The following is a 288,358-nucleotide window of genomic DNA, read 5'->3' as shown; positions in this document are numbered from 1 at the left end:
GGTTCTTTCCTTGATTTGTTTCTATCCATTGTTTCTTATCCTGCATTCAGATGCTTTTGAGAATAATTGACTCCATCTTCTTTGTAGCAGCCCCTCAAATATTGGAACACTGTTATCATATCACCTCTAGTCATATCTTTTCTTTTCATTTCACTAGACAGAGTACTATTAGGCACTGTTTTCCTTAATGTAAGATGGACATAGGTTGCCAAATAGACAAAATTAAAATAGAAGAGAATAATAATATATCTTAGGATACAAGCCATACACAGTTTAATTTAATCTGGTCATTGCAATGTCTTTTATCTTTTCTTTGCAATACAGTACATCAGAATGATCCTTATGAGAAATATCTGAAGAGGAAGGAAAAGCATTTTCCAACAATTAGGATTTCCATTCCAAACATATATTAGTTTTCTTTGGTTAATTAAAAGAGACAGTATAATTTAATGAGCAAAGAACAAACTATATTTGATCAAGCAGGGTAGCATTTTTTTTAGCTCTCCAAAGACCAATCATGCTTTATGGAAATTGGTGCTCAGTTGCCAAAAAATGTACTGTATCTCAACAGGAGTTCTATAACTAATGTATGAATGGCTCTCCTTTTGAGATGGTCATTAATCAGAAGGTTAAATAGAGTTGGTGAGGGGGCAAAGGAGCTCAGATGAGACTTGCATTTAGAATACTTTATTTGAAAAACTCTGATAAGATTAAAAGTAGCAAGAAGAAATTATGTTAATTTTTAATCTTAAGGTAGCTGAAAAGTTTTTGTTTCTTGTCAAATATTTCTTTTCAATAAGCATATTAATTGTCTGCTGTACAAGGGAGAAATATCAATATTGGACTATCTATATCATATAACTCTACCATTTAATTTCCAGTGTAACTCAATTAAGCATAACATTCTCCTTTGAATTTTGCCACATTGAATGACAACATTCTGCTTCAGAGACTGAAGCAGTCTAAAATTGAAAGAATGAAGCATGTATATAAGAAGGGAATAGAACCCAAGACTTAGCAAGTTCAACTTTTCTTTCTACCAACTTTCTAGGTCTCAACACATCCATCCTTCCTTTCTTCTTTCCTTCTTCTCTCCTTCCCTCCCTTTCAAACTTAAAATTACAGAATAATATTATTCTCAAATTGCCATGCTGGGTGCAGATCTAAATCTCAAAAATTGCTAATTATGCACCTGAAACTCTAAAAGGGAGCAGGGTTTTTTTGTAGTTGGTTAAAAAATAATCTATATTGGTGATCATCACTTTACTCTCATTTCAGTACTTACCAATCTAAATCAATATACATAATTCGATATTACTATGTAAAAATACTAAACACATTACTATATTAACCTATATATATTAGCATAGATAAAAATAAATGTGGAATTCACAAAGACTCGAGCTTTGCCATATTAGTTTCAATTTTTAGATTTGGAAAGAGAAATATTTCTGAAATTTTTTACTTAGTTTATTAAGCACCAAGATTGAGCAACAACTAATCTCTATTAATGCGGTAACTCAAATGTGTCTGCAAAGTCCAAAAAGCTTGGTGGCAGCTTTAGTAGAAAATATGTAGCCTTAAAATATTAAATAACAGAATGATGTCAAACAAATTATTTTTAAAAATTCCTGTGAAGAAGTAAATATACATAGGCAATAAAATCTGGCAACACAAAAAAGAGCAAAATAGGAAATATGTGGAAAGTAAGTCAGTAAATATAAGTTTTACAGTTTGTATTTTTCACACACACACAAATGAAAATAGTTTTAACTTGCCAGATACAAATTATGTATTTTTATAAGAATTAATATTATTATTTGATTCATATATCAAAATGTTGAAAGATAGGGCATGTAGAAATTTAAAAATCAATTTTAAAAGCAGGCCTTGATACAACTATCCACTTGATACAACAGTTTGGAAAAATCCTTTCAATGATCTTCACAGGTCTTGATTTTGGCCATCTCACTACTCAACCCTAAAACCAAATAATTGATTCATACATTAAAAAGTACTGGCCCTAGTACCAATTCTTAGGACCCATGTTTGGACATTTCAAAAATGTGAAATTGCATATTTATTTCTACTTGTTATCTAATTTTAAACTGTAGCTTCCTATCAATGCTCTCTGTACTTTCAGTTGTGTCTCTATAATTTCCACTAACTATTATGGGTTTAGATTTTATTTGTTCATATGTAGGAGAAATGTGACATATGTTTAAGATACAATTTGCATAAATTTAACTTAAGTGTTGCTTATGACTTTGATATGATTTCCAGAACTTTGTAGCAATATTTTTTAATTTTTTTCTGTTATGTATATGAATGGGAATTATTTTAAATTATAATTATCTGAAATTATTGAAGGGCAAAATGATGCATGAGTGTGGAATAATCAATAAAAGATATTTAATTTCTAATAAGTATATTTTTGTTCCAATTCTGTAAACATAACTTTTTTAAAAATACGATTATTCTGAATATTAATATTAGCATTGCTATTCATCTATGGGTTTTATTTATCCTCACCTGTGTAAAGTGACAAAGAACATTTATGTAAACATGACACACTCCCAATTCATAAAATAAATTAGTTTGTTTTACTATTGATTACCAGGCATACTAATATGTTATGTCTCACCTGTATCCACAGGTTAGAATACACATTTCCAAAGTTCAGATATTCAAGCAAAACCAAAACCAGACCCAAAAGAGTTAACTGCTCTGTTTACACAGTCCTTAGCAGTCTTCTTGGAATCTGTCTGGCAAAGCTGAATTGTTCATAAATCACAACGCTGTAGTCAGACTCACTTCTTTCCAAAGTAAAATCCACTTTGCTTCAAGCGGGGGAAAGGCATTAGCAACGCTCCTTAAATAAACCCTGAAAGGGCGTGTCAGTCTCATTAATTAATCCTTTGCTGGACATCTCTTTTCTAATTGAGATTGACGTCTCAATCTTCTCCTAGTCTGAGCATCCAGCCAGCATCCGGCAGTTTCGTCATCGCTTGAAGCCTCTGGCACACTTTCCTGATTAACAGTTAATACCTGAGGTGCAATCAGGGAGGGCGTTCCAGAAGAGGAAGACATCTCTGAAACTTCTAATAAATTAGGCTCATCTCTCAGATTCAACTCCTCCTCTTCCCCCAGACTCCTCTCACTGTCGCTCAGCAATGCAGGCTCGAATCTCAGTGCCAGAACTTCCTCCTCACTCGAGCCTACATCTGCTGACTGACCTGGTTCAAACCTCGGAGACACAACACTAAAACGTGCTAGGATCAGTGTGGATCATGTATTACTTCACTGTTCATTCTATGGATATTTTCACCAGTTTGTGTAATCTATTTTATAGAAAACAGAGAAAAGAGACAAAGGAAATCCATCTCTTATATATGTGCTAATTATCAAAAAAGTTTATATCTTTTGTTTACTGACCATGCATAGAAGTTACAAGGTACTCAAAATATCATAAAGCTACTAGCATTAGATTCTTCATCAAATATTTCACATATAGAGCATGTCATATAATTTTATTTTCCTTCATTGATTTTAATATTCCCTACTTTGAATTATAATATATTGGATTCAAAGTGAATTGGATCCAAGTAAATGGCAGCTAAACAGTTGATCAACTTTGCATGGAAGATATCATAATGGTGATTCAATTATGTGCTTTGACTTGTCACTTCTTTGCAATGAACACAGGGAGAATAATTGACAATAAAGAGGCACTGCATCATAGAATAGGGAAATAAATATTTCAGAAAAACATTAAAATGTGTGAGAGAAACTAACATTCTTGTAGATATAATTATTTTCCAATTATTTTCCAGGTATAGTTTCCCCCCCCCCCCAAAAAAAAAACCTGGTACAAGAAAAACAAGTCCAGAACTAGCCATTAAGCAAATCCTAGTTTTATATCATTAGAAAAAAACAGGTTCCATTTCAAAGCCAGAGATAAAGAATCCAGAATGTAGGCATTCACTTAAAATAAAGGAGTTTATTTCCAAGAGCATAATACAAGTTAAAGCACAAACATCAGCTGACTGGAAGTGGCCAAAATTAATTATGGGCTAGTTTTTTTATTGGAAAACTTTTCCTTTGTTCCTCAAAAGCATGCAAACAAAATCTACCTCTAGGAATTTTTGGAAACCATAATTAGTAGAACAGCCAATGAGAATGTCTGTGGTTGGATGCCTACTTATTTTTTCCACTTATTTATTATTTCAACTGACTTTCTGCTTAATTAATATTGCAATTAAAAGTGGCAGTCACGTGGTGAAAAAGAGCTTTTATTTTTGAATGGGACGAAAGTCTGGCATCCTGAAATTGGCATTTTTAGTCAATTTCATTATTTGTTTGCTATATTTTAATGTAATTTCTCACTTTTTTGTCCAGGAAATGGCTTTGAGATATGGACATGAGGAATGAGGGAAGACTGAATGGTAAGGAACATTTCATTTTGTTCCCACAATATCATATGTTTCCAGAGGTTAATTTTATCCAAGCAACAACCATAGGAATGTTCTTGTAAAAAATTTTACTTGGAAAGATTATTTTTTTATAAGAAGCTGAAAGAACTGCATTTTAATCTCATTTTAACTTTTGTTCTTTATCAAAAATGATTCTACTGTTTATCTGTCAATGAGTAAGTGATAATTTATAATTCATCTTTAGAAGGTTACAGGAGTTATTTTCCTGCAAATCACTGTTATCTGTCAAAATGGGATCAGAAAAGAACAAATCATGTCTAATTTTATCTAGCAGGCTTGAATCTGAATTCCTTTTTTCATATCTTTTAAATCTACATACCAGCCTTTGATGTCATTACAGCAGCTAATTCACACACCTTCCTATTTTCTCCATTCTAGTTTTATGTTGATTTCAGAAGAAAAGGTGCTTGCTTTAGTTTTGTTTTTAATTTCTATAACTAATAATACATCTACCAGTATGACATTGTAAAGTGGATTTTTTTAAAACTTTTGATAAACAAAGCTTTAATCCATGGGCATGCATTGATGACTGAATCCAAGAAGAGAAACAATAAATCATTTCATCAGGAATACTTCTTTCAGGAAAATTATGATTTCATATGGATTTTTGGTTGCACATAAAGAACATAATAAAACTTCATTGCTGAAGTTCATGAATGCTAATATGAAGAGAGTGAGGTTAAGAAAATTAAGTTTTGAATGGTACTTCTTATGTACTGTTTAACACCAGTTCATATTGTGATTTAGTAAAACAGAATTTGCTTTATAAATTATTTTAAAGGAGAAGAAAGTGCCAGATGAATTTTTATGGATGGAAGTGGTGTAGTTATGTTTACTTAGCAATGATCTTGCCAAAGACATTTTTTAATGTCTTGTCTATCATTCTACAATCTGGTCTTTAGTAATTAATTAAATCTGAAGGAAGACATCATGACAAAATGGTTTGGGGGCTTTATCAGTTTGTCATAAGTGGAGTCATGCACATAAGAAATTGCCCTTTCAATCTGTCTGCCCACAGATTAAGGACAGAACTTTAGAACATAATTTGTACTAGTTTTAATCAGACTACAGATATGGTCTGCAAATTCACAGCAAAGTTCTGCAATACTTGACATTAGATTAGAAGGAAGTCTTCAGAATACACAAGAGTGCATAAATGCAGGATTTACATGTGACTTATTAAGGAAACAGGCACAGTGTTAGTTTTGGAACACCCTATATTCCAATTCACCTTCTCTATCCTAATAACATAGTAGAGCTATGCATTGCCTGGGATTTAAAGGAACCATGGTGCTTCAAGAAATAAAGGAATAGTCACATAACTCCTGTCCTTAAAGCAGTTGGGTCTTTTCCTGAGAATGGTATGGTCAAGGAAAAGGCATGTTTTATTTAAGAAATTAAAATCAAGTGCTATGGAGAGAGAGAGAGAGAGAGAGAGAGAGAGAGAGAGAGAGAGAGAGAGAGAGAGAGAGAGAGAGAGAGAAAATATATCATGTACAGCCCTCCTGCACATTTGCTTTAAAGCTTATTTTTTCAAATCATGATAATGTCAAGATAGCACATGATTGGATTAATATGAGGGCAACTTGCATGAATCAGCCTCATTCTCTCTTCCCAGTTTCCACTTTGGTCCAATGTCAAGACAGCTGAAGATAAGACTAAGCACAGTGGATGACCAAGATATTATCTGTGCCTTGTCATGCTCTTTGCATTCCACAATACTTGCAAAGCTGCCTTCTTGACTGTTGGGCCTTCAATTGGTCTCATCATTCAATCTTCTGGAGTCTGCATGCACATGCTGGGCTATGCAACTCATCATCTACCCTCACCTGGTTTAGCTGGCTGGTCAAATGATTAAAAGTTGTTTAAAAGATGAGAGACTGAAATAGGTAAGGAAACTTTGAGATTTTACATTGATGGGTTACATTTGGCTTTTGTGAAATATTGATTTCAGCAGGAGGATGTAGACTGATATTACATCCTAGAAACCACTGCGGAGTTAGGAAATGCCAGGAGGGTGTTCAATCATCAGGTAAAGACATGGGATTGAGGAATGTGTATGAGAGAGCAGTATCAACAACAGTAAACAGAGTGGCCACCATAGTGTATGGATCCAAAAATACAAAAGGAGTAAGAAAACTGAAAATGAGTTTGGTAGATAAAATCACCAATGGACAATATCCAACAGATGGCAGAGGGGAGAATCTTGCAGACTTAGGGGGCACAACCTGAATCTGTAACTCCTGAGGAAAATAATATGGTCTTCGGTGACTTTGACTCTGCTTCTTGTGGACTTGACCACTCTTCTCCTACATATCTAGTTAGTTAAACCAATAATAGAAAACAGGTGCCAATATTTCATTCTGGAAAAGGTGATACAGATATCTTGAAAGACTGCTGATCCATTTGCTCATCAAGAGACCTGATTTGCGAGGGCAGAGCTGGTGTCACGACAATACAGCATGTAATCTTGGAGAACTGATTTCGCTGCTGATATCTTTGCTCCTGGATGGTCCAAACGGATCTAAACCGTCCCAGAGAGATGGTGAATGTAAAGAGCACATCCTGTTGATCCCAGGGATACTGCAAAGTCCCTGGTAGATCTAGGGGAAGCTCTTTTTGCCAGTGGCAAAGAGGCAGCCATTAAAGCTGCTGAAGTTGGGACAGCTCCGAAATGGAAGAGAATAGAAAGAGAAAGTGTCCCAGTTTGGTGAGAATTTTTTCTTTACTTTAAGATTTAAAAGGACACTCTAAGGAAAAGAAAGAATCTGTAAAATCTCAGACAGAAGTGGCGATTTTAAATGGAAAGTCAAATTATTATTTTATTTTTTTGCTGGACTCTTTGTATACGATCTTTTACTTTGAACTGGACTGGTCTTTTTTTCTATTTTATTTTTCTTTTTTGTCGCTTCTCCTTTTTGTCTTTACAATATTTTAGGCTAGAGATCCCCTTTAGCCTTTTTTTTTCTAAACCCTTTTTCCTTTTTAATTATTTTTTTTATAATAATTTGTTTGGAAAAGGAGGGGGGGAGTGAAAGCAGAGGAAACTTTGTAACACTGCCAACTAGAGGCTAAGAAATATTGTTTCTCTTTTTTTTTCTCTCTTGACCAGACAAAGCTGAGAAAGAATTCAGACTTCTTTTCAAGGACTCTGAGCATGTCTGATAAGATAGAGGGAAGAGCATGGGAGAGTGTTATTGCAGGTGCTCTTCTGGGTTTCTATTAGTAGCTGAAGTCTGGTGTTGAAGTATGCAGAAAAAAGATGATACGATTCTAGAGAAGAAAGCTATAAAAAATAACAAAAGCTCTTTTTGAGTTGGGCTATTCCTCACACCCCCTCCTTACCAGCTTATTATTTGTAATAGTTATTTGGATCTCTGGACTTTTGGAATCTGCTTTTGTCTTTCTTTTTGCTTTTGGAGCCTAATTTTTACTTTTGCATTTTATTTTAAAGGAAAAGTCTTAGAATTAATGTTTTCCTTCTTCTTCTTTTTTTTTTTTTAAGGGAATAGGCTTTTTTCTTTTTCTCTCTCTCCCTCTCCTGCATTTGTTTTTACCCTCCATATTGGGTTTCTTTTTTGTGGCTTCTTTTTTTTTTGTGTATACTTTTTCATACTTGAGACTTTTTAATTGGATTAAGGTGTTGAAGAACCTGAAGAAATTTCTTTTTTTTTAGTTTTTTACTTTTTATTTTTCTGCTTTCTACAAGATTTAACAATTTTTTCCTTTCTCTGTTTATGGTTTTTTTTTTTCTTCCCTTTTGAGCTTTTACTGCTGTTTAACTAATTGATTGGATTAAGGTATACAAGAACCTGAAGAAATCTTTTTTTACCCTATCTTGTTTCCTTTTTTCCACTATTTTTACTTGGATTTACAATTGGTTATTTCACAAGTGGATTAAGGTCTAGAAGAACCTGAAGATTTTGAATTGTCCAAAATGAGCAGGAAACTAACAGCAGCTGATTCTTCAATTCCTACTTCTTCCTCTTCACCATGGGGAGGACAGTGCTCAATACAGATGATGTTACAACAAGAAAAAGAACAGGAAAAGGTGACATTGCAGATGATAATGCAAGGAATTCAAAGTATACAAGCAAGAACAGAAAATATTGTAAGGAGAATAGAAAAAACTGATGAAAAGGTGGAGAATATTCAACAAATGATGATGAAGTATGATGAGAAATTCAAAAAAAAATTGAAGAAGATAAACAAAGAGATAAGATTGGAGATATTGATGACAGATTAACAGTGGTTGAACAAGATAAAAGTGGGGTGCAAGATGGATAGATCAGAATTTTATCTCAGATTTCAAAACATAGAGGAAGAAAAGGGACAAAACTTAGCTGAGATAATGATAGAAATCTTGGCTGAAGCCCTGGAAATAACCAAAGAGAAGATGATGAATGGAATAGATGAGGTTTTTTGAGTCTTCACAAGATATGCAATGAGAAATAGTTTACCAAGAGAAGTTCACATCAGATTTACAAAGAAAGACATCAAAACACAAATATTGCAGGTGGCAAGAGAGAAAACATTAAAATATAAAGATAAGGAGATTGTGGTCCTGAAACAAGTTCCCAGAAGAGTGAGAGAGATGAGAAGAGAATACCGATTTCTGACTAAAATCTTACTTAGAAAAGAGGTGAATTGATTCCAGAAGGTTTTGGCATTTTCCCCCAACAAGAATAGCAAGAATGTTCAAGAACAAATCTGAAAAATGTTGGAAATGTCGTCAGGTACCTGGCTCATATTACCATATGTGGTGGACTTGTGTGGATGCCAAAAAATACTGGACTAAAATCCACAAATGGTTGGAAAAAATGACAAAAAAGCATATAGACTTGAAACCAGAGATATTTTTATTGGGAATTTTACCTGAAATATATAGTAAAGAATTGAAATATCTGATTGTAAATGTATCAACAGCGGCTAGGATGGTATTTGCCAAAAACTGGAAAAATGAGAAAATTCCATTACAGGAGGAAATTATTAAGAAAATATTGGAATGTGCTGAAATGAGTAGATTGACATTTGGAATCAGAGAACAAGATGATAAACAGTTTTATAAAATTTGGGATCTATTCTATCAGTGGGTAGACAATAAAACATGGTAATAAAATATATAGATTTTTATAACATAATGAATAAAGATGCATTCTTTTCTTATTATATCTACAAAATGATTGTAGGATAGATCTGAGATGATAATATGAACTGTTACAAAGTAAATTAATTAAAATATGGATTATCTCGTAAAACATGAATGAACAATAGTATAATCAAATGAGTGATTAATAATGATATTCATGTATTTAGGAATATTTGATTGTCAATATGAGAATATATACAATGTAATTGTAACTGAAGACTACGAAGTGGAAGCACAAAATAATTTGTAAACCAACCGACACACTGTATGTATATATATATGGAAGATGGCTTGATGTTTTTTTTTTAAAAAAAAAAAGAGAGAGAGAGACCTGATTTGCATCTGATTCTATTCTACAACTATAATCTCATATATCAGTGCAGTAGAAACTGCACTGGCTATCTAAGGAGTTTCCTTCTAGGGGCAATTCAACGTGCAGGCTATAACTTATAAAGCCTTATGAGTGATAGCATACACTTATTAGAGTCTGGATATATCCCTACTATATATAGATTCTGCTTGCCCAATCTTTGAATACAGAGAGTGCTTGCTGGAGCATTTGCTTCATCACATCAGCTATTAAAAAAAATCTTTTATAAAATGTTTTACAATTTACATGGTAAGTATGCCTTAAATATTACATTTTTAATTTTTAATTGATTGTTAACAAACAATAGACAATATGTTATTACTGTCCTTTTACTTTCTGATGCCTCATAAGCATAATGTATAATACATTTCTATTATTAAAAAGGTTACACCAATACAAACTTACTTGGTGCAAAAACAAACTACAGTTTCTCTTACAATATATGCATTTCTTGTATTTTTTTTCCTTTATCTAAGTGCAGATTTAGAATAGAATAAAATAACAGAGTTGGAAGGGACTTGGAAGTCTTTTAGTCCATGGGTCTCCAACCTTGGCAACTTTACAACTTGTGGACTTCTACTCCCAGAATTCCTCCCAATGCAAGCTGGGAGTTGAAGTCCACAAGTTGTAAAGTTGCCAAGGTTGGAGACTCCTGTTCTAGTCCAACCCCCTGCCTAGGCAGGAAACCCTATACCACTTCAGCCAATGGTTATCCAACATCTTATTTTATAACTTCCAGTGTTGGAGCATTCACAACTTCTGGAGGCAAGTTTTTCCACTATGTTTCTATATTTATGATACAACAATTTCTTCACTCTCTAGTTCAAGAAAAGCCAACTGAATGCCACAAGGCATTAGGATGATGTTTGGAAAAGTGTTTGTGTGAAAATGTCATGTTGGAAAGATGAAATTCAGCTTAACAGATGGGAAACAAAGAAAACAAACAGTTTGTCTCTGATATATCTGGAACCTCAAATTAAGCTGTGGGTTTATTGAATGTTCTTTTACATTCTGCTATAAACTCTGATTAATTTTTCACACAATAACTTTGTGGATATTCAATGAACAAATTGTTCATTTGCATTAAGAACAAAAATAAGGTTGAGCTTACTGTAAAGGAGACAAGAACTTTTTTTCATAGAATTCCTCTTAAATATAATAGAAGAAAGATGAGAGTAAAAAGAAATATGATGGAACATAAACCCAATATTTTATTTCATGGCTAAAAGGACAATGAAATGCCCTCAAGATGGCGCCAGCAGTAGAGGCAGTGTGAGGAGCTGCAGTGGGCATGGGCAGTGCCAGGCAACAAGCCTTCTAATCCCTGCAGGTCCAGCCAGCGAGGTGGAAAGCCTAACACCTGAGACTTGCCAGCAAGCCAGAAAAGAGTTCCATTCCTCAGCAAACGCTCAATTCAAAAGTACTTGGAGATCTCCAATTCCTCCCATCCTTGACCAGCACGCCAGTAAAAAAACTAATTCCTTGGTGGGCACTAAGTTCAGGAGTGCTCACTTGAAAAGCCTCAATGATCTGCGACTCGACCCATCCTTATTAGAAGGTAAGGCAGTGGGGCTTGCCAGTACCGGGGGGCTCAACAATTATCCTTGCAGGGTGGTGAGACGGTGAGATTCATCCCATCCTTGCAGGGTGATGAGCACCAGGAGCTGTGAGTTGGTCTTCAGACTTTTGCAGCCAGGGTATGAAACAGACTGCTTTCCCCCTGCCGCCCCTCCTTTCCTCTTCCCTCTTCACCAAATTGCTAATCCAGACTTCCTCTTTAAAAGGATAGTAACTTTGGACTTTCAATAAGTAGGGAAGTATTGTTATAACCGAACTCCTGTGAAGATTGGAAGCAATTTTATTTCCTGTGATATAAGCAGAAGTATATTGAAGCCAGGAGAGAATGCTCAATACAAATCTGAGTCTACATAGTAAAAATATAAACTGTTCAAATTGCCAGTGCAAGACTATCTTTCTTGCTTTTTCTCTTAAAAGCAACAAACTTTGAAAGTGTATTTAAATTACCTAGGAGGGGGCCAGAAATCCTATTCATCAAGGGAAAACAAAACAAAAAGTGAGGGGCCCCAGTGAGGAGCAAGAGATCCCCCCTTCAACATCTTTGCATCTTTACTATCTCAAAAACTCAATCTACAAAACAGAGTGTAAACCCTTGCTCATTGATTGTTTTCAAACAGCCCAGGAAAAGAGACCTCCTGCCAGTTTATAAAGGGTTATAAACCTATTCTCAGATATCAGCAACAGCTAAGCAAAACAAAGCAAAGCAATAACGCTTTACTTACCAACTCTCAATACTACTTCATACTACTTTATTACTTTCATTATCTCAAAAAAATCAATTATTCTAAAATAATTAATTTTTATCAAATAATCAATTGATTTATTGTTTTTATTGATTAGTATGATTGAATGTTTAGTGTACATAGTGTAATTACTGAATATCTGATTAGTAAAATCAGTGATTTAGTGAATTTAATTGACCAGTGTGTTTAGTAATTACTGTAATAAATTAGGCTGTTTGTTGCTTAGCAAAATTATTTGATTAGAGTGATTTGAATAACCAATTGATTGATTGATTGATTTTTAGTAATAAGCAACCTTACTTTTGATTTGTTCTCTAACATATCAATTAACATTTATTAATTACCAACATTCATTAAGTAACTGTCTATCTATCACATTAACTAGCTATTGTAATTGATTACTGTACTATTGCCATTGACCATGCCGGCCAAAAACTCCAAACCAAAACAAAAGAAAAATATCTCTACCAATGACCTCCCAGACTCCTGCACATGTTTCAAATGTCTTGAAACCATCAATGAAAGTGAAATTTACATGTAATGCCACCTATGTGATAATCTAGCCTGCTTAAACACAAACAAAAACCTAGCTGATATGGTTAAAAATTCAGATACATTCTTTTATCTATGTCCATCATGTTCTCCTAAGCTAAACAAACTGAGTATCCTACCTGACAGAGTTGAAAGCATAGAATCACTCATTCACTCAATAGAGAAACACTTAGCAACACGTTTTGAAACAACTATACAAGCAAGCCTAATTTCTCTTGAAAAAAAAAATACAGCACAGATAAGTGAGTACCTATCAGCTCAAAATCAAATCCCACAACAACCACAACTACTACCTCAACTACAATCGCAACTACAACCAAAAATAACCACCAAACCGCAGCCACAAACAATTACTATCCCTTCAAATAATTCCACAAATAATATCTCCTTACTCATCAGAGACACCATGGAACGTGAACAGAAACATCCAAATGCCATCTTATTTGGTCTCAAAGACACCAATGAATCAAATGACATCACCAAAGTTCATGATATCATAAGTAACTCAAATACAACAAACATCTCTCCTGAAGATATCATTGAAATAATATGGGTACCCTTAATCTCACTGGAATGCTCATAGGGCTCTTGTTTGGACTTACCAGTGAGTCGTCTTCCGATTCGGATTCACTCTCTTCAGAAGAGGTTGGAGTTCCCAGCTCCTCTCCTTTTGGAGGGGCAATCTCTACAAGCTCCTCCACTTTAAGCGCTGTTTTGGGAGCCTTTGCTGGGGGGGTTTCAGGTTTTTCCCCTCCTCCTGGTGCCCCCTTTGGCTTTAGCTTGCATGGCAGTCTGCAGCCTGGTGACCTTCCTTCCCACATCGGAAGCATGCAGTGGTCTTGGGTTTTGCCGCCATTCCTCCCTTTTGGGGCTTTAAGGCTTCTTGGGGGATGGTGGGGGAGGACTTGCTCCAACAAAGCCCCCCTGGCATCTGTTTCAGGTCAGATTAATTTCCACCTCTGCTGCCAGCACATACCACAGCTGCAGCTCACTGGGGTCTCTTCTGGCAATACAGCTTTGATATACATCTTCATTCAACCCATCTTTAAAAGCTTCTATCAGGGCTCCCTCGGACCAGCCTCAAATATGACACACCAGCTCTCTAAATTCCTGGGTGTAGTCAGCCACTGATCTCCACCCTGATTTATGGTCTTCATCCTAATTCTGGCTTTATGTTCAGCAAGTGGGTCTTCAAACCTGGCCCGCAGCGCAGTCATGAACAGGTCATAATTCATCAGCTGGGGGGCATTATCATTATGCAAAGTCACCATCCACTTTGCAGCTGTTCCCTCCAGAGCCCTTGTAACACATCTAACTTTGGCTGCTTCTGAGGAAAAATTCTCTCCATATTCCTCTATATGGCTCCAGACTTGTATCAGGAAGAATTCTAACTCCTTGGGATTCTCCTCCCCATATTTTATTTCCAACGGAGACACCTTTGGAGTTCTACGCCTTCTGGGAATTACTCCCCCCACCAGGGGCCCCTGGGCTGCTGCTCCCTGTTGCACCAGCCCAGGTTGATTTATGGGGGTGGCTGCTCTGACTCTTCTGGTTGGGACTGCCTCCCCCTCCTCTCCCTCATACCTTTGATCAATTTGAGGTTCTCCGATAGCTTCATTTAGAAGATGCATGGCTTGAGTTAGTAAAAAATAAATTCTTTCCTTCTCTTGCCATGGCTCTTCTCTTCCATGCTGAAGGGTAGTGGTCACTCCTGGAGGAGGCTTTTCCTCAGGATCTTTCCAACCAACTCCCAGGGACTATTTGGGTTTTACAGCTGGTTTTTTGCGAAGACTTAATTCTGCTAACAAGTCGGCTTCCCCTGCCACCTCTAACAGCAGGGAATCTTGTCCTCCAGTTGTTCCCAGGTCTTCTTGGTCACTGGCTGGATTAGACATTGTGTTCAGACCCCCCCAGAAGAAAATTTATTAATTCTCTGGGTGGGGTGGTAAAGTGAAGATTCAGAATAATGTCAGCTGGTGCTCCATTCAAAATCCAAGAAAGAAATACTTAGACTCCATTAATTAGAGAAAAGATATCTTTTACTGGAAATCAAGTGGTAGCAACAAAAGAAATCTTGAATCTGAAAAAATGGGCTCGTAAATCACTTATACAAAGTTGTTGTGATTCCGGCATCAGCTACAGGTTTTTTGAATGAAAGCTCCAGCGAGGAGGACTTGTATGAATCAGCAAGTTTTAGTGATTTCAATGAAGAGGAGGAGACGAAGGTTACAAGGGAGGACACATTTGATTTGCAGGACCGGCCTGAACCTTCAACCTCCTCTGCTTCTCAATCAGGTTATCAGCCGGGAACGGCTGACAATGAGGAACTTATGGAGACTTCAGGTGAAGATAATAATTTAGATGATTGCTGGGTGGATGTCAGAAGCAGGCGTCTCCTTATGAGAAGAAACCAACGGGAGCACAGGAGGAGGGCAGATCAGTAATTAGACTAATTAGCTGCTGCTCTATAAAGGGAGAGAGATGACTTTGCACTCTGTCCGGAACAAACTGTTTGTTTGCAAGGAGAACCGAAGATTTTGGCTTGGAGGATTTAAACCTGAAATATTTTGTTGGGACTTGGATTTATTTCCTTGGAACTATTAACTTGGACTATCTTGTGGAGGCTAACTACAGCTGTTATCAGTGAAGATTCCTGTTTGCTGCCTTTATCTGCGAGGACTGCTGCGTTCAGCCTTATCTGTTTATTTTGGAAGGTGGGACATAACATTTTTGTTCCGGACCAACAGACCATCTTTGCAACGATGGATTTAACTCAAATGCAACAATTGGTGGAGCAGCAGCAGATACAAATTAATCAGTTACTTCAGAGCAATGTGTCCCTTCAGAATCAGGTAACTCAATTGTTAACGTTTGTTACCAATTCTCAAACTGTTTCAGCTGCAGCTGGAGCCCCCCCTGCACCCCCTATGAGGAAAAACCCGGTAGCTATGCCAGAAAAATTTTCTGGGCAAACGGACATGTTTTCAACATTTTTGGGTCAGTGCCAACTGTATTTTTCTGTGAGGCCTGAAGATTTTCCAACCGACCGGGCTAAAGTGGGGTTTATTATTAGCTTGTTAACCGGGCAGGCTGCCAAATGGGCTACTCCCTTATTAGTACAGGATAGCCCATTATTAGACAATTTCCAGGGGTTTCTTCAACAGATAAACGTAATGTTTGAGAACCCGATTAAATCACAAATTGTGGACAGAAAGTTGAAGGATATTACTCAGGGCAAACGTCCCTTGCAAGAATACGTGGCAGAATTCCGTTTGTTGTGTATGGACTCAACCTGGAACGAACCAGCTCATATGGCAGCATTTCAGGAGGGCTTGTCTGACATTATCAAGGATGAATTAATCCATGCAGAGCGTGCTTCGACTTTGGACACATTGATTACTCAATGCTTGCGTATTGAAGCTCGCTTACAACAACGTGGGTGTAAACGGACCGTTGCGAACCATCTGTGTTTTCTCGTGCACGCATCCCGCCTATGAGGGTTTACCAATCCAGGATCCCAGCAGAGGAGCCGATGGAGATAGGCGCACTCCGCCCTCGCTTAACGGTGCAAGAACGTTCGAGAAGGTTTCAGGAAGGTTTGTGCCTTTATTGCGGGGGTTCGGGACATTTTGTAAATTCCTGCACTCAGAAGGGGACTCGTGGACCTGTACCAGAAACCATTGCTGGCCCGTCGGGAAACAGGGTAGGCCCGACTTCGGGAAACCCTAGGTCGGGCACAATTTCCACTCTCATCCCAAATTGCCGAAGTAAATTCTGGCCCTCCTCGACATTTACTTTTGGACACTCGTATATTCTTGCAATCCCGGAAGGAGGGAATTCCTGCCGTGGCACTGGTGGATTCAGGGGCTACGACAAGCTTTATGGACTATGATTTTGTGAAACATTTCAAAATTCCTTTAGTGTCTGTGACTCCCCCCATGCAGGTGGAAACCGTAGATGGGCGTGAACTCAAGTCGGGACCTATTCGCTTTGCCACCCAACCATTGCGCATGCGTATTGGGGATCATGAGGAGGCGATAAGTTTTTATGTCACCTCGAACCTCCATCTTCCTTTGGTGCTCGGAGTATCCTGGTTGCGTTTACACGATCCGTTGGTGGCTTGGGCGCAGAATGCTGTTTCTTTTCCAAGCCTGCAATGTGTGGACCACCTGAGGCATGTCTGCGCAGGCCAACACGTTGTCGCTTCTGCTGTCTCGATTCCTTCAGAGCTGTCGGATTTCTCCGATGTTTTCAGTGAACAGGAGGCAGACCAATTACCACCACATCGTGTTTATGATTGTCCCGTGGATTTGATACCGGGTGCTCCATTGCCAAAGGGGAGGTTGTATTCTTTGTCCGAGCCTGAATTAGTTGCACTTCGAGAGTTTTTGGATAAAAATCTAGCTCGGGGATTTATTCGACCTTCGTCGTCCCCTCTTTCGGCACCTGTTCTCTTTGTCAAGAAGAAGTCGGGAGAACTTCGTCTCTGTTGTGACTATAGACGCTTGAACGCTATCACCGTGAGAAATAGCTATCCTTTACCGCTCATTCCCGAATGAATGGAGCGGTTACGGGAAGCTACTATTTTCACGAAACTTGACTTACGTGGAGCTTACAATCTGGTTCGGATGCGCAAGTGAGACGAGTGGAAGACGGCTTTTGGCACTCGTTATGGTCATTTCGAGTACACCGTCATGCCATTTGGTTTGACCAACGCTCCTGCTGTATTTCAACATTTGATGAACGATATTTTTCGAGACATGCTGGATAAGTTTGTTGTCATATATTTGGACGACATTTTGATTTATTCAAGATCCAGAGAGCAACATCTTCAGCAGGTTCGTCAAGTGCTTCAGCGTCTTCGGGAGCATAAACTTTATGCTAAATTGGAAAAGTGTTTCTTTTTTCAGTCGTCAATAGAATTCTTGGGACACATCATTTCTCCCGTGGGCATTGCTATGGACCCCAAAAAGGTTGAGGCGTTGTGTAGTTGGGAAGCTCCTCGTCGGGTCAAAGATGTACAACGACTTTTGGGATTCGCCAACTACTATCGGACTTTTATTCCAGGTTTTGCGAAAATAATGGACCCCATAACTCAGCTTCTCCGTAAGAAGGTTCCATTTGTGTGGGGGCCTCCACAACAACAGGCTTTTGACACTTTGAAAAAAGCATTCATAACCGAACCGATATTGAAGCATCCTGATCCGGATCGTCCATTTGTGGTCGAGACAGATGCTTCTAATGTCGCTATCGGAGCAGTGCTGTTACAAGCTTCGGAGGATGGCGCACTTCTGTTTCCTTGCGCATACTATTCTAGGAAGCTTACAGCTTCGGAGCGCAACTATACCATCTGGGAAAAGGAGTTGTTAGCCATTAAGGCTGCTTTTGAGACTTGGAGACATCATTTGGAGGGGGCTCGGCACAAGGTGGAGGTTTGGACGGATCATCGAAACCTGGAGCATTTGACCACGGCTAGGAAATTGAATCAACGGCAGATTCGTTGGTCGTTATTTTTTGCCAGATTCAATTTCTCTGTTACTTACATTCCAAGTGGACAGAACCGGAGGGCGGATGCGTTATCTCGGAAACCGGAGTATACTTGTGCCGAAGATCCTCTTCCTTTACGGACGGTGTTACCACCGGAATCTCTAGCTGTACTGCAGGAACCGGTAGATTTGCGGGCCCGACTACGAGAGGCGCAACATTTGGATGCGTGGACGCAGCAGAGATGGGGGGACGTTGGCCCTAATTCTCCATGGTCTTTTGAAGAAGATCTGCTTCGACATCGGGGTTTATTATATGTGCCTACCAGACCGTTGAGGGCTCTCATCATGACACAATGTCATGATAACCCTGCCGCTGGTCATTTTGGCTTTCACAAAACCTTGCATTTGGTCACCCGGACTTTTTGGTGGCCTCGAGTTCGTCATGATGTGTCCTCTTACGTCGCTTCTTGCGTTCAATGTAGGCAAGCGAAAGCGGCGTCAGGTGCACCCCCTGGACTTTTGCAACCCTTGCCGACTCCAAGTAGGCCATGGGGAGCGATCTCCATGGACTTTCTGACACATTTACCATCTTCGTCGGGGTTCACAACAGTGCTTGTGGTAGTGGATATGCTGACTAAAATGGCCCATTTCATTCCCTGTCAGAAATTGCCATCGTCCCGCACTACGGCTCAGTTATTTTTGCAGCATATCTTTCGTCTACATGGACTGCCGGATAGAGTGGTTTCTGATCGTGGGGTCCAGTTTACGGCGCAATTTTGGAAACAGTTAATGGCGGCTTTGCAAGTGAAAGTATGTTTAGCGTCAGCGCACCATCCAGAAACTGATGGCGGGACAGAGAAGGTGATTGGGATTCTTACTCAATATTTGAGGTGTTTTGTAAATTTGCGACAAAACGATTGGGCGAAATATCTCCCATTAGCAGAATTCGCGTTTAACAACTCGCAGCACACCTCCACCCGTGTCACGCCATTTTTTGCAAATATGGGTTATCATCCACGTTTCTTCCCATTAACTATGATGGATTCCCCGGTTCCTGAGACCCGAGAGTTTTTGGAAGAACTACACGCAGTTCGCCGTCTACTGATACAACAATTGAACAAGGCAAAAGAAGATTATAAGCGGTTTGCAGACCGGTCCCATCGGGCAACGCCTCCGTTAGCTGTGGGAGATAAAGTGTGGCTATCTACAAAACATCTGAAGGTCGATCGCCCTATTAGGAAACTTGATCATCGGTTTATTGGTCCGTTCCCGATTGAGGCAGTTATTAACCCCGTGGCATACCGCCTCACCTTGCCGCGTTCCATGCGTATTCACCCCATCTTTCATCGATCTCTCTTGATTCCCGATTCTTCTGATTGTCGTCTACGTGACTCTGCTGAAACAATTCCGTTATCATCGCCCCCTGAGGAGGCTGCTGTTGACGATACGGTGGTCAGCGTCCTTGATTCCCGTTGGCTCAAGGGTCGATTCCAGTACTTGGTCGGGAGGAGAGTAGATGATTCGGAGGTTTGTTCCTGGATGGATGCGTCTACATTTCATGCTCCGGATCTGCTTCGAGACTTTCATGCACGCTTCCCTTCGAAACCGCATCCGGATCGTCAGACCCGGGGGAAGGGCCCTGCGGTGAGGGATAGTGTTGTGATTCCGGCATCAGCTACAGGTTTTTTGAATGAAAGCTCCAGCGAGGAGGACTTGTATGAATCAGCAAGTTTTAGTGATTTCAATGAAGAGGAGGAGACGAAGGTTACAAGGGAGGACACATTTGATTTGCAGGACCGGCCTGAACCTTCAACCTCCTCTGCTTCTCAATCAGGTTATCAGCCGGGAACGGCTGACAATGAGGAACTTATGGAGACTTCAGGTGAAGATAATAATTTAGATGATTGCTGGGTGGATGTCAGAAGCAGGCGTCTCCTTACGAGAAGAAACCAACGGGAGCACAGGAGGAGGGCAGATCAGTAATTAGACTAATTAGCTGCTGCTCTATAAAGGGAGAGAGATGACTTTGCACTCTGTCTGGAACAAACTGTTTGTTTGCAAGGAGAACCGAAGATTTTGGCTTGGAGGATTTAAACCTGAAATATCTTGTTGGGACTTGGATTTATTTCCTTGGAACTATTAACTTGGACTATCTTGTGGAGGCTAACTACAGCTGTTATCAGTGAAGATTCCTGTTTGCTGCCTTTATCTGCAAGGACTGCTGCGTTCAGCCTTATCTGTTTATTTTGGAAGGTGGGACATAACACAAAGTGATGCCAACGTTCCCACCCCCAATAGTCCAATTGGCTCATCCAATTAAAAGTTGTGTCTCATTATGTGGGCATCTCCAGGTGGTGATGATGCCTCTGTCCGTTGATCTTGACATATTTTGATAAAGAGTTGCAGCTGTGTTCACATAATCCCCCTTTAGGAGAATGAGCGCACACAGGGAGATGCAGTGAGAGTAGTGAAGAATAACACACAACCAGCACACAGATACACTGTATAGTAAAATGTAAGTTTTACTTCCAGTAAAATGGTTAAGCAAAGTTCAACAAACAGTCCAAGTAATTCATGGTTAAAGCAGTCAGTTTTCAGTCCAGGGATAATCCAATAACAAAGTCCATTATCAAAAACTGTTCAGTAACAGACTCACATCAGGTCCAAGAATAATGATCAGTATCAGTCAATAGGAAAATGCAGGAATGGCAACACTCTCAGCAACAACAGAACAGAACAACCCAGGTTTTTGGCTCCATCTTATGACCGTTTGATAAACCACACCCAATTACAATTTTAGCATTTCCTTAAAGAGACAGTATTAAAACGTCTATCCTGGTTTATATGTTTTCCAACCCAACTGTTAGATGACTTACATTTCTAACATTCTCCCCTTTGGGTAGGACAATATATACAACGTTACATTCTAAGTCCATAATCCTCACAGCAAGCCTTATGCTTTACAGAGCCTTGGGCATTTGTACAATGATCTGCAATGTTATTTTCTGACATGCAGTATTCCAGCTTAATCATCTTACTTTGCACACATTGTCTCACATTTAAATATCTTAAATCTGTGTGTTTTGATCTTGTCTTAACAGCAAGATTGGAAGCCATCTGTATTGCTAATTGGTTGTCTTCATAAACAACAATAGCTCTATGTTGCCCTTTCAGTCTTACTTGTGAGGGAATATGCACCCATGCTGGAGCTCCAAATGTGTGTAGGTAACTTAAATTTGGTTTTCTGCCATGCCAATGAGTGAATGGCAATTCACCATTTGTTGTGTTAACTACATTGTTTAACACATGGTTGCTACACATTATGGCTTCACCCCACAGTGTTTCAGGCAAACCTGAATCAGATAACATAGTGAGAGCCATGGCTTGTAATGTTTGCCTTCTTTGTTCTACAAACGAGTTATGATGTGGTCTGTAAGGTGCAGAACGTTTATGCTCAACACCAGCCAATTTTAGCATCATTTGGAATCTCTTGTTAATAAACTCAGTCCCATTATCAGTAACTAAAGTAATTACTTTACTCCTCATTTTTCTCTCTGCAAACCTTAGCCAATTAAAGAAATGTTGGGATGTTTCTGTTTTGTTTCTCATGAGATAGCAGAAACCATACCAAGAGTAATGATTCAGTATACTCAAAACATAGCAGGCACCTCCCAAACTGCATTTTTAAGGAACCAATTATGTCAGCAAAAACAACCTCTAAAGGTTCTTTGGTCTTATACCCATTAAGTCTGTTTGCAGGAGTAACCTTACTTTTATCTTGGCTACAAGCATTACAGTTTAAATACTTGCTACAGGGTTTCAATTTTACTCCCTCTGCCAATTCAACAGTTTGAACATTTTGAAATTAATGTGCCCCAGATGTCTATGTAGTAAATGTATAAATTCATCATGTGGCTTAACATTGTTATAAACCGAGTTAGCCATCTTCAACTGGTCATCATGTATCACATATAAATCATTCTCTAAATTAGCAGTAACACTTTTACCCTCTTTCTCTATTATACAGTTATCTCCCCTAAAGGTTACTACATAACCAATATTAACTAAAGCCCTTACTGATAAGAAATTAAATTTCAGTTTAGGTACGTATAACATAGTTAAATACTCATTTACACAAGAACAATATGCAGTACCTTCACCAGACGCTTTCATCTTCCATCCATTTGCCAATGATACATGTTGCTTACTCATAGATATCTTTACAAACCTCTCTCTATTTCTAGTAATGCACTGCGATGCTCCACTATCAACAACCCACAAATCATGGTTTATAGTTGAATTGCTAGACATAGCTAATCTTACATTCTTCTTAGCCTATATGTACCATTAACAACTCCCAAAACCAGAAAAAACAAATTACCCAAAACAATAAGGAAGATTCAATCCAAAAAGAAATCACTTTGGCGGAAAAACAAATGTGGTCATGTTGCCAACTTCAAAAGCCGATACAAAAATTTATGCCACCAGATAAAAACTGAGTGCACCAATTATCACATTAAACAAGAAGAAAATCTACACACCAATTCCACCTGCACTTTCTACAATTTTATAAACAACAAACTAAAACACTCAAGGTCCATCCCACCGCTGAAAGGACTTAATGGTAAAGATTGCAACAATGACACTATTAAAGCCCACCTCTTTAACATATTCTTTGGCTCAGGATTTGTAAACAGCAATGGATCATGCCCAGTATTTCCTAGCCGAACCACGGACAACTACAATGATCTAATACATGTCGATTTTACAGAAGACATTGTTGAAAAATCACTGTGCAATCTAAAGCCATCTCTATCTATTGGACCGGACAGAATATGTGCCTACTTCTTAAAAAAGCTTCCCACTGCCTTAGCCGAACCTCTAATCATAATCTTTGAAAAATCTTTCAGGACCAGCTACTTGCCAAAACTATGGTCACAAGCCATGGTCATCCCCATCTTCAAAAAGGGAGACCCCAGCCTAGTTGAAAATTACAGACCAATCTAGACAGGTCATCAGTCTGGAACCCACATTACGTATCTGATATTAACACAGTTAAGAAAGTCCAGAAATATTTCACAAGAAGAGTTCTCCACTCCTCTACTCATTGCAGAATACCTTATGCTACCAGACTCGAAATTCTAGACCTAGAAAAGATAGAAACATGCCGCCTTCAGTCTGATCTAAGTATAGTATATAAAATCATACATTGCAATGTCCTACCAGTCAATGAATACTTCAGCTTCAACCATAACAACACAAGAGCAAACAATAGATATAAACTCAAGGTTAATTGCATTAAACTTGATTGCAGGAAATATGACTTCAGCAACAGAGTGGTCAATGTCTGGAATACTCTACCTGACTCTGTGGTTTATTCCCCAAACCCCAAAAACTTTAACCTTAGACTGTCTACTATTGACCTCAACCCTTTCCGAAGAGGTCTGTAGGGGGCGTACATAAGCACACCAATGTGCCCCAAGCTGGCTGGTTTCAGGTTAAGCCACCCCGTAGAGGTGGTGAAGAGGGGGGAGACCACCAGCAGGGTGGAGAATAGCTGCATCTCTCCTCCTCAGCTGGCCATTACTCCCTTTCCTGAAGGCGGTTGCAGCGGTGGTCAGAAATGGCCACCACAAAGAAGAACTCGACTGGAAAAGAATGTGCAGGAGAAAGATAAGAAGTGAAAGTTTTGGCTGACCGGGTTCAAGCAACAACCAAGGTACCCTGGAATTTAAACTTACAAAAAATAACATCGCTCCCAAAGAAGAGTCAGAAGCAGAGAAGGAAAGGGAAAAGGGAAAGGTTTGGATTTTTTTTTCTCTCTCTCTCTTTCTCTATACTGACAACTAAGAGACTTAAATAAGAAATCAGAAAAATCCACTTTGACATCAGCAGGCAATTAACCTGAAAATAAAACAAAATGCCAAAGGGATAATAAAGATTTCTGGACATTAAAAACTTTCTTTTTCATAAACAGGAAGGGAGAGAAAAAGAATAAGGGCAGGATCTGGAAGAGGGAGGAGACTGCCTGGAATTAAAAAGACTTCTAAAAGATACATTTTAACTGAAACTTTGCAACTAAATAGTAACCCCAGGAAGAGAAAATGAAAAAAAAAGAGCAAAAAAGAAACAGCTTGCGTATATTTGGATTATTTGGTGATCTTTGGAGTTTTGGTTATTATATTTGAATGACTAAAATCAATTGGGTGGTTGTTTAAAAATTTATACAATGGCACCACTTCTGGGTGAATTGAAAATGGAACTTAAAATGTACAAAGAAGATGCACAAGAAGGGAAGAGTTCTTTTGGTTTCATTTTTCAATTCTTAGAAATGGAGATTTGGAACTATGAGAAACAACAAGAAAAGACTGCAAAACAAGAAGACTGGGACAAAGAAGAAGCCATCTTTAATGAACAAGTAATTGTATGTGGGGAAGAAAAAGAAAAGGGGGGAAAGAGAATGGAGAATTTAAGACTTAAAAAAACAACCAAAGAAAAGAAAAACAATTCGAAAAATAAGTATAATACTGGAAAGCAGCAGAAAAGGGGAATACAGAAGAGAGAAATAGTGGTAGAGAGACAAGCGGGTAAAAGGGGGAGAGAGAAGAAGAGAAGGAAGAAGGAAAGGAAAAGAAGTTACAAAGGACTGGAGCAAGATATAGAGAAACAGGACCTATTTAGAGATAATGGGTGAAAATCGAACTGAAAAATGGATTCTGTAAAGGTACATAAGATTTTATTGTTATATTAGTAATAGAAATAACTTTAGAAAATTGGAAACAACATATGATTAAAATGAGGGATAAAATAGTGTAATTTAGTGAAATGTTTGTGAATAAAATAAGTGAAATAAAATAAATGAGAAAATTGAATTAGGAAGGAACGGGAACATTTAATTACTTAATGTTTTATAAAATATAAGCGAAGAGGGCGGGAATTAACTATGGAAAGCTTATAATTGTTCCCATAGAAGTATGATATTTAATTGAAAAGTAATGTTAAAGATGTTAAGACTTTAATGAATATTAATATTAATAATAGAATTGAATTGAAATGGAATGTTGTTTTAATTATATACATTTATTTTATTTTTTTATTTTTTTTAAGAATACAGTGTGTATTTTAAGAATGTACCAAGCAAATCCGAATGGAAGTTATGTATTATATTGAATGTTACAACTTTAGGGAAAAGATATAAAGGGGTCATACTCCAATCAGTAACTACAGGAGAAATTTTGTTTAATGAGAAAAGATAATAGATAATTGAAACAGGACAGACAAAAAATATAAATACAATGATTTGAATTGAGATGAGATAATTAAAATAAAATTGAGAAAATTAAAAGAGGGGAGAAGCTATGCAGAAAATGTAAAATAGTAATAAGATATGGAATAGAATATAAAAATGAGCATGAACCTGAATTTGTGTCTGTATGAAGAAATGTAACCCGGGATTATGCTGCTTTCAAAAAAGATGTTTTATTTGTATTTTTTTTCTCTTTGTGAAAACTCAAATAAAATTTACAATATATATAGGGGTAAAAATCCATACAAATCAATATATTGCTCCCTAAATCTATTGATTTATATATTCAATTGTACAATGTCATTACATTAGGAAAATATATCTACCTCTTAATCAATGGGATGCCAATGAATAGAATTGTTTACACTCATTAGGAAAATAAATAGTTATTGCAATAATTACTAAGTTCTCTTGTAAAAATAGTTGATTAGAAGATGTTGAAAGTTAAGGACATCAACAATAAACAGCAAAACTAGTGATTTCGCTTTCATAAACCTTAGTAAAGTACAGAATATCAGAAAGAAGTGTTTAGATTGGTAACATTGCTGATATTACTTCAAATAAGACCACCTTCTTTATACTGGACAGTTCTTTAATCTTTCCCCTTAGGATAAAAACACTAAAAAAAGGAACAGGATTAGAAAAGAAATTGTAGATCACCTTCTGCATGGAGGACAGTTCTTTATTTCTTTTGCTTAGGATAAAAATACTAAAGAAAGGAACAGGATTAGAAAGGAAAAAGTGAAAGCAATAAATAAAAGTATCAGTTATGTAATCCCAGAGGGTATCAGCAGCAAATTAAATAAAACAAAATAATAACAACAATAAAAAAATTCTGTTTCTTTCATGTGAAAACATTGTTTTATTATTTTCTGTTTATAATGAAAAAAACAAGTACACTGTGTTAGGGCAAATAATTGAAGGAACATATACTTGGATAACTTTTAGCCAGCAGTAATTTTTGTGTGTGTGTGTCTCTACAAGAGATGGTGTTGTACAGAATGCCTCAGACGAGTGCTAATAGCTTATTCCAAGATTGTACTAGCAATAGATAGGCTATTTATAGGTCATCATAGCTATCTGTCAAAATACCATTTGGTGTTTTAATTTATTTATTTTTTGCCGAAAAAAATCAGATAGCCTTATGTTTTCTTCAGCCAAAGTCTGAACCTAATATTCAGAAGTAAATCTCTATTTAAATAGGGTCACTACCAAGAAAACCTGCCATGCAGTGTATTCAGATGGCTGAGCAGACTTTTATATATTTTGGGTTCGAACTTTGTAGCAAATTGTGCATGCTGAAAACTCTATTATTATTCCATATCTGAAGATAACTGCTCTATTAAAGAAATAGCAAGAGGCTATATCTTAGGTATAACTGATGAGTTCAAGCAATAAGATACCAATGACTAGGAAGGAAGAGACATCGAGGGGAAAGGAATATAACTAAGCAAAGAATAATAAACGTGATAGTTACTCCTAGGTTAACCAGAGAAGACTGAATAATTAACAGGCTAAATATAATAGGCTAGGAAGTAAGTATATGACCACTATATTTTATAGGGTCTTCTTGGTTCAAGTCAGTGCTGGAAACAATTTACCTTTTAAATATCAGCAGTAACATTTCATTACTGATGGTATGCAAAAAAACTTTTCTTCCAAAAAAAAATCAGTTTTCAAAGCCTAGAACTTAGGTGTACTCAACCATAGCAATAGAGGTGGTCACCAATTCCAGTGTCCCACTGATAAGGTGGGAAAAAATTTTTTTTGAAGTCACTTGCCTTTTTTCTCAAGGTCCAGATGCCTGCACATTAAATTAGAAGATCTAAATTTGACATGAAGATTAGAAAAACAAAGAACGAAAAAATGAAATGAGGGGAAAATAATGACTTTAGACTGGGTTGAAATACCCCTTTTTACACAAGTAACACTATGTTACATTAGCTTTTGTACTAAATGTAAAAAAGGAGATACAGGAAGAAGGGGACAGGATTGTCTCTTCTCATCTACTACTGCATTCATATAAACTTTCCAGTGAATCTAGAGACATAATGTGATGGTTGCACAAATATAGTTTTACATGTTTTTTAAATAATTAAATTCACTTTCCTGGCATAGCAGAATATAATTTTATGAAAGGAAATATGTAGTAATATGTTAATATATTTGGCCTTAGGCCTAAAAATATAATCCTATTAAATATATAGAAATATTGAATAACTTCTTAATAATTAGCTCTTAAACAATTAAACATAATCAGTACCATTTCGGGACAGTATAATCTTCAATACATAATAGAATTTTCCAGATAAGAGATTTGTTATGCTCTATAACTACCAAGTATTTGTTTTTATATTTTTTCCAATAATGATATTTTTGCAGGGAACTCAATAAATAAAATAGCAGATTAAGAAATCCACCATCATTTGTTTTTGCTGTTTAGTTGTTTTACAGGAACAGTTAATATTACTAAATTATAAGCATGGAAGCCTCTATATAGATTGTGCTGATATAATTCCTTTTTTACAACTAAAAATCATTTTATTTTCCATTGCCATTTCTTTTTTATGTTACCTTTATTAGGTTTCAACATATTAAAATACAAACTAACATTAAAGAGAAAGAGAATGACAATACAAATTGAAAGTGGCAGAAAAATACATTAAACACATAACAAAAGTGACCTCTGATTTTCTTTTACAACAGTGCACAGGTGGTATTCAGCAGGTTCTGACCAGTTCTGGAGAACCAGTAGCAGAAATTTTGAGTAGTTTGAAGAACCGGCAAATACCCACCTGACTGGCCCGGCCCCCATCTATTCTCTGCCTCCTGAGTTCCAGCTTTTTTTGTTGCCCTGCACAGGATAACAGAGCTGGAAATCAGGTTAATAGGATGGGGAAGGAATGGGATTTTGCAGTAACCTTCCCCCAGGAATAGAATGGGAATGGAGATTTTACAGTATCCTTCCTCTGCCATGCCCACCAAACCACGCCCACAGAACCAGTAGTAAAAAAAATTGAATTACACCATTGGTACAGTGATATTGACAATGCAATCACCTCACCTTTTAGTTTAAAGAAATTACTCCAATCTATAAAATAGACTACTGTATTTCAAATAATAATAACTTACAAAATGCCAATGTTCATAAAATATTTTCTCAATTTCACCTAAAAGGTAAGTTATCATATATAAATTAACTTATATTTGAAAAATATGATATCCCTCTAATCAACTCCAATTTTATTTTCAAAACCCAGTCAAAAGTTGATTCTCCTCTTTATCCAGTAAGAAATTGTTCATTGCCCTCCAGGTTGTGTTGATCAAGTTATTGTTTCTAAGCAAACATCTCGGCTATTTCCATTAATTTTAAAGTCCATTCTTCCATTATATTCTTGTTTGTATCTTTGGGCATAAAAGAACTTTGTCTTGAAATCATATATAAAAACAAAGTTTGCAATAGTGGCAAATATCTTAGCTCGAGTGTGGGATGATGGTGAATGTTCATTCTTTGAGCTTCTGGGTTGGTTAGGACTAGGGTTAGGGTTGGGGTTGGGGTGGCTTGAGTGGGTTGGTTGAGGGCTGATGCTTTCTCTGATTTATTAAAAACCAGGATCCACAAATACCGGCTGGCAGTCAAAGGCCATGATCCCAAATCCTTAATCTCTATCCACACTGACACCAAACAGCACCAGTTTGATTGGAGCAACACGACTACCACCTGCCATGCTCATGAATTCATCGAAACTTGGCATTCCACAAGCAATTCTATCAACAGACACACTGACCCACAACCAGTCTATGAACATCTCAAAATCCAAATCAACCACCCAGCTAAACAGCCAACCAACCCACCCAAGTCCCCCAACCAGCATTTCACTTTCCAATGACCCTCATCTGATGCAACCTCCCCATCACAAGACCCATCACAAGACTCCCACTGATAACTCACACCTGACGCATCACAAGATACATCATAAGATCCTCACTTGATACACACACATCTGACTAATCACAAGACCTGCTGACCACATGAAGCCCTTATAAACAGAAGAATATTGACACCAATATCACCTAAATTCTGCTGAAGATGTTACCTAGCCTGGTAATGAAATGTTTGGAAACCAACCTACAAGCTCAGAAAACAGATCTTCATCCTCATAAAAACAAAGTACTTTTTTTCCTCCTCTAGCTGTTTATGCATCATCCCTAAAGGAAAAGTGTCAGGTTTCAGTATTGCATCCATTTTCAAAGATTTCTGAACAAAAATACCTGATTTCAAAATTTCTTAACCTTTTTATATTTCCACCATGACATAAAGTACTTTCAGATTACATTTTCAGTATTTATTTGAAATTCCTGTACACAACTTTGACAATTTATCTAAGGTTAAATACCACAAATACATTAACATTACTGAAATGTTTTATTTAAAAGAAATTCTTCCAAACAAATACTTAATTTTAGTTTTGAAAGAATTGGGAAGTATATAACACTGCCAATCTTCCTGGTAAAACAATGTGCCTTTCTAAGAATTCCTCATATTTTCCAGATGACAGATATTTATTGTTTTTTTTTAAGTTCTTATGTTATATTCAGCTTTCTATGACAAAATGAAAAAGATGGTTACTAAATATCTTTTATTCTTATAAGATAATGTTCATGTTACTGTTGATAGTAACCTTCTCTTGGCCTCTTTTCCATTTTGCTAAGGGGCAAATTTCTCCATTGATTCTTGCCTTTTATATTATATTCCAGTATATAGATTTTAACTTCATTATTATTTCTCCACTAGATACTCTAATATTGAATAATTTATTCTGAGTGAAGACCAAGGCAGTCTCAAGTATTTTTCTCAAAATTTCAAAGCATTCTTTTCTTTGATCAGCCTTTTTGCTGATCTAGCTTATTGAACCGGGTGTTACACTAGGAAAACCATAGTCATTGCAATACATGTATTTATGGTGATAATATTTTTAATTAAATGGGTTGCAGTTAAATATTTTGTCTACATTTTTCATAATTTTTGTACCATATGATTTCCTTATTTCCTGACAATAGAATACTTCTGTATATTTCTGAATGTAGGAAGATAAAGTATGTTGCTACTTTTATTGCTATCCTGCCTATCTGAATTGGATTGACATTATCTCTTGACGTAGTCTTTTTTGTTTTTCATTTTAATAGTTAATTGGGTATCAGTGTTGTATTTTATTCTTTTACAAGAGACCGCTTATATGATCTTTACTTCCAGCCAGTGGTGGTATTCAAAAACTTTTACTATCGGTTCTGTGGGCGTGGGTTGGTGGGAGTGGCCATGTGACTGGGTTGGTGTGGCTTTTTTTGCAGCCCCCACCCATTTGGGGAGCTTCTTAGCCACAGAGGAGCCTCTGGGGGGGCGTTTTTGCTCCCCTAAGGCTCCTCTGAAGCTCTGGAAGAAAAGGAACAGAGCATGGGAGGGGCATGCAGCACCCCTCCAAGCTCTGTTTTGGGAGCTTCCTAGCCTCAGAGAAGCCTCGAGGGGGGGGGCATTTTTGCTCCCCTAAGGCTTTTCTGGGGCTCTGGAAGGTGAAAAATGGAGGGGGGTCTGAGCTCCTCCCTCCATTTTTTGCCTTCCTGGGCCTCAGCAAGGGTAATCCCAGCACAGCTGATCTTTTCTTCAGCTGATTATCGGGAGGGAAGAAAAGAAATACCTTAGGTGAATGTCAAGCAGGTGGGCAAGCATCGGGCAGGAGGGCGACTGAGTGGGGGCATGGCCAGCCAGAACTTACTACCAATTCGGCGATCCACACCAAATTCTCAATCTGGTGAGAACCGGCTGAATACCACCACTGCTTCCAGCCATGAAAGTAGTATCATCAGCACATGACATGGCTTTGATATTATTCCAATTTATATTTCTTCTAGTTTAACATTTCTTAGATGTATTCTTCAGAAATAAGGAATAATAGACACCCTTGACAGATTTCTTATCTAATTTTGAACAATTTAGTTGTTTTCTTTTCTTGTCTAACTACACTTTATTTTTGAACCTATGCTTTCTTGTCAGTCTACAAATTCTTCAATAGACAGTTAATGTGGTTCTGCTGATTTTCATAAGAACTACAGTTGGCTAATTCTGCCAACTGCCAGCACTTCAATCCTAACAGGTTTAAGATTGACTCAGCCTTCCATCCTTCAGAGGTTGGTAAAAATGAGGAGCCAGATTGTTGGGGGAAATATGCTGACTCTGCAAACTGCTTAGAGAGGGCTGTAAAGCACGGTGAAGTGATATATAAGTTAAGTGATATTGCTATTAATTAAAGTAATTAATACCTGGGCAGTCCCCCGTTATATGATATACAGCAGAAATAGTTGACTGGATCCATATGGAACTTGATAGCTTGGATAGCTTGGATTAGAAAAGAAGAAATCTGATGACTGTGGCATGATATTCTGCAATACATGCGAATTGAACATTGTTGTGTCTTAATATCTGCACTAAGATGTACAATGAAAGGCCAGAATGTTATTTTTATTCTTTACTATAAGTTCTGTCAACTTGATCTTTATGAAACAAAATTAATGTATATAACATACTCTACAACAAAAAGCAATATTGATTGGCTTAGTTTGCCAAGAGCCGAAGGAAAAAGAGGACTTCTATGGGTGAAACAAACTGTGTAGAAAGAAAAGCATGGCTTGATTGACTATATTAAAAAAGTAAAAACCCTTGTTGAAGGAAGTCAGCAAAAAAGCTTTTGAAAACAACATAAGTGAAGGCCAAGTATAGAAAAGAAACAATAAAAAAAACCAATTTGTTAATTGGAAGAACAAATCAATGCATGGCCAATACTTGATGGATATAGAAGGAAAAGCCAAAAATAAAAACCAAAACCAAATGGAACTAATTAAGATCTTGAATGTTAAAGAATGAAATAGGGGGAAAAAAATCATCCTATAACAACTATGGTAAATGTCTCCTGATAAAACGATTACTCATTTGATCAGTGGCTGCAGCAAAATTCCACAAACTGATTATAAACAGTGACATGACCAAGTTGCAAAAATTATTAACTGGAACTTTGCCCAAAGTCTGGATTTGAATGTAGCAAGAACCACTGGGATCATCAAGTTGACAAGATTTCAGAAAATGAATGGGTTAAGATCTTATGGAGCTTTAAAATCCAAATAGAGAGGCTCCTTGTTTATAACATGCATGAAATGAAATAACAGTCATGGAAAAGAAGAAAAAAATGTGAAATTTGGATTTTAATATTATTTGGAAAAGAATCATGCTGTTATAATGATTGGAGTCTTTGAATCAATATTTAAAGGGCTCCCTCAATATATGAAAATTTTGAATTTATCAAACTTGAACACCCTAATTTTACCATATATTCTGCTTGGAACTATCTGTAACCCGAGAAGCTACATTAATAAATCTTAGATTCTTGGCTAAGAATTGAATTATTTTAACCAGTCTTTGACTGTCTAATTATAGATTATCCATATAATTATTTCTTTGATTTCTATTGCTACCATCTCAACATAATAATAATAATGCAAAAATACTCACCTTTTTATCATTCTCCTGATTTTTATATTATCTACTGGACATTAATAATTGGTATCTCTGCCTTGTCTTAATCAAGTTTTTACATCTTTATTTGCGTTTGTCCACTTGTTGGCAAAGCCATCTCCATTTGGCTCAATCCAGAGCACCTTCAGGGTTGAGACCCATACATTTGATGTACTTCTTGATTTGATCCATTCACCATTACTTGGGTCTGCCATGGGGTCACTGACTTCAGTATAAAAATATCATGAAATAGTATGCACATTAATTTCTCTCATGTTTTTCATTAGTATGTTTAATCAACTTTCAAGCACATAAGTTCCTAAATGTACTTTCAGGATTTGAAAAACTGGTGTTGCTTAAATATGAACACTTTTATTTCATACAAATAGACTTATTTTTTTTTAATTCCACTACTTACAATCCACCCTATCCCAAAGTACTCTCTGTGGTGTGGAGCAAAAGGACAAAACAAAAACAAATTGTACGTCTTCTGAATAACAAGCTCATAGTACTGAGTCCAGCTTTTCTATTTAAAACATAGCCAGTGCTTGAGCTGGCTATATCAACCAGTAACAGATCTCTCAATAACTTTTCTTGGTTTTGTTTTCTTTTCAGATTAAAATAAATACTAGACCACTTATTAACAATTACAAATTGCTACAATTTTGAATTGGCATTTGGTCAAGAATCAGAATGGTCTATTTAACATCATACATTTCCTTCTCAACATGGTTTCCCACCTCTGCCTCCCATAATTGTATTGGCTTTAAACATTATCTTGAGTAGACATCACATTTACATATAGAATGTAGCCCCCCAGAGCATATGTTTAGATCAAAGCATTAATTTTGCTATTGATTCCCATGTGAAACAGCTTGACAACTTGGCTTTTAGAAAGTAAGCATTTGTTGCTAGTTGAAATGAATTTAGTTCCCTCCTGCAATACTAGATTTCTCCAAATTTGATTAGCCCAAGTTGTACTTTTATTGAGTGTGGCAGGTATAGAATAAGTAACTTAAGATGAAATGACTGAAAATGAAGAAAGCTTTTTGATGTCTCCCCCCGCAAAAAAAACCACTTGCACACAATATTTTTCTCGAAGGTTTTATCCACCACAGCATAACCTGTACATTTCAGAATGCTTTTGTAGTAAAATTAATAATTAGTTTGATTAATTTATAATAATTTTGTAATGCATACTTTTAAATTTATGTAACAGATTGTAATGTGCCATGAAAATCAGAATCTTTCCACTATAAATATTTAAACAGTTTGCTTAAGAGAAATAATAAAAGTGAGTCTTTTCAACACCTTGAATATTGTCAGTTTTGTAAATCAAGCTTTAATAGTTGTGCAGAAAAAGTAAAAGATTTTATAATCCATCTTAGCAGCTCTACAAATTTTATCCTCAGTGGTTAAATAGTGGATACAGCTGAATGATGTGAGAAGGCATAAGAACTGGAGTTAATGGAATGTGAAGTATGCCATTTTATAACTCTATCTACATTAATAGAAAAATAACACAGGAGTCAACAATACAACTGTTTAAGATAACAAACTATATCATGAAAAAATAAACTATTGCCTCTATTTAAATCAAACTAATATTGAATTTAGATCCCATATTTTCTTGAGAGCTTAAGGTGGTATAAACATATTACTTAGGTGTCATCAAGTCAGATTCAAATTCTGATGACGACATGGAGAAATGCTTGCTACCTCAACCTCTCTAAAATAACGAGTATTTTTTTGGGAGGGGAGAATCCTATAATTACTTTATCCCTTATTTTTCTCTTCTACTTCCCTTGGACTTGACACCATCTTTCAACATGTTAAAAATGGTCAAGGAAACAATTGTCCATTGTTGGGATAAAGTGGCAAGAAGGTGACAAGCAACAGGGACAAAGCGGAACTACTTAACTTGTTTTTTGCATCTGTTTTTACACAAAGGGAAAAAAACAATTCAATCAATCAAAAACAGCACCACAAAAAACAAAATAGGAACACAAGTTAAAATAGGGAAGAAAATGGTAAGTGAACACCTGTCTACCCTACATGAGTTCAAATCACCAGGACCAGATGGATTACACCCCAAGGTTCTGAAGGAACTGGCAGACGAGATCTCAGAACCACTGAACTATATCTTTCAATGATCCCGGAGCACTAGGGAACTGCCAGAGGACTGGAAAAGAGCTGATGTAGCTCCCATCTTCAAAAAAGGGGAAAAAATAGATCCAGGAAACTACAGACCTATCAACCTCTACCAGGGAAGATTTTGGCAATCAATAATCAAGCAATGAATCAGTGAACTCCTAGAAGCAAACAATGTAATAACCAAAAGCCAACATGGGTTTGTTAAAAACAGATCATGCCAGACTAATATAATTGCATTATTTGATAAGGTGATAAAATTAGTTGACCAGAGGAATGCTGTTGATATAATTTACTTGGACTTCAGTAAGGCATTGAATAACCTACTATAAGATAAAGTAGAAAAATGTGGGCTAGACAGCATCACCACCAGATGGATTCATAACTGGCTGACCAATAACACACAACAAGTCCTCAATGGAATTGCATCTTCATGGAGGGAAGTATGCAGTGGAGTATTCCAAGGTGGTGTTTTAGGCTCATTATCAATGAGTTAGACAAGGGGTTAGATGGGGAACTCATCAAATTTGCAGACAACACCAAGCTGGCAGAAATAGCCAACACTCCAGAAAATAGGCTTAAGATACAGAAAGATCTTGATAGACTTGAATATTGGTCATTATCTAACAAAATGAAATTCAATGGTGGAAAAAGTAAGGCTCTACATTTAGGCAAGAAAAATAAAATGCACAGGTACAGTATATGTGGTGTCTTGCTCAATAGTAGTAACTGTGAAAGGGATCTTGGAGTCCTAGTGGACAACCATTTAAATATGAGCCAGCAGTGTGCAGCAGATGCCAAAAAAGCCAACACAGTTTTAGGCTGTATAAACAGAAGGATAGAATCAAGATCACGTGAAGTGTTAATACCACTTTATAATACCTTGGTAAAGCCACACTTGGAATACTGCATTCAGTTTTAGTAGCCACGATGTAAAAAAGATGTTGAGACTCTAGAAAGAGTGTAGAGAAGAGCAACAAAGATGACTAGGGGACTGGAGGCTAACACACATGAAAAATGATTGCAGGAACTGGGCATGTCTAGTCTAATGAAAATAAGGATTAGGGGAGACATGATAGCAGTGTTCCAATATCTCAGGGGCTTCCATAAAGATGAGGGGGTCAAACTATTCTCCAAAGCACCTGAGGGCAGGACAAGGAGCAATGGGTGGAAACAAAGCAAGAAGAGAAGCTACTTAAAACTGGGAAGAAATTTCCTGACAGAACAATTTATCAGTGGAATAACTTGTCTCCAGAAGTTATAAATGGTCCAACACTGGAAGTTTTTAAGAAAAGATTGGATAACCATTTGTCTGAAGTGGTGTAGGGTTTCCTGCCTCGGCAGGGGGTTGGACTAGAAGACCTCCAAGGTCCCTTCCAACTCTGTTATTCTATTTTATTCAGTTCTGTTCTATTCTGTTCTATTCTTGTATCACATTAACAAAATATATCTTTTTTGGTCCATGTATTTCTGATTCCTGATTATTCTGATAATTGCTTTATGGGAGAAATGAGCTCTGGTCAATGATAAATTAATTGGTTCTTGAAATCTACAGAACTGTTTTTAACTGCTTTCAGATCAATCATTTGGAGACAACTACCATTATTCTCTTGCTATTTCTCAATGATTGTTACTACCATTGTAAAGACCATTTTAAAATTGTATTTGTTATCACTGAATCTTAGAAGAGGCATTAAGATGGCAAAACAACAATACAAATATAAGGTGGAAAACCACCTAGCAGATAACAACATGAAGCAAGTGTGGCAGGGATGGTAGCACCCAACTAACTATAAGGGCAACATGAGGAACACAGTCAATGCTGACGCCTTGTTAGTAGAAGAGTTGAACATCTTCTTCGTCTGCTATGAGGAGAAAAGACCAGACCCCTAGCCTCTGCCTGTCAGTCTTCTGATTCCCAGCCACTCACCCTATCTCTCAAGTGAGAACTGCACTGAAGGCTGTGAATCCCAGTAAAGCTACAGGTCCAGATGGGATTCTGGGGATAGTGATAAAGACTTGTGCCGATCAATTAGCAGGGGTCCTGACAAAGATCTTTAACATCTGCCTGCAAAAGGACTGTGTTCCATCATGCTTGAAAGCAGCCGCTATTGTTCCAGTCCCTAAGAAAACAGCAATTAACTGCCTAAATGACTACAGACCTATCACATTAACATCAGTAGTGATGAAATACTTTGAAAAACTGGTTCTCCAACATCTTAGGACATGCCTCCCATCAAACTTTGACAAACTTCAGTTTGCCTACAGGGGGAACAGGTCAACAGACAATGCCACAGCTACTGCCTTACATTCTGTAGCGAGCCACCTGAAGAAATCCAAAAACTATGTCAGGATGCTTTTCATTGACTACAGCTTGGCCTTCTTCAATACTATCCTGCCAAGTATCCTTATTAAAAAGCTGATTGACTTGGATTTTCTATCTTCCATCTGTGACTGTATCAAAGACTTTCTGAGGGACCAACCACAAACAGTGAGGGCTGGGTCTGTGACATCCACCTCCCTGAAGCTTAGTACTGGCTCCCCACAGGGCTGTGTGCTCAGTCCCTACCTGTGCTCACTGTACATACATAGTTGTGTATCATCTGACCCATCCATTGTGATCATTAAGTTTGCAGATGATACTACCATATTGGGTCTCAATACAGGTAGAGATGAAACAGCGTACGGGGGGAGGTTCAAAAATTATCCTCATGGTGCCTAGAAAACAACCTGCACCTAAACATCAGCAAGACAAAGGAGATGATATTAGATTTCTGGAAGAAGAGAGAAGAACCTGCCCCACTTTTCATTGAAGGGGGCTGTTTGGAGAATGTTTCCTCCTTTAAGTTCCTGGGAGTCTACCTCAGTGAAGATCTTACCTGGAAAATCATCTAGGTGGCCAGAAAGGCCCAATAGAGACTGCATTTCCTTAGGGTCTTGTGAAAGAATAAAGTGGAACAATGACTGAAGACCTCCTTTTACCAATCCACAATAGAAAATGTCCTCCCATATTGCATTATGGTGTGGTAAGCTGGCTTGACAGTCACAGATAGAAAGGCATTACAAAGGGTGATGAGCACAGCACAAAACATTGTGGGCTGTTCCCTGATACCACTAGATGACATCGCTAGGGCTCGCTGCCTTAGAAGAGGGAGGAAAATTCTCAGGGATGACCCACACCCCGGTCAGCACTTCTTCACTTTCCTACCATAGGGTAGGACATATAGAAGCATAGCCAGCTGCACCGATAGCCTGAAGAACAGTTTCTACCCATGGGCTGTCAGACTTCTGAACCGAAAATAACTTCATGTCAACATAGTATGATAGACTTGCGGGGCTGGTGCGTTTTGCAACAAGGTCACTTAGTGTAATAAGATTGGGACTGGGTAGGGATTTCTTCCCTCACTGTGTTGTGGGGGGTGCACAAAGGGAGACTCAGCCAATCCCATTATACACATGTTGTACTCTGACAATAAAGGTAATATAATGAACAGCATTGTAGTTCTCCATGGGCAGGCAGGGGGGCATGAGCAGGGGCAGATGGGATGGAAAGCTCCTGCAAAACCCTTCTGGCCAAAATGGGGCCTGGGGCAGCAACACATGCCCCCCATGCCTTGTTTTCACCCTGGATTACCTTCTGCAGCATTTTGGCAGCCAAAACAGGGCACAGGGGTGCGCATAGCCCCCATGCATCATTTGTGGTCTCCATGGCCTCCTGCAGCACTGGCCAAAAATGGGCCATGTGGGGACATCATGGGGCCTCCACGGGGCCCATTTTTGGCCAGTAGAGTGCTGCTGGAAGCCAAGGAGGCCAGAAATGGGCTGTATGGGGGCTTCGCAGGGCCTCCATGTGGTCCATTTTTGGCTGGCAGAGTGCTGCTGGAGGCTGGGAAGCCAAAAACAGGCAACATGGAGGTCTCATGGGACCACTGTGTGGCCTGTTTTGGCCAACAGTGGCATCATCAGCCAGTTTTTTAATATTTCCAGTCTGGCTCCACTAGTGAGATTTAAGCACCCTGGGAGTCAGATCGGCCCTTGGGCCCTGAGATTGACATCCCTGCTTTATAGTAATTTTTTAAAACTTCTCTTGCTCACTCTTCACTTTTATCTATTCTTCAGGCCAAAAAAACACAGCAATCTAACTTTTTTTTTCCATTTTCTTCTCTAAAGTCATTTATTAACTATCTTTGGCAGCTGATGAAAGTGTAGTTATCAGCTTTGGCATTAGGATTTTGTGTTGATGTTAATCATGCTAATAGTATTATCTTAGAATAGGGTTAAGTTTAGCATCTATATATAAACTAGAATTCCCTTGGATTCAGATGCTAAATGAACAAACAAATAAGATCGCTGAAATGCTTTGAATTTTTAGTATTGAATAGTATAAGTAACCCCTATTTCTCATTTGTCATGTTTACAATAAACTCTTCTAAATCATCTTTATTTTTGTCTAACAAAGTTGTGTCATCTGCATCTCAAATGGTTATGTGTCCAAGTTTTATTTTGATCTTAACTGTCATGTCTTCCAAAAGTAAATGATGTTGCTTTTTCCATTTGATCTCCTTCTCTCTCCTACAAACAGGGGTGGGATTCTACCAGTTTGCACCTATTCACTAGAATATTGTTAATATTCTAAGCAGTTTGGAGAACCAGTTGTTAGAAGAAATTACTGGCCTAATCCTGTAAGGAAGGCAGGAAGGAAACTTTCTGGTGTTGCTTACAGAAACTGCCTCTCCGTTAACCCTTATTACATTCTTGGCAGGACTAAACTTCCTGTCTCAGGAACCTCTCTGGAGTTTTCTTTTCCTCTTTTGCTGGTACTTTGCTTGTGTGGAGAGACCATTCAAAGTTACAATGACACTGAAAAAGTGACTTATGACCATTTTTCACACTTACGACTGTTGCAGCATCCCCACAGTCATGAGAGGCCAGGCAAGGAGATGTGTGCCTCAATGTGAGTGATATTGAGTTGGCCATGCCCAGCCAATAACATGATCACCAAGCCACATCCACCCAGTCACATGACCACCAAGCCACGCCCACCAACTAAGCCACACCCACAGAACCGGTTGTTAAAAAATTTGAATCCCACCCCTGCCCAGATTCCTTTCTACCTGAGCATGTCTATGAACAGGTTTTCTTGCACTTTTAGTCTTACTACTACATCATACTATGTTGTTTGATCTTATATCCTAGTTTGAGAATGCTTCTGAGATGCTTTTATAATCTGGCACCTGGATATACATGAAGCCATGTCAATATTCAAAATTTGATTTTGTAATTATTTCTTCCAGTTGTTTCCCTCCTTAGACTTGGAAAGCATAACATGTCTAGCTTTATTGTGGATTATTTTTAGCTTCATTTGAACAGGATATAGAGAAATTTGTTGAAGATTTAATTTCAAGCATGCATGTGTATCTGATGGAGATGTTGAGTATATCTTGAAATGAGCCATCAATCTTGAGAAAACAAAAGAGAGGAAAGTTAATGAAAGAAGACTGGGGAAGAGATATGTCCATTTTAGTACAAAGATAAAGAATAATGATTTGTTCAGGCTAGCAACCAATAGTCATAACTTTCAGAAATAAATTTCTACCAAATAGAAAGCTTAATATTAAAAATTCAAACCTTTCTTATTCTAGCTGAATTGAACTTCTTCTGAATCTTCTGTTTTCTTCACAAAGCATCTGTGGTATACTGAGTTTGACATTTATTAAGGCTAATGCAAAACAAAGTCCATAAAATATAATAAATTACTCTTGGGTATATTTTTATTGTCAAGATTTCAGCACTGTAACCATAAATATAATTACTTTTCCATATTGTGATATGATGAGTCTTTTGATGAATCTTCTGCAGATGATGACAATAGTTCTATGTGTCTGTGGAACTGAGGAGCTGTTAATTGACAAAGGATTGTTTGAGATAGGAGAGGAAAGATAGCCATTGAGGTATATGAATATATAGGAAAGTGATCTATCATCTTTACTATATCTCAGGAACAAACATTTGCACTCTCACATGTTACACTAACAACCTTTGTTTCAATCTCTATAAAACCTCCTTTATATAGAATCATGCATTTAATTAAAATAAAAAATGTTTGATTCTTAAATAGTTGAAATGTTGTCACATTAAATCAAAATGTCTAATTCTAGCTTTTTCTACAATCATAACAACTCTTAATGACACTGGAAGCCAAACTTGAAAAACTTGGTCTTTAAAGAAGCTTGTTAAAGAACAACTGACCTTGGAAATTAAAGTGAAGCCAAAATGGTGGGTTTTGAGGCATAATAATACAAATAGATGTCCCTATATAAAATGGAGATAATACTGAATGACAGCCCAGTTTCTTCCATGATACTTAGATGAGCAGTCAAAGATAAAGCAGAAGAAAGCAGTAAAACAGAAGGAATTGTTTCACTATGTTATGGAATATGGAATATGAAGGAGAGATAACTGTTTTCTTAATTGCCAAAAACAGTAAAAATCTTTTTTTTCTATTAGCTTGTGATGAAAGGATACTTTACTAAATATGTTGTGAAGTCAAATTAGTCTATATCTTACAAAATATCAAAGTGCACTGCAGTAATGAGTTACATTACAGCGTGAAAGTCTATTTGTACAAAGAAATTAAATGAGATATAATAGAGTGAGAAAATGTAAAAAGCATGCCAGTAACCTTTATCAAAACAACCAAAAGCAATCTAAACACTGTAGTTTACAGAGGAAAAGATTTTGTCATTATAGGACTTGAGACATGCATAATTATACAGCGCCCTACAAAACCTGAATGCAGACAAATTGTTGAAGAAATTATGCTTGACCTAGTATACTAACTAGTTGGGCAATTGAACACAAAATACTTTTTTTAACTCCAACAAAAGAAGAACAGGTTTAGGAAACAAATTATTTCATGTCAAAGACTAAATCTGCCATCTTATATTCAATCACCTGTGAGAAAGAAGACTAAAATCAGAAGAATTAATAATAAAGTCAAAATGAATTTAAAATATTATGGAAAAGTTTGGATGTTTTCTCCAAAAAAATTTTTTAAAAGTTATCTTAAAATGGAATATTCAGTAAATTATGGCAGAAATTCAATTAAGATTCTGCCTTTCATTAGAATATTCATATCTTGAGTCTTTTTGTGTCGGTAATCAATGACTTTCTGTCCAACTAATTCAAATTGTGTATTTTGCATCATTTATTTAGGAATAATTTAAAGACTGAAACCATAATTTGCTTGCATTTTCTAAACTGGATTGTGATAATGGTTTTGATAAAAGGAATTCTGTATGGCCATTTGCTTGATTTATGCACTCTTTTTCAAACTGCTGCTTTTTCACTGGCAAACTTAGCATAGACCAGTGGTGGCTAACCTTTTTGGGCTCCTGTGCTGAAAATTGCATGTACGCTTCTGTGTGCACGCTTGCATGCCAGCACCCAGAAGGCAAAGCTGGTGGGGTCCCCCCCCACACCCTGCTCATGCATGCATGACCCCCCCCCACACCACACGTGTATCTTTTTTCTTCCTTTTCTGTTTCATTTTTTCCTTGCATGCACTTTTAGCATTTTTAAATTTTTGTTCTTTTTTATTTTTTTGTATTTTATATTAATTTATATTAGTTTTTAAATAGGAAACTTTTAAAAATTAAATTTACTTTTTCACATCCTGTAATCAAGAGGACTGAACAGCATGCCCAGAATATACACATATACCAAAGCTTCATAAGCCAACAATTTAGAGTTCTATTTTCAAAAAGTGCCCTTTACTGTTTTGGATGGCTGAGTGATTTTACACTGAAAAATGCAAAGATTGTATTCTGCCTGGGGTGAGCTTCTGGTGTTTATTGCACTCTATGCATTCCCTCATGCTTTGTTGAAGGGGAAAAGTCACAGAGCATTTAAAATGCAAAGGCTTTACACTGCTCAATTTGATTTGATTTCAGTTTTAGCATGAGTAGATTCTGTTCATGCATTTTGATGGTGTATTTTGCTATAAAGTTTTGTTTGAAATGGCTGCTATTCTGCCTTTTGTCTCTGATGTTTCAAGCATTAAGAGGAAAAAAGGTGTTTAGTCTGCTAAGCAAAGACTAGGTGCATGTCTCACAACTGCTGTTTTTTTGTTCTGCACGGAGGTGTTTTAGGTTATAAACAGGGATGCAGACAGAGACAGTTTAATGTTTCTCAGTAAAGATCTATAATATTCTCATTCCAGCTGGAGTCAATCAGCAGCTGTGATCATACATCTGTGATCATACAGCCTCTTTTTCTCCCTTTTTGGCAAACATCCAGCCACTGCTGGGCTGCCAAAACAACATGCTGTATCTGCTTCTTGAATATGCTAATTGCTCAGGAGTTGGTATGACATCTGCAAGGCAACTAAACATTTTTAAAAGGCGGTGTGTGTGTGTGTGTGTGTGTGTGTGTGTGTAAAAGAAACCCATTGTTGAGGTAGAGGAGGATTTGTGTCTGGGTTACTCAAGGGAGTCTAACTAGGAATATGCTGAAAAGAATGAAGTACATATATGCTTTTTAAAAAAGGGTATAGTTAATTTCATCATGTTTTTTCTAGTGCATATGACCACTGGGGCAGATTACCTGAGCACTCACAAAGGAAACCAATTACTTTTCATAGAATTTGTCTTCTGTGATTTCAGAAATGTTGTAAAATTCACTCTTTGCCAAATATAGATGGCAAGTAGAGAGAAACCATTCCATTAACTTGTGCCAGTGAAGTTTCAAGGAAAAGTCAAGGGAGTCATATTAAGTTATGATTGCTTCCTATGACCAGACCTTTGAAACACAGGAAAATTTGTTCTGTCTACTGAAGCTGTTTCAAATAATGTCCCAATTGAACATTTAAGCTGTTTGAATCTTGTTCCACTGAAAAACATCAATTCAACATTTTCCATTTAATGTTATGGTTGGGACTACATTTTTCCAAACTCATAGTAAAATATATTTTTATTTTGTGTTTACTCCAAGCCTTTTCCCAAGAAATGTACAATATTATCATATATATATATATATGTATATATATATATGTATATATATATATATATATATATATATATATATGTTTTCTGAGGTTCTCGCGTTGCCTAGATACTTGAATCTACGCGGAGAAACGAACAACCAAAGATCCATATATATATATATATATATATATATATATATATATATATATATATATATATATGTGAGATCTTTGGTTGTTCGGGTTTTCTCCTCACAATGAGAACACACCACCCAATCAGAACACAGCCAAGCCCCACCCATCAAGTTCCACCCCACTGGCAGTTAAATGCAATCTCCATTACTCTGAGAAGCACAGAGCTGGAGACAGAAGCCTGAAGATGATGAATGAGACTTCATCAAACGCTGCTAGATACTTCAAATCTTACGCGGGAGAAAACCCGAACAACCAAAGATCTACATATAAATACCCGAGAACCTCAGAAAACAAATATATATATATATATATATATGTGGATCTTTGTTGTTCGGGTTTTCTCCGCGTAAGATTTGAAGTATCTAGGCAACGCTTCGATGAAGTCTCATTCATCATCTTCAGGCTTCTGTCTTCGGCTCTGTGCTTCTCAGAGTAATGTGAGATTGCAGCTGCTTCCTCCTTTTAACTGCCAGTGGGGGTGGGACTTGATTGGGTGGAGGCTTGGCTGTGTTCTGATTGGGTGGGGGTGTGTTCTCATTGGTAGGGGTTTGGCTGTGTTCTGATTGGTTGGGGGTTAGCCGTGTTCTGATTGGTTGGAGGCGTGTTCTGTTCAGGTGGGGGCTTGGTTGTGCTCAGGTTAGTCTTAGTTGCTGGGGGATTTGAGCTGGTGAGTTGTGATCTTGCTGTTTGGCTTCGAGTTCGTGGTCGTGCTGCATCTTCATAGTGGGTGTCGGTTTGCTTCATGTATGGCTCGGAGGGGTTTGAAGTGGGTAGTGATGCAGCTGCAGTGCAGCTTCTGGTCCATGGTCGTGTCTCATCTTCTGAGTGGGTGTGAGTCTGTTTTCTACATGGAAGTGTGGTGGTGGCATCTTGTGTGGCTCTCATGGGTGTGGGTCTGGTGTCCTTCTTTATGTTAGGTACTCGTCTGTTCATGAGGGCGGGTTTCCAAATGGCTGGAAGGCGGGAGGTATCATCTCGTTTGTTCATGCTGTGTGGGCGTTTTTCTATCTCTATGGCTTCTCTGATTATTCTGCTGTTGAAGTGTTCGGTTTGGCGATGGTTCTGGTATTTTTAAAATCAATTTCATGTCCTGTGGCTTTGAGGTGTTGGACCAGGGAAGAGGTCGTTTCTTCTTTTTTGATTGAGTTCTTATGTTCTTCAATGCGTGCACTTATTCTTCTGTTAGTTTGTCCAATGTATGTGGTAGGGCAGGTAGTGCAGGGGATTTCGTATACTCCTTGGTTTTCTAATTTGATTTTGTCTTTGGGGTTTCTTAGGATGGTGGATATTTTTCTGTTTGTGCAGAATGCTGTTTTGATGTTGTGTTTTTGGAGGATCTTGCTAATTTTGTCTGTAGTGCCTTTTATATATGGGAGGAGGGCTTTGCCGTTCTCTTGTTCTCTGTCTTGGATTTTGGTTGGGGTTTCTTTTTGGATTAGGTGGGTAATCTTCTTTCTTTGGAATCCATTGGCTGTAAGTACGTTGGTGAGAGTGTGTAGTTCGGTTTTTTGGTGTTGTTCATCGGCTAAGCATTTTGTTCTGGAGATGAGTGTCTTGGCTACGGAATTGATCTGTGCTGGGTGGTGGTGTGAGAGTGCATGTAGATAGCGGTTAGTATGTGTTTTCTTCTGGTAGATGGTGTGTCCTAGGGAGCCATTGGATCTTTTGTATACCAAGACATCTAGGAAAGGAAGTTGATTGTTGGCTTCTGTTTCCATGGTGAATTGTATTTTGGGGTGTAGGCTGTTGAGGTGTGTGAGGAAGTTGTTCAGTTTTTCTTTCCCGTGTGGCCAGATTAAGAAGGTGTCATCTACGTATCTGAGCCAGAGTTTGGGTTTGTGGTCGTATTTTTCTAGAGCTTGTGTTTCAAAGTGTTCCATGTAGAGGTTTGCGATGACAGGTGAGAGGGGTGATCCCATGGGTGCTCCTTCTATTTGTTTGTATTTTTGTCCATTGTAGGTGAAGTATGTATTGGATAGGCAGTGGTTGGTCAGATCTAGGATGTGCTTGGGGGGGTTGTATTTGTTTTGGATGGCTGTCAAGGCTTCTTTTATTGGCACTTGGGTGAAGAGGGATATGACATCGAAGCTTACTAGTAGGTCGTTAGGTTGTAAGTTTTGTTTCTTTATGATCTCGATGAACTGGAATGAGTTTCTTACGTGTGAGTTGATGGATTCTGCATAGGGTTGTAGTTGTTTGGCAAGAAATTTGGCCAGGTTTTGTAGAGGTGAGCCTATGGAGCTGACTATTGGTCTGAGTGGGGTTCCTTCTGCCCTACCACATACATTGGACAAACTAACAGAAGAATAAGTGCACGCATTGAAGAACATAAGAACTCAATCAAAAAAGAAGAAACGACCTCTTCCCTGGTCCAACACCTCAAAGCCACAGGACATGAAATTGATTTTAAAAATACCAGAACTATCGCCAAAACCGAACACTTCAACAGCAGAATAATCAGAGAAGCCATAGAGATAGAAAAACGCCCACACAGCATGAACAAACGAGATGATACCTCCCGCCTTCCAGCCATTTGGAAACCCGCCCTCATGAACAGACGAGTACCTAACATAAAGAAGGACACCAGACCCACACCCATGAGAGCCACACAAGATGCCACCACCACACTTCCATGTAGAAAACAGACTCACACCCACTCAGAAGATGAGACACGACCATGGACCAGAAGCTGCACTGCAGCTGCATCACTACCCACTTCAAACCCCTCCGAGCCATACATGAAGCAAACCGACACCCACTATGAAGATGCAGCATGACCACGAACTCGAAGCCAAACAGCAAGATTACAACTCACCAGCTCAAATCCCCCAGCAACTAAGACTAACCTGAGCACAACCAAGCCCCCACCTGAACAGAACACGCCTCCAACCAATCAGAACACGGCTAACCCCCCAACCAATCAGAACACAGCCAAACCCCCTACCAATGAGAACACACCCCCACCCAATCAGAACACAGCCAAGCCTCCACCCAATCAAGTCCCACCCCCACTGGCAGTTAAAAGGAGGAAGCAGCTGCAATCTCACATTACTCTGAGAAGCACAGAGCCGAAGACAGAAGCCTGAAGATGATGAATGAGACTTCATCGAAACGTTGCCTAGATACTTCAAATCTTACGCGGGAGAAAACCCGAACAACCAAAGATCCACATACAAATACCCATGAGAACCTCAGAAAACATATATATATATATATATATATATATATATATATATATATATATATATATATATATATATATATATATATATATATACTTAAAGCCAAATAATATTGTGCTGAACAAGGTTTGTTTGAAAATAGGTACATTTTTCAATCACCAAACTAGTTTAGAAGAATGCTATGAGTTATACTATTGAAAGTTCCTGAGAGATCAAGGAGAATGAAGATCCACCATCATCCCACTTCTTTTTGAAGTTATTTAATATTTTAGTGCAATCAGTGCTGTTTTGATCCCAATGTTCAGGTCTGGAATCTAACTGAAAGTTGTTCAGAAAGTTGTTTGTAATTGCTATGCAATGTCATTACATTTCTTAATAAACTTCCCTAAAATGGACACATTGAAGACTGAATGGAAGTTGTCTAGCATGGTCAGGTTGAGCAATGTTTTTTTAAATAACTTCATTGTTTTCAAACATATTTAAGAAGATAGTATTAATAAAAAGATAAACAGACAAGGAAATAAGGTTGATGAAAGAGAAAAAATAAAAAGAAGGAAGATTGACATGCAAAAATAAAGAAAAAAGTAATAAAAATAGAAAAAGAATGCTCTCCCACTTTCTTTGGAAATGGTATAAGTAAAAAATACATCAAACTCTTACTCAAAGGTTTCAATTTCTCATAAAAAATTGAAACATATTTTTCAAGTAGAAATAAAAATAATCACTCTTTTTCTTAATCAAAGAAGTCAATTATGCCATTTTCATCAATTCTTTCAGTTTTGTCAATCAAGAATCTGTGTAGAAATACCTCTGGATTACCATAGTCAACTTTCACACCACATCACAGTAAAGTGAGCATATATTGACAAGAAAATACCCTCTCTGGAGCCAACCATGTCTCAGTGATACATCCCAGGTGATCTTTTTCATCTGTTAACAAATCAGAGGTGGAAATGGCCTTATTATAGGAATGAGAAACAGTAAACTAAAATTCCAGGCATTTGCAGGGTTTCCTGTGATGATCAGGAAATAAAGGTTATACAATGGATCAGTATAAGACACCATGGCCTCGTTCTCCCAAAATGGCCCGTCATATTTCTCTATACATTTCTACACATAGATATAATGTAGTACCATTGCCAGAAATGCATCATCCTCAATCCTGTACATGGTAGTCCCTGGAGTAGAATCACATGCATCAGGGACAATCCAGGGAACTGGGATGCTTCTGCTTATACATTTACCTGATTCCCGGTACCCAAACAGATTCTGACACATTCTAACAAATAATTATTCATCTCCTGCTAGCACTCCAAAAATCAGTCTTATATTGTCTACTAAATAGGAAAAAAATACTAAAACTGTTCATATTGTATTTCTAATGGCTAGAAAGAAAATCAGAAAATTCCACAGAAAGTAAAAGTCAGAGCCAAATAAGAAGTCAACAGAACAGCTACTGGTAGCTACAGTGAAGAAGAGTGAAACTAAAACATCGCTAACATTCAAGCATATCTCAATTATCAGATATGTACAGAATGCCAAGGTGCCCTGTGCCAAGATAAAAGCTAAAATAAATGTGCATTCAAATATAAATAAATATGTCATGCGAAATGCCCTGATTCAGATGAGAGAAAATATCAGCAGATGATCATTATGCACAATGAAGAAATTAAGCTGTTGGGTATATACTTGGATTCTGAGATCCTTGGCTATGTCAACACAATGTTCCTGCTGTGATTCAACTTGGGGACAGAACTACATAATTCTTCTTGGAAAGACATAAAAAAGATTCAAATCACAGACATATGCTATGATTATTGGATGTTTCTAAAAGCAGCAAGGGGTAGGTGATTCTACTATTCTTGTGTAGTTATAATTTGGAAATAATATCTGATTGCATAAAAAGCAAAGAAGACAAGGACATTAAGAAAAAAATGACTTCTTAATAGAGGATGAAATCCAATATTATTTACACTTTAAAGCTAGTTGCATCACAGTATGAATCCTTTTTTGAAAATGTTTAAATTATTATTTACTTTGACACTTCTATTTTAATAAACAACTGCTAAACTCAATAAGACTCACATCTCTCTTATGCTAAAACAATTTCATAGGTTCCTAATCCATTTATGAATTTATGCTTTTGACCATTAAGGTCAAAATCATTCTTATTCATATTTTTAATTTAAGTTCCTCGGAAAATACAATTCTGTTGAAAGTCTAAAACAAACAAATGCATAAATATATTCAAGCATTCCATTTTAATATTTTCATAGGTCATTTAAGCATTCCAAAAACCTTTAGTCATAGGCCTTTTTTTGCTGTGGAGAAAATGGACCTTAATGAATAATAATCGGTTATATTACCAATTTTAAAACAATTGAAGTGGCTTCTGGGCTATTTCTGAACACTGGTATTAATTATAGTACTAGAATAATGATGACAGGGAATCTTATGAAGGGAAAAAAGAACAAATTTGGTTCTTCAGAAGTTGCTGACTTCTAACATATTTCCAATATCTCTTAATTTCCAACAACTAGATCTATAATTGTTGAAAATTGTAGCTTAGTAATCTCTAGGTAATTGTGATATTTTCCCCCTACCTGCCATAGAGATATATACTCCTAGAGAAAGCAGAGTACTGCATATGCAGAATATAATCTAATTTGCATGTATGTTGCTTAGCAACCAGATAGAAGTTTTCTTTTTTACATTTATGGTCTTGTTATGTATTACCAGTATGTTCTTTTATGAGTCTTCAGTTTTGTTAGATATTCATATTTCAACATTCAACTTTATTATTTATGTATCCATTTTTTTCAAATTCTCAACACTTGAAAAATTAGTTATGACTAATATTGTCATAAAGCTAATCTACAAGGATAGGTGTAAATTAAATCCAGGGTATGGATTTTTACACCAATCTTTTTTAATAAACTTTACATGAAAAAGATTATACTCTTGAAATTGTTCTTTAATTTGATTGAATTTTTTCTGATAAATACAGTTTAAAGCAATTTTCTCTACTAACTGTTTTGTGTCCTCTTCTACCATTTTTAAATACATCCTTGGAAATGACTTTTTAATATAATAATTTCACTACAAGAATAGCAGTATGGTGTTCTGGTTAAAAATTTGGACCAGGACTAGAAAGATCCAAGTTCAAGTCCATCAGTAGACATGAAAAAATACTGCTTGATTATAAAATATTCTCTTTTCCTCTCAAGACAGCCTACCTCACAAATATGTTGTTACAGAGAAAAAATGAAGGAGGAAAGGCTATAAAGGTTGCCTGAGCACCTAGAAAAAAAAGTTGGAGTCAGCCTAAGAGTTAAATAATTTTTAAGCATATGGTTATATTTTCTACTGATTTGGAAAGAGTAAATTAATTTAGTATACATTAAAACAAATCAATAAGCAAACATTTTCTATTTTGACATATATTGTATGACCACATTTTTGGAATTAAAAATACTGATAGAAGTCACATGTATAAATTAAAATGCTTTTTAATCTGATGTTATTATTTTTTATTTATGTTTTTAATTCATTTAAATTTTTTATCTAGTTCACAGTGCTGTAATTTGATTTATGTAAGGAGAGGAGTGGATATTTTAATTGCTATTTTATTTTGTTGTGAATTTTGTCAGCAAGTCTTAGAATTCTAAAGTAAAGTCAACATTTTAAAAATGACGTGCTTTTGTTGTTTCTGGGTTATGCACAATTAAAAATAATCAGTAGCTCATATGAGCCATGACTGTTAGTCCATAAATCAATGGGATTTTACTTTGAGATAGGTAATTAGTGGATATTCCAGAATTCTTGATTTTAATTTATGAAGTAACAGATGCTTTTCCAGTTGTTCTGAATCCAATCCTTATGAACCAAACATCATGTAGCAATTTATGAACAATGTTAGAAATGCTAGGTCTTTTTAAATTCATTACTAGAAAAATGAATAAACTGCAATCTAAGATTGCTAGAGCAATTTGCTACAGGCATAAAAATTATCAGGTGAATTATTAATTGACATCTAGCCATCAAAAGTTGTCTTAAAACAGATGCACTTCTTTTTCATCTTTCTGTCCTATGTGACCATGCTAACATTTTAAAGAATTTTCTGAGAAAATCAGGATCTATATCAGTTACAGATTGAAATCTTCTAGAAGGAAAAGCTTTCCCAGAATCAAAGAATCATTATTATATTCTATATAAATAAAATATATAAATGTATAAGTGTATCTCCTATAGCTGTGATGGCGAACCTATGGCACACATGCCACAGGTGGCACACAGAGCCATTTGTGCCAGCACATGAGCCCCAGGCAAACTTACCTCACTGCACATTCTAATTTTCAGCCTCCCAGAAGCTCAAGGGAAGCTTCTGCAGCCTCACTTCCTGTATTTCTCAAGCTTCTGGAAGGCTGAAAAGGCCTCAAATGGGCTGAAAATCAGCTGGGAGGCACAGTGCAAGTAAGGGAGGATCGCACACGCATGCACAGGGACCATGGGGTGCTGCGTGCCTTACCTTCTGAGTGTTGGCATATGAGCGTGTGAGTGCAAGCAATTTTTGGCACAGGAGCCCAAAAAGGTTAGCTATCACTACCCTATAGATTTAGAAAAATGGAAAATAAAGAAAATAGGGAAAGTAAAAATGCCAGCGTGGACTAGAAGTTAAATCTATACTAGTAGGCAGTGTAAAAATAATTATAAATAAGACCTTTCCAGAAATACATAAATATGCAATTACCATTTTTAATTCGCACGTATATCACTATATATCACAATAATGGTGATGCTTGGTGGTTGATAAAAATAGAATTTCCTCATTAAAAGTAATTCCAATTCACATGAGTTTCAAACAACCTCATCATGTTGCAAACTAACTTTGACTTACATCCTAATATAGCTACAGACTTTTACAATGTGAATTAGGTTCCATATATCTGAAATCACTGAGTTCTATTTTGTTTGGCAAGCAGGCATATTATTCTGATGAGCAACATTCCTTCTTGAATATTATTATCTAATTATGGCACTTCTGTGTTTAATCTTATGCCAGGTTGGATTTTATGGCTAGATAAATGAAACCAAAAGAGCTGTTTATGTCTTACAAAAGAAAAATATATTTTATGCATTCAATGACAAACTCATTATATCACACTTTTCATAATAACACAAAGGTCTGCTTGCCTTAAATCAGTAGCTTACCACATGGAGTCTGAGTACCAATGGTAATCTATGTACTGATGGCGGCATACGTGATTGCCCACCAAAGATCCTTTCTCACATTACAGATCTGGGAGGCTCAATGGTTTACTGAAGAGCCCTCAAGCATGAAGGATCAGAAGTGATGCCTTGAAAGATGTTGATGGTGAAGGAAGGTGAGAAAAAAAATGCAACTGAACACAAAGCTCAGGTATGTGCTGTTGGCCGATAATAATACTCAGTCATTTTCATCTCTTGATATGTTAGCAGAATATCTTTTGACAGCACTATTTGAGGAGACTCAATCTCAAAACATACCACAATTTGGCAGAACATTAATTGCAATCTGAGAATCAGCTAAATCTGAAAATAGAACTAAAGAATATCAGAATCTTGTCATTGATTTCTCAAGCACTACTAGAGATGCAATCAATATTTATAAACCTCCAAATGAGTTAAATGTGGAAAATGGGTACAAAATAATGTACCAGTTAGCAACTAATTTGAAATTCTATTCCATGGGCTGACAATATAGGACGATGTAATATTTATTGCCAGGCACCATTTCAGAACTGTTCTGAAAAAAAGTAGCAGCATGACAAGCAAAACTTCAGCACATTTTTTATCTCACATGGCATGACCTAGAAATCTCTCACCAATAAAGTTATGAAAGCCTGACTATGACCCATATTCAATATTTCTGTCCAATAGAATATTTGCATAGAGGGAAGCAATCTATTATAAATTAATTCTTTACTGTAACTAAAAATTTGAAAACTTAATGTGGAGAAACCAATCCTTAATTAAAAATTATTTGAGGATGCTATGCTAATTTAACAATTAAAACTATTTTCAGAATTTTAAATACCATTCATCAAAAGGTCTAATTTACTTTTTAATGATTTGAGAACCGTAACAAATACCTTATTTTCCTATAATGTCCCATTTTATTGATTTCTGAGAAAATAGATATAGAATTGATATTTTCCCAATTTCCTCCAAAACATGAAGAACAATAGTAATTATGATCAAATTTTAAAGGATGTGGGTATAATCAAATTTTAAAGGATGTGGGGGAATGATATTAAAGCTGCTAAAACGATTTGAAGAGAATTTTACATTATAATTTCAAATTCCAAGTGCTGTTCTTTTTGAATATTTGAGAAAGCTTGCTGCAATTGCAAAAAAGGTGCTAGATAATAAAAATATATTTAAATTTTATACAATAATATGATAATATGATGATTTAAAAATAAATCCAGGGGTTTTTTTGATCTTCAGAATATTGATTGGCCTATAAAAGATCAATGTTTCAAAAGGCTTCAATGGTTACAGAGACTAGAATAAAAATTGGAATAACTTTTCCTTTCTTTTTTCAGAAGTATTTTTCAGAAGTATTCCCAGTATTTTTCAGAATTTCTTATTATTTTACTGGAGAGGAAAAAGAAAAATGTATTCATTGTAAATGCCAAATCATTATTCATGTAAGGAGTCTGATGGTTGCAAACATTTTGCATATATTATAAACCGCCAGAAATCAATAATGCACAGAAAGGGTCAGAAAATTTTGAGCTCATCTTGCCCTTGAACCCCCTCTTTTGGTGGGGTATGGGCTATATTCTATGACAGCCAGACTTTAGAAAAATACAAGATAAAAGAAGCTAACAATATTCAACATTTATTGGTTGGTTTGTAATGTTGCATGCAGAAATGCATAATTAATTAGAGCAAAACAGAGACAGAATTAAGAAATTTAGTTTTGCCTGAGAGGCTGCTGGAACTAGAACAAGAATAGATTTTGGTTATTCTTAGACAAAAGATTTTGGATAAAATTGAATTCTAATATCAGCTTGAATACAATTGGGACATACTAAACTTTACTTCAAACTGGCTCATGTTGACTGGGAAAACCATGAATGTTAACATTACCGAGACTGAGGAAAAATGGACAAGTTCATTTTATTTTACTCCAGAAGCTAAGAAACACAATTATTCAAATCAGAACTTTAAATAGGGTTCACAAAATCATTTTTCAAGGGAAGATAACTAACATGCTAAAATTAATTTGAAAACTGCTATGGAGATCTTCTCTTGTTGCACTGGTAAATATTTGTTCAGATTCTTGGAACATAGATGTGCATTAATTATTTATTCATAGGAAATCAAAATAATTATGTTTTTATGAGGTTATTTTGGTTTTGTGCATCTGAATTTGGCAGTTCTAACAAATTTAAATAAATAAAATAAATATATAAATTACAAATACTGTAGCTCATGGCTGCTTCACATGAATAACTAATTTTCTAATGTTAGATTTCCCCCAACAGTTTTAATTACCTGAAAATAATTTAGGGTAGATAATATATGTGTTTGCATGTTTTATTACCAGTCATCAGCATAAATAAATAAATAAATAAATAAGGAGACAAAAAATATTATCTTTCTTATACCTTTAAATAAGTTGTGATGTAATATGATAGCTAATCCAAACCATAGTTTCTTTCTTTTGTTTTACTTTTTTAAAAAAAATACATTAAGAACTAACTCATCTAGGGTATATCATAATTATATTTAATGAAAAGCAACTATATTTTTCATGTGATCTCAGTGCCTTAATTATGAAAAAACATATGTTTCCATATTATAAATATTTGCAGGAAACTAGTGAAGTAAAATCATTTTATAAGTTTATTTTCTTCATAAAGAGATTGTAATTGTAATAGTTAATAAACAGCATTTATCAGACTCATGGCATTTCCGTGTTTGGCAATTAAATTGCATGTGTGGTAAGAGCTTATATAACTTTCTTGTGATAACTAAAGCAAAAGCAATGAATTCAACATTATCAGTAGCTTAAAGTGGACAAAATATGCTGGAGGCTATATTTATTTTTTAAAAAATACACATTAATTAGAAATCAATAACTATATTGAATAGTGCTTATTTGTAGAATTATTCTAAACTTTAGGCACAATGATTTGGCCAGATAAATAAAATTCTTTAAAAGTTTATACAGGAATGAGACTTCTATTTTTCTTGCTCATTTTATGGAAGATACTGATTAGTTGTCTTTATTCTTTAAAATCTTCTTTAAAAACAGTCTTATTTGTTAGTACATACTCTCACCACTGAAACATAAAATTATCTACATAAATATACATAGTAATACATACTAAAACAAAAGCAAACAAAATTGTTATTTTATATTTTAAAACTTGTTAACATTGTTAATGTTAATAATTAATGTAGCTGAATATTTTTCTGCCTATGAAAAGAAAAGGAAATCTGTGATTTGTTATTCATTGAAACAAAACTTGATATATTAGTGCATTTATTTGTAGTTAACATATTTTAAAAAATCTAAGCAAATATTTATTGAGAATTAAGCTATATGTTATACAAATACATTTCAGTTTTACAAATTATGTAAGAATCTGATTTACATGATTTTATTCATCAGAGAGTGTTGCAAAGGTGTTTAAATCTTGCTTAAATATATACACTTAAGTTCAGAACTAAGTTTGCCTTGTATTCCTACATTTTAAAGCATAATATACTTTGGTACTGAACTTATTATCTTTATTAATCCATTGCATAAATCATTAAAATATTATGTAGAAATAAAAAATATTTGGTTTATTAGAACCCCAGAGTTTGTAGTAACAAAAGAAAACAATCTAAAGAAGGCAAATTCTCACATAATTGAAATGTGTTTAAAGAAAATTATGACGAATCATGTCAAAAACTCTGAAAAACATTTCGAAGTAATCATTGATATCAATATTCTTATTGGGGTGTCTCTCCTCAATTGTCTTTATCTCATCTTATCCAAACTGGCAGAAGGAACTATGCAGCAGGAGAGTTCCAGGTAATGTTAGCTAGCAATTATTGCGTGGTGAGAAGGAGACCCTTTTCTGCCATGGCATTTGCTCTTTGGAACTTCATCCTTTTCATATGTAGATTGGTCCTGGGCCTTTTGGCCTTTCATAAGACCTTGAAAACATGATTTTGTGCCAAAGCCTAGGGTCCTGAATGTGGGATGGAACTTATATCCTGGCTTTATGGATGATTGTATGGATAATGTTTGGCTGCCGTATGTTTAATTTTTATTTTCTGTATTGTGTAGCTTAGTTTCTGTATTGTATCTATTATGCTTATTTTATTGTAAGTACCACAGTCACATAAAAGAGAGATGAGTGGCTATGAAATGATTGGTTGACTGAATGACTGACTCCATTCAGAATATTTTCTTTGTACTACTGATACTTTTTATATTTGCTCAATTCACTAAAATGAGTTTCTGGACCTAAGCTTATTATATTTTAACAACGGTTACAATTACTTGTAATTACATTCACATTAGGGACATCTACTTACTGATATTTCTTATGAATGCATTTCTAAATCATTTAGTAAAAGTGTAACATTTTTTATAAAAAGTCTGAAGGTAATTTTCCACTTTGAAAATAAAAGCAAAATAGCAAGTCTCAGGTCTGAAAATGTTTATTTTCTTACAATACTATTGTAATATTATTCCTGGTTATATATTTTACAATTACATTATTGAATTTTTTGTTTAGTCTAGTTTGATATCCAATTAGTGTCCCTTTGCAACAAATGAGCTTCCCTAATGACATGATACCAAATTCAAAAATTACTGTTATTCTAGTTGTATCCTGTATGTATGTCAAGGAATTTCATGAATTCATGAAACTGGGACTTAAAAATAATTTTATTTTAATTACTTAGTTTATTTAATTGCATTTTAAATGATGAATAATAAATTATGTTTATTCTCCCAGAAAGTTATAAAAATATGTCTATATTTAATTATCAGTGAACCAATCATCTGGATTCTGGTCTGTATTGCATGTATTGTTTCAGTGTAACAAACTGGACATTTTTAGTTTCATGCCAGACAGATAGATCATATTGGAACAAGAGCTGATAGAGAGTACCACACATATATTCCCATAATAAACTTGCAATAAGTATCCAAGTAGAAAAATATTGTGATAGTTTAATAAATATCAGATACATTGAAAAAAAATGAGATAGATATATATTCCACTTAGCTCTTCTGATCAAGAATCTAAGTATAAGAGTTTGAAAATCCAGGGTACCTTTCCAATGTGTTTCTGCTTGTGACTTGATCTCAATTTCTGCATCCTCAATTTTTTTCAGAAGTGCTTTTTTTTTGGCTGAGGTAATACTACTGTTAAGTCAAAGAGTGAATAACTAAATATATTTGGTATCTGTGAAATAGGAAGAGTATTTTTCCCCAAATAATGAAATATAGATGTTCCTGGTAGCTATTCCAGTTTGAAGTATTTATTGTTATTATCACAAACTAAAATAAGCAAAAATGTAAGATCTCTCATTACTTATATTGCCTACTTAGGTCTGGAATGAAAGTAAGTAACTTGTTATACAGATATAAGAAATATTTAATCCTTTCTTTCTTGTGTATTACTGTATTTTTCGCACTATAAGACACACTTTTACCCCCACAAAAAAGTGGGTGGAAATGTCTGTGCATCTTATAGAATGAATATTGCCAAAGCCCTGCCCACCCAATAGGTATTTCCTATTGCATGCTACACAACTTTTAGATTGAGTTTATATGTAGTGGAAGTATGAAAAAGAGCCAAGTAGCTTTCTGAAAATATGCTTTGGCAGTATTTATAGGTTTTAATAAAAGTGATGCTTTTTTCACTAAATGAATGAAAAGAAAGTCTGCACAATATTATGTTTTATAACCACAACTGAGATAACTCAGTTGGAGCTTGCATTTATTGTTATAAGAGTTCTTTGAAGCTGAGTGCTATGGTCATAGTCAGGATTCTTGGCTTTTTTTTTTTTACACAAAATAAGTTTTAACATTTTTAGCTTACACACAATTTTTCAAACATAAATACAAAATATCCAAAGCACTGAAATTTCTGTGGATTTTGAAGTTAGGATATGTTCAATATTTTCATCAAAATAGTTCACAACTTGGTTAAAATCTGTACATCAAACCTTTGAATGGTTCATTCTCTTTAAGAATTGATTTGAAGTACAAGGATAATACCCTGAAAACATTCAATCTACTCTTATGTAAAGGGTCAGCTGCAATCATCCAGCCACATAAACCTAGTTTATATCTGACATTTATATATATTTATATAAAGGCAACAAAATCTTTAAAATTGCAAACAAATATAAATTTCTATGGCACTTTCTCTCATGAGTTTAATTCCATTAAAAGTAGTACAGCTATCTTATGCGTAGTCTGTGGCTAAGAGGGTATCATAATAGTTGATAAATAATTTCAATTTCTTCAGCAAAAAATAAATTACAGTATTTATATTGGTTGACTTGCTGAACTGAGACCATGGTATTGATGGCGCCCAGGACTACAGACTAAAACTATTGAATTAAAATGAAAATAGACAGTCAACAGAAGTAGACCAAACTACTTCCATTAATTATTCTTAAATTGCCAAAAAATGAAGGTCAAATGTAAAGTTTTGGTCACAGATTTATTAGAATCCACATGCCTTTTTGTCGCTCTAGATAGCTGTTGTTGTTTTATGCTTTGCTATCATCTTCTTTTGACTGGATGATATCATTGGATACTTTGATCTCTATAGTATCTGAACTTAAAACTTCTTTTCCATTTTCTTCCTTTAATGGTAATTTCCTAAGGTAAATAAAAAACAAAACAAAAGGTATTACAGTTGGAAAACAGTTTTGATACAGAATTCATATTTCATTTGGCAACATATTTTGTATTAATTACATTGCTCCACTTCTCAGATACTGTATATTCCCAATCCAAATTTATATCTATTGTTTTATAACTTCCATCTATCTAGAGTTGTTTTTAATATAAAATTGGAGCATCAAGAACTATCTCAAAGTTATATTGCATGCTTTAGCTGTGATAGTTTTATCCTATAATATAACCAATCAACGTTTCCTGCTAATGATTAATCCATTTGATTCCTCCGTATAATAACTAAATTTTATACTAGTTATCGTACAACATACTTTTATAGTGGACAAAATAAAATATATTTTGGATGAAGAACAAACAGGGTTTAGAGCTGGATATTTGACATTATATGAAGCTCTTTATTTTCTAATATCTAGCTGAAAAATATACTTTTAGGCCAGGATCTGCAACATATTCATCTTTTATTAACTTCAGATTAAGTTGTGACCTTGTTTTTGACAAATATTTTAGTATAAACCTAAGAACTCTAGCATAATTGGTCAGCTGTTTTTCTTAAACTCAGTAAGAACTCTAGTGTAAAAGTTAGGTGCACTGTGAGGAAATATTACATGAAGCAAATTATTGTTGGCAGAAGAGTTAGCCAAGAGTATAAACCAATTCTCTGGTGGCTAAGATAAATAATCTAGTTTATCATTCTCCCAGAATTGAAGGATGGATACTTTAACATTCTCCTATATGCAAATAATGCTCTGTTGTCATCTTAGACTTTTTAAAATGACTTAAAAAACCTTTATGCACTTTAACAGTATAATTTAGCATAGAAGCACTACTTTAATAATGCAAAACCCAAGGTACTAATATTTGCTAATCTTCCTAGTATTCATGCCTGGCAACTGAATAAGAATCTGATTGAACAAATAATTCAGGGAACACTTGTCTGATTGTTTTCTAGGCAGAATCTCATCCTCTCTTTTCCCAATATATTCATTATATAATTATGTATATTCAAATAAACATACTTGAATCCAAGCTTTACTATGATAAAACAAAGATACAAAGATTAAATAAACAAATCCAATTATTCAATTCAGTATTAATACCATTTTTGTTCTCCCTCTACATCCAGACTTGAAGGTGTATTCCACGCCTATTACTTACACTTTAATAACTATTAACAATGGCTAATTGTGTGAATGGTTTTGCATAAATAGATGTACTTTATTTAGAAAGTGCATATTCAACTCTATTTACATACATGCATTTTTTTAGTTTACATAATAATAAAAATGTATATTTAAAAAGTTCTAGATTATAGTATTCAAATATGATAGAATTCAGTTTTATATGACTTAAAATAACTGTTTTCTAATATATTAAACCAGCCACAGATATTTATAGATTATATTTAAAGTTTACAACATGGATTTTAAATTGATTTCACACTTAGTAATAGATTAAAATGAAATACCTTAATTTGTTTTTTGTCACCCTATCAATTACCGCTAGTTAATTTAATAGGTACAGGGCCTTTGAGAATTAGTTATATATTAGATGAAACCTGTAGAACTAAAACTTTTTTTTAACTTAAATACCAAGCCACACTGAAACCTCATTGTAACCCTAATTAATAATAACCCTAATTGTGAAATTACTAAAAAATATATCAAACTGCATACTCTGGTTCTGTTAATGGTGTTGTTTCATTGGGCTCATTTACTGGACTTCCATCTTCATGATTGGTAATTCTTTCATCCTCTGTTCTCATTTCAACTATTGGTTCTTTTGATCCATCTTTCCTAAGTAAAAATAAAGGTAAAAATACTTAATGAACTAATGTTTTAATTTAAAAATGGTGATGTTTATTACCCTATTCCATGAAAGTTTATGCTTAGATATATTTATCAATTCTCAAAATGCCACAAGAATACTTGTTGAAGTATCAAAATATTATTAAACAGACAACTTGTTTATGACACTAAAATTTCCATAAAGGATATTTTAGAATATGCATAGTAAATGCAATGCATTTTTGACATGAAAAGCTATGTCCTTTTTTAAACATTTTTTTTCACAAATCTGGAGAAAAAAAAATTAATTACTTTCATCAGTCCTATTAAAGTCATGGCTGTTTTAATCAGTTTGCACACTAAAGCAATACTTTTTCAGGCTTAAGTAGTAGCCTAACAGAAGAAAAAACTCCAAACAATCTTTTCAAAATTACATTAAAACATGTATGTATTTTTGCCTTTGCATCACTTTTATACTGTGTCCAACTGAAAACATATTGGATGAGTTAATAAAAATTAAAATTATAGTAGCATCAATAAAAATAAATCAAATATCTATATTACCTATTATTTATTTATATTTATTATTTGAAAGAATAAATCAACCTTTCCATGAGATAAATTTCAATAAAACATAGTTGTATTAAAGAGACCTATCGTTTATCATTATATTGTCAATCATCATCAACCCAGAATTCTTACTCGAAGTAGAAATGACCAAGCTCAATTATCAGGCACATTGTATGATGACAAAGCTCCCTGGAGAAAGCTCTAATGCTAAGTTAGGATGAAGGAAAAAGAAGAGTACAATCAACAGCCAAAGTAGATAAACACAGTTATACTGGTGATGGATATGTTGTTGGACCACCTAAGGATCAGATTATGGACAAATAATCAGAGTTGTCACTAAGAGTCAACACTGATTTGATGACACATATTCAGTCACCCAATCAAACACTATTAAATAAAGCTGATCTTAACTATCATGAAAGATAGTTTCATGAAGAAACAGCTTTACAGAGTTCTGGGAGGAAAAAAGCTCTAAAGTGTATAGGACATCAAAAGAAAAATCTATTATATCATGTTCGTTCATTTCTGATAGAGTAAAGACTTTCTTGAGATGTTCTCACTGGATTCAATTCTGGAAAAGAGATATTTCTTGAGATCCCTCCTTATATGATTGTATGCTTTATATGCTAGCTAGGTCATTGCCAATATCTGAATTGGCCAAAAGCCTATTGCTAAACAGTACAATGACTTTAGGTGAAGTATTGGTGTAGCTTGCAGTCATGAAATTGTTCTGCTAGATCAGTTATACCTTAGGATATCTCCAAAAACTGCCCTATAGAACACATTACATCAATCCAGCTGAGTGATGCTCAGTTTATAAATTACCAATTCAGTAATTACTTGATAAAACATTTACTACTATTCCAAGCATTGTTTATACCTTATCCAAAGCCTGTTTCAAGCACACAGGTTGAAATAAATATTAAGATGAATATTAATATACTTTACATTATATTTATTTTAAAAATACAGATTGTTCAGCATAACAATCAGTTTCAGAAAAGATGATTTCCCTGTTCTAAGTAGAAATAACATATGTGTATATGCCTCCTAGAGTCATTCAACAGTGAAATGGGCAATATAAATTTAGTAAATATTAATATCATAACATAACATAGCATCATAATATAACATAAGATAATTCTATCCTTCTATAATGAATAACTGCTATGCCATTGACCTATGGCTCCTCCTCAAATAAATCAACCTTTTAATAGAATAATTTCATTATGCTAATATAATTTTAAAAATAGATAACAATGCTATTAAGTAATATTATTTAAAATTTTGATTATCATAAGTCAGTAATAATAAAAGAGAAAAAATGGAAAAGAGACCTTAATACAACATCTTGGGAAAAAACTTCTATATTGTTTGAAAGCTTTCTATTTTCCTTGTGGGAGTAGGGAAAACTAATTTAAATGTTGACAATAACACAAGCCAACAATATATGCTTCATACCCTTGTAGATTTTTCCTTCCAGTGTTTTAATATAGTTCTTTTAACCAAATTTTATGTCTCAAAATCCACAGTTCTTGATATATTTCAAATATTCAGGATATAAACAAGAATATACACTTATGCACAAAGAACTTCAACATACAGTATTTGAGCCAGAATTATGTTAACAACCTTCCTGATATAAACTATGATAAGAATATGATGAAGCCAAGCTATATGTTTCAATATTCTAATTTATGAATTTCTCCAATAGTAAAACTGTTTTAATTATGTCAGTGATGGGATTCAATTTTTTTTACTACTGGTTCTGTGTGTGTGGCTTGATGGGGGTGGCTTGGCTTGGTGGGGGTGGCAAGGGAAGGATACTGTAAAATCTCCATTCCCTCCCCACTCCACTAATCTGCTTTCCAGCTCTGTTCTCCTGTGCTGGACAACAAAAGAAGACCCAGCCGATCAGCTTGGACTTGGGAGGCAGAGAATAGATGGGGGCGGGGCCAGTCCGAGGTGGTATTTGCCGGTTCTCCAAACTACTCAAAATTTCCACTACCAGTTCTCCAGAACTGGTCAGAACCTGCTGAATACCACTTCTGAATTAGGCCTCATTAAACATTCTGAGGCACCCAATATATACAAATTTTATTTTTTGCTCTTCTATTATATTGTATTTTAAGATCAGAAGGAACCAATTTCTATTAGGAACTGTATAAGAAGCCCGGAATTCATCTTGAACTTCTTATCAAGAAAATAAGTGACTTAGGAATCATAGATAATTCTTCTAACTATAAATTTCAAAAGTGGCAAAAGCATTTTATTCAAATAATCAAGAAAACAAATGTTGAGTAGTCTGTCGATAAATTTAAAGAAAGTTAAATTTTTTCCACAGATCCCCTTTCCTTTAATAAATCATATCAAATCAAGACTTTAAAAATTGGAGAAACACAAAATTTCCAGTTCAAGAAGCCATAGCAAAGTCTTTGTTAGCATCTTGTTCTTTTAAGTTAAAGCAAGAACATTCACTTATCAGAAACATATCTTTCTTTCTAAGTGCATTATAATTAAAAAAAATAATCCTATATCCACGGAAGAAGTAGCTATTACTCTCTTAGCATCCAAATTTATCAAACATTGAGATCTATAATTAGAACACATAATGAAATCCCTTGTCTTCTTTAAGAATAACCATGATGTTAGCTTCATCGCAAAAGAGAATGAAAAGCTTTCTTGTAAGCCTCTAATAAAATAGGACAGATAATAGGAACTTTTTAAAACATATCTACTTCTTCTAACAATTGACTGGCAAGCAGGATGGATGAACTTTCCAGATTTCATAATAGTGACAACTTTTTGAAGCAAAAGATGTAAAATAAAATGAATAACCAGCCACACAATTGTGATCTGTGATCTTCCTAGCTGGCTTTAACAAAATCAATAGGACAAGTCAGATTCACTGAATGACTATGATTCATTCAAGACCACGTGGTTCACTTAATGACTGCAGTAAAAATTGATGTAAAATCAGCTCTGGCATATGATTTTTGATTGGTAGATTTGCTAAGGATTACTGAAGTAGAAACATCTTGTGGTAAGATAACTCTTTAAAACTGAACAGTTCAGGACTAGATTTGATGTGGAAAAATTTACAAATGAACAACATTGGATAAAAGTGTGTGAAAAAAGGGCATAGAGCATATCAATTCATATCTTCTCTGAGTTTTGCTCAGTTTTGCTGCCCAAAATGATAGAATTGTGTAGTTTTGAGTGAACAGAACAAAAATATAAGCATGATTTTTGTTAAGGTCAATCTGAAAGATTTCCCAAACTATCGCACAATATTTTATTAGAGCTGCAAAAAGTAAACAACATTAAGTAAAAGTTAGAGAATATTTGTTGAAGCACAATCCTTACAGCTCATGAGATACCACATACAATTTGTATGTTATTTGCAAGTTACCAGTGTATATTCTTTTTTCTCAAAGTGTTGTGACCAATACTCACAAATATGCTGCCTTTCCTTCTTCCAGCTCTTTACTCTTCCCACTGGACCCACTCTTTTTCCCACAGATCTTTCTAGTGATGCACATTAGCAATCCACACTGCCGTACAAAGAAGCAGCTGACGTCAGTCACCACAAGTATTAGTAGAAGAGCAGCTACACCCAGTCCAATGACTGCACCAAGTCCAAGTCCATTAAACAAAGTACCTTGAAAACAATGGAATAGATAAAGTCAAAACAGTTAATTTCCTGTATGGGGGAATTTGGGTAAATCCCATAAGAGGAAGAGATGGGGGCTGGAATAAGGGTGGGATAAATCTTAAACGTAGCCCTCTTGGATATAAAAGAAGAAGAGGAAAATACTTTCAAGATTCTGTTTGAATTAATAAAATAGACTTTCAGTCATTCCTGGTGAATTGCTTTTTTTTTTTTTTGACATGGCTTATATTGGAAGTATAACAGCTCTTTATTTCTGCAATATGAATCATATGACAACTCCCCCCAGCCAGAATCATATTTAACAGAATAACAGAGTTGGAAGGGATCTTGGAGATTTTCTAGTCCAACCCCATTCTCAGGCAGGAAACCTTATGCCATTTCAGACAAAGGGTTGTGCAATATTTGTTGAGTGGAAGCCACATTTGCAAACTTGCAGACCTATGTCAGTGGTGGGATTCAAAAAAATTTACTACTGGTTCTGTGGGTGTGGCTTGGTGGGCGTGGCAGGGGAAGGATACTATAAAATCTCCAGTCAGAGGTGGTATTTGCCAGTTCTCTGAACTACTCAAAATTTCCGCTACCAGTTCTCCAGAACTGGTCAGAACCTGCTGAATACCACCTCTGACCTATATTAATGTATAAATTGGTGAAATAAGCAATTTTTCATATTATTAAAAGGTGATTTTTTTCCAGTCTCTGGTCACTTCTATGTGTAAAAATTAAATTATGATGTTATTTGTAATACAGTTTAAATGTACTGAATGTTTCTTTTGAATATGGTTCTCTAGGATATTTAAAGAGTTTGTCAAACACCACTGGTATTTTCTTCCATTTCTAACACAAATTTTTTTTGCAAAATATTTGCACAGAATGGCTCAAGGCCTTGTCTGACCATCTGTCTGTCACCAATATATCTCTGAGAAAACAAAGTGGAATGAGACCAGTAATTTGGTGTAAAGAAAAATTGCAGATGAATCCAGATAATTCAGTTCTGAAAAATAGGGGGAAAATATGTTTAAAGTATTTCCCTGAATCCAGGCTGAGCAGCAACTTCAAATGTTGCCAACTGTTCCATTCTAGATTTTCCTTTATACTTTGGGTCATATGATTCATAGTGGAATACATGTAATATCCCTTGTGTTTCCAATAGATTGTCTTATAAAAATATCTAGGCACAATACAAGGGGAAAGCAGAAACATGCTTAAAATGCAATACATATGCAGCTACCCTGATTAGACTCCTACATACACAGATGCACTATGAATGTACCAACCTCTATTACACATACATGAGCACATACAACCATGTACACAAACTTGTGATAATAAAAGGTGGGGAAAATCCATGCTTTTCCTGATTTTTGTTTAAATACAACGTCCAGATAGATGAGAAAGGGAAGCAGAGAAAAGCAGATGTCATGATACACCGCTTAATTTATCTCATTAATTTTTTTATTTTCTAAACATCTATATTTTCAACACTTTATTGTTGATGGTGTTAAATTTTACTAGTTTAAAGTAAATTAACTATTTTATTATTACAATCAAAATATACAATTTGTAGTAATATGAATAATTTTGTGTGAATTTCACTGTGATTTTTTAGGTTTAGATTTTTTCCTTTTAAGTCTAACTTCTTGTAATGAGAATAAAAGTTAAAATTACTGTACTTCTTAGACAAAGGAAATTTTACAAATATAAATGAATGGTCAAAGATTTGGAAATGTCAGGGAAAGTATGGTTTTAAAATAAAAGATCATAAATAGGCTAAATATAACTATTCACTTCTAAACTAAAAATCAATATCAAGAATTGTCATTAATATAGTATACATCTTCAAGTAAAATTATAGGCTTTAAAAGTTGATCCATAATACTAAAAATGCCCTGGAGGCCCTCCAGAAGCCAGAAACAGGCCCATTTCTAGACTTCCAGTACTTCCAGAGGACTGTTTTTCGCTTTCCCAAGAGTCCAGAAGCTTGCCTGATGCCTCTTGGAGGGTGAAAATGGCCTCCCCTGGGCTCTGGAGGCCCACTGAAAGCCGGAAACAGGCCCATTTCTGGACATCCAGTAGAAGCCCCATTTTCCCCTCCCAGAGCCTCTGTATGGACCCTGCACTTACCTGCATTGAAAATGGGCTGTGTGGAGATTCCTGGGAGGGGAAGTGTGGGTGGGGGCAGCTGGTCAGTTCAAATACTGGTTTGGTGAACCAGATACAAATTAAATATCTAGTTTGCCTGAACCAGTCCGAACCATCCTACACACACACACACACACACACACACATCAAGCACCTACATATGAAAACAGAGCAAATAGAAGACAATCAAACAGAATCGTTATAATAATTAAGTTATTTTGTAATAACTGATTACAATTAATTCATAAAAAACCAAGGTACACTGTTATAGATACAGTGGACCCTTTATCTGTATATTCTGGGCATTTCCTTTTACTCTCAGAAATTATATTCCTGCATATTCACGTAAAACACACTATCACCATGCATCTTCTATCCAAGTCATGCGGTTTATCAGAAACAGATAAAAAGGAGGAAAAATAACCAATCAAGATAATAAGGCATGGAAGGGAAAAAAGGGAGCGAAAAGAAGAATATTGTATGTTTTTAAATTACAGAAGAAAGTACTCTGGGTAGAGACATAGTTATCTTCAAATGTCTGAAGAGCTATAAAAAAAATCATTCTGAATTGTTCGAAAGACATAGAAACAGTGGGTTCCAAAAGGAAGTAGATTATATTTGGATAGCAGGAAAAAAATAGTAATAATAAAATCTATTTAACAAACACACAGCTTGAGAATATGGAGAAGTCTCCTTTACCACCATGGCCCAGAGAATTTGAGGCTGTCTGGCTACTAGTAGATTCCTGCACTGGAACAGAGCCAGATAAGATTTCCAAAAACTCTTCTCTAGCATAATGTGATTCTATTATTCTAATGAGTAGTTTGGAGGGCTGGTACATAAAAATAGTTAATGACACAAATAGATGTATGCTTGGGATAATACAAATCTTAATTTCAGTCAAAATATCTATTTCTTATTGGGAAAATTAATAATGGAAAAAGAAATGATAAGAAATTCTACTTACTCCAAATTTTATTAGTTCAGAATGACCGAAATTCATTTTCTCTATATAAATCTTATTGAAGATTTCAATTGCAATTAAATTATTTGTTATTTCATTATAAATGCAAACTATTTATAGTGAAATAATCAAAAGAGAGGAAAAAATACAAAGAAAGGAAACTTAAGAAAAATAAATGGAAAATGTGAAATAAGAAAAATAAAAGAAATGTAGAGGAGTGACTTCCAATCTTCAACATAAATATAAACACATTCGGTAGCTCTTCATTAGGGTTGCAAACAGATGTCTCTTCTTTCATAGCAATAGCATTTAGACTTATATGCCACTTCACAGTGCTTTACAGCCCTCTCTAAATGGTTTACAGAGTTAGAATATTACCTCCAACAATCTGGGTCCTCATTTTATCAACCTTGGAAGGATGGAAGACTCTGAGCTGTTCAGAATTGAACTCCTGGAATCAGCACTTCTGAGCAGTGAGTTAGCCTTACAATACTGCATTCTAACCACTACACCACCATGGCTCATAACATTATCTATAAGCAAATCTATAAGATGTCAGCTTTCCACAGACTTAGAATACTTAGAAATATCAATAAATTCAGGGTCCAAACAAATTTGGAGTATTGAAAGTAATAGTATCAGATTTCAGTGCCAGTTTTGTGTAGTGGTTAAGGCATTAGGTTAGAAACCAAGGGACTGCTTCTACTTCAGCTTTATGCATGAAACCAGCTGAACTACCTTGGGACAGTCACTTCTTTCTCAGCCATAAAAAGGAGACAATGGCAAGCCACTTCTGACATATGTGTCTCCCCAGGAAGCTTTTTTTAGAAAAGAAATGGGGGCGAGGCCAGACTAGTGGACTTATGGTCAAATGATATATTTCAATTATGGAGATCCTATCTTCAAATCTAAAGAGGGGATGGAATCAGAAGGAAATGTTTGCCATTGGTTTAGATATTTACAATTGAAAGAAAGATTTAAACTACACAAAAAGAGCTATGGATCTTATTTTGTAAAAAATTAATTGGAAATCCTACTGTATGGTAGCGATGAATTTATTATTGCTAAGGTGTGTAAACTGTTATTGAAATTGAACTTGGAGAATCAGTAAAACACTATATGGCTCAGTGGACAAAGAACTTTGGATATAATATAATGCTTGAACAATAGGAGAATATGTGGACTAAAGGTCTAAAATTCACATTAAATTATAATTTAAAAGAAAACTCTACAGTTGGTATGTAACACCAGACAAATTGTCAAAAATTGGAACTTTAATGTTATATATATGAACGAGAGCAAGAATACTTTATGCACAAAAATGGAATGATATTTTAATTCCTACAACGGATGAATAGTTGCAAAATTTGATGGAGTTGGCTATATTTGAATCAATAAGTCCCTCAATAAGCATTTTGATTTGGAAAAAAATGCTTTAAAAATATTAGAAGAAATATTAATTCATTTGCAGAAAGTGGCTTCTTACATGGCATTTCCATAAACATTAATAACTTGAAGATAAATATTTTATTGTTCACTCTCTTCTTACAAATACATCAATATTTGTAAATTCATAATCTATGATTTCAGTCTGTATTGAAGAATTATTTCTATTTGTATTTACAATCCAAAAATGCATCATAAGAACTAATTCACACTGATATAAATAGATTTTGATATTTTATGTCAATATTATTACTATATGTAATAATAGTAATTCAATATGAGATATAGTAAATACAAATTATTTTCCCACAACATCACTAAGAGGTGGTATTTGTCATATAATGAAGGTCATGCATAAGATGCATGGATTCTGGAATGAAATATCTGTCTCTGTCTCTACTACTATCTCTATCTCTAATTTCTGCTGTCATTTACATGCAAGAATTCCTGAAGAACACATTGCTTAATGATACTTCCTTTGTTAATCTTAGCATGGCATAATCAACTATCTATGGTATGATATCTTATCTATGATATGATTCCTGGAATCTACTACCAAATTGTTCATAATATCTACTAATTTGATGGAGAGAAGACTAAAGGACTTCTTTGATGAAAGAAAAGAACACATTTTAATGTTTGTGCTTGAGGTGGAAAAAAATAAAATTACTGATTGGATAAGTTTGTGGTTATAGAAATAGCTGGTATATATTATCATATATAAATAAAAAGTTGATGTTTTATGTTACTACCTTATTCTACTGCACTAAAAGCAATTGGAAATCAATGTCTTTCTTTTTCTTTTCACATTTATCACACATTTTTCTCTCCTCCCTTTTTTCTCCCTTATTTTCCCATTGCCTTTATTTTTTTTTCTTTGTATTTTGGTATTTTATATTTTGATAAACTAATAAAAATATTTGAATCAATAAGTCCCTCAATAAGCATTTTGATTTGGAAAAAAATGCTTTAAAAATATTAGAAGAAATATTAATTCATTTGCAGAAAGTGGCTTCTTACATGGCATTTCGATAAACATTAATAACTTGAAGATAAATATTTTATTGTTCACTCTCTTCTTACAAATACATCAATATTTGTAAATTCATAATCTATGATTTCAGTCTGTATTGAAGAATTATTTCTATTTGTATTTACAATCCAAAAATGCATCATAAGAACTAATTCACACTGATATAAATAGATTTTGATATTTTATGTCAATATTATTACTATATGTAATAATAGTAATTCAATATGAGATATAGTAAATACAAATTATTTTCCCACAACATCACTAAGAGGTGGTATTTGTCATATAATGAAGGTCATGCATAAGATGCATGGATTCTGGAATGAAATATCTGTCTCTGTCTCTACTACTATCTCTATCTCTAATTTCTGCTGTCATTTACATGCAAGAATTCCTGAAGAACACATTGCTTAATGATACTTCCTTTGTTAATCTTAGCATGGCATAATCAACTATCTATGGTATGATATCTTATCTATGATATGATTCCTGGAATCTACTACCAAATTGTTCATAATATCTACTAAGAGTATGTTTAAAATAATTAATTGGATAATTAATGTGTGCTTTCTCATTCTTATTTTTCATAGGAAATGATCAGTTACTTCATTCAAACAATTTATATGTATTTTATATATTTTATATTATGAAGCTGTACATCAGTCCAAAGAACTTCAAAAGAAAATACAACCAGCTAATATATTTTAAGTCCCAATAGCTGTTTTTTGCCAAGATTTGTAGAATTAATGACAAATAAGACAAAACTTAGTGACTCAGTCTTTAAAATGATTTAAAGAGTGAAACAGAACAATGAGATTAAAAAAAGAATACAATGTAATATATAAAATTTTTAGAAAGAAAAAATACATTTATCATTCAAACAAGCAAAAAATTAGGAAAAAGAGAAATGACATTTTAAGCTGGACAAATAAACTGTTATTTATGTGTTCTATTTTATGCATCTTATCTCTTAAAATATAAGCAATATGTAACCCATTATTAGTTTAAGCTTAACTGAAATGCCATACATGCATAGTTTCTGCAAACAGTATATTTCTGCAAACAAATAAGAAAAAAATAATGACTTCTTAGATATTAGGTAGGTTCTTCTCAATTCTGTAACTCGTTTGATCAACAGTGGTTAAAATTCTGTATATTTTTTTTTAACTGTACAAAAGCTTCATTGATTGTAGCATTTATAATCAGTGGAAGCCTTCTGAAGCTATGTATAAGTACAAGAATTTTCTGGGTAGTTTTCTTCATTTATACTGATTACCAGACTCTGTGCATTTAACTGAACTAATTATGAACTGTTTATTTAGAAGGAGTACCAGGCTTGCAATGTATGGAAGTTTTCCTTGTTTATGTGATCTGTGACATTATCTTTAGTTAATGTTGTATTATTATTACATGACAAATAGTTATAAACAGGCTAAAGCAAACTGTACTTTAAGCGCTGTCTGTGAGTCTTTCAGGAACACTGATGTTTTTTATTTAATGAAGTTGGATACATATTTTAAAATTATGGATGTCAACGTAGGAAGTGGAGGCAAATAGGAACATATGCATTTGACATTGTGAGACAAATCCTGCTCTGTGTGATTGATGCAATATTATAATACAAATACTAAAGGGAAGAGCTTGTGTCTTATCAAGATACACATTCCATCATTTTAGCATCCATATAATATTAAAAATAGAAGTTTATGAGGAATAATCTGAGCAATGTAATGTAAGAGTAATAATTAGTATATCATCCTGTTGAAGAGAACAAAATCACAAATTCCTCAAAAATTGTTACTAAATGTATTACTATTATAAGTAACCAACAGTGACTACTCTTGACACCAGCCAGGATCTATGACTTTAAGTATTTTGTTTTGTTTTTTTAAAGGGAAACTAATATGCTGCAAAGAAAACAATCAGTCTTAAGCATAATTATAACTTTTATTTGCAAGAATGTTTGGTGATCGACATAAATTATAAAAGGACACACATGTAATATGTAAATAGATACAGATAAAAGCAATGACAATGAGAAAGCGGGGAAAGAAAGAGGGAGAGAGAGGGCAACAACACAAGAGATTGGATATAGATGAAATAAAAATGATAGCTATAACTAAATATAAAATTTTAGCATATAGTATAAAATAGAACAAGGACAGTCTGGACTTTTGTTAGGAAATGTACTTTTCCGGTCAGAGAATGATAAGTTGAGATAGTAGCATATCTGGCATAGGAATGTTTGGAACTGTGTTAGTGAAAGTAACTTTATCTGCTCAGCTTCTACTAAAAAATATTTTATTACTAACCTTATACTGCTGAACAGCCACCTTATCAGACTGGTCATGTCAAGTTATGTTCTCTCTGTCTTTTAAACTTTGTATAATCTATATGGTTTTTATGGTGTCTTTAATTGTAAATCACACAGAGTCTCTTATATAATGAAATGGGTGGTGTATAAATTTGATTAATAAACATTCAAAATTACAGTACCTATTAGCATAAAATTTGGGAATCTGTGATCTAGGCAGTAGGAAGCTCATACTGATTGATCTATGCTTTATGTTTATTGGTTCTGTCATTAAGAAAACAACACAAGAAGAGAAGACAACTAATCTGCCTAAAGGATACAGCTTGGAGTTTTTAACCTTCAGGTAAATACAATTTTTAATTATCAGTCAATGTTAGCTTCATTTTTTTAAAACACAAGAAAGACTATACAATTTGATAGGAAACATAATATAGTATAATAAAACAATTTTTGGTATTTTTAAAATTATTTTTTTGGACAAGTCAGGGTTGATCTTGATACTTTTTATTATTTTTAAAGAATGTTGCAAATTAAATATAATGTGGAAAAAATGTGGAATACTACCAATATGTGGTATCAATTTTTTTTTAAAAAATGTACTAAACGATGTTATATCACATTTATTGATTCCAAATTAAAAAGGTTACATAAAAGAAAACTGACACCAAGCAAGTATGCAATGAAAAATATTCATAAAGTTACATATATTTTGACATTACATTGAGGAAGAGGCTTTACATATACATTTTGCACATCTTTAAGAAAAGTAACATACATGACAGTAAACATTTGTGATTGTTAATAACATAGAATGACATGGACAAAAATTAAATGAAAAATGTACACTTCATAAACTATTTTAAATATACATATTCTATATTTGAAGAGTTTTGTTCTTAAATAATGTTTTAAATATGAGAAATGATCTGTTGTCTTTCATTCATTTCCTCATTCTTATTCTCATACAGGGTTCTATTTCAATGATAGTACATACAAGTGAGTCTTGGATTTAAGTTTGAATATAAAGTTTTTTTCTCCCTTTTTTCTTTGTACAGATGAGAGGAAAAAGAATGCAGGTGGTCTCGTGCTAAAATAAACCAGCTTCAGAGTAAAATAAGTTTCAGGAAACTGCCATTCTAATTAAAGTTAATTTAATAAATTCAAGATTAAAATGTAACCTAAGTCAGAGTTCCCCAATTCTGGAAATACATCCATATACGCACTTGCCTACCACTTCCATAGCCCAGTTCTGAATGGCTCACGGTCCAGTAATGTAACCCAGGGATTGAGAATGCCTGACCTAAGCAATCATTTTATTCAGGCTGGTATTTTTTTCCAAAGATTAGAATGCTCTGCAGTCTTCTTTTGGATTAAGATGAATATGACACTTAGAGACCGAATGCTACATTTAATGAGATTGCTTCATCTGTATATTAGTATTTTTAAAAGATTAATAATAAAGGCAGTTAATTACTAGAATTAATTAAATAATATAATCCACATTATATAAGGACAGTACATTATACACTATTTTTTATTAATGTTTATGCAATCAATCTCAATGAATAAGTAACCTACTAATTAAAGTGTTTTATTAAATAAATTAAAATTCACCCATTACTTTTTACTTATAGGAAACTGTTATAGGGAAATGGCAAGATAAATATGTGCCATCTTTATGCCGCTTCTGTCTCAAGCCTTTCTTTTATCTTTTATCATTCTCTTCCATATCTACATCTTTCAACTCTCAGCTAACTTCTCAATTCGCTTAGTGCTCTAATTCACATATTTCCAGACTTTCTTTCTCCTCTTCATTCCAAAAGCTGGGCCAGTTCTTTGCTATTATCATTTATCTGGATTTATCATTGGATATTCCAAGATTATAGGTAATATAGGTGTTAGAATGCATTTGTATGCTATCCTTGTTTGTTCTGACTGACTAATTTTTCTGGTCACTGGGTATCTTTAGAAGAAAACTATTTGCACTGAGATATTTTAGTAGCAGCTGCAAGATAGACAATAACTTTGAGTGCTATCCCTAAATAGTTGACATTGAACATGTGTGTTTCTGTATTAGTGTACTTATACACATTCAGAGAGAGAGAGAACATCAAAGTACATAAGGTACAGATACAACAATCACCTTTAAAATAAAAATTGCTTTTCTTTATTTCCTGTTTTTTTGTTGAAAAAAAAAAAACCCTAACTACTAGATATTATTGGTTTTATAATGTTCTATGTTGGTTTTAAAAAGTTTAGTTGCAACGGTCATGATTAGAGTAATGAAAAAGCCATTTGGTGGTTATGGAATCGGAAAGGAACCCTGAATACCTGAAGCCTGCTACCAAAAAAATTTGCTATGGTGAAGATATAAGGTGAGCAACCTAATTCAGATTCTTTGTGTTGCATTTTTGTCCCAGTAGATGTTTTTGCCTAGCCACCCACTTTGAAAATTAGAAGAGGAAATGATTACTAGTGATCAATAGTCATGGATTACCATTAACTGGGACAAAGATGGATTAGTGGAAGTGAAATATATTCGGGAGCAGAATTTCCTGTGGTCTTATAGATTCTGCTTCTTCTCTGAAGATATTCAATTTTTAGAAATCTGTCTAATAGTATGGCTTCTGCCTTATTATCTACATTTTGTTAAAGAAACATGCACATGATAAAATAGAATTATAATGCTGCTTGAACACTACAACTTCTTGCTATTATGAATTAGTTACGTTTTCCCAAACTAAAAAGTAAAATCCCATACATAAACTGTATGCAATATCTATCAAATATAATCTGAAATAGGTTAATGTTTTCCCTAATACCAAAGATACATATTTAATTTCAAATCTCTCACTTTAACCTTTCTTTAACATAAATACAGTACAAGTCTGTGTCCATGGAAAAATTTCCCAAAGTTTTATATTAATTAGCTTTATTTTCCTTGTTTCTTTTTTTTTTTTTAAAAAATGCAACTATAAATTCCTTCAATCACCAAAATTAGTAGTGTGTTTCTACTGAAGAAGAACAATTCTATGCATATTTTAAAATGCTCTAATTCATTTTCAGAAGCCAGCTCCTTGGAATTCAGTGCAATTTGTTTTTGCTTGTTTTTACAAGTACAGAAAGTTTTTTGCTTAACAATCAACATTTAGCATCGATTTGAAGTCATGACAGTGCTGAACAAAGTGACTTATGACTGATCTTCATATTTATAATAGTCAGCGTCCCCATGGTCACATGATGATTATTTGAACCCTTGGCAATCATTGCACATTTACAAGGGTCACAACAGCTTATAGTCACATGATCATCATTTGCAACCTTCCCAGATGGCTTCTCACATGCAAAATCAATGGGGAAGCCAGCTGAGAAGTTTGCAAGTCACAACCATGTGATGTCTTAGTTAACTATAGTGGGTTTTTTTTAAAAAAAGCACATCGAAAAACTTGTAAAATTGATAACATGATCCTTTCTTAAATGACTGTGCCGCGGACAATGATGTTTTTTGCTCCCTGTTGTAATTGTAAATCAGGGACTACCTGTAAACACAATGTGTGTAAGTTTGAAGAGAATTGGAGCTTAAGTAAGAAAAAGAAATGAATATATTTTTTATACATTTTAATTTTAAATTCATAAACTAGTTCTGAAAAATGTTGAGATGTAAAATAATTCATATACATATACATACATACATACATACATACATACATATATAATGTCTTAAGTTTTTGTGGGTACTTACATGTATGGTATTCAGCTTTGTTCGGGTATTTTCCCACGTCATTTATAGTTGTGCTTTTAAAGTTGTAGCAACGTTTCGGCAGAATCTCATCTGCCATCATCAGGCTTCTGTATTGTGTTCATCTGTGAGTCAGACTTTTACAGTTGTTTCAGTTTTAAATTTGGGGATAGCCTACTGCAGTGCCATAATGTTTTTTTCTTAATCCTGATTGGTTGGGAGTCTTGGTCTGTGTTTATTGGTCTTGGAGTTTGCTGTGTTCTGCTTGATTGGTGTTTCTAATATCTTCTGTCCATTTTGTGGCTTTTTTTGTGTCTTGATTGGCTGGCAACATTGTGTTCCTGTATTGGAGGCTTTTAGTGCAGCTTGGCTCCGAGTAAATGGACAGCTATTATTTGTTAGGAAGCTAGGTTTCATCTGGGTGCCTGGTTGGGGTGTGTTTGAGCTGGAGGTATCAGGGGGGATCTGTTTTTGCCCAGGTGTTTACCTGGCTAGTGGTGTGGAGATTTTTTTGTTTGTGAGTGCAGGCTTCCATATATATATATATATATATATATATATATATATATATATATATATATATATATATAACAACTTTAAAAGCACAACTATAATGACGTGGGAAAATACTGAACAAAGCTGAATACCATACATGTAAGTACCATGCGAAAAGTTGAGAAAATATATAATATATATATATATATATATATATATATATATATATATATATATATATATATATATGGCATTCGGCTTTGCTTGGGTATTTTCCCACCTCATAGTAGTACCCGAGCAAAGCCGAATGCCATACATGTAAGTACCATAAAAACTTAAGAAAACATATATGTATGTATGTATGATATATATATATATATATATATATATATATATATATATATATATATATATATATATATATATATATATATATATTTAACTGGTAGCTTAGCAATGACAATGCTTTTCTGAAACTTTCCTTTTTTCAGTCACTGTTAGTAAAGAATAATTTCACAAATTTACGTGGAAGCCTTAAGTTTAACTTTTATTTCTTTTAAAGAAAGTAGTAAATCTGTAACATTTATTTTTTACTAAAATGTCATGATGTTCAATGATGTATTTGTTTGTTTGCTTGCTTTTTTGCCAGTCTAATAAAGGAATGAAATAGTGTGAGTCATTACAGCTCATGCTGGTTTTTATCCCAGCAGAATGGAATGGATAAAAAACTTTGCTTTTGAAAAGTAAACTCACAGAAGTATTTATTTTTAGTAAGATTCATTGGCCAATATGAATTTGAACATCATTCTTCCATTCTCTGTAAAAGAGTAAAAAAAAACCCAAAGCTTATTTCATAGTGAATATTAATGACACAGCTGGTATAGTTAGGCAAGACTTGCTGCAGTTTTTTTTATTGTTCAGAATTAAATTAAAATCAAACTATTCTTATCTGGTAGAAGCATGGAATATTCTAATTATCCCTATTACATAACTTCTGTTTAAAACAAACCATATGTATTATCAGGTTTTGATATGGGAATTACATTATATTATCAACATTATCATTTGCATGTATATATTAAAAGCAAATTAGGCTACAGTCTATACCTTGGTAATAGAGGAAAAAAGTTTATGATATTTGAAGTAATACCCTTACAAGATCAATAATCTGACCTCTTGTATTTTGATTTGCAATGTATTTGCAAGTCATTTTATAAGTAACATTGAAAGATGCCTTAAAATTTAATGACATTTGAAGCAAAGGTCATGATAACATTTAGAGGATAGCTGTAATATGAGAAAGAGCTTTTTGTTTGTGTTTGCATGAATATGCAAGGTGCAAACTGCTTTAGTTTATATTATAAATAATAATAATAATATTATAATATTAATACTATTATTAATAATTAATATTAATATTATAATATTATAATTATAATATTTAGAGGATTTAATTGTCTGAAATGTTGTGATAAGAATACAAAAAAATATTAGGGAAAGTTATCCAGACTTTAGAGTAACAAAGTATTTCTTTGTGCAAAAAATACAAAAGTTTGAACTGTATATTATATAAATTATATATTATATATATTATGCAAAAATCATGTGGTCCAAAAATCCATAAGCACATGGACCCTATATTTTCTGGGCTTCCCTCTGAGTTGAGTGATATTTTGTAGTGTCTTTATTTGGTATTGTTAATATATAATCACAGTACAATCTTTTTTGAATTATTTATTTAATGGCAGAGATAATCTTACATATATTATAGAGATGCATGCAAAAGTCTATTTGATTATTCAATGGAAGAAGAAACCTTTCTGAAGACACTTATTTATTAGCTTGTATGCTACGTAAGTGAAGGCTGAACTTTACTATTTTATTTAAAGAAATGATGTAATAAGGAAGATATCGGATATAAACACATTTTCATAAAGGCACAGCAATATGCATAGTAGTTTAAATGAAACCAAATGTTTAATAATAAGGCTCTGACTATATGCTAAACATAACATACAAGTGATTTCATAATCCTAATAATAACTATATATTGATTGGCAAAAAGTTAGATGAGAAGAAAATCTTTTACTTTAAACCACACCACAAGCAACCAAACATATGTGTATTTGAAACTGTTTACGCTGATGAACCAAGGACGTTTTAGCTTGGTAGGGGTCATCTTTGAGTTATAATATGCTTCTAGGCAATGAAGCCTTTACATAAAATTTTACCTGCCAAAAAGTTAATTTATAATTTATGATTTCTTCACTAAAAAAAAAAAAACCCACTTGTGAGAAATATTCATGCAGTATCTCCAGTTGCTGTAGTGCTATTATAACATAACAGATATTTTAAGAGTGCAAAAAATCTTATTTTATGCATACTATTTTAGATTTAAAAAAAAATCACAGAACAAATGCACCACCATAGGCTTGGTTCATCAACAGTATTAAAAAATACACAATATACTTATAACTATTAAGAAAACAAAACCAGCAGCATTCAGCTGCAGTGATTGACTTCCAATTCCACCTTTATGAGCTTCACAGCAAGTATCTGCTTTGATGAAAATTGATAAAAAATTGGATTGAAAAGTGGAAAAAATGAGAAAAAGTATGTGAAAAAAATAAAAAGAAACAGTGAGAGTGAGAGTGAGAAAGAAAAAAAAGAGAAAAATAATTAATGCAATATTTACACAATGCTAGTCAGTTATTTAAAGCAATCATTTTAATATAAAATGCTGAAACTATAGATAAATGAAAAGTTTTTATAAAGTAAGATGAATTTCAGATTAAACAGTGGTTAAAATGTATGATAATTTCCCGCATAATTTCTTTTGTGAACTATAATAGAAAGATCAAGTCCATTAGGCTGCTTTCTTGTACACGAACAGGAATACCATATTATCATACTACTGCACTTGCTGTCACTTAATCATTACAGTTTACTTACATCTTAAGCTAGTTCATCATGTGATATGTTCAGCAAGGACACTGAAAATGTAATAGACCTCTTTTCAATTCACCTGTACTGAGTATCTAGATAACTAGAAGTGACAACTAAAAGTGACAATATTTCACTAGACTCACTGTACAAATTACTTGGTCTCAATGATTTACGTTCAGTTACATGGAGTTAATACAACATAATAATTCTATAAAATGTTTTACCTGCAAGCAGGAAAACGACAGAATCGCACATATTAACAATGGCAATGAAATATTATATTTGCATATTAAGTCACTCAGGAAGATCATAGTCTAACACTCAATGTTAAAATTAGGAATTTTAATCCCTGAGTTTACTATAGAATTGGTGCTATAATTGTATTATTTTAATGTCTATTTCAGACCACATTTCAGAATAATGTTAGGATTATTTTAATCATCAAAACCTAAAGTATTAAGTATTATTGATGATATATTATTCTGTTTTGTACATAAGTTGCTAAATGATAACCAAAATCATTCAGCTTTTCAAAAGATCATTTTTATTTATATAATATACTATGACATTACCCAAATATATTTTAAGTAAATCCTTTTCTATTATTAACTCTTCTTTTTGAAACTTTGTTAGCAGTTTGGGTTCTGTGGGGTCAGAATTAAAGTGGTTTGCTGAAGAATATGATTGAGCCCTATGTATAAAATACACAACTTTCAAACTGTTGATCTCCACAAGTATAGGAATTGTAGGTTTACAGTTAGGGTAACTTACTGCAGTTAGTTCACTGCTTCAGATCACTGCTTCTAATCACTGCGATATGTGATTTTTATCCCTATCATACAGTCCCATATATGACTTTAAAAAAAATAAACAAGGAAATGTAATTTGTTCAGGACAATGAACAGCAAAAATAAATAAGCATCTTTGTGTGTGTGTGTGTGTGTGTGTGTGTGTGTGTGTATGTATATATGTATATGTATGTATATATACAGTATATATATGCACGAGCAAAGCACGAAGCCGAAAACACCAGCCTGAAGATGGCAAGTAGGACCTTGTTGAAACGTTACCAAGATGCTCTCAACCTTACACGAGAAAAGACCCAAACACGTCAAGACCTGCTTACCTGTACCTGTGAATATATATATATATATATATATATATATATATATATATGTGTGTGTGTGTGTGTGTGTGTGTGTGTGTGTGTGTGTGTGTTTTTGTAGCTTCCGAATATAGCTTCCTAATAAATGATAGCCGTCCATTTACTCAGAGCCAAGCCGCACTAAAAGCCTCCAATACAGGAACACAATGTTGCCAGCCAATCAAGACAAAAAAGCCACAAAACAGACAGAAGATATTAGAAACACCAATCAAGCAGAACACAACAAAATCCAAGAACAATAAACACAGACCAAGACTCCCAACCAATCAGGATTAAGAAAAAAACCATTCTGGCACAGCAATAGGCTATCCCCAAATTTAAAACTGAAATGGCTGTGAAAGTCTGACTCACAGACGAACACAATACAGAAGCCTGATGATGGCAGATGAGATTCTGCCGAAACGTTGCTACAACTTTAAAAGCACAACTACAATGACGTGGGAAAATACCCGAACACAGCTGAATGCCATACATGTAAGTACCCGTGAAAAATATATATCCAGAAAATAGCATTCAACGGATCAGTATAATAAATGAAATATTAATAAATGAAGTGTAATAAATGAAATAAATGAAATACAGCAACTATTTTATTGAAATGCTTTCATGCTCTTATGGCAATAAACTAATTCATAGCATAATGAGATAGCATAATGAGTCAACCACCCAAACAGAAGAGCAAAACAGCCAGGTCTGTAGTATCCTAGAACTTGTGATGTAGTTACTGGTTAATCAAAGTTCTGTCTTTTTAAATGTAACTCTGTTGTTAATTATTTTAATGAAGAAATGGAAGGTTTATTATAAATTTGTAGATGCCAATAAATTCATTAAAATAGCTAAGCTACTAGAATATAAAAATAATAATAATATTTTGAGAAAGCGGGAGGAATGGGTTGAAAGTAACAGAATGAATTTTAAATGATCAAGTGGAAAGTTATCACTGAGAGAACAATATCAAATGGCCCAGGGTGAAGATACTAGATTTGGTAATAGCATTTGTAAAAAAGATTTTGACATAGTAGTTGATAAGCACGCAGAGCAGAATGCCTGCAAAGAATAGAAATGCAATTCGAATCTGCAACAACAGTATAATTTCTAAGTCATGGAAAGCTATCATTTTGCTCTATTCTGTTTTAGTCAAAGCCCATCTTAACTATTATGCTCAGTTGCGGGAGGCCCAATCACAGAATTGTCAGAAACATTGGAATATATTCAGAAAAAGAGCAATAAAAACGAGGAGAGGAATCTCTGTATCTTTGAGAAGATAGCTGATAGGAAATATGATAGCTGTTATCTGAAAATGGTACTGACAGGTATATTTTTTATCCATCCGTCTGCAGACTGAAAGAATAAAAATAAGACGTTTTCTGTATGTTAGTTTTTGTTTTATTGGTGATCAGATTGGTTTGCAGCTTAAGTCACACAAATACTCCTCAAATTACCTGCAGGTTTGTATGTTCATTATTTTTGGCAAGTTTAAAAGGGACAAGTTAGGCAGGTAGAATGTCCTCCCATACCCGCAGCCTAGATTCACAGATGGCAATGTTGATAAACAAGGCTGCTGAAGAAGTTGAAGATTAATGGCAAAAATGGGGAAAAGGATCAACCAACACCAAAAGAACATGTGATGGATATAAACATTCCCAGGAAAAGGGCAAAACAGTGTTGGGCTAGAAAAGGAATCCGAGCATGGTGGAGGAAGTATACCATAGAACAAGACAACACTGAACCAAAAGCCATACTAAATGGTACAGTTGAAAACTTTTCAAGAGGTCACTTAGTAAATAATCTTGGTAAATAATCAATTATTTAATAATCATAAACAATAATCATAAAATAATCATTAAAATGAACAAGCTAACCATTTTAAATATTTAGATGTTTCAAGCATCTAAAACCAAAAAAAATCTATGAAGAGTCATCCAGGTCATGGTTGTCCCAAAGATGCTTGAATATGCTTCTCTTCTCATCCAAGAAACTTTTTCAATTCTAAATAAGTGAAGCTTTTCTTGGATGAGAAGGGAAATGTCTTCAAAAAACAAAACAAAATCCAGTTGCCTTTTGAAAAAGCAACTTTGAAAGAATCTTAGAAAAACCTTTATTAAATTTATATTCATCTAACATCGGCAAATAGATTCGGTTGTGCATATGAATACCTATTCTTAAAGCATTTTAAAGAAACTGGGGGAAAATGAAGCAAGTTCCAGTAATTCATAGAAGAAATGAGCCTCCCTTGAATACTTTCATATAATCTATCTACAGGTGGTCTGTGTTAATTGAATCCTGGATCACTCTGCTAAAAGGAATCTGCAGACAGTAGTAACATTTGGCAGGACAATCAAGATTTTTCTCTATCAAGGTCACAAAAAAGCTGTATAGATAGAGAAGCCAGCATGAGTTCTATAATGTGAGTGGAGTGATTTTCATCACCAGCCATCACAACTCTTCCAAAAGAAAAGAAAACCATCTGTCATATATAGAATATAGATCCTTTTGAAGAACATAGAATTAAATATTTTTCTTCACATCAGGCCATTCCAATCAATTAAAAAATTGGCCGAGGATTGACTAAGCAACACAGATTTCTAGTCATTCCAGTTTTTATCTTATTTTTCTCTCTTTAATTCTTGCATGCTTTTTTAAAAAATAATTATGAGAAACAGTCTCTCAACCATAGTTAATATTAGTTAACAGTTAATACTACTAATCCTACAGCTAGTTAATTGCTATTATATATTATGAAAAGTTGTTGGTTTTAATCTTATATAAATTTTCTGTGAAACTTAAATGTTAAGTCTATATGGTTAACATTTTTCAGATTCTGATTTACATGTTTGGTATATGAATATCAGTTATATACATTAATAGACAGCACCACTCTTTATTGAATTTGTGATTGCCAGTATGTCTTGCCAAAACATAAATAGCAAAAGAAGTTGAGACTCTGCCTAGCTCAAATATGAGCAAATGAGCAAAAAAGCAAAGAAAAAAAATATCAAAGGATATGAACCATTATGCCTGTTAAAACTGAAGCCGGTAGCACTGAAGCCTACATCTGTCTTGCAAAGAATCCCAAATTGATGTAAACAGTAGGGAGAAATATATGGGATCTCAAATGTATATTATAATATTGTAAAAAGCTCTGCTGGCAATATAACTTCATTTTTTTTCAGATTTACAATAATAGCACATCCATTTCTTTCTGTGTGTGTATCTGTGTGTATACAGTAACTGCTTTGCTGAAATAAAAACAGTGCAAAATAATTCTGTATGCTAATACATACAGAGACAGCCAAAAACAGCTGCTAAAGCAGCCACATAATCCTGTTTAATTATTAGATATTCCTTTCCTTTCAGAAAATTTCCACAAGTCATCTGCAATACAAATGAAGGCAATCAAGCAAGCAAAGATATAATGCAAAATACTATTTTTTCTCTGTCCAGAGGAAATTAAACCCGTGATTTCTGGCTAACCTCATAATATATCAGCAAAATGTCAGAAGAAGATGAGGATGACTAGGATTAGACTATATCCAAATTGCATCTGGACTGGAAATGGTTCAGAGAGCTAACTAAAAGTTATCCAGACTGAGGGCAGTCACAAATTATAATGAAACTAATGACAACTCAAAATGAATGAATGACTAAGCAAATAAATCCATCAGGCAATCTCTGCTTTCTGAAGTTTTCAGATTTGTGTAGATTTAGGCATCTTAATGTCAGTTTGGTGTAATATTTTCTACATTGACTAATTTTTTAAGAATATAATCTTTTAGCACTTCAAAAAATAAATGTGTATTAACCATTGCTATCACAATTCACTTTTTCACAACTGCTTTTCAAATCTGACTAAAATTCAGATGTGGTGTTTTAAATGTCACAATGTATCTTGCAATTAAAGTTACCACACCAACATTATCATTGCAAGATAAACATAAATAGTTATGTTGTCCTACTTCTAGCTACTGAATGCTGTTGAAATTTAATTCTCACTTCATGTCTAAGATTTTATTTTTGTTGTTTTATTCATGAAAATATGTCCTTTTTTCATTTCAAAAACCTAATCTAAATTTTGTAGGTAGCATAATTAATTTACAGGCAAAGATGTTAATACTTTATAATCAAATGTCATTAAATATCATTATGTGTAAGACACAAGCAACCAGAGCCACTGAATAGCTGCAATCAGTAACTTAATGTTACAAGAATCTCACCAAACTACTTCCCTCCCCTGGAAACAACAAAATAAAGTGTCATTGCTCTTGGGGAAGGTCAAGCTTATGTCATTAGAGGCTGTGCAGCAACTCCAAGTAAGGTCCTAGCTTGACCCTCCATTCAGCCTAGCTGGCAGTTTTCCAATATCATGCTTAATACCAGGCAGCTATTTTAAACAAAACACATCCAACTGAAAATATTTCACATGCTGCTTTGTGCATATAATATTGCTTCATGTAGAATGAGGACACATACAATTTTTTTTTTCTGCAAAAACTGTTAGTAGTTGTGTATCATTCTCTCCAGCTCTGGAAAATCTCTTTATAAAATTTATATCTAAATGCCACAAAAATTGTTCTAAAATGCTGATGTTAAAAAAGACTATAATTAGCAAATTGTATACAGATGATTTAGCCTTTTGTGATATATATTGATTAGCATGTAAAACACAATAAAGAGTTATCTGTTTATTCTACCAGCAGTCAGAAACAAAGTTTATGAAAAGCCTTAATAATTTATAAAAGAATTTAAAAAGCATATTAACCTCTGTTAAAACTAAAAGTAGATGTAACTGCTAGATAACATATTAAAATTAACTTACCTGTAATAATATTGGGCTTTGGTGGCATGATGAACTCATATAAAGTTGGTTCAGAATATCCCAGCCTGTTTATAGCAGTAATTTGCACTTCATAGCCCATTGTCCACTGCAAATGCTCAAGAATAATGAAGTCTTTATTACCATGAACCTTTTTTTCTTGCCATTGCTCTTCCTTATCTTTCTGTAAAGTTTGAACAGTAATTGAAATTATAGTGAACTAATATTTACAATGAATACTTTTAATATTGATTTGCAATTATTTCAAATCAGGCATTATGACAAGTTTCTTTTTGAGCACAGAGAGTCATCTACTTTTAAATCTTTATAAACTTTATTTAAAACTAGGTTATAAAAACCCAGACTCTTTTTACTTAAGTATTTGATCTTGGAACAAAATGTATATTCTCTGGCAACAAAGTGGTTATGTATGTACGCTGAAATTACAATATTCCTGTTTCAAATATCAACTTATTTATATACACAGCCAAATAACTTTCTAGGTCTCATCTTTAATTCATTACTAGGTGTGTGAGCCACTGGTTGGTTGGTTGGTTTATTTAATTTATATTGCCGCCTATATTCATCCAAGGTGTCTCGAGGCGGTTTACACAATGTAAAATCATATTTAAAACAAAAACATAAAATTAAAATTAAAAATTAAAAACAATACAAACTAACAAAAGAATCAAATAAATTAATAAACTACAATAGAACAAAATCTGGAAAAAAATAAAAAAAAATAAAAAATCATCCCCCAACTCCCACCCCTGCCCGACAACAGCAGATCACATTAGCCATTTGATGGGCTACATCTGATTCTGGGTTCCCCAGGCCCACTGGCAAAACCAGGTCTTCAATGCCTTTTGAAAGAGTGTTAGAGTGGTGGCCATTCTAATCTATGGGGAAATGATATTCCAGAGAGAGGGACCCACCAGGGAGAAGGCCCTTCTTCTGGGTCCCACTAGGTGTATCTCCCTCAGGGATGGGACCCGTAACATTCCCTGCCTCCCCTCTCTAATGGTGTGGGTAGATGTGACCAGCAAGAGGCGTTCTTTCAGATAACCTGATCCCAAGCCACGAAGGGCTTTATGTTATACCTGATGCATGGCAAACAAATATACAAACATAAGCACACACACACAAGCATTATCATACTGTCTTGATTTATAGAATGAAAATATTTGATTTTTATTTCATAACACTTTTTTTTCATTATATTAAAATAGTATCTATGGAAAGGAAGAAATTAATACATATGAAAGGTCGGATCTAGGTAGTGGCAAAAATATGGTGCACAGATGTCAAAAAGCACAGGTGGCAAAAATTACTCAATAATTTCTGGTATGCAATTGTAATATAGGTTTATTATAATCTGCACAAATTAATTGAAAACACTTTATATCATATCCTTAATTCATCTTCTTAGTCCTTGAGTATTACTTGGTCTTTGATTACACAAACATGGTTTATAATTACTCATATGCTGCAATAAAAGGTGTGTAGTATATACATAGACAAGAAGATAAATTTTCAGCCACTATTTCAGAGGTTGCAAAATATTTACATTGCTTAACTATAAATCCTGTTGCTTCAAAGTCTCATATGTTCTGGTAATAATTACTAAACACTATGAGAAACTATGATGCCTATGGGTTACCACTGTGATGCTATATTTGCAAATCCTATTTCCATGTCTGAAATGCCCAACATCAATGTAAACCTGCCATTGTCATTACCATCACCTTCAAATACAGAAAGTACAAAAATGTATTTTCTAACTAATGAAAAGGACAGGCATGGAATGTCATTTTTTCCATTTTTTAAAGCACCTGTAAGCCAGACTATAAGGTGACCATCGTTTTTACAATGAGGAGGACACAAATAAATTGGAGAAAAAAAACAAAGCCACTTGCATGCAGCGCACTCTTGCACACGGTGCACTCTTGCGCGTGGCACACTCTCTCAAAACAATTCTCCTGTGTGGAGCACATGCATTTCATAATCGCGCCTCCCCGCACTGTACCAAACTTTGATGAATTGTCATGTCAAATACAAATACATCATATCACACACAATGAATCAGATCAGCGTCAATCAAATATGGAGATTTCCAGATTACTCTTCAAATATCAAAAAGGAGGACAAGTAGGAGGACACTTTTCGAAGGAGGACAGAACTTACAAAAGGAGGACTGTCCCTCCCTAAAGGAGGACGGTTGGTCCCCTTACAGACAAGGCATAATAGATGGAAACTGAACAAGGACAGATTTAACTTGGAAATAAGGACAAACTTTCTGACAGTGAGAACAGTCAACCAATGGAATAGCTTGCCTTTGGAAGTTGTGGGAGAGTCATCACTTGAGATTTTCAAGAAGAGATTGGACTGCCCTTTGTCAGAAAAAGTGTAGGGTTTCCTGCTTGGGCAGGGGATTGGACTAGATGATCTACAAGGTCCCTTCCAACTCGGATTATCTGTTATCTTATCATCCAATTTAGCTTGCATCCATAGACTACCTTTGGTTCGATGTTGGCAGGGGTGGGATTCTACCGGTTCAGGTGAATCAAATATTAATTTTATACCCAGTTCGGCAAAGCAGTAGTTCTGAAGAACAGCTGGCCTCACCACCCCACCTCTCCCCTTCCAGAAATCCCCACAAGGCCCGTCTGACTCCCAGGTAAGTGTAGCATAGCCTGCTGGGAACAAAAATGGGATGTGGGGGTCCCAGTGCTGCCCCCCATTTTTTGCTCCCAGGAGACTTCAGGGAGGCTTGCTAGGCTAAAAACGTTGGCCCCCAATCCTGCTTTTGTTTCCAACACCGCCCCATCCCATTTTTGCTCCCAGGAGGCTCCAGGGAGGCTTGCTAGGCCCTGTTTGGGTCTAGGAGGCTTCCCTGCAGCCTCCTGGGAGCATCCAGCCATCCAGTATGCCTGGATTCAGTGTTTAGCAAAAAAAAAAAAAAAAGAAGATTTGGAGCTAATTGATTACTGCCTTGGGAATGTTCTGGGTAAACAAAACTATGCTGTCTCCTATAACTGTTGGAGCCAATCTTCTTACTTTCTTCCATATCCTCCTCTTCAAAACTAGTAAGTTGTTCTGCTTTTTCATGCCAGGCTTAGTGTGGTAAGTTCAGAGTGGGTTTTGTAGAGAACAACTTACCTTTAGGTCTCATTCATTTGCTCAATTTCAGAGCATACATTACACAATTTCCAAAGCATAATTCAGACTATTCAGCAGTTTGGCTAGCTGCTGCTTCATTACTTCTATTGCTGTCAACCTTTAGGGAGTCCAATGGCTTTTTAAATTTGACAAGCAAAAAACACGGTAAACATTTCTCACAAATATTTTCTCTCTTCTGCTTTGAGGTTCAATATTTAACATGCAAAATTATGTGCTGTGTTACTATTAAAGGCAGTTTGCAAACTTGTGTTTTTTGTTGTTGGAAGGCAACTCTTTAATTTGACGATGGTGGTAAATTCTTGGTAATAAAATGGCAAGTAGAAAGGCTCACTTCTACTTGCCATTTAGAAAGGGTTAGTAAGAATAAGAAGGTTAACCTTTGCTTTGTTTCCAATCTCCTTTTCTTGACTTGATCTTCATAAAATGTAGCTTTGGAATTGAAGCCATATGTGTTAAAACAAAATTCTTTCTGTTTAAGTACAAGTATGCAAAAAGTTTCAAAATTAAGCCAACATGTTTAATGGCCTTAAATATCTGGGTGTGGTACTAAGGTTTAAGTCAGAGGTCTTCAAACTTGGCAACTTTAAGGCTTGTGGACTTCAACTCCCAGAATTCTCCAGTCAAAGTTGCCAAGTTTGGGGACCCCTGGTTTAAGTAGAAAGAGGTTCCAGCTGAAAATATACCATGAATAGAGATAGCATAGAGATGCATGGTAGCTCCCCCCTCTCCCTCTCTTAAAAGGAAGAAGAGAAAGAAAGAGGGAGAGATGGGAGAAAGAAAGAAAGAAAGAAAGAAAGAAAGAAAGAAAGAAAGAAAGAAAGAAAGAAAGAAAGAAAGAGAGGGAAGAGAGAAAGAGGGAAGGGAAAGGAACATGAATGAGATATGGATGGATGGATAGAAAGAGGGAGAGAGGGAGGGAAAGAAAAAGGAGAGGAAAGAAGGACCACAAACCCTGGCACTAGACACAGCTTCAGAGAATGCTTTGAAATAGCACAGCAATCCAGGGCTGGAAAGGACCTCAGAGTTTATCTAGTCCAATCCCACTCCAAAAACATTGTTAAAGTTAGTTTCTATCTTTTGACCCACCCAGTCACGTGACCACCAAGCCATGCCCAGCCAGCAAGGCGTGCCCAGCCAGTCCCATGACTACCAAGCCACACCCACAAGTTAGGCCACACCCACAGAACCAGTTGTTAAGAAATTTGAATCCCACTCCTAGATGTTGGTGATATTTAAAAATCCAATCTGACCAAAAATCCAATTTGTACCTTAAATTGTGTCTTCAGGGCAATTGGTAACTAGATCTTTTAGTACAGATGTAGTAATTCCTGGAGTTTACAAACCCAATCACAACATTTTTTTTCATTTGAAATTTTAAGATACTAGAGTAAAGACCAGACCCTCATCATATGGCTATAATAATTTAGCTGGGGCATAAATGAAACAAAAGACAAGCAAATTTTTGCATTCAAAGCTGACTGAATTAGCAATAACTCCTTACCATGGCTATTTCCTGAAAGCAAGTCCAGGTAACAAATCTACTTAAAGAGCAGTTCTAACCTGAGATCCTGATCTTTTGGGAGAGTCTAAAGTCCTTAGTGCCTACTGCTTGACACAGTTGGCAATAAAACTGCCCTAGGGCCTCTGGCTCATTTTAGGAAGGAGGAGGTGGAGGAGAAGTTGACTATAAATTATGAGAAGGCAAATGGCAGTTATCCTAAAACAGCAATACACTCCATAATTAGAGTACAGATAATCAGAAAAATGAACAAGCTAAGTATTTTAAATATTTAGATGTTTCAAGTATCTAGAACCAAAAAAGGTAATGCATTTTATGCTTCCAATATGGTCCATGACAGTGTAGTTGCCATTTTAAAATTTCACTGAAACAAGGGAGGATACTTTATTCCAGATGCTGCATAACTATTACGCAGGTGGGATATGCTTCCAGTGTAATTTCCAGTGAAAAAAGTGCAGTCTGGCTTTCTGTTATACCTGTTTATGGCCCTCGGGAAGCCAGTGCAGAATTAAGATTGTAGGCAGGACTACCCACAATTTAGATCACAATTTGGAAATCACTGGCTAAATGACTGTGCTCTTATTTTTTTATTTACCTCCTGTGTGTATGGGTCCTTTCCTAATCTTGCTTTAACACTCTCATGTCAGCCATGTTGTTGTTGTTGTTGTTAGTTGTGAAGTCGTGTCCGACACATCGTGACCCCATGGACAACGTTCCTCCAGGCCTCCCTGTCCTCTACCATCTCCTGGAGTCCATTTAAACTCACGCTGACTGCTTCAGTGACTCCATCCAGCCACCTCATTCTCTGTCGTCCCCTTCTTCTTTTGTCCTCAATCATTCCCAGCATTAGGCTCTTCTCCAGTGAGTCCCTTCATTCTCATTAGGTGGCCAGTGTATTTGAGTTTCAATCTTCAGGATCTGGTCTTCTAAAGAGCAGTCAGGGTTGATCACCTTAGGACTGACCTGTTTGATCGCTTTGCAGTCCAAGGGACTCACAGGAGTCTTTTCCAGCGCATTTGTGCATTATATAATAATTTAAGATTAAATTAGTCATTATTTAAATGGTTCAAGTGGGACTGAATAATTTTATAGCAGTTACTCATATTTCCATTACAAAATGTTGTAACTTCACAATGCAGTTTCAGAACAAAATGAGTAACTGAAGCAGTAACTGTGCTTAACTCTCCAGTCATTGGGAGTTGAATGGCATATAAATTTAATGAATATTAACAACACACAACTAACAACAACAACACACATGTATGTGTGTGCAGTCAGTCAGATGTTTAGACTGGATTTTGCATTTTTGTTCACATATCAAGTCCTTTCCCAGGACCTGGGATAGGCATATGTTTTAAATAAAGGTCCCTTCAAAGGATGTAAGCTTTTTCAAGTAAAGCTTAACAGCTTGACTGTTGATTATTATATCATTAGAGTACTGTAGTTTCTTCATTTTCTATTACTTTGTCTATTTTGTGGGCTTACCAGCTTTTGCCTGCAATCAAGTGGTTATTTCTCACAAATATTCCAAAGTACTATTCTTGCTAATTTGTCATGCTGTTGTTGTACAATCTTTTTTCAGCAGGTAACTAGATGGCCCATTGTTTAATTACCTTTTTGTAGATATGATATTTGTTACTAATTGCTGTCTTCTCATTTCCAGCTTAGTATGCATTTGTTCTGAAGACTTGGTCTAGTGCAGTAAGTATCTTTCTTCAACTTTCCTGCTCTTACTTATTTCCAGGCCTTGCAGTTATAGGCTTTGCTTGCTGTACTGGTCATATATCACTTTGCTTCTCCAGGTCTCTTTTCCATGCTAAATTTGGTATTCCTTTTTAGGTCACTTTGGTCTCTTGGGAATTCAGTAAGCTTTCATGGTTCACTAGTTTCATTGTACCTTCTTCCTGTCTCTCAAATATTCTTGCCCTTTTCTCCATCATTTCTGCTGTTGTTACAAGTTCTTTCATTTCAGTGTTTTATTCCTTCTCCATTATCCAAGTTGCATTCTTTCTTATTTCTTTGAATTGTTCCATAGCTGTACCCAGAAACAGCTGCACTCTTTCTTCTTTGACAGATGTTTGCTGGTTCATTGAAGTTTATGTTGATGGAGTGATATGTTTCCGATTTCACTGAAATTGGAGGGTCTGCCTTTAGTGTGCAATTCAAGCTTCATGTTTGCTGATTTCACTTTATAATTTCCAGTGCTTTCTTGATCTTCCTTGTACCTAGGTAAAAATTGGCCGATTGCCAGATGCAGCTTCTCAGCTGGGATTTCTACAAATTAGGACCCTTTCTCTATAAAGTCTGGATTGAATCCACCCCCACAATCTTTTTTCTACCAGTTACTAAATCAATATTTTTGCATGCTCCATTCCTACCTTCCCCATTTTTTGACACAACTTCAATCATGAATGCTACTAGTTGACATCAAAGTTATACATAAAACTTATTGTCATCTAATGGATATTTGGATTTTTGCAGTCCAACTTTGATGGCCAATATAGAATGAGGAAAATGATTTTTTATGGAGATATGTAGGAAACATTGTCAAGACAGAAGGATCTGAAGAATTTTTTAAATTAAGTGTGAGAAAACATTAAGAAGCATCTCAGAGAGACACTTCTGAAATTCATCTATAAAAAGGGGGAAGATGTACAGCAATCAAGACTTTCATCTGATATTACTATGACTGATCTTAATAAAAATAACTAACTTTCCTGTGGTTCCCTGGTCTGGACCATCTAATAGGGAGTATTCTGCCTTAGAAAAAGGTTAAAATATTATTTATGTCATATCTTCAAAACCCATTCAGCACAAAGGACTCTGTAAAGAGTGAATTCAGCTGAGCAGAATACCAGCAGTTCTTGCTAATAAAATTGCCTGTTTCAGATTGTCTCTAAATTGATCCTGATATTAGTAGGACTGAGTCTCACCCTATATATAATTAGGATTTTGGAAAATAATTCTTAATCTTTAATACTCTTGACCAAAGTTATGGCTACTAAGAAAATGGCTGTAAATGTAAGTAAGCTGACTATTATGTTGGTAATATAAATGTTGGACCATAAGACTGATTAAGGCCATTCTACCCTTTCAAGTGGGAATGAATGGGGGGGAATTCTCAGATAACTTCTAATCTACTCCCTTGTGGAAGTTAGGATCCCTATATCACCCTGACAAATTGTTGTCCAATTTTTTCTTGTAAACCTCCAAAATGGACCATTTTCTACTCTAGGAGGCAAGCTGTTCCATTGATTAATCTTCCTGTCAGAAAATTCCTTATTTATTAAATATTACTACTATTAAAATTAAAAACAGCAGCCTAACATTTAATTCAAATTCTCTAGAATTTGCTATTCTCTGCTGTTCAAATTCTCATAGAAAAAAATTGAAAATACTAGCTCCATAATATTTGGACAAAATCTATGGACAGATGAGGAAGTCTGAGGAAGATTCACCAGATTTAACTAGACTTTGACAATATAAATATTTTTAGAAGAAAACAAAGATCTAAGGTCCTTATCTAAGTAACACAAATTACTTAACTATTATAGTTCAGTATCTAAATTATTAATAGGAAGGCACTAGGTTCCTAAAGAAAAATAATTCCTTCCTGAATGGAATCACCCAGCAGTATATTGTTAGCAGAGCAGAAAATGAATGTGATATCGGCAATATGGCACTCTAAAATTCCTCTATATTTGTTCATGAGTTCTTCTAATCTGATCACTAGTCAAATTGAAAACTCATGCCAGTTTTTTATAAGCAAAAATGAAATTCTACTGAATGAAAGGCCTCATATGCCTCACTTTTGAGAGATATGTGTTGTATCCAGATCTCTTCATTAAGATAATTTGTAGATATTTAGATTTCATCTGGACTTCCTTTCATAGCATTGTATTTCCTTGTCAGAAAAATGCAAAAGGTTCAGAAAAATTAAGGTTTGTTGGCTCTCTGTCCAGCTCCCCTCCCATTCTGCCATGTCTTTATTAATCATTTTTTAAAGTAAAGTGCCATCTCTGGTTATGAAAATTGGGTAGACTCCCTAAAAGTATTTCCTTCTATTACCTTAGTTCTACAAACATAGCTAGACAGCATCAAAATAATCAAGACATGTTTATTATTATTAATATAATACTTACACTTCTATATTTTACAATATATTCTAAAATAGGTGCTCCTCCATCATCTTGTTTTGTTATGCTAAGTTTAAAGTTTTTCCCACTACCTGGCTGTCCATGAATTGTTGGAGGACTTGGTTCACCTAAAAAAAATAAAAATAAGATATGCATTTATAGACATCATTTAGAGGATGGAGTTGTGCACAGTCAATTTCCTTTAGTGCTAGTCTTAAATGATATTTATTTGATAATATTGAAATTATTCCCTAAGATACAAATACACTGCTCAAAAAAATAAAGGGAACACTTAAACAACACAATGTAACTCCAAGTCAATCACACTTCTGTGAAATCAAACTGTCCACTTAGGTGGCAACACTGATTGACGATCAATTTCACATGCTGTTGTACAAATGGAATAGACAACAAGTGGAAAGCATAGGCAGTTAGCAAGACATCCCCAATCAAGGAGTGGTTCTGCAGGTGGCGACCACAGACCACTTCTCAGTTCCTATGCTTTCTGGCTGATGGTTTGGTCACTTTTGAATGCTGGCGGTGCTGTCACTCTAGTGGTAGCATGAGACGGAGTCTACAACCCACACAAGTGGCTCAGGTAGTGCAGCTCATCCAGAATGGCACATCAATGTGAGCTGTGGCAAGAAGGTATGCTGTGTCTGTCAGCATAGTGTCCAGAGCATGGAGGCATGACCAGGAGACTGGCCAGTACATCAGGAGACGTGGAGGAGGCCATAGGAGGGCAACAACCCAGCATCAGGACCACTACCTCCGCCTTTGTGCAAGGAGGGACAGGAGCACTGCCAGAGCTCTGCAAAATGACCTCCAGCGGGCCACAAATGTGCATATGGTTGCTCAAACGGTCAGAAACAGACTCCATGAGGGTGGTATGAGGGCCTGATGTCCACAGGTGGGGGTTGTGCTTATCGCCCAACACCGTGCAGGATGTTTGGCATTTGCCAGAGAACACCAAGATTGGTAAATTCGCCACTGGCATCCTGTGCTCTTCACAGATGAAAGCAGGTTCACACTGAGCACATGTGACAGACATGACAGGGTCTGGAGATGCTGTGGAGAACGTTCTGCTGCCTGCAACATCCTCCAGCATGACCGGTTTGGTAGTGGGTCAGTAATGGTTTGGGGTAGCATTTCTTTAGGGGGCCACACAGCCCTCCATGTGCTCACCAGAGGCAGCAGGACTGCCATTAGGTACCGGGATGAGATCCTCAGACCCCTTGCGAGACCATATGCTGGTGCGGTTGGCCCTGGGTTCCTCCTAATGCACGACAATGCTAGACCTCATGTAGCTGGAGTGTGTCAGTAGTTACTGCAAGACGAAGGCATTGATACTTTGGACTGGCCCGCCCATTCCCCAGACCTGAATCCAATTGAGCACATCTGGGACATCATGTCTCGCTCCATCTACCAACGCCACATTGCACCAGACTGTCCAGGAGTTGAGGGATGCTTTAGTCCAGGTGTGGGAGGAGATCCCCCAGAAGACCATTGACACCTCATCAGGAGCATGCCCAGGCGTTGTAGGGAGGTCATACAGGCATGTGGAGGCCACACACACTATTGAGCCTCATTTTGACTTGTTTTAAGGACATTACATCAAAGTTGGATCAGCCTGTAGTGTTTTTTTCCACTTTAATTTTGAGTGTAACTCCAAATCCAGACCTCCATAGGTTGGTAAATTTGATTTCCATTGATAATTTTTGTGTGAGTTTGTGGTCAGCACATTCAACTATGTAATGAACGAAGTATTTAATAAGAGTATTTCATTCATTCAGATCTAGGATGTCGTATTTTTGTGTTCCCTTTATTTTTTTGAGCAGTGTATATTCAGAACATATCATATTAAAGATATAGTTTCTTAGCCACAATCCATTTATTAAACCACAGTACTAGTAAAGATGATTAATCAATCAATCGATCAATTGATAAACAATAGATCATTTTCTTCACAGCAAATAGTACATACTATAGGAGGAAAATAACAGAAATATAAAAAATATGAATTCTGTACTTTGAAAGTGACAAAAATAGAGGAAAATTTAAAGAAAAAATGGCAAAAATAAAATAACCGAAAAAACAACAACCACCTACCATTACAGAATTGTGTGCTCCTACATGGAATGGGTGTCTATTGATCTATGAGGGGAAATAACATCCACTGTAGATCAATGCACTAATGATACTAAATTTTATCTTTAATTATAGATATTATTGCTGATGTATCTATGAGGGAACAGAGGTAAGGATTGAATAAATGTTCCCCAAGAATTTCTTTATAAAAAACATAATTTCAATTGTGTCATAATTCTGCAATAAATAAGAATACTATTGTGATATAATTGTCTACTAAGTTGTCTGTGTTTTCTTTAATATAATTTTGAAAATTTGATCAACTTACTGCTAAAAACTTGAACATATTGTGTATCAATATTTCACAACTATCTTAATAAAAGATAGAAAGTTAACTTTCAAAACATAATGACCAGGGGTGGAATGCAAATATTTTTATTGCAGGTTCTGTGGGCATGGCTAGGTGGGCATGACCATGTGACTGGGTGGGTGTGGCTTCTTTTTTTGTGGCATCCACCCCTGTGCTGTTTTTTTTTTCCTCCTGGGCCTCAGGGAAGCCTCCTGGGAGGCTGTTTTTGCTCCCAGAAGACTTCCCTGAGGCCCAGGAGGAAAAAAATGGAGCACACCCCTTTTTGTCTCCTGGGCCTCAGGAAAGCCTCCTGGCTGAAGCAATAGGACAGTGAGGGGGATCCTGGCACAGCTGATCATTGGGAGGAAAAAAAGGAAAATGAAACAGCGGTTCAACCAAACCGGTAGCTGTTTTTTTACTACCGGTTCAGCCAAACGGTAACATTTTTTTCACTACTGGTTCACTTGAACTGGGCCAAACCAGTAGAATACCACCACTGATAATGACCTGAAACTTGGGATTTATATTATAAGACAGAATCTATAAATGTTGATGATATAAGCAGAAATCCTGCCTTCAAAATTGCCCCTGCTTTCAAAAAATGCCCGTATCCTCACAGAGCAAGGTTTATATTAAGCTGACTACATGAAGGAAGTTGTAGCCAGGAGAGCCTTTTCACAACTTCATGTTATGCATCAGTTGTACCTTTTCCTGGATTATGAGGCGCTAAGTACAGTCACTCATGTCTTGATTATCTCAGTTGGATTACTGCAGTGTGCTCTCTATAAATCTATCCTTGAAAATATTTGGAAGCTACAATAAATTCACTTTAATAAAAAAAGTCTATCTGAGCTAGCTGAATTTTTGTCTCTCTTAACACAAAATGTGATTAAAGATGTGTTAATAGGCAAAGAGCCAATTCCTTATTTACACATTGTTGTTTAAAAAAAACAGAAAAAGAAATAAATCAACAAGAGAGACAAAACATAGAGATACATACATTTTCAAAACTTCATAATGGGTGGTTAAATATAGAATATAATAGGTTGCTACAGCAGTAAATAGTTACAATTGTATATAGTTTAATACAAACATTATGAAAGAATGTATCTTTATAGCTACTATGTTTTTTAACTTACTGTATTTTGCATACATTACTTATTATTTTATTATAGTATTTTTCAATATAAATTTCATTATATTTATCCATACAAAGTCTACATTTACAGTATAGGCAATCTGATCACAATTATACAGCAAGTGTAATCAGGTATTTAATAAATTGAGTAAATGTGGCCATATATATATTTATCTTTCCAATGTTTCAATATTAGACTTTTAGCTATAATAAGGGCATTGAGAATCCATTTATGTTGTTCAGATGTTAAATGCCATGTACTTGTTATGTAATTCAAAAGAATATTATGCTCTGAAAATTTTAACTTTTATTGAACACTCACATTTATTTAGTCCACTACTTTCTCTTAACAGATAGTAAATTCAAGACATTGTAAACAGATGTGTTTTAAATAAGCATTGTCCTTATTATACCTCCAACAAAATCCTAGACAATCTTTACCTGTACAGATTAGAATCTATACATTACAGATGTCATGGAGTCAAAAAAATTCTAAATATTATTTTTTTGTGGTATTCTATGAGCTACAATTAAACATTCCTTCTATAAAACTAAAATCACTCTATTGTTTAAGCAATATAGGAGTCTCTAATTCTATGCACAACTCTTAACATTTGTATATCAAATTTATTGATAGCAAAAATCTAATAGTTTTTTTTTAGTTTTAAAAAGTTTAACATGTTGGTCTAGTATCTTGGATGTCTCAGGAGCTAAAAATGGAGCTGATCTAAATAATGTGGTTAACACATATTGTAGCTGTAAATAATGTCAGTTATGATTTCTCCATAAATTCAATTTAATATGGCAAAAAGAATTGAATCCTTATTTTGGCAAAGAATCTATTTTTTAAATAAAATCTACTTTGTGTGTGTGTGTGTGTGTGTGTGTGTGTCTGTTTATATGCATGCACACATATATAAATAATTGAAGTACATATAAAATGCTTTAAGAAACTACCATATAGCCATGTCATTTAAATAAATCCATTGCTCAGATTCAATTGATTCCAATATAACTAAAGCAGTAATCTATTCAATCTTGTAATTTCTACAATCATTTTTTTTAATGAACATCAATATTTGGAACCTAATTGTGAAACCCAAATTACTTTCTTAACAGTGACAATTCAGTTACTTCATGTATCCTATTTATGCAGAATTATCAAACACTCATAAGCAAATTCAGGAGTATTATTGTGTCAATTTTTACTTGTGATGCATAAAGGCACATGTCATACGAAATCTAAAACTGAACACCAATAACTTTTTTAATAAATGTGATTTAAAGCAGTGGTCGCCAACCAGTGGGTCGGGGATCACTGGTGGTCCATGAGAAAATTTTGGTGATCCGCAGAGAAATGTGCACCCCCCAAAGCAATTAATTCAGGCTGCATGGAAACACAAGGTTGCACCACCCACATGGCCTGAGGGAACACAAAGCTTGCGTCGCTTGCATTGCAAACAACATGACATAGTGAGGGGAGGGGGTAAAGGGCAGAGGGGGAACTTACCCCATTCACTCCACGCACCTCGCCTGGCCACCGAGCTGCTTCTTTCTGTTTCTTTCTTCTTTTGCTTTTGGCTGCATGCAAGGAAAGCAGCAAAAGTCTTTCTTTCTCTCCCCCAAATGCCACCAGAAATGAGTCTTTGGGACCTTGCAAGTCATTCTTCTCCAAGAGGCTGCACCAGCATGACAAGTCCCACAAAGATTTATTTCTGGAAGAGTTTGGGGGAGAGAAAGAAAGACTTCTGCTGCTTCTGCTGCTTTCCTTGCATGAAGTCTCTCTCTCTCTACCCCTGAGAACAGAGCTGGAGACGGTATCCTGCAATCCCCAATAAAGAATGACTGATCAGTAGGAAAACGGGGTGGGGAATTTTTCTACAGACTTTTTTGGGGATTTTCCCAGGGTCACTGGTCCACAGGATTTAAAATTATGAGTTTGGTGGTCCCTGAGGTCCAAAAGATTGGCGACCCCTGATTTAAAGTACCTTATTTTACCCATAGGGCAAAACAATAAATTACTTACGAACTGGTAAGGTCTGAAATATCTCAATTTTACTATATTCTCCTTGCCCTTTTCCATTTACAGCAGCAACTTTTATTTCATATGTTGTATTTGGTTCCAAATTGTTGAGAATAACCATAGCTGAGAGAAAATGAAGAAAAGTTTTATTTTAAAAAAGAATATTTTATGTGAAAAGGGACACATTTGGTTGTAATGGTTCTGCTTCATTTATTTCACAAGGTTAACATCAAGACTAGGTACACTGATTTTTATTTGGAAGGAAAAAATAGTCATTCATAAGGTGTGTTGTGTGCACAAGAAGGTGGAAATAATGTATCCAGTTGTAACTATAATCTATTTAACACATATAAAATGCAAACATATTGTTATCCATTAGTTATTGCACATATAAGTGAAAGGAAATTCATAATACCTTGATATTACTCCATAAATAATCAATTCTTAAATAAATATGGCTGTTCTATTTATAACTACTATAATTAATAAGAAACTATGGGTGAACTAATATTTATTTTATTGTTTGTAAAATATGTACAAGATAACAAGTATAGGTATGAACATAAACATGAACAAAGGAAGTGAATACGAATAAATGGGGACAGTGAGTCAGGGATGGTAGGCATGTTGGTATGCTTATGCATGCCCCTTTTATGCTTGATTTGAAATATGTGATTTTCATGGCTGTTCAAATCTTGAGAAGGGACAGAGAGGTATAGATAGCAATTTACTCTGCTCTCCATTTACTCTGCCTATTCTTTGTCTGCAAGATTGTACACGCTAGGTTTCATTCTATATTTTTCCGCAGATACATATACATGGAGCTCTTGTTCTATGACTCTTATCCTAGTAGGATGGATGTAGCACAGGATCTGAGATGTTGCATAGGATGCAGTTCATTAGATGCTAAGCTTCCCTTATCCCTATCATTTATTTCATTCAATAATTTATTTTTTCACTATTTTTACTGAGATTCAGTTCCCACTCTCAGGTATGCTCATAGATTTACATATGGTTTGCCCCTATGAGAAAACAACTGGGTAGTAAAAGAAAAAAAAGAAAAAAGTAGTTAAGCTTGTGTAACAATCTGCATATCACATTGAAGATGGATTAGATTTATTTAATCACAATACTTTGAGAAAGAGATGCTGCAAAAAGTATCACAGTATTGTTCTAAACTTAGATCAATCTTTGTTTCCATTTATCTGTCCAAGAAAATCTTTTTTTTAAAAACATAAAAATTGTGGGACCTGGGACAACATAGCATTGAAATGTTTGACTGAAAATATAGCATAAATTTGCCACTGTTTACATCTACCATCAACCAAGGACATACTATATTTTTCTATGATTCTATTGGCACATGAGCGGAATAAGAACAACAGCTGATATTTATGTTTCGTAATATGCTTGCAGCTGCACATATTCTATTAAAATGTTTCGTGTGTCGTATGTAAAGTCATGTATAATTTATATTCTATTTCTGTCAAAATAACAACAAATAAATAACCGCTAAGGGAAAAAGGAAGAAACTGCTAGTAAGATTACAAAAGCAGATATTTATAAAAAAATAATAATTGCAGATTTGTAAACAGGAACGAATGATTCAAAAGGCATGCCATTTTTACAGATATTGCTCACAGAAATTATATATGCCTAAGAGCTATTTTTCTGGAAATCATCATATTAAAAGGGAAAGGGGGATAACTATGTCCACAGTTTTTATTTGGTGGTCAAAAACTTATCAATATTCTTCCAAAGATAAAAATATACAATAGTAAACAATGAATAATAACTTCTGAAACTACTACTGAATTTCAACAAGCAAACAAAAGTTATTCATTTACAATATTAGTCAGTAAAAATGCTATTAATTATTACTGAATAGAAGATATTCAAAATGTGCATTAAATTTATTACCAAAAATGGTTTCTAAACAAAGACCATGTTTATTTTTTAGTACCATCTAGAGTAGTAGTTCTTAATTGTGACTTTACCACTGTTCAGTGGGCCCTCCAAATGCTAAGGGAGTTATTGCTGTTGCATCAGGGCTGCTGTAGCTCTGAATGTTTAGGGAATCTGCTCTTTTCCTGACATGTCTAAAAATGTGTCAGTCAGAAGCATAACAGTATATTAATTAGAAGTATAAAAATTAATCAACCAGTCAACTATAATCTCTTTAATCTTATAATGAATGGTACCCTGCCATGCAAGGTTAGGAAAAGTTGAAAAGTAACTGAATAGCTGAAGACAGGTAGAATTTTTCATTCCCCAGTCATAATTTGAAAATCTAAAGAAGTTTTCTAAATGCCAATCTTCCAGGAATTTCCTAGAATGTTTTATTTTGGCTTGGTCTAAAAGGCTAATACTTTTTCAATTGATAACTGTAGTTGAGTCTGTTCAAATATCATGAGATGAAGGTATTTTTGTCATTCTTCTAATAGCTAAGTGGTGTTCCTGGATGTATTATGATAGCCTTCTGCCTATCGGTCCTACATAGTGATGTTGCAATCCTTGCACTGCAAGGTACAGATGACTCCTGGTCTCTCCCCCTGCCCTCCGGGTTATTGAGTCTTTTAGTTTGCTTAAAATGTCTTGGAAGACTTTAGTTGGTTTGTATGCTACAGTGTGATCCTACATAATTATAGCAATCTGTTGGTCATTTCTAAGATATTTTTCATATATAGGTGTATAATTCTTTTTACAGATTGCATTGGTTGTACTGTAGTAGTTTATATAGTCAAGCATTTTTTTTATAAAGTACAAGTTTACAACATTATGTTGTAAGATGTTGCATAAGTGATCTGTTTCCTCTTTCTGTTGTTTCAGATTGCTTGTGCTCATCTGAATAGCATTCTTACATAGTTCCTCTTTTGGGAGGATAAATACAGTAGTTACTTTGGAAGTAGAACATTTGTTTAGCATAGATTGCTTTTCAATAGACTTGGTTTGTAGTTGCCATTGTTTTGTCTGCTGTTGAGGATATTCAGGAAGGGAAAGTGTGCTGTTGTTTCTTCTTGTGTATTTTACACCTTCAAATATATTGTTTCATTGTTTCATCAGTCTTCTTGAGTAATTACTTTGCTATGACAAAGGTACTGTTTACATACCAGATCCATACTTTTGATTGCATGTGTGGGAGCAATGTAGCTTTTAGAAACTGTATCATATCTCTGCTGTCAATTGATCTCACAGTCATTTATTACACTCTTATTGTAATAAATGGCTCAAATTTATTAAACACATAGAATCATAAAAATCATTTTATCTCTACAAGCTCTGGCACAAAATTTCAATCTTCAAATATTGCTTCAATTTAATATATGAAAAAATGGTACAATATGTTGATATTATCAATGTTACAATTTTACATGTATAAAATCTTAGAAATTCACAATATTTCTTGAATCAACTTTCTAAAGCTTATTTTTTTAACACTGCATATTTCTATATGTAATTGACATGCTAGTTATGGTATATCATACTGTTCTTTCAGGGCAAAGGTCTGTGATTTTATCCTCTTTTTCACATCCAGATATTGTGTAAATTAAGAAGCATAGAATTATAGACAATTTTTTCAATATTGTAGCCTAAGAAATTAATTTAGTAGGTGGTTTATTTTGGTTGATCTTTATTCCTATGCCCTAGTTATCATTGATCTTGTGTTATTTTGTGTGTGTGTGTGTGTGTGCATGTGCGTGTGTATTTGTTTATGGCTGTCTTATTGATATAACTTTCAGGGAGTCAGTAAATTTAATGATATATAAGATCACTAGCTGAATGCCCGTGCTTCACAATGAAACTATGTGATCAGGCTATGTAGGAGAAATTCAGTTCACAATCCATTGGCTCAGCAGTGGTTGGGGACTGAAGCACATAAGCCTTTCCTTTCCTTTCCTTTCCTTTCCTTTCCTTTCCTTTCCTTTCCTTTCCTTTCCTTTCCTTTCCTTTCCTTTCCTTTCCTTTCCTTGTTTTTCTTTGAAGATGTTTTGCTTCTCATCCAAAAAGCTTCTTCAGCTCTGACTGGATGGTGGGTAATAAAAATAGTGCAACCTTTGATGCCAAAGTAGCTTCCTGTTTGGAAGTGTAGTTTGCATCCTTTTAGAGAGTTGTTGAGGCAACTTGGAGGTTTGTCTGTGTCCTGGGTCATCTGAGTGGTGCAAATGGCTGTAGAGTTACTAAGATAATGGAATGTGAGGCAACTGGCAATTAGAACAGAGTTCTTTTCAGGTAGGGAGAGGAGCAGAACTCCTTAACATCAGAGAATGTTAATTACTGTATTAAGAAATACTAATGATCTGATGATCATTTCGAAAGATCCTTTCTTAGCAAGCACTTAGAAGCCAAGAGGAACATACATGGCAAATTTCAAGTTTGTAGGCTTTATGGTTCTGGAGATTTTGTGATGCTGCATGAGTGATATTTTGCTTTTATATACATAGATTTAATCAATGAGGATCCTAATTGTTTTTCATAGGTCTGAGGATATGTTTTGAAAAAGGGAGCCTTCTCTACCTGTGCTAAATCCTTATGAGTAATACAATGCTGGAAAATCAATATTTTAAATGGCATGCATTGGTAAAAATATTGGAATAGGATTGGGAGACTTTTTATCTACATCATAAATTGGGTACTTTATCAGATTCCCTTGTTAATATTATTCTATTTGTTTATACAGGACAAAAATGCACTTGTCTTCACTTGATTTAGTACCACTGCAAATGAGCATGAAAAAGGAAAGCCCAGTCAATATTAAATTCTGCATTACATGAGATGAAACATACCTTTTTATTTTGCAAAGTCATTTTGTACATATGCAGTAACATTTCTTTAAAAGGCCTGGCAAATTGCTTCTAGGAGTTGAATGAAATAATGTATGTGAAAATAGAATTTAAAAATATGATCTGCAAATAACCCATAATTAAATTCAATACTATACTTCTAAAATAATATTTTCTTTTAAAAGTAATATGGAAGTACATGTAATTATGAAGAGTGTTCACACATAGCATTGAAATGTTTGTAAATTTGAAATATCTTTTCATTAATGACACTATACAAGTAACATCTATAATCTGAGGAAATACTTTGCTTTTGACCTTAAAAGAAAAAATGGAAAATATTCTAGGCACAGTAGAATTATAGCCTATTAGAATTCCTCCTATTGAAAAGAATTTGAAAATGACATTCCAGGAAAAAATACTAATTGTTCCTTAAATATATAAATATATTGAAACTGACTAATTATTTTAAGACTCATCCTTTTTTTTTTCTTATTGCAGACTTACTCTGAACTGCATGGGAAAGAACAACTTTCCATGTTTCTGAAGTGACTTCTTTTACATCCACTTGGTAATGATGAATTGGGACACCTCCATGAGAATCTGGTTTATTAAAAGATACTTTAGCAAAAGTCTGTGATACATCTACAATTTTCACTCCATGTGGACTGGATGGTACATCTGGGGAAAAAATTAAAGAAGATATAATAACACAGTAAAATTAAGCAATATATGAAACAATAAAGAATAAGTTATTTTATTACATGGTGAAAACATTAACAGTATTAAATAAAGAAAACTAATCAGTATACTGAAGGATTGAAAATGTAGTCTGCAAGAAAGTTAGCATTTTTTGAGTCTAAAATCCTTTGGATAAAAATTTAATGAAAAACTGTATGCTAAGATTTACATATCTAGGTTGAACTTTATGTTACCAATAAATAAAAAAATGCATACAATTATTTTTTATTAATACCAATTCTTCTAAATATATGGGTATTTTTTACATTTTATTTAACTTTCCCTAGATAAGTGTTGCAACAAATTCATTCATTTTGGTCCTTTAAATTCCATTTAAGAAAGACAAGTAAATATGGTTAAAATCAGAATTTTACACTATAAAAGATTTACAGGAAAAAATTAAATTATAATAAAACACTAAAACTATTTTTAATTTGGTATTTTTAGTATACATTGAAAATCAAAGTATACTGAACTCTTTTTTATTGTTATTGTTTTAGAATTTTGGGAAATTTGGAAAATGAAACTGACATGGGAAAACAATGAAAATCTTCCAAAACATCTCTGAACTCAAAAGAAGGTTTTAAACTTGAATTAATATGCTAAAGAACTCCATTGGGCATATGGTAATTTGTTGAAAGAGATCAAAGAAAGATGGATGAAGATACAAAAATACTATATAGTAGATGTCAACATCCAAGAAACCTTAGAAGATATTCCCTACTTACAAGAATCTCGAGTATTAAAAGAGTAAAATCAGCTCTTAAATGATTATTAATTCTGAAGTATAATCAGTGAACCTCTACCATAGAAGGAGGCCAAGTATATTTCCAATATGAAAAAATTAAGTGTGCAAATTATTATTGTTAAAATAATGATACTGTTATTTTTATTTTATAGAATTATTATGAAAACAATACAGTCTTGAAACAATACAACTATTAAAATAAAGAACTATTCTCAATTGTAGTGAAGGTTCAGTTAAGGCATATCTGCAAGATAACCAATAAGTTTCTGAAGACTCTAGAAGAACCATTCCCTGCTTTATTATTTGACTGTTGACAACTTATAATCTTCCTCACATCTAACATGTCATTTCAACCCATTGAGTCTGGTCTTGATCCATAATGCAGTAAAATATATGTCCATTCTATTGTCTGTGTAACAACTCTTCAGTATTTGAAGAGGCAATCATCTATTATCTATGCCATCTTCACTTAGATACTGTAGCATTTCCTTGTAGACGCCATCACTTTAATAATCCTTCTCTTAACTAGCTCCAATTTATATAGCTATGCTAACTATATTGTGGTAGTCAAAATAAATCTGTCTATGGCAAAGTTCAATAGACCAATAATATGCCATGATCTGAACTCTATGATCTCTTAATGCATTTCAAGATAGCATTTGCCTTTTAGCAGTTTTATTGCAAATTCATCTTTAATTTGTGGCCAACAGGGACACATAGTTCCCTTTTACATGTACTACTATCAAGCATGTTATCTCATATTCTATGTCTTTGCCATATATTGTTACTACCTTGATAGATATATCATATAACTTTTTTTCTTAAATTCAGCTTCATTTATTAAACCTATTCTCAAATAAGATAGGTCTTTTATTTAAAATATCAGTCACCCCTCCAAATTTATGTCATCTGTAAATTTTATAAGGGTCCCCCCAATTGCCTATCCAAGTCATTGATTTAAAAAAAGAAGGAACTTTTGCATGGGCTTATGGCAGAGCCCTACAGATTTAGTACTTTTCTCCGAGATGAAGTAGAACCATTAACTAGCATGCTTTGAGTGAGATCATTCAATAAATCCATGTTATGCTGTTATCACCTAGGTCCACTTTACTATTTTATGAAGAAAAATATTGTGTTGTACTTTTCAGGGCCTTTGCTGAGGTCCAGGTATATCACATTTATAATATTCTTCCAGTCTATCTCCTAATGTGTCAAGAGAAGGAAATAGGTTTAGTCTGGCACCATCTGTTTATGACAAAATGTGTGAAGCCTTCTTTTAGTCATAGAATGTCTACACAAGTTCTCACAAACATTTTTTTTTCACAGCCAGTTTGATGACATTAGTCAATATAATGTTGGCTGAAAAATTTGTAGCTTCTTGGCTTCTCCCCATTTCCTTTTTTGAAGATAGGAAGATATTTGTTGTCTTCCTGTTTTTTGAAATCTCATTAATCCTTCACAATTTCCCAAAGATGGTTCTGTGATCATCTCTACTACTACCTACAATAATCTGGGATCCTAAATTCCTTTAAATTAGTCCAATTAATTAACCCCTTGAATATCATATCCTTGCATCCTAAGATATAGTCTATATGGTCTTTGAGTTTTGAATTCATTTAAATTTATTATCTCTTAACTAGCTTCTCTTTGTCTATAAGAAAGTTACAAAAATTCTTTCTTCCATCACCCTTTCATTACCAATTTATCACTTTTCCCCTGCAATAGATAAAACACCCTCTTTATTTTCCTTTTCTTTTTAACATACAAAACTGAACTTTTTATTTTTTGTTGTTGTTTGTCTGTCACAAGCTTCATCTTATACTAAACTTTAGCATTTCTCGCAGAGTTTATATAATTTCTGGAATCTATTTTGAATTTTTCTTTGGTTATGCTCCTCTTCTGTTTCTTGTTCATGTTCCTTTTCTCTTCAGTTGTTTAGTGAGTTCTGCATTTATCCATGCTACCTTTTTTTTTTTTTATCCCAGAGGAATAAAAATTGCATGTGATGGAATTGTAATTTATCTTTCCTGTTTTATAGGATTTCTCATCCTTCCTTGACATTTTTCTTCATTAGGATTTAAATTATTAAGCTGAAGCAATTTTTCTGGGATTTCATCAAAAAATCCCTCTGAAGTGTAGCATAAAACTCTGAGTCTTTTTAGTCTCTGACACTACAGAATGAAGGCAGTGTCCCTGAAGATTGTATTAGCTTTCACAATGTAGCACCCCCTGGGCAAGTGTTGTCACCAGGAAATCCTTTCAATCCAAAAGCTTTGTAAGTATTTTTGACATGAATACAGTTAGCTTTGTAGGCATTTTTGACACAAATACAGATGGGCCATAGTTTAAAAGATAATATGATCACTTTTTTTCATGTTTGAATCAGGTTGATTTAATCCGGTTGGTGAGTTTTAGGTCCCTGGTAGCCAATTTTCTGTTCTTTTTTTTATCTTCTCAAAAGTAAATTTGTCAGTAAGAAGAGTAAGAACTTGTTGTATCTGTGACTCTTAACAGATGTCAAAATAATCAATGTTCTCTATCTCTTTGAAAACTGGTAATCTGTAGCAGAAAGGCTTTATTCATATTTCTGGACTGTCCAGTTTCTCTATAATGAACTCTTACAGTAAACTCACTTTTGTGTCTCTGAATCCTTTTACAACTTTAAACAAGTTTTTAGCCCATTGATTCTGAAATTTCTGAGCAAATTGGAGTATGTGGATGAATAGGTGCATGTATGTGCAATTTAGATATTCTGAGCCTGTTTGTTGGGTCAATTCCTTTTCAGTAAACTAGTACTGTGCTCTGATATTCCAATACTTTGTGCTAATCATCACGCCATAAGGTTTCCACATCAAAAGTCTTTCTGAATTAGGAGAATTCATTATTATTTTGCTTATTTCCCATATTCTGTTCATTTATGTAAAAACATCTGATGTTCTGAATACCATCTATTGGTCCTCTTCTTGTAGCATCATGGCCTCCTATTTCTTCTCTTGTATTCTGCTTTCTTGTATAATGTCTTTCATTGCATATTTAGCTCTCTTGTTCCAGGTCAATTTCTTCCTGATGAGATTGGAAAGGTGTCTGCCAAATACCTTGTTTTTCTTTTAAAGATATAACCATCTTTTCTCAGGAGTTCTTTTTGAAACTAAGACCATTGTTGTAGAATTCAATCTCGTATTTGTCACATTATCTGAATAACCAGTTGTTGGTTGCATGTTATCTCTTCTTGTGCCATCTCCGGTAACTGGGACTGTTCCTGTCTCCTTCATTTTTTGCCCTATGTCTCATGGTCTCCATATACTTTTTCACTGTTTCCATGGCATTCATTCCACATGGATCAAAAAGAAAACATATAGTTGTTTGTGGCTTTGATTGGTCTTGCTAAACTTCTGTAACATCCTGTAGATGGGCACCTGGAAGACAATACACCTCCTACTATGTCATATCAATGTATTCACAACCATTTTGATTTCCCTCAGCAAGAAATCACCCTCCACCATAACATGCTCTTCTTTCTCAAGGTTTATCATTGGTTTCTTCAGTCCATGCGGCCTTTCATTCAATTCATTCATATTTCAGATATGACCATGTGGAAGCCCTTGCTCTTTAACATAAGAAGTAATATGAATTATTATGGGTCAATTTTTCAGTATCTACATTAAACTATGTGAAGACATTATCAGGAATCAAGGAGCTGAATGGTATCAGCATGAGGCCGACACCCAGATCTATCTTTTGAGAGGTGTGGCTCCCTCATAATAGCAATATGGAGGATAATAAATTGAAATTATATTTTTAAAAGATAGATTAAAATGTAGGCATTAAGAGGTATGCTATAATGGATTTTATCTTTACCAACAAATAAACGTTGAGGATAATAAAATAAATAAGAATGCATAGTTAAAATTATTGATTTCAAAAAGTTTAGTTAAAAAATACAAAGACGTGGCTAGTTTTAATAAACTAATAGAAATAGTGAGGAATATGCCCTTGGAATTTATTCTTAAAGGAAAGAAATCATGGTTGGCTTGGCCTTCTTGTAAGGAAAGTTAAGTAAAATGCATTTTGCAACAATACCAATGAGGAAAAAGACATCCAAATATATAATTTGAGTGGATATACAGAATAGATTCATGAAAGGAGTTGGGGTTAAAGACAATGTTTATTGGAATGGAAGGATAATCTAATTACCAAGATTGTTGACAAATCTTCAGCTCAGAAATGTAGGAATTAAGTCAGGAAGGCAAAGGTGGAAAAATGAGCTAAGAAGAGCAAGAGAAGCAAAGTCCAGCAAGATTTTCTTCAAATATACTAGCAGCAAGAAGAAACAAATGAGGTAGTGAGATCATTGCTTACTTCAAATGGAAACATATTAACAGAGCACCAAGAGAAAGTAGAATTCAATTCCTTTGTCTTTACAGCCAGAAGCAGCAGTGATTTGATAGATAAGATTGTGGACAAATGGAACAGGGGAAGGTGCAAATCAGTAAAAATGTGATAAGAAAAATTCTAGATAATTTGAATGAGTTCAAAACATTAGGTCCTGAGGAATGTACATTGAAATACTGAAACGACTGAATAACATTTCAGTCTGTCAATTATCACTAAAGAACCTTGGAAATTTGGGAGATGCCAGGAAATTGAAAAACAGCAAATGTGATTCCTTTCTTCAAGAAAGTGGAAAAATCTTAGTACAACAGGAAGCTTAACATAAATACTTGGAGAGTTTTTAGGAAGCTTCTGGACAGCCATATCCCGAGGGTGATTTAATTGATTTTCCTGTAGGTCGCAGACAGCTGTACTAATGATGTTCCACCATTCTCTAATTCTCTGGTGGTTTTCATTATTAGGTATCATAATGCAGAGAGATGGTAAACCTGCCTTTTCTGAATGGGATTACATTTCTCCAAAGAAGAAAGTTGGGAGGTGCTTACAAACTCAAATCTTTCTTTGATTATCAAGATTGAGTCAATAGCCAAGAGTTCCTTTTATTAATTTAAGTTGATATAGTAACTGTATTCATTTCTAGAATAAATTAACTTTAAACCTTGTATACATGTTGTAACCTCTAAGAATGCCTATGGCAATGTAGTTCTCATGAACCTTTTTGTGGAGTTCATGAATTTCACTTGGGACAAAAAAGTAGGTTTTGGATAAACTTTAAGGTGAATATATGCAAAGTGCCATGCTTACTAAGATAATCTAAGTCAGGGGTCCCCAACCACTGGGCCGCGGACCGGTACTGGTCCGTGGAACATTTCCTACCGGGCTGCTGGTTTGCTGGGCGCCGCCATCTTGTTTGATGAGAAAGTGCTTCCAGGTGAGCTTTTCCGGTTGGAAAGCGGCGTTTGGGTCCTGAAGGAATCCTCGTGCCTTAGTTTCATCGAAGGGGGGGGCTTCGAACGAAACTAAGGCGCGAGGATTATTTCAGTACCCAAGGCAAGGCGAGCCGAGCGACCGTCCCAAAGCTGTCCCAAAGCGAAGCCCATCGACAAAGGTACAAAGGAGGAGTTGAAGGTGGAGGGGAAAAGCGGGGGATGGCTGGCTGGCCGGTCACTCGGCTCGCCTTGCCTTGTCATGCATGCTGATGCCAGTACCGGGCCGCGGATCATTTTGTGATGCCAGTAACGGGCCGTGGCACAAAAAAGGTTGGGGGCCACTGATCTAAGTGATTCAATAATAGTTAGCATAAGTTTATATGATGATGACATGGAATCAAGCTTCCTCTGTAAAAACCTAGTTTTAAAAAATAGTTTAAAGTTTTAAAGTTAATTTATTCCCCATGGAGCTAAAAGGCTTAGATGTTATTACCTTTTAAAAAGTTCTATAACAACATAGTTCTGAATTATTAATTTTTAAAAATATTTTACTAATTTCTTTTTAATTGTTTTCATGTAGGGATTTAAAGTTGCTTTTATCATAAATGTAAAACAGATGACAGTGTTCTGAAGCATACTAAAGTATGTAAATATATAAAAGTTGATTTTTATAGATTGTGGATTATAGTTTCTTTATTTGAAGGACACAAAAAACAGAGTGCGGAGACAAGAAATGTAAGGAGAGAAGAGAAGTGAGTATTTCTTTTATAGATACTATGATATCCAAAAATATGGAAGGTTGCACTTAGTTTAATATTTGGCCTTGTTGAGAAGCTTTTAAAATCATATTTTATATTTCTTTTATTAATTTTAGTACACTAAAATAGATGCTATTTCTTAAAGAATAGAAATGATTTTTTTAAATCATCCAAGACATTTATTTTTATATTAAAGAATTACTTACCAGCCAAGGCTAGGATATATTCCTGATATCTTTTCCCTATTCTATTTGTGGCTGTACAGTTGTAACGTCCGAAGTCAATGTCTGATGTGGGAGCAATCTTTGTAAAAAGGAGAGAGAGGGAGAAAGAAAAAGAAAAAAAAAAAGGGAGGAGAGAGAGAAGCATGTTTTTATGTAAAATTGACAGACCTGAAAACTGTACATATAAACTCTAAATATAATCAATGATATTTTTTCATGTGACCAGCAACATTGCAAGTAATAGGGTGTTCATTACTAACAATTGTAATCCTCACCAGAATTGTTTGAATTGATTAGATGGGGGTCTATAGATGTGATACGAAAGTATCTCAAATAAATGATAACTGGTAAAATATATGCCTGAATTTTTAGTAAATAATATTAATATATTTATGGTGATGGGGAAAAATCATCTTGAACAAAGAAAGTACTAAATTATCACTGAAAGCTTACCTCTAATATCAATTTATTTTCACTACTATGAGTCTTTAAATGAGTTGTATTTTCTACAGGTAAAACCAATTTTCCTCTTCTCCACTGAATAGATGCTGCTGGGTTAGACAGAACATCGCAACTTATGTTGATGGGATTTCCTTCCCAAGAATAATAAATTGTTTGATTTGACACAAAGATTGGAGCATCTGCAACACATATTTATAAAAGCATATTATTGCTTTGTCTTAATTTAACATTACATTGATCAATTTAATAATGATATGTCAATTGTTTAGATTTATTAAAGCACTGTTTTAGAATATTATGCACATCCTAATAATACATGAAATATAATCAAAAGTTTCAATTATAATTTGCTCTTTGGAATTATTACTTTAACAATCTAAAATAAAATAATTTCAGATGGACAACATCCTATCTATAATGGTGTAAACTATTCAGATTAGCAATACTTTGTGAATAAAATGAATAGCAATTAAAACACTTAATTATGCATTTTCCACAAGTAAACATGTTCTGGGAGCAATTATTGATTATTAAGAGCATCATTTGGCTCACACAAACCAAAACCATGACAAGGCAGACTGATTTATTTTTTTCAGGAATACTTTACTCTACACCATATTTGTCTGTTATTTTGTTAAACTTTCAGAGGGCATGTAAGTATTTTGTTTATCTTCACTATGGTCAATGACTGCTATTTTTACAACATTTCAGGTGCTGATTCTTTGTAGTTAGGTTATTTATATACTTAGAAATTTTGTGAATTATGGAACTGTTGGTAATGCAAAAATAAAATAAATAAAATATAATATAAAATAAACAGAAGAATAAAGACAAAAGCAACACAGAAGGAACATACACAAAGATGAAATACAAGTTGTGATTAAATTTCACTATCTAGTATGAGTTGAATTTATTCTAGAATCAAATTGTTTCAGTGATTCTACATGAGGGCTGTCACTTCTGACCCACGGGCTAGATGCATCACATGCTGGCCACGCCCACGCCCGGTTATTGAAGGGAAAAAAAGTCCCAATACATCATGTGACACTACCTTGATGACATGAGTTTGACACACCTGTTCTACAGGAATCATATTTCAAAATATAGAGCCAACTATGTGTCAACCCTAACACTATGATGACAATGTGCTTACAGTCAAGTTCACCCCCAAAATGATAATACTAAATTTGTATTTGTTTATGTATTGTTTAAAAGCTGTTTATAGGTTGGAAAAGCTATATAGAAACATTTTGAAATAATTATAACACAGGATAGTGTAGGAATTTTGACATTTAAATTAGGTGGAAACAATGTCCATGAACAGACACAGAGATGGTATTCAGCAGGTTCTGACCAGTTCTGGAGAAACAGTAGCGGAAATTTTTGAGGAGTTTGGAGAACCGGCAAATACCATCTCTGACTGGCCCCTCCCCCATCTATTCTCTGCTTCCTGAGTCCTGGCTGGATTTTCTTTGGTTGCCCTGCAAAGGAGAATGAAGCTGGAAAGCTGGTTACTGGGGTGGGGAGGGAATGGGGATTTTGCAGTAACCTTCCCCCAGGTAGGGAGGGAATGGAGATTTTACAGTGCCATGCCCACCAAGCCATGCCTACAGAACCGGTAGTAATTTTTTTTGAATCCCACCACTGAACAGACTCCCTCATATCTGTTATGTCCAATCATGATGACTTGTTAGAAGGATAGGGAAGTAAATAATACAACAAAAAGCATTAATAATAATTCCACTGACTTTTCTCTATAGACATTTTTGTTTATCCAACCTTCTAAAATTTGAAAAAATGAAATAAAAGTACAAAATTATGAAGTTGATCTTCTTAATCCTGATGTAAAGTATCCGAATATGCTTGAATCCAATAAATAAAATAAAATAAGAGCCTAACTCATTGAATCAAATGTACTATGCTTTAGCAACAAATTGAATTATTATAATTTTGGCAAATAAGACACTATTATGACAGTTAAATTGCAGTGTTGTCATGGCTTCTAATATATATGACAAGTAGTTCAAAATGAGTGCAAAATTAGCAAGGTCAAAATAGAAATAGATGGTACATAATCATAGTTCCAACAGTGATACTATTTATTTCTAGGCCACATATTGGAAAATAAGGGGATATAGGGAGGCAATAATAGTTAGTATCCTTACTCTTAATCAGGAGATGAAAACCACATTTTGAACTAGTTATATTTTCAAGATAACCTATTCTCAATTCAGAGCATGAATTACTGAAATTAAGCTATTCCATCCAGGAAAATTAATAGCTAATAACTGCGAATATGATCGTTTAGATGGCTAAATCCAATCTAGAACATGCTGAATATATATTCTTTCCATTTTGTTTGAATTATCTTCATATTATTGCAGTGCTTCATTTCAGTTCATTACTGATCCCAGTCATCAAGTTGACAAGACTCTTATTTCAGCTTAATAAAATATGAAGGACAATAAGAGAGTAAAGCTATGTTGTCTGTTGACTAGGGTAGAAAGGGAGACCACGAGTTCAAGACCCACCTCAGCCATAAAAGCCAGCAGGGTTATCTAACTTACTGCACAAGATTGTTATTGTGGGGAAAATAGAAGGAAGATGTGTTGAATGGGTTCACTGCCTTGAGTTGTTTGTAAATATAATAAAGTTGGGATTCAAATAAATAAATAAGACTTGAAATGCTAGTCTACCAAATGCTAGTCTACCAAACTTAGAATCATTTACTGACCAGAATCATGCACCTGTGTCCAACACTATTTTCTGGATTTGGTATCTTTCAAGGGAACAAAATCATAGATAACAATCTGCTCATAAATGTAAAGTAGTGTATGAATATACAGTAATATAAGAAGAAAAAAATACCTTCAAAGCAAGATGAACTGAAATTGAAAATGATGCTCTCCCCCACCCCATCCCTATTCAATGATACATATTCAGATTTTCCAGTATATTTTCTAAGATGCAGAGCTTCAAGATGTGCAACCAAGCACATCTCTCAAGTTTGATGCAGAACCATTGATGTCATACAATTGGACATCTTTGTCAACTAGCATGCAAACTAGATATGAAACCAAGAATATACTGTATTGCTACTCTTGCTACCCCTGCTTTATGACTTGCATGTAACTTTTTATGTATCCCTTTGCTTTTCCTTCTGAAAAACTTTTTTTGGTGGGCATTAAAAATGTTTAAGATTGAGAGTCTTAATTTAATATAACTTGCTTACTTAATTCTCAGTACTTCCAAAGGTTTTGGCTGGTTTTTTTTTTTAAATTGCAGCCATATTTTGTGATAGCTTCCATTAAGAACGTAGGCCATCAACCTTTTGAAAGATACGTAGCTAGAGGTTCTTGATAATGATTGAGAAACTTCATAAAATCAATTTTCTAACATATTCTAACATACAAAGACACTTTCAAACAGAATTACAAGAATTGCACTGGTTTCCTTTTACCTCTTCCCTTTCATTCAGGATGTTGATGCTGCTATAACAACATGAAATTGACTTGAAACACAAAGCCTCATATAAATATACAATTATTAAAGTAGATTATATCTATGTATGAAAATGTGTGTGTGTTTTTGTGTTTGTGTGAGTGGGTGTGGGTGTGGTATCCAACCTTTGCCTTACATGTGGGTTTGATATATTTGAATTTAAAAGTCTACTTTTGGCTTTTGGAATCTTAAGATATATGAAGAATGCATATGTCACTACAACTATGAGGCATAAGAATTACAAGCTGAAAACCTACAGGTAGAGAACTCATGTTGCAAAAGGTTTTATCCACTTTATTAGACGCCTCAGATATCAGGTAATATTGTTAGATATTGCCCCAATCATCTTCATCTGACATAGCCATGTAGAATCCAAATCCGAACAAATAAAGTATGTTTATCAGCAAAATATGTAGCAAAATGCTAGTCATTTACATTTAAATCTTCCTGCCCAACATTTTTCAGCAGGAAACGGTTTTTCTTTAACTGATATTCCTGATGACTAATGGCTGATAAATACAATTTTTGACTACAGTTATTATTATAGTGCAGTCCCAAAGAAGAGGTCTTATATTCATATCCATTCTTGGTTTTTCAGATTGATATTCTCAGGCCTCAAATTGGCGGCCTATGGACTAGGTGTGTCACACGCAGGCCATACCCCAGCTCCGCAAAGGCAAAAAAGTTATGACACATCACAATACATCATGCAACACCCATATAGTAGGCATTGCAGCTTTGTCTCCAAGAATATGCCAGGATAAGTGATTGCAAAGATCTATTTGGGAAAAAGTCATCTACGCTTCCCTTACTCCCACTGACTTCCAAACAAGGGGGGCTAGAAACTCAGGAAGCAATTCTGTTGGATAGCAATATGATAAATGTAGCAGCAATAACCCTAACTTATTGCTGTTGTGAAATATCACACCAAATTATTGTTAAGAGTTATACATTCCTTTACAAAAAAATATACAAACAGGAAAATGGATATGAAAATTGCAATTCATACAAAATATGGTTATTTATGCCTGCATATACTGTGTTAGAGTAGGGTATGTAACAGTATTATGTGTGTGTATTAATTTAATAGTTTTAGGGGGGAAAATATGTCTTTAATATATACATTATATTTAAAGTATATATTTTAAGTAACCCTCTATAATGCTGTACCATCAACAGTTTGGTATGTACCTTTATTTCCTAATTAATAAGGAGATTGATTTGAACTCAAGGACACCCATCCAATGCCCACCAGCCATAAGCTGCTTTCCTCCACCCATAGCCTGATACATATGGCACTGAATTGTAGCAACAAAAAGGATACATTTTTTTTGGCACAACTTTTTTCAAAAAATAGAGAACATCCATTTTTACTCCAACTTTTTCCTTCTTCTTTGTTTTAAGCACAAAATCTTACTGAGACAAAATTTATCATGGAATTTTTGTTTAAGCGTTAGAAAGACCTCCCATTTGCTTCTACAGCTTTTGATGACTGGTCACAGAACTATTTAAATGTAAGTCCATAAGTACAGGTAGTCCTTGACTTACAAAAGTTTGCTTAGTGATTGTTCAAAGTTACAATGGCATTGAAACATGTGACTTGTGACTGTTTTTCATATTTATGACCATTGTGGCATCCCTGTGGTATTTGTGACCATTGTAGCATCTTGGGGTTATGTGATCACTTTTTGTGATCTTCTGACAAACAAAGTCAATATGGAAGTCAGATTCACTTAACAACTGTGTTACTAATGCAACAGCAGCAATTTCATGGCTAGGGTCCAGGTTATCTAAGGAAACATATCTTGCCAATCACATCCACCTGACCCATTAGAGCAAGGAGGCAGGAATGTTGAGGGAGATACACCTGGTGGGATCCAGAAGAAGAGCTTTCTCCATGGTAGCCCCTTCTCTCTGGAACATCATTCCCCCAGAGATTTGAATGGCCACCTCACTAATACTCTTCTGAAAGGCACTGAAGATGTGGTTTTGCCAGCGGGCCTGGGGAACCCAGAGAGGGATGGGGTGATCTAGTGATCTAGTATGATCTGCTATCATTGGGGAAGGGGGTAAGAGTTGGTTTTTGATTTTTTGTTGTTTTGTTTTTTCCCAAATTTTGTTCTATTGTACTAATTTATTTGATTCTTTTTGTTAGTTTTTATTGTTTTTATTTTTATTTTTTTGTTTTAAATATGGTTTGACATTGTGTAAGCCGCCTCGAGTCGCCAATCAATCAATTTACTTAACAACTGTGGCAAGAAAGATGGTAAAATGGGCAAAATTCACTTAATAAATATCTCACGTAACAGAAATGTTGTGCTTAGTTTTGGTTGTATGTTGAGGATTACCTGTACAACATAAACTGTAAAGTCCTTTGTTATCATATTTAGAGAAAACAAAAAATCTAACTTACATTCAATATCAAGGTACATGCTCTTTTGATGCCCTCCAATTCTACTTGCAGCTTCACAGTCATATCTTCCCGAATCTGTCAATTTCACATCTTTAATGTGTAGTGATGATCTTCCATATTGTCCTTTGACTTCTGTTCGACCATCTGGACTCTATTTGTAGAAAACAAAAGTTAAAATTAACAATTGTAAAATTACATGATACCTATTTTATAATTTTTTGTAATATACACATAATGCATAAACTAAATACTAGTAAAAGGAAATCCTGTAGACACACACACAAAAATTGCCCATAGAACTTAAATTATTCCCTAAAGTTTTCAATCTTTTATCAGCTTGACTATACGTAAAATACGCCCTTCATTACATATTATGCTTACGACAATTTTGGTAGAATTTTATGTGATACTTGAATATATTTATGCCATGTATCACAAATTCACATGCCATCTATCTATATGCTCTACATGAAGCAATGATAACATTTAATAATTTAAATATACTTTTATTATATGAATTAAAAATAATATTTTATTAAAGAATATTTTCTGATTATATATCATAGAATACTTGGTATTATTTTTTAAAAAAATTGGTAAATTACAAGGCATTCAGAAATGTAATTAGTATGTCTAGATATGGAATCAATAGTGGATATTTTTAACAGAAATTGTTCTGTACATTTGAATATAGTCACTATATATGGTTAGAAATCCACTATCACAAGAACTATTGTCTATATATAATTCCTTGGCATATTAAGGATAAAACTTCAACCAATTACAATTATAGAATTGATTGGCTCAGCAGCAAGTAACCTGGTTATTAATATATTATACCATGGGTGTTAAGCTCGTGGCATCATGTTGCTGTCATGTGACATTTTGTGATGTTTTTCCCAGTCGTGGGATTCAATTTTTTTTACTAACAGTTCTGTGGGTGTGGCTTGGTGGGTGTGGCATGGCTTGGTGAGTGTGGCAGGGGAAGTATGCTGTAAAATCTCCATTCCCTCCCCACTCCTGGGGGAAGGTTACTGCAAAATCCCATTCCCTCCCCACTCCACTAACCTGCTTTCCATCTCTGTTCTCCTGTGCAGGGAAACAAAAGAAGACCCAGCTGATCAGCTGGGACTCAGGAGGCAGATAATAGATGGGTGCGGGGCCAGTCAGCGGTGGTATTTGCCGGTTCTCCAAACTACTCAAAATTTCCACTACTGGTTCTCCAGAATTGGTCAGAACCTGCTGAATACCACCTCTGGTTTTTCCCCTTCACAGAGTTGGGGTGGGCATGCACATGACGCATCCAGCCCGAAGAGTGCCAGAATAACACCCCTGTACCATACCATTAAAATGATTTTTTTAAAAATCATGTACGTTTATTTACATCATCAGCTTTATAGACTGAAAGCATTTATCATGCAAGTAATTCGGTCAAGTCAATTCCATTACAGGTAGTCCTCACTTAACAACTTCAGGGACAGGCAACTTCATCACTAAGCAAAATGGTCATTAAGTGAGAATTCATATGATCATGACAGATTGACAATCTCAGTTCCATTGTGGACAATAAGTGAAACATCATCTGATCCCAGCTTGGTACAATCAATATCGAAAACTTATCGTTTGTTTAGGTTTGCAATGAAGCAAAATCCAGACAGACTAAACACTGTAAGGTTGTTATAAATTGCCCCTTCTCTTCTCTCATTTTAGAAACTACAGTGGAAAATTCCACTGATCTATCCATTTCCCTGTTATCCCTCTTGCTTCCCTGTCTTTCATTAGTGGCCATTTTTTTGGCTAACCTTTAAACCATTTCTTTCCAGAACAAAATGCCTCATTCTATTCTATTCTATGCATAGATTAAGCTGCCTGAAAGATTCAGGGACAAAGCAACTGAAAACAGCTAGTCAATGTACAAAAAAAATTATGCACATAATGCATATTAAAATTCTGAATATCCTTAGGCAGAAAAAGACAAATATATAAAACTTTGATAGATTGACTACATAATAATACTTAATGCAATTTTATAAGCACTGTAATTACAGTATAGACTCAGTTCTACAATTGATTATCTGCCATCAGGTCAATGTCAACTCTTAATAACTTACAATACCTTCCAGAAAACCACTTTACATATTTATTTCAGCAAATGCACTCTATTATCATCTATGGCATATTTAATACATTGTATGCAATTATTATTCTGGATTCTCTACACATTTTCTTAAAAAATACAATAGATGTAATATTAATTGTCAAGTAGGTTTAGATTCCAGTCATTAAACATGGGTATCAGTGGCATTCTTTTACTGCAATGTATGACATTTGTTAGAAAAAAAAAATCCTATATAAGTATATTTAAATTAAAAATATTGGCAACTAAAGATCCCATTGCACAATCCCTATATTAATGGGCATCTTTGCAAAAGAGCCTTGCTATTTGGTTCCTTCCAAAAGAAGTTGTAATTATGGAATTTATTCATTTTATTAAAACATCTCATTCTGGAAGCAATCTTCCCTTTTATCATTGCACAGTTATGTCTGCTGTAATCTCTATACTGGTAATAATATCTATAAACGAATTTCCAAAATTGTTGTTCTGTTTTTATGCTTCCTATATTTCCTAAAAAAAATTCATTATAATAAAACATTATCTGGCAAAGGTTATTAGTGCCTTCATAATAATATTAATGCACCATCAGAGCATAGAAATATATGAATTGGCCACCACTAATCAACAGCAAAGACATACAGAATTTTTTTTGATCTCTAATGGTTTTCTGGATTTTACCACTTAGATTTAGTATTGGTGGCAGAGAGAGACTGATAAATAACAAATAATATGTACATTTCTAAGAACAGAAAATATATATTCTAACTTCTTTCAGTGTTTTAGTCAAAATTTCTGACCCCAATCAGAAAATTCACTTCCCTCCAGTATTGTAATTTTAGTTTCTTTCATTTCAGTAATAACCTCAATTGAAAATACATTTTTACATTTCTCCACTTCTAGTCTATTGAAATATACATATTTTTGTAACTTAGTCAAAGTGACGAATGTCTTCCGTTATCATATATAGTTGTTTAATAGGCAGATTTTTCATTTTGACAGCAACATAAGAATAGCTCAAGAAGTAATTCTTTTTTCTTTCTGCTTCTATATAATATTCCCTGCAGATTTCAGTGGATATTAATTGGATTTTGGTGGTAACTGTATTATATGGTCTACCAACAAGAATCTGCAGGAAACTATACTATTCCTGTCCAAGAACAAAATTCTTTTAACAGCAACAACATTTATATATTTGATTTACTCATGAGAAACATCAAGTAAAATATACTAGTATTTGATTTTTACATTTTTTTTACTTCCTTTACTCATTTGCCATAACATTTTCAAATATACTTCTTTTGGCTTTGATCTAGAGAATGCCATGTGTCACCAGCCATAATGACAGGAAATAAATTTCTATTATGTACAATACTGCCATTTCTCAAATGTAAGTTGCAAATCATGATTGGTAGCTTTGTGGTACTTATAACATCCACCAAATAAATATTCATTAACAAAAGCAAAACAATTTAATATCTAAAAAGTTGCTATTAAATATAGATGGTAGGAGAGCCAAAGCAATATGACGCCTTAGATAAAAAATATACATTTTTATCATTGCTACTATTTAGTTCAACCGCTCTTTCCACAAGAACTATCAGAACTATCTCTGGAAGTCAAGTAAATGTTACTTGTAAAGTAAATAAATTTGAATCCTTAACAAAGTACATTGTCATTGTCTTTGTAACCTATCACTTTGTTAAGGAATACACTACTTGATGAATTAGTACCCATGGGAGAGATGAATAAATAAGTACTCAGTCTTCAATATCATACAGAAGGACTTTCACCTTAAACAATTATCTAGTTCTTCAGTAGCAGAAAAGCAATGGAAACAGAAAATGCTATCTGAACTGAAGGCATTATTAAAATTCCAGTGGTTGTAACAATTGGTCAAGATTTCCTATGATGAAAAGCTACCTTTGATGAGTAAGGGCTGTCATTCACAACAGCCACTAATGTGGAGAAGCTGATGGAAGCTTCCTTCTGGGATATGGATGAAACTTTCACAATATTCCCCACATTCTTCAGGTAAATGCATTCTATCCATGCACCTGTTGGAAACAGCAGAAAATTCCAGAGTATTGCCACGTGTATATTCCTTATTGTCTACTGATTCAGTCATGTTAAACTGCACTTTGTGTTTGAAGCATGTGGCTATGTTTTTAACGGAATACCTTGAATCAAATCTATGTCACTTAATTTCTCACATAAACACAAATTATTGTAACATTTATAATTTTCTAAATGAGCTGGTATCATTTCCCATCCTTAGAGAAAACAATTCTTTGTTGTAATTCATTTAAGAAGTATATAATATTAAATTATTACAAAAAGATTGTTTAATTGTTGTTGCTTTGGCTTTCTGTCCATCTTTATAACTAGCAACTAATTTCAAAGATTGGAAAATGAGAATGATTTTTTTGGATGCACCAAAAATTACTTAAAAATTATTATTTATATCCCAGTATAATAATACATTCTTAAGAATATAAGATATGATTTAAGAAATGGTAGCAATATGAGATATGATTAATTACTACTTTATGCTGGTGTTTTCATGCAATATATTTTGGTAGGTTTTACAAAAAGGTGACACAGGGCATTGTACATACCAAAACCAATATTATTTCTTCTGTTCTTGTAAGAGCCAGGATTGGTGCACCTGTAATTATAGGAAGGTTTAAAACAAAGGGGGGGGGGATGAAACTAAGGGACACTTTAAATATTTTTAATAATAAATTAGCCTAGAAACAAATTTGTTTATAAAAGTTTGAATAATATAAACTATTAATACTATTTCTCTTGAGTAATGCCAAAAACCAATATTGAAAAAATGCTGTTATTAAATTTAAATTTGTAAATTCTAGCCAGAAGAGGGGGGAAAAAAAAGAAATTATTTCAGGTCATTACCTGAATCAGTGGGACACACCATTCCTCCACTACAGAAGTGATTAGATAGATAGATAGATAGATAGATAGATAGATAGATAGATAGATAGATAGATAGATAGATATAGATATAAGTATAAGTATAAGTATAAATATAAATATAAATATATAAATATAAGGATCCATGCAATTTTTTGAAAGAAAAAAAACAGAATCTTATTCTGCTGGTTATTTTCACTTGTCTCAGCATTTTCATAATACTACAAGTAATGTTTTTCAATCACTCCTGGCAGTTACCCTTTTAACCATTGTTATGGTTATAATTTTGAAATTTTCAAAGTTTCATAGACATATTTTTGTATTGAGTGAATATTATATACCTATATATGAATATTATCAAAATGTCTCTACAAAAACTATATTTAACTTTTTACAACCTCAGAATGTTGTATTCCACATTATCCTCATGGTTTCATTTTCCCCTTAATCCTAAAGCAATTCACAGCATGGTTCTTTCAAATTCATATGTAGCATTAAAATATTTTGAGCAAACTGCTAATTATTTCTAAAAGAGATTATGTTTATTTTTGCCTTACATATTGAGATTGTTGGGATCAAATCATATTATGATGTACAGAAGCTCTCAAAAAAAACCCAGGAGAAATGAAGAATTTCCACAAACAAAAAAAAAGAACTTGTTATTTTTTCAGTATATTCCTTATAGCTATAATGGTAGAACAAAATGCTTCTTAAAACTGTATACTAATTTGAAGTGTGAGAATGCCAGTTTAGTGTAGTGTAGGCATCAGGCTAGAAACCAGGAGACCGTGAGTTCTAGTCTCAATTTAGGCACAAAGCCAGCTGGGTGACCTTGGACAAGTAACTTTCTCTCATCTATATGAAGGAGGCAATGGCATTTCACAGGAAAAAAAAAACCTTGCCAAGAAAATAGTAAGGACTTGTCAAGAATTCAAAATGATTGAACAGAAGAAGAAAATGAGAGAGGGAGAAGTGGAGCTTATAATACAATAGTAGATATTTTGTTACTTTCTAAAACACTAGTTCATGTAATCATATTTTAAGACACACAAAAAACCTATGAAATTTTAAAATACAAGCCAGCCAATACAAAATTGTTTTTTTTTTATTCTCTTTAGTGTAGCTTGTATTTCACAAATATATGTTCATATCATGGCTCATCTATGTTTAATTTACAGTTACAATCAGTACAACTCAGTTATAACTGAGTTACAATCTGAGCACAGAAGTCAACTGTCTGAAGGGAATAGATACATTTTATATTGTCCAAGGGGACAGGACTATATTCAGTTGGCAAAGCCTGGAAAGAAAGACGTCCTGACCAGACTGCCTTATGAAGGTATTATTCATAGGTATTAGCTTTTTGAGGTAACCCGAATCAAGAAATAGATCCCACAAGGGTATTAGAACTCTACTTTATTATCATGGGTATAATTGCAAATCTTGAAAATAAGACAAAAATTTCTCTATTCTCTTATATGAAACAGAATCAAGCAGGACAACCTTGTATTTTCTCACACTCTCCTATTTATCACAGCCTAGCTGATATCTTAGCAATTCTTCTTCAAAGTTATCTACATATTCCTGTATAACTCTATGTGTGCCTGTTGAACCAAAATATTGCAAAACTGCTTAATATTTGATATTTTAGGACTTAGTGTTTTCATGGCTACTTAGACAATCACTTTTCTATATTCTATTCTGTCCCATCCAGGCCATAATTGCTCATGTAAAGTGCTGAATGGGTGAATGATTTAAACCCAAACTCTCTCAATTTAGTTTAATGGCTTGGATGTAACATTATGTTAATGGTATGCCTCATAAAATGAAGAAGATAACTCCTTCTCAGTCATTTCAAGCCAACAGCTATTCTCCAGCTGGTGAGGGAGAAAAATAGAATAAGGTTACATACACTATTGAAACTTACACACATTACTGAAATCCTGGATAGATTAGTTTAGTTTACTTTATTGTCATTACACTTCATACAATGAAATCAAACACTATCTTCAGTGCACATCATGACCATGAAAATAAACACAAACAGACATCCTTCACACTCCACACATTGAACCAAAAAACCCCGACACCACACCAACACTGCACTATACAGTAGAATTCAAAAGAGCTACTGCCCTGGGACAGAAGAGATGAAGAAGTGATGGCTTTCTTCTCAAGAGATGATTAGACAGTGCTTAGAGTTATTATGTTAGAAGCTTTACAGAATATTGGCAAAATTATTTATTTACTATTTAAAACAATAACATATTTTCACCATTATACCACCACTGAAAAATTCCAAAGAACAGAAAAAGGTGATGAAGAAGGTATTAAAACCTACAGTACAATTAATTTTTTTAATTCTATACAAACTTCTCAAAACTAAGTGAAAACATTGGACCTTGTCCAACTAGGAGAATGAACTCATTTCTCGAATGGATTTGGCACTATAAAGTATATACAAAGGATTCAGCATATTATTGAACATTGCAATAATACCAATTATCACTCTGCCTGGCATTCATTGACTTTCAAACAACTTTGACTCTGCTAAATTGAGTGTTATAACTGATCAACATATGGAAATGCTACAGCTACTACACACATAAATGAAAAGATTGCCACCATTAATATATAAAAGAAATTCAACATTTATCAAAAATATTATGAGCAAGTTTGCAGACATATTCAAACAGCTGAACTGGTCCAAAGCAGTAATAAAGATCAACCAATTATGTTTGTCCAATAACATTGTTCTTTTCTCCAACAATCTGGAAATCTTCAAAGATGAATAATTTTCAAAGATATATATAAATGTCAATGATAAGTTTTCAGACTTCAAAATGAACCTGAAGAACCAAAGCTGGTTGGCTTCTGCAACCCAACAAAACAGATTTCAGAGAATAATTAGGACTGCAGAAAAAACAATTACTACCAACCTGCCTTCCATTGAGGACCTGTATACTGCACAAGTCAAAAAGAAGGCTGTGAAAATATTGACAGACCCCTCATATCCTGGACATAAACTGTTTCAATTCCTACCCTCAAAACAATGCTATAGAGCACTGCACACCAGAACAACTAGACACAAGAACAGTTTTCCCCCAAATACCATCACTCTGCTAAACAAATAATTCCCTCAACACTGTACAACTAAGTCTGCATTACTATTACTATTAATCTTCTCATTGGTCCTATCACCCATCTCCTCCTACTTGTGACTGTATGACTGTAACTTTGTTGCTTGTATTCTTATGATTTATATTGACTGTTTCCAAGTATGATTTGATTGCTTATTTGTACCCTACAACTATAATTAAGTGTTGTACCTTATGAATCTTGATGAATGTATATTTTCTTTTTATGTACACAGAGAGCAAATGCACCAAGACAAATTCCTTGTGTGTCTAATCACACTTGGCCAATAAAGAATTCATTCATTTATTCATTCATTCATTCAAGAAGAAACAAGTAATGTTTATAAATACCAGGAAAAATCAACAGCTACACTACACCTGATCTGCATTAAAAGGTTACCATGAAGACTAATATCATTCTGGGTGTAATTTACAAATCATTAATCAAGTAAAAAAATAATTGGGATTTCCTAGTGAATGCAATGCAATGCCAAGCAAAAATAATGAAAACAATATAAGTATATTGATAAACTTAATAAAATATTACCAGCCAAACAGTTATACTAAACACAACACTATCACAGAACACAGATAAAAAGAAACTAATGAATAAATAATACTGAACTTCATAAAAATACTAGGATCTAGGAAGATTAAATATGATTTCATATTTACTGTCAAAAATGTACCTAGTCTCTTTCCTCTAACCATCATCTGTGTAGTCAGATTATAGTCTAACCATTTATATAGTAATTATATCTCTTATGAATGAGCAGTGTGGTGGCCTAGTGGTAAAAACATTTGCCTCCCAGTCAGAAGTTGAGAGTTCATTCCTAGATAGTGGCAGATGTTTCTCTCCTAGTGCACAAAGAAAAAATATCTGCTGCGAACTCCATGTTGCATCAGGAAGGGCATCTGGTAATGCTCAGATCCATCCAGTTGCCCTGACTCTACCTGAAATAAGGGATAACAAGATTGTAAAAAGGAAGCTTTATGTATGTTTATGATCACCTGTCAAAAAAGAAAACATCTGCAACATCACCTTATAGTAAAACTGAAATTGCTCTGTCTTCCAAAACTGAAAAGATGAAGATTTCAGACAACATTGACTGTTTTGAGGGAATTGGAATGTGATATGACAAATATCCCAAGGAAAGCATCTAATTCTAAATAGTTGCTCATATGAAGCCTTTTCACAAACATTAACATTTATAATAGCTCCGCTACACATTAGCACCTAAGTCAAAGGTAAATTCAAATCTACAATAGCTATACAAACAATTCTTCCAGGGTATACCAAGTACTTCATCAGAATACAAAGAATTAAGCACTGATCATTGAGTCAAAGATGAAAGTGAAAAAATTGGATTGCACCTACAAAAAACAAACATAATGACAAGTGCATAGAATACATAGGTCAGAGTGCAGAGCAACGAAACCATTGAAACAATACAGGAATTCAACTTCCTTGGTTCTAAAATTGACCAATGTGGTAACTGTAGCACTGAGATCAGAAGGCACATAACATTTGGAAGAACTGTAATGTCTGGCATCAATAACGTCTGGCTCCCACCCAAATACAGATTAGTCAACAATAATCCAATTGCTTGCTACTTATGGCTGTTGAACTTAGACTCTGAAAAGGGCAGATAGGAGAAGGGTAGATCTCTTAAAATTGTAGTGCTGGACACAACTATTATGTATCTGCATTACTATTACTGTTAATCTTCTCATCAATCCTTATCACCCATTCCCTCCCATTTGTGCCTGTATGACTGTAACTTTGTCGCTTGTATCCTTACAATTTATATTGACTGTTGTATGATTTGATTGCTTATTGTACCCTATGACTATCACTAAGTGTTATACCTTATGATTCTTGACGAATGTATCTTTTCTTTTATGTATACTGAGAGTATGTGCACCAATACTTTGTGTGTCCAACCATACTTGGCCAATAAAGAATTATATTCTATTCTATCTCATGGAGCATAAAAATTGTAAAGAAGGAAGTCCTAGGCCAAGTCCTAGACCAAAAATATCACTCAAAGCCAAGACTGCAAGCAAAGTCTATCAGGTTTGGCCATGTCATGCCAACCAAGTCACTCAAAAAGTCAATCATGTTGGGAGTGATTGGCTGAAAAAGAGAAAGGGGCACCTTAGTACCTGTTGGCTTGACACTATAAAGGATGACACAGGAATGATAATGGAGGATCTGAAGAAGGTAGTATGAGACAGAGGGACATGGAAAGTGCTGATCCATAGAGTGGCCAAGGCCCCGATACAATTGAATGGCTAGCAATGAAACATTGGTCAATGTTGAAATATTGAATAACCCACTTTCCTATGAACACACAGACACTTACAAGCAGACACTATTACTTTTGCATTTTATCCAAATATATATACATAAATAATTGTGAATTGCCTATATTAATGCATAACTTACCAAATATATGTACATCTATTTAACAATATTATTGTGAAAACAATGACTGCATGTTGACCACTGAATATAGAGAAATAGGCCAAACAGTCTTTATTTAAAAGGGCTGGCAAAACTACAGCTTCCTGTGCATGTTTTCCTTTTGAAGTTCATGACAAATAAAATCTTCACATAATGCTTTTTTCTGGGTCACATTTTCTAAATGTGATCTTTTAGAAAGAATTTCTGCTTCAGGTACAGGAGATCTGTTAGTGCAAAGTCCCAAAATAACTTGTCATTAAACTTATTGTAAAATTAGTTTGGAAATATTTTTTGGCAAAACCCTGCTGAATTTTTACATGCCAACCACAGACCTTTTGTAAAAAAAATATTAACTACTTGCCAAAATGCTATACGGTTATTTAATTCAGTTTATTACAATAATAATCAAATATTATTCCATTTGTTAAAAAGTTGTATAATACTTTTTATGCTTGGAAGGAATAAAGGTAAGTAGGTGAAGAAGTTTCACAAAACAATTTAACAGCTTCAATACAATTTCCATTGAAGCAAGGGTTCAATTTATTACATATTGACTACATTTAGCAGAATAAAGTTTGGGTAAAAGATTTTGAAGTGACCTGGAAATGTGCTGAAACACCTGAAAATTTGTGACAGATGTTTTGCAAATTTATATAAAACTATTTATATCAGGGGTGTTAAACTCATGGGGTGCTTAGATCTGGCCCACAGGAATAGCAAAGAATTGACTCACAATGCCTCAGCTAGTCCCCCCACATTTCATTGCTGGCTGAAATTGAGCCTCTGTGGGTCGCATCCAGCCCTGAGTTCAACTTCCCCAGGCCTGCCAGGCCTGTTACAGACCAAAATGGTGACTCCATGGGCCTCCCCAGGCCTGTTACAGGCCAAAATTCAGCTTCCGTGGATCTTCCCCAGCCTGTTACTGAAATGGAGCCTCCAGAGGCCCTTTCCCGGCCTGTTAGAGGCCAAAATGGAGCCTCCAGAAGCCTCCCCAGGCCTGTTACAGGCCAAAACGGAGCTTCCATGGGCCAGATTCGACCCTGCCCACTCTATTTCCCATGGCTTTACTGTACTTACTTTTTGAAGCTTCAGAAGAGGCTAACCCACATGTCAGAGAGCCAAGGCCTTTTATTCAGAAGCCTATGAAGCTATAAGAATGTGAGGTGTAAGAAAAACAGCTTTCCCCATCTGAATAAAAGACCGGCTTCTCTGCCATGAGGGCCTGCAAGCTTAGTTTGGGCCCAATCTGGCCTGTGATAAGCAGCCTCCTGCTTGATGCTAAATGGCTTAGTATGGGCAGCTTATGGTATTGGGGCATGGCATCCAATCAACAAGGGGCTTGCAGTTTAGCCCAATGGAAGCAAGCTCCTCATTGATTGGCAGCTGCTGTTTGTTCAATCCCTGAAGCAGGAGGCTGCTGTGGCCCAGTCCAGGCCTTTCTACTACCAGAGGCCTGCTGGCCACATGGCCCCAGCTAAAGTTTTTTATTCAGAAGCTGGTGAAAATGTTTTCCTTAGATTTCATATTCTTACAGCTTTGCCGTCAACTGAATAAAACACTTTGGCTTCTCTGCCAGTGGGTCAGCCTCTTCTGGAGCTCTGGATATCTTCAAAAAGTAAGCAATCCATGGAAAATGGAGTGGGGAGGCATAAGTAGAATCTGGGACGCTAGCAAAGCAGGCCAAGTCTATGGGGACCAAGTGGGGTAGGATGAAGGAAAGCAATTGTGGGGACCCCAGGGGAGCATGAGGTATTTCAGTGGATTGGAAAGGCCTTCGATAGCCTGCTCCTGCACTAGGCACCACATGCTCTTCCGTACTCTGAGGTACCTCATGTGCATTTAATGACCTGTACATTTGATTAACAAATGCATTAGGGAAAGCAGGGAGTGGTCATGTTCATTTAATGTGATTCAATCAAATGAATCCTTGGGTTATGAAAGTAATTGACAAGCTCTATCACATTTGTAACTTGAGGATTGCCTGGGTAATGAGAGTGAGGAGGGTCTCAGGGAAGTCCTGCCTTAGTGCTTGACCATCACATGTGCCCCCCAACATGAGTCCCGTGTCATGCCTACCATGACCACGCCCCCTTGGGCATGCCCCTCCAAGGTGAAACGCAATCCTGATACATCCCTCAATGAAATCGAGTTTGACCCTCCTGATTTATAGGATTAAATAAATGTTGTTCTTGTTTAGGTTTCATTGGTTTCTGTTGGTGCCATCCATAAAATTCCAAACCTTCTGTTATTTTTGTCAACCAATTTTTCATTAGCTAAAATGCTTTGGAAATTTATTTCTAATGATAAGGAAATGTAATGAAAGAATTATGGACACTGTGGTTTTTATATTTACTTATCTAGTTGTTAAATTTTAATATGGATGCTTTGTTTCTTCATGCTATTATTTCTTAATTCATCTGCATTCTTTATGGCTCCCCACATTTTTCTAACATATTATAAAACAATATCTTTTAAGATAAAGTCAAGCAGAAATAGATAATATAAAATTCATTTTAAAAAAAAGATTATGTCAAAGCAACAAAGAAATGAAAAAATGTCTGTCAATGTGCAGAGTGATGAAAGATGAAATTCAGAGTGATGAAAGATGTAAATAAAAAAGCAACAACACCAACAGCAATTTCTCATGTCAATTCCAATAATAAAGATCAATATGCAAATAAACAAATGTGAACAATATTCTTAAATATCCTGTGGGCAAGGTGAAAAACAGTCATTTTGCGTGAGTAAAAGTGTAATTCAAGTATAATATTAAGTTCTGCACAGTAAATAATCGAAAGAAGAGTATTTTCCTTAATCTGAATTATTTTGTTTCCTGAAGCCTGAGAAGATAGGATTTTCATACTTATTTATGAATATTTTACACATACAATGTTTTATCTAATTGAAGTTATATACACTTTGAATAAATACAATACTGATTATTATAGAAGTTGTATACATTAATTTACCTTGTCACCTTCAGAAAAAGTTATTCCATCAACAGCTCTTTTCCAAGTAATTTCAGGAACTGGTTCTCCTTCTGCTTCACATATCAGAGTGGCTTCACCATTTTCATAAGTGGTTTCATTTTTAAGTTGTATTATTTGAGGCTGTACTGTTAGAAATATAAATTATATTACTTGTTCTTGATATCAAAGGCTACATACCACAACTTCTTGATATACATGTATATTTTACTCCTAATGCTTATCTGCATTATAACATTATTCCACTTTTGCTAGAGGTTTTCCAGCTGAGAAAGTTAATTATTGAAATACATGTTGCCTATATTCAGTATACATGGTAAACTAAATTTAGTTTCATATACTTAATGAAAATACCATTGATTGTATAAAATAATAGCTCTATTCAATCTCATTTGCTCTTCTCTGTTCTTGTCTTTCTCGCCACATTATGGCCCTTTATCGATTAGACTGGACATTATGAAGATTTCTCCTGCAGATGCAAGATATGTCATGTTTTTCTTCTCTGTTCTCCAGTTCCTTTGCTGTACTTAACAATTTATGTCTAACCCTCCAGCAGCTGTTTTTATAAAAGTGAACTATTTATTAGCTAATGTTGTCACAATATTTTTTTTTTTCAACTTTCATGAATTCACTCATGAGAGGTCCTTGGTGCTCTCTGAGCTTGGTTCTTTTCTTGTAGATGTCAGGTTCATAGAACATCAAGGACCCTTCATTTCAACCTTGAGCTACAAATATTATCCTTTATTGAAATTCACTAATATCTCTAAAAATAGCAAAATGGATGTTTTTAGGGCAGCTACTACTTTAAAATTTTCCAGGTTGAATGGATAAGAATCTATAGAGATAAGAAGAAACAATCTTATCGAAGTGTGTAGCAACCATTAAGGGAAAATAAATGAATTTCTGGGAACCAGGAAAGCATCTAATTACCGTACCTTGATTCTTTTTGGTATAAGGAGGCAAAGAACCCTAATACAAATAGAGAAGGCTGAAACATTTTAAAGTCCTGGGAAACAATATACCTATTTTTTAAAAAAAATATCAATGTGACATGAATATCATCTAATCATGTTTATCCTATACTTTTCTTTTGAATCACCTTTTCTCAGACTGTAAAAAAATGGCAAGTGGAACATCATAGATTTCCTGGTTTATTTATTTGTTTGTTTGTTTAGACTTGCTCCTCTATATAAAAGAATAAAATTTTGATACGGGCAAAGGTAGATTATACAGAGGAACTTATAATTTCTCAGTATACTTTCATCATTATCTGTAAGACAGCAGTGAATATTATATTTTTTTTAAAAAAACAATCAAACTTTTAATTTGTACTAAAATGAAAAGTTATTTTTCATAACACTTTTTCTATAACCTTCTTTTGAAAAAAGTTTGATTAAAAAAAATCAATGAAAATTAGTAGCAGCTTGGGATCAGATGGCTTTCCTAACTAAGAAAGAGAGGGACCGTTGAATTTATTTCAGAATCAATTAAGCATTTCTAAGAATTTTACATTCAATAAATTTGAACTGAAGTTCAAAGACAGCCAAACCAAACAATACTTACCAAAAACTTGCATGAAAGTCTGATTTGTCACTCTTCCTGCTTTATTTCTTGCTTCACAAATATACGGACCAGAATCAATATTTTGTATATCTTTTATGGTTAGTTCCATATTCCTGCTTCTTAATGTATATTTATCATTTTCCTCAATACGTTTGCCCTTTCTATAAAGACATATAGATACAATGTTTTCTTTATAAGCTAAATGAACACTAAAATTCCAATCTTATTACAACTATGTAATATACTGGTAAGAAGAAAAGCACAAGTTTTTAATCACTAACTGGAAAATTATAAATGTTGATATTTCATTTGTGTGTGAAGATTCATTTTAATATTCTACTATGTAATTAAATAAGAACATACATTAATTTGCATGGTGAGGCAGCAATGTTAATTAAAATAAATTACATTTAACATATTTGACATTCTACAACAGGGGTGTCAAACTGAAGGCCTGCCAGCCAGATTTGGCCCATAGGATGCTTAGATCTGGCCCATGGAACCACACAGGAAACAGCAAAGGATCAGCTTCCATCAAAAATTGACACATGGTCCTCCCAGACTCCATTTTTGGCCACAATGGCCTCCTCTGCCAGCAAAACGGAACTCAGGGGGCTGTGTGTAGCCTCCCAGTTCCATTTTCCCTGGCAGAGGGCTGCAGGAGACCATTGTGGCTGAAAACGTGAGATCTCCAAGCTCCTCACTGGCAGAAGGCTGTAGGATGCTGTCATGGCCAAAAATGGCTTTGAGAATCCCGTTTTCACTGGCAGAGCACTCGGGCCACCACAGACATGAGTGACATCAAGCTGACCATGCCAACCCTGGCCATGCCCACCCTGGACCCCAAAGTCAAAAACAACTCTGATGCGGCCCTCAATGAAATTGAGTTTGACATCTCTGTTCTACAATTATGAGAGTTCAAATTCCATTTGCTTTATTAAACTTACAAAAAGACATAATAATTAGACTTCCAGCTGACACTGCCGTGAGATTAGATGTGAGGAACTCCTGTGCCAAGTTCTCCCCGTTGAGGTCCGAAAGGGCCTAAAGGGTGGTGGAGAAAAGAGGGGTGCCCTGTAGGACACAGAGGGTAGCAATTCTCCTGCCTGACCAAGGGCCTCTTCCCTCTCCCTCCACGAGAAGAAGAGGCAGCCATCATGGTTGCCACAAAGCTGGAACAGCCTAGACAACAAAGTAATGTGCAGGAGTGGTATAGATGAACTGGAGCTGGGTGAGAAGATTCTTTTTTTATTTAGACCCTAACTTTAAAAGAAAAAAAAGAGGAAAATTCAGGAAAAGAGACTCTTAGAACTATTTCTTAAAGAGAGAAAAATCCTAGACCCAAAAGCAAGGAACTAAGGGAAGAAAAGCTAAAGACTTTTTAAAACATAGAAAATTGGATTTTTAAAGTGGGTAAGCATTGTTTTGGAAGGGCATTATAAAATGCTGGAACTATCTACTTGAATCTACTTGAATAGCTGACTTTGCTTCCATAAATTGAACTAAATTTGAATTAATCAATTTATCACACTTGAAACAATGTCTATGCTGAGGGTGCCATTCACTGGTGAATGGAATATACCATACCCTTACAAGTTTAGAAAAAAAAATGATAAGAGAAATAAACAACATTCATCTGGAGGACTGTGGTGATACTGTTCTATAACTATCTATTTTATGATTACTGGAGCTGCTATTGTGAGAATAAGTAAGACTCCTAAATAAAGTAAAGTGACTTTTGATTTGCAGAAGCTCCCTGGACTACTTAAATGGAACTGATTAATAATCCTGAGATGTAAAGAACTATGATTATTTAACTTTCTGAGAAACAACATTGGACTGGAATATATTGTTTTTGGACTTATTAAACTAAGACAAGATGCTCCATCAGGGGAAAATGAGTGAAATTTCAAGAGAAATTATGTTGATGTTTCAAAGTATTAGGGATACTACGACAAAGAATCACAGAGAGATAAAAAAAAAGCCTAATGCAAGGCATAAGTGAGAAAATAGAAAATATGCTACAATTGATAATAAATGAAGATCAAAGAGTCCAGAAAAGAAAAGAGACAGCAGAAAGAACAGAAGAAAAGATAGAGCAGACAAACCAGAAAACAAAGTAAGAAGATGAGAAGGAGAAAACAATAAAGATAATAATGACTGATGGGAAAAGTACTTTAAGAGATTTAAAAATGGAATTGGATAACCTGGAAGATACTTTTGAAAGGGTGATAGGGGTTTGGGTGGATACTCTAGAGACCTGGCAGCCTATGTGGATAGAGATGGGATAAATGTTCAGTGTGATTGGTAAACACACAGATGGTGGAGACAAAGACCCAACAGAGGAGTATAGGAGGCAAGCCAAAAATTGAATAAGAATTGAAGTATTAAAATGAACGAGAGAAGATGGATAGAAAGGAATTATTATTATTATTATTGTTGTTGTTGTTGTTGTTGTTGTTATTATTATTATTATTATTATTATTATTTCTTTTCTAATATAACGATGTCCTAATTAAAAACTAGAATAGAGGTAGAAATAAGAATACACACCTTTATATGAAGCAATAGTTAGATGGAAAAATTAGTGGAAAGTTGGTATTATTAGGTATGTTTAAATAATAGGATGACTGGTATTTGAATGGCGTATTGTGACTTTGAACAACTAAATATGAAGGACCATGTCTTATTATAAACATGCATATTAACACAAGGATTAGTAATGGTAACACAACTAGAAGGTAGAATACAGGTAGAACTAAGAACTAAGAAATAGGGGGAATATTAGTAGATATAATTTTTATATAATTGAATATAAGTAATAATTAGATGGAAAGATTAGAGGTTGAAAGATGGTATTACTATGTATGCATATAATATTATTGGCATTAAAAAGGGAACACTGAAATATTGAATAACTACTCTAAAACAACCATGTATCAATACTAGGATTATATAAATTTGATTAATATAAATATCATTATTATTGCTGTTTGTATCAAAATGAATCATACTCAAGAGGCCACACTGTTAAAGTGTTGATATTGATGTATATTTAAAAATAAAAATCCAATAAAACTTAACAAGTTGGACATAACAATCATGGAGCTTAACTATATGCCATTATTCATTAGAGCAATTATAGTGCCATCAAGAATATATATTTTCCTCAAAATTATGAAAAAGGGAAGAAAACTTGAAAAAAAATATTTCTGAATTGATTATGAATATTGCCATTTTGATTATGGAATATTTTTATATAGAGAAAGATTTATATTCCAAAATATGTAAATTATGTAATTTCATGCATATATTATTGAGGAAATATGTGCAATAATAAGAATACTGTCAGTAGAAGCAGAAATTCTTTGGAGATATAAATGACTGGAGAAATATATCAACAATGAAAGAAGAAAGAATGAACATTTTACATTTATACCATGTTTCTCATATAATAAGGCTGGGTCTTATTCTTTTTTAGCCCCGAAAAACGGCTAGACCATCTTTTCAGGGATGACTTAATTTCCCCCCTTGCATCCTCAGGCAGGCGGGTGGCATCACCATGGATGTCAGTCTTGGCATCGGTGGGGCACTTTGTATCGGGAGACCTTCGGCCACCGTTGCTTTCCCTTCTGCCTATGCCATGGCGGCATTTGGAGCATTGCTGTGGTGTTGCGGGGCTGGTCAGAGCCCCTCCCTGCAACTAGAATCCCACTAAAACCACTCAGCTTTAGGCGCTCCTATCGCCACCTTCCAGGGCATCATTCGAAGGCAAAGCCCATTCTTTTAAAAATGATGCCCTACTATGACAAAGCCTCACCGAGAGGGTAGCCCAACCCCATGTGGGGAGGTGAATCTCCCAGGGCCGCAGTGCAGGACCAGCCCACCCTGGGAAAAGCACCCAGGCGCCATCCCTGCCTGATGCCAGGCAGAGCGCAAAGAGCTTCACCTGGGGCGCCCTTCTGCCTAGCGGCAGAGCTCTGTCCAAAGCAGTGGGTGCCTCCCTGCCGGGCCTCTCCACTCATCCCGCCAGGACCGCGCCAGAGCCAGGCGGGCTGGGCAGAACCAGGGAAGCGAGCCACGGGTGTGTACCCCCCTGCCAAGTGAAAGAGCTGGGCCAACCCGAGCTTGGCTTCCTGAGCCGCTCCAGCCTGACCCTGAAGGAGCTACCTGGAGAGGCTGCCCAAGGCAGTGATAGCACTCACCCGTTTGCGGACAGGAAGGCGAGGTGACGGCCCGCACTGTGTCTTCTTCCGAGCTGAGCCCCACTGAGTGAGCACCTCTGCCCGATGCCTGTGCCACCACCACGTTTGGAGATGCGTGTGGGTGGGGACAGGCTGAATGAGGGGCACAAAGGACAGGTGGCTGCGGGCTCCCTCCACCAGACCCGCTGGCCGGGGAAGCAGCACTGCCTCACCTCCCTGTCTGCCCCTTGCCCAGCCTGTCTCTGTCCCCACACACCTCCAAATATGGTGGCAGCACGGGCAGGAGGGAAAGCAACGGTGGCAGAAGGTCTCCCAATACGAAGTGTCCCACCGAGGCTTACATCCATGCTGACAACGCCCGCCCTCTGCAGGTAGCACCATACCCGGGTCTGCAGCAAAAGTACTTGGTGAGAGTAGGGAGGTTGGTGGCGAGGCATGGTGGCTGCCTGTGGGACGCTCCTAACAGTAAGCCCCCCTGCCCTTCCCCCCATTTCACATGTTTTAAAATAGGCCTAAATTTGGGGGGAAGGGCTTAATTTCATTTTATGCCTAAAAAACATCCTGGGACTATCTATGAGGGGCGTATTGTTGGAGAAACATGGTATTACTATTAAGAAAATGTTTTTATTATCATCAATAATTTCAAATTATATCTTCTTTTACAGGCTACTATTTTATCTTAATGTGCTAAATCTGTTACTTCTATCCACAAATATCATTTGCATATGATAATAGATTTCTAAAGCTTTCTATAAATGAATTTGCAGTAATCAATAACAACCATGTTGTAAGAATATGTATTTTACAGAGAAATCAGAAAGATTTAATTTAATGATTTTAATTTAATTTAATAATACAGATTATTAGAGTTATTAGTCTTATTTCCTACATTAAAAAATATAATTGTTCAAAACTGTAGAACATATTTTAGTGAAATTTCCCTTCTGCATTGTAAGTCTAAAAATTCTGCCTTGATGAAAAAATAGCAATTGTTTATTATCTTTACAGTATGGTATCATAATATGATTTAAAGAACATTAATGTTCTAGAATTTTCTAGAAGAGTAGTTTCAAAAAATACTTTTGTTCATGAATCTTTCTTCTGCATGACACATTGTACAGTATATTATACTAGTGTATCCATAATCCAAGTAAACTGACATTTTTTCATTATATATCATTTTGGTGTGCTTACAGCGTTTAGCCAATATGCATATTAATTTAATGGTTCACACAGAACCTGTTTCAAAACAAAATATATAGGAAGTCACCCATTCAGAACTAAATTCAAGCTGGAAACAAAAACCTGCTCAATCAGAGATTTTTTTAAAAAAAATCCATATTGATTGAAAAATCCCTCTTATTAGCAATTTGTTATTTAGTAATTTCAAAACCTACCATATTTTAAATATCTCTGCTCGTGTAGCTTACCTGTACCAGTTGATTTCAGGTTCAGGAGAACCAGTAGCTTTACAGAACAAAGTAACTGCCTCTCCGCGATCTGCTGTAGCATTAAAGGACTTCTGAAGCAAAGTAATGGTTGGAGGAACTGGACAAATGTAAAGCATTCAGTTTTTACAATCTGGACAATTTTTTTTAGACATTGAGAGCAAATTTCTTTTTCTTTTTTCTCAAATTATGTCAGGCACAAAGGATCAGGGCAAGGTTCAATTGATTTTATTTATTGATCAGTAAAATGAAATATTGCTCAAACCTATATAAAAAAATCTAGTAAACTGAAGTTCAATACTAAATTGGCACCAGATAAGGGTTAACAGAATTCAAGGGGTTGATCTTAGACAATTATAGACAGATATGCTTAATTCTGGACCCCAGTTCTGCCTGCTCTTCTACAAATTTTCTGTCTATAATTGTTTCAACACGGAAACTGAGACATTGTGGAAAAGAAATAAAGATATGTCATTTATATCATTGAAAACATTTGATTATATTTTGTTTCACTGATATCAAAACTAAAGCAAATTAGTAGCTAATGGTCCTGTTTCCAGTCTTATTTAGCTATCTGAGAATTTCTAATGCAAATAATGTTCCTGGAAAACATAAGCATAAATATTATTTTTCATAAGAAAATAATTTTGAAAAAATGTAAATTGAAATTGATAATACATTCATTAGCAATATTTTGTTACAGTTTTAAATATGAAATTCAAAACGTTAATTTTCTGAACTGATTTATTTTTTATTTTATAGATTTTCTCCAATTTTGAGGCTGGGTTAGTAGTAAAAATTATTATAATTGAAAAAAAAAATGTCAGATCTGTGTGCAATTCGTTTTTAAATAATTCTAATATTGCCTTCTTAACATTATTAAGACTTAAAACAAGGATTAGAAATTCATCACAAGTACATTAATTCTCTCTTTCTCACATACCTTCTCTCTCACGTGCGCACACACTCCCAACAATGTTGAATTTCATTGGTATGATTCACAAAACTGGGTGTATATGTTCCTACAAATTCCTGTCCCAGTCTTTGGAGGCTATTGGAGACTGGATGAAGAAAGATGGGCTCCAACTCAACCCTAGCAAGATGGGGTGGCTTTGGTTATTTGAACCTTCCAGAGATAAGTTTCTTCCATCTTTAGTTCTGGATAGGGTTGTACTATCCCAGACAGACCCAGTGTCTAATCTGGCAGTCTTTGGCGCTGATCCTCAAAAAATAGGTGGCAGCCATGGTTAGAAGAGCCTTTGTGTACTTCTGGGTGGTGTGCCAGTTCTGCCCTTTCTTAGACTGGAAGGCCTGGAAGGCCCTTCTAATAATAATTCATGTCTTTGTAGCCTCTCATTTAGGCTATTGCAACATGTTCTACATAGAGCTACTCCTAAATAGTATTCAGAAATTTCAGCTGGTGAAAAACATGGCTACACAGGTAGTAAGTGATGCCAGAAATATGGCACATGTAACACCATTTCTGTATGAGCTGTATCGTTACTGAAATATTTCTGGATGCAGTTCAAAATGCTGGTCTTTAAAACCTACATGGTTTGGGACCAGAATTACCTAAGGGATCGATTTTTTCCAACTGTGTCTACCCATCCAATTCAATCTAGCAGAATAGTTATGCTGTAGATCTCATCAATCGAAGAATATTGGTTACCAGGGACTGGAAGATAGGCTTTTTTTGTCTGTCAACCCCTGAGATCGAGGTGCTGAATGTGGCAAGGGCTTCATTTCCTTCATTTCCTGCTAACTGGCCAAGTATCTTGGCTGCTATGTATATTTATTTTTGATGTTTTTATTATTTTAAAATTCTTTAGTGTTTTAATATGTTTTTTGAATAGTAAGCTGCCCAGAATCATTGACAGAGATGGGATACTATAGAAATAAATAAAATTAAAATTAAATAATAAAATAAAATATAAAAAATAAAATAGAGGAAACAAAAAAATATTGAACAAAAAGGAAAACAGGAAAAAAAGCCACAACCCTCTAATATTAGGGTGAAGCACCCATATACTATTCAGGTATTATAAAAGATAATGTTTCTGTTTGTAAGCAAATAAATAACTTAGCAAGTTGATCTCAGAAATTGGGGTGAGACAATTATCTCTATTAGTATTCTCAAAGTATTTCAGGGCTTCGGTTTGTGGTTTTATGGAGGGAGGGATTATTAACCTGCCTAAGATATTGTACAACATTTGTATAACCTTAACATTTCACATACATTTGAGGCAGAATTTTAAGCCTTATCAAATGTCTGTATCTGTAATATTGTTTATGAGGATCAACAGATGACATACGCTTTTTACCATTTATATTGAGGGAAAATACTTAGACATGTTAGAAAATGTAGCCCCAACTTAGCTGAAAAGTGGCTCACTGAAAAAAAACCCTAATATGACAATACATTGTCACCATATCCCACCATACTGCTCTAAGCACAGAGCCAGATCTTCTAATATAACCACATTTTACTCCATCACTAGTAATGGAGATAATGTAGAGAAAAGATAATCTGATTCATATAAATGTCTTATATGGGAAGTAACTCCAACATGAAATAATTTTAAGCAGTTTTCAAATTGCAACTATTTTGAATGAAATGTGCCTAACAATATTAAAGGATTAATCAATATTAAATATTAAGTCAATAGATTCTAGCATTTATAATAAAAATGTAATCATTATATTGCCATAGTTAAATCTGAGAATAACCTTTGCTCAGGAAGAATCAAAAGATAGCCTTTATCACCATCTTTTCAATCAAAGTTTGGCATATGCTTGGATAATAAAGACCATTATATTACCTGAACTTCCTTATAGAAATATTGAATATTTAATATAGATGTTCATACTTCTTTATTTATCATCAGGAATACTAATGTAGTCTAGTATATATAATTTCTTTTTCATCTGTTTTTATTTCATTTTCATGTTTGTTTCTTATTGGGTTTTATTTTACTGAAAAAGCCATTCAAATTAACAAGAAACGAGCGGCTTCACAAATCTGTTATCTGACGTGTATGGATGTGGTTGATTTGAAAAAGGACCATCAAAGGGAAGAGTACATGCAGGATATGCAAATATTCAAGGCTAATACTTTTATAAATAAACAGCCAAATGTCAACTGAAATTCCACTTGTGCAAATCCACTGTATTTCTCAAAACCACCTGAAATATTGTTTCCAGAAGTTAATACCTAAAAGCCTCGGGAATGTCACTAAATTAGGATGTGTGGAGATAAATTCTTATTCAAATCAAATAATAAAATACCACCTACTTCCTTAGAGACAGATAGTTACACTGCTGTCAATGAATCTAAGGAAACTGGCTTGTGCTGTGTCCTACAATTTTCAGCTGGATTCATTATCTGTAGAGGTATTAGTTAACAGAACTGTCAGCACAATGAGCGGTAAGGAGGTATTAATTATATTTATATGTACTATATATGATCCAAAGCTCTAAAATATGAAGCTGACATTAAAAATAAAATAAAACAGCAATGCCATATAGCACTGGGATACTTAAAGATAAAATAGATGAAAACTTCAGACATTAATATTGCTCTCCTCCCTCTATAATGGAGGAGGAAATGATGGGGGAGAGGTGGAGGGAAAGAAGAAAAGTAGCATTGAAGCATTTGTACATAGTTGTGCCCCTCCCCCAAGATGGAGTCCAAGCAGCGGTCCTTTTGGCAAGCTCTGTGTTATACTTGTCATGGTTGGCACTTAGCTATGATTTTATGCAGCACTTGCTTTATTTTATTTTTGATGTTTTATCTTACCTATTGCATTTTATTTTACTTATACAAACACCAAACTCCCAACTTTACAGAAAAAGAAAGTGTTAGTTTTGTTTAAAAAGAGAGTTGAATATGTGTGTATGTGAGACACTGAGAAAGAACCAGCCTGGCAATTCTGAAACTAGTTAAGGCATCAAATATTAACCTCATTACAAAATCTCCTGCTGAAGATCTAGTCTCCTGGAACTCCATTAAGAGATTTGAGGTGCTATCTCAGCATTGGATTCCTTTCTTTGAAAGAACAACAGATTTTTCTGGAGCAATGCTTTTCAGGAAAACATTATATGCTGTCTACCATCAGTACTTATACCTCTAATAAGGTATGACAGATAAGCTTTTATAGAAATGTTAACACCAAAATCTCCCTCATTTTTTCTAGTTAAATTCTGTCTTTTAACTGCTTATAGCTTTGTTTGAGTAAGTGTTAATTGGCTCTCTAATGTAAATGGCAAAAAATGGTTTATTTTTTTATGGTCAATATTGTTAAAAAATAAGGTCCTATTGAAATTGTTACTCACGGACAAATGTTTACTCACGGACAAATGTGAAGCTTCTATTCGATAACAGTGCATCAACTCCTTGTGATGCTGTATGCTGGAATTCATGGTTGGAATGTATTTCTATGCAGCCAATAGAAGGCAGTTTACAAGTTTGGCTCTATGGTATATACTCTATGCTCTTTTGTTCTGAGTAGTTTCCTGTTTCCTGTTACAGTAATATAGTTGAGCAGTAAAGTACATGGTGACTGTGCTCTGTGTGGTGCTTTATATAAACAGAATTTCTAACACTGTGTCCATCTGTTTCTTCTACCTGATTCTATTCCTGTACTCACTGGTATTATAACTCGTTATATGCACTTTTATTTTGAAACATTCTAGATTTTACTGTTTTTTTTCATATAATGTTTGGGGGGGGGGGTTTCCCAGACACAAAGGGTTAACAGCAAACCTATAAAATTGAATGATTGTGTTGTCAGTTTCCTTGAGTAAGAAATTCATCTCTTTTTTTAAAGTTGGAAAATCACTACACAGGTACCAAGAAAAACCAATAAAATCACAAATTATATTTTACTGCTGTTAACATTTTGGAGCAATGTAGCAACAAATTCACAATGTCTAATTATACTGTGAATTATATTATGCTACATTTGTTAATTTTTTCTGTACTTTTTTTCTAATTCACTTTCTGCTCTCCTGGTCATTATCTTATACATTGCAAAATGAAAAGATGGGGCTTTTTTGGGGGGAGGGGGATTTTAAAGTCTTGAATATAATGTTTGGTTTGGTTTATAAATGTGTTGGTAATTGGACAACTATAAAGTAATCATTTAATAGAATGTAATAGAATGTAAGCAACCATAAAAGCATAATTTAGTTGGCCTCGTTTTAATAAACCAGGCAGCATATAAGAACTTTGGGATTTCCCGCCCAAATTCTCTTGAGTCACTATAATTCTGAGCTAAATCCAATAGAACATTTAGCACTAATGTTGCAGCATTTTTAGCTTTATTTCGTTCTACAGTCACATAAAACAATATAGGAAGTCCCATTGTGAACTTCTGTCAATGAAAGGAATGGACTATCCTTCCATTCTTAAGAAGCCAGATTGAATCCAACTCAATGATTCCGAATAGACAAATTAGTTCGCATAAAAACCTTGAAGAATTCACAAATGTCTTTAATCTCCAGTGAAAAAACAGTTTGCTTTCATGAAGAAAGCAAACCAATGAAAATATATATCTTATAACATGTTATCTTATAACATTTGAATATTCTTTTAGATCTCATAGATTCTACATAGCTAGTTATTGACTAATACATACAAAATTTATAACCCTTGTATTTAATTTTTTTCTCTCTCAAGATAAATTTTGGAACAAAATAGTCTTTATACTATCCACATCATCTACAGTGTTATAACATGTACATATAAAAATTTAGAATGATTTTTGGCCTATGTTGTGATGATACCAAAATTAGAGGTCACATTTATAAAAGTGAATCACATATAATTATTTTGGAAGTGATAAACTAGTGCTATAAGTGTTTGCATTGCACATATGCAACACTGAACAGTGACTATTATACTTTTACCTTTAAAATTTATTTACCTTGCTCTAAAATGCCAAAATATCCGAAATATAAATTATATTTCTTACCTAAAGAAAAAATAACATACAATATAAATCTTACCATTTACAATTACTATGATATCCCGAAAGTCAATTTCTCCTCTAGCTTCGACCCTTCCTTCACATCTGTATACTCCTTCATCACTTTTATTAATTTTAAGAATTTGAAGATTGTTGTTTGGCAACATGGCAAATCTATCTGGAAAACATATAGAAAAACTATTATCCATAAGTAATGGCAATTAGTAAATATAAAATTTTAAATACTTCCCCTACATTGTTAAAGTATTATCAGCAAAACATTTTATTTATTTATTATTTATTTTAGGACAGGGACGGTAGGCACGTTGGTGCGCTTATGGATGCCCCCTTTTCACACCTTAATTCTGCTTAATTCTGTATCTTTATGAAAGCTTAATTCTGTATTTTTCATTTCTTACATCTTGGGTTTTTAATAAATCTATGCAATACTACTTATATTCACTTTAGTAAAGAAATCCACTGCTGGGCGGATATGATTGTTGAATTAAAGACATGAAGCAATGAAAAGACACAAAGCCTTGGATATTATTCATTTCAGCTCAGACTGAGAAGTATGCAATTTGTGTCTTTTTGCGTTTATCTCAAAAAGTGCTAAAAGCATCCTAAAGTTATGACTATCATTCATATAAAATAAAATGATAAAAAATGTAAAAGTAAAAAATAAAGTAAATTTTCCTGTTCTTTCCTAAATATCATTTATGATGTATTTTCACAGGCTCATTTTCCCATCCTGCAAAGTGGCACAGAAATACCTTTGCTATCTATTGATAGAGGATAAACCTTCAAGATGCAGCTTTCATCTCAACCACAAAATAGTTGGCAAAAAAAAAAAAAAAAGTTTTCTAATGCTTTCTTTTCTTTCCAACAAATCTTTCTGGAGAAACCTTATACAATGCCTTATTAACCGTGTTACTGATGACATGATCAATGAGTTCAATGTGTCTGGAAGCTACTGGCCATCCCCTGGATTTATCCTCTTTCCTCTGATTGTTGGGCACAGCCTACAGGTCTGCTTTGGCTTAGACATCAAGAGATGCTGGATATATGACTTTGTGCATAGACATCTACTTAAGAGATGCCTGATTAGCAATTTGTGAAGTACCAATCAGGCATTATATAACAGGATTTTTATTAATTTATTATTCATTAACTGTCCTTGGACTCCAAACCAATTCTGGAAAGTTCACAAAAAAAGGATAAACATACAAGATAAATTGAAAAAAATTAAATAAACAATAGATGCCAGCAGCATAAGACTTATGCAAATACAATCAACAAGGGGCTCCAGCTACCTGGAAGAACAGGCTGGGCTTTAAGACCATCTGGAGTAACATCAGATTATGAGTCACACATATCTCAGGAGAAACTTCATTACAGAGAACAGGGCTGCAACGAGAATGCCCCTTTTTGGATCCCAGTAAATGATACCATTTGATTAAAAAATATATGAAGTAGAACATGGTAGCAGTGTTCCAATATTTGAGGGGCTACCACAAAGAACAGAGAATCAACTTATTGTCCAAAGCACCTAAAGTCAGGACAAGAAGCAATGGATGGAAACTAATCAAGGTGAGAAACAACCAAAAACTAAGGACAAACTTCCTGATAGCTAGAAACATTAATCACTGGAAGTTTTTAAGAAGAAATTGGACAACAATTTGTCTGAAATGGTATACAGTTTCCTGCCTGAGCAGGAGGTTGGACTAGAAGGCCTCCAAGGTCCTTTCCAATTCTGTTATACTGTTATTCTGAACAACCCTATCAATTCATAGCAACCTGCAAATACCATGGGAGATAGACAGTTCCTCAAATAACTCGGCTGTATGTCATGTATTACTGATTAGGTCACTGTTTGCAAACCTTTTCAGCACCAAGTGCCAAAATGGGAGCGTGCGCGCAGGAGAGAAGCACTGAAAACTGGAAGAGCAGCTCCCCAGCATGCATTGCAGGAGTGCCAGAAACCGGAAGAGCAACTCCCTCTTCTGTTTTCTGGCATATATGCGCATGCAAAGACCAGCTGGCCAGTGCACATGCGCATGCCAGAAATCGGAAGTTCAGCTCCCCGGCATGCATGTGCATGCCAGGGAGCTGCAGTTCTGGTTTCCGGTGTTCCCACATGCATGAAGACAAGCTGGCAGGCACACATGCACGAGCTGGAAACCGGAAGAGCAACAGGAACGGCTGGCATGCCTGGGGAAATGGTTCTGTGTACCACTTCTGGCACGTGTACCATAAGTTCTCCATCACGGGTATAAGTCATAGCCTATATCAGGGGTGTCAAACTCACATCGTCATGGCAGCATTACATGATGTATCAGGACTTTCCCTCCCTTCACTAAACTGGACATTGATGTGGCCAGTGCATTGTACATCTGGCCCGCGGGCCAGGGGTTTGATAGTCCTGTCCTATATAAACTGTCAAAGAGTACAGCTTGTTCAGTATGGATAGCATCACTGCCACACCATTACATTCTGAACTAGTAAACACATCCAGTGTTTGAGTTCTGAAACAGCGTTAGACTTTTTAAAACAAATAGCAATCCTTTGAAAAAATTGTAGATTTACATTTACAAACAGGACTAGCACCTTGCATGGAAAGTACTTTTAAACCAAGAGAAATATCCAGGTTTTGCCAGTAGTCTGCAGCTGGGTTTGACCAAATGGTTACTGACAGGCACAGACAAATCTTGTGGGAGTTAGATAAAACATGATAAATTCATGGCTCTTCAAAACTCCTTTACCTCCCAAGAGATAAAGTAAAGGTATAAAGAAACTACTTAAGTTACTTCTGGAAACAGATCAATCTTCTAGAGCACCAGTTAACCCACATCAAATACAATCAATCATTAGGCAATAGAAACTTGTCCTGTCATAATTTAAGGAGAAAATACACCCAAATATACAGACACCAGCTCGTAGTGATGCTAGGTAGATTTCTATTTTAATTTCTTACACTAAAGCTATAAGAACAGAACTATACTGAGGCAATAAGAATTTAGTCATTAATGTAACAATTATGGCAGTATATTTTCCTGTCAACTAAGAAAAAAAACAAAAGAATGAATATTAGCATTCTACAAGAAACAGCCATAATTACTTAACAGGATAGGAGTAGATAGGAAGCAACCTGAACATAAAGATAAATAACTCTCATATAATCAATCTGAGTTAGTAAACAAATTATGTATTTTCTCGGCAATAATTAGTAATTCATACAAGTTTTTTCCAAGTTCCAACGCCTCTGTTCCCAATACTTTGTCAACAACACTTGCACTATCTTTCTATGGCCTGTCAATTCTGTTTAGATCCTGCCAGCTGGCTTTACTATTATTTAATGATATATTATAAATAAATATTTATTATAAATAGTTTGTTTACTTGTATTTTGCATTCACAGCTTTAATAGGAAATAATGAATGTTCAAGGTGAAAAGTGGAGCTGAAAAATTGGAGGGTGGGGAGAGAAGTTAACAAAACAATGGTGATATTTGAATCTGTCAAATTTATGTCAAATTTCTTCTAATTGTGAATTTCCATTTAAATTACCAGATAATTTCTTTCATAAACCCGTGGTAGATTTTCCACATAGTGTCAAATCTTAGAGCAAACAATGAAGTCAGTTGTAGTAGCCATGTCAATTCCACACAATATTCTCTTAAGTAATGAAGATTATAAAGTGTAAACAATCTGAATATGTAACAAAACATATAATTTAACGAGTTACCAAAATACTAACTGTCAGCAATATTTGAGACTTCCTCATTTTGATATAACCAGCTGACAATAGGTGCAGGTGAACTAATAACATGGCAAAGGACTTGTACATCTTCTCCCTGTACAAATTCTTGAGGTGATGGGACATCCTGGAATGTGAGCTTTTCTAAGAAAAGAAAAAGAAATATATTTATTGTAATAGCTTACTCTTTAATTTGGTAAGAATTTCAAAGCAGTTAAATCATTTATAATGAGTCACTTTGACCACTATTTGTTAGCAAAAAAAAGGTCACACATAAATATAATTCAGAAAAATCTTTCTTAAAATTTTCAAGTATTTTAAAGTCCATAGTTATGGACATATGCCCACCAAACAGCTTTCATAGATGGACCAAAACTATTAACGTTTTTCAATTTTCTTAATATTTTCCCAAGAAAGCTGAGTTATCGTTATATTGTACTATGCTAATGTAAGTAACATAAGAGTGTTGGTTATGATGTACTTGAAATAATAAACTTTGTTAAAGACTCTCCTATATATAATAGTTACCATACTTATGCAGCAAAGATCTGGGTGAGATAGAGACAACTACTGTCTATTGGTTATCTGGATATTTACAGCTTGTACTCGGAGGTGGGATTCAAATTTTTTAACAACTGGTTCTGTGGGCGTGGCTAAATTGGTGGGCGTGGCTTGGTGGTCATGTTATTGGCTGGGTGTGGCCAACTCAACATCACTCACATCTAGGCACGCATCTCCTCGCCTGGCCTCTCATGATTGTAGGGATGCTGCAACAGTGGTAAGTGTGAAAAATGGTCATAAGTCACTTTTTTCAGTGCCACTGTAACTTTGAATGGTCACTCCACACAAGCAAAGTACCAGCATAGGAGGGGGAAAAACTTCCAGAGAGGTTCCTGAGACAGGAAGTCTAGTCCTGCCAAGAATGTAATAAGGGTTAATGTAGAGGCAGTTTCTGTAAGCAACACCAGAATGTTTCCTTCCTGCCTTCCTTACAGGATTAGGTCAGTAATTTCTTCTAACAACCGGTTCTCCGAAGTGCTTAGAATGTTAACAACCGGTTCTAGCGAATAGGTGCGAACTGGTAGAATCCCACCCCTGCTTGTACTGTATAATATATGCCATACGGTATATACAGTAGTAGGCCTATAGTTACTACTTTACTAGGGGAAATAGTATTGCACTTTAATATATAATTTGTAATTAAATTTAGAGAGTTTTGTACTCAACATTTCCAACACCATAAGTAGAAAGACAACGCTTTATAGTGCATTTACTTACGGTAAATTTCCACAACAACTGTAGCTTCTTGACTAAATCCTGAAGAATCAGTTGCTTGGCACCTGTATATTCCTGCATCTTCCACATTGGCATTGTAAATGGTTAATCGTGACCTTACACCTTCTTTCTGCACCACCACTCTCTGATTTGAAATTATCTTTTCTCCTTGTGGATTATACCAATCTATATTCTCAGGTTCACCAATTACTACAAAATAAATAAATAAAGAATTAATATAAGAAATGCTAAAAAGATACTTAAATGTAAACACAGTATTTTAATAAAAATTAAATATCTTTTTAAAAAAACTATACCAAACAATATTTTTTTAAAATCAACACAATAAAAACATAATATTAGATTTGCAATTTCAAAACTTTTTTTCATGATTAATTTATTGACTTCAGAGAAAGCCATGTTCTGCCACATTTTTCCCACAGTTCTTTTTTCAGAAAAGACCTTGCTTGATCTCCAGGGAAAATTGGACTCTTGGGGACTGCCGGGCCTCTGCAGATTGACCTCATGTTGAGTTTATGCTTCTTGAAACTGAAGAAACAGCTCCGTTGTGCTAGCTAGCTTGTCTTTCCAAGGAGGAAGAGATTATTGTCAGTATTTTTCTTTCTAAATGATTGTAGGGATATTCAGTCCAATGAAGGAAAGCTGTGCAAAGTCAGGGGAAGAGGAATGGACTGTTCAGCAAATAGATAACTCCTACCAATAAGCAAGATTCCCACTGCATTTTCTTAGTAAAAACACCATTCTTTTTTTCTCCAAACTTCTATGTATGGTGCCTTGTCAAGAAGAAGACATCATTGTTAAGCCAGGCAGGAGGATGGAGATGCTGCTGTTTTTGATAAAATTCTAATTATCCAAAGTTTAAATCCTTGTTTAGGATAAATACAGTATTTCTAAAGCTAGCCTTCTTATATATCCTGGTAACTATTTGTCCAGAAAAATCTAAATGGCTTGTAAATGGGACGTACCATAGAAGAGAGGCCAGATAACATCAGAGAACCACTTCTGTGATCCCTGCTCCTAGGTAACAGTGTGATGTTAAAAGGGTGACTCTCCCAAAGATCTATAGAAATAGAGTGGATAAAACTCTCTAGCCTCTTCCTATTTGCACTGTAGATCAGGATAACACAATAACACCACAAAGACATTTGGTAGACAAAGTCTCAAACTTTCTTCCTTGACAATTCCTCTTATCAGTTAAACAACAGGGCTGATAAGATGTTAAGCCTATTAACCTTCTTGACAATCTTTTGCTTTTAGGCCAGTAAGCCTTAATTACTAGACACCTGATAAACCTCTTCTCCCCCAGTCATGCTCTTTGGTTAATCTCAATTTTTATCACCACCCCTTCCTCACATTTTCTGCCTCAGAACACTTTTAGACTGTTTCTCCTGAACTTTAGCCTATGATCTTTGCAATAATAAAAAGGTTCTACCTACAAATTTTTTGCTTTCTGTATCATAAGAACATCATCTTTAAGTTTCCCATTTTGTTCAAATGGCCAAGTCTCCTATTTCCATAATTATTCTAGATCTCTCATCTTACTTTTGAGAGATACTTCAAAATGTAATAGCTTAAAAAATCCAATATACTTATTGAAGTGAATTGACTCTTAAATCCTTGCTTTCTCTGTCTTTATTTGAATTTTTCCTTCAAAGTGAATGCACTGAACTACTTGATTCCATCATTAGTCCCTAATTTCTCAGATGCTACTCTCTCTTTAACTTTCCACTTTCCTTTTGGTCTATCTGTATGATTGAATTGTGAGCCACCCAGAGTTGTTTACTAGATGAGCAGATATAGAAACCAATCAACCAACCTACTTTCCTATCTACCTACCTACCAACCAAATAAATAAATAGTACATTTTATGCAAATTGTTTGGTATTATTCAAATAGTAATCAAATAGTAGGTTCTTAGTGTTCAATTCTCACAGAATTAGCAATGTGTGATACTCCAATATTACGTCAATCTTTATATATACTGATGTATGACCATACCTGAAAATCCTTGCTTGGAGTTCATCGTTTGTATACCAAACAATGTTGGAAGGAGGGAAGCAATATAGTGGTTACATACTATATAAGCCTGGATGTCCTGACTCATTTTTATATACCCCTGCTAATGTGCCAGTTGAAGCGTTAATTCCGACCTTATTCTTTGAACTCCAGCATTAATTAGCTCACTTACATTAACTCTATAGAAACAGAAATTATTGGCCAATGCAAATATAAATCCCTGCCTGCCTAGCAGAGAGACGTGTTTACTATTTTGTTTACATTAAGTTCTCAGGAAGTGCTGTGTGTGTATTATGTTCCATATTGTACTTTATTGTACAAAAAATAGCCATTAAGACATATACAAAACATTCAGAATGTTATGTGTGCACTATACAAGTATTTCTAATGAAACTCAGCATCACAGTCTGTAAATCATAAACGCAAAAGACTATGTTGATTTGTTAGAATTTCACTACAGAAAAATTGAATTGATTTCATTGGAATGTTTAATATTATTGTATTTTTGTGTGTTCTCAATTCATGCTGTTCTTCATGTTGAACTTTCAGCATGATTACTACAAATGGAAAACTGTCCTGCTGGTTCGTTGACTATTGCTATCTAGTTAGTGTTATGCTAGATTAATATACATTGGCAAAGATATACAGTACAAATAATTTGCTTTAACAAAAATCCATCACGAATATAAAAAAATTCACAGTAAAAATGCTTTTATAGAACTTTATTTCATTTTGACTTTTGAAGGATAATTTGCAGGTCAATTATCATACTCTTGATTTAAAAGTTTGAATTCATTTTATTATTTTTGATTTCTATACTGACACAATCTCTAATACTTTTATTAAAGTATTTAAAGGTGCCATTATAATATAATTTTTCTAGATAATATTAATAATTATATATATCATGAAGCTGATAGTAAAAAAATAAAATGCATTATACCTGTACAGGTGAAGAATTTTGATACACCCACACTGACTTCTACCTTGCTGAGGGAAATTGACACTTGAAGTGCTGTAAGACATAAAGGAATAGATTTAAGGTAGCCCACTTTAATAAGAAAATTAGAAATTAAGAAAAAATAGAAAAATGTTCACAATTGCTATATACATTTTGATTTATAATAAACATTATAAAATCAATTTTGAGTAACTTGTATTAATCTTAAATTCAGTAGCATGTGATCACTGAAGAATTATTAATACAGATGCACAAAATACTGAAGTTAAAAACAAAGTAAACTACATTGACAGAAAGTCATACATTACCAATATATTATTAGTATATTTTCACTAAATACATGCCTGTATAAATGGCTTGTATTCTTTTCCTCATAATTATTACAAATTCTTGAATTCCAATAATTGCATAAATAACATTGAGAGCCAATTCAGTGCAGTGGTTAAGGTACTAGATTAAAAATTCAGAGACCAAACGTTCTCAACTTCCCTTAAGCAAGAAGTCCTACTTGGTGGCTTTGGGTCTTTCATTCCATCAGCCAAAATACTTAACATGGTTATGTAAAGAGAAGGTAAAAACATCATTCATGTCACAGTCACATGGAATTAGAAAAATAAAGGAAGGGTATAAATCAAATAAAAATAAAAGACAAGAAGTTAATTAAGTTACTTCAATCACTTTGTTCTTTTAAGCTTAACAGACAAAAAATTGAAAAAGAAATGGATCTTTGTTGTTTTATATGCTGACAGGAGCAAGACTGCTCTATGCACAAATGGAAATATACTTTAATTCCCAAAATGGATGACTGGCTGGAAAAACTGACAAAGTTAGCAGGGATGACTAAATTGACTGCTCTAATCAAAGAAAAGAATACAGGCAACATTATTTCTACCTGGAGACCACTTTGGATTTTGTGCTTGACATGGGAAAATAAATGAAACTTTGATTTTGGGTTTTTCTAGTAATAGGTTTACTTTTATAGCAATGGCTAGTATATATTATTCCATAAAAGTAAAATCTTGAGGCTATATGTTATATCTTTTTACTGCACTAGGAAGAGTCAGAAACCAATGTGTTTTTTTCCCTTTTGCCCTACACTTTTTTCTTTCCTTTTTCTTTCCCTTTCCGACTATTTTCATTTTTCTTTGTATTTTTATTTTGATAAACTAATAAAAAATTGGAACTAAACCCACCCACCCTTATTTTAACCCACATTGCTGTGAGAAGTATCAGTGATATCAAAGACCCCATCACTACAATTAATTAATTATAAATCATATTCACACATGTAATGGCATGTGTGAATGACCTTGGATGACTGGATCTAGAGGTGTTCCCAAGGAATGTTCAGATAAGAGACAGCATTGCCCATGGATAGTAGGTGAGACAAGAGGCTCTGAAGAGATCCTCCATAATTTTTCAGGCTGTAAAGGAGACGGGGGAGAATTGTACTTTAAGACTTGCAAGATTCTGTAATGTAGCCTAAAATAAAATAGAATTAACTCATTGGGTTGTGTTTCCTATCTGGTGCACTTGTTAAGGCTACCACACACTAATTTATTTATGTAATGTCTTTATATACAGCTGTCAATCTCATGCAAGTGAGTATGGGCAGTTTACAGGATTAAAAAACACCTCTCCACCACCAAATAATAATCACCCAGGTGCACAATAAGCAATTAACTATTAAACAGTAGTCATCCTGCAATTAATTACTGCAACTCTCCTTAGAAATGAACTCATTCAACACAGTGGCCAATGCCTGCAAGGCAGCCAAAAACTGGTTGACTTGGCAGTTATAGAAATTGAATAAATAAATGAAAATATCTACAAAACCTCAACAGTGTCAAGGTTATCTGAACATTGGGGGTCAGGTGTTCCATAGAGCAGATGTTGTACCAGAAAGCAGATTTCCTGGGTTTTATCAGATAGCATTGCTTGGTAATAGGGACCTCTGGCATGCCAGTTCTATTGAATCTAATGGGACAAGCAGAAACAGGGAGCCCTATAAATAATCTGTGCTGTGAAAAGCTTTCTGGTAGTATCCAGTACCTTAAATTTTACCCAGAAGCCAATTGGGAGCTAATGAGATATGATCAGCATAATTATCCATGCTGCTGCATTTAGAACCAGTTTATCCAAAGGCAGTGCCACAAAGATCTCATTGCAAATTTTCAAATGACAGAAGACTAAACATAAGTGACTTTGAGCAATACCTATAAATCCAGGAACAGATACAGTTAGTGCACAATTCTACAAAAGAACCTTCTGGCTAAGGTTATCACCTGCTCTTTCAGAAGTAGCTTAAAATCTGGAAATGCTCCCAACCTGCTTATAAGTTCTGCCTGGAGGAATGTCAACCTATCTAGAAAAATATATGGAAAGTCCCCAGCATTGGAGGAGAGGAGAACCTAAAAATCAGCCAATGGGTCTCATTAGGTTTCAGCTGAATCTTATTTATAAATGAAGGTGAAGCTTATTCATTCCAACTAGGACCCTTCGATCACACTTATAAATACTGAGAAGGAAGTTAGACAGCATTATTTGCTTGAATGAATGAATACTATATTTATTATATGTTGAATACATATATTCATTAGCATACATATGATGACCCAGAGTGTAACACAAACATAACAAAATCCAAAACATAAATAAATGTCCTTTAATGCCTCCAACTTGGTCCCTCTGTTCAATAATTCTCAGTTGGAGATAAAACTTACTCAGAAATAGTCTTCAAGAGAAAGCAATACAGTCTGAACTTAATGAGCAGATAGAGGTGAAATAAAAAAAACCAAACAAACTACAATGACTAAATTTCCACAACAGACCAAGATAAGTAATTACTAAATTCAAGGAGATAAGGCATAGTCTGTTGGAAGGATGCCAACCAAGATAACTTCAGCCCAAAATAAAACATGCTTTACTTCTGGCAATGCTGTGTTATAACCGGCTCTCTTATATACTATTCTCCCCAGCTACAACTAATGAGGGGGATCATGGCTACTTCCTCTCTTGTAAGCCAAGTTGTTTCCTTCTCCATTCTTCACTGCGTGTCCTAGGATGAAGAGGGGATGGGCCTGGTTCTTCCTCTGACTGCCCAGCCAGCCTCTGCCCTTCCCCAGCTTCCTCCACAACCTCCGGAGCCACACCTCCACTCCCTGTCAGTTGTTCCTCCTCTCCCTCAGAGTCCGGCTCTACCAAAGGCATGACAATACATATATTTCACCTGATGCTGTTTTCTAGGGTTCAGAGAAGAACAGAGATAAGACATTCCTAGAAACCCTATAAAGCAATAGCCTAGAACTTGACCTTACCCACACACTCAATCAAATTAATAATTGTGCAATTGTCCTTTATATTTGCCAGGTCAAGACTTAACTCTCTAGGAAGACTGTTTAATTTTTCTGCTTATATTTAGGAAACAGCGTTCTCCAGAGTCCCAACCCAATAAGGCTTGTTTATTACATTTTAATGATTTGGCATTAAGTTCAATAAGTAATTAAGAACAGGAAAAGCTTAAACTGTTCTATCATGAATAGTTTGTGTTCAGGGTTGTATTTATTACTCTTTCTATTACATATGTGTATTGAAATGTATAAGTATAAATTGAATCAATATGACTAGCTTTAGCAATGATTGTATCTAATGATTTTAATCAATACAATTAAACTTTAGATCATCACAAAACTATATTAAACTCTTAGTTTGATATGCAACCTGAATTATCCTTTACATCAAGTAAGTTTAGTTTATCTCTGATGGGACTGAACTAGAAGTCAAACAGAGTTCATTCAACCCATGGAGTATACAGATGTTTCTATGGTGAAAAGAATGATGCAAGGGTTTCATTCTTAATTATATAAAATAAATATAGTGCATAACAATCCACAAAAAATATGAAAAAGTTATAATCTCATTGATTTTAAGTCACCATGTTATACATCAGAGAGAAAATTTAAATCTAGCGTAACAGAAATTAAAAATCAATAATAAATTAGCTACATGCTGCCTTAAAAAATGAAAATATTGAGTAAATTATATTTTCAAAGATTAATTTGTATTCAAAGAAACCTGATGAACAATTGCTGTGGTAGTTCATGCTGAATATTATACTATGCAATTTCAAGTACTTGAAATAAATTATTACCTACGCTTCTCTAATTCTTTGATATTTTTTTCATTAGCTATTTGATAGTTTAAAGAGCATTAATGAGGTTTTTGGTATGAGCCTAACGAATCTTGCATATCTATGTTCATTTAGAGTATTCTAAATAACAACCAAGTCTACCTACACAGTTTATTGAAAATTCAGTCAGGTGAAGTGATACAAGGTATAAATTGCTGTAAAACATTTGCATGTCAAAAAATAGTCTGCCAATGTCTTCATTAGCAATAATATTCATGATAAGGTCATTAGGAACCCCAATATTAAAAAGAAGTGTATTATATGTTGGTCTCAATGCCTAGTAGAACTAGTATATTTTTAAAAAAATACTATGTCAGGCTCATCTCCATTTCAAGGCCATTGGGCCAGCACTGCCAAAGACATTTCCATGGTCATGTGGCCAGCATGATGTCATAGAGTGCTGTTACCTACTTACTTATCTACTTGCATTTGTATACTTTTGAGCTGGGGTGACGAAGGGAGCTCATCCCATCTCTTGGAGCTCGGGCCTCAAACCTGGCTACTGGCTTTCCAGCTGACAAGCCCAGTATTTTAGCTACTAACCTACCATATCACCTATCTTATTTTAAAAATATAATTGAAAGAAATTTCAGTCAGTGGCCAATAGAGTGGTTCATGTCGCTTGTATCCTTATGATTTATATTGACTGTTTCCTAGTATGATTTGATTGCTTAGTATATCCTATGACAATCACTAAACTAAAAGACACAGCAATATTGCATATGAATAGTATAGTTTCATTGTTGTAGAATTATATAGCTCTTCATATAATTCATTTTTTACAACTCCTTGTTACTTACCAGTCTTGTACTTTTCACCCTCTCCATTACAGTAACATTCCCCAAAGACATACTAACATGCAAACCATTCAGCAGAAAATAATACCTTCAACTTAACAGATTTTCACAACCACATCTTCCAGCCATTTTTTCTCAGATCAATATGATCAGCTACCAATAAAGAAAGTTGTCTAAAACATTTTGTGTTCATTTAATTAAGCAGGCCTACTAGAACCTTTCTGTAGGGTGCATGAAAAATTCCCCAAAAGATGAAATAAATAGAATGTAATTTTATAACAAAGAAATAGAAAAAAAGAAAAGACAAAGACCTTCCACTCCGAAACGTATACTTTTTCTTTTCCTTTGTAAAATGCTTTACATTTTCAAGACTTGAGAAATCATCAACAGGTCAAGGTATAAGTCACATTAACATTATAGCTCATAATTTTGTATTGTTTTGTTTAAGATTTACAGTAATTATTACAATCTAAAAATGCACATATCATAAGAATAGCAAAGAGGACATGCTTATGATCACTGAAGGCTTTAGTTAATTCCTAGTTGCTTTTGCTTAACTGAAAGTGAAGTTCAAGTTTCAACTTGTTAAAACAATTTGAAGATTGATTTAAACATCTAGGGAAACACAGTGAGCTTGGGCAAGGAAGTGCAATTAAGGATATTGAGGTAGAACTAGTATACATTAAAGTTTATGTGAATTGCATACATCTTATTCAAATTTAATATCTGATTTAATTTATGGTTCCAACTTCTAATCACATTTTTATTAATGATTTGCCTTCTCTCTGTACAATAGGCATTTTCAAGTATCAAGGAAAACTCAATAGCTACAACTTAAAAAACAATATTATTTATACTTGTGCTATTTTAATGTCCTCAAATTATACCACATCCACAACTGGTTGTTAGTGAAGTTGTGCATATGCATATGTACAGAATTCATTATGCATGCATGAGATTTTATATGCCTCCAAAAAGTATATTCTAGAGATCTGCTTCAATACACAAAAGGTAAAATATTTTACATTAACTTCTGATTTTTGTTTGAGAAGAAATCTTCACATCTGTAGCATCACTCAAACAAACCAAGTTGCATAAGTGGTGTACACATTCTGTGAGAATGTGCATATATTCTTACAGACAAATATAGCATACAGACAAGAGCTCTGAATCCCCTTTCTTCCATTGAGCTGGCAGATTCAAGTTTAACTCTTCTTCATTTTGCCTGTTTAATTTCCTTTAGAGGAAAAAAAACCACAAGACCCAGTTAAATGGCTTGTTATCATGGATTCCTACACCAACAACCATTTTTATGCCACATCCTAATGATGGTGCCTTTGTCTTATACCCTACCCATAAGGTTGAGTTAGTTCAAGACTTTCTTAGTTGTTCCATTTTAAATTTATATTTCTCCTCTTCTACCAACAAGTTTAAAGTTTAACTGACAATAGATTTGCTGAGACATTAAAGTTGGGATCTCTTCAGCTCTTTTAGACTGCTTTGGCACAAACTTCCTTCTTCAGTTGGTAAAAACTGCTTTCTCTGGTTATTTTGAATTTGTTTTTGTAGAGCCAATTGCCAATGTAGATAGTTCTTGTTTAGTAACCATAAAGGGGACTGGCAGTATAGTCATTAAGCAAAGTGATTACCAAGCGAAAAACCATAAGACTGTAACTATGAGTAATATTTTTACACAGGACAACTGGCTGTAATGGAAAACACATGACTGAGACAGATGCGTGCAGATGTCTAAATGCAGTGAATGATCAAAAAGTTACTTTTTCAGCAATATTGTAACTATGACTGTCTGATGCAGTCACTATTTATATAATGCCTGATTGGTAATTACTATGAATTGGGCATTATGGGAGCTTGTTGTATACATAGGTTTAGTTTTACTGTATTATAAAGAAAGTAGATTTCCACCATGAACAAGAACTGACAGTGTGGCTAAATATTGTTTTTTCTATCACCATTGGTTTGTATAGGTTTTCTCTTGCTTTTGATAAAAAGAACTTTGGTTAGCTATATGGTTTTTTGTTTTGGATTTTTGCTGTTTTTGCATTTTGTCTATCTCAGTCTAATTGAATAGGCGTTCATGAAGTACTTCCCAGTTCTTCCATCTATAAAAACAGGACCTGCCACACTGCTAGCACTATCACTTAATTCCCTTCCCTTCCAGAAATCATTTGCCCTTGTCCTCTTCCTAAAACTGAGAAAGAATATCTGGTGGAAAGTCACCCATCTGACCTTATGTCTACGGTGGGACTAAATTCCATCAGCCTCACAGTTTCTTCTCTGATATCTAAACTGCTAATTAAATGAATTCTATTGTTCCCTATCTTTCCAAAAGGTATCTGTATAAGCTCAGTAACTGTGCTTGTTTCATGTACAGTAACTTTGAAACCCCTTTACAACAGAGCTACATCTAAATTAGCAACAGAACTGCAACCTTTCATCTCATGGGCTCTACCCTGCTGCTGGTACTGCTTGACATGTCAAAGAAAGAAAGAAAAATTGGCCAAGGAAAGTAGCTCCAGGGACATATGGAGAGACTGGAGATGACAAGTGCTCGAACTGGCAGTGAAGTTGTGAGTGCAACATTAAATTCTGCCTTCTTACAAATAAGATAATTTTACAAATATAAATAATTTTAATGAATCTATGTATTTAGTAAATAGATTAGCTATTTATTTATTTAGTAAAATGTACACCAGTTAATAGCTGAAGCTGTATGTACAATTTTAAAAAAGCATCTAAAATACAATTTGCTAAAAGTATAAATGATGAACTCAAATAAAATACACAATAAAAACATTATATAACGCACATTTAAAAAATAAGAATGAAAGCACAGTTAAATACAATTAAAAGACAATTAGAAAGCTTGAGAAAATAAATAATTCTGGAACTAAAATTATGCTGATGTAATTTGAAATTCTATTACTTTTGTGCTAACTCACAAAAAGCTCTCACCTTCATGGAACCCAGCTCATTTCTTTTTTGTTGGTGACCAGTATAAGAACCTTATTAGAAGGTCTTCAAGTTCATAAGTAACCTGATCCTACTTCAAGTAGGAAGTTATGCAAATAAATGTGATTCTGCCTCTGCCTATGTAAGATTGTAGTTGGTAAGTCAATTGAAGCTGATAAAAAGCTTCTGTTGCCACTAAGGCCACTTAGTGACATGAAGGATCTAAGAACATTCCAAATTATGAAGTTATTCCTTTAGGGACAATGCACGCCTTTCCAAAACAGTCAGGGCACCTGGACAGATGTACTGGCTATAAACATTATCTCCATCCTGTTGGATTGAGTCTGTTTACTGGCCCTCATCCATCCCATTACCCTGTCCAAGTACAGGTTCAGAATGCCAACTGCTTTTCCTATATTAGATGAAAAGAAGAAGTAGAGCCCCAGCTACGTATTGATTTCACTTTAGCCCAATTCCCTCTATGACTTCTCCCAACAATTGCATGTAGATTTAAAAAGCATAAGGATAAAATGGAAGGCCAAGGGATTATATACCTAATCACTAAAAGGCAGAAGACTAATCCCAACACCACTTTTTGGAAATGGCCATCCAAGTAGGAGTGGAACCACCATTGTACAGTACTCCTACATTCCAATTCTGACAGCCTGTTTGGATATACATCATGGTTGATGGTATTAAAAGCCACACAAAAAGCAGGAGGACCAACAGGATCACACCTCACTCCACCCCACTATCATTTTTCTCCAACACAAATAACCTCATAGATTACCAAAGCAATGTCTGTTCTACAAGTCTGGCCTTAAATCAGACTGCAATGCATCTAGACTATCAGTTTCATACAGAAAAGTGTGGCCTTGATTGACCATAATTTGCTCAAGCATCCCGCCTAGCAAGGCAATATTGGCCACTGGGTTGCAGTTTATTCAGAAGCAGCCTGATCACTGCTTCTTTTAATGTTGCTCGAACTGCTCCCTCTCTCAAAAGATATTTATGAACTCATGAACCAGGGATAGCCTCTTGCTCCCAAACTTAATAATCCAAATGAGCATCAATTGATGAATTTTATCCAACAATAAGTTGTAGACTGAATATGTCCAATTACTTTGTCTGTCCTCTCCTGCCTCAAAGACTACATTTCATCCATTAGGAGACAAGAACAGTCTACAAGTGGAAGTTGTGGATTTGTCACCTCTGAAGATTTTAAAAAGAAGCTGGGGAACCAGACTCCATGGATGTTTAACTAGTTGTCCTACATTGTTAAAAGCATGGTCTAGATGATCATTTCCAATGTTAGAATTATTTGATTTTACTGCAATGGGAAATTGCTGAAAATTTTGATAAAAAAGGGAAAATGCTGAAATCAGCATATACTGTAGTATCAAATAATTTGTTAATTTAGACATTTATCCTAGTGTATCATCATTATAATATATCCATAATAAAGACTGTTTTAATTTGATCTGATCTTATTCAGTTACTACTTCTGGGTATTATTTGGGGGCAATTTGTCTTCCGGAAAACTAATATGTAACATTGGCAAACTCATTGACACATAATTCATAATCACTGACATTCCAAAAAGTTATTATTTATTTATACCCCACTTTTATTATTTTTACAAATAACTCAAGATGGCAGACATAATCAATAGTCCTTCTTCCTCCTATTTCCCCAAAACAACAACCCTGTAATGTGAGTTAGACTGAGATGGAGTGACTAGCCCAAGGTCACTCAGCTGGCTTTCATGGCTAAGATGGGGCTAGAACTAAGTGTTGATTTCTAAAACTAAAATAGCCATTGCTTTGTTTTAGTCTCTGATATATCTTCTATAGTTACAAAATAAATTAGTTTAATTGTGCTTCTTACTCTTCTTGTATAGTTGTGTTGCTTTTACCTTTACTCCTTTTTTTGGCAGAAAAACTCAATATTTTTAAATTCTAGTTTTAAATGCATTGTTTTTTATTCTTTGACAATGTCCTTTCACATGTATTAAGTAAAATGTAATTGATACATAGACCTTTTCCAGAATCAGTAATGAGAAGTTAATTGCTTTATCCAACAAGCAGTCATAAAGGAGTGGAATGTTTATCAACTATTAGCAGTTTCATAGAATATGTGCATATGGGCACAGAAGGGAATTACAACATGTGCTGTAAAGGTGTTATTCACATTAATTAAATCTTTATTAGATTTCTACAAAATCCTTTACTACAGGACTATATCCAAAACAGACAATATATTGCCATTTTTCTCACTACAGCCTAAACCTTCCGAAAAGGTGGCCAATTTTTCAATTTAATGAAAATCAAAGAGGTAAGGTTCTTGCAGATTGGTTCTTTTTTCTTGATTTTATATCTTTCCAACTTGTTTGCACAATATAGTTCCTGGATGAATATACAGGTAGTCCTTGACTTGCAACAATTCATTTAGTAGCTGTTCAAAGTTAAAATGGCACTGAAAAAAGTGACTCATAATTACCAGTATCCCCATGATCACATGATCAAAATTCAGATGGTTGGCAACTGACTTGTATTTATGACAGTTGCAACGTCCTAGGGTCATGTAATCACCTGTTGTGACCTTCTGACAAGCAAATCAATGGGGAAGTCAGACTCACTTAACAACCATGTTACTAACTTAACATCGGAAGAGATTCACTTAACAAATGTGGCAAGCAAGGTCATAAAATGGGACAAAATTCATTTAACAAATATCTCACTTAGTAACAGAAATTTTGGGCTCAATTGTGTTTGTAAGTCAAGGACTACCTGTATATGCAACTTGATTCATAGCTCAAGTTATTTAAAGCTTTCAAGAGGAAAGGAAAATAAAGTGTTTATCACCAGTATACTTCTGGGATCCAGTCTTGGCTTGATGTTTGACATGCCACGGAAGAAGATAATGATGAAATGGGTGTCATGATATGATGCAAACTCTGACCCTGAACATGCATACAATATGTTTTTCAAATTTACCAAAGAGAAATAAGTAAATAAATAACCAACATTTTATTATCTTCGTACATATTTAGGATTAATATGCAAAACAAGGATGTGCATAAACCAGAAAAAAGTTTTTGATAGTTCATGTCCAAACTGAAATGCACAAGTACAGAACCAGTGAGCTTTTTTCTTCATGGATTCAGGCTGAAATGTGTCATTTCCTGACAGAAGTGGTAGAATGGCATAAAGTGATAGAGGGAGGCAAAGCTAAAGGATATCTTGAATGATAGTGGAATCATCTAGGTGAAATTTGTATAATCTCTATACTATCAATTGGAAACTACAGATTAATTACAGCTTCTTCACAGCTCTTTCCCCTGCACACAGGGGAATGCATGAAGTCTTTTGTAACAACAATTGTTCCTATTAATATTGCAAGCCACTAAAAATGGTTGCATGTTTCTTGTTCTTATTTAGAAATCCTTCTTATATGGTTAATTTGCTTTACTGCTTCAAGTTTAAAAAGTATAGTTTCATCCTTATTCTTGTCATCTTAACACTAACCACAATAATGCTAAAATGATAAAATATTCCTTGCAATGACTTGAAGTAGCCTCCACTCTTCTGTACTTTCAGTGCAATAAGATGAAATTTATGTTTTGATGTTGTGGTGTCTGGCCATTTTTTTCCTTGTCCCCTCTCTGTTTTTCTATTTTACTTTAAATCATTAAGTTTGTTTCAATAAAAAAAGTTCAGATTTATTTCAAAGATGTTCTAGAAGTTGTAGCACTTTATATTAGACTTCTATGTAGTACTGATTTATTTTGCCTATGAAATACAGTATATCCCATGCTGATATTTTACCATGTTACATTTTCTACTGTGTTGTTTATTAGCTATCTACTTTTCATAGAAATGGGAGAAGCAAATCTATTTATAATATCAGACAATACTCCTTGCAACACAAGGATAAAAAGAAGTTTGTTTTCAAAATTAATCTCTGCTTCATCTGGCTTCATTTCTCCATTCCACATACCATTTTCAAAAGGAAGTTAAAGTCCTAGTTTTCTTTGCAGCTCTTAAATTGGTAGGAGCTGTGTTCTCACAGTGTGTATATTCAGTTTGTGAACTATTCAGTGGGAGTTAAATTATTGTTGTGACTTACATATAGAAGCTTATATTTGTTTTACTTAAGCAACTCAAGTAGTTATTTCTGGAAAATATTTGAAGTTAATTTATCTATGAAAGAATAAGGTATATATAATACATATAAAGTATTTTATTTTATTAATGGACTTCTTCACATTATTAGTTAATATTAAAATTTCTACTGGTCATCATTCAAAGCATTTCAGCAAAGCAAATGAGACGTATTAATTGAATAATACATTCAGTGTTCAATTATGCACATTTTTATTCTTGTACTAAAAATAGCTCTTTTGCACTTATCATTTTTTTAAAGTTGGTCAAAATATTTTGTTTTGTCTCCTAGAACAATTTTATATCCCTAGTGAATTATTCATCTAGAGATTAGACTAATATTAATTAATATTTAAATAGCATTCAACTTAAACTAGTTTTGTGATGCCTTTCACTTCATGGGGAAAGTATTCCATTGATTCCATTGGAGTTATGGAGTTGGACAAAAAAAATAAATGTAAAAATTATTAAAATAATTACATTTTACTCAAGGTTCACAAACTTTGAAGTATTACAAATGTTCATTGTAGGCTTAATCAAGTAAAAAATGAACAAAGCCCAAACCAAATTCTGGTTCAATTTTTACTTTTCTTGGACAAGCTGCAAGTAGTTAGAAGGCAAAACTAGAAATTAAACTCCAGATAGGTTGTATCAATGCTCTAAATTTAAAAAACAAACTTATGACCCTGCTTACACTTGCTTCAATTGTTCAGAGAGTCCTGACCCATAATCTGAAAACTCTGTCTTCCCACTTAAAAGATTCATGTTAGCTAATTAGTCATCTTAGAATTTTAATAAGCAAGCAAATTAGATTATACTGTAAAGTATTCTGCACTAATTACATTGTTGATGAAATAGTTATAAAACTGAAACTTATTTATCTACTGTTATGGCCTTATATTTCTCAGATGCATGATTCTGGGCTGCTACAATAGTTAGAAACACTAGGAATCACATAAAAATTAAAACAAGAACAACATACATTTAGTAAATAGCCAAAATAAAATTGATCAACATAAACCACCACAACCATAATGCGTATAATACGTATAAGAAGAACACAGGCTGTTTTATCTATACAAAAAAGAAAATTAAATCCTTTTTGTTAAATTACGTTTAAAATAAAGTTCGCCCAACTTCAAAGCAACTTTGGGTAGCTTAAACTGTGGGGAAAAAAGACCATGTCTGTCCAAACAGGCTATACTATATGTGCCACAAAAAATGCAATCAACAGGAACTCTATCGATCTCAAAGCCTGGAAGAATTACCATGCTTCTAATGGCCGGCAGAAGACCTTCACAATGGAAGATGCACATACTGTATTTCTGAGGGAGGAGACAATGTGACACACGTCCTGATTACCAATAGGTAATATTTGCAGACCAATTCTTGAACACCTGGAACCTGCACTGTATATTGGATATTAACACAACTGAGCAGGTTCAGAGGTATTTCTCAAGAAAAGTCCTCCACTCCTCTACTCACAATAGAATTCCCGATGCCTCCAGGCTCGAAATTCTGGGCCTGGACATCTGGAACTGCGCCGCCTGTGGTCTGATCAAAGCATAATTCACAAAACTGTCTGCTATAACATCTTGCCTGTCAATGACTTCTTCATCACAATAATACACGGGCAAACAACCAATACAAACTCAAGGTAAACTGCTCAAAACTCGATTGCAGGAAATATGACTTCAGCAATAGAATAGTCAACACCTGGAATGCCCTGCCAGACTCCTATGCTATAGCCTCAACTCCTCACAGCTTCAACCTCCAACTGTCTACTGTGGACCTCACCTGATTCTTAAGATGTCCTTAATGAGGGCATGCATAAGGACACCAGCATGCCTACCATCCCTGTCTTACTGTCCCCATTTATCTGTATTTATTTCCTTTGTTCTTGTTTATGTTCATACTTATACTTGCTGTCTTGTACATATTTGACAAACAACAAATAAATAAATAAAATAAATATTATTTAATCAAAAGGAAAGAAAGTGCATCAACTCTACCAATTTTAGCAGATGGACAAAAATCGTAAAAGATAGGTGGTCCTTCAAATAACAGAACCCTATGCCATTAAGGATTTTACAGATAATAACCATAATATTGCATTGCGTCTGAAAGTGTATCAGCAATTAATGAGATTCAAGGAACATTACTTATAACATGCCCATTAGACCTTGTGCTGCTACACCCCAGATTAGCTACAGGTCATTATCATCATATCATCATCATCATCATCATCCTCTTAGCCATTGTCTATCCACTACAGGATGAAGGCCTCTTCTGCATGTTTCCAACCAATACGATCCTGAGCTTTCTTTTGCCAATTGGGCCTGCAATACTGATGTTATCAATCTATCTTCTTTTAGGTCTCTTTTGTGGATGCTTTTTATCAAGTGGGAGCCATTCTATGTCTGCCTTGGTCCACCTGTCATTCGTTCTTCTTGCAATGTGACCAGCCCAATTCAATTATTTTACTCTGTTGATGATATTGTATATTTTTGTTTGTTCATTAATCCATGTGCAGGTCTTTCTATCTTGTCTTGTAATGCCAAGCATGTATCTTTGCACCACTCGTAGCTTTTGTATTGATTGTGAGGTTAGTGTCCTTGTTTCACTGATATATGTTAGAGCAGGTAACACAAACTGATCAAAAACCTTTTTCTTCAGGCATAGGGGGAGGTTGCTCTTGAAAATTATGCTTAGCTTGCCAAATGCCTCCCAACCAATTTAATACACATTCAATTTCCTTTATTATATCACCTTCCATTGAGATCTGTTGTCCAAGGTATATGTAATGGTCTATACAAGTTATAATGAACTTTTATAGAAAACTATAGTGAAAATTTAAAGTGTTAAGTGAACTTAAATAGCATCTCCATGTGGAGCACACCACAATACTCTAACCATGAGAACTAGCAGCTCAGTTACCATCTGTAGGGCACCCCAATCCAGGAAAAGGCATAAAGGCATCTAGATGGTACTGTTAAAAAGTCCTCCTGACCACAACTGCCTGCTGCCCTTCAAATAGGAGCCATGGATTCAAGACTACTCTAAGATTGCACATGAGTTTTGAATGGGAAAGTGCAAACCTATCAAAGAATAAGGGCAATAATTTCCTGGAGTTGAGAGATCCAAAAATCCATAGCCATTCAGTCCTGTCAGGAATAAAGCTGAGACTGTTTCCTCCACCCAGAGCTGCACAATTTCCAGACAGCCTTATAAAGAACATCATTTGGCTGGCATCCAGTAGGGGTGTATAGCAAGGTATCATTCACATATTATTGTAGACCCTAATTTGATAGATGACCTCCCCTGGCAATTTTATGTAGATACTAAATAGGGGGAGAGAGTGTCTCTGAGGTACTTCACAAATGAAGGACCAAGAATGTGACCTTACCCTTTACCAATACTGACTGATGCTGAACACAGAAAGCAGTAGAACTACTGTAATAGGGAGCCTCTGACAAGCAGATGACATAGCTGTCCAGAAGGATAGCATATCTGATTGAAAGCAATTGAAGGTTGCTGACAGATTAAGGAACACAAGGATGGATGCACTACACTTATCCAGGCTGCATGAGGAAAGTTGTTATCATATCATACTCTCCAATTGTATTTTTTAAAATACACCAGAACTAAAACTGTGTCAAACACAATTCAATTATCAAACGTGTTTTTACCTGCAAGACTTTAATTTTTAAAAAAATATTATAGCAATATCACTTATATACTGCTTCATAGTGCTGCTTTTTTTCATCGCTCCTTATCACCCATCCCCTCCCACTTGTGATTGTAGGGCTATGACTTTGGCGCTTGTATCCTTACGATTGATATTGACTATTTCCTAGTATGATTTGATTGTTGATTATACCATATGACTATCATTAAGTGTTGTACATTATGATTCTTGATTTTTAACAAATGTATCTTTTCTTTATGTATACTGAGAGTATTTACACCAGGACAAATTCCTTGTGTGTCCAATCACACTTGGCCAATAAAGTACTCCTATTCTATTCTATTCTATTCTATTCTTTACAACACTCTCTAAGTGGTTTACAGAGTCAACACACATTCAAGATACTTCAGAAATATTTTCACATCTTTTTTTAGAAGTGTTTTCAAGCTTTACTTTGTAAAGCTGCAGTATATATTATGTTTGTGTTTGTAACCATTCATGGTTACCTGGGAACAAAATTAACTCTGCCTTTTAAAAGATTTAATTAAAGACAAGGCAGATACAAACACATCTATACTGATTAATTTGCTTCTATCCTCTTGCAGGAGACTAAGCCTAAAATGTATTGAGAAAATATTTCTGGACTGAGATACATTAATAGTAACTTATATGATATTCAATACAACTACAGGATATCACATCCTCCCATTGAACAAATTCCCCTGCTATTATGCCTGACAGCTTTCTTTTCCAATAAAATAATAATGAATTGTTTTCCTTTCAGTGAGCTAATATTCCTATCTTTTCTTAACTGGTGAAGCACCCACAATTTTTGAAGCTGTTCTACTGGTTAATTGTCCTCACTGTTAGGAAATGTCTCCTTAATTCCCAGTTGCTTCTCTCCATGATTAGTTTCCATCCATTGTTTCTTATCCTGTCCTCTGGTGCTTTGGAAAATAAATTGACCTCCTCTGCTTTGTGGCAGCATCTCAATTACAGGAATACTGCTATCATGTCTCCCTTAGTCTTTTTTTCTCTAGACTAGCCAAACCGAAATCCTGCATCCATTCTTCATATGTTATGAAGATATGTTATGCAGAACATAATTCCTGGGCATTCATACACACACACACGTGTGTGTGTATGCGTGTGTGTGTGTGTGTGTGCGTGCATGTATCTATATGTATACATCTCCACAAAAATCTGTATTTATACACAAAAATCTGTATTTATCTATGTCACATATTTATATATGCAAAGTATCAAAATGATTACCCCTTTATTGTGAGAGCTTTTGTACTCCAGTGCCTTCTAGACTTACTTTTATCACCAGTGCAAGGAAGGAACAGTGGCTAAGAGCTTTGTGTATGTAATAGGTGATGATAACAAGGAAGCTAGGCAGTGCAGATTAGCCCTTAGAGAAATAACTCCATAATGAAATGCATGCCACTTACCACAGAACCAAATGCATACATGCCTCTGTGAAAATTTTTGCCATTGTATCCGAAAGTATACACCCATACAAAGAAAATAAACTATTCTTATTTTGCAAAATAATTGTTATTTCTTACTGAAACTGTTGCAGTAAAGATGAACTTCTTGCAATGACCTTTTCATGTATTGTTATAATGCATTGTGGCTGTTCACATTTTCCAGAATATAAATGTCATTATAATCATAAATATATACATATAAATTCATACATATAAGTTGTACCAGGAGAAAGCAGGACAGAAGCATTTTCAGTATGACTATATTGGCAAAGCTGCAACCCATTATGCAAAACCCATTTGAATGACGGCATAGCAATTTATTTTGTAAATTGTTTCTTGATCCACTACATGGATATTTCTTTTTCATTTTGTTCCAAAATATTTCATAAGAACAAGTTGAGGTAGTTGTCCTTTAGGAGAAATCATTCAAATGTCATTATGGTATCACATCAAATTCCATAATAATCTACCAAACTAAGCAGCCTACCTTAAATGCTGACTATTCTGTTTGCATTTTCCTTAAATAGTTCCATTTGGTTTTTGAGACTGCTATGTGAGTTTGTAATTCATATTAGTAATGATTTTCATTTCTTGTCTATAGAATTAACTACACACAGGCAGAATGACTCACTTCCCACCCTGTTAACTTTCTAAATTGCTTGGGACCTAACATCTGAAATATTACCTGTACATTTCCCATTCATTTCCCTGAAGTGCGTGAACAAAAATTTTCTTAATCAATGAAGTTGTTAAGCACCTGCTTTTCACACAGACTCTTACAACTTTAATTTGGAAAGACAAACATTTTCTTCTCCTTCTCCCCCTCCTTTTGGTCAATTGTTTGCAACCAAGGATTGACTGACCAGATTGTTGCCCGAGCCTGACATCACAGGCTTAGAGAAAGTGATTTACCCAAAGTTACCCAGCTGGCTTTCATGCCAAAGGAAGAACGCGAACACACAGTAGCCTGGTGCCATAATCACTAGATCAGACAGGCTCTCAACAAAGAAAAATATATCTATGAAATTTCTATCACAAATTAAATCCTGAATTAATACTATCACCATTCATAATAACTTGAGCATATTAAAACCACGACATTTGGACACAGAATTCTTTTTGATATACTCTGTATTCATGTATATAGATTCAGTTAGTGTTTCCATTTTAACAAATAAAGATCTTTCTTAGAGTTCATAGATTGATTAATAGATTTCAGAATTCATAGAATATTTATGTGCCTAGATTCACCAAACCCTGCTTTTTAAGGAATCAGCGCAAGAATGGATAGTACTTATATATTAACAATTGGTTTGACATGTTACATTATATTAATGTAATTAATAATTAACAATGTAATAATTGCTTTCAGTTTCATGCAATATGTTAACTGACAATTTTGGCTTGTAAACGTCTAAAAATTTATGGCTTAGCCAACTGGCTTATTCAACAAGTGATTGATTGTTCTGATGAATGAAGTAAGCGTAACAGTGAAATGAGACCAAACTATTATTCTTTTAACATTGAAGTTTATATCCTGATGCTCAAATCTCTTTAAGATTTAATGAAAAAAAAGAGAGAAAGTCATAGATGACTAATCATATTATTAATCTTCATCCTGATTGGTTGGGAGTCTCCCAACCAATCAGGATGAAGAAAAAACCATTCTGGCACAGCAGTAGGCTAGCACCGAATTTAAAACAGAAATGGCTGTGAAAGTCTGACTCACAGACAAACACAATACAGAAGCCTGATGATGGCAGATGAGATTCTGCCGAAACGTTGCTACAACTGTAAAAGCACAACTATAATGACGTGGGAAAATACCTGAACAAAGCTGAATACCATACATATAAATACGCACAAAAACTTAAGATAGATATATATATATATATATATATATATATATATATATATATATATATATATATATATATATATATATATATTTGTTTTCTGCACTTTTCCCCTGCACTGCCTGCCCTACCACATACATTGGACAAACTAACAGAAGAATAAGTGCACGCATTGAAGAACATAAGAACTCAATCAAAAAAGAAGAAACGACCTCTTCCCTGGTCCAACACCTCAAAGCCACAGGACATGAAATTGATTTTAAAAATACCAGAACTATCGCCAAAACCGAACACTTCAACAGCAGAATAATCAGAGAAGCCATAGAGATAGAAAAATGCCCACACAGCATGAACAAACGAGATGACACCTCCCGCCTTCCAGCCATTTGGAAACCCGCCCTCATGAACAGACGAGTACCTAACATGAAGAAGGACACCAGACCCACACCCATGAGAGCCACACAAGATGCCACCACCACACTTCCATGTAGAAAACAGACTCTCACCCACTCAGAAGATGAGACACGACCATGGACCAGAAAACCCGAAAACCCGAACAACCAAAGATCGATCGATCTATCTATCTATCTATCTATCTATCTATCTATCTATCTATCTATCTATATATATATATTTCTTAAGTTTTTGTGGTTATTTATATGTATGGTATTCAGCTTTGTTCGGGTATTTTCCCACATCATTATAGTTGTGCTTTTAAAGCTGTACCAACGTTTCGGCAGAATCTCATCTGCCTTCATCAGGCTTCTGTATATTGTTTGTCTGTGGGTCAGACTTTCACAGCCATTTCTGTTTTAAATTTGGTGCTATCCTACTACTGTGCCAGAATGTTTTTTTCTTCATCCTGATTAGTTGGGAGTCTTGGTCTGTGTTTACTGGTCTTGGAGAAACAAACAAACAACTACCATTTCTAGATGTACTAATCTACAAAAAAACAGATGGCACACTAGGACACACCATATACCAGAAGAAAACACACACCAACCGCTACCTCAATGCACAATCCCACCACCACCCAGCACAGATAAACTCTGTGACTAAAACACTAATTGCCAGAACCAAACACCTGGCAGACAAGACACACATAAAGACTGAACTATGCACCCTGACTAAAGTACTGACAGCCAATGGCTTCCACAAAAGCAAAATCACTGGCTTGATCCACCCAAACACACTGAGACATAATGGAGACTTAGAAGATGAACAGACCTATGGAACAGCTGTCCTGCCTTACATAAGAGGTACTACAGACAAAATCGGTAAGATACTACATAGGCATCACATCAAGACTGTCTTCAAAACAGTCAGAAAAATAGCAGCCATCCTAAGAAACCCCAAAGATAAAATTCACCTGGAAAACCAAGGCATATATGAAGTCCCCTGTGCATCATGCCCTGCCACATACATTGGACAGACCAATAGAAGAATAAGTACCCGCCTGGATGAACACAAAAATGCAGTAAAAAAGCTGGAACACACTTCCTCACTAGTCCAACACATGAAAGCAACAGGTCATAGCATCGACTTCAATGGCACCAAAACCCTAGCCACTATAGAAAACCCCAGCTACAGAATTATCAGAGAAGCCATAGAGATTGAAAAAAGACCTGAAAGCATGAATAGAAGAGATGATTCCACCAGACTGTCAATTATCTGGAAGCCTGCACTCACAAACAAAAAAATCTCCACACCACAAGCCAGGCAAACACCTGGGCACAAGCAGACCCACCCCCGATACCTCCACCTCAAACATAACCCAACCAGGCACCCAGATGAAACCTAGCTTCCTAATAAATGATAGCCGTCCATTTACTCAGAGCCAAGCCGCACTAAAAGCCTGCAATACGGGAAACATAATGTTGCCAGCCAATCAAGACAAAAAAAAAGCTACAAAACAAACAGAAGATATTAGAAACACCAATCAAGCAGAACACAGCAAACTCCAAGACCAGTAAACACAGACCAAGACTCCCAACCAATCAGGATGAAGAAAAAACCATTCTGGCACAGCATAGGCTAGCATCAAATTAAAAACAGAAACGGCTGTGAAAGTCTGACTCAATACAGAAGCCTGATGATGGCAGATGAGATTCTGCCGAAATGTTGCTACAACTTTAAAAACACAACTATAATGACATGGGAAAATACCCAAACAAAGCTGAATACCATATATATAATGTATATTGATATATACCTTATATGTAAATATAAAGATAAAAGGACAGGTAAAGCACTTGTGTTTTAAATTATATATTGAAATAAGTCAAAAGCAAAGCATGTTTTTCAAAAAGTAGTTTTAATCATTCTTTCTTGATTGTCATGAGCAGGCTGCCTCACAGTGCACTTTTTATCATTGTATATAGCAGTGGTGTCAAACTCGATTTCATTAAGGGCCATATCAGGATTGTGTTTGACCTCGGGTGGCCAGATAGGTGTGGCCAGGGTGGACATGCCCAGAGTGGCCATGGCCAGCTTGATGTCACTTCTGTCAAGGGGGATCTGTGGTAGCCCAGGTGGGGTTGGGGAATCATCCTGTAACCCTCTGCCAGCAAAAATGGAGCTCAGGAGGCTGAGCTCCATTTTCACTGGCAGAGGCACTTTGGGCTGATATTTGCTATTTCCAGGTCAGCCCCGCGGGCCTTGAGTTTGACAGCCCTGGTATATAGCAGTCTGTAGAAACAAAATTTACTGATTTATTGAATGACTGAATGAGTTGGTTTATATATTGTTCTACTTGCAAAACTAACTATGAACAGCTTTCAGATACAAGTACAATCTTATTAAAACTGACAGCAATGAAATAGCATAACAAATGCACAATAACCAAAGAATAGTTAGTTTATATACAAGAGTATCTGCAGTAATATATATATAAAATACCAGAACTATCGCCAAAACCGAACACTTCAACAGCAGAATAATCAGAGAAGCCATAGAGATAGAAAAACACCCACACAGCATGAACAAACGAGATGACACCTCCCGCCTTCCAGCCATTTGGAAACCCGCCCTCATGAACAGACGAGTACCTAACATGAAGAAGGACACCAGACCCACACCCATGAGAGCCACACAAGATGCCACCACCACACTTCCATGTAGAAAACAGACTCTCACCCACTCAGAAGATGAGACACGACCATGGACCAGAAGCTGCACTGCAGCTGCATCACTACCCACTTCAAACCCCTCCGAGCCATACATGAAGCAAACCGACACCCACTATGAAAATGCAGCAGGACCACGAACTAGAAGCCAAACAGCAAGATCACAACTCACCAGCTCAAATCCCCCAGCAACTAAGACTAACCGGAGCACAACCAAGCCCCCACCTGAACAGAACACGCCTCCAACCAATCAGAACACGGCTAACCCCCCAACCAATCAGAACACAACCAAACCCCCTACCAATGAGAACACACCCCCACCCAATCAGAACACAGCCAAGCCCCCACCCAATCAAGTCCCACCCCACTGGCAGTTAAAAGGAGGAAGCAGCTGCAATCTCACATTACTCTGAGAAGCACAGAGCCGGAGACAGAAGCCTGAAGATGATGAATGAGACTTCATCGAAACGTTGCCTAGATACTTCAAATCTTACGCGGGAGAAAACCCGAACAACCAAAGATCCATATATATATATATGCGCACACGCACACACACACACACACACACACACATATATATATCATACATCATCACAAAATCTCCACAACCATAAAGCCTACAACTTCGAAATTCGGCACGTATGTTCCTCTTGGCTTCTATGTGCTCACTAAAAAAGAGTTTTTTGGAATGACCATCAGAACAGTAGTATTTTGTATATTATTATTAACACACTCTGATGCTTAGGAGTTCTACTCTCTCCCCATCTGAAAACAAATCTGTTCCAAATGCAAAACAAAAACAGAGGAGAGAAGAGGCCTTTCAGTTTCAGTTTTAGTTTCACAGCAGCAAGCAGCTTTAGTACAGAACAGCTAAGAGCTAAGCCACGCCCAGGCTCCTTGCTCTATCCTTCTTGCTAACACAGCAAATACTGTTTCAGTTTCCAAAAAACCCTCAACTCTCTCATACACTGAGAGGATTCTAGCCAGATGAATACTGATGGATACTGGTAGGCAGAGGCAGAATTTTTTCCCTTATTTTCCTCTCCAAATCTAAGCCCGATCACATAGTTTCGTAGCGAAGCATGGATATCCAGCTAGTTGCTTTATGAAAACTCAACAATTGAAGTCAACTAGTTTCTAAAGGAATGCTATTCCAGATATCTGCTCCACAATCTCTTGACTGGTCCTCAATATCCAACAGATTGGTATCCAATTGATACCAGTATTACACATCTGTCTGTCTATCTATCTATCTATCTATCTATCTATCTATCTATCTATCTATCTATCTATCATCTATCTATGTAAAATTCTAGCATTTTTTTTCATAAAATATGAATTTATGGTGTATGATTTATCATTGACACAAACTATTCCTTTAAATTTGCCAGTAGCGCTGTAACAATAAAGTAACTGAGTGTCCCTCCAATGACTGCGGGGTGGGAATGAGATGGTATACTGGTAGACTTTTTTTAAGAGAAAAAAAGACAGAAGAAAAATAGGAAGCTCAGGAAAAGTAAAATGGTAATTAAAACAAAACAAAAAATACAAAAATAGAAAACCACCCTGCCATCTTCCAAAGCAAGATTTTTCTTCACATAAGCAGACCTGCTGTTTGAGGCTCTGTAGCAGGTGTTCTTCAGGGGGAAAAACAGGGAGAATATGGTGAAAGGGCATTCCGACCTCTGTGAAACAGCCAATTAAGGTGCAGCAGTTGGTTTAAAAGACAGTAGAGCACAGCAGGCAACCTGAACAGCAACAGAAAATACTACTTGAAACTTGAAAGTAGAACTGAAAAATATGTGGAGAAGTTGCGTTTGCAGTATTTCAGTACAGGCTGCTTTCTAGATAGAAGCCCTAGGATGGAAATTGTTGCCTTCTTAAAGAGAAGCCAAGAACAGAAGAGGTGACATGATTTTTTAAAATCTTTTTTTAATTAAAAGTTCCAGAAGGACTCAGGAAGGCAGCGAGCTAACTGATTAGATTAAGGGTTCTATAAACTCAAGTTGGACAAATTTGTATGCCAAACACTCTTCAAATTGCATATACTGAAGACAAAGTGGGTAAAATGTGATTTGAATTTAGCATTGGGAAAGGCTTGCAAATGCATTGGTTGGCATGGTAAAATTCATTGTCTATGTTATAATGATTATTTGGGTCAAAATTATCTGGGTTCACATATTGATTTAAGACATAAATCATTGGTTACAAATTATAGTAGTAAAGTCAGCACAATAAACCAAGCTAGAAACAAGCAAACCACTTGTACTTTAATGCAGTGTGTGAAGTGACTCATAATCGTTTGAGGGACACTCAGTTACTTTATTGTTACAGCACTACTGGCAATCTTCCTTTATTATTTTCACTAATTTCAAATAAAATCAGGCACTTTGGTTAGAAATTCCAAATGTATCTCCCTACCAAAAAAATCCAATTTGCTGATCAACCTTCTTCACTATTGCACCCTGGGGCTTCAAGCACTTGAGACAACTGCTCAGATCTACAAGACACTGCATAAATTTCTATACTTGTGTGCATGTCTACATTGTGTGATGCCTAGCAGCAATGAGCTTGGCAAACACTCATTTAGTAACTGTTTAAAGTTATACTAATGCTGAATTACAAACAGGATAGATGGCATGAATGTTCCTTTTCATAGCTTTTTTGACAGATGTGCTGGTCCTGATTGCATTAAACACAGAACATAGAATTTCAGAGTTGTAAAGGACCTTGGCAGTTGTCTAGTCCAACCTCCTGTTCAAGCAATTAATTAATTAATTGTTAACAGAAGACAACCTATGCATTAAATCAGTGGTCCCCAACCTTTTTTGTACCACGGATCGGTACCGGCATCACAAAATGATCCACGGACCGGTACCGGCATCAGCATGCACGACCAAGGCAAGGCGAGCCAAGCAACTGGCCAGCTGGCTGTCCCCCGCTTCTCCCCACCACCTTCGACTCCTCCTTTGTATCTTCTCGTGGTCGATGGGCTTTTCGAGCTCTTTCTTAATCTCCTCCTGAGTAACGCGAGACTCCACCACCCTCGGGAAGGCTCTTCGTTTGAAGCCACCCCCCCTTCAACAAAACTAAGGCGCGAGGATTCCTTCAGCACCCAAACGCTGCTTTCCATCCAACCGACGACCGACAAGCTCACCCGGAAGCACTTTCTCAAGCACCGTTGAAACAAGATGGCAGCGCCCAAGCAAAGTAGGTGGCCTGGTACAAAATGATCCATGGACCGGTACCGGTACGGGGCCCGGTGGTTGGGGACCCCTGCATTAAATCATTTCATCACAGCTTAATAGCATGTATCAGCTATGAAAAGGGACATTAGAAAGTTGGAGATGATTTGTAGCTGATCATTTAAGAGACTCACCTGCAATGGACATAATTAAAAAAGAATTATAAAGAATAATACAAACTATTCATTATGCTGATGAGTGAAAATATTTCATCAGGATTCAATTTATTTCATAAATGGCAAGGTTTTTTTTCTTTTTTGCTTTCTATGTTGGTAAGAAAAGAGATCTACAGGATAAATGAAGAAGATGAAAGCATTCTTTAAAGGTGTGCCTTGCCAAGTGTGCTTTTTTTAGGTGAGATTTCCTATGGCATTGTTCTTGTTCTCCTACAGCATGCTGAAAATTAGCATTGACTGGTCACATGAAAGCTTATTTTCTTGCCACAAAATCAGTAACCATTATTGATAAAGTTACTTTTATCTGTTTCTCCTCCTCTTGTTATGTATTTGAAAAGAAGGAAATTACTAAAGGGAAAATAAGAAAAAGAAGCACTGAAAATAACAAAGAGTAAAGAAATTTGTTTAGATGCAAAAACATGTATTTAAAAAGTAATTCTTATATTCAGTGAAAGAAAATAGAAAATCTGCAAGATTTCTAGGAAATAAAGTCTATATTTACTTCAATAGAATAAAATTTAATTCTTGCTTTCATCCACCAAGTACTCCCCTGCTTTAAAGTTCAGGAAGAAGCTGAGAAAGTCTTTGCTGCATCATAAGGTGACCAAAGCTCACTGTCAACCCTAAAGCCATTTTGGGAGCATTTTCAGGGCTGCCACAGCAAGGCCACAGCAAGGCTGGTTAGAGCTGTGGGAACGTGGCGGGGGGAGATAGAGGTAGCTGGGGGATGTGTAGCCAAAATAACATTCTTTCCTTTGGGAGTCAAGGATGCTCTACCAGGTGTTGAAGAAGCATGGACAGAAGCCAGCTGGAGCTGGGACTACAACCTCATTGGACCATATGAGGATGTGCGATCTGGGAGGCAAGTACTTTGGGTTTTGATTTGGCTGGGAAAAATCTCAGATTCTTCAGAGTTGGGTTTTCATAAGCTGTGCCAATATGACATTCCTAATAAATTCATATTTAGAGGAAACTCTAGGTCTCAGAGTTTTGATTGTTTTGGGTCTGTTGCTTGGAACTCTGACACTTACTTTCTCCAAATTTTCTGAGACTATGATTATATTTGCCAAACGTACCAAGAGAGCTGGATACTGCATTTCCAGTTTGATAATGATGCTATGTTGATTTGTCTTACATCACTTAGTTGAATGCAAAATAAGTGTTACTTATAATTGTAATACACATAATACAGCAACAAATCCATTAAGAAACAAGAGATTCTGCCAGTTCACAAATATTATTAACTCAATATAACTGCAGAGTATATGAAACATTAAGATTCCTGCTTGCCCATACAAAGATTTCTGAAGGACAGTCAGCGTTTTTTATTAGTATATTTAATATTACTAAATTATTTAATTATGTAATTAATTTAATTTTTTAATAAATATCTGTTATACCTTTAATCTCCACCATTTTATCTTATTCTCACCATTTGCTAGTAGAAAAAGTTCTGGAGAATAGATGGGAGTAATTCAGTAAATATCAGGAGCAGGTGAACAGTAGATTGATCAATGAGAGCCAATTTAAAGGGTTGCAGCCTACCCTGTTGCAGAGGACGCCAGAAAAATCGGGCAATTCAGGTAGCTTCTGAGAAGGTGGTGAACTATTGAGATACAATTTGTTTTTCTCTCTCATTTGAGTTCTTGAAAATGTTGTGCATTTTCAAATAAAAGCGCTAAGCCTGAATATTAAACTGTTCTGCACTTCAAAATAAATGATATAAAATGCCTCATAAACATAAAAATAAATAGCTCATATACCCTCTGTTGTACATCTGAGAGGAACAAAGTTAGTTCTTCTGCCCAAGGTGCAAAACTTTTGCTATAGCTATGTTAAGTCATAAATTACGAACTGCTTGTATGTGACATCATGATGCGTATTTTGTCATATTGTCATCATGGTTAGGAGGGAATATCTAAATAACAAAACAGAAAAAGCCAAACTGGTTAGAATTATTTAGCAAGTGTAGAAAATGGATTCTTATGTAATAGATCCAGCAAAATGATGAATTTTCATCTTTTTTTCCTGGATGGAATTTTACTTTGAAATATCAAAATCCAATATTGTACTATAGAATACTAAAATCCAATATTTTCCAGATGTCATAAAAGGCAAGTTGATTATGAGAGGCTCTCAAAAAGCAAAGGTTTACACAATTTAATAAAGCTAAAGTGTCTAATGAATAGATTTCTTCTTTACTTTTTGGATTTGCTTTCTCTCATGGATAACTGCTATTTCTATTTTTTATCAGACTTACTCATAATTCTTCCCTCAATATATGTAAAATTAACACCTCTGTTTATAGTTCCCCTTACAAAAACAATGCCTCTTGTTTCTATTCCAGTTGGGCAACAATTATTTTTATATAACCCCTCCTCCCCCCCCCCCCCCGGTAAAAGAGACTACCACATAAGGAAATACTTGTGTTTTTTCTCATTGTCTGAACTGTTTTACATGAAGTGTGGGGAAAACATACAGAGAATGCAGGAAAGCTGTTATTTACCTGTGATCCAAATCTCTTAATTTGCTAAAACCAAATTCTCATTCTTCATGATACAGCAAAAATGTTTTGTATTTCCTTCTTGTTTGTAAGCATATATTTAGTGGAAATAAAACCAGAACTATATAATAAAATAACACCCACATTTTAACCCATTTTAGTTGGAATGTTTTCAGCATTATATATTTGGGAGATACTCATAGAAGAATCAACAGAACAGGCAAATTAAAATAAGAAAGAAAGGAAAAATGGCAATTGAGGAATTTCAATTCCTATGCTGAATAAACAACAATGTAGTATGAATTCAATTGATTAACTGTCAAGTGTTTCTTCTGACACTTTCTTAAAATAAAGATAGACAGATGGTTTTGGTATCCTATTTGATTCTGGTATCCTTGGTTCTGAAACCAAGCAATATTTGTCATGACAGAATTTCAATATAAAATTGGCTATTATTAATACCCTGTTTCTCCAACAATACGGCCTCCCCCAATAGGAAGTCCCAGCATGTTTTCTTGGCATGAAATGAAATTAAGCCCCTCCCCCCAAATTAAGGCCTATATTAAAACATGCGAAATGGGGGAGAATGGCGGGGGGCTTGCCGCGGCATTTGGAGCAACGCTGCAGTGTTTGGCGCAGCCATGTGCGGCCAACCAGGGCTCCTCCCTGCAACCAGAGCCTGGTGGAGACACTTGGCTTCAGGTGCTGCTTCCCTGGCTGGCAGGTCCAGCGGAGAGAGCCCAAAGCTTCCCGTCCTTTCCACCCCTCACCCAGCCCGTCCCTGTCCCCACGCAAGTCCAAATTCACCGGCAGCTCGGTGGGGCTCAACTCAGAGGAGGACGCAGAGTGGGCTGTCGCCTTGTCTCCCTGTCCACGGATGGGTGAGCGCTATCACTGCCTCGGGCGCCTCTTCCAGTGGCCCCTTCTGGGTCAGGCTGGAGGGACTTGGGAAGGAAGCCAAGCTTGAGTCAGCCTGGTTCTTTCGCTTAGCAGGCAGGTGTACACCAGCGGTTCACTTTCCTGGCTCTGCCAACCCCGCCCAGCTCCGGTGCGGCCCTGGCGGGATGAGTGGAGGGTCCGGCGGGGAGGCACTCACTGCTTTAGCCAGAACTCCACTGCTGGGCAGGAGGGCCCACCTGTCAGCTGCGCTGGGCACCCCAGGCGAAGCTCTTTGCGCTCTGCCCATTGCCAGGCAGGGATGGCAGCTGGTCGCTTCTCCTGGGGTGGGCTGATCCTGCGCTGTGGCCCTGGGAGATTCGCCTCCCCATGTGGGGTTGGGCTGCCCACTTTGGCAGGGCAGGCTTTGCCATACCGGTAGAAGGGTGTCATTTTTAAAAGAATGGGCTTTGCCTTCGAACGATGCCCGGGAAGGCGGTGACAGGAGCGCCTGAAGCCGAGTGTCTCCACTGGGCCCCATTTGCAGGAAGGACCCCTGGCTGGCCCCGCATGGCTGCGTCAAATGCTGCGTGACTGCGCCAAACACCATAGTGTTGCTCTAAATACCGCAGCAGCACGGGAAGAAGGGAAAGCAATAGTCGCAGAAGGTCTCCCGATACAAAGTGCCCCACCAACGCCAAGGTCAACATCCAAGCCATCACCGCCCACCTGCCTGAGGATGCAAGTCACCCCGAAAAGACGACCTAGCCATTTTGGGGGGGACTCAAAAAAAAATAAGACCCGGCCTTATTATATGAGAAACACGGTATTTTATCAACAACCGTAATAATATTATAGGAACCATCAAATCAAATTTAAAAACATGAATGTACCCCAAGAGGAAATAAATTGATACAGTAGCAGTTCTAAAACATTTTTCTGAAGGCTAAACTCACAAGTCATCCTATCTCCTACAGTTAAATTATAAATGTCTGTATATTTTTATTAAAATACAATTAAAAGTTATGTAATTTTAATATTAAAGTGGATTGAACACAACTGAACCTGGAGGCTAAATTTTTGAATGGATTGCTGACTTTATGTACATTATGTAAAATATTTTAAAAGCATAAAGAAGTTACAGCATTTATATTTTAGCCATATTTTTTTGGTGTGAAAAAATGAAAAAAAAGGAAGCATCAAAAAATAGATGCAGTCCATAATTTGGTTCAGTTAAACTGACCCTTCCATCCTATCAAAAAAAAAAAAAAAATCCTTTATGAAAATCAAAAGAATGGCAAAGGACATATTAATATTCTCTGTATTCCCCATCACCACCACAATACACACTACCCTGCCTTTTAAAATATATTGCAATCTTTTTCAGAGTTTTTTCTTCTTAATACCAATGAAGTCTTCATTACTAATCAAACAGGCACCTTCACAATACATTAACATGTGCACAGAGATAGAGGTCTGTTTAACAAGTGAAGGAAACTATTTGCCTTTGTTTTATTGTATTCAGAGTGCTACTTCAGAGTCATTGATTCCTTACTGTATTATTTCTTTGAAATTCATCTTAAAATATATATTGTAAGCTATCTTTTTTATATGCATTCCATTTCCTACATACTTTCATTCTCTTTCCAAGTGATCGGTCCCAAGACTGATTTAGCTTGCACTAGAATATCAGACAATTCTATGTTCCTCTTGAATTTGCTCACCATTCTAGCTCCAAACTTTCTTTTCTAATGATAAAAGTGTTTCAGAATGGTTTCATCAAGTCCAATCCCCTGCTCATTGTGGAAATACAAATTAAAGCATCCATAACATTCAATTTGCCTTCTTAACTTAAATTTTGTCTGCAGTTGTACAATTACAAAGATCAAGTCTTAGCTTTTTTATATCAGTTTTGGGGAGATATCTGAAGACAGCTATTAAATTCACTTTAGTAATCTTCTCTCAAGGTTAAATAAATTGTACTACTTCAATTTTAGTTCATAGGTTTTGGTTTCTAGTTCCTTTATTATCTTTATTGACCTTCTCTGCATTTGAATCAATTTTCTCTAAGTGATGTATGATATCTAGACTTGAGTTGGTCCTCATGTGTAAAAGTGGAATAAAGTGGAATTATCATCTACCACCATTTCAGTATTATACTCTGTAGAAACAGTCAAAAACTGTATTTGCATTTATTTTGCAATAACATCAGACCAAACATTTTGTGATCAACTAATAAACTATTGTTCCAGGATCCTAATAACAATCACATTATATTACAAAGCTAGAAATCATCCATTCCATATCTGTATATTTTTCCTTTTTTTTTTACAAACTTTATTGAATTTCAAAAGAATATAAAATACAAAATCTCATAGTACACATATTGCATTCTCTAGTCATTTTATTCAGCCTTTCTCACATACAATATGACAGCACAATCAAAAGGAGGGCAGAAGGTCCTGAATCTCTTTTAGGCTGACAAAGGCATACACCGTGCAGTAATCCCAAACTTGCAGCTCTAAATAAGGCAGCCAGTAGTTTTTATCACTACTTTCTTGCCATAAGTTTAAAAAAAGAAGGATGTCCATGCCCAGGCAATGAACTGAAAGACCCTGCCCTAGTTGTGATGGTGTCTCAATATAAGATGAAAATTGCAGCTGTCCATCAGTTTGCCCTAGCCAGGCACAGCACCATGTTTATTGACCTAAAATAAGAAGCAGGTATGGTAGGCACGCAAGTCCTGTCTCCAACAGAAAAAAAAATGACATAGAACAAGACAGCATAGTCAAAAGGAGGGCAGAAGATTCTGAATCTTTTAGGCTGACAAAAATGTACACCATGCAGGAATCTCAGACTTGCAGCTTTAAAGGAGGCAGCCAGTAGTTTTTACAACTACTTTCTTGCCATGAGTTTACAGTAAAGAGTATGTCCATATCCAGGCAATGAACTGAAAGACCCTGCCCTAGCTGTGATGGCTCAATGTAAGATGATAATTGAACTGATCATCAGTTTACCCTGGCTAGGTACAGGACCATGTTTATTGGCCTACAGTAAGAAGGAGCTATGATAAGGAGGCAAATCCTGGGAAAAGGAAGTCAGAAAGAATTGATTTGCAACTTCATCAGAAGTCCACTTGTTAACAGAGTTCTTATCAAATGTTTTGATGGCGTTGTCAAACAAAGTTGTGCAGTTAGCATTTCTAAAATCTATTATGGCATCAACCAAGATATCAGTCTGGAAATATTTGTTATTGACAAATCCTTTAGACTTGGGGCAATTTTTATAACTTGTTTTCTGTGTTTACATATCTTTCATTTTCTTACCTGCTCAAAAATCTTCCAGGCTACCTATTGTTACCTGAGGGGTTTGGGGTTTTTTTTTTTTTTTGATCTTTGGTATGTTCCCCTTTGAATATATGGATACATTTGTTTGTGTACAGTAATCTGTATCTTACCAAATTTCTCAAAAATTGATCAAAGATGATATATAAGCAAGATTGCTTTCAGGATATGACAAAAAGGACAAGCTATTAGGAGAGGCATTATAATGGAAGCCTACATTTTTTGTATATGTGCGAACATCACACATGCTACAAAAGAAAAAGAGTTGAATCATGTGGCATCTGCCAACTTCCCCTTCTGGATCTCTCTTGGTAGAGACCCATGTGTACAAAGGTTCGATTGGAACATCACCAGGTTTGTTGTTACATTAAGATAAATTACTCATTAAAAATAAAAAAAGTATTCCTTGTCTTTGTATCTACTAATCTCAACTTTCAATCGTTGACCCTTCACAAATTGAGCATTTTTTAAAAAAAAATTGTGGGAGAAGACAACAGAGAAATAATAACTAAGTAGTTTTGGCTATAATGTATTGCCTGCTAGCATTTTGCTATCTTCACTGAGCAAACATGGTCTTTTTATTATATATTGAATACTGTATGTCTGAAGAAAATTGTTTTAATATACTTTATAATCTCAGCTCATTCTGAGCTTTCTCTTTCTTGATGCCAGTTCCAGTACTGACATGAATCAAAGTATTCAAATAATTACTTTGAAAAAATGAATATACAAGAAATGCTAATTATTTTAGTTAAAAAAATTAATTTAATTTAAAAGGTAAAATATGGACTAAAAGTCATCTTTTTTTAAAAAAAACTAGGAAATTAGAAAATATTACTTTCCTAAGTAATTTTATGTTAATACAACCCATAAGGTAAGTGGAACGCATGGATCTAGGCCACAAATAATTTAAAGAAGTCTCCAAACAATAATTGTTTTTTAACAGTTGTTCTTAGCTCTGAGTGACTACTGAAGATTACTAGAGGACTAAGTTGCTGGAGTGAATTAGCAAAAGTAGACAGATTTTGAGCTGACCTTACTTTTAGAAGACTGTAGACTTTATCTCAATACATTTTGTTTTTATAAACTGGAGTCAATATTAGGTTGATCTAGAACCCAAAATTGGTAGATTACAACATGGGAATGACAAAATTTTCTCTCTCCATTATCCTTCTTTATGCTATTTATGTCTCATAAGGTAAAGATAAAGGTTCCCCTTGCACATACATGCTAGCTGTTTCCGGATCTAGGGGGTGGTGCTCATCTCCACTACAAAGCCAAAGAGCCAGCACTGTCCAAAGATGTCTCCATGGTCATGTGGCCAGCATGATTAAACACCAAAGGTGCACAGAACCTTCCCACCAAAGTGGTCCCTATTTTTCTACTTGCATTTTTATGTGCTTTTGAACTGCTAGGTTGGCAGAAGCTGGGACAAGTAACAGGAGCTCACTCCTTTACGAGGTATTCGGGATTTGAACGGCTGAACTGCTGACCTTTCTGATCGATAAACTCAGTGTCTTAGCCACTGAGCCACGGTGTCTCCCTTTGTCTCATACACTTACACAAATTAGCAATTCAATTCCCAAAGGCAAACATTCATAACTATTATATAATTAAGCAGTTCGGGAGTGGCCAGGAGAACCAAAGTGGATGCATGTAGTATGAAGATATTGATTGTGTTGAGGGCTGAATTAAACAGTCTGCTCAAATAAATCAGATTTCTAAATGCTATGCATTAAATGTATTCTTATACACAGCAGAAACATATAGCATTAGCCGTAGCATTAAACTTCTAAGAGTTGTCATTTATATGCAACTTGTGACAAAATTTTCAGGTTGAAAATATTCCTTTAATGTAATCCCTATTATATAAATTATATGATTTATGAGATTAATCTAACTCTGAGCTTTCAGATAATTAGAAACTTCCTTGTCTTTAACAGTAGTTTATAGAATGAACAATGTATATATCAAAAAAGTTGTATAAAATACCTTGGGAAATAACTCATAATGATATATTTTTAGACTTAGTGATCAATCAATTTTTTTCAGCATGTACAATATATATTCAATAGAATACAAATTTTCACTGATAAACAGGGGTGGAATTCAAATTTTGTAACTACTGGTTCTGTAGGCATGGCTAGGTATGGTGGCCGTGACTTCTTCTTTTTTTGGCAGCACCCCACCCCCATTTTGGGCCTCCTGGACCTCAGGGGAGCCTTCTGGGCCTCAGGGTCATTTGTGTAGTTTCTGTTGTCATTATGATTTAAAAAGAGTAAACACAGTTGACTGATAATAAATGGCTTCAGCCAACCACTAACCATGAGTAAAAGAAAAGTTTTTGTATTATGATTCATATTCTCTGCAAAATGGCCAAGAAATCATAAATTCTGCCAGGGTATGTAAACTTATGAGCACAACTTACATATACATACACATACACATACATATACATGTGAGTTTCATATATTATTTATTTATAAAACAATATAATATTTATATATTCTTTTTATTCTTGGGATAAGAGTACATGGAGTATGGTTTAGATAGATAGCTACATAAAGTTTTAAATAAACAAACAAATAAATAAAATGATAGTTAAAACAGAACAAAAATTAAAGTGTGATTCAGCAATAACAGTCTTAATTCAATTTTATAACATGGATTAGTTTTCCATTTTAGCTTCTTTGCGAAAATTTCAACAATCATATAGATGGATATTTTTATTGCTGAAGAAGTTAAGTAATGGATATACTGTAGATTATGAGAGGATTTAATATTTAAACCACAAAATTTAAAATTATCATGCTCTGTGCTTTCCCTAAAAGCACTTGAGAATACCACAGTTTTATAGCTCAACTATCACCAATTCCAGTGGTTCATGACTATTCATAGAACGTCCTTAAAAATTACTCTTAAATGGGTGGGTATTGTTTACCAATTTAAAATAACTTCCATATTCTGCAGAGTTAAAAAATATACTATTACTTCTTTAAGAAAAAAAATTATCTTAATTATCCTAATTGGTTGCATTTTCTGTATAAAAATCTTCCAAAGTTAATTGCTGACATAAGTTTGGCAACTATTCCTTTATCACTAAAAGGGATATGTAGAATTCAACTACTTAGCATTCTGATCAGCAATACACAGCAGCAACATGACAACAAAGATTTTTTTTAATTAGAAAAGCTCTTTTTCAGTGACTTCACTGTAGGCTGAAAAGAATCCATCTTTTCAGCAGCATTACAGTAAATAAATAAATAAACAAACAAATAAAAACCAAACAAACAGACAGTATACTGGTACATGTAAAACAATGCTAAGAAGTTATGAATTTTTTTCAATAAACTATTTTTATTTTTGGTATTGTTTCAAAATAAGTATGCATTTCAAGATACAAATAAAATTTCAAATAGTCAAAATGTGACTCTGCAGTACAGGCAGAATACAGTGCATTCTTCAAAATGGAGAAAATACAAATTAGTGTATTCCTAGCCCATGTCCCTGTCACATGTTTTATCCACAAATAATTCTGTCACACATGGAAGGAAACAGACAAATCTAACAATCTGTTAAGATATATGTATTATATTCACGTTTTTATTTATGGCAACTATATCAAGCATTTCCTTTTAGTTACTTATTATTCTTATTCCTTTCACATTTTATTTCTCAACAAACTTTAATCAAATGACAGTGATTGGTTCAAGTCATCATTTAGGAAGCTTTGTGACTTAGTCGAGATTTAAACCTGGTTTTAATGCTGGCCCAATATTCTTCTTAAATGTTTTTTATGTACTTATTTATTACATACACACACTACAGCTTTTATAGGCAGGAGTAGTCAACTGAAATCAATTATTATCAAAAGGACATAAATTAATAAATTGCCAAGCTGCTCCAAACTAATAATCTCAGTTGGCTTTCCCGTTTTCATAAAATACTTGTCAATTTCAATTTGATATGGGAAATAATGTTATTTTTGAAAAAGAAGGAATAGAAGGGGAAAGAGAAGGGGAATTTGCAGATGATACTAAGCTGGCAGGAATAGCTAACACTCAAGAAGATGGGTCTTGGCAGACTAGAACACTGGGCCATATCTAACAAAATGAAATTCAATGTAGAGAAAAGAAAGTCCTACTTAGGCAAGAAAAACCAAAAGTACACATACAGACTGGGTGAAACAAGGCTCAATAGCAGTAACTTTGAGAGGGATCTTGGAGTCTTAGTGGACAGCCAGCTAAATATGAGCCAGCAGTGTGCAGCAGCAGCCAAAAAAGCTAATGCAATCTAAGTTGCATTAACAGAGGGATACAATCAAGATCAAGTGAGGTACTAATACTACTCTATAAAGCCTTAGTAAGACCACACCTAGAGTATTGCATCCAGTTTTGGTCACCACACTTTAAAAAAGATGTTGACACTTTAGAAAAAGTACAGAGAAGAGCAACCAGGATGATTAGAGGACTGGAGACTAAATCATATGAAGAACTGTTACAGAACCTGAGCAAGTCTAGTGAAGAGAAGGACCAGGGAGACATGATAGCAGTGTTTCAATATTTGAGGGGTTGCCACAGAGAGGAAGGGGTAAGGCTATTTTCTAAAGCACCCAAAGGCCAGGCAAGGACTAATGGATGGAAATTGAACAAGGAGAGATTTAATCTGGAAAAAAGGAGAAACTTTCTGACAGTGAAAACAATCAACCAATGGAACAGCTTGCCCTTGGAAGTTGTGGGAGAGCCATCACTTGAGACTTTCAAGAGATTGGACTCCCATCTGTCAGAAATGGCATAGGGTCTCCTGCTTGCAGGGGTTGGACTAGATGACCTACAAAGTCCCTTCCAACTCTGTTTATCTATTATCTGTAACTATAATAATGTTGGTGACAATGTTAATAGTCATCATCATCATCAAAAAAGAACTACAACAAAGAATTAGCAACACAATTTTATTGCTCTTTTATGCTCTTATTGTGTTCAAAGCAATTACCCATACGTTTATCTATATCAACAACCTTCCCATTAAAAAATTGCTTTTCTTTTCTCCCTGGTAATTTATTGGATCTGATTCTTCATCCTCCTTACCTTCAAATATCAGAAGAGAACACACACACACTCTCACACACACGTTCTCTTCTGATATGTACATTTTTCTGTTTCTACTGGAAACTAGCTCATAAACCCCTCACAATATTCTATAAGTGTTTGCACCTCCTTGACCTTTTATCTCAACAAAAGTTTTAACCAGCAATCTCTCTCTCTCTCTCCTTCCCTCTTTCTCTTCCCCCTCTCTCTCTCTCTCTCTCTCTCTCTCTCTCGGATACAGGTATTTCTAATTTATCCCCCAAGCCCTTTAAATCATAGAATTAGAATTATTGGAAATCTATGTTTTCTCTTTTTCTTTATCTGCTGCAGGTTTGTGAGATAATCAGTGAGGTATTTTGCCTATGCATATGTTTATATTTGCTGCTATTCTGAACTCTCCTGCAAGTCTGCTCAGGCAAGCAGGATAAGTGTATTAGGATGTCTAAGGCTCACTGTCAAGATTTAATACAGACTTAGGTGCATTCCTGAATGACTGTAAGGGAAACAGGGACACTTCATAATTGTAAGAGATGTATCAAGAATGAAAGAAAGGGGAAGAGAATTAATCATTAACTTTCTGTCTTAATATACCAATATTTCTTCCATGCACATTTTCATTTATATATACAGACAATATGCGTAGAGAGAAACATGAACATTGACATGAATAGGAGGAAGGAAGGGAGGAAAGAAGGGAGGGAAGGAGGAAGGAAGGAAAAAAGGAAAGAAGGAAGGGAGAAATTTTTTGAGGATATTGATTGGATAAACATGGGGCAAGGTAAAGAAATAGCTAAACGGAAATAGAAAGACTGGAAAGTTCCATTTAATTAATATTCATTTAAACCAAGCAACATCCATTTCCATATTAATCTTGAAAAGCTTTCATACTTTTACCAGTGACAGCTGTAGCTATTTTAACTCTTTACTTTAGCAACTGCTTTATTTCCTTCTCTTTGAATATAATAGAACACTGGCTTCAATTTACAAGCAATTTATTTGTGGGAAAACACTTTTTTAAAAAGTCAATGTGGTATTTGGGCAGTATAAAATAAATGAAGCAGAGTAGATTACTAAAATACTGTCTGAAGAAGCAGTAGGTATTTGGGATGGGAAATGTATGATTCTTAAATGTATGAGTTTAATTTTGAATTATTTATGTATTATGATTTGATTTTGATTTTGCTTCTCAGTAAAGATTTTGCTATAAAGTGCTGATACACAGTATTTAAATAAAGTGTTAGAGATGGGTGTACCATGTGATATAATGGCTTCTAGAATGGCTGGCTTTTTCAAACAAAAAAAAATGTTTTGAATAGGCAAGGAGTGTAAACAGAAATCTTTAATGCAATTTTTAATTTGGTCATTATGTATATAGAGGGTGTGACTTTTTTTCCCAAGAAATATTATATGTTTTGAGAATAGTAGTCTTGGAAGATCTCACATCTTATGTCCTTATGTTAGGAAACAATGAATCACTGAATATTTTGTTAAGAGGGAAAAATTCTGGAATTGGACACGAGATTTGAAAATTATAAAGGACAGTGACATAAAGGAAGTTCATGTCACAGGTTAGATATTAGCTATATTGTAAAAGTTGTGGGGAATCATTGGATTGAAGAATATTATACTATAGTTGGAGATATATCCATATTAAAGTTTCATTAGAAAGTGAAGTCACCTGAAAAACATTCAGAAGACCTGTCCATGTGAGTATCTTGTCAACACAATGTAAATGGTTTGTAATTGGTCTCTTCCTGCATGTTTTTCAACTAATACACTACCACTTCCCACAGCCCTAGTATTCCAAGGTGTTTTCTATCTAAGTACCAATTAGGCATCATACTAGCTCCATAAATATGTATTTTGTTTTATGAATTGAAATGATACAATTTATTTCATGTGATTAAATGATGACTTTGGGTTTATATGTAATAAGTTCAATAAACTCATTCATCCATTTGCATTACACTGCAATAATGTAATAGAATTACCCAGATGAGTGAGGGATATTCAGCTTTGATTCTAGGTGATTTCAGAGAAAATTTGAAACAGTATTTATTATTCTTAAGTAAAGTAAAATTACTTTACTTAAAGTAAGTAAAATTCTTCAGTCATGAAAGCCAAATATTCTATAAATTAACTTTTTATTATTATAGTTACTGACTAATAAAAAGATAAAACAATATATTATTAATAGATAAATTTTTAATAAGAGGTACATACTCTAGCATAGAATTTTATGTACATTTATCAAAAGCCATGATTAGGGTTCAGTGTCAACCCAGCTGAAATCATAACATTTCTTAAATCATAATATTTAGTATTATATACATACAGGTAGTCTATAACTTACAACTATAATATTGTCATAATTCATGGTGGCTATGTGTCACCATGTGACTGTAATCAATGTTATAACCTTTTTGCAGCAGTTGTTAAACACAACAGTCGTTAAGCAAATGCAGACAATGCATACATTGTTAAACTAACCCAATTGACATTTTTTGCTGGAAGTCAGAAGTAAACACTAGTTTCTGGCAAAAGCACTAAAAAAAGAGAGAGATAATGTGACCATGGCTGCAGATGAATGTAAACACAAACAGCCATAAATCACGGATCACAAAGGGGGCCACCATTATAACCTTGAAACCAGATCATAGGTAGCCCTGAGGTCCATTGTGACATTTACTGGTTGCTAAATGTCTGGTCTTAAGTCAAGGACTACCTGTATCTCAGTAAATATTTTAAATGATATATTATATTTCACTTTTTATCCAAGAGCTTAAGGTAATACACATACTGCTTATTTATATTTTCTCTATAACAACAACACTGTAAATTAAGTGTGACCTAGAGAGAAAGACTGGCCCAAAGTCATGCAGGAAGATCCTATGCAACCTGATTCTACCTGGCCCTAATCCAATACCTTAACCACTTCGTTACATTACACTGGTTTCTGCCACATTGAAATGTTAAGTTCTCCTAATATTGCATCTTATATTGGTTTGTCATTTTATTCAGTAAAAGACATTACATGTAACATCAATCTTTGATCACTGGCATTATTTAATATCAAATTATTTGGATATTTTCTGAGAAAAATATGTATAGTTTTTGCCAAGACCTGCAGCAGATGTTTAGACTACTTTACAAATTCAGACTGACACAGCATAAGAAGCAAATTTACTGATTCAATTAACAGATGATTTCCAAATATCAGAATGAATAAAGCAGACTAATTGCATAATCCAAATCCAATGTTGCTACACTTTCAGTTTATGTGAGAAACTAAATAACTAAATGGTGGCTGTTTCTAGTTTCCATCTTTTCAACCATCTTGCTTTCCTCTTTTTCCAGAGCTTCTTGCTCCTTTGTTCTTTACCAGGTCATCATCCAACTTCTTATTCTTTTGCTCCAGACAAAGTTTTTGACAGCAAAGGTGACACTTAAGGCATCCTATTGGATACGCCCAGACATCTTTTCTCCATTCCTTGGAAACTAGGATTTTGCAGTCAATATGAATTATCCTGTTTAAGTCTGTGATGATTTAAGAAATGACTTTGGCTGATCTCAAAGCAGTAAAGCGGGCTTGGACCTAATTAGTATTTGGGTGGGAGACATTTAGACCATGAAATCATCATCATCATCATCATCATCATCATCATCATCATCCTGGGAAAGACCATCTTATAGTGTTCTTCTGCTAACACTTCACTTGAATAAAACTTTTTATGACCTTTCCACAGATTTCTATCAAAAATAAGACTTATATTTTTTGCCCCTCTGATTTACAAATATGATTTTTAAGCTGTAGAATGAATTGAAGAAAAATAATACTTAACCCTTCTAATTAATAATATCTTTTTGATTTAAGATGTTTTTGAAGATGTGTTACTGATTAATAACACATTAGTGAATTTTCTGAAAACACTTATGTATTCATATGGAAATTGAAGTAACAGGGAAAAAAGTCTACCTCAATAAATAACTGAGCATACTGAGAACAACAAAACCTAACAGACTATATCCACAATATATTTTATAACAGTGTAGAAACCATATACTCTTTCAATTGTAAAAAGCATGATAAGTAGAAAATATTAGAGTCTTAAAATTTAGATACACTCTTACCCTGCTCTATAAATCAACATTCTAGACAGACAGATGGATAGATATAGTAGATAGATTGATAAATAGATAATTAGTCCAATATATATATTGAATTATAATTCCTTAAATTCATTGGATTTATTGTCAGCAACTATATGTAGGATTACAAGTTTCCATTCTAAATATATATTTTGCCAAAAAAAATGAGATGATAAACAAAGGCTTAATTAAATACTTTTACACTATTAATCAAAAATATAAATTCTGAATGAACAAAAAATCTTACTTAAAAAAAATTCTTTTGGATGTATTTCATCAGACCGCTTCCATTTAAGTAACATTTTTTTTTACATATCTGATCAAAATTAAGGGAAGGAACATTGTGTTCCTTATCTAATTATGACATCAAGGAGCACTTAAGTTTGTCAATTTTCACCTTGGTCATTTTAAAAATCCAGTTGCTAAGCTCAAAATATCATGACTGCTTAAAAAGAAATACATTATCCTTCTGCTAGGCTAACTTTACAATGTGTCTGAAAAAATAAGCTTTCACCATGCTTCATAAAATCCACAGCAACTATATTGCCAACATAAAACCTGGACCCTGGCAATTTATATATTGAAAGCAAATGACCCCAGTGATTACTGCCCATTTTATTTGTGCCTCCCATATGCTTGCTCGCATTGCTTTCAAAATATTGACAAAGAAAGCATTCTGGTTTAGATAAAAGTGTAGAAATAGTTTTGCATTGTTTAAAATGGTTTTCCACTGTTAAAAAAAAATGCTCAATGAAATTGTCCCAAATTTGTGTGGCTTTGTTCTTTCTACCCCCATGCTACTGGAATGCTTATGATTTATGTAAATAAACAGTTCTTCTCTCTCTTTGTTGTTAGGCTTTAGGTAGTCAAGAAAATATTGTTAAATCTACAATTTCTGCTGCCAACATTTTAATTATCTATGGTAGATAGATGCTCTAATAAGCCTCTTGAATATCTCACATTAGAAAAGCATTTCAGCATGTATCAGATAGATTATTCTGAACAAAGGCAAATTTAAGGTTATTTCATGTAGAGGCCAGCAATAATATATTCTATCAGGGTGTACAAGTCAAGGGTGAATTACCTATTTGGCAAATGACCCCAACTGCCAAGGGCAAGTTTATGCAGCATGATTGCTGTATAAATGATGAATACAAGAACTGCACAAAGGACTGCGCTCTGAAAAGACCTTAAGAAATGAACAGCGTACAGCTTCTCTTGGAACCTCTTCATTTCATACTGTCACAGTGCAAACTGCAATACAACCTGAAGGACAGCTCTTGATCAAAAATATATGCTGAAACTATAAAGGTCTAGGTATCATACATAAGCCATTCTGCATTCTCAGAAAAGACTGGTGAATATATTCAGTAATTACATCTGCACATGGTATCTGAACAAACATTGTAAGATATATTTGTTGTTAAATCTAAAAAAATATTTGAAAATAAAAGCAAACAAAAGCAAAACATTATTATAAAATCAAGAAGAAAAAATGCAATACTATTCTCTTGTAATATCCTTTTCTTCTCTTAAATAACCTCACTGAACATCATTAGGGCTATACAATTTAGTTGCTTTAGAGATAATAAAAATAGATCACTTTGTTACATCACTATTTCAGAAGGAAACAATTTCATTCCCATGACTTAGAAGGACTCTGAATGGACATTTAGTTTCATAACATGCAACAGTTTGCAAAGGCACATTTTTTTTTCTAGACTGCGGAGAATAATTTCTAATATGTGTGATGGAAGAGAAGCCTTGGAGGAAAATGGCTTGTTCATTGAATTTGCATATCTTTGTGTGAAGTCAGTTTCTGAAGTATTGCATGGGGGTGGGGAGGTGGAGATGGGAAGATGAGAATTGAAGAAGCCCAATTCAGAATGTCAAGCTGTGCTTCAAGAATGATAAAAGACAGACTCATACTCTTGTCAGTGTAAAACAACTTGCCCAGACAGAGTAGAACTAACACATGCTGTATTTCAGTAGAATTCTATCACCCTCTGCTGGACAGATGAACTCACTAAAAAGAGCACAAGTAGAAAATATATGGCACACAGATGCTATATAGGTTCCCCTTCCCTCCCCCACTTCCCTTTGGTCTGTTTCTTAAGGCATATAAACTTCAGCATAAATATGTTGTGATGAAATTCATTAAACCTTCCACAGAATAGACAAAAGAAATTCTTTTAGCAATTTAGTCCAGTCCTTGGCCCTATCACAAACTTGTCTGAACTGTTCAAAGTGCTGCAATTCATTTGTACAAAGAGGTTCTGTCAGCGTCTCATATCAACACACTTCAGCACTTCCTTCCCCTAATCAAAACTAGTGGAATCCAAATATAGCCTAGGAAACAGCACAAAATAATTATCTTCCTATTAAAAAAAACAATGTTGGAAAACACATAGAGGAAAAAAAAACCACCCCAAACCCCATAAATGTAACCCTGTGCTTCCAACTATTACTTCCCTACAACTGTCGTTCCTTTATGGCTGTGTGTATGTTACGCTCTGCCCTGCTGAGTACAAAACTGCTGTGTACATACCTATATATGTACAGATATGTCGTGCCCAATAAAACACCTCATAAAAATAACAGGAAATCAGAAGGAAGCTTCCCTTACAGAGGCACAAACGGACTGTGATTGATTTTTGCATATAGCAGCATTCCAAAATTTCTCCCTCTTTACAACTATCCTGCCCTTTAAATGTTTTAAAGCAAGAAATAACTTTAATTAATACATTAAGCAACACATTCAGAACCATGCTTTGTAAGGTGTTTTTTAAAAAATTGCTGTGAAGAAGCAAGGACATTGTCCATATAAGAAGACAGGAAGAAATAACCCTGAAGAAACTGGAATTAACATTTTATTTCTTTTTTTTCCCCCTCTCATCCTCGTTTCAACAAGAACAACAACAAAATGTAACAGCTCCCCTCCCCACGGAATAGATTTCAGGAACAAACTGGCGTGAGGGCAAAAATGGTTTCAACTGTTAATTTGCCAGGGTGGCAAAGAGGTGAGAGATGCTAATATTTGATTTGCATTGTAACGATGGGGGGCGGGGGGGGGGAGAAGACGGTAAATAAACCGCAATTAGAAGAATGGGCTCTCCTACCTTGCCCGCTACTGAGAAACAATCCGAACAGGTAGAACACCGGCAGGTTCATTTTTTCAGGAGCTCACACTGGTGGACAGTTCCCAAGTTAAGCGAGGGTGTTGAGCCTAGGAAAAGCCAGCTCTTGCGGCTTACTTTGCCGCCGCTTTGCCTACTCCTGCGTCTCCTCTTCGCGTACAAGTCTACCCTTCAATCAAGCGCGCGCGCGCGCCCGCGCAGAGCCATACACTCACATCAACCCCAGCCCGGAAAGCCGAGCAGCGCCGCTCACCGACTGAGGGCAAGCGCCTCTCGCCGCTTGGCTATATCAGGCAGGCGGGCGGGCAGGCGGGCTGGCAACGGTGCCAGCAGCAGTAGCAAAAACAGATCCGCTACACACACGAAAGGATGCCGAGTATCCCTCCGCGAACGCAGTTGCACGTTTTTAGAAGAGCTGGACCAGCTTTTACAAATGGCAAGAGCGCAGAAGAAATGGGAAGAAAGGAGGCTGATTCTTCCGCCTCTTTGCCCTCGAAAGTTCCTGACGGCGGCGGCGTTGCTGCTTAAGGGTGTTCCGTATCTTTTTTCCAGCTTGTAGACTCTCTCTTCTCGCTTGAAACGGATTATTCAGGAGTAGAAAAGGGAGGGGGACTCAGCTTTTTCTCTCGCTTTTGAGCTCGACGTGGAGCTGAGAGAAAGCTCCGGTTCTTCCAAAGGAATCAGATCCTAATGCCAAAAAAAAAAAAAAAACAAGGGGGGGGAGCAGAGAAAAAAAAGGAACAAGAGAAGATAGAAGTTCACAGGAGCTGGAAGCAAAGGCATTAATGCAAATGAGGATTATGAAGGCATACATTGAGATTGCGTGTATATACAGCGGTCAGGTTGACAAACGTGCTTGGAAAATATCGGGCAGATGTTAAAAAACTGCAGGCTTGTGCTGGAGTTTGTAGTAGGAAAGAATGTCTACCGTTTAAATGCTCCAGGAGATGGGGTGGAGCAGGGATCAAGATGAGATTTCACGATGGTACCAGAGGCTGATTGTTTCCAGTTGTAAAATACTGCATACCAATCTTCGTCTCCACCCCTCACTTTTTTCCCCACTCTGTTGGGATGACAGAATAATTAGGAGAAAACAAAATGGCTGGAGGGGAAAAGAGCCGGTGGGGGGGAAGAGGTCTGAAATGCTACTTGATATCAATGAACATGGACATAAAGGAAGTGATCATCAAAACAATCCCACAGTTTGAAATCAGAGACCTTGTCCACAGGATTGAAATGAAATAGGTTAAATGACAATCAACTCCAGACAGGGGAAATGACACATCACATTATTTATCGAATATCCACTTTTATAGAAAAAGTTAAAATCACCATATAGATTGATCTCTCTCTCTCTCACTCTCTTCATTTTATCCTTGCAAATAAATCTCAGATGTTTTACCTGGCAGCAGTTACCACTGAAATTTGTGCTTAATAAAAATAAAATCTGAATCCTCTAAATTCAAATTCAGTACTTCAATCAATATAGTGTCTCTCATAGTTTGCCTGCTTTCAGACGGTTCATTGAAGTAGCATTATAATCTCTTTGATGCTAAGTATGTCCCAAAAACCAAATAAATGATTCCAGAAATCATAGAGTTGGAAGGAGGCTTCTATAACAGATAGACCAATCTTCTTTCTTTCTTTCTTTCTTTCTTTCTTTCTTTCTTTCTTTCTTTCTTTCTTTCTTTCTTTCTTTCTTTCTTTCTTTCTTTCTTTCTTTCTTTCTTTTGTGCAAAAAACCCAGAATTAAAGCATTCCCAGCAGATGGCAGTCCAGAGTTGGTTTCAGCTATTAACTCATTATAGTTCCCTGCCACCCAGTCAGCATTTGTTTCATTTGTTATAATTTGCACCATCAAAAATATTTAGCTAATATTTAATCACTAACCATTATTTGGTAATCCAATGGCTAACTTATGTCCTATCCTTAGAGAAAGCAGAAAAACTGTCATTGTAATTGGGATAATCTTTGACAATATTTAAGAGTTATCTCTCCTCCTCCCTCTACACCAGGGGTGTTAAACTCACGTCATCATGGCGGTGCCCCGTGACGTATTGGGACTTTTCTCCTCTCTGCTAAACTGAGTGTGGACATGGCCAGCACATGATGCATCCAGCCTGTGGGCCAGGAGTTTGATAGCTGTGCTCTACACAGTATCATGGGGGTCAAATGTTTCATTCAATCTTTATCATGGTTTCCACTAAAACTGTATTATATCAATAATTGGGTAAAACTTTAAAAATTATGGATAGTTTGTTTGGAACTAAATATAAACTATGAACATGTGCTTCCAAATACTGACTCTCTGTAATACTAAATAGAAATCAGTCATTGGGAATAATCTTAGAAATACTTGAGGACAATGTGTGTATTAAGAGTATTAAGTTACTATTGAAATGTCATTTTAATGTATCGTGTGTCTTTCTCTCTCTGTATGTTTGTGTATAACTTTGAGTCAGTATTAACTCATGATTACTAAGGCCCTGCAATTTTCTTGGCAACATTTTTTGAAGTTGTTTGCCATTGTCTTCTTCCAAGGATGCAGAAAGAATGACTGACCTAAGGTCACTTGAATGGCTTCATGCCTGTGGTGGGATGAGAATTCATGTTTTCCTAGTTTCAGGGTCTGGTGCCTTAACCACTATAACTAATAGACTCTCTAATTTTAGTCAATGTTCAACATAAACAATCAATTATTTGTTCATCCCAATTGCTAGAAACCTTTATCAACTGACACTGTTTGTGATTCTTATTAAAATAAATGAGGATTGCCTGTTGTTCATTGATATGAAGCATAATGAAAGTAATAAGTTTGTAAATTTATATCACATGAAAAGGGAGGCAAAATGACTTTCTAGTACAGGGATCTTCAAACTTGACAGCTTTAAGACTTGTGGACTTCAACTCCTAGAATTCCCCCTCCAGTCATGTTAGTTCAGGAATTCTGGGAGTTGAAGTCCACAAGTCCTAAACTTGACAAGTTTGAAAACGCTTGTTCTAGTGTATGGTTATTTATTTGTTAAGCAGGAAGTGTTGGGAGCAAAGCAATAAAGAAAAATAAAATAAATACATAGGGGAAAAAAAGAAATATTTGATTTGATTAAGCAAGATCTGTGGTAAAGAGTAAATATGTTACTTGAACTGGGATAAACCTAAGTATAATTCAGCCAAACACAAAGATGCAGAAAATATTTCAATATATACTTTCATAAATCAAGAATATGTTTTTTGTATACCCTGCATACCAAATAGTATATTTTCTTTAAAACAATAGCCATTTCCACCAGTCATATTTTCAGTCAAAAACCATGACAAAATGTAAGGATAAATATTGCTGTGGCTTATCTTTTTTTTTTTACAGTATATAATTGGCTAAACAAAACCAGAAAAAGTTGTTGAGGAGATTAAGTTCATTCATTATCATAAGGAAAAATGAAGTGCTCAGATTTATTTATAAGGAAAATGTCAATATTCACATTTGAAAAAGGCTAATATTACTTCTTTGTTTGTTTTTAATTAAAATCATTAACTCAAGGCAACTAATATAGGTATGGATTCAACTATGACCATTACTTTCACTTTTATATGAGAAAATACAATTTATGTGTTACAATAATTTCAAATCTATAATTGTTTATTATTTTTATTGACTGATACTGATTATGTTGTAAAGAACAAAAGTGCCACCATGTGACAAAATCAGAAATAAGAAAAGTGATTGAGAATAACCCCAAATGGAAAGAATGCTAATATTAGTTGAAATAAGGCATGGCCATGGAATCAATGACTACCAAGCAGAAAGTCTTGCATAATCGAGCCATAGCGAGCAAAATCAATAAACTTGAAGAAAACAATGCTTTAGGTGTTGTATATGGAGAGTTGTTGCCCTCTTATTTTAATAGGAGACTTCTTGAAGACCACATCAGGCATGTAACAACCTCTCAAGTGCTTTCTCTTGTTCAACACCCCATTCATTACATGAGCACTATTGTAGAGGATTCTTTGAGTATGAATGTGTGCCTGGATTAAACAATTATAATCAATAAAATCAAGTTACAGGGACTCTCTGTATGCTTTGTTTCCTGAAATCTTCCATTATTATATAAGATACTGAAGTTCAAGCCTGTAATAAACCCAAATAACATCATTACCATGGCAGTCATTATGGGCACTGTAACTGGGTTTTAGCACATGATTTCCCATAATGACTGTCATGGTAATAATGAGTCAAAATGTCATACCAAAAAGAATCATAATGATGCTGTCTTTACTTATGTAATACTTTGTATTACACTCATGTAATATATTTTGTTAAAATGCTTCTATTATTATACAACCGATCATTACAATCATTTAGTGTAGTTTTATCACTACATCCATTTATTCATCTGAGTAACTTTTGATGCTTCAACTAATTTAAACACTTCATGCAATTTGTATGTATCTATGTCTCTGTGTATATACATATAAATGTGCATATGCATTTATATTTAATTGACAAAGTGCCATTAAGATGAAAGGATATTGTACTGCATATTAATTAATAAAGTCATGTTGTTAATTATTTAAACTGTTGAATTAGCTGATTCTGGAACATGACATACACACACAAGAAGTTCATAATAACAAAGAGCTAAGGATTACTCCAATTTTGCCTTTAAGTTACTGTTTTTCATTAAAAATATGAGGGCAGAATAAAATCCTCTGATTTTCATTTAATGTTAGAAAATTGATTTTTTTGGTTTTGTTTTGTTTTTCCTCATTCTTTGAGCATCTGAATTTGAAATTTCTTGCCTGATAATTGTTTTTTTTTTAGACAGTACAAAATTTGTTATTCTTTCAAGGTCAATTCTTGAATTGGTTGCCTTGTTGGTTTGCTACCTAGTCATTGTACTTCATAAAAATGTCAACACAGTTTTCTCTCTAGAACTGGATTGATATATTTTCTTTCAGACTTCATTTTTAATATTTATTTGATCTATATATGATCCCTATTTCAGTGAAATAATTCATTTCTTTAACTTTTTTTGTACTTCCCTTGACATGAAGATAAGTACTTTTCAGATTATTCCATGTTTATATGTAGTATCTGTTATATATACAATATAATTCTGGCTTGGCGTGGCCTTAACTATTCTTTTCAAGGTACCCTATAAAATGCCATAACTATAGTGCATACATTACTATCTTGCAATTATATTTTCAGTGACACACACAAAAAATAACAACATCTAATAAATTGAACTAATTATAATTATGGCTTTTTGCCAAATTCTTAATAATGGATTAAGCTGCTAATGCTTAGGCAGCATTTGGGGGGAAACAAAATTGGCCCCATGTTGAAATAATACTGTTCTTGGAGTTGATTAAATAAAGTTGATGTATATGGCCTCACCTACATTTTGGTTCTAATGATTCAGATCTTTAAAGAAAAGAATTAGAGGATAACAGCATAAGGTTTATTTTGTCTGTCCTCAACTGAAGCAAGGTCAGGCCTGATTAATGCTTTAATAGAAGCCTACAAAAATGGCATCATTATAGGTGGTTTGCTGAACTGGAAGGAAATATCCATTCCACAAGAAGTCAGTAGAAAACAATTTCCATGTTATTAAGAAAACTACAGGGATATGCAAATGAGACATCAGGGCGGTACTCAAACTGTACTCAAAGGCATGTTACGTATGTACAGTATGCTTGTTATGTATGTGCCACCAAACTACAATTGATACAGTCAAGGTAAAAACATAGTGGTAGTGTAGAATAATGATATTTTGCTGACCTAAATGTTGCGAGATGAATATTGCTGAGTTGAGTGTTGCTGAATGTTGAATTCCAATATTTGTCTAGGTACAAGAAAGTTTACTTTTGCGTACCTGCAGAATAATTCTATAAAATGGGTGGCTATATAAATGTGATAAAAATAAATAAACAAATCATACTGCATCATTTTTAAAAAATCTATATATTCAATTTCTTATTTTTCCTGAATTGCCTGCCATCAGCCAATAAGTCTGAACAGGAATCGTGTTCACATTTCCTAAATGATGAATATATGTCTTTAAAAAACCTACTATACTTGATCAAAGAAATATGAATATAGATCTCTAGGTCTCTTGATTTAATGTACAGAAATTAGGGAAGCAAATGGCTCAGCATCAGGATGTAGCAGAGCTACCAAATTTAAAACCTAATTCAGTACATTAATATGGCACATGTAAAATTCACTGAGATATGCATGGATTGTATCTAAGTGGTTTGAGCTGATTCATGCTAATTCATTGCTTTTGTTGATAGACAGGTAGCAGACAGATCTACTATTTGCATTAAATCTGAGAAAACCATTGATGTAAGATATATACTTGAAAAGGGCAAGTAATTCATTTAGAAAATTGGCAACAGTAGACAAGAAGATGCTGGAAAAGTAAGGGATGGACTAGCAAGAATATATTAACACAGACTCTGGATAGAATGGTACTTCCCTGGACTGAGCTGGTACAAATTCCAGGATTCTCCTGGATTCATGCTTGAGAACCGAGTAGCAACTGTGGGCAGGAGGGTCTCTGAACAGAATCTCGTACCTGAATTGAGCCCTTGTTCATGGGCACTTATGCTTTGGTCAGCTTCAGTTTGGATTACTTCAATGTGCTTTATATGGGATTTCCCTTGAAAAACACCTGGAAACTTAAACTAGTCCAGAATTCAGCAGTGTGAACAGTAATGGGGTTCCTACCAGTAGATTTGTCCATGTGAGCTACACTGACTTCCATTTATAAGGAAAAAGAAGAATGGAATGGGCAGTCTGGTAAAGAAAATAGCAGCAGGCTGGAGGAAAGAACAAATGTTCTAATAGGAAGATACTCTGAAGATGCAAGGCAAGCCATTGGGAAGATGCTGAGACTGGGAGTAGGCAAAAATCAAGGATGAGCAGCCTAGCAGGAAGATTTTGAGAAGATAGGCAGGCCAGCAAGAAGATTTACAGTAATAATAGAAAGATGCTAGGAGGGGTTGGAAGTACATCAAAACAGCTGTGGCTGAATTTTTATTTGATTTTATTTTAGTATTTTGCAACATTTATAATGTTTTAAGAATTGTGTGTTGACATTAGCATCTGAAGCTGACTGTTGGAAGTTTTAAGTATTTATGTATCTCCACTGATAGAAATTATTACTTTATAAAAAACTATATTTCTCTCTCTCCATAGATTTTATTTGTGTCTGCACTGGATGCCATTATTTTCACTCAATATTCTGATATCATATATTCTTATATCATTCATTCAAAATGTACTCAAAATGTGTCTGGAAATTTCATGCTGATGCTGAAGTTTGATATTGAATGAATGAATTAATTAATGGTATAGCTGCTCATGAGGCCTAATATTCACAAAATAAATTGTTTTTATAAACTGCTGTATTTTGCAAGATTCATCTGAACTGAGCAATAATTAATTTGAAGAATAAATTTTCATTTTTTGGATCTGACTAAAACACTTATCTGCCACTTTTTTCAAATAGAATAGAATAGAATACTTTATTTGACCAAGTGTGATTAGATACATAAATAATTTGTTTCCAGTGCAGAAACTCTCAGTTTAAATACAAAACAATAAATAATAATAATAATGATTCCAATATAAAAAGATGAGAGGGATAATAGCAATAGAGCAATATCACATAGATAAAATATACAATGACTGTGAATTAGGTGTTCAGCAGAATGAGAGAAAAAAAACTGTCTCTTTTCTAGTTGTTTCGGCATGCAAAGCCCTGTAGCAGCATCCTGAAGGGAGAAGTTGAAAGAGTTTATGTCCTAGATGTGAGGGGTCTGTAGATATTTTCTCAGCTTTCTTTCTGATTTGTGTAGTATACAGGTCCCCAGTGAAAGGCAGACTGGTTGTAATTGTTTTTCTGCAATCCTAACTGTTCATTGAAGTCTGTCCCTGTCCTGATTGGTTTCTTTGCCAAACCAGACAGATATAGAATGTACAGACTTAATCATTCCTCTGTAGAACTGTACTAACAGCTCTTAGGGCAGTCTCAACTTCTGAGTTGATGCAGGAAGAACATTCCTTCTTGTACCTTTTTAATGATTGTTCTAATGCTAGGTGTCCATTTTAAATCCTGGGAGATTATAGAACCCAAAAATCTGAACAACATATAACCTCTGCCCCACCCAAGTGGCCCAACAGCTCCCAGAGAGAGTTCTAGTGACCAGATGACTGCAAAGAAATATGATCCTTCCATTTCTCTTCCCACTTGTGAGCCTATTAGAACTAATCCTTCATTTCCCCCTCCACCATCCAGAGAGAACTGAGGAAGCTTCTTGGATGAGAAGCAAAATATCTTCTTCCTCAAGGGAAAAAAAAAACATAGATCAGTTGCCTTTTGAAAAAAAAAAAGCATCTTTGAGACAACCATAACCTGGATGACTGAAAATCTCCATGGACTCTAAAGGATTCTACTGCTCATGCAGTAGAGGTGGTAGAATAGAAAGACTGCTCCTAAAATCTACTTTCATTTCTACAGTTTTAAGTATGTTCAGCTGCAGATTGTTCTGGCTGCACCATAGAGTATACATGCAGACTCATCACCATCTCAAATCAAACCATTGACTTATCATCTGTAAACCTCACGACTTTAACAGAAGGATCCTCAGAGATGCGGTCATTGATATATAGAGAAAAAAGTAATGGAGAGAGCACATATCTCAGTGTGTGTGTGTGTGCCTGTGCTAATTGTTTGGGTATTCAATGCGATTTTCGCTAACTTCACCTATTGCTTTCTATTTGTCAGAAAGTTTATAATCCACCTATGAGTTTGGACAGGCACAACTAGCTGAATCAATTTAGAGTAGCGTTTCTGGAATGATGATATTGAATGCTGAGTTGAAGTCTACAAAAAGGACTCATAGGTCCCTGGGGACTCAAGATGTTGCAACGAAATAATGCATTGCCATATTGACAGCATCATCTGACAATTTATTTGTGTGGTAAGCAATTGCAAGGAGTCTAACAGGAGATCTACAATGATTTTCAGGTGGGCCAGCTCTAATCTTTCAAAGATTTTCATAACTATAGATGTCATAAGAAACAGTCTGTAGTCATTCAATGCCTTGATGGAGGGTTTCTTGGGAACCAGGATGATTGTAAAGTATTTGTAGCAAGAAGGAATACAGCATATTTCCAGTGATTTATGTGGGTAAAGATGGGGAACAGTTGATCAGCACAAACTTTTAAGCAAGGAGTTACTCCATCTGGTCATGATGCTTTTCTGATCACACATTTTTATGTAAGCTCACCAGTAGAAGGGAGGCCAGAGGGATGGAACGGTGTAGAAGATTTGAGTATTATTGGTGTATGGGGAGGGTAATAATAGTTGACAGTGATCTCATCTCAAATCTACAGTAGAACACATTCAAGTCATCTGTCAGTTGCTACTTCTGTTCAATAAGGGGATCTGTTGTAGCCAATGATATCTTTCAGACTTTTCCACACATTCACTGGTTCATTTGCTGAGAACTGGTTTCTCAGTTTTTCAGAGTAGCTTGCCTTTGCTGCCTCAAGTGATAATATTTTACTGGATCAAGTAAAAGTATTTTAAAAGAAAGAAGACATTTAAGAGCTTCTTTGTATTTTGAAATGTTAAATCCTTGTAACTATTTACTTGTATATAAAATTACTGGTTATCAGCATAAAACTGTCTAGGTGATGTGCAATCAATAATTAAACAGTAGGACTTTCTTCAGAAATTTCTTATTGTTTTCTCACAAGAAGTGTAACAAATGTTGCCCTTTCTCTTTTTTTATCTACTGACATTAGATTAGCAACCGAAGAATATAAATTGAAATTATATGGTGACAATCTTATACTTGTAGTTACTCAACCAGATGACTCTTAGGCCAATTAATGGAATGTTAAGGAATATAGTTTTGTTTCAAGGTATCAGAACAATAATGAAAAAAATCTCAAAATTTTGACATGAGAGTTGGCAGTTAAAGAAAAATGATACCTGCATCTAGTAACACTAGTTACTTATTGCAAAAAAAAAAAAAAAAGGTTAAATACTTTGGAATTATCAGGCTCAAGGAACCAAGAATGATATGAAGAGCTACTTCAGGATAGTTTCTTTATTGCTGCCCACATATTGCCACACTAGGGTACTTAGTCTGCATAGCTATTAGATATATGCTGTGAGCTGCTAGATTTGATCAGCCTTCACCCATTTTCTACATTCCAGAGTTTCAAAACTATGTTATGTCCTTATCCTTGGAAAAAAGCTCCTCTTTCCTGTAGCTCTGGACTATATTCCACCAAAGGGATTATTTGATAGAAAACAATAAGTATTTATTTAAAAACAGTTATTTATGAACTGGAAAAATATAACACCAGATATTTCCAGTAGAACAAAAATTAACTTGTCTTTATGAAGAACTGAATATTTTATCAAAACTTACTTTGTTTCCTAGATATTTCCAATATATAATGAAAACAAAGGTTTTAAATGACTAAAAAAACAAATAATAAAATACATGCAATCCAATTAAAGGCCAAGATTTTATAGGAGGCAGAGTGATGACTCTAAATTATATTGCCAGGACAGTTGCTTGTCATGGATTACAGAAAAGATGGCAAGAGATCATGTAATAATATTTGGGTTAAATGTAAATAAAAAAGAATACGCTCAGATTTTACCATTTTGCTTTGTTATTAAATATTTATTATTTTTTTAAAACACAAAAATGCTCAATGATGAGACAACAATTCATTTAGACCAAAATGATTTATTATTAATAGGACAAAGATAAATTCCTTTGAGACTCTACACAATGATATTGTTACAGTGTCTTTAAATAAATAGCATATTAAAGAACTTAATTCAATCTGAAAATCTTATTACATGTAACTGGGAATATTCAATTTTCTTTATTTGCTGACCGTGAAGAATTACTCAGAAATTGATACAAATGCAATAGATGTAGAATTTAAATAAATAGCTATGCAAGAGCCAGTTTGATGCAGTGGTTAAGGCATCAGGCTGGTCACCAGAAACCATGAGTTCTAGTCCGGCCTTTAGTACAAAGCCAGTAGATTGACCTTGAGCTGGTCACTTTCTTTGAGCCCTAGGAAGGACGCAATGTCAAATGACTTCTGAAAAACCTTGGAAGAAAACCTGTCCAGACTTTCTCCAAGAATCAGAATGATTGAATGAAAGCAAATAAAAAATAGCTATGCAACAATGTGACTTTCAACAGAAGAAAAATATTAAATTTATCTCAAATATTACAGTTGAGTATTTTACATGAAAGTTATATTTGAAAAAAAAAATCACAGAAGAAGATTTATAGTTAATATATCACTCCATTTTTTATTACTAGAGAGTGATAAAATAAGAATGAATTACTAATTTTCCAAAAACATGTAGATGCTTGAATCATCCCTTCATATTTTGTGGCAATATTGTAAAGTTCAGCAATTCAATAAACTAATTCATGCCTAAAAGAAATAATTCTAAAAGTTCAATTCCCATTTAATTTTGAAATATTTTGTTAAACTTATTACACCATAAATTTCCCCAAAGCACATTGAATCAACCTTGCACATGACAACTACAGCAAAAAGGCTATAAGTTTTGTTTTGTTTTACTATAAAAGGTTACTTGGCATGGAAAAGTACTCAAGAATCGAATAGCGTAAGATTTCAAGTCCAGTAATACAAGAGGCAACATAAGGAACAAAATAATGTACTGGGATTAATTTATATTTTTTTTAGATTTTTAAAACATTTTTTAAATAATTAAAACTCATCCCTGGTTTTTATTTTTTAAAAATATTTTTCTTGAGATTTTCCAATAGTATTAAAAATAATAGTATAAATGTTGAATTAAAGAAGAATAAAGCAATGTGATAAGAAAGAAGAAAAGAAATATGGAAAAAGAAATAGTAAGGAAAAGGAAAAGGAAAGGAAAGGAAAAGAAAGGATTGGATTGGATTGGATTCAAAAGTAATGACATCCAATCTTATTGACAGTATAATAGATACATTTTATTCTCTCTCCCTCTGGCTACATCATAATTTCCTTCTTTCCAGAACTTATCCTTTCTAATCTTCAAACTTATAAGTCACAAATTCATCGTACTCATTTTTCAGCAAAAAGTCCATAAGGGACTTTCAGATACTAATGAATGTACTCATCAATCTTTTGCTAATCAAATAAGTTAATTTTGCCATCTCTGCTAGCTCAATTATATTCACCAACCAATCCTATCCAATATTCATTTTGGAATCGTTCCATTTTTGAGCACATAATAGTCTTGCAATAGTAATCATATATAAAAATAATATTCTATGTCTCTTTTCTAATTGACTGTCCATTAAATCCAGCAAGAAATGCTCTGGTTTCAATTGAATGTTTAGTCTTTAAAAATCCTTGTATGTTTACATGTATTTCAACCAAATTTCTGGCATTTTTACAAGTCCAAAATGCCTGATAAAATTACCCTAGTTCTTGTTTCCAACATAAATTTGAGTACTTTATGCATTCTAGACAAATTTTTGGAGTCATTTACCAATATTCTGTCTTATTTAAAAAAAATATTCGAAGCTACAACAATGTAAGTTTCAGTTCATTTAACCACATATTTCATCAATAAGTTATGTCTGAAGTTCTATCAATATGTTATATCCAAAGTTCTTAATTCATTTTATCATAATCTTTCATTTGTCCTTTTTTCACTTCAAATTTCAATAAAAGATTATGCATTTTTGCAATTATAAATCATTACATGTAATTTGTACATAGTTCAAATTGTGTCTTAGGTTGCTCAACTCCAAATATCCTACTGCCTATCTAAACTCTTCTTAAGTATGCAAACAAAAAGCCATTGAAAGCTAAATCTAACCTTTCTTGATTTCATCTTATATGCTCCATGTTTTCAATAAGCAAACCATTTTTCTCTGCCTACTCTTTCTCGCCTATAAATTGCTTCTTGTGCTGGGACCCTTAAAGGCATTTTCAAGAACAGTCTGAGTTTACATCTGTTCCATATTCTCAATATAGCATGTTGAATATAATGATTGAAAATTCTTAAATCTTCCATTATTTTTATCATGTTATCCTCCAGAAAATTCTCCAATGCATTAAGCTTTGGAGTGATTTTCTTTCTTCTACCAATGAACAGTTGACTCTGCACCAAAGCCAATTCTTTGGCAGCATGCTCCCCAGTTTTGAATAGGAGTAACTAGGAACAACCCATGATGACCCTTACATGACTATGGACTTGCCTGGGAAGAAGATCTACTGGACTGTGATTCTCAGTGAAAGCAACTTTTGCTGTTCTTTGTTTACTTTTTAGGCATGCCTCTGTTATAACATCATGTTTTGAAGTTTTCTTTTGTTTTGATTTACATTTTTAATTGCTAATAGTCCAGTTGAATGATAACTTATCTTATATCCCTTATGTAATGGATATTTTAGAATATTTAGAACAACATCAAGAAAAACAAGCAACATTTTTCTAAATGCAAAAAAAAAAAAAAAAGAAGACCTTGGCAATTTGAACTGATTTTCTAGTTTAAAAAATTGGAGGATCTGGATTTTGGTGACAATTTTATCAATGGGTAAAATAAATAATAATAATTTACACTCAATCTTTCAATGGTAAAATCTATTATTTATTATATTAGTCAGTAGAACCTGGATTAGAACATGGAATTCAAACAAATGGCAGTAGAGCCATCTTATTAATATACTGTGATTTTTATCATATTATCCTCCAAAAAATCATTGCCTTTAGCAATAGCAACAGAAAACCATTGCCTACAAAAGAAAATTCATCTTTTGTATGCCAAATAATCTATACATACACACACACATACACACATACATACATACAGTAAATATATACACACACACATTCAATTTTGCCCTTTTTGCAGCATGATGTTCACTGAATCAAACCTTGTAAATTATTCTTACTCTGAGCAAAGTTTCAGAAAATATACATGTAGTTAATAGGTGTTATTTGACATCTATCAAGTTAAATATTGAAATAAATTAGTCCTCATCAAATAATTTCTTTTCTTTTTTTTCTTCTCTTTTCTTGTCTTTCAATTAATCTACATAAACAGAATGTTCAACTGATAACAAAAGGACATATTTTATTTCTAAAACTCTATCTTAGTTGCTTATCTGGCTATACAATTAAAATAGGTGGTTGTCATAAGCAACAAAATGTTTTAAAAGGCCCACATACGGCATCTGTTCAGTCTGAAAATGATGTTGGTTTAATTTAAAAAAAACCACAAGCATGAAATCAATGAATTGCACAAGGACCATTTCAAAGGAAGCTGAAGCACAGAATTGGTTGCAAGTAAAAGCTGGATAGGTATTAAAAAAAGGGGTGTCATAAAAAGTCCAAAACCTTTCAAGAGGTAATATAATAAATATAATTTGGGCAATATACTTCAGCTTCTGTTTTTCAAGAATAAAGTGGGGAAGCAATAGATAATACTCCCCACATACTAGAATATTATGTAAAATATAATTATGGCTTTGGGGGATGATTATCTTGTATTTACATGAAAAGAAGAAAGCTTCCCCCCCACTCCAATTGCTATATATTTGCTCAGTATATGGTAAGAAGAATGGGGAAGGATATGCAAATTCTGATTTTTTTTTTAGGAGCACAACCTCCTTAATTATTTGTTATTGATCATACTCTAAAACAGTAATAATAAAATACCATTTTTAAAATCTAATTTTATTACATTTTAAAAACATGAATATAAAATAAACAAGCAAAAAGAAAGAGAGTAGAAAAGAAAGGAAAAGATGAGACAGAAAGCAAAATAATAGTGCAAAAAGAAAAATGGAAAGAAAAAAAAGAAAGAAAACTAATAACTTCGGACCTTATTTGATACAGATGTAGATAAACATATATACCCAATTCTTATTCTAACATCAACAATAATCTGTATTTCTTCTGAAGTTTCATTTGATTCTAACCAGCAAGACCTAAAATAAAACTACATATCTTTCAATTTTCTCACAGAAAGTCCAAAAATGACTAGAAATAAAATCAGTCTGTTACAGATATAATTGCAGGCTGGAAGACGAACACAATACAGAAGCCTGATGATGGCAGATGAGATTCTGCCGAAACGTTGCTACAACTTTAAAAGCACAACTATAATGACGTGGGAAAATACCCAAACAAAGCTGAATACCATACATGTAAGTACCCACGAAAACTTAAGAAAATATATATATATATATATATATATATATATATATATATATATATGGATCTTTGTGTTCTGTTGGTTTTCTCCGCGTAAGATTCGAAGTATCTGAGCAACGTTCGATGAAGTCTCATTCATCATCTTCAGGCTTCTGTCTCAGCTCTGTGCTTCTCAGAGTAGCACTCTGAGAAGCACAGAGCCGGAGACAGAAGCCTGAAGATGATGAATGAGACTTCATCAAACGCTGCCTAGATACTTCAATCTTACGCGTGAGAAAACCCAACAACCAAAGATCCACATATAAATACCCGCGAGAACCTCAGAAAACATGTATATATATATATATATATATATATATATATATATATATATATATATATATAGAGAGAGAGAGAGAGAGAGAGAGAGAGAGAGAGAGAGAGAGAGAGAAAAGAGAGAGAGAGATACACACACACACACACATATCAGCAGAAAGCATGAAATATGTTAATGTACTTAAGTCAATGTTAACCATATGTTTTCAAAGCCATATTTTACCAACAACTTCCTCTTTTTCAACACTCAGTCAGCTCTGCATTATGTGTTTTACCTTATTCCATGATATATTTGGGGCAGGGTTGGGATTTTACTGGTTCTGTGCACTTCTGTAGAACTGGTTGCTCTGAAAAGCAGCAAACAGAGAGCGCACATAGAACCAGTTCTATGTCTGCTGCTGTTTCGGCCCAACCGCCCACGTGGGCTGTTACCTGATCTTTATTTGCTGCATTTTCAACCGCAGTTGCTATGCGTGACATAGCAACAGTTGAAAAAGCAGGAAAAATATGCTCTTTCAACCGCTGCACACCCATGCGCAGCACTGCTCAGCTGTCCAAGCAGCTAAATGATGATGATATACATGTGCACACAGTGTAAAATATAAAATCACCAAACTGGCAGTTACACTGGTCAGATCCCACCCCTGGTTTGGGGTACCTTTATGCTTAGCCAGGCTATTTGCCAATTTTGTTTTTGAATGCAAAGCTGTTCTATTGATTGATTTGTCCTATATGTAACATATGCTTTTTGTTTCCCTTATCATAATAAAAAATAAAAATCAATCTAAATAAAAAAGTACAAAAGATTTAACATTCGGAAGAAGTATATAAAAAGACCGTTTCATTCATCCCTTATCATTTGGTACTCAACTGGTACTCAACTTCAGCTCATGGTCTATTTGAAAATCCAAGTTTTTTTTCAACTCAAAAATATTTCTCTGGTCTTTTAGAAAGACCAGCAGAAAGGGAGTGGAGGAAGTAGTACATTTCTTAAATGTTTTCATAGATAATTTATAGGTGGCTGAAGCTTCTGGCGGGCAAGATTATTACTGGAGAGCATGATTGATGACTCTTGGCTATGAATGTGTCCCAGTGGAGAATATACAGCCAGGGGATGGGGGAAGAACAGGGTCAAGGGTGAAATGAATGATTTGTCTCAGAGTTGGTTCCACCCAGGTAGCACCGGCACGTTTACACCTAATAAATCTTCTTTGAACTCTGAGAGATGCAGCTAGAGACTCATGATTTAAATGGGGGTGGATGCCAGACCCCTGACATTTTTGAAGTATTTCTAGAACAGAATAAGGGTAGAAATTGAAATATAAAATAAATGGGGGCAACATTTATTTTCCTGTGGTTCATAGATTGGCATAATAATTAAACATAGACACATTCATCATCATCATCATCATCATCATCATCATCATCGAAACATAGTGGAAGATTGCCAAAGATGTTTTACTGATTTTGTTCCAGACTAGCAGGCTCGTAGCCTGCAAATCTGATTGGCCCGCTGAAAGCCGATCGTGATTGGTCGCCATAGACTGATGCGATTGGCCGGTAAATGGGCTGCCGCGATTGGCCCTGCCAAGAGCGGCAAACTCAAATCGCCTTCATTGGCTGCCTAGCCGCAGCCAGCCCTATAAAAGGGGCTGCTGCGGCTGGGTTTAGTTGCTCAGATCTGAAGTCACAAATAAAGAGCTTTAGTTACTATCTGAGTCTTGCCTCCGTTCTTGAACCGTCCTCCCAGTTATAACACTGGCGACGAGGATGGGATGCAGAGGCAACGAAAGCTATTGAAATTGAGCTAGCCGAAGGAGCACGTGGCTGACAGAGTGCAACGATGGCGACATGGCCAGCAGCGCTATACCACCCGCACCATTCGATCCAGCTAGCGAAGATTGGGACTCATACATGGACAGATTTCAAATGTTCCTGGAGTCCAACAACCTCATAGATGCCATGCCCAGCAAGAAACGAGCTGTTTTTCTAACCCATTGTGGGCCAGCCGTTTTTAAGATGGCTAAAGCCTTAGCCAAGCCAGCTGAAGTTAAAACCATGGATTGGGACACCCTTGCTCCCATCCTGCGCAACCATTACGCCTCAGCCATGCCAACTCTCATTCGCAGGCATGAGTTCTACCAGAGGGACCAACATGAAGGTGAGAGCATTGGGGATTTTGTGGCAGACCTGAGGAACCTGGGTGGTTTGTGTGGCTTCGCCAACCTCGAAGAAGCCATGAGAGATCGCATCGTTCTTGGCCTCAGAGACCCAACCGTCCAGAGCAAGATCATGGCCAAGGGGGACATCTCGCTTGCAGATGCCATAGCAGATGCCACAGAAGCTGAAGCCACTCGTAAATCGGCAGCATGAATGCGTCGAACCAGCGGGACCAACTGCCAACCCACCAACAATGCTGGGAAACTTTCAGACAAGTACACATCAACCACCCATCACGAAGACGTCGAGTCATCCTCAGACAGCGAGGAAGAAGAAGTCCACAGGCTCTGGTCAGAACGTGAGCAACGGGACCAGCGGGGTCGCAAAGCCAACTACCAATGCTCCGGATGCAGGGGAAACCATCCCCGATCCGAATGCAGATTCTTAGATGCCATATGCCGTTTTTGCGAGAAACGGGGACACATCGCGAAGGTATGCAGAAACAAGAGAAATTCCAGCCCCAGACAGAGAGGGAGCAGCCCAAAGAGAAACAATGGCAATGCCAGCATGCAGAGGGACTGCCCTAGCAACCAGTGGAACTGGTACAGCAGACCCCGAAGGTTTAACGACCACCCCAGACGAGAGGAGGCTCATCAAACCATCATCATCGGCCACGCTTCATCACTTGACGCTAAAAAGATCCGAGTAGAGGTCACGATTGAAAACAAACCATGCAACATGGAAGTCGACTCTGGGTCATCACTATCCATGGTATCCTGGAGAACACTCAAGCAGCTAGTCCCCAACATCCGACACCAAGACCTCAGCAGTCAGAGACTCATACTAAAAGATTATCAAGGCAACCGGATTCCAGTCGCAGGTACCCGCCATGTACAGGTCTCGTTCAAGGGACATAAGGCAATTCTACCACTCACCGTCGTAGACCAAGACCGGCCAAGTCTATTGGGTCTTCAGTGGTTCACGCCACTAGGAATCGGAGTGGCTGGCATCCTTCATACTGAAGACAATGACTGGGAGGCGGCTCTCATCCACGATTTCCAAGAAGTGTTCAACGAAAGCCTAGGCAAGTACAAGGGGTCCCCCATTTCATTTAATCTTCGCCCCGACCTAGCACCCATTCGTCTAAAGCCACGCCGAGTTCCCTTTGCTCTTAAATCCAAAATTGACGAGCAACTGAACAAATTAATTGCGCAAGGTGTGTTAGAACCTATTGACCACGCCCGATGGGAGACACCAATTGTCTCTGCAATAAAACGATTTCATGAATTTGTTTAGGGGAGACCGAGTTGTTGTACCAACTAAGTTACAAAAAAGAGTCTTGCAAATGCTACACAATGGACACCCGGGCATCGTACGTATGAAAGCGCTGGCAAGAAGTTACGCCTGGTGGCCAGGTATAGATAAACAAATCGAAACCTGGGTCGCCTCTTGTAACAAATGCCAGGAAAACCACTCTGCTCCACCTAAAGCCCCACCAACAGAATGGGAAACACCCAGGGGTCCTTGGTCTCGCATTCATATTGACTTTGCAGGACCTACGAGAGGCCACACCTTCTTAATAACTGTTGATGCCTACTCAAACTGGCTTGAGGTCAATAAAATGAAAGCAACCACTACTGAGGCGGTCATTAAAAAACTGAACAGACTCTTCACCACACACGGGTTACCAGATGTCCTGGTCTCTGACAATGGACCCCAATTTACTGCCTTAGCCTTTGAACAGTATTTAGCGGAACGGGGCATCCGACATGCACTCACATCGCCAGCTCATCCTGCGGTGAATGGCCGGGCTGTACGAATGGTTCAGTTTACAAAGAAAACCCTGCAGAAAATGGATCAAGGCAACATCCACGACAAAGTCAATAGAATGCTGCTCCTGCAACACATCACACCAAACAGCACGACCAACAAGTGCCCAGCTGAACTCCTGATGGCCAGGAAACTCAGATCGCCTCTAGATCGTTTGCACCCTGCCTACACCCCGGAAAAGCCCCTGGGTTCCAGCAGCAAGCACCGTGTTTTCAAGGTAGGAGACCTTGTTTTCGCAAAAAATTTTCTGGGGATCCCCTTTGGATTCCTGCCCAGGTAACTCAAGTTACGGGCCCCCGCTCCTACCGTCTACTCACCACTGATGGCAGACCATGGAAACACCATATTGACCAACTGCACTCCAGACTAACCACATCTTCCAACCCTGATCCTAACTTTGACACTTGGGGGGGAGGGGAAGCAGTGAACTCAGAATTAGAACCAACACCTGTCTATTCCGAGCTATCACTGAGATCACCACACCATGGTTGGCAACACTCACCAGCTGCAACTGAGACTGGACAGTTGAACGCTTCGCCAGGAAGCAGCATCCAGGCAGGTTCAGCGAGCCCCGGGAGCCAGAACAGCAACAGCGAGGCTGAGGACTTCATCACCCCGGAGGCACCAGAGGAGAGCCCTGACCATGACACCGGTTCACTGTTCCCGTTTGATCCAGCAAGCAGTCCATCTGAACCCGGGTTTGAACAGGGTCAAGCGGAACTGTATAAGTCAGGCAGACAGGTGCGAAGACCTGCTTACCTGCGAGACTATATTATTCCACCCCTTAAACGGAACCGAGAGGGGAGGGGTGTTCCGGACTAGCAGGCTCATAGCCTGCAAATCTGATTGGCCCGCTGAAAGCCGATCGTGATTGGTCACCATAGACTGATGCGATTGGCCAGTAAACGGGCTGCCGCGATTGGCCCTGCCAAGAGCGGCAAACTCAAATCGCCTTCATTGGCTGCCTAGCTGCAGCCAGCCCTATAAAAGGGGCTTCTGCGGCTGGGTTTAGTTGCTCAGATCTGAAGTCACAAATAAAGAGCTTTAGTTACTATCTGAGTCTTGCCTCAGTTCTTGAACCGTCCTCCCAGATATAACAGATTGTTGTGTTAGTTAATTATTATAGTACATTTAGTATATTCATGAATTTGTATTATTTAAACGATAAAGGTTAGAACTAATACAAAAAAAATCTTTTTTTTTCTTTAAAAAAAAACATATATAGAATGGTGAGGAAAAAAGTTAAATAGGATTTATAATATCATTGTAAGAACTGTGAGGATGCTTATATAGATAACAAACTGTCATGGAAAAAATGAAGACAAATGATACATATGAGAGAAAGCATTGTAAGATGGAAAGAAGTGACAAGTTCAGTGCTAAAAATCTTTGTATTTGTTTACTTTGGATTAAATCCATATATCTGTAAGGGGAAAAAGCAACATCTGGACTATCAAGATTGGGGAAAAATCAAAGAAAGAAAAGATAAGAGTCAAAGGACAGGAATAGAATGGCTTATAAGGACACGTTGCAAGCTATTAACATTAATTACAAAATATAGGGAAAGGCGTGACCCAATTATCTGAAAGAGGAGTAATTTTCTAGATAGGGAGAAATTCTCTATTTACTTGTAGTTAAATACAATTTCCAGACTCATTAATAAATTTTAAAACAGCCATGCAAATTTCTATAGAAATATTTTTCTTCTTTAATTTTATTAGTAAATCAGATCTATGAAACATGGTCTCATCCCTCCAGACTGCATTTTGCAACCCAGTTCAACCTCTTTTCTGCCCTGCCAAACAAAGTTGCATTTGGCTTAAATTATGCAGCATTTTCCAGCACCTATCTTCTAAAGGAAGAAGATACTCTGAAAATAATCCTCCCCATTAATACCGGATTGGAGGAGAGATGGTAATCTTTTTTAATATACAGTATATAAAAGTTTTTATTTTTTTAAGACAAACATATACAAACCAAACATGCAAGACTCATTGCTACCACGAGGCAAGCTGAGTTCCCATCACATGCTCCAGCACCTGCCAATTCAGCAATTCAAAAGTAGAAGACTGTAAATAGATAAAAGGGTATCACTTTGGTGGGTGATGTCATGGAAACACCAAAGGAGCCCCCAACTGAGCATCCTCCCAGTTCGGACTGGTTCAGATGAACCCTGTAGCTTTGATGATCAGTTGGCAGTGAACCAGTTCACTCCAACAATCATGTGGGCCTGCCCACCCACCCCTGTGCAGTACTTACCTATATCCTCTCAGCTGATTCACGTGACAGAGCAGATTGCCACTTCTAAGCTGTGTTACTCCAGAGTAGTAAAATAGCAGCTAAGTTTTTTGGAATGCTGTTCCCACATGCAAAGAGTGTAATCACTGAACTGGTTGTTACCATCCCACCACTTCTTTTTAGTTTAGTATGATTAAAATATTGAAAACAAATCTGGGTTTTCTCAGAAAACAGGCAGACAACAATTTAATCTTTGTTTTATTATTCTTTGCAAAAATCACACAATAATTTTCATTTAACTTCATTTTTGTAGCAAATATTCTCTTATACATTTTCCTCTATCTTCAGTATCCTTCACAACTAGCACCACACACTTACATCATAACTCTTTTCATTCTCTTTCAAGTATTTTCTTCAAACTACTGCCACAGATTCACTGGAGATTTCTCAAATACTTTTTTCATCCAAATCTTATAATTTCTCCAGGCATTCTACTTTCACTCTAACTCCCCCGCCCCTCACTTCTTCTATTTTTGTCCATGTCAGCCTTTTTCCAACATCAACTTTTGGCCTACTAACAGACTTTCCATTTTCAGAATCTCTCATTGCTCTTTCATTCTTCATAATTTTTTTCAGTCTTGTTTACTCCGTAACAATCAAATCAATAATGCTTCTTTACCATATATAAACCATACTTGATAATATAAAATAGTTGTCATTGTTATTCATCATAGGCCCCACATTTTTCTCTCAGTCTCATTTCCACTCATCTCTTCATGATACTTAACTGGGCAGAATAGGAATGAGAGAGAAAGTTACAGATACAGAAAGACAGACTGAACACTAATTTGATGTAGTGGTTAAAGCACGTGGCTAGAAATTGGAAGATCATGTGTTCTATTTCTACCTTTGACACAAAGCCAGCTGAGTGACTGGGGCCAACCTTACCTAACTCCTAGGAAACAGGCAATAACACTGGCAAATCACTCTATAATAAATACTGGAAGAAGAAAATGCATGTGATTTGCAGCAATAGATTTTTTGATATGTACTTTCCCCCCTCCTAATAAAGGGCAAGAGGAGGGGATTTTGACCAATAAAATTAATGTTTTCAGAGGTGGTATTCAGCAGGTTCTGATCAGTTCTGGAGGAATGGTAGCAGAAATTTTGAATAGTTTGGAGGACCAGCAAATACCACCTCTGACTGGAGATTTTACAGTATCCTTTCCCTGCCATGCCCACCAAGCCACGCCCACAGAACCGGTAATAAAATTTGAATCCTACTACTGCTTAGAATATTTTTAAATGATATCCTTATTCCTATTTAGTGTACATTATCTATTAATGTATTCACTTTAATTTGTTGAGTAGCTTGGCATAGTAAACCAAAATACTGAACCTCTTATGTACATGTAATATACACTAAAAGGATGCCATACAGACTTGAGCTCTAAACCAAACTTCACAAAATTGCTCTTATTAGTTTTCCTTAGTGAACACACTAAGCTAACATCCATAATTTATTGCCAACATACTATATTTTCTTCCTCTGAGAAGAAAACAATCATAGGAGGCATAGCTGTTTGGGAAGTCTATGATTTTTTTGTTCAAGAATGAAATTCTAGGATTAGGAAGGTTATCTCTCTTAGTTTTTATAACTTAGATTTCCATTGAAGCAACTGAACTGGTGTCCAGTTAGCTATTCATCAAGGTTCAGTACTGTATATTATTCATGACATTTTGGGAAGAGAATATCTGACATGTTACCTTCACTAGTATTACAGACTTGGTTGATCACCAAGATCATCAGGATAGCTGTACATCTGCCAAACCTGACAGAGTGGTGGTTAACAAGTCCTCATACACAGGCTCTGGTAACTGGAATGCTCTTACCATTAAACATAATGTTTATTGTTACAATATTTAACCCCTTTTTAGAGATCTGTCTCAATATGCAACCTTCCCAGGAAGCAGGCTTGAAGAGTGGTTCTATTATATTTTTGCCTTTTCTCTCTCACCATCTTTTAAGTTACTTTAAAAAAAAATATTGGTTTTTAGTGTTAACTTTTCTTTTTAAAGCATTGTTTTATTGCACTTAGATGTGATCGTATTGAAAGTAGCAATATAAAAGAAATCCTCTTAGAAAATATGCTAGGTTCAAAAAGCATGGCAAGGTATAATATCCCTCAAATGAAAGTATAAAGGAGAGGGATGATAATTCAGAGATTTTCCTTTTAGCTATTTAGTTACTGATTCTTTACCTCTTTAATTGTTACATTATTTTGTAATGATTACAATCAGATGGTGTGTGTCAGTGCTTTATTTATGTCTGGAAAAGACTAGCATTATTTGGAAGGATTACAAAATTTGCAGAAGAAAGAATGGAACCTAAGACAACAAATCTAATGAAAATAGAACATTTTCGTCAGAAGAAAAAGGTTGTCAATAGTTGTCCAAAATAAATTTATGTACCATTACACTGATACATCTATATGCTGAATTAAAGAAAAAGAAGAGTCCACTCAACTCTATTGAGTGGAATCAATGTATATGAATTTTAAAAATGTATCTATTTAGATATAATCTCTTCGTGTTACACAAGTTGGAATTCTTTATGCTATGCTGTAGTATTCATTCCTGATAATTACTTTGTGTAACTCAAATCCAGTAAAGATGTATAGTTCTCAGCTGTCAGTATCTTTTTAGTTACAGATATAATCAATTTCAGTGACCTAATTGTGATTTACATTCCAACATGAAGTGGTCTTTTGCTCAAAAGCTGAAATTTGTACACAAAATTATATAGCTATGGCATAGGCTAAACAAAAATTGCTTTGATTGAACAAATTCTATTAACCTAGCTTTCACTTAAATAATGACTTTTCTTATTGTACTTGGTTCATTAAATGTGTTAGTAAAATATATGGACAGAATATAAAAAATAAAGACATGTTTACAGGAGTAGTTAATTTAAAATATAATGATTATTCAAATTATTATAGTTAACTGAATTGCAGAAAATGAAAAAAAAAACTAAGTTGCATTATCAATCTACAAACCAAATGAGATTGTCCTAGATTTCTATACAACCAGAGCATTTTTAAAAGTTTATTTCTGCAATATACTTGGGGTAGGGAATTAAATTAAATAACATCATACAAACATTTTAGAGGCAAAACTGGAATACAGCTTTTGATGATAAAAGTAAGAGTGATCTTTATGAAAAGTATAAAGGGGACCATTTTATATGACATCAATTTACCACACAGCATAATTGTAGCATTCAATAAAATGAGAATGAATGATTTTCAATTCCTAAATTGAAATTGTGATAACAATAGAACAAAATTATACTGGTGTACACATTACATAAAACCATACAAATGAATAAGTTTGAATGTCTCTCTTTGTGTATTCTTTCTTGTTTTTCATCTATGTTCAAAATGTTTTCAAATATATCAAAAACTCAGCATTTCTAGTTATATCTATGAATGATTCTTCATTGAATATGATCATGAAATACCAATACTGAAATAATCCCTTAGAAACCCATTGGGAAGCAAAAGAACATTTCTTTGGAAGACCATGTTAATTTTTTCACATTAGTATAGCCAAAACTTCATAAAATCAGAAGCTTGAAAGAATCAATTTTACAATTTTACAATGATCCTTTTACCTGTCTTTTGAAACATTTAATAGTATTGATATTATTGTTATTCATTATTTTATCATATTCATAATGTTTATACATTTTAATGTGTGTTTTGCATGCACTGGGGTTGATATCTATAAAATCTTCAAACTTATTTAGAGATAAACATCATACTGGAATGTGAAGTAGGAATAATTTCTTTACAATTAGATTATAAAAAAGTAGTTAAGGAATTTTATAATTAAATATCTCTCTATAAATGTGAACTTTTCATGAAAGCCAATTTCTAAGATTGTGCCATATCCTGGTATTACAGGAAAAGCAAATTTATACATAATTGAAAGGAATAAAATATGAGGATTACTCTATTGCTAAGGTCTCCAAGAAATATACAATGGAACTTCCACCCATAATGTAACATCTATTTAATGTAATTTCCACCATATTGGTAAGACAAAGTATTTCATGTGGAAAGTAGAATGTGTTAGGATAAAAATCTGTGCCATCCCTATTGTTGCCTATGAGAAATATATTTGAAAAAGCATATAATTTAAATGACACACTCTAAATCCCACACATATTATTGTAATAAAACCATATACACATACTCTAAAGTCAAACAATTTTTGAAATAATAAAAATAAGCTACTTTATAGAAGCTGTTATGGCAGAAATCATTGAGAGTTTGTAATTATGTTGATTTAAAAGGAAAATTAATTTGATGCATTCTGATCTTCTTGGATATTTTATAATGAAATTACATTTACACACATGCACAATAGTTGTGATGACTCTTACTGCAATCGATCTAATTCTATATTCTTTCAAGTAAATTGAATACAATAACACTAGTTTCCAGTGAATGATGACATCAATGTTTCAGTCAATGGATCATTTTCATACTTCTTCAACCTGTTGTTGATTGATTTCACTTGCATTCTTTTTCCCATTTTGCCCCATTATTTAGGACAAGAATTATATTCACAGATACATCTGTAAGGGTCTTGCACTTTTAGTGTTTTTTAAAATATAACGGTTTGTCTTGCATGATATTTCCTGTTCCTCATTCCTTTTTTAAAAAAAATCCTTCCTCACATCTGTTTTCCCTACTGAATAAAATCAATTTATGCTAGAGCCTAGGGTATTTTAACAACAGACACTACAGAGAATGAGTTTGGTAGATTAGGCATGAAAGTTGAAACAGAGGATTTTAGCACACTTATCCACTCTAATCATCGTTATCTTGATCATACAGTTTATATCCCCAGTGGCTAACCAGAATTCAATAGCACTTGCAAGTGGGACAATGCTTAGAAAGAAGACAGACAGCTTCTTAAGTACTTCTCAATGACTACATTTCACACAGTTATATCTTTGACAATAGAATGGCTATGTGCTTGTTTTCGATATAACTTTACACAAAATTGCTCACCTTTCACCTGCAAATATTTTTTTAGTCAAAATCATTGATATTGTGTGGTGTCATCATTTTAAGGAGGATGAGAGTCTTCTGAAGAAGTTCACATGTCCCATCTGCATATTGATCTGTCTGCAAGTTGACAGAATAAGATGCAATTTTCTGGAAGGAAAATGGTAAGATAAGTTACTATAAACTGTTATGCCTTCTATTGCCACGCATAAATAGCATTTATTTTAATCTGCTTCAATGTTCCATTTTGCTATATTTTATATGTAGTAATATAAACTTCCTAATATTTATTGAATCTTTCATTTTTTTCCCTGTATCTTAATATAGTATATTTATGTGATTAAAGTAAACAAATAAAACCAACTATCTGTATTGTAATTGCTGAGGAAGAGAGGAACTGTATACCTCTAGGTTCACAATCTTTTTCCTGCAAAAAACTCCAAAGCCTCCCAAAATGATAGGTCCAAATGAATCTAGGATGGCATACTTAATGTGATACTGAAGTGTCAAATTACGGAAGGAACTGCACAAGTTACATAGGATGAAAAGAATTTAGACTTTAGTTTCTTGAATACATTTTTCAAAAAAATCAAACTTAAAACAGTTGTTTGTTTCTTCTATCTTGTAAGATTTGGAAAATTCTTAACAAAACTTAAAATTATCCTGTAGACACACACTCCAAAATACAATTTGCAGGTTTGAAAGCAGATTTGGAAAATCCAATTCTTCATACAGAATACATAGTTTAGTACATAAATCTGAGAATAAAAATAGATCTCACTCTTATTCTTCTTGGTTTCTAATAATCTTTTGTTGTTCATTGTTCTTGGAACTTTAAAAGCTTGCACCTTGTGACAGTTGGTAATTGTCATCTGCCAGCCTGCCACAAAACATCTCAAAAGATCTATCACAATTGTCCTTGTGGTAATAGTAGAGACTGGAAATGGGGAGGAAAACCAAATAAAGTTTTCCCATAGACAGAATCTCTCATGGAGCAGGTAGATTAGTCAGTTAGTCAGAGGTGATTTGTACTAGAGTTGAACTGAGAGTATAAAAGTAGGAAAATGGTTAGCAGGTAAATATGGATTTATACAACCTCAGATGATTTAATAGATGTGGGTATTGGAGTGATTCAAGACTACCAAAGAGCTACTTTAAATGACATAATTAGTCTACAAGTGCAGATTTCTAGAAGAAGAATATCCAAAGTCATCAGACTGAAGATCATGGGTGGAGTAGTATAAGATGCGGCCAGTTGAGTTTACTTAAAGACTTGAACTGTTTGTGGAATTTAATAACAGCTACATTTTAGGAGGGATTTGAAAGTTTGTCCTTATGCCTTAGCTCAGGGGTGTCAAACTCAAGGCCTGGGAACTGGAGCTGTCCCAGGGGCCACCCTGGAAACAGTGAAGGACCAGCCTGCAGTACTTCTGCCAGTGAAAATGGAACTTGGGATCACGTTTCTGCCGGCAGAGGACTTGGGCCAACACAGGTGCCCTTGACATGAGTAATGTTGAGCTGACCACCCCCACCCTGGCCAACCGCCCCCCACAAGGTCAAACACAACCCTGATATGGCCCTCAATGAAACTGAGTTTGCCTTAGCTGAACGATGCTTGCATAATTATCTAGCTAAAAGAATCAAATGTATAGAGAAATTAATATTTTCTATAGTTGAAGTGCTTTTTTTTTTCAAAAAAGAAAATGACCTGAGGTCAAAATGTTTGTGTGATATCTCTGGGAATGATCAATTCTAAGAATTCACAATACAACAGTTCTGTAACACTAAATAGCTAGTGTTAGTTAGCCTAATAAAGCTTTGCATTTTAAGCATTAAAAAGGAGGAACTCGCAAACTATGGGGCAGAGGGAGACAAGCTAGTAGAACAGAAAAGAATTGTTATACACCTGTAGTACTAGTATGAACATCTTGACCTGTAATGTATGTGATTGAGCTAATTCACCCAACCAGGGTTTAAATGGGGTTTCTAATGTGTACAGCTTACCTAACTTCTGATTGGTCTGATGAATGGGTTACATAACTCATTATCCAATATAAAGGTTGATGCTTAATCAACTTTGTCCAGCTTTCTTGAAGTCTCTTTGAAATTTTCCATGCTTCCTGCTTGCTCCATTCTTACAAGATCCTATTCCAATATGGTGTAAGCTCTGTTCTTGAGACCCTACTGGTAAAGTTCAATTCCCTAAAGAAATAAACTTCTTATAACACACAAGAGTATGTGTGGTAATTTTTTTAACTTCTAATATTCTTTTTAACCTAAAGAATATTTCATGTTCTTTTTTTAATGAAAGTTAACAGAATTAGAAGAATAACAGAGTTGGAAGGGACCTTGGAGGTCTTCTAGTCCAATCCTACGCTGAAACAGGAAACCCTATACAATTTCAGATAAGTGGTTTCCCAATCACTTATTAAAAAGCTCCAGTGATGGAGCACCCACAGCTTCTAGAAAGAAGTCATCCCATTGATTAATAGTTCTAACTGACAAGAAATTTCTCCTTAGTTCTAGGCTGGTTCCTTGCTTAATTTCCACCCATTGTTTCTTATCCTGCCTTCAGGAGTTTTGGCCAATAGGTTGACCCCCTCTTCTTTGTGACAGTCCCTTAGATATTGGAACACTGCTATCATGTTGCCCCTAGTCCTTCTTTATATTAAACTAGAAATGTCCAATTCCAATAATTGTACTTTATATGTTTTATCCCGCAGTCCCCTAATAATCTGTGTTGCTCTTCTCTGAACTCTTTCTAAAGTCTCAACATCTTTTTTATACTGTGGCAACCTAAACTGAGTGCAATATTCCAAGTGTGATCTTAGCAAGGTATTATAAAGTGGTATTAACCTTTCATCTTGATTTTATCCCTTTGTTAACACAGCATTGGGCTGTTGTTGTTGTTTGGCATCTACAGCACACTGCTGGCTCATATTTAAGTGATTGTCCACCAGGACCCCAAGATCCCTTGTTATGACATTGAGTCGAGTTACAACATTGTGCCAGGTACCTATTTTATACTGTACAGAAAACTAAAATTAATAGGGTTACCAGTGCATGTAACATAGATATTTGTTCAAGTAAGATTATCAACCTTGCTGTCAAGCAAAACCAAGCATTTAATAGCAAGTGCCATACCATGTGCAGTAATCAAACAGGTAGCAAGAAAATAGGGGCAGGCAGGCACAACACAGGTTATCTAGACAGTAAACACAGTGTCAGACATACAGATCTCAAGTGCCTATATACAAATTTACAAAGTCTGGGGAAAAACAGGGTGAACTGGACCTACTAATACATGAAAGTAGATATGATATTGTTCAAATAACAGAAACTTGGTGGGATGACACCCATGATTGGAAAATACTGATAGAAGGATACAAACTGTTAAAAAAGACAGACCCCATAAAAGAGGACATAGAGTTGCACTGTATGTAAAGGACCACTATATTGTTACAGAAATGCATGAAATCCAAGATGAAAATCTTCTAGAATGCATATGGGTCAATATAAAAGAAAAAAAGAATGACATGGCCATAGGTGTATATTATAGGCCACCCAATCAAGCAGAAAAAACAGATGACCTTTTTGCCAGCCAACTAACAACATATGCAGGAAACACAGTACAATAGTAATGGGGGACTTCAATTATCCTGATATCAATTGAAAAACTAATTCTGCACCAAGTGAGAGATCAAATAGATTACTAACCAACCTAGCTGATAACTTTGTTATCCAAAGGGTAGAGGAAGGAATTTGAGAGACAGCCATACTGAACTTAATTCTTACAAACAGAGAAGAAATGATAGAGGGAATTGAAACTGCAGGAACTTTGGGTGAGAGTGACCATGTCATACTAGAATTCAACATAACACAAACACAAGTAATAGAACATAATGACACCAGAGTCTTAGATTTTAAAAGAGCTGATTTCAATAAACTCAGAGAGAACTTGGGAAAGATTCCATGGATGAAAATCCTAAAGGGGAAAACTCAAGAATATTGGGAAACTCTGTAAGGTATCATTATAGAAGTCCAGACCAGCACAATACTGCTGAGAAAGAAAAACAAGAAATCCAAGAAGAAACCAGCATGGCTGCACAAAGATTTCTCTGGCAAATTGAAAGAAAAAAAAGGACAAGTACAAAAAATGGAAAGAAGGACATACAACTAAGGCAGAATTATCAGCAGATAGCCAGAATCTGCAAAGACGAAGTCAGGAAAGCAAAGGCTCAGAACGAACCAAGACTTGCAACAAAAGTCAAAGATAATAAAAAAAAGTTTCTTCTAACATAAATAACAAGACAAAAAATCAAGGAAACAGTCGGTCCACTAAAGAGAGAAAATGGCAAGGAAGTAACAGGCAACAGAGAGGCAACTGCTTAACTCATTCTTTGCATCAGTCTTCACACAAAAACAAACTATAGCTCAACCCACCAAAAACATAAGTCTAATAGACAGACCAGAAATAAAAGTTAAAATAAACAAAAAATAGTAAGAAACTACCTGTCTGATCTTGATGAACACAAATCACCAGGGCCTGTGGATTACATCCCAGAGTTTTAAAGGAGATGGCAGAGGTCATCTCAGAACCACTGCACTCCCGCCAGGGTCCAGGAATCCCATCTTGAGCAGCTTTCCTTTCAGCTGCCTGGAGAGGAAAAAGCTGCCTAGTGAAAAGAAGCTACCTGGTCTAAATAATCTGCCTGGTCTCGGGAGAGGGAAGCTGACGCGGGGAACAAAAGAGCTGTGGGTTTGCGGCAACTGCCAGCAAGAACTGCAAGCTTAGAAGCTACCCAACTGTGGGTGAGTGTCTCCCCTGGCTCCTTATAGATCGACGGTGCATTTTTCAGTGGGAGGAAGGAGCGGATAAATGGCTTGAACATTTACTATAGACCCAAGTCAGAAACAACTTAAAAAGTAAAGACTCCAGAGTGGAAGGGGTGAGTGTGGAGATTAAGTGGCAACGGCTCAATTTATGTTTTTACCTTCTAACTCTGGAAGTTAAATGGCAGCTTGAGAAAAGAGTGATTAAAGGAGGAAAAAAGGGGGACTAGATGAGAAGAAGAGGTGTGAAGAAGGTTTTTATTCAGGAAAACTGCCTTTTGAAACTGAGATAGATTGTGAATTCTGATGATGGAAGAACTGGAATGATGTCTACAGTCTCCATTTAAATCAAAGCACCAAAAATAATTCTAAATGGCCACCAATTGGGGAGAACAAAGGAGACTCATGGATAGTCTCCATATAAATCACCCAACTCCATTTAAACAACCCAGCTGATTAGTCAGCATGAATTTAAATTCCCACTCAGCTGATTGGACAACCTCCACTAAACCCCCACCCAAATCTCATCCTTTCCAAGCTCCAAAGTAGATGATTGGTGAGCTCATTCAAATCTTCTCCATTCAAATCTATCAAACAGCAATGCTTCCCCTTTAAAACAAAAACAAAATAAAACAAAAACAAAAAAACGTGGCTTTAAGGAAAAACAAAGGAACTTTACACCACAAACCTCCAATACTATACTACCTCCACTATTTCAGTACCTTAAGACCAAATATTTATAGATAATGCTTTGTCTATATTAATTGATTTATCATATAATAGTATAATAATTAATTGTTAAATGACCACTAATTTACTGATTCATTGAACTGATAGAGATTTAATACTGTATCATTTATTATTTAGTTTATTAATTGATTGATTCTTAGTAATAAGTTGATTGATTGATTTTAGTAATAAGTAATCTTACTTTTGCTTTGTTCTCTAACTTATCAATTAATATTTATTAATTACCAACATTCATCAAGGAACTGCCTGCCTATTACATTAATTAGCTATTGTAATTGTTTAGTGTACCAGTGTCATTGACCATGCCAGCCAGAAACTCCAGAAACTCCAAATCCTCCACTATCAAACAACAACAAAAAAATAATATCTCTACCAATGACCTCCCAGACTCCTGTACATGCTTCAGATGTTTTAAAACCATCAATGAAAGCGAAAATAACATCAAATGCTACCTATGTGACAATCAAGCCCACCTTGCCCGCTTAAACTTAAACAAAGACCTAGCTAAAAGCATCAGATACTTTCCCTTGTCTATGTCCATCATGTTTTCCTAAGCTAAACAAACCAAGTACCCTGCCTGACAGAGTTGATAGCATAGATTCACTCATGCACACAGTAGAAAAATGCTTAGCAACACGTTTTGAAACAATTATACAAGAAAGCCTAATTTCTCTTGAAAAAAAATACAGCCCTGATAAGCGTCTACCTATCAGCTCAAAATCAAATCCCAACCCAACAACCACTACCACAACTACTATCTCAACTACAATCACAACTACAACCAAAAATAACCATGAAACCACAACCACAAATAATTACTATCGCATCAAATAATTCCACAAATGATATCTCCTTACTCATCAGAGACACCATTGAATGTGATCACAAATGTCCAAATGCCATCTTATTTGGTCTTGAAGACACCAACGAATCAGATGACATCACCAAGTTTGTAATATCATAAGCAACTCAAATACAACAAACATCTCTCCTGAAGATATCATTGAAGTAACCAGAGATGGCCCTGAGTCCAAATACAATGATGGCTCAGTGGCCCCAACATTTTGTAGAGTTGTTTGCAAAAATGAGTCCAGCAAACGCATATTCATTCATACAATAAATTCCATTGCAAAAACCAATCCCAACCACAAAAAAGTTTGCTCAAGACCAGACTTATCCATGCTGCAAAGAATCCACTCTTGTGAACTCTGCAAGGAACTCAAAAGATGTGTAGACAATGGAGAGAAGGATCTCTACATTGACTACTGTGCTGATTGTATCAAAAGTAAGTCACACAACCCACAACTCCACATCAAACCCTACCTCATCCAACCCACCATCACTCAAAACTAGGCATGCATGCCCCTAACTACCTCAATTTCAACTACAACTGGCCTTAAATGCAAGCTACTCAATGCAAGAAGCCTTGGGAATAAAATACCTGAATTTCTCCTCTTACTAAAATATGGCTAAATTTGACATCATATTTGCCTGTAAAACATGGCTCAATGCACCTCTCCCTGACTCCATTACCACAGTAAGAGACTATCATGTTCACTGATCAGATCGTGAAATCCGTAGAGGAGATGGTGTTGCTATCTTCTATAAAAAGTCCTTACATTTAAAAAACATCCAAGTTACCCAAGAGCTTACTCTTTCTGAGACCATCGTCAGTGAACTGTCCTTAAATATCACATTTTGATTCTTACTATGTTACAGAGCCCCTGTTATGACATCGAACATGCAAACAAGCTAAATTCACCACTAACATGGGCAACATCCTGCCCACACACTTTTACCTTTCTTGGTGACTTCAATCTACCTCACATTAACTGGACTGTAAATGAGTGTAAAACTGAACCCATACATGCAAACTTCTGCAATGCTGTAACAAACCTGGGACTAGAACAACTAGTAACCAACAATACTAGACTTAACAACTGCCTTGATCTCATCTTCTGCAATAGTTTGAATTCAATTAATGGAATACAAATTAAAGAACCCTTATTCAACAATGAAGACAGCATGATAGACTTTTGTCTCAATATACGTCCACATAAAAATCAACACAACGATGTGATCCCTAATTATAACTTCAAAAACCTATGATCTTATAGACAAATGATCTCTCATCCCTTGATTGGCAATTTCTATTCACTGGATGCAATACTGTTGAAGACCATTACAACATATTTTTATTTGAAGTTAAAAGAGTCATCAAACTATATGTACCAATAACAACTCCAAAAACCAGAAGCAATTTACAATTAAAGCATAATTGTATATAAATGACCTCTGTGATCATATTAAGAACAACTGCGTTCTCTTCGCTGATGATGAAAAACTGTTCAATACCACAGACAATACTGCTACTCTTCAAAAAGACCTTGACTGTGTATCAGAATGGTCAAACAAATGGCAACTTCAAATCTCAACAAATAAATGCTCTGTCTTACATATTGGCAAAAATAATCAGAAAATAAAATACAGGCTGAATAGTCAAGAGCCCACTGTAACTACATAGCCAAAAAGGGATTAAGAGTTGTTAATCTAATCCTATGTAGCTTCTTCTCTGGTAATATCACACTACTAACTAGAGCATACAAAACTTTTGCTAGATCTATACTTGAATACAGCTCATCAGTCTGGAACCCACATTACGTATCTGATATTAACACAGTTGAGAAAGTCCAGAAATATTTCACAAGAAGAGTTCTCCACTCCACTACTCGTTGCAGAATACCTTATGCCACCAGACTCGAAATTCTAGACCTTGAAAACCTAGAACTACGCCACCTTCAGTCCAATCTAAGTATAGTATATAAAATCATACATTGCAATGTTCTTCCTGTCAATGAATACTTCAGCTTCAACCATAACAATACAAGAGCAAACTATAGGTACAAACTCAAGATTAATTACACCAAACTTGATTGTAGGAAATACGACTTCAGCAACAGAGTGGTCAATGTCTGGAATACTCTACCTGACTCTGTGGTTTCTTCCCCAAACCCCAAAAACTTTAACCTTAGACTTTCTACTATTGACCTCACCCCTTTCCTAAGAAGTCTGTAGGGGGCGTTCATAAGCGCACCAATGTGCCTACCACCCCTGTCCTATTGTTTCTTTTATTTTTCTTATATGTATCCATGTATTCATAACTATGCTTTTACTTATATCTATCATCTTGTAAGCAATTGACAAACAAAATAAAATAAATGAATAAAAAATAAATATCTTTCAAAAATCCTGGAGCACCGGGGAACTCCCAGAGGACTGGAAAAGAGCTGATGTGGTTCCCATCTTCAAGAAAGAGATGAGAAACAGACCCATGAAACTACAGACCAATTACCCTAACATCAATACCCAGGAAGATACTGGAAAAGATAATAAAAAAAACAGATCTGCCAACATCTAGAAACAAGTAAAGTAATAAGTAGCAGTCAGCACGGGTTTGTAAAAAACATATCATGCCAAACCAATCTTATTTCATTCTTCAACATAATGACTAAATTAGTAGATCAGCGAAATACTGTGGACATAATATACTTAGATTTCAGCAAAGCATTTGACAAAGTAGACCACGACCTACTTCTTAGTAAGCTAGAAAGAAGTGGGATAGATATCACCACCACCAGATGGATTTTGCAAATGGCTGACAAACGGTACTCAATGAGTAGTCCTTAATGGGTGTAAGTCTACATGGAGGGAAGTAAGCAGTGGGGTGCCACAAGATTCCGTCTTAGGCCTAGTATTCTTCAATATCTTCATTAACAAGTTAGATGAGGGAATAGAAGGGGAACTTATCAAATTTGCAGATGATACTAAGCTGGCAGGAATAGAAGATAGGCTCAAGATCCAGATGGATCTTGGCAGACTAGAACACTGGGCCATATCTAAAAAAATGAATTTCAATGTAGAGAAAAGTAAAGTCCTACACTTAGGCAAGAAAAACCAAAAGCACACATATAGACTGGGTGAAACCAGGCTCAATAGCAGTAACTGTGAGAGGGATCTTGGAGTCTTAGTGGACAACCAGATAAATATGAACCAGTAGTGTGCAGCAGCAGCCAAAAAGGCTAATGGAATCCTAAATTGTATTAACAGAGGAATACAATCAAGTACCTCAAGTGAGGTACTAATACCACTCTATAAAGCTTTAGTAAGACCACACCTAGAGTACTGCATCCAGTTTTGCTCACCACAATATAAAAAAGATGTTGAGACTCTAGAAAAAGTACAGAGAAGAGCAACAAGGATGATTAAGGGACTGGAGACTAAAACATATGAAGAATGGTTATAGGAACTGGGCATAGCTAGTCTAGTGAAGAGAAGGAGCAGGGGAGACATGATAGTAGTGTTCCAATATTTGAGGGGTTGCCACAGCGAGGAAGGGGTCAAGCTATTTTCTAAAATGCCTGTAAGCTAGACAAGGAATAATGGATGGAAACTGAATAAGGAGAGATTTAACCTGGAAATAAGGAGAAACTTTCTGACAGTGAGAACAATCAACCAATGGAACAGCTTGCCCTCGGAAGTTGTGGAAGCCATCACTTGTGACTTTCAAGAAGAGATTGGACTGCCATTTGTCAGAAATGGCATAGGGTCTCCTGCTTGGGCAGGAGGTTGGACTAGATGACCTACAAGGTCCCTTCCAAGTCTGATTATATGTTAACTGTTATCTGGTTTTTCTTGCCTAAATGTAGAGCCTTACTTTTCTCATCTATGAATTTCATTTTGTTAGATTGGGCCCCGTGTTCATCTCTGTTCAAGATGCTTCTGAATCTTGAGCTTATGTTCTGGAATGTTGGCTCCAGCTTGGTATTGTCTGCAAATTTGAGTAGTTCTCCTTCTATCCCCTCATCTAAATTATTGATGAAGATATTGAAGAGTACTGGACTTAAGACAGAGCCTTGAGGTATTCCATTGCGTATTTCCCTCCATGTAGATGTAGTTCCATTAAGGACTCAGACAAGTAAATTTTCATTACACAGCACTCTCAAGCAATGTGTTACAAATGTAATGTCTCCTGTATGTAACAGTGATAACTATTTTTGTTCACCAAAGTTTGTTCTTCCAAAGTCTCCCCAGATAGCTCAGTAGCAATTTACTCTTTTGCCTTTCTTTGAGTACCAGCATTCTTCTTCCCCACCAAAAAAAAAAATCCACTTTAGCTGCCCATTGTGAAAACCTTCTGTTGATAACATGAATCTTAACTAAAAGCTCAAAAAAAATCTGTAGCTGCAAGACCAGAGGCAAGCCATGGAGCCAAAATAATTGCACATTGATAACTTAATTGAATTTCAGCAAAACTTTGAGCTCTGGGGAGGCAGGAGGACAACTTCCCCTGAAGCCACTCTTCTTAGCTTAACAGTTTACTTCATCAAAAGCTGAAGCTAAAATGTACAGATTGGAAAAGGTTGGCTGCATAATGGAAGGGAGAAGAGACACAGAAAGAGAGCCGTTTCTTTTGCTTATGAGATATTTTTATCTCCCATTTCATTTAATAATGGGGTAGCCCAAATAAAGATTCCTCCAACTTTTTTTACAGTAATGATATTTTGTTAATACGTTTAATTTTCAGATTAACATTTTGTCATTTAAAGAAATTATTTTGTAAAATGAGAGGAAGTTTGAATTATTTTAAAATTTGTATTTACATTTAAATTATTTATTTTATTAAAGTTATGTGCCACTCTTCTCACTATTGATAGACATAACATCAGTTATAATTCAGTTATATGTCAGCTATTTTATCACTTTCTAGTTCTGTTGTTGGTCATTGTGTGTTGGCATATTAAAGAGTATACTGAAATCAGTAACAACTACATCAATGCATCGCAGATAGTCGTCTCCACATTTAAGGACTGTACACTGCTATCCTGGTCAGTTCGGCTTTGCAAATAGATGATTTTTATCTTTTCAGTCTTGAGATGAGACAGAGGGACTGGCTCAGAGTGACACCTTTAGGTTCCTTGCAAAAGAAGAAATAGAATCTGGCCTCCCTGCTCTTAGTCCAGTACTTTAACCACAGTACCACATTGGTTTCCATATAGTTATGATTATATTTTATTTATAGTTTGGGTTACAGTTGTCATAGTTAGTTACTAGACAACCATTTGATCCATCTAGTCATCATTTCAGAGATATTTCATTATCAGCTACTTTCATACCCTTGCATATTCTCTCTGACCATCAAAAATACACACTTCATATGCCCCTTCATATCCTTGTGCACTTTCACGTAATCTCCCTTGACTGCACCCTTGTTCACCCTCCCTGATCTGTGTTGCACCCTCATATATCCTCCCAGATCCTCACTACACCTCTTGAGAAATCTCCCCAACTTGCATTTTCCTGCACCATTCAGAACTATGCCATGCCTCTCATGTTACTCCTATGCACCTTCCCAGCCATCTCTGTCACACTTTCCCTGTCTTCCTTCCCCACTCATAAGCAGCCATTTACTTATTTGATAGCCTTAGATTTGTAACTTCCTACTGGGTTCCCCACTTGTGGAAAACTGGCAGGAAGCATTGGAAATGACAATCATGTGACCACAGCTATGGTGATGGCATGTCAACATAGCATCGTTGATGCAGCTACAAATTTGCAAAATTTAAATCCCATGGGAGTCATGGGTCTCAGAGTTTGAATGCATTCTGTAAATTAGTCAATTTGAGGTATGTTGATTAAAAAATGTTGCCTTATGATGCACCATTTTGTCTAACTGAAGATTACTAACAATCAAACAGATATAAGACTTTTAGTAAAATAGTCAGTTGTTATCATTATGTCAGCTTTTTTATTTGCTTCTGTTTTCTGAAATATGTAGAAATATTTCTTGAGGAAACATTTTTTGGCTAAATTCGATGGGTCATATGCTGATAAGTATAATTTGGGGGATTAAACTGTATGATACCTTTTTATCAAACAATTAGAAATAACCCAATACAATTGCCTCTTAATTTGTCAACTTTTTAAATTAGTTAGTTTTGAGTTAAAATAAAATCTACAAAATTAAAATAAAACAATAAACCACCAAATGTTCTATCAAACAAATGGGAATTTGCTTTGCTTCCTCAATTCTATATGGCTCATATTTATCAAGCTCATAGAACATGTATTAAAGATTATACTGTTTTGAAAATATTTCTCTTTGGACAAGAGATTGAGTGGATTTGAAATTTAACAGCCCCCCACCCCATCCCCCAAGATGCCCTATGGATGGGGAAAGCATTAAAAAAACTCCTCAGATAAACATTTTAAGGAAATCTTCCATATAAAGCTGTACAGAAGGATTTAAGTTTCTGGCAGATCACAACATGGAATGGATCTTCTTTTTTCAAAGAGGAAACTGTTTTAAGATGTTCCAAGTTTTATTTATGGTGCAATTTACTCAGAATAAAGAGAACATAAATTTAAGAGACAATCAAATATAGAGAAAAATATACATCAAACCAAAGATCAAATTATAACCCACTGGTTATTTAATTTTTGTCTATTCCTCTAGAGCAGGGGTGTCAAACTCACAGCCTGTGGGGCTGGATGCGTCACATACTGGCCCCGCCCCTGTCCAGTTTAGTGAAGGGTTTTTTTCCTATGATGTCACCATGATGACACGAGTTTGACAACCCTGCTCTAAAGAAATGGTGACAAATGTAATGAATGTTATCTCTGGGCCAATTTATAACCAGGATTTTTTTTTCTGAAAATTCCTGCATTTTTCCTGCAAATTCCACTTAAATCTGAGGTTGGAAGATAAATGTGGCCTTCATTTTTTTTCCCTCACTTTAGTTACATCTGTCCCCCACCCCTCCCCCGAGATTTCTCACCTTTCTCAATTTGAGAAGACAAAAGGTTTTTTTTTCTATGTTCCAGAAAGGGAAGATCTGGGAAATACACCTTTAGTTACACGTTCAAATCCATGCTTTAGTTAGAAACATCCTGCTTGAGATAGAGTTGATGTCCTATATAAAAGTAGTTAATTTTTATGCTTTAATAAAAATTGATTTCCAATATTCTTAATCAAAATAATTATTCTGCTTGAATAGTTACTATTGTGATATTTCCCCTACAATTAAGATGACGTAAAATTCAGCAAGGATCTTCCTTCTCACTCTAATGTTTTAAATTGTATAAGAAATTTTGGACTATTAAATTAGACAATCTGGGGGACATGCAGAAGATTAGAGTAGCAGGAATTGAATAATGCTGTTATTATATCAAATAATAGATTAATCCTTTTCATGAGATCTTCTGATCCAAATTGTGAAAACATGGTGAAAACAATATCACTTTTAATCAATGTACATTTTTGCTGTTGGAAGGTCGAAAGCAATAGTAACTAATTGAGACACACATAAAGTTGACATGTCACTTAAAACAAATATTCTTATTACAAATAGGCAAACCAATAATGTTTTCTGTTTGGATGTAATGCCCTTTTTCTATTCCAGAAGAGTGCATATGTGAATACTTATAAGCCTAACTTAACAAATATAACCTAATTAGTTACTGATCTCCTTTTAAAGTTTCTTAATGTTTCAAGTGCCCACAGATTTTGCTTCTACAACTCTCCTCATAGTTGTCAACCTAATCCCAGGAATATATTATTCTATCTCCTTCTTAGCCTAGCATTTATTTATTTATTTATTTTTGCTCTCTGGGGGAAATATCGTTGAACATCCTAGTCTAGTAGTAATCCAGTCTTGACATTTATAGCACCGAGAAAAACTTTTTTTCCCCATAGTTGTCTATGTTAATTCCAGTGTAGTGTCTTAAATAAATTGACATTAATATTATTTTTTATGTGGAATTTCAGATCCTAAGGATTGTTCTTTATGCTTTGGCTGTTGGAATAATGGAGACATCAGTTTTCCAGTTTTTAAGTTATTCAATTTATAAAAGTCTACTAAATTCAGTAATATTGTAGAATTAAAATAAAGCAGAATTTATGTTATCTATGGTGAGCGCTGATATATTGATTTGGATTTTGCAAAAAAAGAAAAAAACCCTGTCGTGATCAGTGGGATTGGTCTAAGGTATGTCTCAAAGACAAGGGAAGGGCTGAAACCTATAGTTACAAAACCTTTAGTTTAACAGATTAACAGATAATCAGAGTTGGAAGGGATGTTGTAGGTCATCTAGTCCAAGGCCCCGCCCAGGGGGAAACCCTACACCATTTCTGACAAATGGCAGTCCAATCTCTTCTTGAAAGTCTCAAGTGATGGTGCTCCCACAACTTCCAAGGGCAAGCTGTTCCATTGGTTGATTGTTCTCACTGTCAGAAAGTTTCTCCTTATTTCCAGGTTAAATCTCTCCTTGTTCAGTTTCCATCCATTATTCCTTGTCTGGCCTACAGGTGCTTTATAAAATAGCTTGACCCCTTCCTCTCTGTGGCAGCCCCTCAAATATTGGAAGACCATTATCATGTCTCCCCTGGTCCTTCTCTTTACTAGACTAGCCAAGCCCAGTTCCTGCAACCGTTTGTTTTATGTTTTAGCCTCCAGTCCCCTAATCATCCTGGTTGTTCTTCTCTGTACTTTTTCTAGAGTGTCAACATCTTTTTTATAATGTGGTGAACAAAACTGGATGCAGTACTCTCGGTGTGGTCTTACTAAGGCTTTACACAGTGGTATTAGTACTTCCCTTGATCTTGATTGTATCCCTCTGTTAATACAATTTAGGATTGCATTAGCTTTTTTGGCTGCTTCTGCACACTGCTGGCTCATATTTAGCTAGTTGTCCACTAAGACTCCAAGATCCCTCTCACAGTTACTGCTATTGAGCCTGGTTCCACCCAGTCTGTATGTGTAATTTTGGTTTTTCTTGCCTAAGTAGGACTTTACTTTTCTCTACATTGAATTTCATTTTATTAGATAGGGCCCAGTGTTCTAGTCTGTCAAGATCCATCTAGATCTTGAGCCTATCTTCTTGGGTATTAGCTATTCTGCCAGCTTAGTATCATCTGCAAATTTGGTAAGTTCCCCTTCTACTCCCACATCTAAGTTGTTAAAGAAGATATTGAAGAGAACTGGGCCTAAGACGGAAACTTGTGGCACCCCACTGCTTACTTCCCTCCATGTAGACTTAGACCCATTAAGGACTACTCGTTGAGTACAGTTTGCCAGCCAGATGCGAGTCCATCTATTGGTGGTGCTATCTATTCTACTTTTTTCTATCTTACTAAGAAGTAGGTTGTGGTCTCCTTTGTCAAATGCCTTGCTGAAATCTAAATATATTATATCCACAGTATTTTGCTGATCTACTAAATTAGTCACTGTGTTGAAGAATGAAATAAGATTGGTTTGGCATGATCTGTTTTTTACAAAGACTGCTAGTTATTACTTTATTTGTTTCTAGATGTTGGCAGATCTGTTTTTTTTATTATCTTTTCCAGTATCTTCCCAGGTATTGATGTTAGGGTGATTGGACTGTAGTTTCCTGGGTCTGTTTTTTTTCCCCCTTTTTTTGAAGATGGGAACCACATCAGCTCTTTTCCAGTCCTCTGGTAGTTCCTCGGTGCTCCAGGATTTTTGAAAGATATGGTGAAATGGTTCTGAGATGACCTCTGCCAGCTCCTTTAAAACTCTGGGATGTAATCCATCAGGTCTTGGTGATTTGTTTATCAAGATCAGACAGGTATTCTCTTACTATTTTTTTTGCTTATTTTACCTTTTATTTCTGTTCCGTCTTTTACAGTTATGTTTTTGGTGGGTTGAGCTATAGTTTCTTTTGGCGTGAAGACAGATGCAAAGAATGAGTTAAGCAGTTCTGCTTTCTCTCTGTTGCCTGTTACTTCCTTGCCATCTTCTCTCTTTAGTGGACCAACTGTTTCCTTGATTTTTTTTCTTGTTATTTATGTTAGAAGAAACTTTTTTTTTTATTATCTTTGACTTTTGTTGCAAGTCTTGGTTCGTTCTGAGCCTTTGCTTTCCTGACTTCGTCTTTGCAGATTCTGGCTATCTGCTGATAATTCTGCCTTAGTTGAATGTCCTTCTTTCCATTTTTTGTACTTGTCCTTTTTTTTCTTTCAATTTGCCAGAGAAATCTTTGTGCAGCCATGCTGGTTTCTTCTTGGATTTCTTGTTTTTCTTTCTCAGTGGTATTGTGCTTGTCTGGACTTCTATGGTGGTACTTTTCAGAGTTTCCCAAGATTCTTGAGTTTTCCCCTTTAGGATTTTCATCCATAGAATCTTTCCCAAGTTCTCTCTGAGTTTATTGAAATCAGCTCTTTTAAAGTCCAAGACTCTGGTGTCATTATGTTCTGTTGCTTGTGTTTGTGTTATGTTGAATTCTAGTATGACATGGTCACTCTCACCCAAGGTTCCTGCAGTTTCAACTCCCTCTATCACTTCTTCTCTGTTTGTAAGAATTAAGTCCAGTATGGCTGTCCCTCTAGTTTCACCCTCTACCTTTTGGACAACAAAGTTGTCAGGTTGGTTAGGAACTTATTTGATTTCTCCCCTGGAGCAGAATTAGTTTTCCAATTAATATCAGGATAATTGAAGCCTCCCATTACTATTGTGTTTCCTGCATATGTTTGTTAGTTGGCTGGCAAAAAGGTCATCTGTTTTTTCTGCTTGTTTGGGTGGCCTATAATATACACCTATGGCCATGTCATTCTTTTTTTCTTTTACACTGACCCATATGCATTCTAGGAGATTTTCATCTTTGGTTTCATGCATTTCTCTAGCAATATAGTGGTCCTTTACATACAGTGCCACCTCCTCTTTTATGGGGTCTGTTTTTTTTAACAGTTTGTATCCTTCTACTGGTATGTTCAAGTCATTGGTTTTATCCCACAAAGTTACTGTTATTCCAACTATATCATATTTACCTTCATGTATTCGTAGTTTGAGTTCACCCTGTTTGTTCCCCAGGCTTTGTGCATTTGTATATAGTCACTTGAGATCTTTACGTCTGACACTGTGTTTACTGTCTACATAACATGTGTTGTGCCTTCCTGCCCCTACTTTCTTGCCACTTGTTTGATTAGTGCACATGGTATGGCACTCACTATTAAATGCTTGATTTTGGTTGGCATCAAGTTTGATAATCTTACCTGCACAAACATCTATTTTGCATGCGCTGCTATCCTTATTCATTTTAGGGGACAGAAATGTTCTGAATCCATTAATTCTTTGTCCCCGCTTTTCAATTTAAATGTTTATCCAGGGAATCTGTGAATTTAATGCCAAGTAACTCAGTCCCTTTCTTTGATGGATGCAAACCATCTCTTTTGTACAGTTTTTCATTGGACTAGCTGCAGACATCATGACTAATAAAGCCAAAGCCTTCCCTTTTACACCACTCCTTTAGCCACACATTAAGCTCTGCTACACACTGCTCTTTCCCTTTTTGTTCCTTGTATACTGGTAGAACCTCTGCAAAGATAAGCCTACAACCTATATTACTAAGTTCATACCCCAAGCTCTGGAAGTCTTTCTGAACAGAAAGTACATCCTTCTGGGATAGATCATTTGTACCAAGATGTCTAATAGCTTCAACATCACAATCCTTGCTGGCATTCTTGACTATCTTAAGAATACGCTTCTTGTCTCTGCTGACAGTAGCACCTGGTAGACACCTAACCTCTTTCAAACCTCAGTATCCTTTCCTAAATTTACATCCCTTACAACTGAGTCCCCAACCAGAAGGTGGCTTCTCTTTTTGGATGTCTTGTTCTTCTTGTATGACTGGTGCGTAATACCTGATTCACACTTTTTCCTTTCCAAAGTAAGTTCTTCTTCTAGGACCGTGATCCCTGGGTTACTTGAGTTATCATTATCACAACTACCTTGACCTGTCACTTTAGTGTCCCTATTAAGGTCAGCAAGGGCACTGTATCTGTTATGCTGGGACACAGCAAAAGCTTTGTGTTTATGGTCAACAGTTCTCACCCTGCCAGATCCCACAGTTGTCCATACTGCCCTTTTCCTGTAGGATCTTTGTGGTAGTGGGGGCTGGTAGCACGGCAGCTCAATAGATGGCTGGTTTGGGCACCTAATTTCTGCTTGGAGAGCACAGATTAGAGATTCTAGATAGGTAATCTGTGCATGTAGACTGGTAATTTTTTTATAAAGAGGACAGTATCCAAGTTTGAAAAGAGTACTGTGAAAGACAGCTGTAAAACAAATATTACACTGAACTAAGCTGGTCATTTTGAAATAAAATAAAATCACAATCTCAAGCGCACTTACCCTAAATGTCTTATTGGTATTCTTGGTTTATAGTTATGTGATTCACGTGTCATTAGGCCACTATCTTTCTCCTTTCTACTCACCTTCTGCTTCCCTCACAAGCAGCCAGCAGTTCCTCCTACAACCTCTGGGAATTTGAAATGCAATGGAAACAATTCAAACTTCCTCTCTCTTTTCTACTTGCCCTCTGCTTCCTTCACAAGCAGCCAGCAGCTCCTCCCACAACCTCTGGGAATTTGAAATGCAATGGAAGCAATTCAAACCGCCTCTCTCTTTTCTACTCACCCTCTGCTTTCTTCACAAGCAGCCAGCAGCTCCTCCCACAACCTCTGGGGATTTGAATTAGTTTAGATACCCAGAAGGTAGCATTCTTGAAATAATTTCAACATTTGCATTTTTGACCCTTTAATTTTCAGAATGGCAACACAAATTGCGAGAACTCCATCTCTCTCACACACATGTTAGAGATAGGGAAGAAAGTCCAGGTGTGACTCATAGTGAAGAAGTGTGGTGGCAGAAGGAACTATTAAGCTTCCAACTTAAACCAAGTAGTGGTATCAGGCTATGAAAACCCAGAGCCTGTACACAGTACAGGCTCAGCTCTTAGGCTACTTACCTAAATCTAACATTACTTCTCTAACCAAAATAAAGATTCTTATATTAACCAAATCTGAAGAATTAAAAGCATAACAATAAACCCCGATATACCGTAAATCCTATTAAATATTTTTTGTGTACTATCTGTTTTTACTAGCTCATCTAATTTTCTGCCTGTGTCAGAATTGATTCTTTTCATACTATGAAGTATTGAAAACTGTGACTCAAACATATCTATATATTTGTGCATCAAGAATTCCAATTTCCTAAATAATAGATTTTGTCCCCCTTCTACAAAATAGAAAAGGAAAATAATTAGAATGAAAGATGATATAATTGGTCCATAAATTCCTGAATATAAAGAATATTTCAAATAATTGTACATACCAATTTGTAAGTGTTGACACATGTAGACTTAACATATACTTAAGATCATTACAAAGGCTATACACTGTACTTTCCTTCAACCTGAACAAAATTTTCACCTGCTCAATGACTATTTCAATTACTGTGCAGCATTTTATTTTCTAGTTTCAAAATAAAGTGCTAAAAGTAATAGAACCATTGGGGAAAACATCAGTGATAGGAAGTTCCTTGAAAAGGTGTCTAAAAATTATTCTTATGAATTCACCAATAAAAGAGAAATTGTCAGTTCAACAACATGAGCTCTTATATTGAACATTGGCTGGTAGAAGGTATTAAACTTCTTTATATCCAGCAGATATAAATTTTGTTTATTTGTTGTTTTGCCTTGAATTAAATGAAACCTTATTCATCTTTGCCATCTATGAGTATGCATTATTGGGTTATGCCTTCTTCTTATAGCCAAACTAGGTTTTATCATCTGGAATAAATAAAGGAGACAAAAACATTATCTTTTCCTGCATCAGAAAGACATGTACACCCTCATTTGGCTTTCTTTATGTAAGAAAAATAATCATCAAAAATAATTAGATTTATATTAGAATCTGCCTGGTGATAGACCTGTACTTTTCTGCAGAATTCTTTCAAGAGTACCTAATGTATAATTTAGATTCTGTGATTAAATAACACTATCATTAAGATATTGTATACTTGTAGTCCTTATTAATTAATAAGAGATCCTGTAAAAATTACAAGATTCCTCTTCATTTTGTTGGTTGTTTATTTCCTGGCATTTCCAGAACATCTGCTCTGTATTGCAAAGAAACAGCCAAACACCCCATCAAACAAGATGATACCCTAGGGTAACCATTTCTTTAGCCATCTGTTAATTTTTTAGCTATATTCAGAAATAATTTTAAAAGGGAGGAGGAGAACCTCTCAAGACCAGTACATTGTACAAAACAATTATTATGCTGAAATATATAGCTCCTTTTTAAGGCTACATGCCATTGTTCTGGAAAAAAGAGCAAATAAATAAATATATGATACTTGAATCTTCAAAATAATCTTTTGATCATAGGATGGATGGTGGATATAATATTTTGAATATATCAAGAGTGAGCATTTTGAAAGAAGAGATCACAAAACTGCAAAAAGAATGTAAAATTGTTCCTCACTGATGCCCAAAGCATTAACAAAAAGAAGAAGAAATGATAAAGATATTGTTTATCTTTATAGCTAGATTTGATAGTCAAAATACTTGTTAAGAAAAAGTATGGCAATATGCAATAAGTTAAGAAAATTCAATTCTGCATCATATGGTTCTTCTATAGTTGCCTTTGTTATAATGATTTTACTGATAAAGGAACAACTCAATATTATTGCCTTCTTCTGCCTCATATTACTTATCAAATGGAAGTTGGACAAAGAAAGATTGCTATCAATATGCTTCTGTGCTACAATAAAAAACCATTCCAATGAAAACAAAGTACAGATGCAAATTCAGTTACAAACCAGTATCAGTAAAGGTATAGATTTCATGTAAAGGGTTCCTGTTGCCAAGAACTATTAAAATCATGAGTACTAAAGTGATCACAATTATACTTCATCCTTCCACAAATCAAGTTCAACATGCTTCCACCAATAAAGTTCAACATGTATCCCACTAGAATTGTATGGATGTCAAATTTCTTCTAATGTAGGCAATGTTGAGTAGCCAGTATAAAATATTTTCACATAATTCCAGTAAAGTAGTCATTAGATACCTTAATTGTCAGACTAACAGATTTTTTAGGGTTCCTTTATTTAAAAACATGACAGCATTATTATCCTATTTGTAATGTTACATTTCTCCCATGAGCTGTTCAGAGCATCCAGTGTTGGGAGGTGCTTCAGTCTCTTCTAGGAAGGCTCCTCTATAAGACTCCTCCTTAGCGTCCCCAGTTTTAGCTCAGCCTTTCTTCAGATAGGTTGTGTTGTTATTTTCCTGGTCAGAACAGAACACTGGTGATTTAGCTGATTTAGCTGATTTATTTCTCAGGTCAGGTACCATAGTTTCTGTCACCAGCTTCCCCCACCACCCTTGGGAACCTCCAAAAGTCATTTCGCTCATTTTTTACAAGCATTCCAGCCTCCCGAGGCTAAAGCCTCATAAACACGGAGGCTTATCATTCCGATCTGCCCTTAGGCTAAAAGCCTCTCATTTCAGAGCTGCTGCCTTAAACTTCTCAACAAGGAGGCTTGTCTCTCTGATCTCCCAGCCGGCTGAGTAAACGCTCTGTTTCTTCGAGGCTTGGAGCCTCAATTTAAACAGTGCAGCCTTTATTTCCTTTTATTACGAGGCTTTCCCCGCAGAACAGGGCAGGGAATTAGCCCCTGTGCCTTCCTGCTGAGCGGTTTTGCTTTCAGCAGGACAGGGAGTGATGGCTGCTTTCATTTTCATTCTGCTACGAGGCAGCCGCCATTTTAAAGGCCGCATGGTTAAATTTGCTGAGTAATTGTTATTGTCTGTGAGGCAAGTTACCCAACAAGGTTTCCCTTCTTGGGGGCCTGGGAAGGGGGGGTCCCTACTACCAGTCCACTGGATGATAGAGGACTTGAACTGCTGGATTCCACAGGCAATAAGTGCAACTAAATTGATCTAATTATCCATTACAGACCTCTGGGCCCTCATATAGGTGCCGGGTCTGGAGGGGGGGTGTTCTGGTCTCCATATTTGATATTACAAGTACTTTATTCAAAAATTGACTTGATTGACTTAAATTCTACAAATATTTAAGATGTATGTATGTATGTATGTATGTATGTATGTTCTGTCTCACTTTTCTTCTTTCCCAAAAGATGAAAGAATACAAACTCACACAAACACAGGCAGGCAAGCTGGCTCAGACTTCACAGAGTTAATTCTTTGGAACTGATAATATCCTTGGCATTCCAACACGCTCTGCCTGCCAAGTCCAAATTGATAACAAATAAAAACCTACTCACAGAAAATTACAAGGCAGTCCACAAAAATCATTCATGAAGAAAATCTGAAGTAAGATTAAACTTTGTCCTGTACAAAGTTCCAGCCGAAAACACACCCACTTTTACCCCCTGTGGGTTGTGGATCAATGACTCAGCTCACTCTCTGACCCTCCCACGCTTCCTTACGTTGCTGCTCACATTTCTCCCTACGATGCTGCTTAGGATCAAGCCAACACTCTTCCTCTTTACTTCCTCTCAGGGGCTGCTCCGATATGCCTTCCTCCTGATTAATCTCAGGCTGTTCCTCTCGGTTGTCTGATGAAAGCTGAGGCATTATCAGGGAGGAAGGCATTGCCAGAGAGGAAGGTCCTGGGGAGGAAGACATCCCCAGTTCCTCCTCCTCATCTTCCAGGTCTTCTTCCTCTGACAGCATAGGCTCAGGAATCGGGGCCACAACATATGTGTGTGTGTATGTGTGTGTGTGCGTATGTTTGTGTGTGAATATGATGTTCACAACTCCACTGCAGGAGAAAGATGCAGATTGTCCAAAGTTCAAACAAGGGAGGTGATTGGCCTCTGTTAAGGTAAAGCGGGGCTCATATTATTTCCATGGATAATGGCAAATTAAAAATATAAATTCACATACAGTCTTTCCCAAAAAGATGTTTCATTACTTCATCAAGCACTTGTGTCACCCATCAATTATGATCCAACCTGCCTTTTTTCCCAGATAGTAACCACTGCAAAAGGTTTACAGTACAGTGTCATATTATCAGCACTTGAGATAAGATTATGCAAGTTGTTTTATAAGCAAAGTATCTCAGATTAAATTGATGTAGTATGTTCGTATTACCAGAGTGTTAGTTCTGTATCTCAATAATATTTGTCAGTGCAAATATTTATTATCAGACTTGCCAAGAACCAGCAATTAAATCTTGATATATCTGTAGTAACTAGCATTTGACATCTTGTTTTCAGCTTCTGTTAGTTAATTTCTGGCTCTTCAAAAATCTTCCTACAAATTAATTGTATGTCTCCTAAACTTGGGTGCATTAATCGATTATCGCTTACATTGATAAAAGTGTAACTAAAAAAGTGTAATATTTTTTTTTCAGCATACAATTAACTAAAATTAACCAACTAAAGAAACTAACAAAAGTGTCTGTGATATCTGGAGTTTTTCATTGTAATTGTGGAAGGGATTTGCAAAGGATAATGTATTAGGATAATATATTGTACATAAAGAATACTACAGTATCATGATTTTAATTGATGTTATTCAGTTTCCTATTGCAATACTTGCTCTCTGGAACAGCATCCTCCAGAGAAGGCAACAATTCAGGTAAGCCCTTAAACCTGTTTCTTTTCCTAGAGATCAGTTGGGTGATAGACCTCTGGTGGGAGGATTTTAGTTTTACTCTTTTGGATGTTTTGGTTTTCTTTTTAAAAGTTGTTATTGCTAACAATACATATGCAGCTCACCACCTGCTTCCTAGTGCATAAAAAAACAGTCAGATCTAACATAAGGAGAAGCAGAAAGACAGGGACACATGGAAGCAGCACATAAGGACTCATCCTGTTAAGAGTCTCATAAATATCCGTACACAGATGTCAGGTTATTCCAAGCTGACAAAGCAAAATACTTTAATAATGTATTTCCATGACATGGAAACTTGGATAAGTAGATTTGGTTTAGTTTTTAAAAATGGAGCCATTATGAGAGAATTTTTGAAACTATTGAATGTCAAATACATTCAAAGCTTCATTTGTGTTATAATAAATGTTCAATTTATTCTACCTGACTGCTAAAAAATTAGTTTTGAGCAGGAGACAGTGTTTCCATCTGGTCCTTATTTTAGTAATAATTTGATCTTTTATCATATTGCTTAGTTTTGGCTATGTATAAACTGGAAAAATAAATGCAATAAATTAGAAACTCACAGACAATGCACACATAGTTAACACGGTACATTAATACTGATTAGCCCTATGAGAAAATAAACATAAATACACAAACAAACATTTATGGTTGTGATATGTTAGTTCTTAAACAGGAAAAAATGCTGATCTATCCTATTTTGGAGATCCAGTCAGGGTTGGTCACCAGGACCAGAAGTTTTGTCTTCTGAGCTTTTGGACTCCTACTGGAGCCTATCTTCAGGGAGCTACTCTATGATAGAGTAAGTGCTTTTGGCTGTTCTGTGTGGTATTTATATGGTGCCTGTTTATGTGATTTTTTAGATGTTAATTGGGATGTTGATGATTGACTATTAAGTGTTTGGTTGTTGTTTGCTTGTGCTGCCAAGCCCTCACCTCCTAAATACTTGGTAACTTCGTGGTAAATCAGCACTCCTGCTTATTGACAAGGGTCCATTTCTCAGGTTCAGTCACTTCCCTGACTGTTTTTGTGCCTGCTCGTCCCAACCTCTGTTCCTGGTGACAGTGACTGACCCAGATTAGATCCTGTAACAGTATAACACTACCCTGGGATACATGTCCTATTGTCACCACTGGTGCAGAAACTGATTCCAGGATCATATCTGCCAAGTCCTTCAGAACCCTGGGATGTAATCCAATTGGTCTTGGAGGTTTCACTCCTTCCCTATGTTGACCTGCATTCCTGGTCTCTTTCGCATGGTGCTACTTTTTCATAGAGCAAATGTTTAGTCCATTTAGTTATATGGCACGTGTATTTCAAAATATTGGAATTTTTGGACTGCATAATCCTGCAGTAGCAAGTTACTTATAATATTATGGTGTCCATTTGGATAACTCAAATATGGGAATTTGACACTAAAAAACAAATGTACTTTAAATCTAAATAGAGCAGCATGAAACTTGCAAGATTCTTTTTTCAAAGGAAAAAGGACAATAATTGAAACTCAGGGTTAAAATGAGGGTTACTTGGTGGTCTCTGAGTTTGGTTGTTTTCTGGTAGATGTTTCATTACCCAAATTAGGTAATATCACCAGTGCTAGAAGGAAATTTTTCTGAATTTGTATTCTAGTGGCTGGTCCTGTCAGTTTTGGTGGGCATTATCTTGGTGGTTTTTTTTTTAATGGCCTGTTTACTGTTTGCTTGTTTGGCAGTTCCTTAATTGAGGATTGTTTACTTCTTGATTATTGGTCTGATGTTAATCTAAGCTCATCTGGGTGTTGACTGCTGGTGAAAAGGTGTTTTGGGTTTTTTGGTTTCTTGATTATCTCTTGTATACTGTGTACATGTTGTTTATGTCTATGTGCCTATTGATGTCCAATTAGTCAGAGTACCAGGCTTCCAGGAATTCTCCAGCATTTTTGGATTTGGCTTGGTCTAGAATGTAATTTCTCAGTTGAAATATGCTGTGAAATAAATTCATATGTTGCGAAATTAAAAAGTTCTCATTAAATCTTCTGATATATTCATGGATGTGTTGTTAGTCATTTACAGTAAATACTTTGATGGATCTGATAAAAAATAAGTGTCATATTTCTTTGACCAATGTGAGACCCACCTTTATATGTCCGACTCTCATACTACTGAAGTAATCATACAAGTTTGCTAGTTGCCATATAATTTGTTTATCATAGTCGTAAAATTAGCCACTTTAGTTGACTCATTCCATATTTGTTCTCTTTAAATATTACTAATTTAACATAGAAGCAAGCAACAGAGTCAGGCCCATGATATTCAAGTGACATTAGTATCAAATATAGACAAGCTTTAACTTGAGTGCCAAACAGCATTATGTTTATGTATGAAAAAAAGCCAATAAAAAAATTATGGGGAGAGAATTTCCATACACTTACTTCTTCAGTACCCTATTTATTATAGTTTTGATATGATCAGTCTGATACCTGATTTGGCCTAAAGAAAAAAAAATCATATACTTAAATTTAAAAGATATAATTTATTAAATATATTAATCAATGCAAGTAAGTTCATACATAACTTCATAGATGAGTGAGTCTCATGAGACATTTAAAATATTTCAAATATGAGTTCAAAAGAGTATTTTGAATGTATTATCTCTGTCTGTATTTAAACAAATTCAAGATTTTTTCTCGCTTAATTACTGTTTTTAAGAACCTAAGCAACAACTTTAGGGATATAGCTAGAGAAAAAACATATTAATGCACTTATACTTACAAGCAATTCGTTATAACTTCAGCCATTCATGGAAAACACAAATTTTAGCATAAAGTAGTCAGAAGGTCTTACTTTATTGCTTAAGTAAAATTAATAAGAAATTAGCTTTTCAGAGACCTCTTATCCTTTGGGAGGGGAGAAATTATGGTTCGCTATTGTTCCTTGTTAGTTTGCATCTCCCTCATATCTAGTGTTCACATAATTTTGGATCAATGACATAGACAAATTTAAAGTACAGTGCCCATATCAATAGATGCTATGTTTTGTCCTCTACTGGCAGGACTTTTACAATAGCAAAGCTTTATTTGGGAATAGTAAAAGAGTCGAGATTACCTACAATGGGTGTTTCCTCTGACCACAGAGACTTAGACTCTTTTGTTTGCCTATCTATCTCTGACAGTTCTTATTCTGGTATTTCTATATAGATATAAAGAATATATATTAGTTTATAAATGCATTCTTGTTTCAGCTACATATGGAAGCAAGGTTATAAATTAAATTTATTAATATCAGGTATGTTGGATATGTCAAAATATGAAAAGATTAAAACACAAATTAATAAAAGTGTTTTGAATCAGAGAATAGAGGAGGTACAGAATAAAATGTCAACAGACAGAGAGAATGTAGAAGAATATCCCCTCAGGAAAATTACCGTATATACTCGAGTATAAGCCAAGTTTTTCAGCACATTTTTTGTGCTGAAAAAAAACCCCTCGGCTTATACTCGAGTCAGATTCCCTCTGAAAAAAAAATGGTGTGGAGCTCCGGAACCGGGCAGCCGTTTCCCTGCTTCCGTGTTTCCTTTGCAACTTGTAAGCATGGGGGTAATCGGAAGCAGAAAAGTTCTTGCATGAGGATGTATTGTTTTTCTTTATTTAACTGTTTTTTTTTGGGGGAAAGTCCCACCGTCATGTGAGAATGCTCAGACACGAAATCTATCCACCTGAAAATAAGTCTCTGTGTGTGTGTGTGGGGGATTTTAACAGAGGAAAACATAGAGAGAAGGCAAAGCGACAGAAGATCCTTCAGGGAAACTGAGGGAGACTCACCCTTGGTCCAGATGAGCCCCTTCCCGCCCCTAAGGAAGCAGAGGCAGCCAGCAAGGGCAGGCAAGCCCGCCGTGGACTCTGTCCGTCCTCGCCTCACCCGCCCACCCACCCAAAGCCACGAGTCCCCAATCGCGCAGCCCAGAATCGCCTCCTCAGGGGCAGCAACGACGCCCAGTGTTTCCTGAAACAAGAAGCTCCCGCCGCTGCAATGAAAGCGCCCTGCCTCTAGCGCTTCAGTCCACAGGAGGCAGGAGGTGGCAGCGCCGCTTCGAGATCTCAGAAACAACACGAGCCGCTGCCACCACCTCCTCCTCCCGAGCGGACTGAAAGGAGCTAGGGCTGAGAAAACGGCACCTCGGCTCGCATTGTTTTCTGAGCCAGAGCCAGGGCGCTTCATTGCACGGCGGAGCTTTGTTTCAGGAAACACTCCTCCTCCTGCCCTGAGGGGAGGGCGATTCTGGGCTGCGCGATTGGGGGACTTCGTGGCTTTGGGTGGGTGGGTGGGAGCGAGGACGGACGGAGTCCGCGGCGGGGCTTGCCTGCCCTTGCTGGCTGCCTCTGCTTCCTTAGGGGCGGGAAGGGGGCTCATCTGGACCAAGGTTGAGTCTCCCCCTCAGTTTCCCCTGAAGGATCTTTCTTCGCTTTTGCCTTCTCTCTATGTCTTCCCTCTGTTAAAATCCCCACCCACACACACACACAGACTTATTTTCAGGCGGATAGATTTCGTGTCTTAGCATTCTCATATGACGGTGGGTCTTCCCCCCCCCTAAAAACAGTTAAATAAAGAAAAAATGATATATCCTCATGCAAGAACTTTTCTGCTTCCGATTACCCCCATGCTTACAAGATGTAAAGGAAACACGGAAGCAGGGAAACGGCTGCCCAGCTCCGGAGCTCCACACCATTTTTTTTTTTTCAGAGGGAATCTCACTTGAGTATAAGCCGAGGGGGTTTTTTTCAGCACAAAAAAATGTGCTGAAAAACTCGGCTTATACTCGAGTCAATAAGTTTTCCCAGTTTTTGTGGCAAAATTAGGTGCCTCGGCTTATATTCGGGTCGACTTATACTCGAGTATATACGGTACTATCTATTCATTCATAGTCAGTTAGATTTCTAGTTACAATTAGATTTCTAGTTATAAATTCTTGATATAAAAACTTATTGAATAAAATGAAACTGACACCTGAATAAACTTGCACAGGTACTATGCTCTAAATTTCCAGTGGTATAAATATATAAAATCAAGCATAGCATCCTTATGACCTGGCTTTGGGAATTGGAGGTGGTCTGGTTCTTTTCTTTGTTCTAGGTTTGGTTCCAATGAGTGATTATGCGGGCAGCAGGGAAATATCCTACCTGTGAGTCTTACTTTCTGGGATGACTTAGGGCTTGTTTTCCCAAAAGTGCTTTTTCCAAAAGGCAACTGGACTTTCTTAGGGTTTTTTCCTTTGAAAATGTTTTACTTCTCATCCAAGAAACTTCTTCAGTTTTAACTGACTGGTGGGAATGGGAGGATTTATGTTCTTAGCAGTCATCTGGTCATTAGCACTCTGAAGGTTAGACATTATCTCTCTGAGAGTCATTGAGAGCACTTGGGGTTATCTTTATCCTCCAAATATAAATCTTTCTAATATCAAGAAAGTCCAGTTGCCTTTTGGGGAAAGCACCTTTGAGACAACCATGACCTGGTTGATTAAGAATCTTCATAGACATTTAAGGTTTAGTTCTCTCTCATTTCCTATTTAACATCTACTGAAATCACTGGGTGAGCTTGTCTTCCAGTTCAAGGTGAATAATCTTCAATACATCCCCACCTTGGGGCACCTGAGTAATGCTATGGATGGCTTATCCCAGTTCCTGAAGGCTGTAGTGGTCTGGATTGGGTGCAATGGGCTTTGACTTAACGCAAGTATGATGGAGTGACAAGATTCTCCCATCCTTGGTCTTGGAATGTGGTGGCATTGCCCCAGACAGACACGGTGTGAAATCTGAGTATTGAATTCATAGCTCATGCTAGAAGGTACCAGCTGTGACTTGGACAGCCTGTGTACAACTTTGGGCTGTATCCATGTTGTGTATGTTCACAGTCACTAATGACTTTGTGACCTCTCATTTGAATTACTGTAATTAACTCTACACCAGCTACCCTTGAAAAGCATTCAGAAACTTCAACTAGTGCAAAATGCAACTTCATGGCTAGTAAATTGTGTCATATATGTGACACATGTGAAACCACTAACAAAGGAGCATTATTAGTCACCTGTATGTTTTCAGATGCAATTTAAGGAACTGGTTGTCACCTTTAAATTCTTCATTGCTTGGGCAAGGTTCTCATTTGTTGTTTAAAGATGAAATCCAATGTGTATGAAGGAGGATATTTAGTCTGGTGTCAGGTTTCTTTCAAATAAACTGCTCCTCCTTTCCTCCCAAAATGAGAGGGGCAGTACTGTCAGGACTGGCAAGTTCATCTCTCAGTAGTTCTTCTGAGTGTCGTCAGCTTCCTCATGGAAATGAGAAGATAAGGCAATGACAAAGGTATGGTTTTTCTCATCCAAGATTTCTGTCCTGAAGCAAAAGTATCACTAGTTGAAGTAATTATATATTGGAAGCCCTTGGAGACAAGCATATAGGTTACCAGGACTATTACCATATTCTTAACAAAGAACTTTCAAGGAGAAGCAGATTACTCACTGACCATCTTGTAGTCATTGGTCTAGTTAACATACGGATTGATCCAGAAAGAGTTTGTAGCTCTGACAACAGGGGAGCAAACAAATAAAGTAGAGAGGAAGATGAATTAATTAATACCTAACTCTTTATTAATGTATAAATATATTCATACCTGGTTATTCTTACTTATATTCTTTTTAACAAATACATACTTCTTTTGAAGCTTCAAACTTCTTTAAAGTTTTAATTAATTTTAACTTTTTAAAGTCCTACATAATCATTACTATAATTTATATCACATAAATCATACTACAATGGAGTTCAACATTCTTTTAGTCTTCTCCTCTCTAACTGGAAACTAACTATTGAATGCCAATCTTATTTGACAAAGTTTAAATATTCTCTTTATCTCCTATTTAAATATTGATTCACTGAATGCTAATCCTAATGCTGTTCAGATAAGCAAAGGGTTGAAAAAAGTTAGATTTATACAAGAGTCTAACTAACAAGAGTCTATGACTAACAAGAGTCATGGCTAACTTTTTCGGCACCAAGTGCTCAAAGTGTGTTTGTGTGTGTGTGTGTGTGTGTGTGTGTGTGTGTGTGTGTGTGTGTGCATGTGCATCCCTAAAATGCAATAGGCACGTGTCCCTCATGCATGTGTGTGCATCTCTGTGCATGCACATGTGTCCCATGAATGCACACACATCCCTGTGCATGCACCCAGATCCCCAAGTATGCACCCAGCCCCCCCACATGTGCTGCAGAGACCCTAAGACCAGCTGGCTGGTGGGAGGCGTACATGCACATGCATGGCAGAGCCAAGCTTGGGCAATTGCTCATGTGCCCACAAAGAGGGCTCTGCATGCCACCTCTGGCACATGTGCCATAGCTTCACCATCACAGGTCTATAGGATGCATTGTTATATGCCATAGGTTCACATGTCATAGGTTCGCCATCACAAGTCTATAGGATGCATTGTTATATAGATAGATAGATAGATAGATAGATAGATAGATAGATAGATAGATAGATAGATAGATAGATAGGCAGGCTGGCAGGCAGGAAGGCAGGCAGGAAGGCAGGCAAACATAAGATAGATATTACTTATATATTCATTTTTATGAGCACTGGATAATTTTTCTTAGTTCATTTTTTCTAACTTTCAAATCATTTAACTGAATGAAAGAGTAGTTCTTTGCTTAAAAAATCTTTAATTCTTAAAGCATGAACTTTCTTGTTATGATTTATAAATTTTAAAATGTTTATTCTTTTCATAACAATTTAGCGCAAAGAAATGTAAACGGTTCAAACTAAAATGAAGTCCAACCTTTATTGTATAAAATTTTTGAGTCACCAATGAATTTTGCATAGTTTCTAAATTACTTTATAGATAAATATATCCTCCATTTCAGAGGTGGTATTCAGCAGATTCTGACCAGTTCTGGAGAACCGGTAGTGGAAATTTTGAGTAGTTCAGAGAACCAGCAAATACCACCTCTGACTTGAGATTTTACAGTATCCTTGCCCTGCCACACCCACCAAGCCACACCCACAGAAGTGGTAGTAAAAAAATTTGAATCCCACCACTGCTCCACTCTCCAATTTTATAAACAAACCAAGAACCTGTGAATTAAAACCAACATCTTCATATAGGCATGAATAAATTGCCCACAAGCCCTCCAGAACAAAATGTTGAAAAATGAGGATTTTTTAAAAAAAAGAAAAGAAAGAGAAACCTCTCTTGGAGGTAGAGGAATAAGGTGTGTACTAGTCTGGCAATAAAAATGAGGTAGTAGCAGAGTCTTCCATTCTTTATGAAAATACTTTTCAGGGAAACTAAAAAAGATGGAACATCTGAAATAGAGAGATAATTCATGTTATCATCAATAATAGCAATAGTCCTCTAAGAAGTTTGTAACGATAGTAACTTATTGTGTAAAATAATTTCAGGATTTATTTTATTTTTAACTTTTTAATCACCATTAAAGCGTGTTTTCAAATTACAAATCTGCAGACAATGAATACATGAGCCATGGAGTTAATATTTTAAATCTTTCATAAAGGTCCAGTCATTAGCATCAAATGATAATAGTGCTTATAAACATGTATAGCGCAATGTGTTCAAATCTCATTAATTTAAAATATACTTTTATCTTAAGCTTTGACATCCTTACACTGCAACCAAGAAAGGTCTAGCTTCAAGTCCAATATTAAACATATCATCCCTCCCATCCATATACAGTCATGGTACCCAAAGCAGGAGATGAACAAATGACTATTATTTTATTAAAAGTCATTCTTTGTCAGCTAAAGGCTTTGAAATCCATCCAAAACTTATCTCTATTCCCCAGGCATTGATTCATAAATGATTCATAAACATCTTTCACTTCAGGTTCAATAGGTTATAACTGATATGACTGGACCTTTTCTACAAATTAATTGTTAAAGCTTCTGGCATAACTATTGTTATGATTAACATTGATTGACTTAAGTTGGATTCCACTGTCAGTTTTATGAGTATTTTAATTATTTAGATGATATATCCTATGATCATACTATTACGGGGAAATGGTTTACTGAGATTTTAGAACCTAAATTAGAAGGGAATATTTCCATCCATTAAAAGGGAATCATTAATTAAAAGTATCTTTTGAGCATACATAGATGAATTAAACTTGACTGTTCATCGGCATATGAACAATGGAATTATATGTTGCATTCAGCTGTGTATTTTTTTTCCTTCGGATTTGATTATGTTTTGTATTCCTTGGTGTTATTTTAATACACTTAAGTGTGCGTAATTCATTTCTCTTAAATATCAGATCACAGCATAATCACTTAAAATTTACAGCTTCAATAATTTACTAAGCCACTTGGAAGTTGATATTTTAAAATGTTTCTAATGAATTTAAATAGCAGATTAATTCAGAGACAATGCAAATTTTTTTTAAATTTAAAACAGGAAAGGCTAGTTGCTTAATCGTTGAGTAGAAATATTATAAAACATATATGCATTGTTATTACAGACATATAATATAAGGAGAAATTTAAAAATATGTTTAATGTGTATATCCAATATGTTTGTATGTGTGTATATATACACACACTCACACACACCAAAATATAATATAAAATACAATTAAAAATGAAAAGTTTGCATTATATCCAAGGTTGTACATTCAAACTTCATAACTATCTGATTAACTATAGTTAAAATGAATGCCCAGAATAATTCAAAAGAGATACTTATTTATTTAATGTGGAAAAATAAATTGAAATTCTGACTATCTGTTTGGTAGGACAGGTACAGTATGAGTTAAAAAATATGAAGCTGAATTGAGTTTGGGTTAAATTGCTTATTTGAAAATGCTAGGAAAATGATGTGTGTCTTAGCCATATCTTGGCGTATCACTGGTCAAAGAGGAAAAAGGAGGACATGGACAGAGGGAAATCATAATCATCAATATTGTCTTGAAAACAAACATTTTCATTTTGTTTAAATTGTACTCAGACTTTTATAGTAAACCTAAGATCCTATATAATGAAACCTTTCAAAACTAAATTTTACCTTCTATAATTTGATTCCACACAATAACTAATATTAACAACTTTGACTATGGATGAGATTTTTACAAAAGTGATTTTGGACATGAGTAATAGTAAAGCAGTGGATTAGACAATTGGGACTATTTTTAGTAGATATCATCCAACACAGGGATCACCAATCCTTGGTCTACAGCCTGGTTCAGAACTGGGCCACAGAAGTGGAGGGTGAGTGTGCAAAGTGAAGCTGCTTTTGTGAAAGCAGCACACATGCATGAAATCACTCCCTCACCCTCCATCACCACCACTGCCTCCACCAGTCTGCTAAAATGGAAGGGTTGGGGATTACTGTACCAACAGGTATTCCTTGTTACCTACAATTGTTGTAGGTAACAAGGAATATACACATCATACCATAATAGTACATAATATTATATTTAAAGCTACATTAAAGAATGCCAGAAATATCAATTATTACAAAACATGGCTTCTAAATTACCAATTGGCACATTATTTTATTGTTCTGAAAGATCTACACTAGTTGTCAGTTGTTTTCAAAGTTCAATTCAAGGTGTTAGATTTTAATCCTTAAAGTCTAAAATGTCTTAGATTTAGGTGCAACTGTGGGAGTACATAAAAATGTCCAGATGGCTGCTGCCGCAATTATATCATTAAAATTCTGCCCCTTTTTTCACATGTGTCAGACAATTAAAAAGGGGCAGGACATCAACAACACAGTTGTAGCTGCCATCTGGACTTTTTTTGACACATAAATGCACCTGCATCATGTCTTTGTATAGATTCTATTTTATTACACATTGATTGCAAGAGATTCCTTCCAAAGATGTTTCTTTGAAGAGACTCCTATGTCAATTAAAATTGAAAAAGCTTTCTTATTTTTATTTTGGAATGATACAATACATTGCAAATTGTCCTAAAGAATGTGGTTAAGTTGTATTTTTTTTTTAAATCCACTTTTTATTATTTTATAACTATTGTTGATTCTTCCATAAATATTTGCAATTCTTCAGTTATATTAACTTGTGGGTTTTTTTAGATACTTCAATGCCATTTTTGGTGGAAAAATAAAATAAATCTATATTTGTAAAATGCCATATTATAAATATAAGTTATTCATTATTTATAATGTTTCTGAAAAATATTCGGTTATATCTTTGTTAAATTCATGTCTAAATTCACAAAACATTTCAAATGTTCATTGGTGTGTATTTTTTAAAACCGCTCTGAATAAAAATATTCAAACTTCTGTGTATGCACATTTTATATAATACGACAGCTATACTATACCTCTATGAATATCCTTAATGTAAAGCTTTATTTCTGAAGCTTTATAGAACTTAATAAAATGAATAATCATAAGATTTACTGTGATTTCACCATAGGCCTAAACTCCCATAAAGTGTTCACATTTAACATGTGTAATAGAAAAAGTAATATTTTCCATTTTTTAAAAAAATCTGTATTATGGTGGATATTTTTAAAAGTTGCAACAGTAAAGTAAATTCTGGTGACCACATGGACATATCCATAGATATACCTATGATAGCATTTGAAGTCCACAATATTTTTAGGGGTGATTTTATACTTATAGTCTAATCAACTTTTTGTTTCTTAGGCTGCTGCTTAGAAACTTAATTTCTTATGCTAACCTCAGAAATTCTATTCTAAATATTCATAACTTATGACATAATGCAGACCCCTTCTTTTCTGCTTTTTCTTTATTCCTATGGAACCTTCATAGCTCTGTTGCTGTAGTATTCTGACCAATAGGAAAAAGAATATCTTTCTTTCCTCTGTTCTTGTAGACTCTGTAGGCCCATGGAATCCATATAACAAGGAAGAAATTATAGTCCAGCTTCATAAAAATGAAGTACTAAATGTCCTCAGTTTGAACTGAAAGATGCAATTACTAGCCAACTAAATATGAAAGAAGACAAAAGAAGCTTTGAAATGCGATGGGCAGTGGAAAAGTGAGGGGACAAACTTGACCCAGTTTATGCAGAAGCAGCTTCTAATTTTGAGGACAGTTGATTGTTTTCACATGAAGTCATTTGGTTATCCACAAGATTATACAAAAACCAGCAACTGCAAACCAGCAGAGAACCTAGCAGCCCAGTAGCTCAGGAAAAAATCAGAGCCTGCCAGTGACAATCTGCTAGACAAAAAGGGATATGCCAGCTATTGCACTCAATTGGGCTGCCTTAATGAAACACATTGCTGCACACCATTGTCAGGCACAATGAATTTCAAATTTTGTAAGTGATACGTTTTAGGCTGCTGCCTAAAGAAATAGTGTTCAATTTATTATTCCAATTCATAATTGTTAGATATTAGCACACTTACTTCCTATTGGTTGAATCGAGTGAGCGGGAAAAATCAAACAGCCATCAATGGTCAGAGCTGTGGCTAGCTTGGCTGTATAAAGAGCTGCTTTGGCTGCAGTTCACACCTTCTTTCCTGTAGAAAATAAAATAGAATTGACTGAGCTGCAGCCTCTTATTGTCTGTGCCCAAGATCTAACAATAATCCTGGAATTTCTTTAGGCCTTTCCACCTAAATACTACTAAATCTGAGCATGTTCAGCCAAAGTCTTTTGTTGTTTCTGAAAATCTCATATATATATATATATATATATATATATATATATATATATATATATATATATCTATCAATCACTCGGCTTTGCTCGGGTATTTTCCCACATCATAGTAATTGTGCTTTTAAAGTTGTAGCGACGTTTCGGCAGAATCTCATCTGCCACATCATCAGGCTTGCCATACATGTAAGTACCCGCGAAAACTTAAGAAAACATATATATTTATATTTATATTTATATTTATATTTATTTATTTATATGGTATTCAGCTTTGTTTGGGTATTTTCCCATGTCATTATAATTGTGCTTTTAAAGTTGTAGCAACGTTTTGGCAGAATCTCATCTGCCATCATCAGGCTTCTGTATTGTGTTCATCTGTGAGTTAGACTTTCACAGCTGTTTCAGTTTTAAATTTCAGTTTTAAATTTTAAACAGATAAACTCCATGGCCAAAACACTAATCGCCAGAACCAAACGCCTGACAGACAAGACACACATAAAGACTGAACTATGCACCCTGACTAAAGTACTGATAGCTAACGGCTTCCACAAAAGCAAAATCACAGGCTTGATCCACAAAAACACACTGAGACATAATGGAGACCTAGAAGATGAACAGACCTATGGAACAGCTGTCCTGCCCTACATCACAGGTACTACAGACAAAATCAGTAAGATACTACACAGGCATCACATCAAGACTGCCTTCAAAATAGACAGAAAAATAGCAGCCATCCTAAGAAACCCCAAAGATAAAATTGACCTGGAAAACCAAGGCATATATGAAGTCCCCTGTGCAACATGCCCTGCCACATACATTGGACAGACCAATAGAAGAATAAGTATCTGCCTGGATGAACACAAAACTGCAGTAAAAATGCTGGAACACACTTCCTCACTAGTCCAACACATGAAAGCAACAGGTCATAGCATCGACTTCAATGGCACCAAAACTCTAGCCACTATAGAAAACCCCAGCCACAGAATTATCAGAGAAGCCATAGAGATTCAAAAATGACCTGAAAGCATGAATAGAAGCAATTATTCCACCAGACTGTCAATTATCTGGAAGCCTGCACTCACAAACAAATAAAATCTCCACACCACAAGCCAGGTAAACACCTGGGCATAAACGGATCCCCCCTGGTACCTCTAGCTCAAACACACCCCAATTAGGCACCCAGATGAAACCTAGCTTCCTAATAAATGATAGCCATCCATTTACTCAGAGCCAAGCTGCACTAAAAGCCTCCAATACAGGAACACAATGTTGCCAGCCAATCAAGACAAAAAAAGCCACACAACAGACAGAAGATATTAGAAACACCAATCAAGCAGAACACAGCAAACTCCAAGACTAATAAACACAGACCAAGACTCCCAACCAATCAGGATGAAGAAAAAAAACATTCTGGCACAGCAGTAAGCTATCCCCAAATTTAAAACTGAAACGGCTGTGGAAGTCTGACTCACAGACGAACACAATACAGAAGCCTGATGATGGCAGATGAGATTCTGCTGAAACGTTGCTACAACTTTAAAAGCACAACTATAATGACGTGGGAAAATACCTGAACAAAGCTGAATACCATACATGTAAGTACCCGTGAAAATTTAAGAATGTGTGTGTGTGTGTGTGTGTGTGTGTGTGTGTGTATGGCATTCAGCTATGTTCGGGTATTTTCCCACATCATTGTAGTTGTGCTTTTAAAGTTGTAGCAACGTTTTGGCAAAATCTCATCTGCCATCATCAGGCTTCTGTATAGTGTTCATCTGTGACGTGGGAAAATACCCAAACAAAGCTGAATGCCATACATGTAAGTACCCACGAAAACTTAAGAAATATATATATATATATATATTTTCTAGATTTAAACTAATTTCTGAGTTGTTAGTAATCCGTAGTTCTCAATGTAATTTCTAAAAATAAATCTATGTAACTTGTATTGCCTATGTAAGTATTCCTGACTATTAAGCTGCATGTTGAAAGATGGCAGCATTTGGTGTCTCTGATAAGACTACACAGAGCTTAACCTTGTCACCATCAAACAATAGAACTGTAGCTTAAATAATTTGAACCTGGTTAAAAGTTACCTCATGCTGATTAATGAACCCAGGGAATCCTGGGTTCATAACTTTGTAAACTGTTTAATTCAGAAATAAAACAGCTAATTAATGAAAACAACTAAGAGCTTTTTAAAAAATTCCTATTCAATAGCAGCAGATATGTTTGAGATCAGTATATATTATATACATACAGTTGGAAATAGTACACATTTTATCAGAAGGAAAATCTGGTCAGAAAGTTTCAGAAGTTTTATCTGGTTGTCAAATAAAAAAAAATATTATTTCAGTCTAATAGGCTTGGTTCAGTTTTATGGGATAGATGGGTGGAAATGTTTAAAAATTCTTTTGAACTCCAATCCTCACTAACCAGAAGAAATTCAAGATTTTATTTAAAGGTTTTAATGTGGAACAATGAAAAAAAATAGATTTATTTATTCAGGATTTTTTCAAGGGCTTAATTGGAATGCCTGTGTGTTTTGCTAAGTTTGATGCTGAACTAGGTTTCTTTCTCTTTTTTTGAGTTTGTAATATTTAACATCTATGTGGAAGAATGTACAAAGTAATGGAATGTATATAACTGTACCTATTGAATCTGGCAGCTGCAAATGGATGAGAATATATTTGTTCATTTTTTTAAAAGCACTGATGCAGGAAGCAGAAAAGCTAGTAATGAATCAAATGCAACCAAAGATAGATAAATCAAGAAAGACATGTATAACCTTGATTTAAAGAGAGAGGGTTTAGTAGACAATGCAATATAAGTACTAATTATAATCTGTAACTAAAGTATGATGTGAAAAACAATTATGCAAATAGAAATTCATATAATGTGGCAGGGACTTTGGATCCTCATGTATTCAAATGAATAAATGAAAAGAGTATGAACAAAGCATACTGAGGTTTGGTCTTCTCTTACCTTGCACTCACAGCTTCAGTGAAAAGCAAAAAGGCAGGCAACTCTTATTCTAATATAATAAATAACACTATTATGTAAACTCACATTTTTTATATCTGAAACCCTTGTTCTCTTTCTTTTGCCCATCACTGTCATTGCAATCTGCTGTCTGAAACAATTTTGCTCACCAAATATGAAATTAATTAGTGTGATATCCTGCTGTGTTTATGGCAGGAGCACATAAATTCACAATGGTAACTGTCAACAACCAATTGATAATCATAACCTCAACCCAACACATTTAGTGAAAGGAGGAAGAGAAAAAGCATAAGGCAGCCAAAATAAGCAATTTTAATTGATAGGTATACAAAACTTACTGGTAGGCAAAACCTTTTAATGGATTAAAAAAGGGCCTTTCTAGATGCAGAGAAGTGGTAGAATGTTATACTGTTGGATTAAATACTTTACATTAGAGTGTGGTCACTGAAAACAGTAAAAGGCATTTCTAATGTTGCAAAAAAGGATAGAATCCTGGATATTACTTTTTTGCATTAAAATTTGCACTGGATAGAAAACATGGTACAATTTTAGGTTTAAGTGTCTCTGCAGGAATAAGGACTTGTTTATATTTTGTTGATGACAATATATTATTTTTATATTATCATATTCAGAATAAGCAGTGTTTCAAGTACTGTTAGAAGTATGTAGCACTAATGAATGCAAGAAGCAATGGGAAACTAAAAAGAAAAGTAAGAACACAACATTCAATGACACTACAATTTCTAAGGTAATTAGAAAAAAATGAAAATCCATATCGACAGGTTTGTTTTCTGAAAAGGTACTATTAAAACAATTATTTGTGTTGCCTTGTAATGTATAAAATGTGGATATGTTTTTTCTATAAAAACAATAAGGGAATAGATTTTTTCTATTCTCTGCTATGAAAATTAACAGGGATGTACAAAAGATATAATGTTGGCTGATATCTAACAGCAATGGGAAAAATCAGATCATGGAGCATCACATGAGGTTGTGGATATCTTTCTTGAAGCCTATCATATTCTTGCTCCATCTGATCTTCTTTGTTCATCTTCAGAATCAAAATTGGGAAAAGAAATACAAGTTCCAGTTTCTAACAAACTCTTAATTCCAATAATGTAGGATGTAGAACTGATCTGTAAAGTTTTGGACAATCACTAGTTGGCACTGAAAGGTTTTAGATTTTGTATGATGTCATGTAATGATTATACAAATTGTTGTCAGTCATATCTGGTAAAGCTGTAAGAATCCACTAGGTCCTACATTGGGGACAGACTTTGGAAAATAGAAGTGATAGATGACGAGAATACTTTTGTTGTTAGAAGTGTTCACTTCTACTCTGAAAAAAGAGGCAAAGGTAAGATAGAATAAGAATAGAAGAATTATCTAGAAATATGATGGAATATACATCTCAATCGAAATGAATTTGAATAGATAGCCATCTAATTCCACAAACAAAAATCTATATAAGTTTTTCCATCCTAAATTAAGATCTGGTGCAAAAGTCAGATTTTTAATGGACTGTTGGGAGCTGGATAAATATCCGAGGGTGGGATGATTCAGACCACAAGCAGCAACAGAGAAGAAAGATTCAGAAATCCTCACAATAATAGTGTCATAATTATTTCAGTTAGCTAAAATTCTAATTAATTATTTAGCACCTAGTTTTGTGAGCTGTGAATGCAAGAATGTAATGTTATTCCTGAACTTCCAGAATCTGGAAAACTATGATATTTAAAAAGAACCATCAGAATAAACCCATTTGCAGGATCCAGTCTGGGTCAGTCACTGAGACCAGAGGTTTAGTCTTCTGAGCTTTCAGACTTTTGCTGGAGCCCATCCTCAGAGAACTTCTCTTTATCAGAATTTTTGGAAGACTAAAGCTTGGAAGGCTAAATCTCTGGTCTTGCTGACTGACCCAGATTGGATCTTGCAACATGGAACAGTATACCATGTTTACCTTCATTCATGAGAAATCCATTTACTTAGTACTACATTAATAAATATTATAGCAATTTAACCATAGCACGTGACACTATTATTTACATTTTGAGATGTACATTTCCTGAAATATTATGTATTAGTTTTGCTTGATTTACATAAATCGTATTTTTTTTTAAAAAAAATCTTGCTTAGTTGTTGAAGTAATAATAGCTAGAAATGCATCATCAGTATTTTTCTTATTTCCATAATTAGAAACTTTAGAAGAAAGAACAACTGACTGTGGTTTTATAGTGAATGAAATAATTTGAAATATCCATCCAGAAATAAAATGATTCAGAAAAACCTAATTACCAGTCTTTTCAGTGTGGCTACAATATAACTGTCAGCAATGCCAACTAACATAGCCCAAATGCTTGAAGGGGCATAGGTTTACCATTCCTTCTCTATAATCCATAATAAATAATGTTTCAAATTATGATTTAATATTTGTATAATTATTTAATAATAATAGCTAATAATAAGATTTCTTTGCTTTCTTTAAAAAATAAAGGAGCTAACTTATTTCTTCAAATATTATGCAGTTCCTTGGGAAGCTCCAAATTAGAAACTTTCACTTTTGATATCAGGGGCAGGGCAGCTTTTGTGGAAGCCATATAGGTTTAGACTAATGTCAGAAATCATATATTAGTTATACATTGGAATGATTTCAGTAGTAGGTAGACCAGAGTCAAAAACAATCACAGTCATATTTTTTTCTAAAGTCCTCTTATTTAGACATCTCTCTTCTGTTCTTCCTCTCATCCTAATAAAAATACAAATTGGAGTAGTAAATATTCTTACTTGAAGTCTGTATTCATCACTTGTACAGTACATTGAAAATACATAGGAAATCGTATTTCAGTCTGAAGTTTTCTCATCCCTTCCTACCCTAAAGCAATTTTATTGGGTTCTCCCCACATCTGGCATTAAGACTCTTTACTTGTTTAATAGAGGATAACCATGTCCAAATTAATAACAAAGATTGAACTTTAAGGATGCAAGATAAAAAGAGCATTGACAATTTAAACATTGTTGTTGGAGAAGAATCCTTACAATGCCATTGAAAACCAACAAATGAATCATCAAACAAATCAACCCAAAGTCCTCACTGTAGGCTCAATTTATCAGGTTCATGTTGTCATATTTTGAATATATTTTGTGAAGATCCAACTCTCTTGAAAACTCCACAATGCTGGAATAGCTGGAAAGAAAGTGAAAAAGGAAACCAATAGCAAGGTGGTTAGATTTTATTATATCAATGATATATCACTGTAAGACCTGAAACACCAGATTAGGAACAAATCATTCTGAATAAAATGGTTGGATGATTTCAAGTATCCACTCCATCTTTGTGGCATAAATCAAACAATACTATATATCCATATTATATTTTCCATACAATTTCCAATTTATTTATTTTTAAAAACTTTACATTGGGTAAAAAAAAACCTTTATAGCAATTATTTTAGTAAAAAAAAGCAAGAGCTCACTTAGTATGTCAGACAACTATATGTAGATGCATTGGTTTTTATAACAAAGTTTTACCTTGTTTGCTTCATTTATTCTCTGCCTTTATTATTCAATTATCTCCATAGTCTTTTACAGCAAGTTTTTCAAGTGCATTATACTCCTAAATATACTGTATTTTATTTTAACTTAACTAATAATTTTAAATTAAAGTTCTACAGTGGTCAAAAGAGGAAAATAAATGTATTTATTTAAAAGTTTATTGATAGAAAAGGGTAAATTCCTCTTGTGTACTATTCAGATTCAAGGCTAGGGGAAGCATCTCCCAGTTTATGAGCAGTTGGTTACAACAGAATTTCTACCTCAAATGGAAGGAGTTTACTTGGAGGAATAATCACACCTCAACAGCCTGGAACTCAAGTAGAGAGAGAGATTGTGAAATTTTAGGGAGGAATCTGGCAAGTGAGTGGTGGTTTTTGTGACACACGTGCCTCACTTTACCTGCTACAGAATCACTAGTACTATATCACTTTCCCTCCCAACCCCAGTTATAATAATAACACATATTATGGTTTCAACTATTGCAAGAAAATATTGGTTGCAAAATTGCTAATATGTCATAATTTTATTTTTTATAGTTTGCAAGAGGTATGGACAATGTTTGGGGTCTGAGACTACAAGTCAGGTTCCTGATATTACAGCTGACTCCTGAAAGCCACAAAGATAAGTAGCAAATTTCATTTTTTTTAATGTCAGATTTTTTCCATATTTGGTGAGGATTTTAAGGATAGAAATGGAAAGGAGAGGCAAAAATGCAAAAAAATGTTCAGAAGTTGTGCAATTGATTTTTGGTGTCAAATTATTTTTCAGGTGGAGGATTAAAATCCAAACACTTTGCTTTTTCAAACTTTCTTTCTGATTTCAAGCTTTAATTGTTATTTGGTCAAATATGGTTAGTGCAATTTCAGGGTCTTGGGGATGCACACAGAATTCAGGCAGTGGGACACACATTATGTGTATTTCTTTGTTCATAATATTTTGTCCTTTGCTTAAACAATGAGCTTGGCTTGCTGTGCTGAGGATTATTTGGGTGGCAAGCCTCATTGACATTTTAGAGAAATAACTGCAACTTGTTAGTTGTTTCCATTTGCAGCCTTTACAGAACTGACCACCATGCATGAAAAAATCATGGAGAATAAGAATAAAAGCAGCTTGTTTGACATCTCTGCTAAACTAAGAAATGTGTTCCTTGTTTCATTGCCTGGAATATAGCAAGTGACCCCTCAGAGTATAACTCTTTTATCCTAGCAACTCCATAATAGAATTCTGTAGATACACTTCTGTTCCCCTTAGGTCAACTGAGCAAAAGAAATCAGAGGACATTATCCTTCCTACATTATTCTGCTTTTTGGAAAGAAACAGAAAAGTTGAAAAATGCATCTAAGTTCCAAAAGGAACAAATGGGATTTGCAATAAGTGATGGGTCAAGAAACAGAAAGGGCAGAAGGTGCATATCTAGTCTGCAGGTTATGGTGAACTTTGCACTGAAAGCAAATTTCAGTCCAGAAATTAAACTCATTGATCTCATCTCTTACCCAATAGACAGTAAACCATTTGAATGTCCAATAGTAGAAAAAAATTTAAGTTTCTGATTTGTACACTATAAATGTTTAAATATATCATGGAAATGTAGGTTAAAATAGATAATGCTTATTATAATTAAAACCATATGGGTTTAAGACAAAAGAGACTAAGATCCAACCATATATCAGAGGCATATTAAAAGATTCAATTAATTAGATGGATGATAGGAAAATTGTCACGCAGTAGCTTCAGGTCCAAATACATAGGTAAAATAAATAGGTTTCATTTTGTAATATTCAACTACAGCCAAGGCCAAAAGGTTTGTAAATGCTCAGCACTCAGCCATTCCCTTCAATATCCGTGGTCAAATTTTCCTGTATTCAAAAAGCCATCAAATGCTTTTTTCATCCAATTATTATAGAGGCAAAAGGGTGAAGTTTTGTCAGAAAATCCATCTGAACACTCTAAAGCAACACTCTAAGGTTCTAATGCATTACTGACAAGCAATTAATACTCTGGCATTTTGTACTGATATTTTTATGCCAAACTCAGCATCAGAAGTGAGCTATGTATGTATGATAACTTAAGAGGAAATCCCCTCCCCGCTTTTCTGTTAAAAAGACAGGACTTCTGTCTTTTTAATTTCTGTTTAAAGTGGCCACACCATCTTTAAAAAGGCTAATTCAAAGCTACTGACTACTGATATAACTGTGATAAGTTACATGTATTAATGCTTATCATTTATAGACAATGAAAAATAAAACAATTAATGCAAAATTATACTCTTATATACACTAACTTCATCAACCTTATTCATCTGCATATTTAGCAATCAATTTTGACCAACATTTAGCTGTTGATATTTTTCAAAGCACTTAGGCTGTTTAATTCTGATTAGAGTGCTATGCAGTATCTTTTATATTGCTGTATTTAAGAAGTTTGTCAGTATTAAGGTTGTTATCTTGGAAGTAATATGTTCAGGGTATTTGTGATATCAATTGGGCCAGTGGTGGGATTCAATTTTTTTTACTACCGGTTCTGTGGGCATGGCTTGTTTGATGGGCATGGCTTGGTGGTCATCTGACTGGGTGGGCATGGCCAACTTGGCAAAGTGATGTGGTACCTTGCTGCAAGTGATGTCAAGTTGGCCACACCCACTCTGTCACATGACTGATGCTGCAAAGACAGGGTGATTTCCTACATACCCTCTCCCCCCTCCCTTGGGCTGACAAAAAAAAAAAAGCCCAACTAAAGATCACAATTGCCTGCCGAGTCTGCCTGCTGAATGGATTTTATTTTGGGATGGTTTTTGTTTTGTCTTTGCCAGAAGCCACTTGGACTTAAGTTTGAACCACCAAATCTTACTGTACCGCGTTGTTGTGGTGCTGCCTGTTGCTGCTACAGGTGTTGCTGTGGCTGTCTGGCTGCCCAAGTAAAGAACCACACCAGCTCAGGGCAACTGTGAGGAGCAAGAGGGGAAGCCAAACTGCTCTCCCTCCTGGAGCATGCTTTCTTCCTTCTCCTGGTGGATGCACCTCTTCCAGCCTGGTCTGGCCACCCAGCAAGTGACCACATGTCATGGGGCTTCTCATCCCCTTGTCGGGAGATGCCTGCAGCTGCTGAGTGCTTTTTTCAGCGCAGCTGCAGTCCAACAGTCGCACTGAAAAAAGCAAACCCTGTTCTATGTGCTGGGCCCTCAGGTCCAAGCAGCCAGCACATAAAACAGGGCTGTGCCAGACTGTTGGAGAAGCAGAGTGAAGCCAGAGATGAGTAGCTGCCTCTTCCACAGCACAGAAATGCTCCCCGAATCAGGCAGCTGGTCTCCTCTTTCTCTGCCTATTTGTTTTGTATGGTCAAGGGGGAGGAGACCAGCTGGATAAAGGGACAGCTGCTGAAAGTGTCTCTTTTTTGGTCTCGAGCAGCCTCTTTTGGGCAGAAATCCACCCTGAATAAGCCAGCTGGTCTCCTCTTTTTCTGCCTATTTGTTTTGTATGGCCGAGGGAGAGGAGACCAGCTGGCCGATTCTGGGAGGATTTCTGTGCTGTGAAAGAAGCGGCTATTCATCTTCAGTTTTGCTCTGCTTCTCCAATGGTCTGGCGCAGCCCTGTTCTATGTGCCGGCTGCTCAGACTTGTTGGGCCCAGCACATAGAACAGGGTGTGCTTTTTTCAGTGCAGCTGCTGGACTGTAGCCACCACACTGAAAAAAGTATGCAGGAATCTCACAAGCGGGCAAGAAGGCCCTGGGATATCTACCCATCCACCTGCTGGCAGGCCAGGCTGGGCCAGCCTGGAAGAAGCACATCTGCCGGAGAAGGAAGAAAATGTGCTCCAGAAGGGCAGGCAGGTGGATGGGGGTCCCAGGACTGCTGCACATGCGCACTTCATGTGTAGCATCTGCACACGCAGTGCGTATGTGCAACAGCCCTGGGACATCCGCCCAAGCTGCGCCATGCCGCCACGTGGTAGAGAAAGCTAGGAGAGCAACAGGGGCAACTGGGTGACTGGGCAACTGGGCGACTGGGTCGGAGGCATGGCCAGCCAGGGGTTGCCACTGGTTTGGTGACCCATGCCAAATCACTGCTACTGGTTCACCCAAGCCAGTGCAAACCAGTTGAATACCACCTCTGAGTTGGACACGTGTTAGTGGGAGAGGAAAAGGGAGAAAGGCTATGCTTATATTTAATTTTATTCTGGTAAGGCAGGAGCTTAATCAGCTGGTGTTCTTAGAATCTAACAATTAAATTATTTGAAATGGTTCACCAGTATTGTTTAAGCATGAAAAAAGGGTTCCAAGCAAAACATTCAGAAAGCTTAGAATGTAAATGAAAATGACTTGTACAATTTAGACCTAATTTCTGCTTGAGAAGAGAATTTACCCTTAAAGAAAAATGAAAGATATACTGGGATTCAAAGTACATACATAGAGTAGTAATGAAACAGGAGACAGCATGTTCTTATAAAGCTAAGTGCAGGCAAGATACTTGGAGTTCTGTAGCCAGAAGAACCTGGTAGAGTGACAGAATATATCCTAAGGAAGTCAATGTTATTATTTTGTAGCAAGGCTATTCCTCAAAGTACAGCCGGGGTAGAACTAGTTGTTAACGTCACCAGCAGTTCTTAGAACTGGTAAAACTGACCCCGCCCCTCTCCGCTGCTCCTATGGGCCAAAAACCAGGATTTTTTTTACTGTGCATGTGCCTCATGCATACGCGACAATCCTTGCCTCATTCTCCCTCACCCGCCTGTCCCTTCACTGACCCTGGCCCCCACCCCTCTCCACCACTCCTACACTCCAAAACCCAGGTTTTTTACTGTGCATGTGCAACATTTTTCCTGCATGTGCAGCAATCCTTGCCTTATTCTCCCCCACCTGCCCTGCCCTAACTCTACTTATAGCACATGTGCGCTATCTACAAATTTTTTTCCACCAGGTGCCATCATTTACAACAGCAGTAGGAGCAGCAGCAGCAGCAGCCAGCCAACCAGCCAGCCAGCCAGCTAGCTAGCCAGCCATCCAGCCATCCAGCCAGCCAGCCAGCCACCTGTCGTTGCCTGCCTACTGCTGTCCTGCTGGGGCAAGCCGCAAGCCCTGGTCACCACCACCGGTAATCTCCCTCACCAGGCCAGCTTGCCTCCCAGGCCCTACCTTGCCCAGCCTGCTTCCTAGGACCTGCTTTGCCTGGCCTGCCTCCCAGGCCTGCCTGCCTGCCTTGCCTGGACTTCCTTCTGTGGCAGCTGCCATTAAAGATGCAAGCCCCAGCTGCCTTTCTTGCCCACCCGGACTGCCTACCCCAGCCTACGAAGATGTGGATCGGTAAGTATGACCCAGTCACCTACCTGCTGCCACCAGCCCCAGTCGAGTGCTGACTCCCGGGATGCCCTCACTGATGCTCCCTGCCTTGCCTGCTACTATCTTCCCTCACTCGTGGCCCTCCATTGTTGCTGCCTTGCCTTCCCATCACCGATTGGTGAGTGAGGAAGCAAAGCAGCAAGCCCCACTGGTCCTCTACCTCCTCCTGCTGCCACCGCTGCCAGCCCCAGTCAAGTTCTGACTCCCGGGCCAGCCACTGCTGCCTCACCCACCCAGCGGCCACCATCTTGGCTAGGCCAGCGCCACCTTCCCTTGCCCGACTGAGGAGGACCCCGGCATAGCTGGCTAGCCAAGTTGCCTGACTCATTTTGGTAAGTTATTTATTTATTTAGTAAATATCTGTTTTTGTTTTTATTAATCATAAAAACAAAACAGATACTAAATAAATAAATAAAAAATATTTTACTATTCATCTTGATGTTTCTTTCTCCTTTGTTTTTACCTATTGGGAAAAAGCAAATCAGAAACAAATATCTATATATATCATCAATGTAATATAAATGGAAACAAAATGTTACATTGCTGTTACATATAGCATACATAAATGGATTTTTTTTAAAATAAATGTTTTTTTTATTTTTTTAAAGAAACAAAACAAACATAAAACATAAACCATCTTCAGTTACATACAGTGTGTCAGTTGATACAAATCATTTGTGCACAATCTCTGAAGTCTTTCCCTTCCAATTTGCATTAATCCTTATAGCATAAATCCACTATATATATTTACATTATTACTATTATTAATTACTTACTAGACTTTACTAATATTACATCACTTTATGCCAGCAAATCACCATTTTTACTTAATCTACTTTATAATGTTCATTTCATCATCACCAATCTATTCTGTAATAATATATCCTTACTTTACCTTACCTCTGTAATTCTATTATACTTATATTATATTATAAAGTATTATAAAATATTTCATAAATGAAAAAGCAAAGCAGAAACAAATATTAATAAGTACAGCGGTATAAAAGAAAAATTATTTAAATTTCTTTGTATTGACTTATTTCTAATTTTGTTAATTATATCAACGTGTTTATAATTATCAACCTTCTGAATTTAATTCATACATAGCAATGATCATTCTCCGCCTAATTTCTACCTCTTATCTCTATCCATTTCTGCACATTGTAATTTTTTTATTTCATTTTCATCTATGGGGAATCTCTTCATTTTCCCACTCTTGTGAAAATATAATTCTAGCTGCTGTTAACTTTAATATTAACCAGCATTTCTCGGCTTGATCTTCAGCTAATGACTCCGGCACACTCTCCTGATTATCTGCCAACACCTGAGGCACAATCAGGGAGGAAGTTTCTGGAGAGGAAGACGACTCCAAAGCTTCCAGCAAAGCAGGCTCAAATCTTAGAGCCAAGTCCTCCTCTTCCTCCTGACTCCCGTCTATGTCACTCAACAAGGCAGGCTCAAACCTTAATGCCAGATCTTCCTCATCACTCGAGCCTATGTCTTCTGACAGAGCGGGTTCAAACCTCCGAGTTACAACACACACACACACACACACACACACACACACACATGGATCTTTGGTTATTCGGGTTTTCTCCCGCGTAAGATTGGACGTATCTAGGCAACGTTTCGATGAAGTCTCATTCATCATCTTCAGGCTTCTGTCTTCGGCTCTGTGCTTCATATATATATATATATATATATATATATATATATATATATATATATATATACATACACACACACACACACACACACACACACACACACACACATCCATCCATCCATCCATCGATACATACATACATACATACATATCTATATCTATATCTATATCTATATTATCTATATCTATCTATCTATCTATCTATCTATCTATCTATCTATCTATCTATCTATCTATCTATCTATCTATATCTGCATGTGGCTGTAAAAAGCTTCAGTACATTTTTAAGCTGCATTCTAAAAGGGTTAGGTGACCAAACATGGCTTCCCCTGGCTTCTCTCTCTCTGCTATAGAGAGAGCATTCCATTAGGGACTGTTGGTCCAGGTAAGTAGTCTTGGCTAGGATTTTTGTGCCACCACTGGCATAAAATAACAAACTCCCTTGGTTTGTTAATAGTATTTCCATTTTAAGTTTCTTTTTCAATTAATGATTTGTAATTATGAAAATATCAACCATTCTTTTATATACAACAGTGCAACATCTTTTTTATAGACTGTCATTTTCAAATCTACGTTGAGTTCCCCGTACCTCCTGAAGCTGCCTGAGCCTTGCCTTGCCCTCCCTGTAGCTTTTCGTAGCTGCCTGGGCCTTGCTCAGCCCTCCTCGTAGCTCCTTGTAGCTACTCGAGCCTCACCTTACCCTCCCTGTAGCTCCTTGTAGCTGCCCATGCCTCGCCTTGCCCTTTCCAGGGCTCTCCTGGCCTTGGAAACTGGCAAAAACACTTGCTAAGCAACTGGCCACTAAGCAAGGACCTAGTCATTAAGCGAGGACCACTTAAATTTGCCATTCACATGGCCACCTGCCCTGCCCAGTAATGAATAAAGGTTGGGTGTTGTGTAGCTTACATAATTTTTGTCTGGTTAGTAATGAAGCCTGAACTCATCTCTCATTTTTCAATATAGAAACATCTCTGTGTGTCTCTATAAAAGACTACATTCATCTTTGTCCTGGATTTATAAATACATGCATTCACATGTCAATAGCAGGGATTGCTTCATTACATAGGGCAACTGAGTGTGAATGTTATATTTTAAATAAGGAGAGCTTTGGAGCTAGGAAAAATGTGTCAGTAGTAAGAAAAGGGATTTAAATACAAATTGACAGCAGAATAGAAACTCCAGAAGAGGGACCCTTTATGCTGGGGGAGATATCAACAGCAAAATATAACCCCAGGAGGAAGTGATAAAGAACACGTGCTAATTTTAAGGTGATACTTAGGAGAAAATAATTTGGATGTGTTGCACACTGCGAAGATTACCTGCCTATAGAGGCATTTTCTTTTTCAAATTTCAAGAGGGAAATGCATAATAACTTGGATTTGTAGCATCTTTTAGAATTGAGTTGTGATGTCTCCATTTGTTCAGCTCCATGTGTTTTATAACTTGTACTTGCAAATATAATACAGATTTTTTTTTCTTGTCCTCAATAAACAGTGACTTTTGCCACTCAGTCCTTATTTCTAAAACTTTCCTTTAGCATATAAATCACATAAATTAAGGAAGCATTCTTCTAATTCAGCATACAATGACATATTTTAAAATGAGTAAAACTGTACGGGCAACCTATAATCAGCCAAGATTAGTAAAGACAGTTAAAAACTACAAAAATAAATTGTATAAATATGGCATTAACAATTTGGAGCACTTGCAATTGATGATAGAAATATTTGAAATGAAATACAAACAAATGCAACCTTAAATCTATGATCATTGTAATGTTTATGAACTATCTTCAATGGAACACAAAAACTGATAAAACTTCCAATTGCAGGTCATTCAAATTAATCTAATTTGCTTGGATTAGCAGATCTTTCCAGGTCAAATTGTGATCTAATTCAACAATTCTATTAATTTGGAAAGTCAATTTAATTTGGAAATTTGATTGAATTGCCTCAGTACAAATTGTAAGACAGTCCTGTGTTTTCTATTCTATGGAAACCACATATTTGCTCTTGCAGATATGTTTCCATAATAGATTTGAATTTCTCTGCAAAATGAGAGAAAACCAGGTGTGTTACTACATATAATTTATATATATAAGCTCAACAGTTATTTTGCATACAGTGGCTATTATTCTTAGATAAATATGCAGAAGATGTCACCACTGGTTTTTGAATAAAAATCAGTGTAGGAATAACTGGTTGATAAAGATTTATATCTACATTCCCCTGAGTTTTTTTCTTGCTCTTTTCTGAACACCTTCTTTCCCCATACGCTATGTATTAAAGTTGGGGGGGGAAGTCAGTAGTGGGATTTAATTTTTTTTACTACCAGTTCTGTGGGCATGGCTTGATAGGCATGTCAGGGGAAGGATACTGTAGAATCTTCTGTCCAAGGTGGTATTTGCTGGTTCTCCAAACTATTCAAAATTTCCATACCGGTTCTCCAGAACTGGTCAGAACCTGTAGAATACCACCTCTGGATATTCTACAAACATGTGATGTCTTGCTACTACTGGAATGGAGACATTTATAAGAAATAAGAGCTACTCTCCATCAACATTTCTTTCCACTCAACTATAGCCATAATGCATATATACTGTACATAAATTGACTTAAACTGGGAATTATTCAATGTGACTTAATTCTGGTTATAAAGCACAATATTCCCTTGATGCTATGGATCTTGAGATAATTAACTTCTCTCTCACCTGCTGCACCAGAGAAAATGCTGGGGAGACAGTATTGTAGCATTTTCTTTGTAGTTGCCCAATGGGATTATCAGACCCAGTGCTCAGAACATTCATAGATAACAGGAGTCAAATTCTGAGAATTAGGGAATTAGCGATGCATTCATGAAGGGCCTTTCCAGCATATTTTTCTCCAAACAGATATTTAGTGCAGTTTTGTAGACTATTAAACGTATAAGACAGTAAGTATGGTTGGATTGCATGCAGAATTTATGCTGTATTTGATATGTAATATTGCATATACACACACAGGTATTCACAGAGTCTGTCCCAAAACTGCCAAGTTGACAAAAGGTGTGAAATGATATCATGACCAAGTCTAGCTCTTTGAACTTGGATCATTATATCACAAATTAGCAATCAATATCAATCATATGCTATACCTTTCAAGATAATTGTTAACATGTACATTACCATGATCAAGAATAAACAGGTGAAGATAACTGCATACCCATTTCTATTTGGTGCAAGATCAATGGGTGTTACAGACTGTATTTACTAAGTTACTCTTGGACAGGCTGAAGAAGCTTATTGGATGAAAAGTGAAATGTTTTCAAAGAAGAAAACAAGAAAGTCTAGTTGCCTTTTTTTAAAAAAGAAGAATTTTTATTTTTAAAAACAAGCATACAAACATACGAAACCTGAAAACATAAAACCATCTTCCATTTTATATCTATACAGTGTGTCAGTTGGTTACAAATCTTTTGTGCTATTCTTTTGTAGTCATTTACTCACAATTTATATCAATTTTCACATTGTCGAACTAACATATGCTTGTATATTTATCAGTTATTAATCATCCACGACTAAATGATTTATTCTATCATTTTATACGAGATGTTCCAAGTTTTATCTTAGAATTTATGTTATACTTTCAACCAATGGTTATATATGTCTATATTATGTCTTATAGCAATCTATTAAATTTCTATCACAAAATTATCTAGTCTATTACATTACCAGGTCTTTTTGTCCAACCATTGGTAAAACAAATTCCATATCATATAAAATTGATTTTCTTCTTGTTCTCTAATTTCAAATGTCTATTTACTCATTTCAACACAGTCCATAATTTTCTTAATAACTTCCTCCTGCATAGGTATTTTATCATTTTTTCAATTCTTAGCAAATACAATCCTAGTCACTGTTAGTACATTTACAATCAAATATTTCAACTCTTTGTTGTATATTTCCGGTATAATTCCCAATAAAAATATCTTTGGTTTAAAGTCTATATATTGTTTTATCATTTTTTCCAACCATGTGTGAATTTTAGTCCAATATTTCTTTGCGTCCGAGCATGTCCACCACATATATTAACATGAACCAGGTATCTGATGACACTTCCAACATTTATTCAATTTATTCTTAAACATTTTCGAAGTCTCGTCAGGGGTAGATGCCACCTGTAAAACATCTTATACAAATTTTCTTTATATGCAGTTGATGTTGTCATTTTATAAAATTTTTGCCATTTTTCTTAATCAATCCCATATCCAAAATTGTTCCCGCAAGCAATCATTGTTTCTTTAACTTCTTCCTCCTCCAATTTAAATTCTAATAAGTGTCCATAAAGTTTTTTAATTACCTTTTCATCAGTACCCATCAGGATCTTATCTAAGTCAGTCAACTTATCATAAATACCTTCTGCTTTAACATCTTTCTCAAATCTAGATTGTATTTGCAAATATGAAAAACAATTCATTTTTACACCTTGTTCTTCCAATGCTTGCACAGATTTAAATTCACCCTTTTCATTCAATATCTCACCATATCTAACTGTTTGTTCCTTTTTATATATTATTGGATAATAAAAAGCTTCAATGGTAGATATCCATAGTGGAATTTTTAAATAATATTGTCTTTTTATCTTCTCCCAATTCAAAAACAATGTGTCTCGAATATAATGTCTTCTAAAATACCCCTGGGTTTTAGTTCCCTTGTACCAAAGGAAGGCATGCCATCCCAACAGCAAGTCATGCCCTTCTAAGGTCAATAGTCTATTGTTCCTTAATGTTATCCATTCCTTTATACACATCAAATTTGTTGTTTGGTAATACAACTCCCAGTTAGGCAAGGCAAACCCTCCTTTTATTCTTGCATCTTGTAAAATTTTTAATTTTATTCTTGCTTTTTTGCCCTGCCAAATATATTTCAGCACAATTCTATTTGAATCTTCAAAAAACTCCTTCCCTATTCTGATTGTAATTGTCTGGAATAAATATAAAATTCTAGGAAATACATTCATCTTAATTGTAGATATTCTCCCAATCAATGATAATTGTAAGTTTCCCCATTTTGTTAAATCTGTCAAAGAAAGCAAGTTCTTTCTCTATTTTCTGTTTAAAGTCTTTTTCTTTTAATATCGTATTATTTAAGGCCCATCTGTATCTCTTATGTTCTCTCCAAGTAACTGTCACTGGGTTATGATCTGCCCAAGTGCTTGTTTCTATTTCGATCTCTCGTATGTTAGCCAGTAGTTCTGCTGACATCCATATCATGTCTATTCTAGACCATGAAGCATGTCTGAGTAAAAGGTGTATTGCTTACTCTCCATGTTTCTCTCTTTCCAGGCATCTTTTAAGTTGAATTCTTCTGTTATTTGAAAGAAGGTAATATCTTTCTAGCTTTCTTTGTTGATTTCTCCGTTTTGTAATCCAACTGATCATTAACTATTCCATTAAGATCTCCCATCATACAAATATTAACATAGTCCAATTCAATTATTTTCATATGTAATTTCCTGTAAAATTCTTCTTGGTTATCATTCGGAACATAAATTGCAATTGAAATTTTAACATTATTTCCACCATCAAAATCCTTTCATCGTCATCTGTATAAATTAATTCTGCCAAAATTGTGTCTTTAATATATAAAACCACACCTCTTTTTTAAGATTGTGCCAGCGATGTAAATAATTTCCCTATTTTTTTGTTTAATTATATATTCATGTTTTTTTTATTATGTACTTCTTGTAAGCAAATTATATCAAATTTCAGTTTCTCTAGTTTATAAAATACTTTCCTTCTTTTAGTAGACAAATTAAGTCCATTTATGTTAATCATAATCAATTTTCTTTATCCATGTTAGGCTTTATGAGAGGGTTTTATTGCTCTAGTAGGTCTTAATTCTTGTTGCTCTCTGGGTACACCACCTACTGCACCTTCTTCTTTCTCTTTTTCAATTACTGCATAGACTCCTCTTGGAATTCAATTAGTGACTCTTCCTTTCTAGCTTCTTCCTCTTTTCCTCTAAAATATTCTAACTAAAATATTCTAACTAGAACAGCTTAGCTTTTTCAACTGTGTCAATTCTGTGTCTTTGTTCCTGCCAGGTGAACAAGAGTCCTTCTGGCATCAGCCATCTGTAATTTACTCCTCTTTTAAGTAACTCTTTAGTCAAAAATAAATATTCTCTTCTCATCTCTATTACTCTTGGTACCAGTTTCAGCACCACAATTTCTTTATCATTGTACTTTAAGGTTTTCTCTCCTGCCACCTGTAGTAACTGTGTCTTAATAATCTTTTTAGTGAATCTAATATGAACTTCTCTTAGTAGACTGTTTCTCATTGCATATCTTGTATATACATGGAACACTTCATCCATACCATCCATCACCTTCTCTTTGGTTATCTCTAATGCTTCTGTCAGTATTTCTGTCATTATTTCAGCAAGAATTTAACCTTTTCCTTCTTCTACATTTTGAAATCTTAGGTAGAATTCTGATCTGTCTATTTCCCATCCTAATGGTTTGCATCTGCATTTCTCAATATCACTCAATCAAGTGTCAATATCTCCAATTTTCTTAACCCTTTGTATATCTTCTTCAATTTTCTTAATTCTATCCTCATATTTCATCATCATCTGTTGAATGTTCTCTACTTTCTCATCTGTCTTTTCAGTTCTTTGCTCAATATTCTCTATTCTCTTTTCAATCTTCTGGATTCCTTGCATAACCATCTGTAATATCACTTTCTTCTCTTTCTCCTAAAATTGTCTGTATGGACCATTGTCCTCCAGATGGTGAAGAGACTATTGGTATTGAGGAAGCTGGTGGTGTTGTCTTTCTGCTCATCTTGTGCTTACCTGTAGAGAGGAAAAGAGAAAAAGGAAAAAAGGAAAAAGGAAAAAGAAAAAAGAAAAAAAAAGGAGTATAGGCAGGCAGTTTCCACAGAGAGAGAGAGAGAGAGAGAGAGAGAGAGAGAGAGAGAGAGAGTCAGGCACTTATGTACCTTAATCCAATTATTTCTCTTAATAAAAAAAGAGAAAAGGAAGAAGATAAAAAAGTAAAAAAAAATTACATTCTAGTTTCTGGAATAGAAGGTTAAGATCCAAACATAAAAATCCAAACTGGGTGGTGGGAGAGTAGAATAGGAGATGGAAAATAATCTAGAGTTAAGTCAGCTGCTCCCACTAAGAATCCAAGGCTCTTTAATAAATCAAACTCAGTGTTTCTGGTTCCAGTATTTTCAAGGTCACTTCAATCTTCTTTCTTTCAACTTCAGCTCAAAGCTCTAATTATTTAGTTTCACAGATGAGCACCTGTGTAAACAATCTACCATGCTCATCCCACTATCTTTTCCATTGCAAAGCTCAGAGTCCTTGAGTATAGCAAGTACATAAACAAACTGAGAAAGAAAGAAACAATATGTCGAAGCCTCTAAATGGCAATGCTACTTTTCCCCCTTCACTTTCACTCCCCCCTCTTGTATCCAATACCAGAAACAAAAAGAGAAAATGGAATCCTTCCTCTTTTTTTTAAAAAAAAAAAAAAACTCCAATCCAAAAGAGTCTTAATCAAAACAAACTTCCAAAAAAATTATTAAAAAAATAAAATAAAAAATAAAAACAAGGATGAAAATTTAAAAGAAACCAGTCCAGTTTAGTTCAGTAGCTTTACCAAATTCAAAGTTCCATCGGCAAAAGGGTTTTTCCTGGATCAACCAGGGACTTTGTGATGTCCCTGGGATTGACAGGATGTGCCCTCCTCAGTCACGGTCTCTACGGGACAGTTTAGGTCCGGTGGAACTGTCCTGCAATGGAGATATCAGTGGCGATCTTGGAGCTTCAAGATTGCATGCTGTACTGCTGAGATGCCAGCTCCGCCCCCCAGAAAGTCTAGTTGCCTTTTGGAAAAGCACTCTTAGGACAATCATCACCTGGTTGAATGAGAATCTCCATAGACTTACAATTGATTAATCTTTTTTTTTGTTTAATATTATTTTAAAGTCTATTTTATAGAACAACATTACTAATATTTTTGTGTGCTTTTGAATTGATATGCAATAATTACTGCAATACTTCAATCTTTACAAGTTAATGTTTACTATTTTAGTTTTTTCTTTGTTTTCTTACAACAAAATAAATTTAAAAACGAATGCCTCCTTGGCAATCAATTTAACTTTTAAACCTCCAAAATTAATTTTTTTCCTGCTTGGATAAGAATGTTAGTATAAAGCTTGTAAACTCTGAAACTTGTTCTTATAAAGTTTGTCCTCTATATACAGGCTTACTATTAATATATATGAAACTATTAGTATGATATATGTTTTTATGTTAATCAAGCAGATTTCTTTTGCTTCTTTTTGACAAGATTGTACACATTTATAACTTAATGGTCCAGATGTATATTTGAAAAAATATGAACAAGTTCTAGTATTATTTTTAAGTGAAAAGAACAAAACACCCTAAGGCAGAAAGAAAAATAGAATGAAGATATTTTTTAGCTACATTTCATATGAATGTTCACATGAAATATATTTCTTCCTGCAATATCTCCTTTAGTGTATCCAGCCTTTTTTATTCTCAATCAGTAAGTGCAGGAGCAGTAATGAAAACTAGAGAAGTGAGAATGAGAAATGAGATTAAAAGAAAAATGCTTGAGCAACAAAGAAATAGATATAAGAAAGACAGGTGGGATTGCAATAGTTAAGGATCTGTCAAGTTCTACATTACCATGGCAGTGGAGCTTTAAATGAATGTTAATTTAAGTGAAGACATGTTCTGTCTAGAACGTTTCAAGAGCTATTCAGAAAAATAATAAAGCAGCTTTACAATACATGAGGAATAGAAAACATGTGAGTATGAACAGATGTCAGAAGAAACAAAATTAATGTTTTATCTCATCAGTTCCTCTTCCAATGTCTGAGCAATAAAACTGAACTACATGAAACAATTTGAGAACTAATACAATGAGCATACAGTATGTGAGATGTGAATTTTTTGACTTTAGAGTTCAAGATTGTTTTGATTTCTAACTGAACCATAAAACAGAGCAGAAGCTGGAATGCAATCAGTTACATCTATGCATGTAGGTATGTATAACATAGTGTATATGCAACATACATAAAAACAACCACACATGCACACAAACACAATGCTGTGTGTATATGTTTATGTATGTTTTAATATGTGTGGGGTGTAAATGAGGGAATGATCACATATCATATAAAATTGAAATTGACTTGTAAATCACCCAGTGTTATTTGGATAGTAAGATGGGCAATGTCTACATTTGATAAATAAATAAAAAAGACAAAATTGTTTTCTCTGTGAGAAATCTGCTTTCTAGGCAATAGATACTTCAGCTTGAGTAAAGAATGGCAAGAGTCATTTGAGGGTTTCCCTGAATCCTGTGTAGTTTTGACATAATAATCTTGAAATAAGAAGCTCAAAAAGAATAGATGTATTGTGGGAGAAAGGGGAAAAAATTACTGTACTGGACATGCATAAGCACTCAATGAAAATTAGGACAGCATTGACCCACCAAATCTTCAATTATATACTAATACTCAGTTTATAGAAAATAAAGAAGTTGAACATAAACACATATTAAAAGAAAGCAAATATAATTTTAGGCATAACACAAATCATACATTGTTATGATTGGAATTGCAGCAATAGAAAGATTTCATTTGGCAAAAGTAATCTATACTGACACTTTTGAAGAAGTTTTCCATTGCAAGTATTTTTATTTTTTGTAGATATATAATGTACTAAATATAAACTGGTACCATCAACCAATAAAACTTTTGGCTGCAGCACCCTTAATCAAAAACTTTATTTGGGCTTTTTTAATTGTTCAAGTAGTTCATATATATTTCAAATTTATTACATACATATACTATTGATTGATTGAAATTTAACATGTAGAATAACACAGCTTGATCCAACCAATTTAAATAAATACTGCTAAAAGAGTTTTAAAAAATAATTATCTGGACTATTGTGGTTAAGGGCACATATTATGAAATATAGAAGAGAAGAATAATACATTGAAATAATAACCTATGTAATGCATTGGAGTGACATATTTTATTAAATAATTATCTATCATTGGAGAATCTCCATTAAAGGGACTGAAATAAATTTTTCTCTCTTGTAAATATTTATTCAGTAGTTGTCCTCATCAGTTTTTTTCCTCATTTTCCCCATAATTCTTATATACATTTGCTCCGCCATCCTGAAAAAACAAATATTCATTGAAAACAAAAGATAAAGTTGATTTATATCTGCCTATATATTATATTTCCGGAAGCCTAAGCTTTTATGGTACAATTTCAGTGGTTAGTCTCAGAGAAATGCCTGAATCATTCATTAGAAACAATTTCAGAATTTGCCACCCGTATTATTAGTTTTCATCTGAAAAGTATTATCTTTTTGAAGACTGACATAATATTCATAGTTATGCAGTTAGTAGAATTTGAATTCCCATCAGTTAACATAGTGGAAATGTAATAATGTGTTTTTCAGGCTCAGAAAATATTAGATTAATACTAGAAGTCGACACAATGATTCTGTTTCATTTGTTCTGACAATGAATCATAATTTTCCCTTACAATTTATCCTGCAGTATGCAAACTTGGATCAGTGCAATCTGAATGTGGAATATGAATTATTCAGATAGTACTTCTCTACAGGAGAAACATGTTACAATTACTAAAATATGTGGTAGATTGTTTTTAATGACTTTATTTTCAGAAGAGAAGCAGATGTGTTTTATAGGATTATGTGATCCAGTTCTGATTAGATTCAAATTTGAGATCTGAGATTTCATTAGGGTTTGGTTTGATTTATGATTCAAAAATTCAATTTGATTCAGTTCAGGAAATGATTAAGATAGAGATAGATAGAGAGAGATTTTACTTGTGGTAGAGATTGTAGCAATAAGAAAAGAACAACAAACAAGCCTGCAAACTGAGAGGGGTATTTCCACAGAGACTGGCAATTGAGCCAAGAAGATATTTTGCTAAGTTTCAAAAAAGATCTAAATGGCTGATAGCATCTTCATCTTGACTTTGATCCATCACAAAGGCAGCTTGCATTTACCTTTCCTATTCCTCTTTCAAAATGGTGTTTTCTGTGTTCTTTCAATGTACACCATGATGTTTGGATGATTCATAGCACCTTCAGGTAAGACTAGGGATCAGCTTCCTTAGCTTCTATTTTCCATGATCATTTATTTTTTAGTAGTGGGAGAGTCAAAAAGACATCTCCACCACATCTCCTGCCAGTTCTGCAACATCCTGATAGAAGGATACAAACTGTTTTAAAAAAAAACAGACCCCATAAAAGGGAAGATGGAGTTGCCCTGTATATAAAGTACCACTACATTGCTGCATAAATGCATGAAAGCAAAAAGTAAAACCTTCTAGAATGCATATGGGTCAATAAAA

General features: G+C 35.3%; 1 protein-coding gene across 3 annotated transcripts; it reads right to left on the bottom strand.

The window, feature by feature from the left end:
• Positions 1-59,462: 59,462 nt before the first annotated feature.
• Positions 59,463-199,991, bottom strand: NCAM2 (neural cell adhesion molecule 2). 3 transcript variants are annotated; one of them, XM_087937530.1, is made up of 18 exons: positions 199,777-199,991; positions 154,976-155,047; positions 151,999-152,205; positions 150,721-150,864; positions 147,005-147,142; positions 140,981-141,098; positions 135,346-135,506; positions 133,765-133,910; positions 120,145-120,295; positions 114,222-114,409; positions 113,751-113,847; positions 106,484-106,657; positions 101,199-101,318; positions 95,604-95,725; positions 86,766-86,946; positions 65,492-65,696; positions 61,355-61,474; positions 59,463-59,642 (listed from the first exon to the last, which is right to left on the bottom strand). In XM_087937530.1, exons 1-18 carry the CDS (start codon positions 199,826-199,828, stop codon positions 59,531-59,533), a joined length of 2,508 nt encoding a protein of 835 aa, XP_087793656.1. In that variant the 5' UTR covers positions 199,829-199,991; the 3' UTR covers positions 59,463-59,530. The 3 variants fall into 3 exon arrangements, with proteins under 3 accessions (XP_087793656.1, XP_087793657.1, XP_087793658.1); XM_087937531.1 differs by lacking the exons at positions 59,463-59,642; positions 61,355-61,474; positions 65,492-65,696 and adding an exon at positions 79,566-80,397 and having other exon boundaries at positions 199,777-199,941; XM_087937532.1 differs by lacking the exons at positions 59,463-59,642; positions 61,355-61,474; positions 65,492-65,696 and adding an exon at positions 80,206-80,394 and having other exon boundaries at positions 199,777-199,941.
• Positions 199,992-288,358: the final 88,367 nt, after the last annotated feature.

This window comes from Pseudonaja textilis, chromosome 7 (assembly GCF_049901715.1).
Source record: "Pseudonaja textilis isolate UNSWEBS1 chromosome 7, rPseTex1.2, whole genome shotgun sequence".
NCBI classification, from domain to species: Eukaryota; Metazoa; Chordata; class Lepidosauria; order Squamata; family Elapidae; genus Pseudonaja; species Pseudonaja textilis.
The sequence above is the reverse complement of the archived record's forward strand: the minus strand, read 5'-3'. Positions and strand labels throughout refer to the sequence as shown.

Bases quoted from the DNA above. Each gene is read 5' to 3' on its own strand.
- NCAM2 (XM_087937530.1), bottom strand. From the start codon at position 199,828: ATGAACCTGCCGGTGTTCTACCTGTTCGGATTGTTTCTCAGTAGCGGG. The intron at 150,865-151,998 runs GTAAGTAAATGC...TTCTTTTCTTAG, and splicing joins AGTTGTTGTGGAAATTTACC to AAAAGCTCACATTCCAGGAT. The intron at 147,143-150,720 runs GTTAGTATTTTG...TATGTTTTCCAG, and splicing joins AGTCTCAAATATTGCTGACA to ATAGATTTGCCATGTTGCCA.